This window comes from Venturia canescens, chromosome 2 (genome assembly GCF_019457755.1).
Source record: "Venturia canescens isolate UGA chromosome 2, ASM1945775v1, whole genome shotgun sequence".
Taxonomy (NCBI): domain Eukaryota; kingdom Metazoa; phylum Arthropoda; class Insecta; order Hymenoptera; family Ichneumonidae; genus Venturia; species Venturia canescens.
This window is the reverse complement of record NC_057422.1, coordinates 8,215,296-8,491,933: the sequence shown is the minus strand read 5'-3', so window position 1 is coordinate 8,491,933 and position 276,638 is coordinate 8,215,296. Positions and strand designations below refer to the sequence as shown.

The 276,638-nt window shown below is 41.0% G+C and overlaps 18 protein-coding genes and 2 non-coding genes across 45 annotated transcripts; 13 read left to right on the top strand and 7 right to left on the bottom strand.

The window, feature by feature from the left end:
- Positions 1-18,191: 18,191 nt before the first annotated feature.
- On the bottom strand, positions 18,192-26,604 carry LOC122406962 (uncharacterized). 2 transcript variants are annotated; one of them, XM_043412835.1, is made up of 3 exons: positions 26,301-26,604; positions 25,764-25,797; positions 18,192-18,867 (listed from the first exon to the last, which is right to left on the bottom strand). In XM_043412835.1, the coding sequence occupies exons 1-3, from the start codon at positions 26,515-26,517 to the stop codon at positions 18,789-18,791; spliced, it is 330 nt and encodes a 109-aa protein (XP_043268770.1). In that variant the 5' UTR covers positions 26,518-26,604; the 3' UTR covers positions 18,192-18,788. The 2 variants fall into 2 exon arrangements, with proteins under 2 accessions (XP_043268770.1, XP_043268771.1); XM_043412836.1 differs by lacking the exon at positions 18,192-18,867 and adding an exon at positions 24,720-24,935.
- Positions 19,544-34,556, top strand: LOC122406959 (facilitated trehalose transporter Tret1-2 homolog). 2 transcript variants are annotated; one of them, XM_043412829.1, is made up of 11 exons: positions 19,544-19,994; positions 20,707-22,336; positions 22,426-22,651; positions 23,554-23,689; positions 30,243-30,451; positions 31,667-31,936; positions 32,731-32,953; positions 33,176-33,375; positions 33,789-33,968; positions 34,076-34,210; positions 34,293-34,556. In XM_043412829.1, the coding sequence occupies exons 2-11, from the start codon at positions 22,320-22,322 to the stop codon at positions 34,365-34,367; spliced, it is 1,671 nt and encodes a 556-aa protein (XP_043268764.1). In that variant the 5' UTR covers positions 19,544-19,994; positions 20,707-22,319; the 3' UTR covers positions 34,368-34,556. The 2 variants fall into 2 exon arrangements, with proteins under 2 accessions (XP_043268764.1, XP_043268762.1); XM_043412827.1 differs by lacking the exon at positions 19,544-19,994 and having other exon boundaries at positions 20,282-20,893; positions 20,962-22,336.
- Positions 34,557-34,653: 97 nt separating this feature from the next.
- Eno (enolase) lies at positions 34,654-38,608 on the bottom strand. Of its 2 annotated transcripts, none has more exons than XM_043412831.1 (7): positions 38,471-38,608; positions 37,807-37,893; positions 37,364-37,537; positions 36,750-36,907; positions 36,291-36,591; positions 35,905-36,191; positions 34,654-35,483 (listed from the first exon to the last, which is right to left on the bottom strand). In XM_043412831.1, the coding sequence occupies exons 2-7, from the start codon at positions 37,867-37,869 to the stop codon at positions 35,162-35,164; spliced, it is 1,305 nt and encodes a 434-aa protein (XP_043268766.1). In that variant the 5' UTR covers positions 37,870-37,893; positions 38,471-38,608; the 3' UTR covers positions 34,654-35,161. The 2 variants fall into 2 exon arrangements, with proteins under 2 accessions (XP_043268766.1, XP_043268765.1); XM_043412830.1 differs by lacking the exon at positions 38,471-38,608 and adding an exon at positions 38,246-38,323.
- Positions 38,609-39,428: 820 nt separating this feature from the next.
- On the bottom strand, positions 39,429-50,772 carry LOC122406802 (uncharacterized). The gene is made up of 3 exons (XM_043412525.1): positions 49,977-50,772; positions 43,610-43,788; positions 39,429-42,759 (listed from the first exon to the last, which is right to left on the bottom strand). Exons 1-3 carry the CDS (start codon positions 50,061-50,063, stop codon positions 42,630-42,632), a joined length of 396 nt encoding a protein of 131 aa, XP_043268460.1. The 5' UTR covers positions 50,064-50,772; the 3' UTR covers positions 39,429-42,629.
- A 28,954-nt stretch (positions 50,773-79,726) lies between these two features.
- CenB1A (Centaurin beta 1A) lies at positions 79,727-88,558 on the bottom strand. Its single transcript, XM_043412521.1, has 12 exons — positions 88,242-88,558; positions 87,956-88,013; positions 87,121-87,179; positions 85,989-86,162; positions 84,887-85,528; positions 84,342-84,521; positions 84,105-84,211; positions 83,800-83,983; positions 82,727-83,654; positions 82,545-82,644; positions 82,288-82,408; positions 79,727-82,162 (listed from the first exon to the last, which is right to left on the bottom strand). Exons 1-12 carry the CDS (start codon positions 88,292-88,294, stop codon positions 81,994-81,996), a joined length of 2,775 nt encoding a protein of 924 aa, XP_043268456.1. The 5' UTR covers positions 88,295-88,558; the 3' UTR covers positions 79,727-81,993.
- Positions 88,559-88,636: 78 nt separating this feature from the next.
- Positions 88,637-98,925, top strand: LOC122406798 (nuclear factor of activated T-cells 5-like). 3 transcript variants are annotated; one of them, XR_006260075.1, is made up of 8 exons: positions 88,640-89,033; positions 89,141-89,337; positions 89,440-89,880; positions 90,326-96,612; positions 97,459-97,584; positions 97,700-97,857; positions 98,009-98,130; positions 98,228-98,925. XR_006260075.1 is itself a non-coding variant. In XM_043412515.1 (6 exons), the coding sequence occupies exons 1-6, from the start codon at positions 89,014-89,016 to the stop codon at positions 97,769-97,771; spliced, it is 7,143 nt and encodes a 2,380-aa protein (XP_043268450.1). In that variant the 5' UTR covers positions 88,640-89,013; the 3' UTR covers positions 97,772-97,933. The 3 variants fall into 3 exon arrangements, 2 of the variants coding, with proteins under 2 accessions (XP_043268451.1, XP_043268450.1); XM_043412515.1 differs by lacking the exons at positions 98,009-98,130; positions 98,228-98,925 and having other exon boundaries at positions 97,700-97,933; XM_043412516.1 differs by lacking the exons at positions 97,700-97,857; positions 98,009-98,130; positions 98,228-98,925 and having other exon boundaries at positions 88,637-89,033; positions 90,326-96,623; positions 97,459-97,572.
- Positions 98,926-99,040: 115 nt separating this feature from the next.
- Positions 99,041-104,246, top strand: LOC122406801 (sterol O-acyltransferase 1). Of its 3 annotated transcripts, none has more exons than XM_043412523.1 (10): positions 99,041-99,068; positions 99,374-99,515; positions 100,877-100,959; positions 101,637-101,761; positions 101,847-102,017; positions 102,253-102,401; positions 102,494-102,633; positions 102,721-102,884; positions 102,971-103,244; positions 103,528-104,246. In XM_043412523.1, the coding sequence occupies exons 2-10, from the start codon at positions 99,431-99,433 to the stop codon at positions 103,945-103,947; spliced, it is 1,611 nt and encodes a 536-aa protein (XP_043268458.1). In that variant the 5' UTR covers positions 99,041-99,068; positions 99,374-99,430; the 3' UTR covers positions 103,948-104,246. The 3 variants fall into 3 exon arrangements, with proteins under 3 accessions (XP_043268458.1, XP_043268457.1, XP_043268459.1); XM_043412522.1 differs by having other exon boundaries at positions 99,053-99,192; XM_043412524.1 differs by lacking the exon at positions 99,041-99,068 and adding an exon at positions 99,171-99,188.
- A 1,488-nt stretch (positions 104,247-105,734) lies between these two features.
- On the bottom strand, positions 105,735-114,515 carry MED1 (Mediator complex subunit 1). 4 transcript variants are annotated; one of them, XR_006260076.1, is made up of 10 exons: positions 113,956-114,515; positions 113,163-113,308; positions 112,937-113,070; positions 112,693-112,828; positions 112,391-112,610; positions 112,031-112,256; positions 111,595-111,826; positions 106,621-111,418; positions 105,942-106,133; positions 105,735-105,840 (listed from the first exon to the last, which is right to left on the bottom strand). XR_006260076.1 is itself a non-coding variant. In XM_043412519.1 (10 exons), the coding sequence occupies exons 2-10, from the start codon at positions 113,681-113,683 to the stop codon at positions 106,030-106,032; spliced, it is 6,009 nt and encodes a 2,002-aa protein (XP_043268454.1). In that variant the 5' UTR covers positions 113,684-113,738; positions 113,956-114,515; the 3' UTR covers positions 105,735-106,029. The 4 variants fall into 4 exon arrangements, 3 of the variants coding, with proteins under 3 accessions (XP_043268454.1, XP_043268452.1, XP_043268455.1); XM_043412519.1 differs by adding an exon at positions 113,671-113,738 and having other exon boundaries at positions 105,735-106,133; XM_043412517.1 differs by having other exon boundaries at positions 105,735-106,133.
- Positions 114,516-130,654: 16,139 nt separating this feature from the next.
- LOC122406550 (protein Skeletor, isoforms B/C) lies at positions 130,655-172,534 on the top strand. 3 transcript variants are annotated; one of them, XM_043412061.1, is made up of 11 exons: positions 130,655-130,711; positions 132,251-132,706; positions 149,833-150,058; positions 151,700-151,811; positions 165,347-165,585; positions 166,008-166,188; positions 166,306-166,326; positions 166,439-166,811; positions 167,422-167,742; positions 168,084-168,502; positions 169,752-172,534. In XM_043412061.1, exons 2-11 carry the CDS (start codon positions 132,637-132,639, stop codon positions 169,905-169,907), a joined length of 2,118 nt encoding a protein of 705 aa, XP_043267996.1. In that variant the 5' UTR covers positions 130,655-130,711; positions 132,251-132,636; the 3' UTR covers positions 169,908-172,534. The 3 variants fall into 3 exon arrangements, with proteins under 3 accessions (XP_043267996.1, XP_043267998.1, XP_043267997.1); XM_043412063.1 differs by lacking the exon at positions 130,655-130,711 and adding an exon at positions 131,552-131,645; XM_043412062.1 differs by lacking the exon at positions 130,655-130,711 and having other exon boundaries at positions 132,083-132,706.
- Positions 172,535-178,444: 5,910 nt separating this feature from the next.
- On the bottom strand, positions 178,445-182,596 carry Nup107 (nuclear pore complex protein Nup107). Its single transcript, XM_043412664.1, has 7 exons — positions 182,077-182,596; positions 181,692-181,967; positions 180,981-181,459; positions 180,663-180,870; positions 179,603-180,462; positions 179,196-179,513; positions 178,445-179,020 (listed from the first exon to the last, which is right to left on the bottom strand). Exons 1-7 carry the CDS (start codon positions 182,351-182,353, stop codon positions 178,661-178,663), a joined length of 2,778 nt encoding a protein of 925 aa, XP_043268599.1. The 5' UTR covers positions 182,354-182,596; the 3' UTR covers positions 178,445-178,660.
- Positions 182,597-182,875: 279 nt separating this feature from the next.
- Positions 182,876-190,240, top strand: TAF1B (TATA box-binding protein-associated factor RNA polymerase I subunit B). 2 transcript variants are annotated; one of them, XM_043412663.1, is made up of 11 exons: positions 182,876-183,435; positions 183,519-183,609; positions 183,940-184,144; positions 184,231-184,372; positions 184,510-184,643; positions 184,736-184,951; positions 185,214-185,443; positions 185,532-185,724; positions 187,388-187,834; positions 187,915-189,084; positions 189,679-190,240. In XM_043412663.1, exons 1-11 carry the CDS (start codon positions 183,349-183,351, stop codon positions 189,725-189,727), a joined length of 2,964 nt encoding a protein of 987 aa, XP_043268598.1. In that variant the 5' UTR covers positions 182,876-183,348; the 3' UTR covers positions 189,728-190,240. The 2 variants fall into 2 exon arrangements, 1 of the variants encoding a protein (XP_043268598.1); XR_006260100.1 differs by having other exon boundaries at positions 182,877-183,435; positions 187,915-189,280.
- Positions 190,241-190,488: 248 nt separating this feature from the next.
- Positions 190,489-227,634, top strand: tws (protein phosphatase 2 regulatory subunit tws). Of its 6 annotated transcripts, none has more exons than XM_043412673.1 (10): positions 190,489-190,626; positions 207,931-208,424; positions 216,676-216,777; positions 222,337-222,402; positions 223,106-223,203; positions 223,304-223,582; positions 223,929-224,106; positions 224,380-224,714; positions 224,866-225,249; positions 225,738-227,634. In XM_043412673.1, exons 2-9 carry the CDS (start codon positions 208,340-208,342, stop codon positions 225,232-225,234), a joined length of 1,512 nt encoding a protein of 503 aa, XP_043268608.1. In that variant the 5' UTR covers positions 190,489-190,626; positions 207,931-208,339; the 3' UTR covers positions 225,235-225,249; positions 225,738-227,634. The 6 variants fall into 6 exon arrangements, with proteins under 6 accessions (XP_043268608.1, XP_043268611.1, XP_043268609.1 ...); XM_043412674.1 differs by lacking the exon at positions 190,489-190,626 and adding an exon at positions 205,182-205,307; XM_043412676.1 differs by lacking the exon at positions 216,676-216,777.
- A 1,078-nt stretch (positions 227,635-228,712) lies between these two features.
- Positions 228,713-234,003, top strand: Trc8 (TRC8 ring finger protein). Of its 7 annotated transcripts, XM_043412669.1 has the most exons (6): positions 228,713-228,938; positions 230,389-230,487; positions 230,551-230,641; positions 231,024-231,437; positions 231,687-232,054; positions 232,216-234,003. In XM_043412669.1, exons 4-6 carry the CDS (start codon positions 231,149-231,151, stop codon positions 233,563-233,565), a joined length of 2,007 nt encoding a protein of 668 aa, XP_043268604.1. In that variant the 5' UTR covers positions 228,713-228,938; positions 230,389-230,487; positions 230,551-230,641; positions 231,024-231,148; the 3' UTR covers positions 233,566-234,003. The 7 variants fall into 7 exon arrangements, with proteins under 7 accessions (XP_043268604.1, XP_043268602.1, XP_043268607.1 ...); XM_043412667.1 differs by lacking the exon at positions 230,551-230,641; XM_043412668.1 differs by lacking the exon at positions 228,713-228,938 and having other exon boundaries at positions 230,333-230,487.
- Positions 234,004-235,241: 1,238 nt separating this feature from the next.
- LOC122406882 (cilia- and flagella-associated protein 61) lies at positions 235,242-243,987 on the top strand. The gene is made up of 8 exons (XM_043412679.1): positions 235,242-235,420; positions 235,545-235,679; positions 236,494-236,787; positions 237,232-238,839; positions 242,446-242,723; positions 242,799-242,864; positions 243,162-243,393; positions 243,478-243,987. Exons 1-4 carry the CDS (start codon positions 235,248-235,250, stop codon positions 237,818-237,820), a joined length of 1,191 nt encoding a protein of 396 aa, XP_043268614.1. The 5' UTR covers positions 235,242-235,247; the 3' UTR covers positions 237,821-238,839; positions 242,446-242,723; positions 242,799-242,864; positions 243,162-243,393; positions 243,478-243,987.
- LOC122407272 (cilia- and flagella-associated protein 61) lies at positions 238,046-243,323 on the top strand. The gene is made up of 14 exons (XM_043413379.1): positions 238,046-238,152; positions 238,623-238,839; positions 239,449-239,687; positions 239,796-239,984; positions 240,069-240,191; positions 240,526-240,632; positions 240,698-241,081; positions 241,195-241,364; positions 241,721-241,942; positions 242,201-242,311; positions 242,446-242,523; positions 242,607-242,723; positions 242,799-242,864; positions 243,162-243,323. Exons 1-14 carry the CDS (start codon positions 238,046-238,048, stop codon positions 243,321-243,323), a joined length of 2,292 nt encoding a protein of 763 aa, XP_043269314.1.
- Positions 243,988-249,936: 5,949 nt separating the features above from the next.
- Positions 249,937-255,900, top strand: LOC122405932 (nuclear factor interleukin-3-regulated protein-like). Its single transcript, XM_043411014.1, has 4 exons — positions 249,937-250,905; positions 252,420-252,788; positions 253,965-254,161; positions 255,472-255,900. The coding sequence occupies exons 1-4, from the start codon at positions 250,716-250,718 to the stop codon at positions 255,760-255,762; spliced, it is 1,047 nt and encodes a 348-aa protein (XP_043266949.1). The 5' UTR covers positions 249,937-250,715; the 3' UTR covers positions 255,763-255,900.
- TRNAM-CAU (transfer RNA methionine (anticodon CAU)) lies at positions 253,612-253,684 on the top strand. Its single transcript has one exon. It is a non-coding gene; the product is annotated as a tRNA-Met (tRNA).
- A 360-nt stretch (positions 255,901-256,260) lies between the features above and the next one.
- On the top strand, positions 256,261-256,332 carry TRNAD-GUC (transfer RNA aspartic acid (anticodon GUC)). The gene has a single exon. It is a non-coding gene; the product is annotated as a tRNA-Asp (tRNA).
- Positions 256,333-258,409: 2,077 nt separating this feature from the next.
- On the top strand, positions 258,410-263,668 carry U4-U6-60K (U4-U6 small nuclear riboprotein factor 60K). Of its 2 annotated transcripts, XM_043411126.1 has the most exons (6): positions 258,410-258,528; positions 259,401-260,277; positions 260,386-260,898; positions 261,113-261,490; positions 261,561-261,774; positions 262,279-263,668. In XM_043411126.1, the coding sequence occupies exons 3-6, from the start codon at positions 260,529-260,531 to the stop codon at positions 262,736-262,738; spliced, it is 1,422 nt and encodes a 473-aa protein (XP_043267061.1). In that variant the 5' UTR covers positions 258,410-258,528; positions 259,401-260,277; positions 260,386-260,528; the 3' UTR covers positions 262,739-263,668. The 2 variants fall into 2 exon arrangements, with proteins under 2 accessions (XP_043267061.1, XP_043267060.1); XM_043411125.1 differs by having other exon boundaries at positions 259,401-260,898.
- A 920-nt stretch (positions 263,669-264,588) lies between these two features.
- Positions 264,589-276,202, bottom strand: P5CS (Delta[1]-pyrroline-5-carboxylate synthase). The gene is made up of 6 exons (XM_043411123.1): positions 275,910-276,202; positions 274,856-275,189; positions 271,054-271,701; positions 267,095-267,912; positions 266,246-266,536; positions 264,589-265,762 (listed from the first exon to the last, which is right to left on the bottom strand). The coding sequence occupies exons 1-6, from the start codon at positions 276,015-276,017 to the stop codon at positions 265,595-265,597; spliced, it is 2,367 nt and encodes a 788-aa protein (XP_043267058.1). The 5' UTR covers positions 276,018-276,202; the 3' UTR covers positions 264,589-265,594.
- Between the last annotated feature and the right edge of the window lie 436 nt (positions 276,203-276,638).

The following is a 276,638-nucleotide window of genomic DNA, read 5'->3' as shown; positions in this document are numbered from 1 at the left end:
GTGATTTCGACTCGATTCATATCCCAAGGTCGAGCCGTAATCAACCACGTTTTTTGACGCAATTACGTGACGCCCGAGGATGACAGAAGCATTTCTTCCAAGGCCAAGGTCTGCAAAATCGTAATCAAATGACTGCACAGTTAATGGACCAAAATTTCAGTTGCTATTTTCATCGACGCTGTGACGTTGAAGAACCAAACAGGTTGCTGCAAAGCGTGCTTGTCCGGTCTCTTTGTCACACAATCATCGGTCTCAAGGTCTGTCAAGTGGCCCAGAGATCATGTCATCAATTATTCGGGACCGTTTGCAGATCTTTCTATCACGTAATCTGGTATTTTCGGGTGACACGAAGCTCATTTCAACCGAAGGTTATATCACGAGTGTCGAGTCGAGTTTAGATAACATTCGAATCTAAGATTCCGTCAAACTGAACGCTTCTATCATTTTCTTAGAAATTTTAAGGCAGGTCATGCCCGAAGGATGGTATTTTACAGGTGTCTAAATTGGCTCGATATTTACTCCCTAATTAAAGATATAATCACTTTAAATTAATGTCAGAGTTATTTATTCGAAATTGTAAATACAATTTTTCAACTTATTTTTTGGCGAATGAAATTACAAGCCATTAATTAATCGGAGATACATCACTGATTGAACGTGAAATTTCATTCGTCCCTGGCTAAAATACTATAATTTTTATGTAAAAAATCGCATTAGAGAGCGCAGGGGGTAAACACAAAGGGAAATGAATCAAGAAAAAAGTATTAGTAAAAAGACATAAGTCTATGACAGAAATGGCCCAAGCCAAGATGAAACAAAATACCGAAATAAGCAAATGTGAGATTATATACGAGTGCTCGTTACCAATTTCGTTCAATATCTTTGTTACTGGTAAGAAAATCGTTTCGAGTTTTTTCCCAGACCTTCATTATATGCTCAATTGTTATTGCGTACGTTTTTCATAAACTTCATAAAAAGCGTTCGATCGTTACATGAAAAGATGAACGATTTTTGAAGCATAGTTCTGATAACTCTGTACATTTTTCTTCATCTTTAAGCGCGTTTATCTCAATGTTTCGTGCACGATCTACCTTAAACATTTACTTGCTCCAAATATCCCCGTTTGTTTCGTCATTCTGTATCACTCCGACGTCTAAACTCACAATGATTATCCACAGTTTAAACGGCAACGAAAAAATCTCTTTTGAAAAGTTTATTGAATCGACGAAAATTTCCAAGATTTTCTCTTACGCATGTCCACGTCTGTTCACCCCTCCAGTTATCCCTCGATCTCTCGTTGATGGTGTCCGGGTTTATTCGTACTATTTTTCGAGCGATATTACCTTAGTAGATTTCTGCATCGTCTATACATGCCTGCAGACGATTAATTTTTAATCGTCCTTGAGAACGGTGCTTCGATCGTTGAAGTACGAGCAACTTCACAGTCGAAGAAACTCACGAGAATGACGAGGACGTAACCTCACGAGGTTTATTAGTCAAAGCTCTCTGGAAAAATATCCTCTCGAATTTTTATTCTCGTGCTCGACGAATTTTATTGACGAGCAATTCTCGTTTGTGTGAAGAAAAATAAACGGTTTATTGGAACAGGACAGAGAGTTCGTTGGTGAATTTGTCAGGGCGATCGATGCTGCTGGTTACCGAAGTCGTTTCATCGATCGTTTTACTTGAAAAAATTTATGTCGTCGATGATGTTGACGAAAACCTCGACGCTGCGTGCGCTGTCGTGGAAATTTTGTAAGGAAATTGCAGTCTCGGAGATACAAAATAAGTTACGGATCGTCTGGGGCCAAGGAAACAAGTTGTAATAATAACGAATGTTGTGGAAGCGCGAAACTTTTTTGCTCGACCGCGTTGAAAGCTTATTCTACGGTTACCCGGGTTCCCGCCGTGTCAAATTGCCCACGAAGGCCTTCTCGGTCCCGGGGGATTAGAAATGTCGTCCTGCCATGCCTGGACACACACGCGCACGTAGACACGAATTCGCGTACACGAGGCACGAACGAAAGTCCTCTTGATAAGCCTCGCTCCACTCACGAGTCTCTGATTTCACTGCGACGCGTTCCTTTCGCGTCATTTTCGTCCTTCAACATTCTTCCTCGTTTTTCCCACAGCCTCCTGCGTCCTCTTCCCTCCCGCAAACAATTTCGAAAGAATTTATCCCTTTTTCATTCCTTTTTACGAAAATGGACTTGCGGCTCGTTGCGTCGCTCGTGTCTGGAACCGCGCAGCTGCACATGGCTCGGATTCTTTTTTCTTTTACTCTTCGGTTCACTCGCTCGATTTTTTCGTCGGAAGATGAGCTTTCGCTTAATGGCACGAACAAAAGTTCGTTGAAAAAACGCCCCTGGCCATTTAACCATCAATTAATAAACCGCTCCGCGTTCCGAACATGCGCGAAAGTCTGACTCTCGTTTAATCTTTTATTCTCCTCTGCGCTCTCCTTTTTATTCTCCCCCCCGAAATGGCTAACGAGAGCAAAGAAATTCACATTCTCGTTTCAACGAATGTTGAAACGAGAATGGTTGGCTAAAATTTCTCTCCCCTTAATACATACGAAATGCAACGTTTCTCGAGGAGCTTTCCTGCTAGCAGATTTCGAACAACCGTCAAATCGATCGCCCATCGAGATTCGACGACGCCGAAGTTTGCAACGTTCAAGTCCAGCAAAATGAACGAAAAAAAGATTATTTGTAATTCACTAATTATTTATTTCACGAATCATTGGTGCAGGTTGAAAAACTACGAATTGCGAATTCGGCAGGGAAGCAAATTGGAGATTTACTGCAATTATTTGAGAGTTTTTTTAGATCATTTCGTGGGACTCCAACTTTGAAAACTTCAGCGTCGTCGAGGTTCGAGGCTCGCCACAATCACGTCAGACACGAGACATACTCGAGTCGCTACAAATCCGAGCCCGCGAGTCCTCGAAATTCTTGCAATTAAGGTAGCGAGTCCAATTTTTCACGCGCGCTTGTAAGCAGCAAATTTTCTGTTTTTTCGATACCTGCCATATCGAAGGATCAATCCTTCTCAAATTTCGTGTTCTAAATACCTTTTCGGAGTTCGAAAACAATTCTACAAAAACCGCCTCTCCGAGGCACTTCTGCGAGGACTCATTCGCCATATTTTCATGCGAATAAACTGCGTAACACTCCGGTGATGGCACAGGGAATCTGGGAATCTCTCGCGAGGCTTCATTAAACGTTACTCCAACGAGTTTACGTTGCCACCGAGTCGAAATCTTTACCGAAATCTTAATTTAGTTCGTTCAGACTTTGGAGAAGTTTCTGTCCAAAATTCTGCGTAGAATTTCCCGTTAATTTTCGAGCTACGAAATGGAAGTGTCTCAAATCTTTAAAACTCTGCTACAACAGACATTTTCAAACAATTTATCCGCCCATTATTAGTCGCCTCAGATCCCATTTACGCGCGACTATTTTCAGGGTACATTTTTTCGCCGAATAATATATTCCGGTTGAGATATCGATTTGGCACTCTACCCAATTCCTTAGCAAACTTTTTACGTAGTCATGTATACAGTCGATCCGAGCTCAAGCTTCGAGGTTTAAGGATCTCCCAGGAACTCCGCCGCGGTGGGAGTGTACACCGAGAAAGCCGAGTCGGACGTGTGCTAGGAATTCTTTTTCCGAGGAAGGGATCCCCCGGCGATAATATATGTACACATTGGTAAAAGGTAGGAAGGTCTCGAGAGACGTTTTTTCTTGTCTGCGTGTTATGACAGAAGAGACTCCGATTTTAACGCGCTTTTGTCTCGCTTGATTATCATGGTTTCCCACAGTTTTTTTCGTCCGATAAAAATTCATTGCTCCCTCGGCATGTTTTTTAAGTGCTTTTGATAAAACAATATGTTTGAAGATTAAACTCGTGTCAGCGGAGTTCAAGATCAGAAGGTGGAAGAAATGTTCACAGTGAGAAACAACGAGAGTGGAACGAACGAACCTTTTGCACGATAAACGGTCGAGCAGTTTTTCAAAATAGTGAATAATTCATTGAGAATATTCCACTGCGAAGCGTAATCGAGAAAGGTGTCGGAGTGCTGGGAGCCGTTCACGAAAAATCTGAGCGTACAATGACTCTTGTTGCCTGAGCTCGTTTCTGACGAGACTTCAGAATCGATTTGTCCCCCGGTTCGTGCAAGCACGTTTTCCTGCAGCCAAGCATCCACTGTCTCGTACTTTCTACTCGAATCTCTCGCGACGATCCATGGCTTCATTTCTCAATAAAATTACTTGTGACGTAGAAAAAAAAGTTTCCCACTCCCCAAGAAAATATTGAGCTTCTCTTCCGATATCCGTTTCCAATCATGTTTTTCAAGGGTATACAACGATTTCGAGTGCAAACTTATTACATCCTTGGGAGGGAGCCTGAGCAAAAAATTATTTTCTCGAACGCTCTCTTTCCCACTGCAACGAGAAGTTCTTCGGTTCTTCTTGCCTCGGTGCCTGCTCCAAGTGTTTCCCATTCTCGTTGAAAAACAGGCAAGTTCAGAGTTGAATATAAAACTCGATAGTGCTGGGACTACTGGCATTTTTTATTCACCTCCTCCGAGAGCGGATAGAGCAAGGTCATAAAGAGACATTCGTTCCTGCAATAAATTAGCATACACCGAGCGAGAGGGAGAGCGAGTTAAATCGAGCACTTGAAAAGGGTCAACAGGAGGAAAAGCAAAAACGTGAACACAAAAAAGACCATCCGTCGTGCTCCGTTGTTGGTTTTTGCATGGTAAATCTGATATATGTTGAAGCTTCTCTTTCACCTTTGCCATCGTATTTCTCGCGAGAAATATTCCACCTACATTTTGCCTGCTCAATTAATATTCCCCAGGGAAAAATTTCACTCGCGTTTGTCTCTCTGCTTTTCGTTCCCATGAAAATTTTTCCCTTCAAATTTCATTTCTCCTGAATGCGCCAATTAACAGGAATTTTCCTGCACGCAGCTTATCGATTCTTCGTGATATTCCGCTTCGACGCGTTCTCTACGTTCGAATGAAAAATCGCATACGAGAAATGGAATGCATACGACCTCGATGAAGTTACGATATCCCGTTCCCCGAGCCTCTTCCCCTAAATCTGGATTTGAGGCGACCGATGTAATGCGATAAATTAGCCGTGACGAGTGTTGGACTTTGCAGCTTATACAGAGACCATAAATGTTAACGTTCCCTCGTCACAAAGGTCTCCAACGACGCAGTTATTCCTGCAGGATACAACTCATTTTTTATCCTGACGTCATCCCGCAAATCCTCATTTTCATTGGTAAAATATAAATTTATGATTTCGAAAGGGAAAGTAACTTTTGGTGGGCTCTTCGACGTTGTACGAACTTCATTCCTCGATGAACATTTGAAATTCTGATATTCGTTGTAAAATGTTTTAGAATGTTCTTTACTTTCATGATTGAATAAAAATTGATTTTCATCAAGGGAGTGTAGCTCGCTTCTCGATGGACTACGCACTTTTCAACCACATTTGCAGCACTTTTTACTTTTATCAAGAGACTCGGTAGAGTCTCGGGACAAGTACATTGACAGCCCTGTCGTCTGCTGGCCCGAGACTCGCCGAGACTATACTTTCTCTGAATAAAACGATTCGCCGTGGTGGGGGTAAAATTGGCATGTGATTTTATTGAATTACGAAGCTCAGGAGCCATTTAGCAACTTGAAAATTGAAGTTTAAGCCAATTGAGTAATTCTCTTTCGATTCCGCCCTAAATCAGCATGATCGGTGTTGTAATTGCTGAGAAAAAACTTTGCACGGGCTCAAGATTATGCAAAAGTTACCAACACATTCAAGAATTTATGCGTCTGTATTTATAAACACCATCAAAGGCACTTTGATGCTCTCGAGTTTCTGATTCGTTGGATCTGACGACATCCATTTTTAGACGTTGTGATTGGTTGTTGAAATTAGTTGTTGATGATTGGAAATCTGACGTCAACTTCAGAACGTAGCACACGGCGCAGCACAGCTGGTAACAGCAGTCATAAATTCGACCGATATACATATATATATGTACAAACCATGTGTCAGTTTTTGATCGTATGAACAGAGTTTCGACATTGCGAAGTGCGTGCGGGATCAATAAAAAAATAATTTTCGTCATCTAAAGAAGTGCATATTACTATTTATTTTGTTATTTGTGATATATTAAACCGGTATCAAAGCGGCCGCGTAAATGTAGTCGGTGATGTGTGTGTGAAAAAGAATATAAAAAATGCGCGATGCATGTATGTCAACGAAACTTTTCAAGATTTCATTATTTCGTTCGATTGGAAATAAGTGTTAACTGAAATAATGCTTCAATTAAACCAGAGTACGAGAAATATTGTCCAGTGCGAATAAATTGTCAGTGGCATGGTTATATATCATGTGTACATAGGTTATATATACGAATAAATAGAACAAAAATACACGCAACTGTTAGAATGATATTAGAAACTTTAATTGAATAAATATTTTCTAATTTATTTCTTGTGTCGTCATTATTTTTAAACATCCCCATATTTTGCTTGATATTCAGTTTGGCTCTGCCCTCTCCGATCCTTGTTTTCACCCGCCCTGTTTGCAGCGGATCGATTCATATTATTAATTCGTTCCCTAATATGTGTTCTATGATTTTCTACTCCTTCATGATGATTGTGGTAACATGATTCGAGAGGTTTCTAACCATGATCTTGAATTGCACATTTTGTAAATCAGATTTTCAAAAAAAAATCTGGTCTTGGTATAGTGTGTAGTTATTCTTTTCCTATTAGGTCTGTCGAGTGATAAATTTGGAAACTTTTCGAGAAAGCCTTTGGATGCTTTTTTTGCTAATGATATGAAAAGTTGTATCTTAGGAATGCGGTATGCAAACACAAATTTTGATAACAAAACTTATAGAATGACATGTATGTTGAGTATTTCCACTTTGCAAACTACAAATATGGGATTATTATAAAAAAAATTCATTCCGATAAGTCTACTGTTGCTCAGTTTTGGATGCGATCAAATATGATGCCTACCAACATCCCCAGAAACTTACAGAATTGCTGAATGCAATGTGCGCTATGTCATTTTAATGTAACATCATGACTTTTGACAACTTTTCATTATAATGCTGTAGATTCGGATCATTAAAATACTGCAAAAATCTGTAAACTATACAATTTAAATACTGTGCCATTCATTTTACATTTTGACTCTAACTGTAACATCTATATGAAGAAAAAAATTGATTATAAAAGTCTTCAGTTGCTCATTTATGGATAGATTTGAAATTGCTGTCTTCGAAGCTCATTGCGCAGATACATTGAACCGCAGCAGATACCGGCGAACTCTGAAATTTCTGTGGATAAATATATATGCGACGGATCACCCCTTATCTTTGATTATGGTAATATGTAATGGAACTTGGTTCGGCAAGTTTTTAAGTGTTCCTTTTCAAATAGTATTGAAGTTTGTATGACTGATATACAGCAAATACTTCCAAACTTTGATATTTCTGTGTTGCAGCATGTGTGCCAATCATTCAAATCATTTCCTCCAACCGTATCATGTAATCTAGAAAATTCATCACAAAAGTCTTCCGCATTTCTAGATACTTCAATTTTCCTTTTTCTACTCCATTGTGAGTTTTCGAATTTTTAAATTAATTTCTGAATTGTCCTGAAATGGTTTTTCTCCAAAACCAATGCAGGCACCTTAAACGTCTTTGAATTCTGTTGCTTTGTTGAATTAAGTTCGCTTAGTTTTTTTTGCTGTTTTGAGTTCTGGCATAATAAATGGTAGAAGTTTACGGGTACTTTTTTTCAGCAACTATCAAACTGTGGATAATTGAACCTCAGCGGCCGCTTGCAAACTTTGGAAATATATTTGATTGAGGGCACGTTTTGGATGAAATAAAATCTCTAGATTCAGAATGCAAAAGCGACATTTAAAGTGGGCAAATCTGTTGGATTTTTCGTGTCTTGAATTTGATCTATCTTTCATTTGAATTTTGAAGAAAAGGGATAAATAAAATCTGTTCTATTAAGGAAATCTTTACATCAGTTCTTTCTTGGTATGAAGACTTGGAAAAAATCGCCAAAGGCCAAGGACAGACAGGTGACGAAATATTTTCAGTACAATTTTGACGAAAAATAGATCTTTTGTCGCGGAAACCAACGTTATAAGCCGAAAATCATATTACAGCCCACGAGACGCATTTCTTCACTCTCTTGGGTTCCTATTACACAAAACATATTAGAAGATAAGGGGGAAAATCACCAACGTGGAAGAAGAAACCAGTGCCGAAATATTTCCAGTACAATTTTGACGAAAAATAGGTCCTTTTTCGTGGAAACCAACGTTATAAGCCGAAAATCATATCTCGGCCCCCAACCCGCTTTCTACCATTCTCTTGGGTTCCCAATAAGCATAGCAAATTAGAGTAGAAGAAAAAAAATAGCCCAACTCCATGGACAGACCTGTGACGGAATGTTTTCTGTACAATGTTGACGAGAAATTTGTTGTTTTTCGTGGAAACCAACGTTATAGGCCGAAAATCATATCTCGGCCCGCAACACACTTTTCCCCATGCTCTTGGGTTCCAAATAGACGAAACATATTAGAGTACAAGGAAAAAAATCGCCAAAGTTCAAAGACAGACCTGTGACGAAATATTTCCAGTACAATTTTAACGAAAAATAGATCTTATTTCGTGGAAACCAACGTTATAAGCCGAAAATCATATTATGGCCCACAACACGCATTTCTCCATGCTCTTGGATTCCCAATAGACAAAACATATTAGAAGACAAGGAGAAAAATCACCAAAGTCCAAGACCAAACCAGTGCCGAAATATTTTCAGTACAATTTTGAAAAAAAATTGGTCTTTTACGTGGAAACAAACATTATAAACCGAAATTCATTTTGCGGGCCTCATCCCGGATTCCTCCATGCTGTTTAGTTCCTAATAGGCATAACATATTAGAGTATAAGGAAAAAAATCGCCAAAGTTCAAGAGCAGACTTGTGACCAAATATTTTCACTACAATTTTTACGAAAAATTGGTCTTTTATGGTGGAAACCAACTTTATAAGCCGAACATCATACCTAGGGAAAATAAGATTGGGAAAAGTACATTGATGGTCCCTTATTTGCTGATAATTTCATGCAAAAGATTATCCCATAAAAAATGTTCGTATGAGAATGGAATCTATAAAAATGTACTAAGCAAATAATTCGTAGAAATTTATACTAAAATCCTATAACCGTCATAACATAAATGAGGAACATTTGAGAAAAAAGGCGTGATATCAAACCATAAACTTCCCCTAGGGAAAAAAAGGTTGGGACAAGTACATTGATGGTCTCTTGTTTCTGGATGACAGAAAAAAGATTTAGAACCAGGAAAAAAATTCTATAAAAATAATAAACGAAAAATTGAAAAGTTCAAAAAAATTCAACAAAAATAAAAAACAATCGAAAAAATTCTGTAAAGAAAAATAAAAAATTTTCAAAAAAAAATCATAAATATTGAACAAATTGAAAAATGTACTATCCAAGTTACATGCAGTATAAAAATGTATGATATCAATTGGAGGCCAAGTTTTTATTGATAATTTGGAATATTTATCGAAAAAATTGGAAACTGTAATGAAATTCATGATAATTATTTTCACGAAAAAACTTAATGAAAAAAAAGACATAACGGAAGTTACGTGCAGTACTAGAATGTATTATATCAATTCGAGGTCAAGTATTTATCAGTTATTCGAAATATAATCTCCGGCGACAAATGAGCGTTGAGAATCCTTGTCGGGCTCACAACGTTTTATCAAAATTACTAAAAAATTAATGGAAATAAAATCATTAAAAATTCACATGAAAGTCATTCGTTACTTCATCAAGGTATACACTTTAAAGAATCGATTCCCCTCCGACTTTCAGGATCCCCTGGTATTATTCACAACATTCAACTTCGATTGGATCGGTACAAATTATGTTCAAATACGTCTTAAACGTACTTGTCCGGCCCATCACTTTTTATTCAAATTGCTCATTCGACAACAAATCAGGGCTCTTCTATAATGACAAATATAATAAAATGGATAAAAATAAAAATAATATCTCCAAGTAATTTGAACTTGATTGTTCGCAAGTTCGTATAGCAATATCCACTTCTCAATTTCTTCAGTGAACACATACCATTCGGTAAGAACCAATGAAAATGAGAAATAATCAGGCGCATTACTAGAAATTTTCGAACCTACTCAGCCATGCAATGTTTTTTTTTCTATAGTCACGTACACATTTTGATAAATATCACTAGTCGAGTACGACACGTGGATTCCTGGAATTTGTAGAAAAATGATTTTGTTGTGAATTATGACTCCATATAATATAAATAGATTAATCAACTTCATCTTTCATTTTCGTTTCATTTTGACAAGAGCGATTCGAAGGAAAATTATTTTCTCGGGAATTACTGTTCCTTAATATTAACACATGCATTAACTTCGTTTTTGATTTGTTTTCGAATGAGCAATTTGAATAAAAAGTGATGGGCCGGACAAGTACGTTTAAGACGTATTTGAACATAATTTGTACCGATCCAATCGAAGTTGAATGTTGTGAATAATACCAGGGGATCCTGAAAGTCGGAGGGGAATCGATTCTTTAAAGTGTATACCTTGATGAAGTAACGAATGACTTTCATGTGAATTTTTAATGATTTTATTTCCATTAATTTTTTAGTAATTTTGATAAAACGTTGTGAGCCCGACAAGGATTCTCAACGCTCATTTGTCGCCGGAGATTATATTTCGAATAACTGATAAATACTTGACCTCGAATTGATATAATACATTCTAGTACTGCACGTAACTTCCGTTATGTCTTTTTTTTCATTAAGTTTTTTCGTGAAAATAATTATCATGAATTTCATTACAGTTTCCAATTTTTTCGATAAATATTCCAAATTATCAATAAAAACTTGGCCTCCAATTGATATCATACATTTTTATACTGCATGTAACTTGGATAGTACATTTTTCAATTTGTTCAATATTTATGATTTTTTTTTGAAAATTTTTTATTTTTCTTTACAGAATTTTTTCGATTGTTTTTTATTTTTGTTGAATTTTTTTGAACTTTTCAATTTTTCGTTTATTATTTTTATAGAATTTTTTTCCTGGTTCTATCCTCGTTTTTACGAGCGGACTGGCATTCATCCTTTCGGAGTTTTGCGATCCCATCATTTTAACGCCCATTTTCCTACTTCGAAGGCCATTGGAAAATCTAAATACCGGAGGCCGGGGCAAAAGGGGGTGCCTGAAGGAAAATTCTACATTCCAAAAGTTGGAGAAACTTCGAAAAATCTACTGTAATTTATAAAAAATTTGAAAACTAATAAAACTTTTGTTTCACAGCGAAACAAAATTTGTGAAGTGTTTTTTTCTCTGCCATCAATAAAAGAAATTGAAAAAATCGAGACAGGAAGAAATATGAAAAAAAATCCCGAAAGAATTTTGCATTTTTTCAGTTTTGGAAAAGTATTTCAAAAATTGAGTCGAAGAAAAAAGAAATGTTTGTAATTTTTAACCAATTAATTAATTATATTAAATTGTAATTTTTTTTGTAATTTAAAAAATCGAGACAGGAATAAATATGAAAAAAATCCTGAAAGAATTGCATTTTTTCAGTTTTGGAAAAGTATTTGAAAAATTCAGTCGAAGAAGAAAGAAATTTTTGTCATTTTTAACATCCCCCCCTTCGCCTGGTCTTCCCCACCCGAAATTCTTCATATCGATTAAATTATTCCAACAATTATTGCTTGCTATGCAAATGGAGTTATGACCGCACAACTACGAGGACAAAATCAGTGGATTCACCTGTGAGAATGCCGCGGTGACGTACTAATTGACGGAAGCATTATTCGGGCTATACGAATCGCGTGTACGTTGAAGAGTGTATGAATATCGAACAGGAGTTATGCAAAATTGAGTCCTCGTATATCGAAGCACCAACGCATGTATATCTCTGTATATTGTATTATCCACGTGCGTAACAATGACGAGAGGCATGTTATGTATAGTTTGATAGAAACGCTCGCGTGGTTCGGCCCTCTGATAACGAAGGTTACATTGAATTTCGAGTGATTAGAGGCACTCGAAATGTACCTGGAGGTCGGATAAGGCTATTGTTCTAGACGCGATATATTATGCTACAGAATTTAATGTATGCACCGAAATTCATGCAGGATGAATTAGCGTGATTAGAGTTGTCGGTGTGCCCAGATTCGTGTACCGGCAATTTGAGTCCTGAAATTAATCATCCGGAGTAAAAAAGCTCTTCAATAATTGGCACACCCTCCTCTTTGTGGAAGTGAATTTCATGGATTTTCCAGGACATCTCTTTTTCGAGGTAGAAAACTGAAATTGTTTTTAGAGCTTGATTTTCAGGGTGGGAAATTCGAAAATTGAAAGCTTTCATTCTCTCGATGTTTTTCGAGGTCCAACCTTTCATCGGGGAATCCAAAGTGCATTGGATTATTGCCTTCCTTGAGATTCTTTCTCAATTGGATGACGATGACGGTGAAATGTTTTTTTTTTTCACAAACGTGAGAATAGGACGCCACCCGTGGGTAATCGCTCGTTAACGATGAGTGTCGCGCGGGACCATTTCGTTAATTATGACGAAGGCCGAGACTGGCATGTTCGTTTACATATCGCCAGAGAGAAATATGAGTCTCACGACCGATTGAACGTCATTGTGACACACGCCGGACGATTAATTGCTCGTCCAGACAATTTTTGCATAATTAATCAAACGTCGAGATAAAAATAGGAATGAAGTTTTCGCAGGAATAATTGCGGTCAGGTCTCTTTGACTGGCCAAACACTTTTTTTCCTATTTTCGTTCACACCTCACCTTGGAAGTGGTCGCATTGTTTATCGATTTCGAAAAAGAACATTATCGGATCGAAGTGATCGAATGAATCAGGGCGAATCTCAAAATCCAAGTTTTCTTTACCTCACGCAAAATGCCATAAAAATTTGTTACGTAATTCACTCGATTGTGCTGCTCAACCCATTATCGGTCTGTCATGTTCACGATAAACGTTAGAGAATCGCAGGTGTATAAATCTCGACAAATTGGTATCCACCGTAGCGTACAATAATACGTCTTTCAGGTTCGCGATTTTGGGGAACGTCGACTCGGATTAAACTGAGCCCCGACAATCCTTGCTTTGTATTTTTCTATACAATACACTCTGCCTTCGAAAACACGCTGAGGAAACACATTGCTCAAGCGAGAGAGAGGGTGATACTGCGAGGCATTTTCGGGGACAATTTCATCGGCGGAGAAGCGCGAGAATTTAAGCACGAAGATGGCGAGTGACAGATCGGACGGTGGAAGCCCTTCAATCTGTTCGTTACGAAGCTCCTCGCTAAAAGTACTCGTAGCACAAAAATAAAGTGGAAATTGTGAGGAAAAATTTACCATTTTTATTCAAATTGATCGAGCCATGAAATCAAATGAAAAAATCCTATTTCTCAATCCATTCTTCGGAACAATTGCAAATTAAGCTATCGATAAATTCCGAAGCGGACGCCCGGCCAGGATCAACAGTTAGTCGAGATTAATCGAACTCTCAGCGATTTCAATTAGGATGACCGAGCGTCTCTTCGGCTGCTGCATTCCCTACCGAACCTCACCGCCACATCGGATCTTCCGAAAGCGTCAAATATTTCGCACAATCAATAAAATTAGATCCGAGCTCCGATCTCATCAGTGTTTCACATCAAATAAAATCAGAAGCAAGAGCCGTTTGTCGCTTCTTCGTCATTTGCAGTTGCGCCGAAAACTCCTCTAAAGTGTGAGCTTCCTCACATTCTCAAAGATTGAAACAATTTATTAGAAAACTGACAACAAATGAGTCCGGAATAGTTGAAAAAGCAAATTTCATTGGAGGAGATATTTTTTTTGCCACGTTCTCATCGCCCCCTTAAGCCTGATAATTTCGCGATTGCTCGCTCCATCAGCAGCTCGATCTCCCAGAACGTAATTTGAACTGCATGCAAGGAAACTTTAATTAATTGATACCGATAATCACTTCTGAACTTCGTCAATCGGTGTGCCTCAGAAGTTCGCTCGAAACTCTGTTCGAACTCGGAGCACCTCGGACAACAGACACGTAACATCCGTTTGTAGACTCGGATGTGATGAAAGCTTCGCAGCTTGGGATTCGGGATGTCAGCAGAAAGATTTTCTCGAGACAGCTCCTCGCCGTTATAGGTTCAGGCCACATTCCTCGTTATTCCCATTCCCGGTGGATTAAAAAGTACTGTTCTTTCGTGTGATACGTGATATATTGGAATTTGAGCTTTCAGTGGGATTAAAACTGCCATTAAGACGTGACGTCAAAGGAAATCTCTTTGACAAATTCTCGAATTCTAGCGTCCCAATTTCATGAAATTTTCATCGAAAAAGTATCCGGTAAACCGTTCATTGTTGGCCTGAAAATTGCTCGTATGGGAGTTGTGCGACGATCAAAGAAACTGCGATTAAAATATATACTTTTATCCGAATCGCACCAGACACGATGGCTGAAAGGCCTGGACTTAACCCATGTTTTTAAAAATTCTTCCCTCGATATGAAGTAAATTTGAGAATTTTGGGGGATTTTTGCATTTTCTTTCCTTCCTCTCGCGACTGATTAGAACTTCGTAGTCAAAACAGGGCTGTGAGCATTGACACTGTTTCTAATAAATTATAAATTGAAGAATCGTACTTACATTTTTTTCGTATTTTTATGTCAATTACGAGAGCAAGTACACGTGGAAAAAGAGTAATAAATTGCGGTTTCGTTCATCACTGTTGCGCTCCTATCTTCGCTAATTCTAAGACGCTTAGATCCTGATTCAATTATCTTTCGTTGCTTCGACGCTCTGTCTAATTCATTTCCAAGCAGTTAATTGAATTATACACTCGCGGAGCAGCTTATACAGGAGCGTTCACAATCCACAATCCCTTCGTTCTTGCGTCGAAAATTCATAATCATTTGTAGATTCAAATTCCAAAATTAGAGACGAGTGAAAAGTATCACAATTCATGAGAGCAATTCGTTTTTGTAGATCAAATTTTTAAGCGGTCAGGCTAATTAAGGTATCTTGAAGCTCCATACGTTAATCTTAAGGCACGAAACTTTGAACAGTGTCCAAAGTTTCGATGCTTCCCCACTATTTGAAAGCTTCAAAACTTCAACATCGTCGAAATTGAAGCTTATTGGATTTCTCGTGAATTCTGGATAATCCTGTAGGCTCCCAGGTTGAGAGCGACGGGAGGATTTGGGCTCGTTTTTTGGGGTCGATCTCGAGCGAGCTTGACGTTGAAATATCCCATTGTGATAAATATTTGTCTGAAATAATTCGTGCAGCCGACAGGCATTCATTTTCCACGACAATGAACGCATCATTTTCGCATGAGTCGTACAATCTGAATGGCCAATATTTGCCATCTTCGTGGCTAAAATATCTGAAGCCTCGTGCACAAACGACCGTTCCCTTCGGAGAGTGGATCCGAATGACGTAATTGGAGGGAGCTTTTCGTTGCGGTTTTCGTTCGAGTGAACGCACTTAATGCGAGAACCTTGTGTTTCCATTGATTGAAAAAATCAATGAAAAATAAAATATAAACGAAGATCCAACGGCGCGTGTAGTCGATTCGACAATAACTTAAGAAACTCCAAGAGTGTTGGGATTCCCGGTTGATTTCATTATAAATGGATTACTACGGTTCCCAGCAATTTACTGATAAAGTCATCCTACGCTCGCGAAGCCTTTTTCCGCATCCCCGGTAAAAACAAGCGTAAGAAAGAGTGAGTGAAACAATTAGGGAATGTTGCATAAAGAATTAAAACGCAATTATACTTAAGCTGGAGTCGTAGGCGAGTTCATTTTTCATTTTAAAAGGTGCTCGAATCTCCGCGAGGAATCTACCGCGTATTGCGAATGAATAATGGAGATCTTTCGTCCGTCGCGTGACTCCCGTTTGAGGCGTGAAAGCGTCGAGATTTCACGATCGAACTGCGATACCCATCGCGAAAAGTTGCGTGGTCAGAACGCACGACAAATCCGCGAGAATTAATGGAAACTTTTAGTGTGGGAAAATGAAGAAAAACGCTCTTAGGGGTCGGTTTCGAGACAGTTTCTTCAATTTCGTCGAACGACGCGTCACATCCATTTTTTCATGAGGCTAATCCATCGATACCGCTGAATAATTTACAGTGCAGGAATACGTAGCTCGGTCTAACGTACTTTATAGATTTCGTGTATCTATAAACCGAACGTGCGCACTCGTACATGTTTTTTACACAGCGAGAAGCATTGTATACGAGCAAATATAGATTTCTATATCGAAGTGCTACTCAGGAAGCGATCGATTACGTTCTTTCGCGGGTGTCCTCGCTCTCGCACGAACCGTTCTTTCACCCCTCGACAATATATTTTGTTTTACGGTAAAACTTTATAACTCGTCATGAAAAGAGACTCTTCGGTGTACCGAGTGAAAAGAAAATAAATAACAAAACTGACGAGCAAATGGGTTTTTATGCCTTCGATCGCGGCTTATTCTCTCAACATCTTATTTACTTTATCGAAGCTTCTCGTGTGCACTTTCTATTTTTCTCTCAACATGTTTTTCTTATTCTCTCATTCTCCTTGCCCCAGTGCCATTTCAACGAGTGTTAGGGAGCTTCTCCGATAAGGATCCGCTCGACTCGTCTCGCCTTTGTACCGTAAAACGAAAATTCCATCCGCCGTCTCTCGAGTTTTAAGGTGATGTAACTTTTCTCAAAATAGAGCCAGAGGGACGGGGACCATTGTCACGAGTTATTCTGACAAAGTCAAACAGTTCTCGGTTCGGCTCATTTTTCCATCAACTTTTACACCCAGCGGAACCGTCCCTGCTTCGGGAGATTTCGGAGTTGGCTGTTTAAAAAGTTGACCTTCGTTCGTAACACTTCTAAGCACTTCGCACAAAAATCATCGAATTTGTAAACTTCTTGTTGTGCACCCCAAAACCGAAGCGACGCAACGAGAATTTTCCGCATGTTTCGTGGAGCAAAAGTGAACGCCACGTTTCGTTCCGCCGCTACGATCTCCCTGGGAAAAAAGACTTTTTTATTGTTTTTCCCATATCCACGAGAAGAAAACGGAGACGAAAGGATATCCGGTTTTTCTCCTTAAACGTTCATCTCCGTTCCCTCTGGCCATTACCCCTTCGGCCGTACTCGCCAGACGGTCGCTGATGCTTTCCCCGGGAACTGACGAAGCGGCGTAAAAGGGTTGAAAAAGCGTGTGCGATCTTCCCCGCATATATCTCAATTCGGTGTAGCAGTCTCCCTATATACGTGAGTGTTACAGTCGAAATGGACGCGATTTCAGTTTCCACATGGACGAAAATGCTCCGCGTTTCTTGCTTCCATCTCCGTTGTACGAGCGCGCATCGCTATCACGATCGTCTCCTTCCAGAAATATTCTGAGGCAACGAATGGGCATTTCCACCGCCCACGTCGATCCGTATCGGCACGGTTTTATGATGAATTGTAAGAGTAATATTCAAAGTTGAACTTTACGCGTACGCGGCCAGGCCCATTTGTGTCTCGGAGTAGTTAAGACTAAACCCGTAACTTTTACTGCTCGCAAAGCTCGCACGATTGAGAAAAATTCGCACGTTTTTATATCCCACGAAATACAGAAATTTTTCATACTTTTTTCCGCAGTAAGAAGCAGTCTCAATTTGTCCGTGCTCCGTTATCATTATCTGGAAAAAACGCATTAATTATAGTGCGGAATTAGTTCCCCGTAGCCATTAGTGCCCTACGTGAGGAGATGAAAAAATGTTTCTCTTTGACGAGTATAAAAAGTTGAGCGCGGAGGAAGAAAATAACGAATTTTCGTTACTGTGACCAGCAGTGCAGTCGTAACTAATTATTAAAAAGCTTGTTGCCTCTGTGTGCGCGTGCCCGGGGGAGAATGAGCTTAGGATTATCCAGCGTCCTTTTATTCGGTCGCTGCGCGTAGTCCGGAATGAAAAGTGGAGGTTCGAAGCGAGTGTAGCGTGCAAATATAAACGGGAATTTTTCATCTCTTCGACCGAAAGAGACGCATAATAATTTCGCATTTTGTTGAATAATCATTTATTACTTTTCAAATAATGAAACGAGCACATTTCCTCCATCGGCCATTATCGTCGATCTCTCGTACACGAAATTCATAAAATTTTCATCATTTTGCAAGTTTCATTAGGAATGCGTTCATCAGAGCAATTACAGCGTGTTCCTCGCACGATTTTCCATCTTCTGCCTCATTGCTACGCGAGCCCACAATACCTATCTGCATCTCCGTGTTCCGAGGTCTCTGATCACTGGCGATCTGCCACAGGGAATTAGTGCAAGAGACAAAGGGAATACCGGATGAAGTCCTCCGCTGCAATTAGACGCCTCGACTGTCGTACCCTCTGCACGTCCGCATGTACATAGATAATCCGGATTATAAACGAGCCGCAACGGTATCGAACTCGACTGAGCCGTCTGACGACGAGTGTGTTTTTTCCATTCGTTCCCTCCTGCCATGAATCAAACGATTAACAAATGCGTTTTTCTGGGAATGGGACGAAGACGCTCCTCGATCGGGAATTCTTCGGAAGAAATTTTCCAGCGCGTCCAGCGAGCTGATTTCGACTGGCTCCCATCAGAGATAAGTTTTCCAAAGTTTGAGTTATCGACTCTCGGTCTTAATGACGACTCGTACGAGCACTGACACGACTATCACCAAGGCTATGACGACGATGAGTGCGCTGGAAAGAAAAAAAAGAGTTTTACTGTAAATTGCAGTCGTGGCTCATTGATCGATCGGAAAGGTGAAAGCGCGAGCGATTATTCGTATACAGAATTTTTCCGTTTCGATATTTTGGCTCCGGTTGTCAAGCTGAAGCGTCTCTCAGGATGGAACGAATGTTTACAATGCGAAATCGTAATGCGTGCGCGACGCGCGGTGAAAGAAATTGGTGTAAAATGCTTCTCGTTGGGATTTGATGCACGACACTTGGACATGGCCTTGGACCAGTTAACCCGCATACGATATATACATATAAGTATGAAAGACGATACGATTCAGTGGCATTAACGTTAAGATGGTTGAAGGGAAGGCGAAAGATTCAATGTTATATTCGAGCATGGAATTGTGCTTAAGGGCCTGACAATATCTTCGCAGTGAAATCGTAACGTCCACGCATGTATGGTAACTGAGAAAATCGTTTTTTTATCTACCTACGAAGCAGTCAAGTATCGTAACTGAAGAATTTGGCACAGTTTTTTTTCACTATCCACTAAGAAAAAAAGTGAAATTATGATCAAGGTTAAATATGATTAAACAAAAAAAAGAGTTTTAGATGAAACCGCAGCAGATTCGTTCACTCGAAAAACATTGGAGTCAAATGAAGAAAATTCTTCCTCAATAACATCAATTATTGAACCAACAATTTTTATTCTCAGCGTCCTCATCACGATTCCATAAGCACGATTATATTTCAACACGATCCTGCTGATGTTCGAGCTCCAAATGAGGATTTTCCAGACTCCACGAGGAGCTGCACTCTTCCAAAAAGCAAGCATAACTGCTCGCACGAACTTTGCCCAATAGAAACTTTAAATTCATGGCCGAAACGTGTACAACAGGCCAATAGCAAAACAATGCATACACGACGATGATAATACACGAGTCGTTAACAATGGCACACAATCGGTCAAGTTGAAGTGTCGGCCCTGTTTGTGATTCACAAAGGGATAACAGGTCAAGGTTATCTGTGCCCAATGGAGAGACGAGACGGGCATACGACGTATGACGAACGTGACAGATCCCATCAGACAGACCCGGTATCACCTTGCTGCCTGATTTCTATCGCAGACGATTCACTTTAAATTGGTACTCCTCTGTATACACATGTATATTGGGATGTGGACGTTTACCGAGTCAAAATATCAGACGCTACACATTGACGGGAACCTTTTCACGCGGCTCACTCTTATTGCCTTTGGTCCCTCTCCGTCACTTTTTTATCGAAGTTTGTTCACGCGGGCACCAAAAAAGCATGCGAAATGATCTAAATTCGTGATTTTCATAAACTGATATTTGGTAGAACTCATCATTGGATGCGGTAAGGTGAACCGAAACAAAAGTTCCATAAGGTTTTTTGCAGCAAAAAAGTATTTGCAGGGGGAAAAAAAAAATTCGTTTACGCCAAATTCTTGCGTTTTCCCCTCGAAATTCTCTGCTCATTGGGCTTTTCGATGTCGCGAAATCTTGCCCGAGACTCATTGGAGCGAGGGTTGTTCTGACATTTTGACTCGTGAGAGCTGATTTCATGTGTTGCTCGGAAATTTTCATCGTCTTGGAATTTGGAATATTTTTGGAGTGCTCTCTGCCGAAGCTCAGCCACGAGCAAAAATCGTTGCCTTTTGTCGAGCATTTTTATTTTCTTTATTGCTCTCTCTTCCATCTCGTTTCGTTGAAATGCGCATAAGAGATTTGAAAAACTCAGATAAATATCGGTTTTGAAAATGTTATCTTCAAACTGGGAACTTGTTTAATTTTACGAACCTAAACGAGGCTGAAATTCGCGACGATAATATGAAAGCAGGTTTCGTTAGCAAGCGTATTGATTTTTGTTTGGATTTCTACTCATTCCCATTCTACGGTGCATGTGGGAAATACTTTAATTCAAATAAGCGAACGAGGGAGCGGCTGGGCAAGGTGAAAGGCAAATATTCATCGTCAAAGCCTCGAAAGCTTGGCCCATCGAACGAGCCAATCTGCATAATGCGGTACGTTTAACTACGAATTCCCTCTATTCTCATCTCAATCCCTGCTCACCATTCTCATTTAAATATAGCTCTCCCAAGGGTTCGCTCAGGGAAGACACTAACCAAAGCGAAGATCTCGGACCTTGAGAATTTCGCAACGACGAACCAACCGAGAATATCATATACGGCTCGCAGCTGCGCGCCGTATATGATTTAGAAAGAACCTTAAAACCTGTGAATTATCACATGTGAATGGGAGCCATCATCTCCGCCGAGAAATATCTGCGAAGAAGGACTATAAAATTCACGAGCAACTTTATCTTCATACTTTTCTGTCGTAAAACTTTATCGTACTAATTTCGAGATATTTCCTCGTATCTAAACTCGTAGATGATTTTCTCATTTTTTTTCACTCCTACAAATAACGAAGGGCAGAAATCGCTAAAAATCTATACCAACGAAGAGAATCTCGGAACTGCACTGACTCACTGTACCCCGGCGTTTTCGGTGACGCTTCCAAGGATAATTTTCCATCGTAAGATCATCGTCAGTGAAAGAATCGAATCTTCGATGATTCGTCTTCGCACAGCGTCTTCCAGGGGCTCTTAGAAACTCCATTGAAACGTAGCGTTTCGTCCAGGAAGTAAACGAGTATGAAAACCACATGAATATGCATGGTTTGTGGAACGAGTCGCGGAAGATCGTGTTCGGCATAGTAGGAGGTGTGCTGGCTGCGTAAGGACTCTCGGAGTCATCCGATTTCAGGGTCTCCGGCTTGGAGTACGCGCGGAGTACGAAGCTTGGAGAGCGGTCCCCGGCATAAAGGGTGAAGGCCGATTTTCTGCGCGTGTATATAATTCAATCGCGGACGTCGTGTTACAGCTTGGGCAAATTACACCAATAAATATACGTACGTGCATTTATTGTACATGGTTACATAGCCGATGCTCGCCATTTTCTGCCAGGCCCTGCTGTTTCCACATGCCCCAATCACAAACTCGTGGTGCGGCTGCTTATAAAAGCACCACATCGGAAACGTTTCTCTCAGTTGGTACACCGGACGATCGCGAGTCTCGAGCGATTCTTGCTTACAAATGAGGCTGCTGCACTTGCAACGTTCTTGAAGAGTATTCACCGGTCTCTGCTTCCGCATCAGCTTTTCCGTGTTACAACGTCCAAGTTATTCGACTCGCGTTCCTCGATATCGTTATCCAAAGGATCAAAAATGAAAATGTTAACGAACGTACGCGATCAACGGTGCTGAACGAGCGTTAAAATTCAAACGAAGAAACACACACGGATCGAATCGCAGCCGGAGTCTTCGTGGTGCGTGCTTAATTTTAAAAAATCGAATTTCACACTCCGCGATACTCGAATTATCGTACTAAAATTCATTACTATTCGTTGCTCCTGATCAATTTTTCCAAGTGACAACGGAGCAAGAAAAATGGCGCCGGGATCGTGGTGAGTTTGACTTATCTCGTAACGAGCCACGCAACAGCTCGATTTCCCAGCACCATTTATAATTCATCAAATAATCCGTTAACTTTCAGTGAAGAAGGCGAGGCTATGCTTGGATACTCCACAAACATGGTTAAGGCCGATCAAATGAAAGCGGCATTGGCTTATATCGAGGAAAATAACAACAACAATAATGATAAATGTAATAACAATGACAAATACGAAAGTAGCGTTAAAACGAAAGAGCCGATAATGGGAAGAAACAATTCGGTTATCTCGACCCAGTACTCGTCCAACTTCAAAGGTGTTTTCGCGCAGGTGAGGGCAGTCTTGTTTCCAAACTCGTAGTAATAATCCCTCGAGCTTCTTTCTTTTTCTTCATCTTCATTTATCGTATCCGCAGTGCACCATTTCAGTAGATATCCAAAGAAATGTTTCGTTCATAATAATCAAGAGAACTCGACGCGACGTAGCGTGAGCTTGCTCCGGCAATGCCGAACATTATCATTTTTGGGAAACAAAATGTGCCAAATTCGTTCAATATTGTGCTATGCTAACAATGTAACGATGAAGTTTGAGAACGAAAAGAAAAGTTTTGAGAGAGCATACGCAGAGCCCGAGACTTTTCCATCGTATTTCCAGGACTGTCTGCTTAAGACGTTCGTTTTTTCTCACCGCTCCCCCCCACACTTGTTTTTTTCCCTGCGGTACTTTATTTTACGAACCGCACCGGCACTCCGCCGGCTCGGAGTCTCCGTGTTTCCGTAGTTATGCTTCGAGAATGCCCATTATTTTTAGTACTTGCATGCTTCCAATTCTTTTTTCTGCTTTGCGAAAAAACTAGGAGGAGAAAAAGGAAAAAAACGATCCTTCGGGATGGAGAAAAAGTATGGAAATATTTATGAATATCAAGAGATATGAAACGAGGGTCACGGAGGTCATTTATCCGCGGGGCAAAGTGGCTCCAGCCCAAACTTTTAGCACAACGAGACGCGAATATACGCGGACTCTCAAGGAAAAAGGGCATGACCCACATTAACCTACCTTTTAAGCCACGCGGCTTGCACTTTTTCTATTTCCTTAACGTCACTTTAAAAGCACCTCCCTCTGACCTCAAGCTCAACATCGTCTTTCTAATCCCCTGCAACGACCCGATTTTTCAATCTCTCTAATAGCTCTTCCCTCCCACTCACGTGTTTGCCTTTCGCGAAAAATTTTAGTGTATGGTAGCCGGTGCCGTTTTGACACTGACAGCAGGAGGTGGCATGCCGATCGGTTACAGCGCTGTGTTGCTGCCACAACTCGCCGAGAAAAATGGCACGCTTCGTATCAACCGGGAAATGGGATCGTGGATCGGTGAGTTGACGAATTTTTCCTCCAGCAATTCCTCTGCGCTCCCACCGCTTTTCATTGCTCTTGTTCTCGTTCAGCCATTCTCGACGATTCCGCAGAGACGAATTTCACCGGGAAAAACGAAACTTCCGAAAATTGAATAAACGTATTTCTTACTAGATTTAGGAAAGTTGATTTCCTCGAATGCTAAAACCACACAAAAATCGCGACCCCTTCGACCTCGCACTCTTTCATTGGTTCTAAACTCCTCAGAATTTTCGAAAGTTCTGTTGATTCTGCCCATATTCACCGATGGGTTTAGAGAATAACCCTCCGAATTGAGCACATGCGCATACATAAAAGATAAAGGGAGAAAGGCAAAGTTAACGGGAACTTCGTTACAGTTGCGCCAATTTTGCGGGATGAAACTCGAAACCGCAGTTCCTATTACCCACTCCGCAACCCTTTTCCTCCGTACAACATTCGAACCTCTGTAACGCAGTCGTGTGCGAACCGCTCTCGATCTTGTCACGCTTCGCAAAAAAGCTTTCTACGGACAGTTTCATGACGAACAGTCGGAATTCGTAGCCTGTCGATGGATTCCAATCGCCGTGTTCTTACGCGAAGAATTCAACCCCAAAAAAAAGGCGGAAAAGAATCTTTCCTGGAAGGTTTTCAGAGATATTTTTTGGAAACTTTTCACTGCGGTTATGAGCGTGATCTCCAGCTTGCCGCTTAAACTTCATTTCCACTTTTTGAAGTTGTAAAAATTTTCGTCACAGCGATCATAAAATTTGCTTTTAAAATCGTTTTTTTTTCATTTACGAAGTGCTCGAGGTGGAGAGAATTTTGAATGGAAAATAGGTGCGGACGTTTCGACGTAGAATAGCTCACACATCGACTGCCGGCGAACCAAACGCTCGGTATAAATTTGGAAGTTTGTACAGAACCGCGGAAACCACCGTCAACAGAGAGCACACAAAGCGTATAACAATGATAAAGTGGAAGGCGCACACGTCGGGGACACGAAAATATTTGACATATTTGTCGTCTCCCATTTGTAGCTTTTTGCTCACAATTTTTCAGTTTTTTCTTTTCATTCCATTTATTTAGTAATTGCAAAACAAACGGACTTCCTGAAAAATAATGCAATCGGGTTTTTCGGCCCACCGGAGTTCCGAATCACCGCAAATCTTCGAATTTCACGTTGAAAAATATCGACTAGGATGTCAGTTCTCATCGTTTTCACTCCCGCAGTCGACTCGAACGACTAAAATTGATTGACAATTATAATTTTCGCTATAAAACCTCACTCTTTGTCACTTTTGCTTCCTCATAGAGTAAACTATGCGACGATGAACTTTTTTTTCCAGTTTTCAATGTCAATGTGCTCAAAATGTCCAAAAACATCAAAACATCATATCTAGAAAAAATGTCCGGATGTGTGTGTGTGTATGTATGTTATGGCACTGCACAATTCAAACGCTTATAATTCGAAAACGATTTGAGATACAGGGCTACCGTTTTGCATAGATGTTAATCTGAACAAGCTTTTCATTCTCTGATAATTTTGTCAGAATTTGAAAAAAATACGAATCCTGGGACGTTTTGAAATTTTTAAAAAAAGTGTGTCGACGCTCTAACTTCGGGAAATTTTAAGATCGATTACTAATTTTTTTTTATAAATAGATTGTCATAATAGGAAGGTTGGTATTGAATTTGGGAAATATCGGTTGAGCGGTTTAAATTTTATGATTTTTAGAATTTTACGAAAATATGAGTTTTTCGAAAAATCCGCATTAATTTTTGGAAATTAACTTGGAAAAGTTCAAAGTCGATAAATAAGTTAAAATTTTATTTAAAAAAAAATTAAAAGTAACAAATTGCTTTCTCAAGCTTTTACAACAATGCTTAAAGCTTCCTCTATGAGGAAGCCAAAATGAAAAATATAGCACCTCAAAGAGTAAGCTTTGAGCATCGTGCATCTTGATCATCTTGAGGAAGCAATTTGCAAATTGCAATTTCCAGTATTTTTTTGAGAAGTGATATCGCGAAATACACAAAAATGGAGTGAATCTCAGTGACTCACGTTACTCACGTTACTGGTCGCGACGATCTGCATCTGCAGCAACCTGTGAAAAGTCGTAATTCTTTGTCACTATGAATTTTGCAAAATTGAATTTATTTACTAGTAATCGAACGATCGAACGAACAGGTTCGATGAAGCGAACAGGACTCGAAAGCGACTATTCGAAACGAAAATGAAAAGACAAGTTCCATTGCTTAGGTTGTGAATAATATCAATAAACCAATCGACCAATAAATTTTGTTCGATCTTAAAATTTCTATCGTCATTTTCCGGAACACAAAATAGAATTGTTGCAAATCGAACGAGTTCCATGGGAACTAAAAGCGTTTGAAGACTTGAAGCAATTAATCAGACAGTGAATTGAATAACCACGAACCATTTTTCATTCACTCCTATAACAAATACCATTTGAGATAAGTGAAAATCGACGTTGAATTTAATTCGAACGAGTCACGCCCCCTTCAATCGAAATGTACTCGATCGATCAGTCCGTCGATCGTTATAGGAGCGAAAGCTTTGATCGACGTTTATAAAGCTATTGATTACAGGAGTTGTTTGCGTTCGTCGGTGGGTTGGCGACGTAGATTATTCGAGGTTCCGACGAGGCCGAAGGGTACGTGTCATTGATGTTGAAATTTGGATTGATAGGCGATTGTACCGGATTCCGTGACGGTAGAGAAAGTGTTGATATCGAAACAACTTGCGGTTCTGGATAAAACGAGTCCTCGACCGTCGCGATCGGTGGAGCGGATGGTTTTAACATCGCACGCGGTATTTCCAACCGCAGTCCTTTAATATTCTTCGCTATTTTCGAGTCGATGTTATTCCTTGGAACAAAACACAAGAGATTTTCGCGCGAAAACTGACGGAGAAGCCCTGCATCGCCGCTTTTATAGCTTTCCCTCTATCAACGCTGATTAGCAGCATTTGAGATCGAGCGAGAAAAAGCACGACAAAAATGAGGGATTACTTATCAGCGCAGCCTTTTTTACGCTACGATAATCAAACGCGATAAGATTTATCTTCGTGGGCAGAACGGTACGCTTTTCATTTTCCTTCTATGTTACCCTGACACTTATTTTTCTCAAATATGCTAGACGGCCTTTATCGGAATAGACTGAAACACGCTTAGCGGTACGAAAGTGCAGTGGAAAAACATGGAAAATACAAACTGATAAATTTAACTGATTTTTTTGTTTTTTTAGCATTTCTCTTCCATTGATTATTTCACACCCGTATCACAAAAAATCCTTCAGTTCGTTTATTTCCTTGACGGGAAGAGCAAACCGATCGAACGGATGTGAATTCCGAATTTGAATATCCGCAATTGTATGAATCAGCGGAACTTGACCAGCGCAAGCTCGTTTTCAAGGCTCACAGGCGAATGTCACTCCGCGGTTGTGCATTGGTTAGAAGAAAGTGTCACCGAGGGGCATGTGCACTATTATCGCTCGTCAAAACTCGTGAATCGTCAAGGTCCGTTGAACGGGGAAACGGCCTCTGTGAATAGAGCGAAGTTCAAGGACCTCCCAGGCTCGCGCTGCCCTTCGTTCATTCTTAACGAGATCGCTCTCTGTGCATGACTCGCACAATTCATACTTGCTTGTCCGTTTATGTACTCCGCTCTATACAGGCATAGTCGTAATATTCATCTCCACAGCTCTCGTAACGTCCGCGTGAAACTGACCTAGATATTTCTTTTCTCATCCCATTCAATCGTTCCAGCCGACTCACGTTTCCCTTGTACGATCTTTTGACATCCAATGAATTTTCAACCTTTTCATTCTACCCTCGAGCTTTCCTGGCCCATGAAATCATTCGCGAATCCGCATTTTTACGATGAGAGCTGACGCCTCTTTCGCTATGTAATTCATACGCTGCTCCCCGGAGCGAATCCGAAACGATCAATCGTTTCATCAGTTTTTTCACGGATATTTATCGCAGGCCGAGGGATCGCGCCAAATGAATATGCGTAAGTGGAGAAACTGTTTCGCATGATTAATCCCCACCGATCGGAGAATCTTTCACGACATGAGAAAAGCGTAGCGCTTCGGAAAAGTTCGTTTCGAGTCTCAATAGGAATCATCACCCTTTTTGGAAAGTGAAGTTTTTGAAGCAAGGTCCGAAAATTTGAGCGATTCGATACATTTTTGTACGACGCTCGCTCGAAAAAATGTTTGAAAAAATCTCCCTAATTTATATGCGCAAATGAATTCATTTCTAATCGTTTTTTCAAAAATATTCGCATCTTTGGAAAATAATTCAACCGACACCTCCGAAAATGGCCCTGAACGAATGTCACTTGAAAATTCGAGGCTCTTTTGCATGAACTTATTGCGATATTTTTCATAAATCGGTTCGTTTTCCTTTGATACATAATCCAGGAACTGCATCACCGCATAAATCATGGTTCAGGCATAAGGGATGCTTATCGCATCGTAAAAACTACCGAAGCACGCCGATCCCTCCATCCCCTCAGTCTCTTTGTTACGATGTCCGAATGATCGTGTATACAAAACATTAATTCCCAAATGTATATGCATGAAATTTATCTCTGCACTCGCTTCACTGAATTGAAAAGCCCGCGAGGCAAAACTTTCACGAATATCGAATCGTTTGAATCGTTATGAGGCAATTGTAAAGTTTCGGCCTTGGCTATCACTCTATTTGAAAGGGACTTAACAATGGATGAATTTAAACGGCAGTCAGATTGGATTCTCGATAAACAAGGCGATTGATCATTTCAAAGTCACTTGGAAATGATGATTTTGAGCAAAAAAACAGTTCCATTGTGCTAAAAGTTCACTTAAAGATGATTTTTTTTTTCACATTTTCAACCAAGACAAAATTTCATCGCTTCAAAAGTTCGTTTCAACGTGATTTTTTCTCATTTTCAACGAACAATCGATTACGTCTTTCAAGATTTGGATTACGAGAGCGTGGACCATTGCAAGCACGAACATTCCGTTTTTTCCTACGATGTAATCTCGAGCTGTTTACCCCAGAACGTTGTAAATTTTTATCTTCATTCAAAGCCTCGATTGTCTCGAGTCTACGGGGAGCGAATAAAGCCCGTAGCCAGAGGGTTTCGAGGGCCTTGCGAGGATCTTACGTGGATAAAGGAGAGAGGTTTTGACCCAAGTTTCCTCGCAGGTTCGAAGAAAAAGTACAAACCCCGAGAACTTGGGTTGCCTTCGACCCCAAATTCTGGGAAGAGTGATTAGCAAAGAAATTCCGAAAGTTCATTGGCAGATTATGCATTTTATCAATTACCACGAGGACCCCTCGTTGATGAGTTCGAAGCCTGAAATCAATTGGAAAATAGACAAAAACGCGAAGAGATTGAGGGACGAAAGTTGGCCAATGAATTCACTTTGATCCGCAGGCTCAGACGAGCGGCTCGAATCGCAATCTGAATCCTTGGAATCTCATTAAAGTAGAACGAGATAAAAGCGCACATTGAAGAAAATAGCCAATTGAAAAAAATTGGGCAAACTCCAAACGAACAATCCTCAACGTTCTCGCGAGCCTTGACGCTCATTCGGACTATTTAAATGACTAATCGACGTTCATGTACACGACGACAACGAATAAACATTATTCAATGTCATATTTATGAAACTCCCGCGTGGAGATTCACGCGAGGACGTTGATTTTCATCGTGATTTCTCCTAAGGACACCTCGCTTTCAATTGATGCACGAGCAGATTTATATAACGTCATTACAAACGAGGTCTCCTCAGGATTAGCCACTGTCACACGAACAAATTATATTTCCACGCATGTAGGTCAGTCCGACGACGATCAAAGTGTCAGGAATATTTGTAACGCGATGCGTCTGTAGGTATTAAGCCCAGGACAATTATCTACGTGCGTATTCCCAGCGAAGGAATTCGAGCAACACTGGAGGAGCTTTTTCCGCACGACGAAACTTCCGTAAAGTGTTTGAGCGTGAACCAAAAACTTTTGATTTATAGCTCCTTTGGACCAAACTGTTGTCATCCTTCTGCTGCCTCGGGGGATGCACGGTCGAGTATTTCATCTGCGGTCAGTCAAAGCCACCTCGACGTCTTGCCTATTTCTTTTCATTTCGTTCCTCCAGTGTGAGTCTCAGTAGGATGAATGATGGTAAAAACGACACGAAGCTCAATGGGCGATGTAGTTTGGTAGCGAACGAACGATTTGTCTTTTCTCAGGGTTCGGGCTGAGTCGAGTCACGTCCGGAACGTCACTTTTTCAGTGGTCCTCGGTGCAACTTTTCTCCTTTAATCTCTTCGTACCACGGAACGCGATTATTTTTCAGATTTTCAGTTCATTTTTTCAATTCTTTCGCTCCCCGTACCAATGGAAATTCGTTAAGGTGCTTTTCATAATGGAAACAAAGTGTTAAGATGGCATGGAAAATTGAAGGAAAGCCGAATTAAAGCATCGATTAATTGAGCCCACGAATTCGTTAATAATACAAGTCCTATTCGACTCTGTGCACAGCCTCTGTTCATAGCTTGGCCTCACCGATCGGCGCACTTTTGTCCGGGCCACTTTTAGATGCGATAGGACGACGCGGCTGTCTCATCCTGGCTTCCGTACCTCTCTCCCTCGGATGGATTGTCATTGGATTTGCTAAAAATATCTCGTGGATTCTCGTCGGTAGAGTTGTTTCCGGGTTTGCAGTTGGATTGACCGCTGTTCCTGCCCAGGTAAAACCACATTTTTCAGACTTTCCGTTATGGAGTTGCATTATTTTCAAGCGGAATTTTCAACTTCGCATTATTGAGGACCGCTTTTAAGGAGGGTGGATCGCGACGATGCGACGTTACCATGCTAAACCATGTTAAAAATATTAAAAATTTCAAAATTATAAGAATTTAATAAAATTTGGCAAATGTTTTTTTTTTAACCCTTAGTGTACACACCTTCGCAGCGAGACATTTCGTGCACGTGGGGTCACTTTGACCCCAGGTCATTTTTGACATCGAATATCTCGGTAACTATGCGCTTTTCGGAATTAAAGGTTTTGTCACTTTTTGCAGTGAATTGATCCAACTTTAAGGCTGCAAAGTCGGATTTCCAAAAAAATCTTTTTTCATTCTTCAAAAACGCGCTCAAAGCTGATAGTGCGCGTAAAAAACACTTTTTCGGTTAAATCTCGAGTAAAAAATTAAATTTTGAGTTTTGAAAAAAATCCTTACAGAGTTTTACAGACAAGGGTCCATGCTTTAAGGGAAAAATAATCCACTTTGCAACCGTTCCAAAAAGTGTGTTTATTTTGGAGTATGAAGTGCATGGCTATGCTCCCTACTTTTAGAGAGGGGATAACGATTTCTTAATATTGGGGATTTTACTTATGAGATGCTCGTCTGTAAATATGCTATTCATGTGAGAAAAAAATGTTGGGGTCAACCTGACCCCAGATGCACACTAAGGGTTAAAAATACATAAGACGATATACATTTTTTTAGATTTTTCTACCACATAGCTCTCGAGTAATTGAACACCAAAGTTCGTGTGTCTAAGCATTTAAGCATAGAGTTTACATGTGATAAAAAAATTTGAAAAAAATTGTATTTGTATATACTTGATGCCAAAGAATGTTATTACCAAATTTTATAAAATTCTGATCATTTTGATTTCGTGATCCACCCTCCTTAAAGTTGGGTTATAAATACGACGAAGATTCGTCTAAATTTGAATTGAAAGGCAAAATTTTGGTACGCCTTCGACTCCTTGGCGTAATTGAGGCTGGCAATGTTTTCGTTTCTTCGTTCATTCGTCCTTGTACTTTGGCTTTTTTTGGTGCTTTTTGGACACTGAGAAAATTAAATAATAACTTAGCGTTAATCTCTTAGCCACGGTGTTTTATTCGTGTGCTTTTTCGCGCTTGAGAAAGTCCATAAATTTGTTTTAATTGGCAGGTCTTAGTGGGCGAAATGGCTGACCCTGGACTTCGAGGTTTTCTCGTAGGAGGATCTTTCGCAGCTTACAGTTGCGGGATTCTTTTGGTCTACGCTCTCGGGGCAACTCTGAGCTGGGAAACGGTCGCTTTTTGCGGCACCATTCTTCCAGGCTTCGCTCTCGTGGCTCTCTGCCTCGTTTCTGAAAGCCCTGCTTGGCTTGTTCGCCAGAAAAAAATTCATTCCGCGAGGAAAGCACTTCTGTGGCTAAGAGGCGGCGATACGAAGCAGGTAACCATAATTCAGTACCTGAAACTCATTCATCTTCAGCGGCCATTCATTCTGAATAACGATGAAAGTGTAAAAACAATTTATTTTGTTTGTCAATTAAATGTTTATCGTCTAATGAAAATATGAGAATTTTGCCATGCAAGTTTTCAACTTAATACCATTTTTTATTTTTCTTCGTTAATGTCGAGAAGGATCGAGAAATTGAAAATTTGCTCGTCAATTAATTTTTTATTCGACTTCAATAGCAAAAAAATTCTTTCGCCAAAACTGTAACAACTCTAAGAGCTTTTCAACTCACTGCCAGTTTATTTTCCTTCAACAGTGTCGAGAACAATTGAACTGCGCGGAATCGAGAATCGTATTTTTTAAGATTGCCTCGAACCACGTTATCGGCTTTTTTCTCTCCTTGCGACATGAGAATGGGAATGAAACGGAGATAAAACGATCTAGTGTCCGGCCAGGTCTTTTACACTGTTTCAATTCCTGCTACAAGATACAATCGGATTTATATATTTGGGAAAGACAAATAAACGAATGTGAAATTTTACCAAAAGAACGCAAAATTTGATGGGAATGACGAAAACCAACACATTTTCCTCGCCATTTTGCCCATTTTCAATAAAATTGTGCTATCGATAATCGAACATTTATTTCCCCAAATTGAAAACTCCAGAACTCTCTAAAACCTCGAATTGTTTAGCTAATTTTCAATCGAGTAGTAGTGCACTTGATTGAAAATATTTCACAACCCATCGACGGGGCACGTAAATCTATTAATTTTTTTCTCACAACAGGTCAATACCGAAATATCGATTTTAGAAGTCCGTGCAAAAGAGGATTTGGCCCGTTTGTCAATGTCAACGAGTTTTCGTCAAACGTTGTCCTCAGCGTTCGACAAAGTTGTTCAGCCCGGCGTGCTCAAGCCTCTCGTCATAATAAATATTTTCAATCTTTTGCAAATACTGAGTGGAACGTACGTCATTGTTTTCTACGGTGTTGATCTAGTGCGAGATATTGGTGAGTGGAAATTTATCGTATTAATAATGAAAAGTGGAATGAGGAATGAGCGAAAGCAATTTGAAAATGAAAACGGCGTTTCACCGTTTCCTCGAGTATCGACATAAATCGGAAAACAATTTTCTTCCAAATGGAAAATATTCTAGTCCCATTTCCACCGGGGAACGATCCAGTAGTGACACACGCGACTTTTCTCATTTTTTTTCACATTGATCCTGGCAGGCGGTGGGGATATCGACAACTACGTGGCTGCTGTGCTCACCGCTCTTGTCAGATTCCTTTTTTGCATCGTATCTTGCGTGCTTCTATTGAGAATGGGCCGACGTACACTGGGCATACTGTCCGCAACGGGTACTGCACTCGCTTCCCTCGTATTGGCCGGATATACACTTGCCCGAAAAGACAACGAATCCTACATCGACGTGAGTGCATTTACCATGAACGGTGTTTCCTCCATCATTGCAAGAGGAATGTCTGTTTGTACGACGATACGAAAAATATCCTAAAGCCCTTTGTTTCAAGAGAAAGGGGCGAGGAAATATTTCCCATTTCCTGTCTACGAGGATTTTTCAATCTCCTCGGACGATGGTGATTTTATAAAGTTACGCGTTCCTCTGTCCGTTTCCAGGGAATGGAAGAGCAAAGTAACGGAACGAGAAAACAGAAAAATTATATTTGCAACTGTGTAAAAATCTTTGAAGTAATGATAAATGAATTTATCATTTGCTCAGTTGGATATGAATTTTTCAAGAGAAAACGATTTTTTCGAAAACGATATAAAGCTAAAATGAAGAGAAAGGAATCGTAATTCATTCTCGTTCTTTATTTTTTATAGAGTTACGTTATCGGTGTTTGTATTCTTATGTACGTGAGCGCCAACACCATCGGTCTGCTGACTCTTCCGGGTTTAATAATGGGCGAGCTTTTGCCTCAACGTGCACGTGGCATTGGCGGTGGGTGCACTTTTTTCGTCTTCAATCTCTCCCTCTTTGGCGTAACCAAAGTTTTTCCAATGGTAAGTCGCTCTTCCCGTACAGACAGAACTTTTCGCCATTTTTGATCATTCGAAAAACATTAAAAACGTACGATATTGGGGAATAAACATTTTTTAATCTACTTCAGATCAACGAACTCGTGGGAATGACCGGAATTTTCACGATTTTTGGTGCATCGGCTTTGCTGGAAGCCGTCTTCATTTACGTCGCGCTTCCAGAAACTAAAGATCGGACGCTCCAAGAGATCGAGGATTATTTTCAGGTGAGCAAACGCCCGTACAAAAACGAAAACTGAACTTTATATCCGACAGGGAAACTCGAATATCACGTGATTTTTGTTCAAGGAGGGAAATGTGCTGTGGGTGATGAGAACGAGAGAACCGAAGGGAAACGAATCGTTGACAGGGAACAGCGCATAGTTCGAATCTCGCTGGTTGAATCTAAAGAATTTTACCAAAGTTACCTGAACATGATTTTCCAAAAGAAACGTGTGATTTATTGTTTGTTTATGTGGCTGTTGAGTCTTGAGCGTGATTTATTTATTAATGTTGTATTGAAGTGATGAATTGTATATTTTTTACTAAATAAAGTAAACGCGATGCACTAAATTTGGAAGCAATTAGAAACAAACTAGATTGGAATAGGAATAAGATGAAAATCAGTAAAATGCGAGGAAGAAACGAAGGAAAAATAGTGACGACTGAGTACTTTTGAGGTACGTTCTTTTATTGTTCCATTAATCTTCGACGATGCATCAACAATATCATATTAATATTCGTTTCAACTACTCTGGAAAGAAAAGAAAAAACAACTCACGCTTCGCTCGCTTTTTTGTTATCGCGGGAGTTGTCGACCCGTGAAGTTAATCTGGATCTTTTGTACGATATTTGCAGGGCATAAGGAAAGTCGCTGAGCTTCTATGTGTGGCTCGAGGAGGGAAAGTAAAAATGTGCGCGAGAAACGTCAAAATTGTCCGTACAACAGCGCTCGGGACAGAAACGACCGAGACCTTTTTCTCTTCCACGATTTCTCGGTGTCAACTTTAAACAGGGTGTGAATGTGGCTTGCTCGTTACAACTTCGAACGCGTCGCCGTTAACTATGTTTCGTTATTATCATGCTTTTATTTATTCTGTTCACTTTTCTGGTGGTCTTATAACCGTGCAGTTATTTTTCGACCGTACTGACCCCCCACAGGAAAACAAACGCCCTTTTTAGGCGGTTGGGTTACGGAATTTTTCACCGGCGTATTTTGCCGCTGCGCCAAGTTCCTCCTCGATACGAAGAATTTGGTTGTATTTGGCCAAACGTTCCGAACGACAAGGAGCTCCTGTTTTTATCTGTCCGGTCGACAAACCGACCACGAGATCGGCGATGAACGTGTCCTCGGTTTCACCCGATCTATGAGACACCATCGTGCCCCAACCGTTGCTCTTCGCCAACTTGTGAGCGTTTATCGACTCGGTTACGCTTCCGATTTGGTTCACCTTCAGAAGAAGACAGTTGCACGCCTTCTTTTCAATCGCAGTTTGGATCCTAAAATTTCATGAATTGCTTTAATTTTTCAATTTTTCAGTGCTTGCTCGTTCCTATCACAAGTCATTTGGATTTTTATCATTAAAAAAATTCCGAAAATCCATAGTTGTTCAATTTTTTAAAAGATTTTTAACAGTTGGTAAGCGAGTGCATCGAAATTGAAGGTTGTGAGAACAAATCAACAAATTGTGATACGATAAATCAAATTAGTTCATTATTTAAATCATGTGAACATAAAATCAATGTTTGGTTTGCCGTGACACCTTAAAAATAGAGTTTCTGATGAAATATCAAATTCAATTGACCATGCCCTTCAATATCTAGAAAATGAAAAACACGATTTATGTCGTCGATTCAATTAGAAGTGAACCTTCGAAAGTCCTTCATTTTGGATCAAGTTATTGGAAAATGACATAATTACCTCACAGGATTGGTTACAGTAAGATCATCTCCGACGATCTGAATTGGCGTAGACGCGGTCAACGAGGTCCACGAGTCCCAGCCATCTTGGTCGAACGGATCCTCGATGGAAACAATAGGATAATCCTTAACCCACTCGAGATAAAGATTCTTGAGCGCGTCAGGCTCCAAATACGTAGCAGGATCGGACTTCTCGTTCTTGAAGTCGAGATCGTACTTGCCGTTTTTGTGGAATTCAGACGCTGCTACGTCCATACCGATCTTTATTTTTCCCTCGTATCCAGCGGTCTGCAAATGAATTTAGTGAATCGTCAATGGGTTGGATTCATCAACTCTATTCCAGTAATGGTATGTTGGCATCTTTTTTTGTGATACGCTGAAATTTACCTTGATGGCATCTATGATGAGATTAAGGGCTTCCTTGTTCTCAAGAATGTTAGGAGCGAAGCCACCTTCGTCACCGACCGCGGTGGCGTCAAGGCCGAACTTCTTCTTGATACCAGCCTTCAAGTAGTGATATACTTCACTGCCCATTTTCATGGCTTCGGTGAAGTTGGCTGCACCCAAAGGCAAAATCATGAACTCCTGCATGGCGAGTTTGTTGCCGGCGTGAGAGCCACCGTTGATCACGTTGAAAGCTGGCACGGGGAGCACGATGTTCGGATTTCCAGCCAATTCGGCGATGTATCTGGTAAACGAAATAAAAAAAAAAAATAATATTTTTTGTCACATCCCACCCTTCAAAGGTATTAGCAAAGTTGATGTAATCGCTACTATAGCAGCATGACGCAATTGCAATTGAATTGACGCGTGAATTGTGCAAGAACGAAAAAAAACGAGGCTCACTTGTAGAGAGGAATTCCTTTTTTGGCAGCACCGGCTTTGCATACGGCGAGAGATACTCCCAGAATCGCGTTAGCTCCGAGCTTCGATTTGTTTGGCGTACCATCGATCTTCAAGAGAAGATTGTCAATGTCTGTCTGTTGGGTAGCCTCCAAACCAGACTGTAACGATACACGATTTTATGAACATTTTTATGCAACTGAAAATCACAAGTATCAATGAAATTAAAAAATTCAAATAAAAATGGAATATTATTTTTACAAAAACGTAATTTCACGAATTCAGTAAAAATTTGTAAATTGTATAATCACAGTAGCTTTGATGTCAAAATTTTGGTTAATTAACCAAATTCTCTAAACTTTGTTCATTACCTAATGACGGAAACACGATCATAGTTATATATTTAGAAAGTTTTGTATAAAGTTGAGCAATTCCAAAATTTTTCAGCCAAAATATGCAACAATTTTCCTTATTCGGTACAAATGATTTGAAAGCGGTAGTACCAACAACAAGTCGCAAAAAATAATAACTGTAAAGATATAAAATCAAACATGCAAATGCAAATATGCACATTGAGGACGACGAGTGACCTCAAGCGGAGTTTACGTATCCAGTACCTTCAAGAGTTCAGGAACAATGATGTTATTGATGTTATCAACAGCCTTGAAGACGGACTTTCCATGGTATTTGGATTTGTCATTGTCACGAAGCTCCAAAGCCTCGTGAACTCCAGTGGATGCGCCAGATGGCACAGCAGCGCGGAACAATCCATTTTCGGTCACGAGATCGACCTGTTCGTAAAAATGATGCAAGAGTATCCCCGATTAGTTGCAATATTGGTTTCCAAACAAGAATAACCCACTTTTACTAAAAATGCAACAGAACTTGATAGTTTATGGTAATTCTTGTTTTTTCTATTTTTACAAGAAAAATAAATGCTTTTATTTTACTGATATAGCGAACACTGTTTTTACCGTTAAAAGAATCAGAAATGATAGAAAAACCGTTAAAAATCTCACAGAGAAATTATGCAAAACAATTAAAACTTCATGTCACTCACCTCAACCGTGGGATTACCACGGGAGTCGTAGATTTGTCTGGCCTTGATGCTCTTGATGGGCATGGTGTTTATTTTGAGGTTAGTTACCTGTAACACAAACGTACATGTATCATGAAGGGTAGCCGAGCCCTTTTAACGAAATTTCTACCAGAAACGAACCGAACTTATATAACTATTGGATCTATAAATAAAATTTACAAAACCCTCGGAAAAATGTACCGGTTGTACGATACCGGCTTTTTGGAAACAAACCAAATGGTTGATATTAAACCGAAAAGTTTTAGCACTATTGACAGTTTGACCTTGGCAAGGTCACGAGTACTCCCGTTGCGTTATCAAGAAAAAAAAAGAATATCAATTTTTTCATTTATATCGAGAATAGAGACAATTGTCCAAAACAAAAATCGATCGCGGATTGGAAAACAAATGGGTACACCACCGTTTGAGACCTTAAAGCGAAATTTTTCAACAGGATACTCCCTCGAACACGTAACGAGAGCATATCTGGAAAATACCGTCTCAGTGTGACGAGAAAATGACGTAAAGCGTCGTGAATAGCGATCGATATTCACAAAAATGCATAATGATATTAGAAACAATTATAGCGATTGAAAAGTGTAATGATTATTGAGTCTCCATGAAATATTGGCAAAGATTATCTTACCTAGTGATAATCCGTGGCAGTCAAGCACGAACGTTCAACGTAGACTGTGAAATGATGACCTACGTGTGACCTCCAGGCCCTCGCGCGGCTCTTTCAACGCTCGCGCGAGTTTCGGATCGATCTCAGCCATCTCATGACCTTGAACATGAATTTACCGTATCGCGACTGATTTTCATTGTGCCCAGAGTGGATTTTTACTTGATGGGTTCATAAAAATAATAGTTTTTACAATCCGATAAGATTGTTTTTTTCTATTTAAAGAAAGAATGAATTTCAATAAATATTCATTTGGAATTCGTAGTATTATTTATCTCCGGCGCTCGCAACGCCGCAAATGCCCAAAAATTGATTATCTTCGTTGGTAAAGGGGTTTACTGTTTTCTCAATTTCACATGCGTCATTCTTCCTAAGAGGTGCTGCCATCATTGTCGGTAAAACAGTGTCATTGCCGAACGTATTTTTCTCCCGTACAATGCTGCCACCATTGCACGATAACAACTGCGAACTAGTGCGAACGCTTGCCGCGCGTTTTTATAGCTGTGACGAAAAAACAACGAAAATCTTTTTCCATTTACAATTGAAAACAGTGGTAAATCAGCGAGTACACGTAAAGTTCTGAGGTCAGTTTGAGAATATATGTTTACGCTATAGAATCCGCAAACATGTTTCATCAGTCATTTTAAACACAGAGTGTGCAGCCATAACGGATTTTCTTATGCGTTACGCATCTGTTTTCCAAAATCTTTGGTGTTTATGAATCCCACATATATAATCGCAACACTGCCTGTGGGGCTGATTATCGGTTTGTTTTTTTTTCGCAACTTTCTCGAACCATGTTTGTTTGTGTACTTCCATAACCAAACAAATACAATAGATTTGAAGCGTGTGGTGTTATTATGACGCAGCTCGATGCCGAAATGGGTGGGTGAGGGAGTGTCAAAAGAAAAACAAAACTTGGTGATTTTCTCAAATTTATTTTCATTTTCGCTGCATCCTCGATTCAATAAGTAGATAATTTATTTGTTTTTTTTTTTCATATATTACATAATATTAAGTGAAATACTGCGTAAAAATACATTGAACTAAAACCTGTACTGCTATATATGCTATTGAAATATCGAGCATCGCTTTACGAATTTTTTTTCCCAATGTTTTCATCATTGTCGGTGTTAGTTTATATAACATTATTAATAATAATAATAATTATTATTATAATAACTTGAGAAATTCGAACAATTGTTTGAGTTACCATTATTAAAATTACCCTAATAGTAATAACAATGAAAGTATAAATAGTAATAATAAAATTAATAATAATAATTACATGTTTTGTATAATTTATATAATAATGGTACTCTATTATATACGTTGAATCGATATGACGCTAACAAGTAATAACTACACTTGTTTGTCTCATTGAATCGTCCCTTCCCATTTCAACGTCTTTTCGATTTTTTTTTATTTTTTATTTATTTATTTTTTTTTTTATTACATATTCAGGTATCATTTTGAAACGGATGACGGAGTATATGCGCAATGTTCTTTCACATTGTCGCGTTTTTCCACAAGCGTTTATCATATTCTTTATTTTTTTTGTTTTCGACTTTTAATTTTATTGTTTTGATCAGGAGACTCGGTAGAGTCTCGGGACATGTACATTGACGGCTCTGTCGTCTGTTTCGTCATCATATATATTCGGTAAAAATAAAAACATCCCGGACGGGACAAAAATGACGGCCTTGTTTAGCTTCTTCAATTGTTGTTTCTTTATTATTTAACAAACGTCACATCGACGTTGGTTCAAAGTGAATATAACAATACTTAGTGATTTGTTTAATCGTTTGTTTTCGAAACGGAAATAGTAAAGAAAAAATGAAGCGTCGTAAGACGGTTTAGGAATTAATCTCGTGTTTCGCTTACTTTGATAGGTTTTTTAAAACGTAAAGTACTAAAAAATGAAAGTCAAATATTCGATAACTCCGTCACGTTCGAGTATATAATAGAGTCTTCAATCTACGGAGAGATATGCCTCGAAAAATTCCATACAGAATTTTGTACAATGCATTAATTAAGTAAAGATTAACGACATTAACCATTTTTCCCTCGTCATAAATAAATGTTTTATGCTACAAAAAAAACAACGCGAAATAAACATACGGAGACGTATACTGGTGACTTTTCTTCCTACTTTAAGTACATTCGTCGTGGATTCATGCGCAGCGTGGGAAAGGATTGAAGAATATAAGACTGGAAAACGCAGACGGTGGGGCCTGCAAAAGCTTCGGGACAAAAGGATTGAAGTTTTTGGTCTTCCTCGTTGTGGGAATTTCGGAAGCGGTGCGAATTGGAAAGTGAACGAGAATTGCTGTCAAAAGGATCTCGAAGTCTGGTAAATAACAGTGAACGTTTTTGAGTTGTGAAAATTAAGGGAAAGGCGGGGGAGGGCGCAAAGTGCAACTGAAAAAATTTACGTTACGCGTGGGAATGCTGGTAATGATCGAGTCAGTTGAGTTCGACTGCGCGTTTCTACAAACGATGAAATCTGCATTATTTTCTTTGTCCTTTGAACAAATTAATACCAGTCAATGAATCCTGCCATTTCAACGTTTTTTATTGATCGAGCGGTGAGTCAAACGCGCAGCTGATTTATTCCTTATTTTTTGTTTATGTACGTGAGCAATTAATACCGATAATTAAGTTCTACTTAAATACTAAACACGTATTCGTATTATTCGGCCACATTCTCGGGCATGCGATATTTCGCTTAAATCTATTTCTCATTTCGTGAATTTTCCCGCTTTCTGAAATATTTGTTTTCTCTCTCTCTCTCTCTCTCTCTCTCTCTCTCTCTCTCTCTCCTCTTTCTCTCTATAATCTGCAGACCATGAGATAGGACAGCGAGAAAGTGAAACGTTTTTGAGATTAACGTTGAAAATGTTTCGCCAACTCGACAGATTTTTTCTCCAATTAATTGTGGATCTCGAACAACCTTGTTTCATACTTTCAGACTCTAAAAATTTACGTTCCACCAGCTTGACGGATTTCTCTTCAATTAATTGCGAATTTACAACGTTTTTTTCATACTTTCAGACTCGAAGAATTCACGTCCACTCAATCGCATCGCGCTCGAACATTCTTCCCAAAGAGCGAAATTGGACAAAAAAAGGGATGGAAATCATTGAAAAATTTGATGCGAGTCTTTGAGTTATTTTAAAATTGGAAAAACGAATAATACGTTCGCCATTAACGTAGCACTGGATTGCACGTAGACCAGGTTGGTCCTCGTTCAATGCGATGGAGTCATGCGTGCTGTATAACACTCGTTTATACACACAAACACGTACACATATATCTGTACATGCATAACAACGGGAGCATGAAAAGAGACATCTCCGACTGGCCAGACGCACGTGACACAATGCTCCGTCATAGGGCCGACTTGAGCAGCACACACGTTTCGTCAATTTCGGGTCTCGTTGCGTCACTCAAACGGTGCGTTTAACGCCGGAGAACGAGGGGGGCAGAGAGAGAGAGAGAAAGAGAGAGAGAGAGAGTAAATGTACTCAATTAAATGAAATATTTGTTTTTTAAATTTGCTTTCAAAGTCCTTTCAAAGTCAAAGGAGCAAAGGGAATAAGATTTCGATGAAAGGTGAAATGATTGATGTTCGAATTCTTCATTGCGTTATTGTGAGGATCCGATGAGTTAGTTGTCGGGCTGAACGAACTTTAGTCCTGGCGAGTTAAGAGAAAAAAGCACATTTTCAAACCGGATCTTTGTTCTCTCGACTCAAACCGCATTAGATTAAAATCCTCTTTACAGTCGTCTCAATCATTATGGATTGGATCGTTTTTATCTAATGGGAGGCAAGGTTTCACGTGCTTTTTCTCCCCTTTTCTTGGTTTTGTTTAATCTCTGTTGCTGTTTGCAGAACGTGCTCTCTTCGCTCGCTGTCCTTCACACCAATTAATACGGTTCTGACAAATGATATCCCTTGATTATGAATTATTACGGCACGCATTTTCACTCGCTCATACGCGCATCATCTATACCCACTTAACCTCGATATTGTGAAAGTCTTCTAGCCAAATGTCTAAATATATACTTATGCATGTAAAATAATGCGAGAGAAAAAAGAAATGTAATGTAAAACCGCATATTAATTGGCGTAATCCGGTGATTTGATGTCAGCGGCTGTAGTGTTCTGACGACAGCGGTACACGTACGCGCTCACCGATAGATCGTCGTCGGCCCGGACACATTCGAACGTTTCGTCGGGACACTCGCAACTATAAAAAAAAAAAACAAAAACAAAAACAAATAATGAAACACATGTGGAAACGTTTGAAAACGATGGTACAATCGAGTTCGATTTCTCAATCGATTCTTCCCCATCGATAACGTCAGATATTTAACAAACGACTCGAGCACTTTGATCTTGCTCAATTTTTCATTTATTCCTTTGATTCTTACTCGTTCTTCCCCACCAGAGCAAATCGCTATCTCGTTCGACATGGCACGCGCTCTTTAGCGCAAAACAAACCAACGACGATTCACGCCGAGAATGAGCTTGCTGTAAACCCCCGTTTTTTAATCTTCTTTCATTTCATTCTATTTACATAAGCCCCGATATATTATTCGAGCGAAAATAACGATGCTCCGCAAATCGATCATGCGCTCTCGTACGCGACTCGTGCGATATGCCCCGAGCAGCAAAGATTCAATAAATGTCGTTTTTATTCTTCGCTCGAAAGCTTGTGAATGAGCTCGTAAATGATAAAATTCACAGTATTCACGACACCACGAGCCCGCAAGTTCATTCATGCTCTTTCCTCGATACTGATTTCTGCGTATTTTCTGATAAGGACATCCGCCATTGGCTCAAACAGTTGATACGTCAAAAGTGGCGTGAAGAGATAATCGTCCTCATCGGGAGCAGTTTCGTTGGACTTTTTTTACTTTGCAAGTTTTGATAAGTCGATGATAAACGATGAAAAATTTCAGATCCCCTCAAGAGTCGCGACTTTGAGCGATTTTTTAAAAGTTACGATCGAGCAGTGTTTTTATCCAAAAACTCACGTTTTTGGCCGAGCTGAAAATGATAGATTACGCTAACTACGAAAAAAAATGAACACTCACGTATTTTGCATGAAGTATCGGACCGTGCGCGTGTACGGAGCGTAAACTGCCCAACCGCATGGTGTATTGATGCAGTAACGTCGAGAAAGTTCTTCTTCCCCGGTCTCGATGGCACGTTGGGTCCTCAAATTGTCCGCCCCAACGTCGAACGCCATGCGTTGCAATTGTTCCGAAAATTCCTGCGAGAAAAAACTTCGAATTAGCCGACAATTAGTCATCGATTTATGCATGTCGAGCAACAATCGAACGAGACTTTTAAAACCACTTAGTCGAGTTTTAATTCGCCATTTTGAAAAACACGGGCGAAACTCTACGAGAATTCTGTTCCATCCGTGGACGATGTTTTTATTGTTATTAGCATTCCGAACGGAGGCTCCGAGTCATTCTCACTCGGTCAAAGTTCTTTCTCCCCTCATTTTTGCCTTCCCTACTTCTCGTCGAAAAGATTCAACAAGTGTATCGCGCATAGTGAGACTGACAAAGTACTCGGCTCCGATATCCTTATCGTTTCGAAAAGCCCGCGAGTGACGTTATTTCAGCTAAACATCGCTCCGTTGAAATACGCTTTTTCTTTAATTCCTTTCGATTTCATTCTCCTCATTTCCCCTTGCAAATAAATCATTGATTATTCCGTCGAATGATCTCCCCCTCGATCAGGTGCAACTCTGCTCAATCGAATCTAATTCGATTATGGAGCTGCTGCCACGCGCGTTAAACCGTGTTAATAAAAAAACATACATTCGGTTGTGTATATGCGGCAAGAGCGGCGTAAGCTCTTCGGGAGAGTGAGCTAAGCAGTTGGAGAGTAACAGCCGCCTCGATGTACGAGCTGTTGTACGTCCAATAAGTCATTCGCTTTGACAGAGTCATTCAAACGTTCCCGGAGCTCAATAAAATTTCATAGTTTACCCAAAAATCGTATCATAAAAAAGAATCGATGAGTAAACCAACGAAATTAAGGCGTGACCAAAAGGTCAGTTCGGATCGAATGTTTATTCGTGTTTGTTAAAAAAGACCCCAAAAAATCATTATAAAAAAAACCCACCCGATCGATCACGATCCCCGGCCAGTCCTTTTCATCTGGAAGGTCTCATGTGCGTGCGTGAACCGACAACTCTGGTTCGTACTCCGTGTGGCAAGAGCAGCGGCATGCGACTGGTGACTCGGGTTTATGAATGAAAACTTTGTACAGCGAAGTATCGCATAACTGCTGCACATTCACTGCTGGTGCATATACGCATACATTATATGCACTATTGACCGCATATATCTGGTTTGCACCGCCCGCATGCCCGGGTAATTGTTCAACACGTTTTGTATCGTCATACATACATGTGAATAATGCCTTCGTGTGTCTTAGCGCTCGAGACGTATCGGGATCTTGCGATCTCACGTAAGAACATGACTCATTTGGATCTGGTTATTATTTAGGGGAGAAAAAAAATCAACGAATGGTTTTCAGTTCAGGTTTTCGGGGATGGAGGAATTTGATTTTTCTTCTATTTATTGTTCAACATTCTTTGGGCTTTTCGCAATCTCTATTTTCAATAGATTTTTCATACTTTTGATTTGTTTTGTAGACTTTTATAACTTTTCGTTCAATTATTATTGGAAATTCGTTAAATTCTTTAAAAATCATTTGAACTTATTTTTTAAATTGAATTTTGTTGCGAATTGAATTGAATTTTGAATTGAAATTGAAGAAAATGTCAATTTCATATCGCGAACTCGTTCGTCGCGTTGTTTTCGCTGCGATTATTATTGTGTCCGATTGAGTTTTTCGTTGGTGCGAAGGTCGAGTGCTCCGGATGAGAAAAACGACGGGAAAAATTTGCCTATTTTCGATGCTTTTTCCATTCCATTGAAACACGATTGAAGCAGAATTTTGAAATAACAGAATTTGGAATCGAGCCTGAAGATATAGCTTCGAATTTATCGCTGTGAAGGTATGGAAAAAAGGTAGAAAAACCGAAAATTTTTCACGAGATAAAACGTCTGTGGTAAATAGATTGGTTTTTGCTCTCATGCGTCAATAAATATGGAAAGTCGATCCAGGAAGTTTCTCGACGAAAAGCTATGTCCCGAGGTACATGAATGAAAAAACAGAGGGGCGAGCGACGACGACGACGAAAACAAGTTGAGCTACGTAGAAAAACAAGAGATCGGGCCAGCATAAATATTAAACGCATTATTTTACGTCTCATTACATTTCAGCTTTTAGTCAACACGATTTATCCTGTACACAAAGTTGAAGAATATATGATTCTACGATTCGATATGTTTACCAAAATATTTTTCAAAATCAGCACGATGTTTATTAACCCGTCGAAAAGATTACAATGTAATTACCCCCGAGTCCACTAGATGCCTTGTTTTCAAAGAGATTCGTCGAACAAAAAACAAAAAAGAAAAATAAACAGAATAATGGAACAGAAACGAAAAACCAACTTGTCTCCTATGCACGTCCACGCGACTAGATAGAGTCGAAAACGTTGTTTGCGAAACTTGAATTCTTATCACCTATTGGCTGTGTTGGAAAACCCTTGGGAACATTAGAGATCTGTCAGACCACCCTGCCCTCTTTCTCATAGTATCAAGGCAGAGTCCCTTCAGGAACGTCGTTGATGTCACCGCACGTCGTGTGGAGTGGGCCGAAAAAATTTCATCACATTTTTAATCCATCCTATTTAGCTAAGAAGAGATTATTCCGGTTGGCCCTGTAAGTTGCTGTTCTTTCCAAATATTTCTCCACGTACGTGGCTGCACATAAATCTACTCTCTGGCTAAACCTTGCGGAATCTTTAGTACGGGTTGTTTTTTCCCCGGCCCCGATGTTTTTAGTAAACTTGTTATTGGTATTTCTAATCCATCTTCACATTTTCTTATGTTTCTAATGTCTATATTCGCGATTGTTTACGCCCCCTGCTGGTTGTACTCAAAGCTACTAACATAACTGTCTTTTTAGGAAGGATTTCTAAAGATAAACTTTCAGCCGGGTGCAAAGATGCCAGATGATCTAAAACAGTCGCGACATCCCAAGTTGACGAATGTTTGGGTAAGCAAGGCCGTAATTTAAATACGGCTCTTAGAAATCTTCTAATTATCGAGTCTCCTCCGATCTTTCCATCTGATATTAAAGAAATGGCAGATCTCAAAGTTGTACTATAAGACGCGCCTTTTTCGAAATGGAAAGTTAAGAAACTTAATAGCGTATCCACTTGTGATCTAAGAAAATCGAATTTTTTGTCCTCGCAAAAAGTTTTCCATTTCTTCAAGGCCGTCTTGTACTGTCTAGCTGTCGATGGAATTACCGATGACGGAATTATATCCATCGCTTCTGACGGGACCCGCCTTTTTAAGAATGCCGCGCGGAGGCCCTCGCTGCCACAATGTCAAGTCTCGCGCTCTCGGATGTTCGTCAGTACGGGCACAATAATAAGTTATCATCCGGTTCGAATTCCAAGGGTGTCTCCGTAGCAATCTTCATGAAAATCGGATACCAGGGCTGATTTGGCCAATTCTTATTTTTGTGAGTGCCCGCACGATTAAGGAAAATGGGGGGAACGCATAGAATTCGAGATCAGACATAATGCTGAAGTTCGCAACGTTGGAGTCCAACGAAATGATGTAAAAAAACTCTCCAATAATTCGAATAATTCTCCAATTTTCTTCCCTGCCGAATTTGCAATTCGTTGTTTTCCAACCAACACCGATGCTTCGTGAAAAAAAAAATTGGTGAATTACAAGTGTTTTTTTTCCTTCATTTCGTGGGACTCCAACGTTGCAAACTTCAGCGTCGTGATCAGACCAGCTTATGGCGAAGGCATCGATTGCCATGGCACTTGTTTCTGGAAACCAGGAGCAAAATATCGCATTAACGTTTGCGGCAAAAAGATCATTTCTGGTTTGCCCAACGAGCATTTAATCTTGAAAAAACCTAATTTGCTTATTCCCATTTCGTATCTGCGTTCTTGATTCGCGATAGTTGATCTGCCTCTACATTTTTTGCTGACGGATGCAAAAAATATTCCTTTTTTCGGCCCATTACCAAATCTCCCTCGCGAGCGCACTGTATTTCGGGGATCTCGTCCCTCCCATTTTATTCACGTAAGCAATTCCTGTAGTGTTGTCTATACGCAAAAGAATCTGGCAATCTACACATTTTTTGGCTAATTTCTGCAAAGCTAGTTTGATTGAAAATAATTCCTTGAAGTTTATGTGCCACTTAGTTTGCGTCCCTGACCAAACGCCTTCTCGCTTCCTCTCACTGCTCCCAACCTGAATCTGATGCATCTGTGAATACAGTTGTCTCAAAATTTCCTGTCTTTATTCGTTTAGAACTTTCCCACCAAGATAGATCTGATTTAACGCACTGTGAGATCAACATTTTTGCGTTATAGTTTCCATTGTTCGACAATGGGGACTCGATCCTCTCCCTTTCCCATGATCTTCGTGTACAACCATCCGTACTCTACAGCTAAACAGGACGCCACGAAATTACCTATAAACTTGGAAAAATCTCTTATCTTACACTCTCGGATTTATTTGAATTTTTAAACCATATTACACAGCTTGTTTTTTCCTTCCTCCGGCAGCTCTAATGAGAATCTCTCTGAATCTGTGACAAATCCCAGAAACCTCGTACCTTGTATTAATTTGCTTTTCCTCTCGTTTACTAAGAAACCTAAGGATTCTAATAACCTTCGTGACTCGTACACGTTCTCTTGACATCTTTCCAGAGTACCCTCTACACATAGCAAATCATCCAAGTAAATCACGGATGTAAAGCCTCTGGATCTCAAACAAGGAATCACTGGTTTCAAAATCTTTGTAAATTCACGCGGTGCTGTCGCCAAACCGAAGGGCAAACATGTAAATTGGTAAAGTTGATCCCTGAATAAAAATCTCAAGTATCTCCTACTCTATTTATTAACTGGAATCAAGTAAGTCATCTTGTAAATCGATCTTAGCCATAAAACTTCCCGGACATATGATTTTTGCTGCTGCTCTCATCTTGAAATGTCTCGTTTCCACAAATTGTATAAACTTCCAAAAGCCCAAACCCGAGTTTTGCGATGAAATTTGGCATACGCCTTCTATTTAGCAATACAAGAGTCTCCTTAAAAGGATTTTCGGCGATTCGCAATATTTTTCAAAATATTGAATTTTTTCTGAATAATTGAAACACGCTCTGATATACCTATACATATATCTCTTGCCACGCGCTATTGCTGCTTTCACAGCAGGCACTTCAGTTTACCCCCACAACTCACGTGTTGCTACCCCCACTCTTTGCTTGCCACCACTCCTCTTCCAGCAATCTCTTGATCCTTGTTATCAAAATGATTTAAAAAATAAAAGATTTATTCAAATGTTAAACCGTTAGGTCTTCTGATATGTGACTGAAGTTTCTTATTATTCCATCGAATTTTCATTGATATGGAAATGTTGGAATTTTTTTCCTTCAAATTCCAGAAGATACGTGGTTTGAACGATGCCATAATTTTAAAGATTGAACTCTATAAAATTCAAACTCCAACTCCCGAGTCATAGTGTAAAAATTGGCGACTAACAGAGTGGAGATACTGGCCGAGCGAGACGAACTATATAGATATACTCGCTCGAGTTTAAAAAGCAAGTTCAACATTTAATATCTCGGTAAATATTGCAAGTCGCCAAAAATCCTTTTAAGGGGACTCTTGTATTGTTAAATAGAAGGTCTGGGCCAAATTTCGTCGCAAAATTCGGTTTTGGGCTTTCGGAAGTTTCTGCAAATTGGGATAATACATGAGCTCTCCAACGATCGTTTACCATCACAGGACCTCAACACAGAACTGAGAAAAAGAGATAAACGCATACATGGAACGCGCACGCACGTGGTCATAAAGTTATTGCGATCGCATAGCAAGGGTCAATAGCGCATGTCTCGTCATCGCCTCCTCGATCCCATATTTGACAATGTTTCTTACGTTTCGAAGGTCATCCGTGAGGATTTAGTTGATGAGAAGTAGAAAAACGAGTAGAGAGAAGTTCGGTTTGAGGGTTATGAAAAAAAAGGTTGAAACGAAGGTGGTTTTGTTGATCGTATCGAGAAACAGGAGAGAATTTACAGCTCTGAGAGAGTCTGAATGATCGAGAACAAAACCGTTGGATAAGTTAATTGTGGACGAATTCGGAAGGTGGATTTGGAAAGTAATTTTGAGAATATAGTTGCGTACGAGATCGATGCCGAGTGAAGTTCCTTCCGTTAAGAAACTAGCGATAAACGCGATTTCAAATGATATTTGTAACGCTTTGAGAAAGCTTGTAAAATTCCTCTGAGAGAAAGGAGTGCAAAAAATATGAAAAATAATGAGGAAAAACTTACTTCGGAACGCACTGCCGCGGTGTCGATGAGCGCCACGTACGAGACGACGGCGACGATGAGGACAGCGAGCAGCCTTAGATGTGCCATTTTCAATATTCTTCTCTCTTTTGTCACTGCTTATTTATTAAAAATATTTTCAAGATTTTTCGCTTTTCTCCTCTTGAATATCGAGTTTCAGCGTCGAGTGAAATCGGAAATACCGCACCCTTAGATTCACGTTTCACACGAGAAGATTTCGTCCGGATTCAATGTCTTCGATCTTCTCGTAACAAGAGTAAATGTCGTTATGATTCCTTATGCAAAATTGGACGTTCGATTCGTTCTGGTTATCACGCGCACAAGAAAAAACGTGGTCAACGAAAGTATCTTTTTTTTCGTTCTTAAACCAGACCAGAATGAAGGAATGAAAAAAAGCGTTGCTCGTCTCTCTCTCTCTCTCTCTCTCTCTCTTTTTTTTATTCTTCGATGAATTATAAAGCAGCGGAAAATGTAACCGGCGATGAACGATCAGTCTCTCAACGATTGTCAATTAGAACTGCCGCACCGAGTGGACAGACGCGAAATTAGTTTTATATCAATACACATACATATAGATATGTATACAGATATTTGTCAGTGTCGTTTCGTCCTCGTTGATATATTTCTCTGTCAGATGTACATTCACGCGTAATTATATACCACAGACACACGTACGTATATTTATTTATATATATATTTATACGTGTGTATATATAAAGTTGTACCGGTCCAGAGACTTTAAACATAGACTGTCTTCGCGTATAGAGTGAGGACGCTTTCGAGGCGTCGTGGGTTTATATAGGCTGTGGGCTAGCCGGTGGCAGGCTAGCCTCGATGGTGGGGGCATAAGACTAAGCTAGAAGTTATAATAATAAGTAATAAAGTCGAACTTAAATTGTGATTTGAGAAACGGTTCGGCGGACGATGGTGGGGAGGGTTGAAATGCGACTTTTGAAAGGAGGTGGTTGGTTTATCGATGCTTTTCGTTGTGGTGGTGGCGGTGGTGGTGGTGGTGGTGGTGGCGGTGGCGGTGGTCATTCTTTCATTTTTCTTTCCATTCGTCTCCCTTCTCCCTCTCTCCCTCTTACAGTTTGTCTTCTTTTCCCATGAGGCGATATTCCGAGAATAAGAAGTTGACGGATGAGGGCTTTTCATCATTACGAAATCCTCCACTTTTTTTCTTTCCTTTTGCCTAAACTTCTTGCGCACTACTTCGCTCGTACTTCATTCAACTCGGCTGTGCACTTGCAACTCTGAAGTGAGGTTGCATCATCGAAATTCGAAAATCTCGGTCATTCTATTCGGAAGAGTGACCCAACGCGATCGCTTCTCGTTTTTCCGGTTGAGGCTTCAGTTTTTTGTCGCAACGTTGCCTCTATTTTCAGCGAATGAGTTAAACGCTTGAAAATATTTTCTTTTTAGTTTCATTCTGAAGGGTTTAAGTCTCCGATCTTTTGCACTCCCAGCGGAAAAGTCTCCCGAAAAACGGTGCAAACGGCGTCCGGCTTTTCTCAGCAACTGTGTTATTCGATCTTCGGAGCTTCTGGAAATTTCCCTGCTCTCTCTCGTGATTCCTCCCTGGGATTTCCGGGCTGCTGCAAAAACTTGGCAAATGGCTCAGCTCGTTCTCATATCTCGATTATTTGCTCGCAGAATCGTTCGAGAAGCCCGAAAATGTTGAACACTCTAGTGACCGCGCGAAGCCCTTTCCTCCGTGGGGCATATTTACTCACAGGTGTAACGGAAAACACATTTTGAACTCTGCTCAGAGGCCTACGACCCTGAACTCGGAGCTCCGCTGATAATTCGGCCGAGCTCGGACGACAAATTTGATGTAAACGTCTGATGCGGATACAAAAATCGAAGGATAGAGCTCGGGATTGGTAAATTTCCACGAGTTTGAAAAATCGAGAGAAAACAACGCGCGAAAGCGTGCTCTCGAGAAGTCACGAAACCTCGTAAATTTCACAGACTTCGCAGGAATATTTGGAAAAATTGTTGAAAGATTAGGAAACAGAAAACTGGTCCATCCTGTGAAATGTGCTCCTGTCCGTGCCAATGTTCATTTTTTCGATTCATAGACCAATCGGTGCCAACTGCGAAAATGCGGATTTACGACTAGACTAAACTTCGTGTGTGCTGACGAACTTGATACGGAGGTTGAACGATATTTAAATGAGAATTATTCCTCGCCGTGACCTTGATAATGATCGAATAGCGATAAGGAAGAGCATTTCGTAATAGTGGACTGGTAAATATATTGGGGGGAGTCTGAATTTAAAGTTTATTTTATTCGGCGACGTTTCGTATATAAAAACTCTATCGAAGCGGAGTCAATGTTGGTTGGTGTATCGAAAATCTTTGAAACGTCGCAGTTGATCATTGAAACAAATGTTGCTATAAAATTCTAATTCACATTTATCTTTTGGAATCTAGCAATTGGAAACATAAATGATATGAACGGTCGATCGATCGGGCCAGCACGGTTTGAGTCTCGAAGAGTCTTGGCTGTCGTGAATTTTCATCAGTTTCATAAAACAAAACTTCTTTGTGAGGTGGAATCGTTTACGCGAAAGCGGTGAATTTAGTAAAAACATTTTTACGGCTGTCTCGTTCTACTTTTGCACCAAAAACGAAAGAGACATTTTCAATCGAATTACCCGAGCGATCCTCGTTTGTGAGACGCTTTGCGAGGTCGCCAACTTATCTTCGGAAGATAGGAGATTGAGTTTTTATCTGGGCCAACCTGCGCTACGGGAACGAGACTTGGAATATACTTGGAGTTAAATAATTTTATAAAAGCATGAAAATTGGGGGGGACACAGAACCAGTAAAAATAATAAGTCCAATGCTTCGATTCCCAAAGCATTTTTTCTTCATCTCCTGTACAGAAAACAAAGCGTTACACGAGCTTTTGCATATTCGCAGGCTTGTACGTCGAGCAACGCACACGCGGTGCGAGAAGAATGATTTTCTTTTCCAGATGACGATGATCGAACGCATGCGAGAAAAAATAAGAGAGAAGAAAATAACGACGGAGAAACAACATATTTACAAGACAGAAAGATTATTCGTTCGATATATTATTAGCAAGGGTCACCTTCGGCGTTCCGGAGTAAATTCAACGCTTTGTCCCTCGTGATTGGTCGCGCATCGCACAAATTACGATACAACAATATATTTCATCTATGTACATATATTTAACTGTGTATTATCGAGTGATGAAGAACTCTGGAGAAGTTGGTAGGATGATTGACGCACGCGCGATCTTTCGCGTTGGAAAGGGCGTATCGTAATTTCACTGTGGCTCGCCGCACAACTTTGTTCGCGATCCGAAACGAGGCTAGAAACGATGCGCGTGACGAATCGAGATGAAATTTTAAAATGGAGAACGAAATACTTGGAAGCCGCGTTGAAACGTATCGAAAAAGCTGACATTAAAAGTGCGCTGTCGAAGAAATTTTAATTCGCTCTCCGCGGCCCGCTGGAGCTTCTCAATGAAAAGAAATTTTATCAGCGCCCATATTAAGGTATAACTGGATGGACAGGCTCGACCAAAATTATATCTTGATCGGAATTTCCGTACTTCGTGATGCAATAAAAATCTGAAAAAATTCAACAACATTTGGAAAGCTATGAACAACAATTATCAATAATAATATTGCCCAAAAGTTAATAACAAATTGTTTAAACAATTAATTATTCAATAATTTTGCGATGACCTATTGTTTTTTTTTACGAATCGAATGTGCGCATTTTTTCGAATGCTCATGATTTTTTTCCGAATTTTCATGGATTTTTGAAATTCCCTTTTTTAAATTTTTTAAGTGGCTCTATTTGTACATTTTTGATCCAGTAACCTTGAGACTTTTCAAAACTGATGGTAAATATGTCTTCTAAAACATAACCAAAATTCAAATTTTTTAAAATTTTTTTCAAAAATTTTTCAAGAAATTTCAAAAATCCACGAAAATTTTGAAAAAATTCATGAGCATTCGGAAAAATACACACATTTTATTCGTAAAAAAAAAACAATAGGTCACCGCAAAATTATTGAATAATTAATTGTTTAAACAATTTTTTATTAACTTTTGGGCAATATTATTATTGATAATTGTTGTTCATAGCTTTCCAAATGTTGTTGAATTTTTTCAGATTTTTTTTGCATCACGAAGTACGGAAATTCCAATCAGATATAATTTTTGGTCGAGCCTATCCATCCAGTTATACCTTAAAATCACGTTATCTTCGAGTCACAATCGCATAACGTGGCAGACGTCATACCGCTCCGACGTGACCAATGCTCAAAGTAATTGTTCACAGTAATTGTTACGATGAAAACCCGTCTTTCTGCGCAATAATTTAAGTCAAGGATTCTTAAACTTTCGAATGAGCGATTAAGGCGGAAGGTGGTACCTTTGCAAACTCGGAAAAGTCCATTTTTTTTCAAATTCAATTGAATTTTTGTACGATATCTCGAGAATGTTGTGTCCACATTTTCCGACCGAAATTCGAAGTTGATTATACTGTAAAGCTCCAAAAGGGTTAGTTGGCTAAGTGCGATCGGTTTTCTGGAGAACCGAAGACTTGTTCTTTGAGCCTGCAATCGCTGATTTGTCAGCGCGTAGTTTCTATGTTTCATTTTTTTCATGTTAAGACTTTGAGCTGGCTTATGCTCCCACGTAAAAGTTTCTCAACCAAAACCAATTGAATAGCACGACCATTTCATTTCTTTTCGGACCAAAAAAAAATAGAAATTCATCTTCATCTGACACTTGTCCGAATTGGTGAAAAAAAGTTGTTTATAAAAAAAAAAAAAAAAAAAAAACAAAAGACAGGATTCTCCACGTATTTGCCTTCCAAAAATACCTTCCCCTTAATTCAGGTGAATTTTCGTTGAGCTTTGAGCTAAGAATTATTAAAAATGCTGTTGAGAGTGGATCGCCTTCTGAAATACGAGAACGGTGCAATATTTAAAGCACGTGACCTGATAGCAACAGTTGAGGCAACATCGAGCGATTTATTCGAATGATTATTGTGTGCGTCGAGATTTTTTGGAGAGTTGGGAGAGCGATTCGGTAAAAATCTTCGTAGTACATACGTCAAAATGATTAATTCGAATTCACTCTGAGGAAGCGACGATCAATCAGAGAAAAAGAAGGGTGAGAGGTCGCCCCGAGTAGGAATTTCCCGGTGAACGATGTTTGTAATTAGTCGTCATTAGATGAATTCTTGGTAGTCGTTAGTCGTTGGTCTACCGGTTGACCATATGGAATTGGGGATAAGCAGTTTGTGGTCGAGTCTTGTGACAACGATGCTCCAGAGACGTGACAAACAGCCGAGAGGACGGGCAGAGAAACGTAGAAATGGAAAGTAGGAGTAGAGTGCGAGGCGAGGAAGCTTGCAGAATCCCTCTCTCTCTCTCTCTCTCTCTCGCTCATCTGGTCTTAGTTTGTTCAACTTTTCGTCATCAACGTTCGCTCACAGCTTCGAGACTATGAGAAGCCGAAGTTTGCAAATTTATGGCACGGGGATGAGACTAATACAATCTTTCCTCGCGTTGCCATTTTCGCTAACGACGACGAGAGAGGGAGAGAGAGAGAGAGAGAGAGCAGGGGAACGAGAGTCGAGTAATATATGCCGCGAGCTTTCGCCTCTCTCGATCCCACTATCGTTGTACACAGAAAGAAAGAGCACGGAAGAGAAAGAGAGAGAAAAGATCTTATTAAATTTATCGTCGACCATGGTACCAACGAAAAAACTGAGTGCAGATATTCTTATAACGATATTATATACGTATATCACATATATACATGTGTATATATGACAATATTTAAACTATATACATTACTTGGCGTCGAGACGGAGCCACAGTTTTTGATATGCAACTATATATATCTATATATTACAACACACGATGAATAAAGCTGTGCGATGCTTCTTGTCTCTCAAGGCAACGACACCGCAGCGAATCTTACGAGCTTGTGCACCCAGTAGCAAAAAGGATGCTTAATTAAATGGTATTCTTACTATTTTTTGTGGGATTAAATTTTCTCGAATTTTGGATCAAAGGTATATGATTAGTTTAGTGATTTATTTGTATGGCGAAGGCTCGAAGGTGAAAAGTTGTGAATTTGATTGGATAATATTTAGTCCGTTTAAAATGAAAAATATTTGGCTCCGATGGATAATAAAATAAAGAGAAGATTGATGGAACGTTTTAATGCTGTATGCAAATTGATAACTCGAGATGCAGCACGAAGATCAGAGTCGCGGATCTACAAATTTGCGGTACAAAATTAAGAGCACTCGTCTGATAAATGCTCGAGTACAGTTTATATGTACGAAGTCTAGCACGAAAGTGTTCCTCGCGTTTGCGTAGTGACGTCTTTACTTTCGGAACGTCTCGCGTACGGTCTGTCTCGTCTTGTCTTGGCGAATATCCAAATCTACACAACTTCTCTAGGCCATCGGCGCAAAAGAGTGAACGACGGAGAAAAATAGCGGGGGAGGGGGGAGAGAGGGAAAAAGAGGGAGAGGTTTAACCGCGCAGCATCCCTCGATAAATCCGATGCGAGCGAACGTCTCTTTGCGAGCGGTAGAATCGTCCAGATTTATTTATTCTTATTTCACTTTTGTTTGATCGATCGTTTTATCGAGAGACGGAGAGGAAGAGAAATGGAAGGAAACCCGACGAGGTGAATATTCGAAGTATACAAAAGCTGGCGAATCTCTGACGAATGGTGAAAAGGAAAATGGAAATGAGGCGACAGACGTTTTCAGTCTTTTCGTCAGTCGTCCATTGATCGAAAAGATTCGTATTTCGTAACCGCGTCCATTCGTAGGTGGCAAAGCGCATCCGAGTTATAACCGATAAGGAAAGGGATAAAAGTCCGAAATTACGAATAATTGGCAAGGGAGCAACGCAACGGTAATCCTAAAAGAGAATAGCAAATGAGAAAAAATGTTGCTCATTAATCGGGTTGAAAAAAATGAGGAATATGCGAAGGAGGCAAAAGAGCCGAGTCTGAGTCACGAGAGAAAGAGTGCGAGAGACGGATAGATATTTGAAAAGTTAGAGTCGAGGAAAGATGAGAGGCTTGACGGAGGCCCGACCGACTTCGAGCCAATCGCTGCTCTTCTTATTCGTGACGTAAGCCCTCGACTGATCACTAACCAGCGTTCCCTCTCTCGTCGCTTCTCTTGCATAGCATTCTCAGGAAGCCCAGCCTCTACTCGAAGCGTCCCAATGGATGTCTCTCTTTTCCCTCCCTCTCTCGCCCTCTGAATCCTTCATTCTTGCTATCACATCGGTACGATAAAATCCACCATTTAGAGATAGCAAGAGTACGCGTGAGCGCGTAAGTGTCCGACTCTTTGACAACGTCTTCGCCGCACACGAGTGCATCCAAACACATACGCAATCGTCGGATTATACGCTCATGCACGCTCGACAGATGCATGAGCAATAATGAGAGTACACTTAACACACGCACTCGAGCATCTGTTGCGAGCTCCGCTCGTCCAACCCGCCTGATGACCTCGTTCTCTCTTGATGCAACGAGAAAGACGACGCATCGTCATTTTCGCCTTTTTTTCTGCTCCCTTTGCTCCTTCTCTGAGCACTCAGCCGGCTTGAAATCTCCAAAGAATTTTGGCTCCGCTATTTTTTCACTTGGCTAATTATTCGAACACGATTCATTCCCGCGTCTTTCCATTCGGAGCTATACACTCCCGACGAATCTCACCAAAGGTTTTGTTGCGTCATCTACTTCCGGAGACATATAATACCGAGCGTACGCACTCGTTCATTCGACAGTGTCCCTGTGCCTCCTCAACTCTGCGCATCCATGTGCCTCTATGTGTCTTCTCGATGAGCATGCGAGTGTGTGGTTACTTAACGAAGAGGAGGTCGAAGACGTGACTGCGTAGTTTGCTGATTGATCTTTGTCACCCTGTACTGCGCATTCATTCCCTTTTCTCAGGCTTACGATAACACATATCTTATTCCCAGAGAGTAAGCGAACCATCGTTCGGATGCGAGTCCTTCGGCTAGAGTCCTCACACTTGTCAAAATAATTATCTTAATGCTGCGTGCACGCTACTTTACGATTCTTTCGCTGAAAGCCTTATTGCCAACGATCAAAACTCTTTTCGGTGCCAATAATCATCTAAACTGAAACTCATGTTTAGACCACGCTTCGTTCTGACTCAACCAACATTATCCTCGTTATTTACTGAATTAGTCAGCTAGGCCTGTTAACCCCCACGCTTCACACTTTGCACCAAGGACTACTTTACGACTTGCAGTTTGTGCAGGCCTACCAGACTAATGATGGGTACACAACCTACCTGTTGATCATCGTGCCGAGATTACTGGGGGGGCAAAAAGATTACAACTTACGACAATTTTAAGTTGCTACTCGTTCACACCATTTGACGGGTGCTTTGTCTGCTTCGGTAACTCATTTCTCACAATTTTTAGTTTCTAATGAAAAGCTTAGGGAAAATTAGGGAATTCGATTCTGTTAAATATTCATGATAAAAGAGCTCAGATGGTGTGCAAAAGTTGAGGCAAGTCCATGAGTAAATCCCTCCAAATCGTGATTTCGGGTGGCCGAAAAATGGGGTTTGAGCTTCTCAAAATTTCATTAAAGCAGTTTCGGGCGATGTGAAATTATGTCCGAACGTCCCTAACCGGGCCGTTAATTAAACCAAACTCTAAGAAATGTTAATTAACGTCCGAAAAATCGTCCCACCATTACGCCCGAAAAATATTCACCCACGTACGTCAGGATAAAGCCCGTGCGATTTTTCGTCCCAATATGTGTGCAAACCCTTGGAAATTGATTACTCGAACGAATTACATGAGATTTTTTGTGCGTATACAAAAATCATTGAGAAAAGTCAAAAAGTCGAATGAAAAATGTGAAAAATCAAATGAAAAGTCAAATGCAAAATGTTAAAAGTCAGAGCTGTGCCAAGGGGCTCTCATTGTGTTACTTGCAGCGTCAGAGCCAATGAGAATTACAAAAAAATGCAGATGATGGGCAGCTAATAAAATGGGACAGGTGAATTTGATTTTACATTTCTTCGAGTGCTCGGATCTTGTGGACTCCGATCCGCAGTTGCAAATAGTCGATAACAATAAATCGTTGGTAATACGAATAAGAATTATTGTGCTCTCGTAAAATGCTTCGTTTTCAGTGAATCGTGAATTTCTCGGCTTGGAATGAGACGAGAGAGAAGCGTTTTATTCTCGCTGAGAAAAAGAAGCAGAAAATCTTACAACAGAATTGTGAAAGAACGTGTTATGCACATGATCCCGAAGCGAGGTCACGACTGATAAAAATTGGCTACCGAGGAAAAAAAGGGAAGAAGCAAAAAGTAAAGAAACGCGTGTCCGGATGCACGTGTGACTTTGGCGTCGTGACGGAAATCGAGGGAGGTATATGGCCGCATATGTGCGTGACATTCCGGTCCACGGTCTCGCGTCTTCCAAGAATTTGCCATCAGTACGAAGTTCCGAGAGCTCCCTCTCGATACTATGTGTTTCTTGTTCCCTCTCAAGACCCCCTTTGCTCTTCCGCTCTTTCTCTGTAATCGCGAGCAAAACGACTGATTTTCAAGCCCGCTGATCGCTATGAGAAATTACGTCAAAGAAATTACGTTCTCGTCGATTTTTATGGGCGTTTCGCCTCCACGAAACACGCGCAATATGACGATTCGTAATTCTTCTTGGCGTCTCCACTGGTCGATCAAATGTTCCGTAACATTTTATAATTGTTGAAACTTATCCGGCAATATTTGGAGATGGTCGATTTTCTCGTTGCGCTTATTTGACAGAGATCACGCGCCCGCGTCACGCTCTCGGGAGACGTTCGGTCCTCGCTTCACCGCGTCATGTGAGCGATAGGAAACCAGAAAAAAAGTTGACGAAGCACCGAGCTAACGGGAGATCCAACGTAATCGACTTTTAACCTCATGTTTCTTCCCCATTTGGAATGTTTTTTTTTATTCCGCGTGTGATTGTTAAACGAACTTTCGACATCGACTTTCACGTGATGATATCGGTACGAATAGAATTATCAGCCCTAGCTCGAAGTTACGTCAATCCTTGAGCTCGAAGTAACGTGTTTCGTAGCAAACTCTCACAATCTCCTTCAAATTTTTATTCCGGAAGATAAACCTAGGCGACAAGTCGAAAAGGGAGGAAAAAACTTTACGAGGAAGAAGAATTAATCTTCGGTATGAGTCATGCCACCGTATCTCAGAAAATTCCCAGCACTATCGAGTGTCATTTCGTTCTTTTCATATCGAATTCACGCGACAATTCTCGTCGTCGGTACTTCAAATTTAAAAGCATGAGCAAAACGGTTTCTCTTGACTGAAAAACTTTTGAAAGTTGTTTCTTTCTCAAAAGAAACAGCTAAAATTTGTTTAATAATGTGCTTTTTTTTACCGTTGAAATCTTTTTTTTTTTTTTTTTTTTTTTTTTTTTTAGTTTCATCACGCGTTGTTTCGATATTGTACTCGCAGATTCGATGCACACCTTGATATCCCGTAAGTAATTGAACGTTCGAACGATCTACGAAGGTCCCTGCTACGGTGGTCCACGTTCTGCTGCACACGTATTCCGTCCATGATTCATATCATTCTGTGTACGTAGGACTGTACATCTGATGGTGGTGTGACACAAATTATTAAATGCTGCGATACTGTCCACTGTGAACCGGAATAATTTGACTGTATATGAATTACGTAGGTGATAGGTAATTGGGAGTTATTGAGTACACGAACGAAGGAGATAATGGAGGAAGAAAAACGGTTACGGAAATGCATGCGTTAGAGTGTAAGCAAAACTTCTATTGATTAGCCAACGCCACTTGAAAATATTAAATAAGTAAAAAGTAGAAAATAAAATTATTCAGTTGTAAGCAAAGTCAATGGCAAGGGGGGAGCTGAAATTTATGTGACGAACATTAATTTCCATTTATCGCGAGGAAAAAAAGCAAGAAAATTGATTTGAAAAAAACCATTAAGGTAGATCATGCCCGTAAGATTTTACAGGTGTCCGAATTGGCTCGACTTTGTGTGTAAAAAATCGCTTTAAAGAGCGCAAAGGGAAATTAATTAAAAAAAGTGTCAATAAAAAAAACCGAAGGCTATGACAAAAATGGGCCAAGCCAAGATGAAACAAAATGCCGAAATAAGCAAATGTGAGGTTATACGAGGGCTCGTTACCAATTTCGTTCAATCTTTAACGTAACATATCTTTGTTAGTAGTAAGAAAATCGTCTCGAATTTTTTTCCAGACCTTCATTATACATGCTCAATTGTTACTGTGTACATTTTTCTTAAACTTCGTAAGAAGCGTTCATTCGATGAAAAGATGAACGATTTGTTAAGCATAGTCCTGATAACCCTGTGCACTTTCTTCATATTTCAATACGTTTAAAAACGTTTATTTCAATAACCAATAAGACGAACCCTTTAAAATTTAACACTGCCCATTTAAACTCTGTGTAAATTTCGAGACTTTCTTTAGAAAATCTTTTCGAACTACCTTAAAAATTGTTAAACCGAATTGAGACTTTCCACACCAACATTTTGATTTCTACTCCTTTTTACACGATCAATATGACCAATAATAATTCAACCACGAACACTGGTACGAAGAGTGTGAAAAAAAACGTTTATTCATTTCTTACTGTTTAACGAAAATTCAAAAGCAGAGGAGATATAAATATATACGAAAGAGTAAGGAAAATTTGGTGCTCGTATATCAGAATACATAGCCAGACAATTTTCCAAGAAGACAGGAAGCAATTTCACTTTGGATTTTCTTGGCAATCGCCCCCGACTCGATAGCTATAACGCTATCAGTGTGTAGCGCTGCCCCGACGCCAGCAGCAGATACAGCCCTCAGGAGCTCGTTGTAGCAACGTGTTGCGTAAAATCGCGACTTTTCAACGTCCACGTAAAAAGAGAGACACTCGAGACACTCGTGCACACCGACACTACGTTTATAATGTGCAAATGGCTCGTAGTTTTGCGCGAGAGGAAAAGTCACTCGACAAATGCTCTCGCTTATGTGTGCCAAAATATTATTTTCACATGGATCATTTGAAGCAGGGCAATCGAATCGGAGAACTGTCATCGAGCGTCGTTTTTGTGGGATGGATTCGGGGATAAAAATCGTTCGAATGGTCGTGTCATTATTTTTCGTCTCGCTCGCATCAACTTTTATTTCCAAATCTAGTTCGTGGGCTCGCCGAATCGATTTATATTTGACGTTTTCTCGAGTACGCGTGAATTGGCCTTTTGGAAGAAAAAACTCGGTTCTGCGAACTAGAAATGTCTGAGGGCAATTATTCGAAAAAATGTGGAGGCTCCTTTCTTGAACGCATCGTTCGTAAGAGGGTTTTCATAGATTTTAAAAAAATGCCTGGAATTATGAAATTTGAGTGAAAAACTTTCGGTTTTTTCTTCCTTCACAACGTCCCAAAGACCAATCGCTTCTAGGCTAATTACGATGGAGAAAATTATTGCGCGTTTCGCATTATTAAAAAACGTGTATAAATAAATCAGATAATTTGACTTTCGGTTCTATGATGCGAACTTCGAAACCCGTAATTTCGAATCCCGACGGAAGTTGAAGTATAATCACGAGACCAAATAGTAGTATTTTCCCGAGAACTGGAAGCGAGCCTAATTGTGGCTTGGAGCTTCGAAAAAAAGTGATGAACGATCCGTTGGTGGAAAAAATGGAGATAAATAGTTCTCAGAAAAGTTCGATGCGCGTCGTCTTACAGTTGGTGTACGAGAAGCGTCATCTTCATTGGCAGAGATCCCAGTAAGACGTCCATACACTGGAAATTTATGTTGAGACGGAGGCCGCTTCGTAGCAGTGAAGTTTGTCCACGTGAAAGAATTTCTCACAAACGCATATTTTACCTTGTTCCCTTTCTATCTCCCTTGCCTTCCCTTTTCTCGACTTCACCGCTTCGCCTTGTCCCGTCCACTTCTTGGCGTGCATCTCCCGCTACATGTTCTTCGTCGGCCCGCACACCATCATCATTACCATGGTCATCATCGTTGACGTAGGTTTCTTGGAAAAAGTGGGGGAGCGAGTCACTCGCTTTCATTCAATGATAATAAACATGCACATGTGCAGGGGACATCGAATGAACAGAAGGGCGCAACGTCGGTCAGTTTGCACGTCGAATCGATTCCGTTTCATCCTTGCGCTTCCTAACGATCGGTATGCGCAGGGGAATTCAATCTAAATTGCCACTGTCGTCACTGCTGTCCAATAAGAAAAACATAAATAAAGCTTTTTTCGACTCGAGGTCAACGCGGTACAACAATTGTTCGAGGCGGAGTCACTTCTACTTGCATTTGTCACGAAGTCATTGAATTTTTATTATAAATAATGATTCTTTGATCATTTCGTAGCTCCCCACATTCGTTTGTTCACTCGAGTTTTTTTTTGCTCCGAATCGTTTTTCTGGTTCCATACATTTTTTTTTTCATTGTTAGTAGTGGAGTGAAAAAATTTGAAAAATGTTGATCGCTAGTTACTGTCGTTTTTCAGTACCTCGACCGTGTTTTTTTCTACGTTAAACAATTCGTCAAACGAAATCTCATAAATCAAGGAAACGAGTCGATGCGTCGTTGAAAAACAATCCGAATAGCGGTGATTCTAGTGTAAAATCTTTAATAACGTATTTAGGACGTGAAACATATCCGCTGCGAAGAGCCCCTTTTACGACGCACGCTCATCTGACGCGATCAAAGTACACTTCATATCGCGCTGCTCCATAAAGATTCCGAGATCGAAATGTCCCAAAAAAAGAGAGCGTCCGAAGGGCTGTGTTTTCGCCCAATAAATAAACGGTGGTTAAAAATGAAAAGCATTTTTACGATGTTCGATAAACGCGGAGTCGAACGAGGATTAATAGCTCGAATAATAAAATAATTACAGCAATCAATCCCGCCCATCGTTGGTGGCCCGATATGCATACGTCACGATGATTCATTGCCCAACGTACGCATTTTTATTGCGCAAATAAACGAGCCAGCACATCGTAAAAACCTCGTGAAAAAACCCCGAACTTCGATATCCCGAGAAAGCCAATAATTACACTCAATTAGCGAGCATCTGATCGTATTTCATTCTTGCTATCTTACGCACGTTTCGTGAGGATAATTTGCATTTAATTTAACACGAATTGACTCGTTTTGTTGTGATATAAATTCGTCGGAAGATTGATAAAAACAAAATTCTTGGAACACGAGAAATCGAAAGATTTCTCCTGCCTTTGAGATAGCAGTTATAATCTTTTTTTTTTACTTATTTATTACTTATTTATCTAACCCCCCATCAACTGCCGCGATTACAGTGCGACGGTTTACTTTGCTACTCGCTGACATTTTTCTCATTTCCATCATTTTTTATCTCGTCATTCACCGCCTTCTTCGTCAAAGTTCATTCAAACGTATTGACACGAGACCGTTTTAATATCTTAAACCAATAAAGAATTTCACCCTTCTTGTAAACCTCCTTAAACACGATTTGTCGTTCGTGCCTGATAAATACGCTGGAAAATGCGACGTCATAAACTCAGTGGATTTTGTAATCTCTCTCGATTTATTTAGAATTCGCATTTGAAGTTTTAATTCTTCAAAAGGGCCTGTTCGCCCTCATTTCCCACTATCTCTCCTAAGGGATTTTCCTCCTTTTTTCAAATAGAGAATTTCATGGGCGCCATTACGACCTAAGAGACACGAAATGAAGCATGATGAATCTTCATCACGTGCTTCGGTTTTCATGCAACTTCACGAGCCTTCACGATTTTTTTTCATCCTTTTGAAGATCGTTTTTAACAGGCCCAAGAATAAGAGGAAGAAAGAGAGAGAGCCCGTATGCGTTTGCAAGCAAAATTCACACCCAATTGTTTAAAGTGGCCACTGCAGTTCAGTCGAATCGTTTTTAAACTTGTTGAATAACGTTCGCAAATTCGTCCAATATTAATTGACATTAATCCATAATGGATGCCAACGATATTCGAGGCAATGGAATAATGAAAAATATTTTTATAATATTCTTTTTTATTCTATGTATTTTTAAAAATATTTCTCTATGTTGCATATTTGAAGTTTATTTACAGTTTTATTATGATACTCCTGACGACTTTAGAAGAAGCGATCAACCGTTGATTTTTTCCTTCTCGCAAATTTTATTATTATTTCAAAATGAAAATTAGTGCGTTCGTACGAAAATCGGGGGTCTGACACTCGTGCCGTTTGGCTGACGCAAACCAGATACTCCATTCAGTCATCCCGGTCGGCGGGCGAGCCTGTCAAACAGATTCCGGGACGGGTGGCTGCGACGAAACACGCGCGCTCTCCCGTCACGTGCACTTTCACGCGGTCTGACACCCACTTTTTTCCTCCGGACGATTTCACGCCCTCGAGCTGGAATCCCATAAATGAACCGCCGCAGAGCTCCGGAGCAGGGGCACCCGTTGGAATGACTCTTGAAATTATTGCTCTGCGGCTCGATTCAGAGCATGAAAATCCAAAATAATTGACGAATTATCATCGAGATTCTATCATGTATTTTCTATAAACTAACCTACCGGAAGGAGACGAAATGCGAAGGCGTTCATTTCGTTCGGCAGTTCTTCGAGCACAAATTTTCCGTTTATTTGCGTCGATACTTTCGAAGTTGCCGATCTATTTCGTCTCTGATGCGAAGAATTTTATATATTTCTTGTTCCTTCTTCGAACGGAGATTCAAATGAAATAACGCTAACGCGAATGCGCGAGGTTGAAAAAAATGGGGAGAAACCAGGCCGGCTGGAGATGAAGCCTAATTCAGCTAATATATACTCTGATCGATAATTTATTCCTTTGAAATAGCACAGAGACAAACATAACACAGACACGCATGTGGCTCCGTTTGAGGAGACGAAAGTTCTAGAAGCTTTCGAGTCGAGTTGGCAGACGTAGACACTTTATAAAGCTTTCCGCACGGCTATAAATATGAGTATATTATCATAGCAAATGTGTATTTGTCTATACGCATATTCCGTTCTCGATCTCGAGGAGCTTTTACTCTCGGGGAAAGAGCTTAATCACGGTGTCCGGCATCATCAGGAGAGTGTGGTCGCGACAGCCGCTGTCATTTGTCGGGACGCGAGAGACTGATTGCTCTTGGCGCGTGCATCTCTCGTGATTAGGTGCCCTCGGTTAGCAGACAGCGCGACGCCGTTTATTTGTGTACCCGTTGACGTCGGCCACGACGACGATCACGGTCCCGGTGGTCAAGCCGGAGGGACGCAAAAACCGGCAGGAAAAGCGAGCAAAAATAGACAGCGGCCAGCATTTTCGAATGGGCCCTCGCTCCGATCTCTCTCTTCCCGTTTCCCTCCCTTTTTTCTCTCTCCTTGTCGAACAAACAGATTTTCTAAAAGACGCTCCTCGCAGATGCTTCATTGTAAAGTTAAAACGCGTGTGCTTCTAACAGCCAATGGGAGGAAAGGTCCCTAAAATCTTTATCGTTACAGAGAAAACGCGGCGTTCGTCTTTCCGAATGCGAACATCGAGTTTTCGAAAATTCGTCATAAAATACCGGGAAAATGAAAATCAATGTTGGAAATCTGGCACTATTCCCAATCGCGTTCGTTTGACAACTGAAAATGTGTTTTACAGTCGCTGCAACATCGTTATTATTTAATAAAGCCACAGCCATCGAGAAAACTTTACAATGCTCGGCCGAGCACCTCTCAAAGGGAAGCGTATAAACCTCTTCCAATATCTTCAAAGACTTTGGCGTTGATGCGAGTAAAGTGGTGGAGCGAACCACATGTTCTCGCGAGAGGATTTCTCAAGGTGACTTTTCCGAAGAAGAGGACGTGTCTACGGTCACGTATCCCATCGGCGTTGTCGAACGGGAAAATTCCAATGAGAAAAACCCCAGCGATAGTGGAAAAAACCATATATTTCTTTTCCGTCTGCGCGCAGAATTTTGGGTGACGTGTCAGTTTACTTTCTTTCGAATCAGAATGACTTTTGAACCACCAGGTTGTTAAAATCAAACTAATCGTCACGTTTTTCGGTAAGAATTTTAGATTTGTTGGAAATATTAAGAGTCAATAAAATTGCGGGTTCCTGCTTTAAAATTTGCCCTTTTTATAGTCCGTTTTGCATTTTTTTCTCCCCGATCCATTGAAAGAAGCGCTCTCAAATTTTATCAATTTTTTTTATCAAAATCTTGTCATTAGAATGAAAGTTCGAGTTGACGGTACTATAAATTATGAGTTTTTGTAAAAAAATTAACGAGAAAGGGGGAATAGAGTACTTTACATGTAAAAAAAAAAAAATACAAAAACGCATGTTTATGACAGATTTCGTAAAAAGTGAACGAGAAGCGTAAATATTTATTCATAAAAATGCAATATAAATTTTACAATTTAACTTTAAAAATCGTCTTTTTTCATCTGTTTTTCAAATGTCTAAAACGCCATCCGCCATATTGAATTCCAACGCGACGTCACTCCGATAGTAAACGATCGAGATTTCAATCGTGCGCTCTGTTATTTAAAAATTTCCCAAGTTATTACAGCGTTTGTGAACTTTTATCATTTATTTTTTTAAAATCGCATCATGAAAGGCGATTTTGTGAAAGCGGAGATGACAAATTTAGCTGGCAATGAATCCACAATTTCTGTGGCGTTTTTACACTTGCATTATTGCATTCATTATTTTCAACTCATTCCGTGCGAAAATTCAAAATCACAAATAAAAATAGTTTCCAAGACGCTTTGCAGTCCTACAAAATAAAAATAAAAATGCTACTGGTTCATCACGATCTCAGGGGATTGATTTAAAACGATTTTCAAAAAAGGTGTACCAATACCCTATTTGGGGGGTTTAACAAGGTCTAGACATTCGGAATTTAAATATCGAATATCTAATTTTATAGGTGTTTCGTGGTGTTCTAGAACGTTAAACATTTATTGAGGTTGGCTATGATAATGGGTTATGGCAGCATCGATCGTTTCTTCCCTCGCGAGCTGTCCCATCTTTTCCTCACGTTTTCGTGGGAATCTCTTAGATTATCGCGTGATGCTGCGTTCAAACGCGTTGCTCAGTGTCATCGTAGACTAAATGCTCGCCCTCCGCCTTCTCCTTCTCATCCTCCTCCTCCTCCTCCTCCCTCAATTCTCCGGCAGTATAAATTTATGACTTACAATAAAACGGAGAAGAGACTTCTATAACCGCTTAATATATATTTAGTGCGTCCCGCTTATGTATTATATCGGTATATTCATGCCTCCTGGACACATCTTGCAGTTCCGAGCATCCTGATATACAACCACGACCTGTTCAACATTTTATAACACTCGTATTTACGAGGGAGACTCCCGTGCTTAACACAAATTGGGATTTAACGCGAATCGTTGTTATAACCAATTGATAAGACTTCCGGGTTGCAGCTGCAGGGCGCCGGGATTGAAACATCGGTTTAAGTTGTCGCCCTTAATCCCTGCAAAGTTAATAGATTAAAATTGGCAAGTTACGGATTCTCTATAAGTCATTGAGTCTCCGAAGAATTGACAAGTCTGAAAAAACTTTGGATTCTTTTATCGATCATTCGCTACAGGTCGGACAGAAAGGATTGTAATTTAAATATTGTCGGGTCTGAAAAAACATTGCTACAATCTCAAGCTCCGTGTATAAATTCGCAAATCCGTCTATAAATATCGGATACAAAAGAAGGCTGCACACACGATTTTGCCACGGATTGAAATAAGAAAAAGTATATTATCGTTCCGGGGTATTTATTGGTCTCGCACGCGGTCGAGGAGCAGAGCAGCTGTAAAATATTGGTTTTGAACGAGACGATGTTTTCGTTTGATTAGTCATTCAGGGATTTTGTGGCGCGGAAAAGCGGAGCAGTTGCAAAAAGTTGGCGGTACGGGTTTCGGCGAGCCGCGCCGGGGCTTCCTGCTATTGGCTGCGATGTTTGATCTCTCGCGTGTCGTACGCATATACACTTATATCGACGTTACATGACGGGAGCAATAGAGACGGCGCCGTGGCACAAGTTTTATTTGCATCTTTTGAAACATCAAATGTGCCCGCGAGACGGGAATGAACTTATAAAATAAATGCATCTCTTCTCGCTCCTACGGCATTCTTATTATGGACGAGATCGGTACTGACAGTGGTACAGGCGTACGTTTGATCCGGCTTCTGTCGCTCCTTCCCTTTCTCTCTCTCTCTCTCTCTCTCGTTCTTTCACGCGACTCGAAGCCGGATCCACTAAGTATCGTGACGGCGATTTACGCTTATTTATTCGCGCAGTTGAGAAGCGAGAGCGGCGCCTCCGGCGATGACAACGACGCCGAGGAGCTCATCCCGAAGCCCTTTTCGCCGACGAAAAGAGACCTCCGTGCTTATAACGCCGCGATTCAAAATGGCGATTCTAAAGCTGTCAGCGTACAACGCATCGCTTTTAAACTCTTCAGATCTTTCCTCCCCTTCCGCTGCGCTTCTCCTTTTCGCCTTTTCCTTTTCACCCTCTTCATTCTCAATATTTTCTTTATTTTCTTCTTCTCCATCTCCTACCGCGCTCTCGCGGTCCCGAGATCTCCTGCGAAAAGACACCCTCGGACTCGGGTCTCCGTGCGACTTCCCTCTCCACTTATTTTTCATCCTCCCGGTCACTCACCGTTTGAGTTTACAACTTCAAACCGAATTCAACCAGTTTGCCTAATCATTCGGTTAATTGGAGGAACTTAATTCAACTCCCTCTCTCTCTCGTTCCTCCTCACAAAATACACAGACAATCGAAGAGGTCGTCTGCGTACACAAACATTTTTTAAACTCCACAAAGGCCCGGTCGTGCTGACGCGAGGCGGCACTTTCTTCTTCACTAAAGAGTTTTGTTTTGTATTGTACCTTTACGACATAATTATTCTTCGTTCCCCCATTCGCCTTTGACTCAATCGCTAATATTCGCTCACGCGCAACACCCAAAGTCGAATTTATCACGTTTGACTTTGGAAAGTGGTTCGAACCAGCTTAACAGGTTTTCGTGATTAATCTACGACTATGGATTCTCAAATATATTCGTTAATAACCCTTCGTTAAACCCCTGAAAACCACGCTCGAGCTCGTCCCGGCGACAGTCCATGGATGTTTGAAAATTTTTCTTTCTTCTTATTTCGCTTTATCAACTGTTTTTATATATGCTGTTGATCTTTGAGTCACCAGTTCATTCTTAAAACGTTAGCTTTTCCCATCTGCGGGTACTCCCCATTTGCCAATCGATCGGTTAAAACTACGAGGAAACAAGGACGATTCTAATCGACAAATAAATTGTAATTCGCCAAAAGTTAACCGTTTACAATATTCTTCTCCACTTGTAATTTATTTTCAACATTAATACTCTTTTTTCTCATTTCTTGTACGGCTGTTTCGTCTGTTGGTGAAATTTATGAACTTTGGCTACGCGCTCGGTATTGACTCTTTCTCTGTCGCGCTCACTCGCGGGTGGTACAACCGCAGATGCGCCGGGCGGAAGGGACCGCAAGCGAGCGCCGAGAAGAACGAAAGATCGAGACGCGTTTGAGTGTCCATCGCGTGGGTTAGGCTAAAACGGTTCCGGTGAATCAACTTTACGAAGTCAGCAAGAGATGGAGAAGACTCAGATGAGAGGATGTAGATGAGGCGATATACACTCCCGCCCAAAAGTATTCAGTTTCATTCGACCGAGTAATTAAGTTCGATGGCTCTTTGAAAAGTGAGGATATTCAAATTCATCGAACGGCCAAATTTTCTTTTCAATCCCTCGCTCGGAGCCTTTCGTACGATTTTTTTCTGAATCTGGCGCGGACATTTTAGAAAATAGCTGCCTCGTCAAGTTTCGGAGTTTCCGAATTCAGCCTCATTTTCCGGGAAAAGCCGTTTTCACGTAAAATCAGAAAAACTCGGTGAAAACAATGCATGAGAAACTTTCTCAAAATCAAAATGAAAAGTATTGCATCCCTTTTCGAAGTTGCGTCTGATAAAAAATCAGAGAAAAAATTTTCCGTGGACCACTCGGCCAATTTGCCTACACAGCAAAGGAAAACTGGAAATGAACTGTTTTCAAAAGTGCCTAACCAGATACAAAAAAATTGGTAACAACCACTCTGAACGAGCGATTCGAGGGTAATTTTGTCCTCTTAATAATACCAATTCTTTAATTTTTTGATGTATCCATATCTCAGGAAGCTATCAAACTTTCCCTCAGTTTTGAACTTTTTATCGGTAATTTCATACTTTTAGCCGAGAGTGTATACGTGCATATGTATTTTTGTGTATATATGTTTAAATATGTGTGTATGCATAACGATATAGTAACAGTCAAAGCCGAAAAGAGGGACGGGACGGGTACGAAGATGTGTCTAGACGCACAAATCCCAAAGTTCAGACGTACGAGAGTATCGTCTTTTCGTGTCGTTTCTTCACACTTCTCTCTCTCTCTCTCTCTCTCTCTCATTCGCTCTTTCTCTCTTTATTCCGTACATATGAGCGCACACAATGACAGAAGCCCACATATTCAAAATCATCACTCCGTAATCGTTATTTCCTGCTGCTGTACTTTTGCTGCGATTGCGTTTCGAGTCTCTTTCTCTCTTCCACAGACGCTCGCTCGGAACCTGAAGTTTCTGTCAGTTGTTTAACTGCATTTTCATAATTCGTCATTATTTTTCTCATGATGCTGCCGGCAAAAATAGGGCTGGGCGGGACTATCGACAATTTTAAAAGTCCGTGATGATAAGCAACGAGAAATCGGGGTCCAAGTCTCAAAACATCGTTATCTTTGGACTCAGTTTGTGGGGGGCTGCGGAGGAGAGTCATAACGGAGACCACCCGCGAGAACGGGAACGAAAAGCCCTTTGCACGCACACGCGATCTCGCACTGGGACGGAAAGTTTCTGCCTCTTTCGCAAACTCCCTCTCGCTCGCTATCTTATTTATTCCGAATTTTTCGTCCAATATAAAGTTTTGGTTAGAGTGAGAAGATCTTTAGTTCACCGAAGCTTTGGGACTTTTCCACGAGCTTAGATATACGCGCTCGCGAGAGGATCACGCGGACGGTAAGCAACCGCAGCTGCGCGTCATTTACGCCCTTTTTGTTTCGAACACTTGGAATAATATTCCAAGAAAATTCTAGCGATGTTCTTCCGAAGAGGCTTGCAGTCCTCGTCAGCTTTCATATAGGCGAGAAAAATTGACACGCAATTATGAGTCACTCCGAAAGCAAATTAATGGAGAACTTCGCTTAATCTATTTTCTTTTTTACTATTTCAATTTGAACTATTTTCAGGTTCTTGGCTGCGATTCCAGAGTCAATATGAGCTCTATTATTACTTTGACCGACAGAAAAGTGGCGCGTAGATGAAAGAAAATATCGACACTGATGAAAACAGGGTTAGAGAAGCACATCGAAGGACGTGGTTCGAAACGCCGTCACTTTTTTCACGAACTGATATTGGCTCAAGTATTCCAACCGTTCTCCAGAATTATCGATTTCCAATAATGCAGTGACCTCTTACCAAATAACTCACGTCTGCCTTGAACGACTGTAGCTTTGATGGAGAAACGTTGAAAATGACAAAATTCACAAGCATTTCTCAAAACAAGTGTTTTCTATGACTGAAACGAGGGTTTCATTCGACAAAATTATAATCACAACAGCGTTACTATTTTTGTCGTCTTATGTCAGAGTTTGAAGGACAAAGTTGACCATCAAGAGCTGTAAATAATCTAGAATTGGGCGAGGGAAGCTCACGGATTTAAATGGTTTCGATGTTTACGAATGAAATTCGGGTGTAAATATTATTGAAAAAAATAATATTAGCGATAGAGACAAAAGCGATAAATCGTGAGGGCACGAAACTCTTTTTTAATATAGTGCGAAAGCTCGCGATTAAGTGAGCTCGCACGCCAAGAGCAATGAACGTTTACCCTTTTCGCGTCTATCTTCAACAGTTTTTTACGCATTATTTCACTAGGTCATTTCAATGCGTAAAAAGCTCACAAGTTTATTTTTAATCGGATGATAAATAAGAGCGATAGGAGAACCGAGAGAGAGAGAGAGAGAAAGGAGGGAGAAATAGAAGAATGTGACATAATTTGTACGTGTCATCATCGTGTTCTCGTCGTTTCGATATCGTAATCACATTCAACTATGTTTCTCTCCAATCAAACTTCAATCGTCTAAACAGGCATGGAATGTTTTTTCACGGGACGTTGATGTACAATTTAAAGCATAGAATATGTTCGTATGTGTGTACGAGCTACACATAAAGAGACGCGTCTTAGCGTCTTGACGCCAAGTAATATTTATCAAAACGAGGGGGCAATCGCTCCTTTGCTTTTTTGCTGCGCATTAAATTCGCCCGTGAAAAACGTCACGCCGCACGTGTCGGACCGCGAGAGAATCCCCCCGCCCTCGCCCCATTAACTTTTATCCTGCTCGTAGATATAAATCGTGGGGTGAATTGGATCATTGAATAAAAATATCTTCGCTCCGTGCCTTACGCAGGAGACATGCATAATATTACATTCGTAAAAATAATTCCTCGGTGATTCAAGATCAATCTCAAATTGATCGATGACGTTTTCCATAACGCGACAGAGCCCGATACACACTTTTCCACTTTCAATATCTTCGGCTTTGGGCTTGTTATTTTGAAAATTTGAAAAATATCCTCCTCGCGCGCACTTGCCTCGGCGAACCGTCGTCTCAATGAATCGTGATTGATCGATGCCACGTGTATGCATACGCCTCGTCACTTCAATATTCACTCGCATTACGTACTCGCGCCGGACCAATATCGTATTATGAGATAAACAATTCTTGGTATGCATAAGGAGCAGCCCACGCTCTGTTTGCCTCAGGTAAAAAGCAGTGAATCTTAGCTCCGATCATTTTCGAACTCGTCGAATTTAGGAATCAATATCGATCGTTTTCTCTAAATTTGCAAACATTTCATGGGGAAATAAATAACAAAATGCGAGTCCGGGGCTGCGGGGATTCGAAGAGAAAATGGGAAAAAGTGAGACGAGCGAGGACGTGGAATCAAATTGATGGATTTTTCATTCGCAGAGCACGGTGATCGATCGAGCCTCGACGCGTGACAAATAATGCGCGAATACGAATCTTGTAATGGTCGAGAATCGTCTTGACCAGGCACGTGCGGTTTCGGCCTCGATATACGATAACGTTACATTTTTTCCTCTCATTATGTATCATTTAACGCTGAACGTTCGCGCGCTCGAAGCGCAATTTTTCTTCTCCATTCGCGTCGAGAGCGACCGCGCGGGAGGGGCCCAAAGTTGCGTCACCGTGTGCTCGCTAATCGAACGTACTCGCAGTGTTTTTTTCCTTCAGTTTCTCGCTTTCCTCGAGCCCGGTAAACCGATCTGATATCGAGCTGGAACACCTGCCGAAGAACCGTGTTTCTTGTGGTCGCTCGCGACGGAGCCTTTTATTTATCTCACTTCATTCGCCGATCTCCGTCGTTCGGGACGCGCGATCGGTCTATTGCGCGGTACAATTAAAGCGCGAATATCGCAGGGACGATGATCGCAGTATTGATCGTTTTCTCACGATTCGAACCAGAAGTTCATTGCCTCAAAGTTCTCCTCATCAAAGTCCTCATTGTGAGCGATTCTTCGACAAAACTTCATCGCGACTAACGAGCCGAGAGAAAAGCGACTAGAAAATTATTAATCACGAGGAATCATGGGACAAAATGAATTCGTAAAAAGCATTTTCCATCGTTTCACGACGTTTTATTCCTTCCGATAACGTCATCCTGAGCCGGCTATTCTTTATTGTAATCACTTGAAAATTGGCATTAGATTATTTTTCGTTATTGTGCTCCGTTTGACACGATTAGAACGCACACAAATAGGGCAAGAATGACCGATATATTGAACAGATTGGCAACAGATGTTTCGATCTCTCGCGCGGAATGTTCGCTATATGCGGAGATCACAAGTTGAACATTAACGAGGATCAATCGATAGCGATTGGGTTAACGGCATGGAAGCGCAAAATTGCTAGATTGGATTGATCCTGCGTTTATCTCTTCCCTCTCTCTCGCCCCGCCTATTTTTCTCTTTTCTCCTTTATTCCGACGTGCTTCTCGTTCGGGACGGACGTCAGAAAGAGGAGCGAAAGTGTCATTCGATGTGCACGAGTATCAATGAGAATACCGTGGACCACACGCGCGCACACACACACACACACGCACACACAACAGGGTCGTGCAATTCTTCGACGGAGCATCAACAGAACTCGGTTCCACGGCACTTATTTGCACCGGGAAGACCGCCAATCGCATGGCCTCTTCGTCTCTTTCATCTATTGCTTATTATTCCAACAGCAAATTCCACTCGCCGATGGAGATTTATGGCAGCCGACATATTCTATTTTCTTTTCTTTATTCTCGTTGTTATCATCGACTGTTATAATCCGGTGTGTGCGAACCTTGTTTTTCAGGTATTTTAGTTGCGAACCTCACGAAAAGGAGCTTTCAAACGGTTCGCAAAAAAATTCCCACGGCTTTGAGCAGCTTCCAAAGGTTCTACGTTTCGAAACTGTGAATAAGTTTCGTGCGTCCGGAAACATTCGTTGAAACGGTAGAAACACGAAGCGCGTATGGAGGCATTAAATCGATATTCGACTTCGAACACACGCGCACACCGATGCGAGTTTTTAATAGCTAGAAATTCCTGCGGTTTAATAATATGCTCTTTTTACGACAGGTGCTAATATGGGATTGTGTTATTTCACGGGTGTTGATCATGCGTTAGCCGAGGCGTGAATTACTGAGTAGTTGTAATGCGCAAGGCTCGCTCGTAACGAACGGGGGAGCAGTTGCAGAGAAATTAAATTGCACCATCTCTCTCGAGAGAGGGAGAAAGAGAGAGAGAACGTGCTTTATTCGCAAAAGGGTCACCGAGAGCAACGTCAATTCCCGTTTGAGATCGGTCGCGCGATCTTTTCTTTATATACATTTTTTCTTTTGCCTTCCTGTACAGGAGACGTCGGGTGTGATTTCAATAGTTGGCAGAACCGTGGAGCCTCTGGAGACGCGTAACGGCTTGAGGACCGACTTTCTCCTCCATCTCATGCCTGTGGAAATCGATTTTTTGTTACAGGGCCGCGGGTGCAGCCTTCGATCTTTCGAATACCTTCGCATCGGATTCCCTCTTTTAATTTCACGCGGAATATCGCCAGTGGAGCGAACGAGCATCCGTCAGGCAATCGATATGTCGTTGCAAAGACTGAGTGAAATCGCGATGCTCGGGTATCGTCGCACATTTTCTCATCGTTTCCTACATTTTTTCTCGTCTCAAACGTACGAACGGACGAAAAATGAAGTGAAAACACGCTCCGAGCCTTCCCTCTTCTCTCGTTCCATCAGCTTCACGCTATTCTCTTCCGCCCTCCACACACTAATGAATACACACATATGTCGAAGGTGATCCTGAACATAAAATCGCGAGTATACGACTGAAATTCTCCCAGTGAGTCGTAAAAGGGTATTCACGTTTTAAACCACGACGGGTTTGGGCTCAAAAAGCAATTTATGTATTTACGAGCCTGCTAACTAATGCGAATCGTGTTCGGCAAGCTTTACTGCTCGTGTGTACCATTCTCGTGATATTTTTTCACGAGATCATTGCATCAGTTCGACTCGACTCACATCGAATGCGAAAAATCATTCAGAAACTATTATAACTACGATTCTGCGGGCTTGAATATTCAATTGAATGATTCCAAGGGGATTTTTATTTCTAACTCGATTCGACCCTTCTGACGAACTTTCCAAACTTTCCACCAAATCGCCCTGGCACACTTCAGGCTGACTCGTGAATTCATCGTTTCGATTGCAAAGCCTTGAAAATATATTTCGTGTCCGACGTTCTTCGCCGATTCCTAGTCCGCAACCCATCGCTCCATGGAGAAACGGTCACCCAACCAAGTACCGACCTCGCCGAAGGCTGATGCACAACCGTGCGGATCGTCGGAGCACTGCCCACCGATCATATTGGCTCTTGAATTATATTTCATTCTAGACGAAATAAAGTTTCGTACGTTGTTCCAACGGTTCTACACTCGAGCCCATCACTACGAAGCAAATAATCACGCTGGTGCGTGTGTAAGAAGCCTCGAGAAGATGGATAGGTATGCCTAGGCCTAGACTGCGTGCCGCTCATTCTCTTCTTTGCCACGTACTACCATTTACAACCCGCCAACTTTTATACTCCCCGCTCTGTCGACGTACGATATTTTTAACTTTTGTCGTCGTTGTTCCTTTTGTTTTGGGCTCTAAACGAAATTCGCTTTCTCAAAATGAGCTTTGGGAAAGCGTGCAAATGGTTTTTTCTCACGAGAACACTTTCCATTTTCATGCGAAGGCGTGGAGAAATAAATAGTAAGAATTACTATGCCGCCGTTGCGTGTCAGGCTTCTATATCGCCTTTTTTCGAGGTTTTTACCACAAACGTCGTAATTTTCGTGTCGTTTCCAAATTCAAATCTCTCAATTGCTTATTTTACAGCTAAGCATAGTCAAATTCCAAGAGCTCGAATACGAGGATCGCCGATCCACCGAAATGTTTGAAAATTCACTATGGCACATGGCAGAATTTCATTCGCGCTTTAATATTTATAGGGAGGGAAAAAAATTGGAAAAATGACCATGATACCACAATTTTAGGGTTCTGTGTCGCCCGTTTTGGAGGTTTTTACCAAAAACATTGTAATTTTCCCAGTAAATTCCGAATAAAAACCTTTAAATTGCATTTTTTCCTTTGACAAAGGTTTAATCTGTGCTTTTTTCCTGCGTAGTTCACCGAGGAAACGTTGTAAAATTTATATTGACTCGATGATGAACTGTTAAGCAGTATTATTAATGCCGTTTTGCTACGATTAGTACTCTTTTCACAATCGAAATTTACAGTTGATCATAGTCAAATTTGAGGAGCTCGAACACGAGCATCGATGATCCGTCAAAGTGTTTAAAAATTTACTATGGTACACAGCAGAATTTCATTCGCGCTAGTACGATAAGAGTTTGTAATTCGATGAGTTTTGTCAGTGTATCTTGATGCGAATTCGACTGAAATTTCAAAATCCTTCGACGTGCGTAATTTTCGAGTGATAAACCGATTGAAAACACAATTACAGTGATCAACAATGCAATCGCAATGTTAGAGATTCATGAGAGAGCGTATTTTTCTCGCTGGGCGTTCCATCGTTTTCGCTGTGTGACGTTAATGAATTGCGTCGTCCCCCGCCACCAGGCCAAGTGAATGTTATAAATTTGTTTGCATCCGTTTTCGTAGCATCTGTTGAAACGAGTATTGAAACATTTCGTGGTATGGCTGTTGATAAATAACGCTTCGAGTTATCTCCAATAAATTGTTGCGGAGGGAAGGAAAAATACGAAAAATTGAAGAACGTTCGAGCCGATCATTGGCCAGTTGTTATCGGTGCGTAGAACTCGGGAGAAACTGACGAGCGAGACGTTTCTTTGAGGATAAAATTTCCGGTCGTATTTATTTGCTTCTGCGCGTCAACTATTCGTAGAAAAAAATTTCCTTTGCAGGCTCACCAAAGGCGAAAAGAGTGCTTTAATTTCAATGAAGAAAATCTTCTTTTTCTCGCGCGACGATGCTCCTTTAAGCGATAGTTTATTTCACTCAAGAAAAAATCTTTTCGCATGACATTTTATACCCATTTTGAAAAATCTCTCAGTCGATTCCATGCCCATCTTTCAGCCCGTCAATTTCCTGGTTTTTTCTACTTTTGAAGTTTAGATTGCGATTGAGAAAATGAGATTCCAGTAACGAGATTACAAAACTTGCGAACCGCTTCTTTTCTATCTTTGTATAAATAAGATTTACAGATTATTCCAATAGGATAACAACTCACGTTTACGACCCCCCGTAATCCCTGATAGCAGCTTCAAAACATTTTGTTTTATAGTTACGATGATGTTGCCGAGTAGAAAATCCAATCAGGAAAAAATCTACAGGAAATCAGTTACCTTGAAAACCTCGAATAAATGTCGTATTTCGATAGGAATATATTTGTAAATATACTTCAAAAAACTAAACGAATTTGTTCATTTTTGTGTACACGACACGAAACGAGAGATTTTACAACGCTGTGAAAAAAGAATCCGTCTGATAAAAAATAAATAATAATAATAAATGAAAAAAAAACTCATTAAATTTGAAAAACAAAAATATTTTTTCCACAAATTTCGTTCGAGATTAGCCGCTACGACTTGGTGACGATTAGAACGAAAAATCTAGCGACGAGACCAATAAATGTACAAAGCACGACGATGATGATGACCCTGTCGCGTTCTCTGACCACCAGGATATTGACCCGAGAATTTTAATCGACGCATCTTATAAATTGCTCTGGTATACGCAATGCGTCAATGCGTTTGCTCCAATCAATCAACTTACACGCAAATGTTGACGCTGCGATTTATCATGTTGCGGACTTTGGACCTAACAGCGCGATGATGGGATCAGCCGAACACGCACCTTCAAATTGTTGTCTCTTACGTGGCTTTTCTCCATCAGCAATTCCAATGAGATTCGTTTTGAAAAGAAACTGAAAAACCTTGAAAATTTGTTGAAAAAGATTTCTTAAACTCACGCTAAATACACGTTTATATGGCATGAATGTTTTATACAAGATTGTTCGATACATATAACAACAATTTGTTTCATCCGCCTACTCGATAACTGCAATTCCCATTTCCGTGTCTACAAAAATCGGTAACATAATGAAAAAATGAAAAAAAAATAATAATCAAAAGAACCCCGATGCTTCTGTCGAGTTTCCCTGCAATTCTTTTTACCCGCAGATTATCGTAAACATGCTCGACACTGGAACGTCGTAAGAACACTCAACCAACGATATTAATGCATGTTAATTGACGTTTATACGTGTGAATACTCGTCGCTGATGACGAACGTTAAACTGTCAAAGTTTCATCGACGATATTCGTATTAGACATATATAAGTACAAACTATAACGCTAAATGTGAAATAAAACATACAAAGATAAGTCGAATGAGAAATTTGTGTCAATGATACAAGTTATATACACCGACGCACCACACTCATGCACACTTACAGCATTACATTTATCTACTACGATAAACAATTCTCCAAACACCAGAGATTTTTTCTTTTAATAAACTACGCACTTATGCGATACGTTGTATTATTTAAAACACAAACACGAGAAACACACAGGATGAGCTTAGCTCAAAGGTTTCGTATTTCGAATGGAAAGAGCACTTCAGTTTTCGACGAAACATGTAAAAGTGTAGAAAATTGAGAGATCGGAAGATCAGTTTAAGTTAGAGAATTTCTAGAAAATTACTCGTGCCACGATCAGTTTTCCGATTCGGAGTCTCGTCCTAGACTACGTTCGAACGAGCTACAACGATGATGTTATTGATGAGTTGGTTGCAATTTTTAAAAAAGCTATACGGATATCCGTTGATAAAATTTCGGAGCAGAAATCTTTTTTAGGATTTCGCAACTCCGAAAATCATTCGACGAATTTGCTTGAAAATAATCATTCAAAATTATTGTTCGAAAATTCTCTTCCAATTGTTTCTCTTGAGAAACATAAACATTTCGATTCTCATGTTCCAGCCGAAATTGAATATTAAAAAATGTCACTTCCGTTTTGACAGCTCTCCCGGTAAGCCAAATCAAAGAGATGAGAATTCGTCAGGCCAATAAAATATTTCATATTTCATCAGTCACATAATTATTTGTTGCGTTTCGTTCATAGGATGTGATAGAAAAATGATTATTTACATTACGTAATAAATAAACGAATCGGTAAATACATGTCGAGGACTCTTTGTGTCAGGAAGAAATTTCAATCGAACGAAAGTTGAAAATAATGAACAAGGGTGAAAATATTCTCAACACAATTGAAAAAATACTCATGCGGCTATGTCATGTTCGCGAAATTTGGGTGGTCGAAGATAAGCATCGGTGGTACGCTTATTTTTTGTCTGTGTACGAGATCGAATTTCCTTATAACACGATTAAGTTCGGCTTTGATAATGTATAAGATTCACCATTTATTATAGTTTAAATATAATGCATGCACGAATATCTATAAAATTTGGCAACAATGGATCAATCTTTGTAGATTCGATTACAACTTGCAGCGAATAAACTAACATTTACATAAAATGGTAAAAAGTTGACGTTCCACGTCTTGTTTTCATGATATTAATTCATCGTTGAATTTCGATCGTTTTAGTACCGTTTGAAATGTTTTGGTTTTTTGGAATGATCATAATTATGGTCCTATTTGAAAATTACTTTGCGACAGACGAGTACGAAAGTAATAATACTCTGTGGTTTATTCGCTTATCGTCAACCACATAGTTTATCTTCGTTACAGTTGAATCACAGTCCGGTAACGAACAACACTTTTGAAAGTACATGATAAAGCTAAATATTTTTCGAAAACAGCCTCACATTACAGGCTGAACTATTCTAAGCGTTTGCAATATTATCGAAATGAAATAAATGTTCGAATATTTGTTTCTCGCAACATCGACGCAACTATTTAGTACTAAATATCGAATGGCAAGCATCGCCATTCACTGGGAAAATCGTTTCGTCACAAAACAATTGTCTACAAAATTTCTTTTCTTTTAAATGAGATTATAACAACGCATTTCGTACAAAATGCTTGACGTACAACGTCACTCTTTTCGAGGCAATTTGGCAACATTAACGATCTCTCAAAACATTATAATGATACTTATAAGACAAATATTTAAAATCGTAGAGTACCGTTACTCATCTTTTCCCCCAGTTTACGAAAACCAAAAAATAGGCCGTTTTTATAATATCATTCGGTCGCGTTGTTCAAACTACTGGATTCGTTTCGTCGCTGCAATCTTTCGGGATGAGAACAAGCCAATTGGCTAAAGTCTCGAACGACGTCGTTGAACGTTTCGTCCCCGGTTACACCGATCTCAGAATCCTTCATTTGTTCGTTTAGGAGGCCCAATCGCAGTCTGAAATCCGTGTAATTACATCATATTTTAATATTTTCAGTTTCACAATTGGAAATCCATGACTTCGAGCTTGAAATTTGTATTTCAATGTTTTGCGTATGATGTCAAAATGGAAAATTTCTTACAGCGTAACGATGTCTGCGTTCGCTTCTTTTACAGCGATAGACAAAGGCTTCACACCGCTTTCGTCCTCTATGTGCTGATCAGCACGATGTTTCAACAATAGACATACTTGTGCCGTGTGACCTGTAATAAATCCCCGGAACAAGCTTAGTAACCGTTTCTCGACCGCGACTGTGTGAGTACGAGTCTGCGCTCTTGGCTTTGCCTTCCCATGTCAACTGATTTTTTATCATTTTTTATACGCCAGAAAATAATTTACCTAATTCCGTAGCCAAATAAAGTGGTGTTTTTCCTTCCGAATCCTGGCAATTTATTCTCGCACCGTTCAGGAGTAAATATTCGCAAGACATGACAGAACCCTGTAAAAACAATCATTATTGAAACTTGAAAGACGACGATTCATCCACTTTGGATGAATCACTCTTTAATATAGTAACTCACGCTTATTATAGCCTGATGCATAGCGTTACGTCCTCGGTCATTGATATTGGACCACATTTTATCGGCACCCGCTGCCAGAGCAACGCACATTACTGGAAGATTATGAGCAGCAGCAGCTTTGTAAAGGAGCATATCAGGATGTAAATTTTCAATGTCTTCTTCGTCAGCGAATTCTTCGTCTTCACCAGCAGTGGAGTCTTGATCGGAGCTGAGTTCGAGGCTGCCTTCGATCATTGGTTTCGGCAGGTCACAGCCAAAAAGTAAAACATCAGATTCGAGTGTCTTCTCTCCCGTTTGTTTTTCCGTACCGGAATCTTTATTTTCCGAAGAGTCGCACGTTTCATTTGACAGTTCGGCCTCCAAACGAGTTTCTCCTTTCGTAGTTGTATCTTTCGTCAAATTTTGAGCTGTCGAGGAATCGCTCTCAGTGATAGAACTCTTATTAGGCGTTTCCAAGGAGTCGTTGCTCGTCATATTTCCACTCGATGCTTCAGTCTCTGAATTCATTCGTTTAGTTTGATTCTTTCTATTGTCGTTCGTCGAATTTTCCAAATTCGGCATTATCTTGTCGTACAAAGTCGACTCATTTTTCAGATCTAATATCGCGCTGTCTTCCGAGCTCATCGAACTTCTGTCAAACTTCTTGCCTCTATCACCCTTGCCAGGAATATCGAACGACAACTCCTTACTGTCGTCCGAACTCATTGAAAGCTGATTTTCCTTAACCGATGTCAATGTTGACGACTTGTTACGATTCGATCCATCAAATTTATCGTGACTTCGAGGCCTTCGACGTAATTTTCGCACGCTCCATTTTCGAAATCTTTGCATCTCTCGACTCGAATGCTGACTCGTCGCCATATTCGTCAAGGGTTTCACGAATTTACGATCGACGTATTTCGCTTTGATCCAAGCCTCTCGAATATTTCTGTAAGTTTGATACTTTCATTACTTTTCGTCCATATGTCAGCTCGATGTCTCACTCAATATCGCTCCGAAACGAAAAAAAACCGTACAACAACCTCCTCGCAAGAAATTCGTGTAAAAAAAAACCTCAAATTTTTTTCGTTTACCCCTTGCATTTCGGCGTCGCTTTCGTCATTTCCGGTGGTATTGCCACAGCTTCGTAAACATTATTGACCACAGTGTTTCCTAATTCTGCCATAACTTTTAATATCTCCGGCTCCCAATCGTCGAGTGTCAGAGACCGAACCTTGCTGTAGTGAACTCCAAGACTTCTATGCACACCCGAACATTCTGTAAAGGCGTCATTGAAATTGTTTACGTTGCTAAGTCAATAAAATTGACTTTTACACCTTTTCGATCAAAATATTCGTTTTTCTTGATATATTCTTGCCAAATGATTTTTGTAACATACCGATACACAGCGTGATGCCCAAATTGATGCTCGCCCATCGAGGGTTCGGACTGCCACAATCGCAGCAGGAATCGTTTCCTGGTATTTTTAGTAATTGTTCCCAAACTCTAAAACGAAACAAGCGAATTTTATCGAATTAAATAACGAAATGAGCGAGAAAATATCGAGAAAAATTTCCCGGTTTTTAAGCCACGAAGAGCAATAATACTTTTTCGAAAAATCCGCTTCTGACCGTACCTAGATTTCGGTTTTGGTGGTGGCCTCAGAGGCCCTTTACTGTCACGATTTTGCAGCTGAAGTACTTGGGCATTTGAACTCGTGCTCATACCTCTCTGAATCGCCGCTCCTATGGCTTGTTGCATTGCTGTTACCCAAGCAAGATACATTTCTTCGCTGTCGGCTTGTAGCATATGACTCCTGAGCATAAAAATTTATTGTGTTAATAATGCAAAGCGTGAGAGTTCCACGAAAGCATGAATTGAACACGAAAGCTGATTTTCGTAATTGACTACGTTTAAACAGAGAAATCTCCCTCTATTTTTTCTTCTCATCCGAATTATAACAGAGAAAATCATTCGTGTCAATGGATTCGGTTCGAATTGGTATTCATTCATTTTTTTTAAATTAAAAAAACCATCGATGTATTCAAAAATTAATGATACCCTGTTGATTACCGAATTTATAACGGAAGAAAATTCCTGGTTGACCCAGCATATGCGAGGACTTAATGGAAGGCGATTAGAAATTTAAGAGATAAAAACTGGAGTGATAACATTGCTTACTTCGTGGGGCTCAAAACTTCGAAGCAATTACGTCTGTCACAATCGACGACGGGTTTGACCGTACACAAACGTAAATCTTCTTCCATGATTGTGTAATCCTCTTCGCCAGTACGTTTTCTGTAGACTAATTGATGATCCTTCAGACAGAACCATCGCCTGTTCCAGGTTTTGAAAGCGTTGCTCGTTCGCTTGAACAAGTAACCTTCCATTCTCGTATTGCTCGAGACTGGAATTATCAAATCTCTGCTGGTAACATGAATATGCCGATTTTCCATTTCTTTTTCAAGCTTCGACGAATCACCGCGCATTTTAATCAAATCATCGCTGAGGTCTTTCAAAAATGGATCGAGGTCCTGTGCTAGATCACTTCCCTGATGATAATACGTGAAACAGGCGTGCATATAACTCAACAATGTGCCGAGTATCTCGTGACGTCTACGAGCTTGTAACATCGTAAGGGCATGAATATAATCCAATGCAGTATGACGAAAACACGATCTCGTTGCTGACAATATATTTGACGTTTCCTCATATTCAGCTGGCCTCGATTTTGGCACTTGAGAATTTCTGTTCAACGCCACGTCCAAGTCGGCTGATATTTTCTCGAAATAGTGTCGCGACTCCTTGACTCGTTTGATGTCACTGTGACAAAAAAAAATTATATTATTCTCAATATTCGATCTCGAATTTACTGTAACGATTTTCAAAATTCGAAGTTTTTTCACTGCAGTTTATTAATCAATTTTGCTATTCACTAACGATCAATTGCGAGCTCAGTCAGACTGGTTGGGAAGAAATATTTTCATTACAATCATCACGATGGTTTTTATTCGTTGTAAAGCTTTTTTTTGTATTTTAATAATCTGATTTGATTCCGCGACGTTTAAAACCATACTTCAAGAGCAAATGTTTCGTACAGAACAAACGACGTTTGAATGAAATAAATCAGCTTCTTATCTCGCCTCTTATCGGTATATCTTCAATACATAGGTTTTTTTTATATTCAGGATTACGATCCGGTTACACCGGAAATCTTATCAATACCATGAAACACGAATTATATCATTTTTTAATTGCCTGCTACGAGAATACTCAAACTCACCTTTTGATGAATGAACTCAGATCTTTAACGACAGTTCGAGAAGCTTGATCTAGTAAGATTGTGTGAAATTTGTTCATTTCTTGCAAGGCGTGAATCAGTTTGTTCAGAAAGGCCATTATTTCCGGATCATCGTTGAAGTATAGAGACAACTCCCACAAACTGTTTGTGAATTGGCTGTGAAAATTTATTCAGATTATGTCAAAATCATGTTTTGTAAATTCATAGGTGGTTCGAACAATCATGAATTGTGACAGGATGCAATGGAAAATTGAAGAACTCTCCAAATCCTAATTCAGAGTTTTGGTAAATTTCATAAATTATTTAAGAGTATTTTGAAAAATATAGTCCACGAACCGATGGAAATTCTTCAATTTTTCTTCTACCCTTTTCATATTTTACAAATTTTAACAAAAATAATTCATATTGAACAATATTATAGGCCAGTCGACAGTTTCGTCAAATATTTGAAATAATCATTTTTCATATCAGAAATTTTTTATTTTCTCAAATCAGTGAATAAAAAATGTGATTTCCGACTGTTGAAAATCTCGTGATGTGAGCAGATTGAACGGTATTAGTTGAGACTGTTATTTTCCCTGTAATATTAAATGCATATTGAAATCTGCTTTTCCTAATAATGATGCAAATTTATTCAGCAGCACTGATATTAATTCGTTGTATCAATTTCACAAGGTCAATGTTCCGTTTGTTCTGTTTTTATAAACGTTCGTACAAAAACTCTTGTGAAAAAACTGGATAATCGTAAGTTTTTTCTCTATTTTTTTTATTCCAACTTCTCCATCAATCATACACAATACAAGTGGTGTAGCGGTGTGTGGTAAAGCAGAAATTATGAGGCCTGATTGTGTGGACAATGCGAGAAGACTGCATGAGTCATACCAGCTCACACCAGTAATTTTACCCACACACATGCACGAACGTCGTGTTTCTCTTCTCACAGTTATTATATTTAATTAACATTATACAAAAACCATGAATATCCTGCAATTGCATGCTGTAAATTCATTTCCGAAAATTCACAATCTTTTCAGAAAGTATTTTTCCTCTATTGAATTAAACACCTTTCTATAACACCATTGTTGGTATAAAACAAAATATCAAATAATCTTACCTTTGTTGTCCCACAAAGTTTTTTCCAGCATCAATCATTGAGTTGCAGTTCTTCAATACCTGAGGTTGGGAAAAGAAGATTAATAGGAGGTAGAAATGAAAGTCTTTGAAATGTAATGACAAGGATGACAAAATATTTCTTTCTTCAAAATTCAATTTCAACACTTTTTCCGGTTTCATCCAGAATACAATTTACTATTATTTCAAATCATGAAGTTGTGATACAAATAAAACATAGTGCATCTTAAAATACACTCAAAAGAATTCTTGATTTTTGGTGTACACAAGTTATTTATCTGTGCATAAAACTTGGCCAGCCTTCCCAGTGTGTCAAAAGAGACTCGAATAGACATTTTATTCTTTTTAGGATTTCAATACGTTGCGTTTACTTCCAGTGAATATTCGTATAGCTTTCAAATTGAAGAGTTCAATTGAAACTCCAAAAATAATTTTAAAAAACAACAGATTTGAGGATAGTTTACAATTTTAATTATTTTCTGAAGATGTTTGAAAAAACTAATTCAGATTATGTATAACATTTGATCATAGCTTTGGTTTTCATTAGTGAAAATAAAAAAAAAGCATGGAAAACCTACTATGTGGATAATGTTTGATTTTCAGCTTAATTAAAAATTCTATCAGTGAATGTTTCGATTTTAATCCCATTGAATTATTTCAATTTTCAGCTCAATGCATTCTGTTAATTATACTGAATTATGCTTTGATGGTTTTCCATGCTGCGAATAGGGCTACAACTACTGCCAATTGAAATTTCCAATTAGCAATAATTGAGTCAGCAAGTGCAGAAAAAAACATAAAGTTCTTGGATTATTCACCTTATCCAGTTTTTGCTCCAGCTGGTCTATGTTTCCTTCAACTTCTTCAACGCAAGATCTGTCAAAAAATGATGTATTCAATGCTCGAAGAAATGCAAAATATAAAGGAGAGATTTTAAAAAGATTTTTTCAAGATGCTGAAAATAAGTGCAATGTTGTTCGATATTTTGCAATACTCGTTGAAATGTTTTTAAATTGCGACGAAAGTCCAATCGTCAAGAGTCAATTGAAACAACCAGTGTTAAACAATAGCGCGTGAAAATTAGAAAGTTTGCAAACAGCTCACCGAAATTTCGGAGTATCACGAAGGCACTCGTCAAACTCAATTAGAGTCTTCATATTTGCACAATATTTCGTGGCTTACGCCTAAAGAAAATGTTTTTCTTTCGTACTTTGAATACGTATGGGAATATCGACGTTTTATAAATTTAAATGCAACACGTGTAAAAAAATACAAAATACAGAAAGGAAAAAACGAACATCGAGTTCTCTTGTGTTACGCTTTTTAACGGAAAAAAAACAATGATATACACACAAACGCACTCTACTTTGCTGTCAAAAACTCACGGATGTGAAGTCAACGAATTAACGAATGACTCGCGCTCCACTGACGCCAACCGAACGAGACTAAAATTCTTGATGCACCAGTATTGCCAATTTGAAAATGGACGACAAATTAAAGTCCTATAACTGTCAAAAAGAGGACCAGCTGAGACGACGGTTTTTGCAATAATACTCAACAATTTGTAGTTATTAAAACGTTCTTTTATTGAACAAATAAATATATAAGTAGTTGAATCTTCGTGAACAAATGAAGTGACATTAATGCGAGAACGTTAATAATAAGTGAATCGAGTGGAAATAATTTACGAATAGTAGATTTTGCGATAACGCGAGTTTGCAAAATGTCAAATAAAATTAATAACTGTTTGTTCGAAAGTATAATAATAAAAACGTCTTTAACTGACAAATTGACGAAATGATTTCGACGATACTAGATCACTCGGATGTCTCATGGTTCGTTAGTGATTCGATAAATAATGTCGAAGGATTAAATAATGCCCCGTAAAGAAAAGACGTAAGAATGCTAATGATTGCTTTCGCCGTTTTTGCCGTATACACACACAAGCTAAATTTTCCGAATAAACTTATTTTTAAAACGCATGTTTGTAAATATTTTTGTAGAAATGCCAAAACATGGGAACGAGACAGACGAAATCGTATGAACACATACTTCAAAACCCTGTCAGATCTTTTACCGCCTCAACAGGAAGGACGCAAAAGAAACAAAGTCGACATACTTATCCATGCTTCCAAGTATATAAAAGAATTAAACAATCGAACCGACGAATTGTTCGGCGCTCATGCCGGAGAAGCTCACAGTAAGTTTTGTTCCAAGAATTCTTAATCTAAAAATTTATCAATTTTCATACAATACGATTGGTTGTAACACTGGAATACATATACTGAATTTGTTTTTACAGAGGAAGAACTGACCCGTTTGAAAAAATTGGTCACTCAATTATTCTCACGAACTCAACTCCTTTCTGCTCTGCTACGAGATGCTGGTATAACGGTTCCTGCTGAACCGGCATTGGAAAAAATCTCTCCTCTCAAATGGTCAAACAAAATAAATGTCGAAGAGAGCGAGAAATATGTTGACAGATTGCCGGAGCGTAAAAAACCTGACAAACGAAAGAGCAAACAGACAGGATACAAAGTGCCTTCGAAGCAAAAAATCGTTGCTCTTGTCAACGATGCGCCCAAAAAAGTTTCTGATATCAAGGAAACCCTTGAACTCGGTCTCATAGAAGATCGAGAGAATCATGTAAATAGTAGTATTAATGAAAACTGTGAGACTCACGATGCTGGTGCTGGTGCATCAAACGAAACTCCCAATTCTAGCGCAGGTCGAAATATTACAGGTACAGCTAATCACTCAGTTATAAACTTCTGACATATGAAAAGAGATGTGGTTCTCCTTGAAGTTTACCACACGAGGAAATTTCAGAGCTTTTGTAGTTACTTTCCAAAAAAATTCTTAGAAATTTCTCAAAACACGGTTCACGAAACATTTCTCAAACACTTTCTTTTCCACACCACGAAATAAGGGAAAAACGGTCTTTGGAGGATCTCAGCAAAGTTAGAATCGTCAATAAAATGATTTTGGCAAAATTATTGAATTAGTCACTATTTAAATAATATTTTATGATTTTTATTAAAACTCAAAAGTTAAAGTTTCCACCTGATGCCCATTAGATTTTCTTTCGATCAGCTTGTTTGAACATTACGCGTTTGAATATTCAATTTTCAGCTCAAGCAACGATAGAGCTCCACAAACAATAAAATAAATATCACTCGTTATTGCAGCACCCTCCCAGAACTATGTGTGCCCTCAACTGGAAGGGACAGTACCGAAACCTGGAAAGAGAATCCGAAAGATGGAGTCGCGAAAAAAGGTCAAAAGAAAAGGAAAAATGATCGATCCGAAGTTGAAGAAGAAAAAAATCCACGCAACATCGTCGCAGAGCCAGTCGATTGCGAATTTGTTGCCAGGCACGCTGATCTGGTCCGCGGGCAAAATAGTTCCTCTGGTAACCCCCATAACATCTTTAACGCCAAATATACTCGTGAGTGCCCAAGCTCAATCGTCAAACCCAATAATTTTGGGTAACGCACAGCAGAATCAAATGATCGTAATGCAATCGCTCACTAATCGCGTACAAAATTCAGTTTTGCCAGTACGCAATGAAACATTGATGAAGGCGGTCCAAAAAGTCACTCTGAACGGCGTATCTGGTGTTCAAACAAGTTTAGGAGTAAATTCGCGGGACTGGAGCATGAAAAACATAGTTGAAGCTTCGAAAGTTGCTGGCCGAAAGGTTATTTTACCGAAGGGCAAAGAAATCACAACGACAACGATGACGTACAAAGTTCCCATTCCAGCTATTCATCGAGAACCGGCGTTGACTAAATTAATCGAAAATTCCGATAATCCGGGTTCGAGAAAAACTAAAAAAACAGTCAAAGGCAAAAAAGTACAGAAAGTGCGGGAAAATCTCGATCCGGAAATCAAAGAAGTTCACAACCAAAATACAAGTCTGAATGAGGCAGGAAGCAGTCAAGAGGACATTGCCAAACTTCCGGAAGCGTCGAGCCCCGCTACGACGGGGAATTCGGTGATTAACGAAAATAAGAGAAAGACTACGGAAGAAGCATCCTCGTTGGAAAGTCCACAATTAAAAATACCAAAAATTACTAATTCCCCGGAGAATTCTAAATCGACAGAGGGCGTAACAATAGTTTGTGAGAAAGTGTGCAAGAACGCTGACGAATTTAGTGAAAAGACGAAGAAAAATGTCGAAGATCGTATTTCCGAAGACTTGAAAAAGCCTCAAAGTTCTCTGAACAAATCACTTGAGAATCAGGAAAATCCGGAGCTTCCAGAAACCGAAATCCAAAATATTTCACAGCCTGAAACATCTGACACGAGTAATAAAAATTCCGCGGAAACGGAAAGTGTTTCAAAGATTTCTGAAGATCCAACGCTCGGCTGCGGGCCTTACGACCCGAAAGTTTCGAACGGATGGTCGACAAAGTCTGATGAAAAAATACCTAAAGAAACGGAGACTGCGAAGCCAGCTGCGGAAATTGGAAGAGCTTCGAAAAGATGCGCCGACATGGAAGCCCCTGAAACGACGGAACTTCCGGAAGTGAATAAGACTGCGATCGTCGAAATTGCTGTCGTGCCTGAGAAGGAGAAAGAAGAGTGCGATCTTGGAACTCGTTTTGACAATCTTCTGCGAGCAACGGCGGACGCAGAACCGAAAGTGGACGAGAACAGTATCGTTGAGAGTACAAAGATCATTTTAAATCTCGATACGAACACGACAACGACGATGAAACCGGAAGTTTGTGGAGCTTCTATCGAAGCTCTGAGCACAAGCGTTTCAACGTCGGTATTGACGAACGCGGAGGAAGAAGGAATCGTCGAGGAGGCGAGAATGAACGACAATCGGGGGAAGGAAGATGCGTTGAAGTCGTTGAGTTACAATTCGGTGAATTCGTTCGTCCCAATTGGAAACAATCGCGCGGACGGTTTGCACTCCGATTTGTCCAACGATTTGTTCGCCTCCCTTCAGGTCCCCTCGAGTTCTCACAATCCCGAGTCAATATCGCCAACGGCAGCATTCTTAATGGCGTTCCCATTGGTCTCTTCGTTAAACGGTAAAACAGAAGTGCTCGAGGAAGAGATGAAAGAAGATTTGAAGTACCACAGCCAAACGCCGCCGATGCTTTTGCAGATCGGTGCCATAGAACCGAACAGTTTTAAAGTGAAGAACGATTCTCCTCCAACGTCGACGATTCCTGTCGACAAAAGCATCCAAGAACCGATCAAAACTAACAACAGATCTAACGAAGTACCAAAAACCTTGCCGAAAATAGTGACGAACGAGACGCTCAAGGAGCCGTTGTACAAGGTCGTACAATATCCCGAGCCGACTCTGGTCGCAAGTGAAAATTTCGTAACGCTGCCGAGCGTCGTTAGACCGAGCGAGAGCGTCAGTACGACGAACGCTGAAATTCAGTCGACAACGATCGGCGAGAATTCTCGCGCAGTCACGAACCCCATGGCCCCGGATTCGACGCTGGCGAGTCAGCCTTCAGGGAAATGTGGGAATTCCGTTCGGAAATGTGACAACGAAACGGATAACGTTCCTCTCGTATCGAAGTACGAAGAGACGAATCCCAATCGAACAATCGTTTCTTCGAACTGCACGAGCGATTCGTCAAAGTACGAGTCGAACGCTCGTTATCCGACGATTCCAGACTACGTACCGATTTATACAAATTTCACAAGCTCGTCGCAGCAGCAATCACGTCCGAATTATGGAACGTTGAAAACCGCGACGATGAACACCGCAGAGATAGCGACGACGATTTCAGGCCTCGATACAGCGATGTCTTATCCGTCGATAATGCGATCGCAGGCCGTTCAAAGCGCCTACGTAGCTCACACGACTGGGAAAGAGGTCGTGCAATCGATGTACGCGAACCGGCGAAAGGAGCCGGTCGTAAACCCAACGGAACCGATCACTTCTTACGTCGCATTTCCATCGGTATCGCAGAGTTTGCAGCACGATTATTTGCCGAGAAGCAAAGAGACTTATCAGAGTTACGACATTCACGGGAAAGATAATCGAGGATTCCAGGGCTATCCGGAGGGGACGACGAAGAGTTCAACGATCCAGGAGACCGGCGGGAGCCAACAGGACCGAACTTACGTCACCTCGCGGGCCAACGAAAACGTTAAAGTCAAGGAAACTTTGAACGTTTTCCAAAGCTATCCGAGCGCCGTATCGCAAAGCACGAAGGAAACGACGAGCCACCGCGGAAACGCGGAAAATTCGAGCAGACTGACTTCCCGAGATGTTGCTCAACGCGAGGAAACCTTGACGCGCTTGAACAATGGGAAAATCGATAATTTCTTACAAACCAGTAGCTATTTGACTTTTCCGAAAGATCCCAAAAGCAATTCTGTCATCGGGGACGCGATGTTTCAGCAAGCGAAGCGACACGAATCTCAGAATTACGTTCCTTACAGCAAAGAGACGAAGAAAGCGATTTACGATAATTCCTCCAACTCTGCGTTGCCGCAGACCACCAAATCGCAGTTGCTTGCGAATTCGACGATTCCGCGTTATGGCTCGAACCAACTGAACTCGGAGCAGCAACAGACTTGCGTCGCTACTTCTAATTACGTCCAGAGCACGAGCGTTTCCGATAATGCGATGAAATCAACGACAACCGTTGCTCACAATTCTTCGAACTTCAGTATTCTCTCGTGGACCACATTTTCGCCACTCGGGGGCGCTAGCGTCAACAACGCAAACGGAAATAACAGCAGCAACCCGAGTCACGTGCATTACGAAACTGGCAGCGACCACGTGGAGCAGGCTGAAGCAAAAACTTCTTGTGAAAACTACTCTTACGCTTCAGTCCACAAAGAATCTTACGGAAACATGCTGCCGAGCGAAGGATTCAGCGGGGAATCATCGCTCATTGATAAATCCCGAGAAAAATTGATGAGCGAGAGTCTGAAGCCTCAAATATTCGAAGATTCCTCCAAAGCTAAAGTGTCTCAGGCCATCGTGACCGAGCACAAAATCGTTCGTTCTCACAATCAGAACGGAAACACCACGACGGATTATAAATACGTTGGAGAGACAAAAAACAAGCAGAACAAATATCCGATGGGTTCCGCTTACACGCAAACGGAATTTCCGAGCTTGGAACAGCAGCCAAGTGCCAAGGGGGCTCAGCCTGTTGTCGGTGGAAAGCTAGAAAAGTCGAATTATCCGATGCCCACGTACGACTCGCAGACTAATTTCGATATTTCCGAAACGAACGTGGCGATAAAGTGCAACAGCGAGATTTATAACTCGAGCAATTACAAGTACATGGATGAGAAGGATACGAATTTGCAATTGAAATATCAGCCTCATGCGCAGAGCCAGGCAACGATTTTGCACCACGACGCTGCCACTTACAACGGTGTCAAACACCTCAGTCAACAACAGCAACACTCTCAACAGCAACAGCAGCAGCAGCAGCAACAGCAACAGCAGCAACAACAGCCGATATCAAAACAGAGCAAAACTATCGAACAGCAACTGCAACAGCAACAGCAGCAACAACAACAACAACAACAACAACATCAACAACAACAGCAGCAACCCGCAAGACCACCGGTTAACTGGATGATGACCCCGGAAATAAAGCACAGCACGAACATAGCCGATTTGATATTACCACCGATCGGCAAAGAGCTTGAATTCTGTCAGAACAACATTTTTACTCAAGCAACCTCTTACAATCAGACCCCCCCTAATCACCAATTCTACAATAATTATGAGGCAACTGTGACCGCCCCTCACGGCTTCCCAAATATATCAACGCTGCAAACGGATCCACGGAGAATTCCCGATGGTGGCTTTTATCCCGAGGAACAAGCCTTTTCTTGGTCTCCAACAAAAAATACTCAAATCGAACACAACGCGATGCAAAAGTCGATCGATCAACACGTCGTCGTTCCCTCGACTCTTCCGACTCTCGTTGGTGATCTGGCCCTCGGTACAAACATTTCGGAAAAGCAGAGTTTCCTCTTCGGCCAAATGGCCCCTCGTAACAAGGACATTGCGCAAGCCCCTCCGGTGAGCAAGGACAAAGATCACGTCGTCAGGGACTATCAGACGATGATAAATACTCAAAATCCTCAGCAAAGCGTTCAGGGCACATCGTTTTTGTCAGTGAGCCAACTGGTCGAACACGAAAAGGCCGAAAAATCGAATCAACAGCACAACCATCATTCCCACAACCACAATCATCACCAGCACCATCATCAGCACCAACAGCACCAACACAATCAACAACAACCTTCTGTTCCAACGAATCATCAGCCGCATACCCGAAAGCAACGCAAGAACACCAACGGCAGCCCTCGTACGACGGGCAAACGTCAAATCGACGCGAGAAAAACAACAGCGAGCGCGAACGTCGTCGATCAACTGCACCCACAGACTACCGCGGAGGAACAAAAATTATCAACTTCCCATACGTTCCCCGAGCAAACTTATCACCAGCATCATCAACAACAGCAACAGCACCAAAACAACAGCCAACAAAATCAAAAGTTTCAGCAAAACGATGTACACTGGCGAAACAGACAGTGCAAAAGCAACTACACCGCGGAGGCTCTCATTGGTGGAAACACGAGTGTTCAGGACAACAATAATCCTGAGAAGCAAATGCAAGCCTCGACCATAAAATCTTTCGCATCGGAATATCCTCAAAATAAATATCCAGCGGGTATCGGCACGACGGAAATGATAATGCCAACGATCAATTATCTCCCGAATCCGAGCGACGATCCAAACGCCTACGGCCAGAGCGTCAATCAAAATTTCAATCCATCTTCCTACGCGTATTCACCAAATACCAATATTTATCCGACAACTAATTTCATAACGAGCATATCCAATACGCCGACCAGTTACATGATGCCGTTGCACGACAATCCGAGTGACTTCATCGAAGCCAACTCGTTTTTGTTGCCAAACGTAACCTCGACGACGAAAACAACGTTGAATCTCTCGTCCACGACTGTTTCCACCGTCACGAGTTCGAGGCTCGCCACTTCCTCGAGTTTGAGCGCTCCAACGAACTCGAAAAGTCAACAGCAGCATTACAGCACTACCAGCAGCCTCGTGAAGAATCAGAATTGCGAAAAACGCAATTCTTATACGACCACCGCAACGAAAAAAAGCAAACGGAAAACTGACAACGCGAGCATGCACAATTTGGAATTTCCAATCTCGTCGGTCGCTTCCCAAATCGATGACTACCATTCTCATCCTCATCATCATCATCACCACCATCATCATTCACATCCGTCGAGTTTCCTCACACCTCCTCATGCTAATTCCCTCTATCAAAATCATTCCCACCCCAGTTCCGTTGGATTAATGACCAATTCTAATCGCATACCGAGAGCTACTACTTTGAGCAATAATCCTCCTCTTGGACACCATCATCCGTCGGGAACTAGTCTCACTAATTTTAATCTCAGCACCATCTTTCCTGAAATCAACGACAAGGTAACTTTTTAGTAAGTTTGTTTGGGTTTGTTTGTGTTTGTTTGGTGACTGCGTAATTTGTGCAAAAAAAATATAATCAAAAATCCGACAAGGTGTGTGTGTGTGTGTGTCCTGATATAAGGTTATAAGTATTCAAATAAAAACATCAAAACCCTATAATTTATGGTTTTTACGGGGAACGTCAGCCTCCCCCGACAGAATATCATTTGTGGTGACCAATGAAAACAGTTCGTACGAAAAAAAAATTCTACCGCTATTTTTCGGAAAAGTTGCACTTCTGAATATTTACCTTATCTTGTGTCGAATGTTTTTCTTGGTACTCCAATATTCGTTATCTTTTTTCGAGATTGAGTGTACCCTTGATTAACTTCCTCAAGCCTCCGTGGGCGCAGACTTATTTTATTTTTGGCATAGGACAAGCTTCGTTATCGAAATGAAATATTGAACAATTTCGATCCGTGATATGGAGTTGCTCGAGATTTTCGAGCCGTCGAATCGTTACACTTGAGATGTATTTTTGGTAGTAATGAATTTCTGAAAATGCAGTAGAGTGGTTAGAAATATTTGAAAATTTGCTGCAGAATTCATTCGCAATTTTTTCATTCTTTTAAATATTTTCCTGTGTGGTAAATTTTCAATTATTTTAAATTAGAATGAACAGGGAAAAAGTTTTACAATTTTACGTAAGGACAAATGACTGGAACAATCTGAATTTCTATTCAGAGTAAATTTCCGTCAACCATTGTTTCAAATCCCACGGGCAACGAGCTCAGTTCGATACGTTCAAGATCCCAAAAATGAATATATTTTTTTCATTTCATATTTAAAGTCATTCGATAATTTCAGGTATCCGGATACAAGCCTCCGAACGTAATTCCCTCTGGATTGTCCCAAGCATCGAATCATCCTACTGTGACGTATCCTCAGCGTGGAAACTACGCAGTAAATAACACGCTTGGCCACATACCTCAGGTACGAACTGCCCAACATTTTCCTATCTTCTCGTTTCAATATCATCGACGATAAAATAAAAACGATCGTAATCGATATTCGATTTAATAAATGCTTTTCTTTCATGTTTACATAGGAAACGACTCAATTTACTAGTGACTTGCCAACTGCTCCACCACCAGGTGTACTCCATTACAAAAATACCTGACGAAACGGAGAAGGTCGATAAATTGTGCACGAAAAGATAAAAACAATGAAACTGAAAGAAGAAAGTTTGGAACTTTCGTTTTATCGGTGAAAAAGTTTATACGTTTGTACATATTATAGCTAGATATGTTATTTAATAATAATGAAAAACAATTTCGCCGTACACGACTCTCGTTGCCACTTTGATTAATTATATTTTCATTCTCTACTAAAATTTTATTTTTTGGCTACAAAGCAGACTGGATTTGTGGTTCAAAATCTAAAAACTCAACCTCCACAATTACCGACATCGCCTTTAAGGTTTTTTTTCCTGAAAAGAACATTCGAAGAAGACGTAGTTAATGGATCAAAATTGTTCTGGTAAATATTTATTCCCTTCTGGACATATCGAATAATTTATTTCGTGGTCGAGAAAGAATTTTGATCGACGGTTGGTTATGACGTTTTATTGTTTAAGGCAAAAAAGGTTGAGACGAAAAGTGAAAAAATGTTTCAAAACACCGTCACGATCGAAAGTTTGCGCATATCAGGCGACCCCGTATTTGGAAGCGTGACGAAAGTTTGGATGTCTGCGGCCCTCTTGACGAGCCGAGGGTCACGATGGATAGATCACGTCATAAAATTCAATCAATCTACTCGTTGCTTCTAATCTGTTAGAACGCTCGTCGCTAGTGTTCGTCGAGCCAGAGAGATGGAAAGTGCTAGAGCAACTCGTTCGAACGTTGTGTCGCATTTTGATAGTGAATGAGGAAATTTCAGCATCGATAGACAAGCGATAATGCGTAATCTGTTGAATAAGTGCGCACGCACTCGGAACAGAACAAGTGTACTATGATCGTGTAAAAATGTCTACACATGGATATTCATATGCGTAGTGTGTACACATAAATCTATAGGTTTACACGAGATATAGAGACGTGCGTCTGAAAGAGATTATTAAGCCCGATTGATGAAAGAGCTGTACGTTCCTCTCGTTCGTATTATATCCAGTTATTCGTGTCAGACCGCGAGGGAATCAAGTACGAGTGTATCCAGGCACGGGTACACAAACAAATATTTGAACGCAGATCGCTACGGAAAGTTCGAATGTACTCGGACAAACATAACGTATAGTTTAAGAAATAAATTCGATGTGGAAAGGGAATTTAAGCCGAAGAGATTTGCTTCATTTTGTTTTCGTTTTCGTATCGGGATCGAAGCGAATCAAACTGAACGCGTAAGGTGGAGAACCCAGTCCCCAGGTCTTACGCTGTCAGGTCAGTAACCATCTTGTCCTCGTTCAAGAATCGCTAGATCGTGTTCGTCAATTACACTTTTTTCTTTTTCTCATAATAGTCGACACCCTCCGGTGATATTTTGGGCGCTCAATCATATTGAATTATTACAGGGGAATTGTTGTCAAGATCTTGCTTTTTTTGGGAGGTGTGAATTTTCCGACGATTATTACAATCGAGTGATTTTATATCCGAATGCCAAATCCTGTGAATTCACCAAAATTTTCATTCAATTTTCAGTTTCTTTCAAAGTTTTTTCCAAATAATATATAATTTCTGAAAAATTGTGATGAAAGAACCGTGATTTTTTTGTGTTTTTATTCAAATAGGCGTTGGTTAAACCAGTGAAAGATTCGCAGCCGATACATTTACAAGAACCGAAGAATATGGACGGTTTGGAAAATGACGAAATGAATGATAAAAAAAGTACAATGGAATCGAATAGTCCAGAAAAAATAATCGGCAACGGAGGTGAGAAAATAAGAGCCAGTTTGTTCCTACTCATTGTTTACTCGTTGGTGAAGCTTCTTCGTATCTCTTTCGTTAATTACGAGACAAAGATCAATTATAATTTGACATATCTCGAGAGATAGTCTTTATCGGAAATTATTTTGATCGTTCATCGTTCTAACGTATCGATTCTGGCCATTGTTAAAAGTCGTCGTTCATACTCGAAGCAGTCCAGACTCCTCTTCACTCAAACCTCAAAACATTTGGAAAGGAAGAAGAGAGAGTTGAGATTGATTACTCGATTTAAAATAATGAAACATTTCAGATTTCGTAATCTACAGAAAAAAAACAAATCCACTTTGATTGGACGAAATAATTTTATTCTGCCATCGATCATCGATGTACGTTGATGAAATTATCACAAACTCTTTTTTCTTCATCGATCGATTATAGTCAGATGATTTTTTCTGTCGCCGTGTGAAAAAATGAGTCGTCGATTCCGTCAGCAAAGTTTTCTTTTTTCTCCTCAATCGATCCTTGAAATTTCATCAAAGACGATGTTGTTTTCGGGAATTATGGGAAAAATAAAAATTGAAGAACAGTCATAAATGAAATTAATAAAAAAAAGAAATTAAAAATTCATTTGACGGTGTGAGAAATGGGAAAAAAATTATTTATTCGAATATGCTCTGTTCGAACTGTGCATTGAGTTTTATCAATGACCGTTGAGCTTTGAGATCGTTGGAATTTTTCCCAAGTTTTAATAATGTCGATGAGTCTCATCGTTCGATAATTCAATTCGGATCCAATATCGAGCGAAAATATTTTCGTATAAAGTCTGACAAAAGAAATGGGAAAATGCGGTATTTTCGTGTCTTCAATATTGCCCCCTCTTTTAGCGCAAGATTGGTGTATGGATCCCTATTGTTGGAGCAGAGTTGAGAGTTTTGATAAAGGCTAATCGTTCGTAGTGCGTAAATCAGATAAATATTATGACACGACAGGTCTACGACGACGAGTTAACTGACTGATTGTAGTGAATTGTTAAGCCGTTTGAATTGCAATAAGGACGGTGTACATATAAAATGAATAGATTTGAATTTCACTATCACGTTGTGTACTCCAATTCTTAGACAGTTTTAAAAAAACAATTTTTTTTAGGAATTTGCTTAATGTTCCACATTAAGTATTAAAGCTCAACCAAAATGGATGAAAAAAATTACATTTAATATTAAATTGGAGTTGAACAGCTTCAAATAAAACAGTGTACTGAACCAATACCAAAAGATGTTTTAAAAATTAACTTGTTTTAATTAAGAACTAGGAATTGTTCTCTATGTATAATTGCAATAAATGTATTCGTGTCGATATTACAATTACAGTAAGTGAAAAAGCAGAAAAACCGCAATCACCTGATAACGTAATGCGAGGCATGTCTGAGACGAACGTGCGAGAACGTATAGAGGTAAGGAAAAACAATATTGTTTCCTTCCAAGCAAAATAAATATCGACTAAATAAATAAAAGAATAAAATCCGGGGGATGCAAAACTTCACAAATTTTTTTGGTACAATTTCTTAGTTGAGGAATGCAGTCTTCAAGAGGATTTAAGTTCGAAAGCATTGATACGATAATTGTGTGAACGCGGAGATGAAGTTCAATGAAGTTTATTTATTTTTGTTTCGCGTGTATACTAATTTAGTAATTAGCGCCATAAATGCATGCTGTTTTATCGAAAATAAAAGTCACACAAGTAAAACTTCTCGTAATCTCTCATCCGTTCCCATTTTTTATGCTGCATTTACGTCCCGAAGACGTAAACAGTCATCGAAGAGATAGGTCCGTTGAAGTATGAAGTTGCGTACGTCAAAACTGTAGCTTATTTTAATGGTTTTGTTTTTTCAACTAAATGTGATAAATTATCATGACGATTTGAAGTTTTTTCCACTGATCTTCGACACTAAGAGCCTGGAATTATCACACGCTCTGCTTTTTTCTCTTGTTTCTATGAATAAAAGTTCACTCATTCTAATCAAATCATCGTATCAGCAAAATGCAATTTATCTCCTATTTTTCTCCCATATTTGAGCCTTTATCTCGTCAACGACTTACAACGAAAAAACCACGTTATGAAACTTTGCAGAAACTGCGGAACGAGGTCGATGGCATGATGACCGAGGTAATGAAAGATCTCGAAGGCTTCGACAAATTCAACGGCGCCTATGCTCGTCGTCTTGACGACGCCGAAAGATTGTACTCTGACAAAAGGTACGAAAAAGGCTCAAACTTTTTGAAATATTTGAACAGCCCAAAATTGTTAATAATCATTCGTTTCTTGTCCAACGTGAAATAGAAAACGTGTGGAAAGTGGAATTCTACCGGAAAAAGAATTCATTCGAAGGAATTCAGTCCTCACCGATCTTTATGAAATTAAACATTTTAGGACTATATACAATATATTTGTGATGATACTCATTGTAATATTGCTGCATACGGTTATCCACGACGTGCTGCACACTGGGTCGTGAGTATCGATTCAGTTTTTCCTACAAAAGGCATTTTGAACGATTCGAAAGTAACATTTTGACTTGATTGTTTTGACTGACAATTGTTTTGATTTCTTGTTTTCTTTTCGAATCGATCATTGTGTACAATTCGTTGAAACAAAAGCTTCAATCAAGAATCCAAAATTGATTATTCTTTTTTAACGACTGTTTTCATTCTCTATGGTGAATAAAATGATTGATTTTTTTTATCAGGGTCTATCTTGGGTGGAAACTTGTGTGGAGAGGATTCGCTAAACTTTCGATAGTCATAGAAGTTTGGTTGATGATGCTCGTCTCGACTTTTGCTGTTTACAGCTGTTTTAATTATTGGGCTCAAAGGCGCACAGACATGACTCCTAAATGTGAGGATCTTTGAAAGTATTAAGATTTGTGCGTTGCAACAATTCGGAAGATTAATTTCCCATTGATTTACGTAATTTGTTTTGTTCTGCAGCCATCAAACGGAAAGTTTGGGACTCCGGATGGCTCGTACTTTTCGTTGTTTATCAAATAACTCTACTAATTCTTCCTGCTCAGATTATCATCTGGGAAAATCTCCCTCCGATCTCTCGAGTCATTATTCTCACAGAAACCGTAAGCAATTTTCAGCTTTCCATTATTCATCCATAACTGTCGTTTCCATCTTCATTTGTAACTGAATCACAACAAATTCCCGCTCAGGTACGGATGGCAATGAAAATGCACGCTTACGTAAGAAGCGTCGCTCCAGTCGTTTTGTCTTATAAGCCACACTCCGATGACGAGCAGTTGAAGTTGCCAGACTTTTCCACGTTTCTCTACTTCCATTTTGCACCAACTCTCATATACCGCGAGACTTATCCACGGTAAAGTGAAACAATAGAACTCACACTGAAAAACAATCAGAAATTCACAAATTATAAATTAATTAGACAATTAATTTGATTTTCAGGACAACAGAAATTCGATGGCGTTTCGTTCTATGGCACTTGTTCGAAGTTGTTCTCGTGATATTCAACATGGCATTTATATTTGAGCGTCACCTCATACCACCTTTCGAAGAATTTGGCAAACATCCATTTGAACTTCGTTCTTTCGTGCTGTCAATCTATGGCACATTCTTTCCCAGCATACTCGTATTCGTAAGTGGTTTTTACTGTCTTCTCCATGCGTGGATGAACGCAGCTGCAGAAGTGACGAGATTCGGTGATCGGTTGTTCTACAAAGTGAGTTGCCGAAACTAAAACAGAAAATTATACATTTACATTCGTTCTTACGAGTCTTATAAAATATTATTCAATTCCAAGTGCCTTATCACAATTTTTTACTCAATTTTCGTGCCATAAGCATTTTAATACATTGCTATTGAACAAGAACGTGGAAAAAATGATCAATTTTAAAAATTTGACAAATATCGATGTCAGTAGGTTTTTATAGAGTGCTGATGGATTTTTTTCATTTACCTGATTGAATTCAAAGGTACTTTACTCTGCTCTTGGTTTGTTTTAGGACTGGTGGAACTCGACGACCTATGGAACATTCTACAAGCGTTGGAACGTCGTGGTTCACGATTGGCTGTATACTTACATCTACAAAGATATCTACGAAATCGTGATGCCAGGAAATCGTTTCATCCCAGCGTGGACGGTGTTTTTCGTATCAGCATTGTTCCACGAGTACATAATCGGGGTAGCATTTCATTTATTCCTTCCGATGATGCTCGTGCAGTTTGGAATCATAGGATTTCTGCTGGTGTTTCTAAGGCTGGGTAAATCCTGGGGTAACATATTTCTCTGGTTTTCGTTGTGCACCGGTTCAGGACTGATGATAAGTTTCTATTCGATAGAATACTTCGCGCGTGTTAATTGTCCGAAAAGGTTGGACGGTTTAACGGACTTATTCCTACCGAGAAGCTACACTTGCCTCTAAATTCGACGTCTATTCTTCGATCATTATTTTAGCGTTCGTGTATTCGATTATTTAAGTTGCGTGAAACAGGACCAAAAAGTGTTTGTGCAATCTACTAATTTCCCAGCTCTGACAATGAGTTCCTTATTTTCATAGTGTAAGTTCGAGAAGCGGGGAAAATCTTTTGACGCTAAACTACAGAGCAGTTGTACTCGTCACTTTCCAATTATCTATGTTTACTGATTTATTTGTAACGTTAATGAAAAAAACATTATTTTTTTAAAACAAAGAAATATATTTATCATCGAGGCTTACATTAATATCAGTTATTCATATTTCTGAACAAAAATGATGATACAACATGATTATGCGTATGTACATCCCTCGTACACTTTTTATATTGCATACGCATGTATATACATGTATGTATATATACTCGCTCGTCTTCCGCCTCAAAATCTCTTTTTATCACGCTCTGTCTCTCTCGCTTTCTTTCTATACAAATTCATTTATCGTTCACTCGCCTGTAGTTTACATGTATACACATATATCACATTCGTATACACGGGTGTACATTAATCATTTTCGTAATACGAATGAAACACTTGGACTCTTCTATTTTCACTTATACTTAAGTTTTTTTAGTCCAACTTTGCTCGAGTCACATGAAAATTACCACTTTTCCGACGATTTCGTGACAACGGGGTTTCCTCCGATCTCTCGACACCGGGACGGTTTTACTCGGTTTGTGACTTTTTTGCTCTATGCATTTCTATAGAATTCATTTTTACTTTTATTTTACTCTTTCTACGAACTTCCCATGCTCCGTTTTTCGGCTGCAATATTTTTTTTTATACCCTCAACAAAATAACTGAGTTGAAGGCTTCGATGAAACCTATTTTAAAATATCTGGGTGGATCTGGGCTCTTGGAAAACCGGATAAATCTATTCTTTTTTTTACAATCTGAAACCTGGCAAACTATGAAGAATGCTTATGAACAAAAGAATGTTCTACGCAACAGTGAAAATAATTGTTTGCAACGAATTTGTTCATTTGTCTCAAACGAATCGACATCAATTCAAATTTTTCTACATTTTTCAAAGTTCTCTCCACAAATCTTTGAAATAAATCATTTCTACCATATTTTTTTCGTCAAGTGTAATTAAAAAAAAAAAAGAGAGAGAGAGAGAAACGATACTGAAAGATTCGTTGGAAAAAAATATTAAAAATTCGTTTCATTGACACAACAGAGAACAAATCCTGTCAAAATTCGATGAAAAAGCTTTTCGTGACATTTTCGGTGTTTCATTATGAGTAATGAAAATTAATTCACTGGAATTTTGTTTGTTCTCATTGAATCACAGAATGTCAAAAATTCTGATAGGAAACCCACCCTTCAATTGAAAAGAACTTTTCGAAACTCCTTGATAAGTTACGAAAGTGAATGAATCATGAAATTTACCAATTCCAGTGAATACTTTCTCGTATTATCGACTCGCAATGGACGTTTTATTCAATTGCTAATCACACCCATTTTGCCACACGTTAAAACTCGTGCTTTTCAAAGATTCAAATGAACTCGTGACGTGAGAAAGGAATGAGATGGTATAAACGAAGTGTCTGCTCGTATACGTAAATTCGACTACGGCGGAAGTTTCAAAATTCGAAGGCAAAAAGACACATGAAACGCACAAAGGAACACACACACACACACACACACGCGCGCACACACAATCGAGGGTTCTCATTCGCATGTAAACTCGGAGACTCTCGTGGAAGAAAATTGCGTCATTTATAAGGCAGTTGATAGCTCGTAGATTTGTTTACGTATTTATTGTCTCCTCAGTTGTATGAACGAAGGAAGCACTGAAGAATCCCGACGAGTTAATTAAAGTATCTAGGAGCAGCACTACCTACCAGTCAAATATTCACGAATTAAACAAAAAAAAAAGGACGAAAAAAAAAGAAAAAAAAGAAAAATCGTTTTCCAAAACGTTTTTATAAGTCACTATACCTGTAGATTTTCCATGGGAGGCTCGAGCCTATCTTGACTCATCCTCGAGACTCAATGGCAAAGTGGCGTCTCGGTAAACCGTTTCTGTTTATTTGATTATTGTGGAATCGAGCTGCGAGTGTTCGATAAACAATTTAACTCCCGAGTTATTTGGCAAAACGTCATTCAGCCAACAAGCGCGAGCTATCGTAACTGAAAAATACATCAAGAATGTATAGATTAATGACATTTTTCAAAATTTGAAAGAAACGCGCGGTTCACCTGTTTCGATGAAACGAAATGAAAGTAATAATCGAATCGAGCGATAGATGTAGAGTGATTATTTGATTGATAGAAACTCAGTGACAAGGATCAAAGAAATTTATCGTTAATTCGACTAGTACGTAGTGCCGCAGCTGCCTTCATTGTCACTTTTAAATATAACAACAATCTTAAACATCGTCTTTTCGTTATAAAAAGAAAGAAAGTCTGACGAGAGTGTGATACTCATGCTCGCGTGGTACATCGATACAAGGTCGAAGAAAACGATCGGAAGATCGTAAAAAACTTAGTCTCGTTAATAATACATTTGTATAGGAGACTGCGCGTCATCGTACGGACAAAGACGAGATAATAATATAGGAGAAAAGAAACGACGACGAGCCGCACAGTACTTGAAGTAATCTTCATTTGCCCATACCGACGAGTGCCTCGTCCATGAGTTCGTCGTCGGTGATGCACGGTGAAGCTGCGTGAGGCGACGGTGGTATTACTCTTGGCGACGGTGCTGGGCTCTTAACGATATGAACACTGACGGATGGACTTGGTGGGAAGAGAACTGGCGGGGGTGGCGGCGGCGGCGGGGGCGGTGGCGGAGTGTTTCTTCTGACCGGTGCCGATTGAAGGCTCATAGCTCTCTCGGGTATCGTAGCAATCGGAACTTTGGCAACGTCTTTGGGCGTTGAAAAATCCAGCAACAATTCGGCTACTTCCTGGGAGCCGGCTATCGTCGTTCCTGCTTTATTGGAAGAAACTTCGATCGGCGAATTCGATGCTGAGGGTGTCGAAGAATTTGGAGGTACGACGGGTTTGTCGATTGGTTTTCTACCGTCCTCGATACTCTTGCTGTACTTGCTGAGGGCAGCATCCGCTGGTTTTGTACTCAAATTAAGGCTTTCCGATGTCGCCACTGCGCCGACGATCGGACTGCTCGTGACGCCCGTCGAGGTTGGATAAACCGACGGCTTCGGGATCACGCTCGTTTCGACTATCGCTGGCGACTCTACTGTGACGTGACTGAGTGCACTGCTGGGAACGATTTCGTCGGTTACGACGACGCAGGAGGTCGGAGGATTGCTCATAGTTACACTGCTTTTGGGAAAGGTTTGTTGAGAATTAACTACACCGGAGGTTGCTCGGATCGGCGTCGTCGATGGGGTCGAAACCAACAGCTCTTTGCACGAATCCCGCGAATCTTCCCCCGTGGACATCGATAAATTTGTAGGTACGTCTAAATCGTGGGCTCCGGGTGTCGTCAACGGTGGTGTAGTCGAAGTGAGAGAACCCGATGGCTGTAACAATAAATGGCTCGCCGGACTCATGGCCCCGGCGAGGCTTATTATTGGCAGAGTACTCGAGCTCGTCGCGAGATTGTCTATTTTCGCTTGTGCCGTTTCTCGTCTACTTGTACCAGGCGCTTCGACTGTGTCCGTGGAAGAGGACGTGACCGAGGACGCGGACGACGCGGATTTTGGATTATTGCTCAACGAGCTCGGAGCTGGATTGCTTTGCGGAGGAATTTTCGTTTGTTCCAATTTAACGGTAGCCAAGTTGTCGACGAGGAGTTTCGTGCTCTGGTGCTCGAGGCTCGGTATAGGCTGCGAAGCTTTTTCGGCGTTTGTTTTCTTGTCGGAAACGTCGGCGGAAGCGTTAGCCCGCGCGGATAATTTCGGTATTTGAAATTTCGTGTCCAACTGCTTAATGAGACCTTCGACGACCAATTGAGGTGGGAAATTGGGCAGTGCCGAAGGCGTCACGTGAGCGGCCAATACTTTGAACGCCCGCTCGCTCTCGCTTTCCTCGCGAATCGCCGAGGGACTAGCTTTCCGCGCATCCGACGTACCCTTCGAAGCGAACAAGCCTCCGCCGCTGCTCCCCCCGCTGCCACTTTTGTCCGATGATTTCGTCGTTCGCGGCTTCTCACGATTTCTACTCAAATCCGTAGCACCGGAACTCGACATCTTCGGAGACCCCGTCGATATTTTCGACGTTGTGCTCTTCGCTATTAAACCACCGCTGCCGGTGGAACTCGAGCTCGAACTCGATTTCGACGTCGAAGATGATATCTTGCCGCTCGTCGGACCAACTTTGTTACCGAACGACGACGACGACGAAACCCCGGTGCTCTGGGTCGCAACCTTCAACGACGACTGCGTCTGCGGCTTCTTCGATGCTGGTCCCGAATTCACACCGGGCTTAAGACCCGTGTGAGTTTTTGGTGATCCGTTACCCGAACCCGAGGAAGCCACCGGGACTCCCAATGCTCCACTGACCGTCGAGCCCGTGCTCGATGCTATTTTCATACTGCTACCGCTTTTCGAGTCCTTGGCACGAGTTTTGTTGATCGTTATTTTCATTCCGTCAGAACTGTGCTTGACCATGTACTCGGCTGAGTTTTTCACCTCCATCGATGGGCTGCTGCTTTTGCTAGTGGATTTACCTTCGCCGCTAGCTTTCGTGCTCGAAGAGCTTCCGCTCTGTCCCCGATCCTTTTGGCTCGAGCTGCCCCCGCCGCTCTCGTTGCCACTTCCGTTACCGCTGGAGGATTTTTGTGGGTTTCCGCTGCCATTTCCCCCTCCGGAACCGCCGCCACCGCCGCTCCCAGGAATAATTTCGTCGGTGCAGTGTTGAGCATTTTTCAATTTATCAATAACAGCGCTCAGGGAACCTTTTCTATTGCGAGCCTGTTGTTGTTGCGCGGCTGTTGCAGATTTTCCAAGATCCGAACTCCCCGACGGCGGCGTACTGCTGCCGCTGCTCGGTAGCGAGGTCGGCGGAGTCTCGCCGCTGTTACTCGGAGCGGCGTCCAACTGTTTCAACTTGCTGCTCGACGATTTAGTCTTTGGACTCTGGCGACCGGAGCCGCTCCCGCTGAATGACAAACTCGTGGAGGAGGACGACGACGACGACATGTTTTTACGCTCTTTGTCACGACTCGAATCTTTGCTCGAGGATGACTTAGGTTTCGTTGACGAGGACGAGGACGAAGACGACGAAGTCGTTGCGGTCGACGAGGAGGCTTGCTCGCCGCTGCAACTCTTGCTCGAAGAAGATGGTGAATTATTCGCGGCTGCAGATTTCAACGCTGACATACTCGGCTTACCAGCGCTCGTTGAACTTCCATGCTTCGGTGAGGAAGTTCCGTGCTTCGGGCTTACGCTTGTCGTTCCACCGGAAGAAGCGTGTTTCGGGCTGTTATAAACCGGCGAATGTTTCGGACTCTGTATCGATTTGCTCGAGCTCGTTGTCGCTGCCGATGAAGACGTAGAAGCGCTCGAGTTGCTCGAAGAAACGTTTTGCTTCAGCGTAGGACTCGATTTGCCCACTAGAGCTAAAGGGCTCGTGTGAGTCGGTGATGGATTAAATTTTCTGACCATCGTCGCTGGAGAGGAAGGCCTCGAGCTCACGTTCGGCTGTGTTTCGGTTGGTTTTATGCTGACGGAGACGGGTTTAGACAGAGCGTCTTGGGGCGGTTGTTTCGGTGGCAATTTGTCCGGTGGTCCCATGGGGCTGTCCTCGCGTTTTCGTTTTCGCTTTTTCTCCAATCTTCCTTTTTCGTCGCTGCTTGGTTTGCTCTTACGATCGCGACGCTCCTCGCTGCTCATAGATTTTATAGATGGATTTGCAATCGGAGTGATCGTTATGGAACTCGGTAAAGTTGTTTGCGGTGTTGAAGATATTGGTATGATTTCTATTCCAGGTCGTCGCTCTAAGCCCATACCGGTAAGTACGGAATTGTAATTGGGAGATTGACCGATATTAGCACTAGAAATGGGAGTTATGCTGACGGAAGGGGGAACCAAACTGGAAGCCTTGTTCTCCTCGAACAAGCTCGGACTCTTTTTGTCTTCTCGATTTTTTCGTGACTTCTTTTCTCTCTTCATAACGTCACCATAATCATCCGGTAAATCGTGAACTTCCATGACTTCGCTCTCAGCTTCAACGTCGTAATCGGAGCTCCGAGTGTCGCCGGATATGATCTCGCTGGAATCAAGATTCGTGATGTCGAGACCACTTACGAGGCTGACGGCAACCGACGTTGGGGTCGGAGTTCTCGTGCCGTTCGCGTTGTCTCTCCCCGTCGGTGTGCCCAGCGGTGTCGAATCCGAACTCGAACTTTCCAACAAAATTTCTCCAGAATCGTCCCCTTTACTTTTCGGACTGCGCCAAATGCCATCGGCTGTTTTACGCTTGCGCGTTTTCTTCGGTCTTTCGCCAGAGGATGACTGACTCGAGGTCGAAAGTCCACCGACAGGTGAACTGCTCTTGCTTTGGCTAAGCAGAGCGCCTAATTGCAATGGATTCAGCATCGCAGGTGTGTTTGTTGTATCGGACTGGCCGGAAAACGACGGAAAACCGATACTATTCTCCGTTCCGGCATCTAAAAAATGCTGTTGTGATTGTTGTTGTTGTTGCTGCTGCTGCTGCTGTTGCTGTGGTTGTTGTTGCGGCTGTTGCTGTGGTAACTGCTGTTGCTGCTGCTGTTGAGACTGTTGTTGTTGTGGAGGAGGTTGCTGCTGCTGCTGCTGCTGCTGCTGCAACGGTTGCGGGGTTTGGTTCCTCGCCGTCGCTGCGTTACCATTGCTTCCGTTTAAACCGGGCTCTTGTTTCAGTTTCGGCTCAGTACCGTTGCTGAAATCCGGCATTCCCGTTTGACCGTTGTTCTCGTGGCCATTTTGTCCGGATCCTAAATTACCAACGCCGTAATTTCCACCGTTCGGCGTTCCACCGCCCGTACTACCGTTGTTTCCACCCAAACTTGCCAACGGCAACGTGCTCGTTCGACCTTCCCACGTTTTTATCAACGTTCTCATCGTTAACGGTATACTAAGGCACCTTTGCAACACTTTGCCAACCAAATCCGATGTCGCTTCGGTGTTATTCATACTCACACCGTACAATTTGCATTTCACAGCCGATATGTCCGTCAAATCCAACTCCGCCGTTGCCATTGTCTCCTCGAATGGATGCTCCAGACTCACCGATATATGCTGCCACGACAGTGCGCTCACCTCGAACATTGTCGTGTGCTCGAGCTCCTGACGCGCCATCGATCGCACGCAACTGTTCAATAACGTGTTAAATAATGCCTGCTGACGCAAATACACCAATATTTGGGGCACGTGCGCTGGGTGTGTGAATGGTATACTCCCGACCAATACGCCTTCCATACTCTTGTTCTCCGTCATGAAGTAACAGTGCTGCTGATCCGGCAGCGTCTGTAAAGTGTCGTTGAACATGAGAATCGCATACTCGTGACTTGTAATTCAATGTATATAGTTAAAAAAAAAAGAATCAAATTGAATATTTGAGCATAAAACGATCCGAGCAGAATTGAATCTGATGATTTTTAGGTCACTCAGTTTTCATTCAAGAAGTTGTACGTGCTTCTTACCACGTAAAGTCCCCGGTTGTTTCGACAATCCAACTGCCCACCACTCGCGTGTTGAACGATGAGACTTAAAAGTGGATGAGGAGCCGAAACGTCGCCGCAATCAAGCTCCGTTACTTTTTGTATTCTCTGTACAAGCTCCATACACATTGGCATTTTCTTGGCCAATTTGAGAACGAAACAAGCTGGCAACATTGACGAGTTCGCACTTGTCAAAGGTGCGTAGGAAGGTGTACTGAAGCATGAAGAAAAATACGTCACGAATTAATAAGAGAAAGAACGATGATACATGGTGACTCAAATTTTTCCTGTGTACATCCCTGCCCGCAGCAATGGAATTTCTTCGACTTTTTTATTCAAAGTCATAGAAATAGAATTTTGATCGTTTGTAATGTGAATAATGGGGTAAAACAGAATGTTGTCGACTGTTTTTCAATACCTTTTCCCAGTTGGACTCCTGTTGACGGTGATTATACTCGAAGTTGGCAGTTTGTGTGATGCAGAACCTTCCATACAAATTGTTACAGAGTGACCAATTTTCCTCGTCATGACGATTTCTGGACTGAGCTGATCGCAAATTCGGTTTTCTTGGTTGATCAGATCGTAAGGAGATACGAAGTAAGTGAGTTTCATGGCATGACCACCTTTTCGCCTTTCTAAAATACCTGTGTAGAAATAAAAAAACGTTCAATTCATTGTGCAAAGTTTTTGCTGCTCGAATTCAACAGAACGAAGTTGTTCCATAATTCATTTTACTACTTTACAAACTTTAAAGGTTTCCAAGAACGTAATTTCTTACCAACTGGACTTTTGTGCACGAGATTGAAAGGCTCTTTCATGAAAGTTTGTAACTGGGCCAATACACCAAGATCCGCTTCGAGAGATTGAAGCGCGCTGAAGGCCTTGCACTTGACTTTTTTGTCAGCATTGAGTTGGTAATTTGATGCTAGACCTTCTAACTGTGCCGTAAAGTCAACAAAGTCTCCGCGCGATAGACAAGCAACTAATTCTTCTCCACTCTGAAATGATTGCCTTGCTCTAACAATTCTGCGATAAAATTTTTCAATCAGTCGCTACAATGCTGATAAAAACACAGCTCACCTGTTGTTCAGTTTTTCCTTCGTGATGAATTTTCACATCTTTCACAACGCCTGTTGTTTCCAAAAGAATTTCCACAAAGAACATGTCCGAAGTGATGAAAAGTTCTGTACCGGCAGGACCCGACATGAACTTCAAACTAGATCAGAAAGAACAGAGACGTTGCAGAAGGTTACTTTTTTTTTTGAAACTGCGATAGAGCAAAGTTTTTGCTTTTTGAAAACACAATAGCACCCTAATATTTTACCCTAATTGTCTGCTAAGACTTTCCAATCGCTCCACCATTGACTGGAGCGAAGTTACTTTTATGGAGTGTTGAAGAGTATCCAAACATTTCTGTAGCTGATTTTTTTCTACGCTGTCAATAGCAAATCTTTTGTCCTGGAAAAAGAAATTTATACTGAAAATTTTTCATCTACTGCGGGTATTTTGAATTATTCCAATTTTTTATGACAATATTGTCATAAACTTACCAGCATAGCCATCCTGAGATTTTTTGCTGTTTCCACAAGTGTTTTGAAAGCAGACCCTTTCGAGCGCAGCTTTTCCATGAGTAATTCCATCTGCCATTCTTTACTTTTATCCGTGCCATTGCCACCTCCGATGGGCACAGGCCCAGCTGATTGAACAAAATAACACCCAAATTATCATGCTGTCTACAAAATTAACAAACATAAAATTCAAAATCCTGACATTTCTATAGTTGCTGTATAACAAAAGAAATGTCATTATTCAGCAAATCGTGATTTTTTTTTTGGGATACCCCAAAGCTTAACCGCAAAGCTAGCTGCAAGTGTTTTCTAGTCGGTACTTTTAGAGGAATCCAAGAAATTTGATTCAAATTTGGTTTAATTTATTTTATATCTTAAACGATTGACATCTTTGAATTTCAACAATTCAATTATACTTTTTTTGCAACCGAAACTGCAACTGAAAATGCGGAAAAATATTAGAAAATAATTTATGAAATTGACAAAATACCGTAATAAAGCATTCGTTATGTTAACTGACTCATTTCAATCCAACAATGCAGAATGCAGAGTTCAACACTGAAACATTGAAATAAAAAACGTTGGAATTTTGTGGTTATTTAAAAATTATTCATTTTATAATCATTGAAACTTCAGTGATGGAATAACGATGTAGGTCGATTAATTTGAGTAGCTTGGAATTGTAAATGAGAAAATAAAAGTAAAAACGTTTCCCTGCATTTTGACGATGCAAACTTCAATATGGGGTTCGAATTCGGAATTGTGTTCAACTTACCGAGGGGCTTTTGGCCGTTCGCTGCATCCATGTATCCCTCAAAGGGCAAACACGGATGTATTTAGCGCACGAAAAACTGATTATTCGTGGGGAGAAACACCGAAAACCGCCATCGAGAAACACTACATCATAACGTTGTATGAAAATTTCCTCCGAAAGTTATATTTTTGCTTAGCGTGCCCCTGGCACTGTGTGTCGTTGGAAAAAAGCCTGCACTAACTTTCACACATTTTCGTAATTTTTATTTGGCGCACCCGGATATAAACACATCCGCACGGACGATTGTTCATCAAACGAGTTGAAAATGTTATTCAGTCACAGGTCACTTAGCAATATTCGATTCACTCATGCGATGTGTATCAAGATGTGTACGAGATAGAGAAACGAATGAAATACGAAGCTCGCAGAAAGCGTTTACGAAGAAAGAGAATTCGTGGACAATACTAATGTCGACCAATTAATTAAATTTTCCAGCTGGAAGCATTATTTTCTCTCGTATCTCTATGCAACACACCTTCTGCCCATCCGAAAACCAGTGCAAATGTTTTGCAAGTTTTGCAATAAAGCATAAAGCTTGGAAAATTAATATTCAGATTCAGAGGTTCTTCGGATCAGGCGTTTTCTCCTAGCGGACAACTCGTAAAATTAACAAAAGTCCTTTTTTACTCAGTTGATATTGCAGATCACTACACGGAGCAGGCATAAAAGAAGCCGGTTCGGTAGTTACCTTGTGAGAAAAGAAAAATTTTGAGCTTAGTCGGTATCACGGTCTTAAGACCGTGGTCGGTATATAAACACATTTCCATCCCTACCAGAAACATTTCTACCGAAATAACGGGCAATTCAATCCAATGACGTGACAGTAGAAGGCGGCGGGGGGAGGGGGGGGGGGGGTAACTCGGCGAAGATAGCGATGTTGGTAGAAGCAGTAGAGGCCAGCCGAAACAGGAACCAGTCCCCATTCTCCTAAAATTTCCAGTATAGAATTCAATAGAATCAGTCGATAGCAATCAGGCTGCAGCAGGGCAGGGGGAGGAATGCTTTTGTCATTTTTTTCTTCAGTGAGGGAGATTACAAGTACAATTGGATCCGAAATAAAAGCGTTACGTATAATATTATGGCAAAATTGGCGTACGATTCTCACAATTCGACTTCTTATAAGCCGGAGCCCATTCCGAGAGTTTCGTCAAAAACAAGCATTAAAAGAGCCTTTCGAAATGAGAAAAAAAAATAAAAAATAGAATCGTAGTTAGAGAAATGAAGAAGTGAAAAAAAATAGTGACGATCGAATAGGTGCTCGCGGATAAAAGAGAGTGGGAACAAGAATCAGCGCATCGAAACAGAAGACAATGGTTTATGGAGGGTGCGCAAACCTGCTTCGTATTTATATTGTACAGTTTAGTTGTCAGGAAAGCAGAGAGCAGTCGCAGCAGGTGAGGGTTTGTCTCCCGCCACTGCAACGCCGCCGAAATTCGATTAAAGTTCGTGCGCATGATCGACGAGGGAAATTCACTTCTCATGACTTTCCTAGAGTCCGGAAAGGTGGCACCACCTAACGGAGGGTAGAGCTTTTTTCAAGCTCTCCCTCTCGCTTCAACATTTTCACCTAACAGGAAGACCGTAGCGTGGTTTTATCGCGGAATCGCGGCAGGTCCTCGCACGAGAGACGCTCCGACCACGAGATTGTACGATAATTATTTTCGGGTTTTCTGATAAGCTCCTCTTCTTTATTTGACAATACGTTTGTTATAAAAATAAATCATCGCTATACGTATACTATCATTGCGAGCAGTCGTCCGAAAACACTTCACAAAAGGCTCTGAAGCGTTAGAGTTGTTGGGGCAATATACTTTCGCACCGTCAACTCAGAACCGTTTAATTCCATTGTGATATTCAAATTATCCGGCACTCTTTTCTTTCGCGAAAATAAAAGGGCCTCGAAAATCCGCGACATAAATTGAACCCTGCGCGACAATAGTGATGAAAAAAAATGAGAGAAATTCTTACGAAGCCCGTTTCCAAAGAAAAGGAGAATAAATTCGAGACACGATATTGGAAGTTTTCTGCGTCGGTTCTCGCGCGTTTCTTTCTCTTTTCCCCACAGTTCGCGATTGAGAAAGGTAGGGCTTGTGTGAATCGTCGTCATCGAACAATGTTATCATCTGCGGGTTGTGACGACTTGACGTGTAGTTCGCGTTGTTCGCTTCTTCATCCTGTGTATATCTGTAAACGGTTCACTTATCGCTATCTCTCTTTCTCTCATTGCTTCTGTTTATATACTCGGCCCTGTGCCCTCGACAGTATTACGTGAGTGCGACTCGTCGATTATCCTCCGTTCCGATAATAAACATCTTTCATTAGACTCTTGACATCTGCGTTTTCGTTATTTTCAATATATAATATTGTCGTACGAACACACTCCTAAATCCGGTGAGAAGATGCCTGTATCGTGTCGTTGTTATCGTTATATTTCTCGTTTTTTTTCTCTCATTTATTTTATTATAGATGTGTCGCTGTTGGACATAGATGTGTTACGACGATTCGCACTTTTATGTATTTAAACAATCGCTCCTATCGACAACTACTTCATACAAATGTACATACCTCCATCCCCCATTCGTTCGTACTCCTCGGACATTCTACATATTGTTGAAAACGTTTACCTGTGAATAGTGACATATTTAGCTGCTGCCTTTATTGCTGGCTTACTACTCGTTTCTCGCGCCTGTACCAATGCATCTAACTGTTGGAAACATTATATATATATATATCGTTGCGAATCGACTGCTGTTTCATCATGTCGGATGTTTCATTACTGTATTTAACGATAACGCTCATCTGCTCATCACGATTCCATCCTTAGAACGTATAAACGAAAATCCTTTTTCTTCGTTTTGTTTTGTTTTTTTTTTTTTTTTTTTTTTTTTTACGTATTTACATCACACATGTAACAAACATAAATATACGAAGTGACGGCGTACGAAACGTTATGAGGAGGGGGGGAAGGATTTTCGTTGCGTTCTCAATCGTCGGCGCTTGTTGCGTTACTTCATTATTATGATTAAAGTCTCGAGTTCATGCCACGAAAAAATTGTACTTGCTGACATATTTTGCTGTGTATTTTCCAAACATGAAATATATGTGATTGAAATATAAATTGTCATTTATTTCTAGACGAATGGGTTATTGGGACTAATAAGGAGGACGCAATAACGAGGATACGGTGTCATTAGTTTTTCTTTACGTAAACGATAATTTTAATATAAAATAGAATTTTTTTCAACTTTATTTTTCATTCGATGGATTAATGTTGGTATTTCGAGTTTGTAAGTCATTGTTGTTATCTTCAATACTGTTTCGCACCTTATCGAAAGTCAACTTTGGTTTTTTTGTCCGGGAGTGAAATTCGACGAGTCCAGCTTAAAGATATTTTTAGCGAATGTAAATATATGCTCTTTAAAAATAGGTTTGCTCTCCGCATCGGAAATTCGATAAATGCAAGCATAGCCCGGTCTAGACACCGGACAAATAATAATTAGATGAAGTTAATTCAAGTAAATATTTGAACTAAAAAAGGTCTTAAAAACTCGACTGAAAATTGGCACTAACGTTGACACGTATTCCTAAAGAGTGTCAATAAAATCGGTGTCGAATGATAGTCAACGTAGCGTATGAATCCTAACCTAATTTCTGGCAAGCTTCATTACCTTTTTTTGGCTGATCGATGTTGAACGCTGTTTAGCAACTGCGGCGTGATGTTTTATGAATAAGATTGTAGGATCATCGAATGCGAAAAAAAAGACTCTTTATTTATTTATACGATGTATAAAATAAATGTAAATATATAATAATTTTTCGTGAGGTTTTCGACTACTGTTTAAACAATGTCAAATTTATAAATGTGCTTTGTGACTGTTGGACGAGCTTGACGACACGACCACTGATGCTCGCGGAGAAAATATACTTTTTTGTACACCCGTAATACGAGGACTCGATGAAATTAATAGAAAACCATAAAAATCGTTAGATTACTCGATAGAGTCGTAGACTAAAAGGCAAATGTAGGTCAACGGCTGTACCAGGATCGATCGATCTCGCGCATTCACTTTTCTCTTAGCTTCCGCAGAGCTCTACGTCAACTCCCTCTCCTCTTTCTTCGTTCTGGGCTCCCGAGTAGCTACGTCGTCTTAGACACGGTCTGGGTCGATTGTTTCCGGATAGCAGACTTCAACTTCAATTTCATTTCTGCTCGCTCAATATTACTCGTTTGTTTTGCCCGTATATTTTCGTCACTATTCGTATTAATTGATTAACCTGCTACTGTGTCCGAGTTCTTTATACACTCGCGTCCTCGTTCTCGTTCACAACACAACACTATTGAGATCCTTGTCCTCGTAACGATATCATTGCTCATCTCGTGCCGCGCGGCCCGTCCGGTACGTAACTATTTACTCTCATCCCAGCTACTAAAAAAACTAATATTTGTCTCCGACTCTCATTTCTATAACGACCAATCCGTACGATATTTGAGTCGGACAAATTTGCTCGTAAAATATATGTGACCAAAACATAATTCGTTGTTTCGGTTTACCGCATTTCCGCAAGTCCACGTCCGCGTCGTGCCCCGACGCACACACACTCTTTCTCATATTGCTAGCGAGAAAGCAAACATTCCATGGAATTATATGAATAACCTATTGAGAGTGATTTCATCCCAGACATTTTTTCTCCGCGCACATGAATTCGGGGGCGTTCCTTCGAATCGATGAATCGCGAACGAGGAGTGAAATTATCGAATTCTCGTGAATTCGGTCTCCGTAAATGAGTTGATTTACAAAACGGTGAGACACACTATATAAAAAAAAAGGAGGCGCAGTCGTAAATTTCACTGCGATGAGAGTTCCGTTTTTTGTCGTCGTTCTAATACGCTCGTTCCGATGCTCAGCGCCATCCGATCTCAATCCCGAGCGTGTAAAAGCGGAAGCTCCTGTACGAATATTAGGTGAAACCCCGTGAAGTGATAATATGCAGTAAAGTTTTTAAAGCTTATTCCACTCACGAGACGGAGCTCTGAATACATGTATATTGTATATGTGTAATATCAGCAGGGAGTAAAGCGGCGGTGAAGAACCCGCAATGAAATTAAGCCATCTGGGTACATGGTAGGGGCGTGCTGGCCGAGTATATGCTCGCCGGAGCAACTGGTTGATTTATCGGTGGCGCTTTCGCCTAGTGAAAACTACCCGCGCTCACGGCTCACCAACGCTCTCTCAATTGGGTTACGCCTAGCTCCACAAATTGCTTCATTCAAACGAAATTCAGATCAGAGTTATCACTACGCATATATATACGTATATATCAACACCCATTTCCAACTCGAGTTATACTTTATGCCTCCTTCTACACTTTGAAGCTTCCATCCGCAAAAAGGATAAACAGGAGGGAGGCTGCTCGCTCTATCAACGAATGATACTTAGCGAACGATATGCAAGTCCCCGGGCTATTATACAGGGGAGGCCCGCCCGAACGGGCTACCTCCGAAATTACCCAATTTTTTAATTTTTTTATTCGTTTCTTCAATTTCTCATAACTTATTTTTTTGTGAACAAAAAAAATCATTAAATTCTTTCGAAATTTTCTTTTTTTATCTTCCCCAAAAACGGAGAGAAGGGAATCGAGTTCTCCCAAAATTTCGTGTCTTTTTGCTTTTAGTTTTTTTTTTTTTTTTTTTCAAAAATTAATAAAATCAATGAAATTCTTTCAAAATTCCTTTTTTTCAATAATTTTTTTTTCTTTTTCTTTTTCTTTTGACGCTCTTATACTACAATGCACTTTCTGAGAAGGAAAAGTCCAGCTGCATTCGATGAAAATTTCAGTAAAACGAAAACTTGACGATTTTTAGTTTTTTTTTTTTTTTTTATTTAAAAATTGCAATACGTGAGACCATTTTTTGGTGCTTGGGAGGAAAATATTCTTTCAGGTCTTTGCTCCGGTCTCCCCTGTATACTACTGGACGCGCCCGAAATCCCTCGGTTATTTCGATATGGAAAGTCCCCCGGCTGGAAATCATTTGTTCATCGTTTTGTATCTAATTCTGATAACGCGTTGTACGAGTATTTTTATTTAAAAAGTGATATTCCGAGGAGAGAATTTATTTCGTGGAACAGGTGACGGAAAATCTCGTGATGGAGTAATTTTTTCGGAGTACGAGGGTCAAAGACGCGCCGAAAATATGCTCGAGTCCGTCAGTTTCGATTTGTTTGTTGGACAAAAATAAAATTTTGCGGTTGGAGGTTCTCGGAGGGTTTGCTGATCGAACGAATTTCTCGATCGAACGAAAATGATGAAATTTCATGTAAGAATTTGTATTTTTTTTTGAGCTTCCACAAACTGTCGAGCGAAACGAAAAACGAACAGAAACGCTTGCGAGAAATTCGTACTTTTTTAACTTTCAAAGTCGACACGAGATTCCTCAACTTCGTTCAACGTTATTATTCGGATTGTAGAAAATGCCAATAAATTTTGACGCGAATCAACGATTTGTAAGAGGATAAAAAAAACATATACTAAAATTGTGTGAATTTTACGGAATTTTTAAAGTGATCAAAACTCGAGACGAAATTTGTTCGATTCCACGTTTCCAGACGAAACCGGATCGGATTAAGCACCGAACAATTAATTTATTTGAACGCAAGCCCGCCAGCAGAGCGAGTAACTTCACTACCCCTTTTCGCGAGGAAACGAACGGCGCGAGATCCAATTGCAACTCGACAGTTTCCACTCGTAAAAACTCCATCGAAGGGCAAAATTATTCGTAAGATTCAGAAAGTAAATTTGAGATTTTCCCCTGGTGTTAAACTCCGCGTAGGAAAAACTGTTTGAAAATATCGAACCGGGTATGTTCCGCTGACGCGGTTTTCCAAGCCACTCACAATCATACAGAAACATTGAAAATTGTTGAAAGGTTTTCGCGCTTCGCTATATTTCAATTTTCAAAAATCCTTCGAACCACGAAAATCCTTCAATTTTTAATATTTCTGTATGATTCTAGTTCAAGCCGAGATGCCAGAACTAAAAATTATATTACAGAGTCGAAATACCAACACGGAGATAACATTTTACTAAAAAAACTACTATGGTGCCATAGGAGTAGGGTTCTATATCGTAATATTTATTAATTCTTACGAACATAGATAGTAATTTTTGTGAAGCGACTCGATGAAAATTAATGTGTGATGTCAAAATAAATACATCGGTACACGTGTAGAGGGGTAACCGGGGCAAAACGGGAATTTTTTTGTCGTTTTTTTTTTCTTCAATTTTTATACTTGTCCGAAAAGAACATGAAACATATTTTTCCCAAAATATCTTGTTCTTTTTTTTTGGATTTTAATTAAAAAAAAAAAAAATTCGTTTTTTACAAATTCTCTTTTTTTTACATGACTTCCGAAGTGAAAACGTTTTTGCACAGATATACAAAAAGTATTTGGGTATCTTCGATTACTGCTTCGCAGATTGGTGTCTACGACAGTAATCGCAGATATACGTTTGCGGACCATCGCGTCTGGTTACACCTGCACACGAATCGTGTGCCCACTCCGCACAATTTTGGCACTGAATCCATCGATCAGTGGACAAAGAATACAAATTTTTACAAAATAAACATTCGCAATCTTCGTTATTATTCGTAACATTAATTTTTAATTGAGTTACGGAGGGTGCGTTCCGATGTAAGCGCTGAGATCGCTTTCAACGCTTGCAACGGTGCCAAATACACCCAAGGTGCATTGAATTGAAATCATAGTAAAAAAAATTTCATGAGTTTTCGGATTTTTTTTTTTTTTTTTTAAATTGAAAAGAATTCCAGTAAATTTCTTAGTTTTTCGGAGTAAAAAATAGACGGAGCTTCCCAAACTTCTGAAAAGTTGAATATTTATGAAAAAAATTATGAAAAGAAATTCTGTTATTTACAATAGTAAATTTCTAACCACTTTGGCGTATGATCGATGCTTGTGTTCGAGCTCCCCAAATTAACTGTAAATTTCAATTGTGAAAAGAGTACCAAGCATAGCCAAACGGCACAATAATTTTACTTGACAGCTCGTCATCGAGTCAACATTAATTTTACAACGTTTCCTTGGTGAACTATGTAGAAAAAAATAGCACAGTTTAAACCTTTGTCACATAAAAATACGGAATTTAAAAATTTTCGTTGAGAATTGACTTGGAAATTACAATGTTTTTGGTAAAAAAAAATCCGTGTTTTTTTCCTCGCCGCAAGAAATCGGGAAAAAAGCCCATGAAATCCGCGGCTGCCACACGGAGTGATCCCCCCAAACTACGAACCTTCGAGCTCATTGTAACGAGCCGAGGTTTTATTTGTCGAGTGAGACCGCAAGTGATAGTTACCGGGGCAGACGATGATGCGCGGGTGTCGAGGAGCGCAACTTCGTTTTCGAACGAGTTCTCTATCGGCGGACGATCGTATATACAGAGGAATATAAAGCAGCGTACATGTGTTGAGGGTAGGCCGGGGTTTTGCGCGATGTAAATATTCCCCGAGCAGAGAGTTGGGGCGCGTATCCTCGTGGGTGTCCTTGCGCTCTCCCGGGAGAAGCTCGTCGCTGGCCCGTGCAGACACGCATTGGAATTAATTGCATTTGCCAGCCTTCCTTCGTATCTCCGTTTCCCCACTTCCATCCGCCTTTGTAAAGCTTCGTCCGAAGCTTTCTTTCTCTTCGTCGTCGAGCTCGGGGGCTACTCCACCGCGGTTCGATATCGCTCGGAAAAGGGCTCTTCGAGTGTCATCGTTCGCGCGCAAATCGTCCCGGTACCTTCCGAAGAAATCGCGTCAGAATTCCGCTCGCCCGTGCCAGGACGAAGAGAATCGAGACAAAACTAGGTAGACGCGGGGACGCGCCAGTCGGTCAGGCTTCTCCGATTCGGTGCTGCAAATGCGTGAATCTTCATTTTTTAAACGGTAAAAAGAGGAATTTTTAACCCGAGACACGACACTGCTGCAAATTTGTATACTGACGAACATTTTTCAAGTGTCTGGAACTCCGAAATTCCTCTCTTCAATTTGCCCATTTTTCTATAATAAAACTTGATTTTTCTATTTTGCTTACTCATAGAGGAAGAAGCTACGTGACGATGAACATTTTTTTTTCCAGTTTTCAATGTCAATGTGCTCAAAATTTCCAAAAACATCGAAAAATCATATCTAGAAAAAATGTCCAAGTGTGTGTCTGTGTGTGTGTGTTATGACACTGAAAAATTAAAACGCTTATAACTCGAAAACGATTTGAGATATAGGGCTACCGTTTTGCATAGATGTTAATCTGAACAAACTGTGCATTCTCTGATAATTTGGTCAGAATTTGAAAAAAAATACGAATCCCACGACGTTTTGAAATTTAAAAAAAAAGGGTGTCGACGCTCTAACTACCGGAAATTTTAAGATTTATCGCTAATTTTTTTGTTTTTAAATAGATTATCGAAATAAGAAGGTTGGTACTGAATTTGGGAAACATCGGTTGGGCGGTTTGAATTTTATGATTTTTTGAATTTTCCGAAAATATGAGTTTTCCGAAAAATCCGCTTTAATTTTTGGAAATTAATTTGGAAAAGTTAAAAGTCGATAAATAAGTTGAAATTTTATTAAAAAAAAAATTAAAAGCAACAAATTGCTTTCTCAAGATTTTAGAACAATGCTTAATTAAAGCTTCCTCTATGAAGAAGCCAAAATTTTTTTTAAATGATCGTAATCCATGACTTAGGAATCGTTACCCCTAAAAAACCTCGTAAGATTAATTCCTTACGTGAATGCATGAAACAAAAACGTTTCGAAAAGTCCAAGTGCGAATTTGCACGAGTGTGGTGAGTGTGTGCGACTTGCTGAATATCCAAAATTCGAAAAAATCGTCCCAAAGAAGAAATTTCGATAAAATTCCATATTTCAATGAAATTATTGAAAAAAATATGAAAAATTGGGTCTACGGTCTCCCCAACGTGACAAATAACATCTTTGTCCCATTTTTCTTTCCCTCTTCGTAATCTCATTAAAGTTTTCACGTCACCGTATACTCAAGCAGAAGCGATTGGTGTGTCGGTATTAATAGAAAAATAAAACGAGCTTCGAGTACAGTGTGGATTGGACGAGGACTTAATATCGTGGAATTGGCCTTGGGGAATTGGGCTTTGGTGTGCTAGTGAAATCGTGCGGATTTGAAGTTAGGGGTGCGAGCCGGTACGTGATACGCGTAACGTAGCAGTGACACGAGTATATTACGTATTTACTCTGCTGAGCTCTATATGTGTACTGTAATCATTACAGTTAACTGTAGTTCAGAGCTTTCTCTCGAGTTTCCGTATATATGAACTTTCCAAGCGGAAACGAGCGTGTCCCTGGGAGTGTTTGTGTGATCTACGCGTTGCTTTCTACTCCGCGAATGGAGCCGGTGGAGGAAAGCCACATTGTCCCACCAGGACAAGCCTGAGAAAATGGTTTTGTTGTTGCGAGGAGCTGTGCAGTTTCGATGCTCGATCAAAGCGATCCGCGGCCGTTCTTAAGGTCGACCAACGTTTCGGTGGCGAGAGCGAGCCAACGGGGACTCGTGAGGAGCTTCTGGGGGGGCTCGGGCCGGTGCATTTTGACGGAAGTGACCGCGAACGCGGTCGAAACGATTTTGATTCGGTAGGGAAAAACTTTCGTTTGTATCCTCGTTTCAGAGGCTTTTCGTCGTCGTTTTACTTTCGGACTCGAGCTTTTTGCGACGGAGAGAAGTCGCACGAGGATTTTAAGGAGGAGCGAGAATTGAAGAATTTTCGTTCAACTCGAGCTCTCCGTTCCCTCGAATCAATCAAGTTCCTGCCCACGCGCTAAGTTCCGACTCCTCGCACGTATGCAAACCGGGCCGCGTGTGCGAGTCTCGATAGCGCGAAGCACAAGGAAAAGGTCAGAGTTCCCGAGAACGCGTAGGAATATGAGCTCGATCTCTGAAACGTGGACGCAAAACGGGGACGAGCGTGGGCGGTTTTTTATGATGTTTAATTGCCGTGCGAAACACTCCGAATTCGCCGGCCACCCCGCGAGCACGTCAAACAACATTTGCCTGAAAATCTCATCAGGTTGTTACGTGGGCGAAGACGAGCTGAGTGTTTGAGCGATTCATGAAAAAATTGAATGCAATGCGGATAGGACGGAGCCCGTCAATGCATCTGAATACGATTAACCTTTCAATGGAGCTTTCCTTTTGTATGTGAACACGGAACGCGAACTATTGAAATTCGGGACCAAAAGGCCAATACGCGACTTCGAGTTTCGTAGAAATTTTCAAATTTCGTACTCACGACGCCGACGTAACCGTGCCCTTTAACGAGTTCCTTCTGGCGGTCGAAGCCTCGTTCATTAAAAAAGTCTCATTATTGCTTTCGATTCCGGAGAAATTTGTTAGTTTGAAATTTCAATGTAACCGATGAACTTTACTCTGTAACGGTATAACGATAAGCGAGACGCGTATGGTTGGCTTCCAGTCAAAAAGCGAAAGGTCAATTTGAATAAACCTTCGAGAAGCTCTATTCGCACTTTGATACGAATTGAAACACAAAGCATCGATCGTTTAATGCAAATTATCACTTGGGCAATGCGAGAATCGAACGATCGTGAAATCTCAATTTTTCGTTCTCGCGTCCAGACGCTTCGTAATGACGAGAGAAACGGCAAGAATTGTTTTCGTTCCATTCGACTCTTCATATTTTTTGCTTCAAAAACGAGACCAAGATTTTATCGGAATTTCGTTATTTTTCAGATTTTCTTTGCCATTTTCATTGCACCCTCAATCGCTTTTTTATACTTTCTCTGCCTACTTTAACTCGTGGCTCGACTGCTTCGTAAAAATGTTATCGAAGCCTCCGCGGTTGTTGCTGCAAACCCATATGTCCGAAGCAGCGAAAATGATTTTGGTGAATTTTCGTTTCTCAGTGTTCTCTGAGATACGAAGGATAACGATGATAATGAAAGTGGATGCGGATCAGACTGTTGAGGGAGGGAACATTCAGTGAATAACGCTTTGTCTGCCACGATAGAGTTTCGATAATACTCATAAATTCAGTCGCCACGTGTCGTAGGGGGTTCGTACAGTCATCGCAACTATACACACATGCAAAAGCCACGAATCGCGCGTACCCCTTCGATCGCCGAAGGATATTAAACTTCCACAGCACACAATACTCCTGGTCCGTCACTACTTTCTCTCTCGGTCGCTCCCTTTCCTTCTTTTACCTCTTTATCTCCGTGAACCTTCGACGTCATTCCCCTCGATAATTCTTCCGAGCAATCCCCATCGTTTCTCCTTGTTTTTTTTTTTTTTTTTTTTTTTCTCGTCGACGTCGCGCGTTAGCTTTGCGTCGTGCAAACGGATTTCGTTTGGAGCGGCAGGAGGGATGCTCAAAGTCCGAATTTCGGGTCGTTTTTCAAGAGCTCTTTCCAATTCGTTGGGATTTTGAATGGTGCTGTCGGTGGACGTTTTTTTTCGAATCTTTGTCAAAACGAGATTGAAACAGTGAGTTTTTTGTTACAACGAAACAGCGAGACGTTCCCGAAGGAAGTTACGATCGAAATAATCCCGCCCGTGAACTTTGGGCTTTGGAATGCTTTTTCGTTGAATATTTCGCACGAGAATCGATCGGTGCGTACGCGATGCTTGTGGTATCGCGAGAAAAAGCTTGTACGCAGAGCGACATGCAGAAAGGGGATGCGAAGACTTCTCGGCACGCTCGGAATTCCTTTGCACACGCTCGATGCTTTTGTTCGGGGGGTGTTCTCGCTCTACGAGCTCATACTCGACATCGATACTGATCGTGTAGAACATAAATCGGAATCGGAAGCTTTTTCCACGTTGAACGTGACCGAACGTCGATTCGCGAAGGGCTGCTCCGCGATTACTTTTCGAGGTGTTTCATCGAGACTATTTTTTATTTTGTGCGGAACGAGCGCGTCATTGAACTCTGCGAGCTCGGCTCGTACGGGCTTTTTGTTACGGGCACAAAACCTTCGGCTCCTTCATTTATTTTGAGCCGCCTTTTTAATCGAAGGAACAGTTGAATCAAAACGAGAAGAAAAAGGGATTTTGGCGTACGGGGAAAATGACGCGGAGATATAAATGGACCCGAGAAATGAATAAGACAATGGGGACGCGATGACGATGATGATGCCAGAGGAAGAATATAGTTGAGCTTGCGAGAGAAAAGCCACGCAGACTGTCGACCTTTCGCGTGTGCAAATACGCGATACACCACCGACGATACGAATAACTGCGTTTAAACTCCCCGCTCCCCCGGCTGCTGCTTTCTCTATTTTGCTGCTGCGCATGTTGTCAGCCCGAGTTCTAGGCTTCGCGAGGTATTTTTTCAACGAACAAAAGCCTCCCAAAGAGGTCCTATTTCACCGGAGCTTTTTTAATTGCGTATCCCTCTCCTGCTCTCTCTCTCTCTCTCTCTCGCTCTCTCTTTTTTGCACGTACAGCGAGGAACGTTCGTGCTCGCAGGTTAGTAGAATCGCCAACTTTATAGCGACGAAACGGAGGATCGATCTTTCCAATTAATTGGACGAATACGATTCAACGATATTTTTGGTCAGTTAGCGAATTTCGTTTCGTTCAATACCCTTCGTCGATCCAATTAATTCCTTTTTCTCGTACTCTAAACGAACATTTTTATGAGAATTGTAGTTTAAAAAGACTGGAAATTGTCCTGGGGATTTCGTCATTTTTGAACCCTGAAAATGAACTTTATGCGTATGGTTAAATGTCACACGTATTCTGTGCATGCATACTCGTCTATTTATCGTAAAGATGCACGTTCTCGCGTGCATCACTTTTTGCCATCGACATTGAACTGTTTAGAGCATTCGAGGGTCGAAGACCTGCAAAATTAAAAAAATACTGTGCCACGCCTAAATGCTTTGAAAATACTTGAAAAATGGTGGATTCCTCAGCTTACAAAACGAATCCTAATTCTCCTTGTAATTGGAATCCTTCATTTTGCTGAACAAGTTCGGAAAAGTTTTCTCGTTCTTTGTTTCGTCGTCGACGGGAGCAGGCAACGAAACTTATGAAAAATCTGTTTTCCGAGATTCGGAGAGTTTCTTTTACGGGAAAGCTTTTCTCAAGCGGTAATGATATTTCAATCGTATGATTTTGACACGTCTTTGGTTTTCTCCTCGCCGCGATCCCCTACCGCCGAGCAATGTTTTCGTCGCGCGTTTATCGAAGAAATAGCGAGCTCGAGGAGAACTTTTGTAAAAATATGCAGATTTTCGTACACCCTGAGATTCTCGTGCAATGATACTCGTTCGATATATATTTCAGGGCGATAAGATTCTTGGTCTCTCGATTGGCAATAAAGAGGCGCGAGGAATGAGAGAAAGAGGGGCGACGAGTTTCGATTGGAAATTCAGGGCTCGAAACTCGCTCGGTTCTGCGTGCGGTGTCGCGCACGGACGAGTTTTCCGAGGAGATTGCACGCCGTGAGAAATTCAAGCGTAGCGAAATGGGAGTAAGAAAAAGGCGAGAGCGCCAAGAGAAAAAGGGACGGTTTTCCTCTCGCTCCGGCCGCGGAGTTGGATGGAATATTCGGGGAGCCGCGTGCTCGAATTTTCGCCGCATGATCGAACAATGAGATTTCCACTGCGTCCCTCCAGAAATAAGTTACGAATCTACCGGAGTAAAGAAAACCTTTGAAAAGAGGGAATAAAAACAGAGAGAATTCTTATTTATATCAATCCATTTACACTATTTTACATGATGAAATTCGTTACGAGTTTGCCCACTCCCGGAGCGATCGCGAGATCCCGCGGTCTCCTCCTCGAATTTCATCCGCTCGTGTTTCGTGCCTCCTCTCGTTTCCACCATTTCCAAATATTCACGCCGCACTGAGCCTCGAATAAAGGAAAAAAACTGTCGTCCGCGAAGCTTTCCAAGCCCCTTGAATTTTGTGTATAAAAAATCCGAGCTTTCGAAATTAGATTAAAAAATTGGCAAAACCTGCAAAATCTCGTTGTCGCGCTTGCCTCGAAGTGCTATATCCGTTTCGAGAGATATGTCGCGAGTCGAAACGCAGCGTCGGGCAAAGCCTCGAAAACCGTCGGTTGCAACGAACCTACGATATCGGCGTTAATGAGAGATTCGTGAAACGCTCTTCCTCGTATGTACTTACGACGGCATAACAGCCCGGTATATAGGAAGGTTCGCGACATCGAGTATTTATGTGCTCGATGATACGGCTGAACTCGACGGCAGGGCTCACAGTGGATAGTAATTCTTAAGGGGAAGTACGAGCCGAGTACCGGGAAGCGGAACTATGCATACGCCGGATAATTCGCCCGCTGCATCGCCGATGAGCTCGGGAAACTTTGACTTTTCATCTCAAAGCACACAGCACTGTGCGCCGTCAAAGCTACCGTGTGTACAGATAGGACATCGAGGGTCCTCCGGACCAGAGATTTTCGAAGCTCCGACCCTCATATCAGGCTCTTTTCCCTCGTGCTGCCTCGAGAGGATCCTACCTCCGGGGCAGAGAGTCCGGCGAAGCTCTTTCTCGTTGCGTCAGCGAGTAGCACGCCGTGTCACACTGCTCGACCGCACGAAAGACCCTCAAAAGCTCTCCCTCCATTGGCTAGCCGACTTTCCTGGTCAAACGCGAACAGTGCCTGAGCGGACTGAGCTCCAAAACTCGAGATTAAAGCTTATATACACGCCGCAGCACGGCCTCTGTGTTGAGCGTGTACAATGCCCGAAATTTCTGGGAAAAATCCTTCCATTGAAGCTTCCTCGGTTCCGAAGATACAGCGGAGATGCTTTTATTAATAATAACGAGCTTTTGTGCGAGGATTTCGAGGAGTATTGACTCTTTCGTTTATACGGAGGGAAAAAAAACAGGGAAGTTGAGCCGTCAATTTTTCTGGAGGAATGATTTCGCGAAGCTCTCGTTTGAATTTATACTCGCGACTTGAACGGAGTGGAGCTTGGAGGAAGAGTCGATTCGGAGGGCTGGGGAGAGGGCGAGGGGTAGGTCTCCGGGCGGGTCTCGTCGGTTCGTAGAAAGAACGAGTCGCCGTCATGAGGGAATTCAGTTTTGCGGTTGTGTCCGCCTGTGGAGTAACACCTTTTGAAAAGTCATAAACGCGGCGGCGGCGACGATCGGATAAACGAGAAGTTTGAAAAGGCCGATGACGATGCTCCAAGCCCGAGATGAACATTCGTTGTGGTTGTGGTGACTGGAAAACCGAGGGAATCTGGTCAAATAGTCTGGGAGGTTGCGCGACGGGCAGGGAGAAAAGGGTGCCGGAGGGAGAGAGCAGTTTCGGCAGCGCAGGAAGAAAGTTTGGAAAAGAGCCAAGCAGGAAAGCTGCCGCGCGCGAGTCAGCCAAGGCGGACGCAGACGAGCGCATACAGAAAGGGGATATGCGAGCGAGCGGAAGGGGTTGGTGCTTTCGACGGTGGAGGGAAAGCCGGCGCGTTATCGTCAAGGGCGCAAGCTCGAGGTCGTCCCGAACACTCCCACTCCGGGGTTCCTCGGGGGTGGAGCTTTCCCGAGCCGTCTCCGCGACAATACATATCCGGTCGAAATTCGCTCAGTTCTTTTAACGCTGCTCGTAACGCGCTCGACGCACGCTAGTGCGTGCCGCCGCTCGTTGCACCTCGATTGCCGCCACACTCCTGCGGCCGGCGAAATACTCGCTAAAATTTTGTCGCGCGTACGTAGTACTTTTTCCCACGTACTTAATTACCATCATTTTACTCCGTAAAGCGCTTGTTTGTGATTTTTTCTTCGCCGTCGACGAGATCATTGGTGTCGCGAAAATTCTCCGGCGCCTTAAAAATTCGTGCTAATCCTCAAAAAGCCCCGTCTCGTCTGAGCCAAAGTTCTGAAGCGCGCGTAAACGCGCGCGGCATTGCCGGAACGAGAAGACCGCGAAAGAGCGACAAAGTCATCCTCGCGGTTATTTCGGTGCTCGCGCAATCCCGGAGCCTCGCTGCTCGACAATCTACGAGAAACAAGCTTGTCCTCGAGCCCGAGCCTCTCACCTCCATTTTTCTGCCTCTTCATTCGCGGGGACCTTCCTCCCATCGACGCCCGATCAAATAACTTTCATTCGGAACGTAGGCATCAAAATTTATCGCGGGATTTCAATCCTCCTACTTTTTCGCGAGCGATCGCGCGAAAAACGTTTATAGTTTCGAGTCGAAAAGCGTCGCAGGGATAATCGGAGCTCTCAAATTTTTTTCAAAGCTCCTCGCACCCTCGCCATCGTCTTTTCGTCTCTTAGAACCCCCCTCGAACCCCTTCTCGCTTAACGATTCAACGTAAATTCCTCCCGAAGCGTTTCATACAACACACTGCCGTTATAAGCATGACCGTACTTCATAGATTTTTGCACGTTCCCATCGTTCCGCATGCCCGCTAAATCGACTGAGTCGCAACTCACGTTAGCTCGCGAGAAAATACCTTAACGCTTGAGCAACGTGGATGTTGTAAAGAAATCGAGAAACGAAGAAGAAGAAAAGGAGGAGAATAAAGCGCTGCGCGGCATGCGAGTATTCCAAGGTGCAACGAGATGTCGACGGTGCGTAACAAATCCCACCGGAGTTAAGTTAACTCTTCGGATACACAGACTCTGCGAACACGCGGTAAATTAACATTAAGGTATACGTGACGTGTGTACAAGTCAACCTCGAATGAAGGAGAGGGCCCAGCGAGCGGGCGAGAGAGAAAGAGACGGAGAGAATCGCTCGGAAGAATTTACGTTCACCGACGTTAGCGTATATCCGAGCTCTCGAGCGCCTCGGCTGCCTTTTTCCATCGGAGATATTCGCTCGTCCCTCAAAAGCACATGCACACAGACGCGGCGGAGAGTGAAAGATACGCGAGGTCAAAACGGCGGACACGAATTCACGTTTTCTTAGCGCGGCGATGCCGAAACGCTTCTGCGGCGCTGTGCCTGTGCGCCTCCCTCCAATCCTCGAGGTCTTGTACGTTCGCGATCTCCGCACACGCGAGGCGTGAGCGCTATCCGCGACGAAAGTCCCTTTGCATTCGTCGATCGTCGATCGTTCGTTCCTGGCCACTTCGCGACGCCAGAAAACCGCTCAAATCGCGCTTTCATACCGTTCCCGATTGACGCTTCACTCCGTCGATTCCCCATCGCACCAGTTACACTCGTTCGCTTCTTGCCTCTTGCCCAGTATTTGCCTCGGTATTTTTCACTGCTCAAATTGATTTTCTGCATTCACAGATCTCGGATGTAGCCAGCAGGGGTGCGGGTGATTGCGGTGCCCCGGTAGTGTCTTCTGTAAATACGTGAACAAGTGGTGCGCCGTGATCGGTGAGGGTGCTCCGAGTGCAGGGTTCAGTGCACACTGTGCTTACACTGTTATCACCGCCTAATCACACACACATGTACATATTGTATACAACTGCTTCGTACTTTTACTCCGCGAGGAAACTCCGTGCGCTTAACCCACCTAAACGTCAATCTCGACGAAAATAAGCCTTCGGCGACAGGAAAATTCGTGCTTTTGCCTCCTCCTGCTGCTGAACGAGCACGCAGTAAACCGAGCCTGCGAGCTCACCGGCACACGCACCGGCACCTTCGACGTCAACAACGTTGCACCCACCAAAATGGAGGCTATCGACTCGCAACGGATCGCACTCACTCTCGTTTTGTGCAATCTCGTCCTGCCGCATTTTGGTAAGTCGAGCTTTATTTTATTTTCGTTGGGTTTCCGGGCTTTCTTTCTATCTTGGGAATTGGAATTTTTCTTTGAATTTCGTGTTGAATTTGAGTTTGCGGGTTCGGAAATTCTCGTTCCTTATTTCTCCGCCACCGACTCTGCGTCGTCGAACCTTCGCGGTCGGAGGCTTTTGCGCATTCCGTATTCTTGCTTGAGACGAAAAGTATTTTTCGAATATTTTCTTGCTCGGAGGAAGAACGCCGGGGACATTAATTATCAATTGGATTTGCTCAACCGTCGATTATAGCGAATCGTTTAATGACGTCGTCGAATTCAATTGGAAAGACACTCGATCCGAATAAGTGTTTTTCACATCCTTTCGAATATTTCATCGATCGATGAGTCATTCGAGTAGCAAAGAGTACAATTTATTGGGAAAAATCAAAGTCGATTTTGTCTTTACAATCGTCCGAAAACATCGTGCAAGCGAATATCGAATGCTGTGATTTCCGGGATCAGCGGAAAATCCCCTTAATTTCATTCTCGCGCGTACACAATCGCGTGACGTCGAAAGTTTCGGATTTTCGATCATTTGAAATTTTGAAAATCTTCCCAAAAATCGAAATTCAAGAGAGACGTTGGTTCCTAATCGTTTTTTCTAACGCAGCCGAACATCTCGAGCGTTTCGAATGTAAAATCAAGCACACGGGGAGAATCAAACATTAATATTTAGTGTGAAACTTACTGTTAAATTTTCAATATTCTGCCGAATTTTCAGTTTTACGATAGTAAATATTGAAGATACTGAAATTTACGGTACGTACACTTAAATTTACAAAAAACCTTTAGTAAATCTAACCGTGCATCACGGTAAAACGTCTTTGCCCCGATGCAGGTATCGATCACTCCCTTCCGAATTCCGTAGCACTCCAAATCGGTGATTTACACACTTCAACAGAGGGCTGAGCATATAAAAAGAATGGGGAAATAGGCCGGTATAGCGACAACGTACCCCTGCGTGTCCCTATCATCGCCGCATCCTGGCATAAACGTTCGTACGGAAATTTGTACAGTGCAGCACAGTAAAATTCACTGTGACGCGCTCGCATGCAATATTTGCGAAATAAATATTGAAATAATCTTCAAAAGTACGGCACCTTTAACCGGACATTTCCTTTAAACATATTCCGGTAAAAGTTTCTACTTTTAACGACGAATATTATTTAAGGAGTTTCGGTACGTGTTAATAAATATTAAGAAATTGGCAAAATTCGAAAATAGCTCAGAAGTGATCAGCCGAAGAGGGAGTTTTTAATTAGAACTTTTCATTGGTGACAACGTTCTTCAACGCGAAGTGCAAAAGCAGAATTTTTCTCAAAATTTTCTTCCACGTTGTTATCGAGTAATTAAGCATTAAAGCAGAGTTCTTATACCTGTAATGTATACTTTTTCGTGTTTAATTACTCGATAACAGTGTAGAAATGAAAAAAACCTTAAAAAATATGTATCGTCGAGTTTGGTATTAAAGAATATGATCACGATTTTTTATAAAATTGTCAACGTTTTGAAATTTTTTGTTCCCAACATGGCTTAGCATCACAGCACCGTGTCGACTGTCCCAAAACTCCTTAACGTATATGAAAATTCAATTTCTTCCCCATCATAAATTCATGAACTGCAGCTCGTCACCGCACCGTCGTAATTGGACGGTAATTTTTCAAATTTAATTCTCTCCGAGCGTGTGAGAAGGATTGTAGAAAAAACTGAGAAGCATTCAGCAGAGATCGTTGGTCAGTTACGTAAAGAGCGGGTGGTTGAGCAACGGTTTGTCGTATCGGTAACGAAACGTGTGGGAAATGTTGTCTGAAACATAGAAACGTCGATACCGGGCGAGTATGGAACTTTCACATTGCTCGGAGGCTCTCAAGTCCGATGGGGCAAATCGCTGCGAGTGCATTAGCACTCGCTGCTCCGCGGGCGGGATATTCGATACTCCTCGGGTTCGAGACAGCGGCGAGACTAGCCCCATTTTCTCCGCACCGTGAGCAGAGTCTCAAGCAAAAAGAGTATTTCAGAGAAACATATCGAACGGAATGAGATTTCAAACGCTGTGTACAACACTAAGAAAAAAGTCTGTGGCAGGTTTTACTAAACGACTGTGGTGAAAATGGGCTGTAGTAAAAAATGTTGAAACATATGGATGAGGTGTCCATTTTACTCAAAACTCAAGAAAAAATATTTTTTTGAAAATTCTATTTTTTTTTCAATCAATAAGTTGACCCATCGGCTCAAGAGCCGGGAGATAGTTATTACCGTTGAAAATATGTTAATAACGCAAATATGAAAAATTCAATTTTCGAAAAAAGATGTTTTTTTCAATTTTTAGATTTTTAAGCATGATCTCAACCGAATAAAAAAATTTCGCAGATTTTCAATGGAAAAACGTGCTCCAAGTTCAAGGGAGAAAGTACTTTCATGACTTTTTTCGAATTTTTCCATGATGATTTGTTTCCTCAAATAGGAAAAAACATCGAAAAGTCGTTTGAGGGACCGCTAAATATTTTTTTTCATCTCAAATTTTGGGCAAGTCACTTTTTTTACGTGTACTACTCTTCGGTCCATGAAAAAAAAAATCGTTTTTTTTTTTAAAGCACCCTAGTGTATAACAATAAACTATTTGAAAAAATAAACATATTTTTTAAACATATTTTTTTAATTCACAATCTTTTCACCATATATGCATAATACTTATTGATATTCGTTGAGTCAAAAATACTAAAGTGTCTACTTATACACGATTAACCCTTCGGCACCTTTCGCATGTACCCTTTTCTAGGGGATTATTCACAGTAATGGAAAAGCCTTGTCAACTATTGTCGAGATCGCATTTTTCAATTGTGCCATTAAAATTCAGCTAAAACCCTTGTTTTATTAGGTTTTTCCAAAATAAAGCAGAAAAGTGGACATTTTTGAGGTCCATCTTTTTCAAATCCACGATTCGGAAGCCTCATCATATTATTTTCCAACGTTGAAGCGCATAAATCGTGTTCTTGCTTAAAATTGCTCAAATAAAATTTCAATAGTTTTCAGGATATTTCAATTTTGTGATTAGAACGAGTATTTTTGAGTTGATATACACAAGTTACACATCACGTCCAAGGCTTTTGGCTCACTGATCACGAACTTGTTATTAGTTTCGCAAAAATTAATTTGTCCCAACATGACTTTTCCAAAGTGAATAATCCCTTAGAAAAGAATGCATGCGCGAAAGTTCTCTATCAGGCTGTAAAGAATTCATACTATATCGATTGCAAGATTCCACGCGATATGGAAAAACTTTTTCGGTAAAATGAACTGCAGTCCTTTAAGTAAGCTCTCTTAACGTATTTTTATGTGACTGTTTGCTGTTTCGATAATTTAAACATCATTTATGCTACCACAGAATTGTCGTGAATGTAACTGTGTTTTTTTTCGATGTTACAGTGCGACTATAAAAAATTTCTGTCACAGGGAAACGTACCGTGTAGTGAAAATATAGTTGGAAATATCATATTTTTGTGTGAGCGAAAGAATGTGAAAAAACGTTGAAATTATTCGTATACGATTTCGGAGATTCGACAGACGCGAATGGTCCGCGTGAGAGACGCGATCGTCAGCGCTGAGGCTCTCGCCGCAGCGGTACTCATTGGGCCATTTCGATAGTAAACGTCGAGTGAAAATGACGAAATTAAGGGGCTTGTTTCTGAGAATAAATGGTCGGATTCGTGGAGGTGGAATAGTTTTTGTAGAATAAACATTTCATTCGGAACCGGTGATTCCGCACTTGTATCGTGCGACTACAAATAAGGATAGGCGACAGGGCCGAGGAGGTATTTAAATGGTGAACTTTCTCGCTGTACGTTTGTTCCCCTGCAATAGTTACATTCGCTCGCTACGCGTGCGAAGCCATGTCCTCGGTCTCGTAGCGCTACACCGGCGGGCTTGGCCCGTTCCGTGTGTGCCTCGAAATTTATGCATAACTGTCTGCAAAGTTATTATGTGTGTACGCGAGAGCCGGAGCGAGGACTCGCATTCGAGCGACCGGTAATTCCATAATGGCCGGGGCTCGAGACGCGAGTTTCGTGTATGTGCGCTCGCGGTGAGATACGATGCAGCCGTGGCCTACTTTTTTCCACGTATACGCGGAGAGCTTCGTACAGTTTCGACGTACTTTCACTCGCGATGCTTTTCCTCCGTGTTGCCCGGTACTCTCGTCACCGAAGGTTTCTCACTCCGAAGCTAGGTCTCCTCGTCGCTCTCGTTCATTCGCATCACATTTCCATCTTTCTCGTTGCGGGCTCGTCGAGACTCGAATGTTTGCTCTCGAGGACCCGCGTTCGGACGGCGGCTCAACGGATTTCAGTTTTTTCTCGCCGAGGCTCGTAGAATCGTGTCGATAGAAACGAATTATAATTGAGACGCATTTTTCACGGTTTGAAAAGCATCCATTTTTCCTCGTTTCATCACTTCCGTTCATTCGCTTTTATTCGATTCTAATTGAACGAGCTCCGCTGCCCGGGACGCGATAAATTACAGCCGAGCACGCTCTTGTTTCACAACATCGAATCCACTTTCAATTTAAGGTAGTTCGTCCACCAAACGATTTTATTGAGAAAGTCTTGAAATTTACGCAGAGTTTAAATGGCTAATCGACTGACACGCACACCGAATTTTAAAGGATTCTTCTTACTGGCTATTGTGAGATAAACATGCTTAAATATGAAGAAAAATCACAGGTTTATAGGGACAATGCTTAAAAAATCGTTCATCTTTCCATATAACGAATGAACGCTTGTTACGAAGTTTATGAAAAAGTACACAATAGCAACGAAGTAACCTCACATTTTGGCTTATTTCGGCATTCCGTTTCTTCTTGGCTTGGCCCATTTCTGCGTCAATGCTTTCTGTCTTTTCATTCAAACCTTTTCCTCGATCCCTCTGCGCTCTCTGGAGCGATTTTTTACATAAAAAACCATGGTTTGCCGTCAATTAACGGCTTGTAATTTAATTCGCCAAAAGATAAGTTGAAAAAACGTCTTTTACAATTTCGCATGAATAACTCTGGGCCATTGATTTAAAGTGATAATACCACCTTCGTCGTCGAGCTTCGTAATAAAACTCTGAATCTTTGATTAGGAAGTAAAAATCGACCCATAATTTAGATACCCATAAAATACGATCCTACGGGCATGATCTACCTTGACGCAATTCCGAAATCGAATTTTCTATTTTTTAAAATCCTTTGAGAGGAACTGCACCGACCAGTCAACGAAGCTCTTCGCTATTTCGAAGAGCAAAAAGAATCGAGTATAATATCGACAAAAAACGTATGAAAAAACAAACGAAACGATTCGACGAGAAACTTCTCCAATTGTTTTCCCTTCGTAAAAGGCGTTCGAGCCCCCCCGACCCCGACGTTCTCCGTCTCCGGACACCGTCGTTCGTTAATTGTCCCGAAGAGCGGCCCACCCGTTATATGAAATCGGGGGGAGGCTGAACTCGGCATTTGTCGGCTTCGAGTAGGGAATATTGTTTCTCGGGGAGAGAGACCGAGCGAGATTCTCGTGGCGCTCGAATTGCTCGCATTTACCGGCTTATCTGGATTACCGTACCTACTACAGCCCTCTCTCCGTGTACGAGAACGCGAGCTGTATATCGCGGAGTAGTACATGGCGAGCACGTTTCTCCTCCGGCCTACTAATGCAGCACCGATCGCGGGGCTCGACCCCACCACGATGGAACTTATTGTTGCGAGGGCCCGCGATATCTCCACTTTTGCAGTATACTCACCGCTCAGCCTGCATCCCTACGGTTAATAAACACGCCAATAGTTCGAGGCATTAACAATAATAATCGAACGGAGATGGCTGGAACAAAAATAGTTGGAACAAAAATACTTGGGGGCGGAAAAAGAAAATATCGACTGCGACGAAGGCGAGGCGAATGGAGTGAAAAACTAATAAAACAGGCATGAAAGAACGCTGGCGCAAACGGAACGGGTTCTTCGACTCAAATCCCATCGAGTTGGACGAGGAAACGGTGGCTTCGCCCATTTTCGTTGTTGAATAAACGAAAGCTCTGTGTTACCATCGAATGAAGATAGGAAAAGAGTATTTTTGGTAAACCAAAAGAGACTTTATTCGATAAAGAATTTTTCCTCGCGCACAATGCAGAGCGATTGTATGGCGATAAAAAGAAAAACTGGACAATCTCGACGAGGTCGTGAAGCGAAGTTATTGAGAACGTGGAGCATGAAAATAAACTCATTTCGACGCGAAACTCGTAAGAAAAGGGGCATATTCTACCGATAAAACGTGCACAAACTTTTTTTAGTTCACGAGATGACGGAGAAAAAACGTGAGATTATTTGAGAACGATAGAGTTGCCGAGTCGGTATTGTGGCCTGCGTGGACGCGATTCTTGCAATGCTCTTATAGCTCGAGGATATAAATATTTGCGTTGGTCATAGACGTCCCCGAAATGGTTTAATGGCATCTTCCATTCTACACCGCGACCTCGTTCTCATCTCGCAATTACCTCGCCGCTTCGTGTGCACTTTCTAAAGAGATCATGGCAACGTTTTATTCAAAGAATGTTAATTCACAGCACGAGTAGGGGCGAAAACTGTAGCGAGCATCGCCTCATCGCCCTTTCTTGGACTCGCGTTAGTCATTCCATCGAACGCGATAACCACGAGGTAAAACGGCCTCGCGGTTCTAGTACGAAATTACTATTTTACCAATATTTTTCTCCCGCCTGCTGGTTAAAAGTTACGATTCGAATGACAACGAACCACGCGAGCTCAAAGATTTTCGGTCGACCATCGAAATACTCGACGCTTCATCCTTCCAAATATTCGACCGTAAATTCTTCGATTTTCGTGTAATTTTACCGAAATCTCTCCCGTTTAACTCGTTCGCGTTAAATGAAATTTTGCGATTATTTGTGAGAGAAAATTTCAAAAGTATATCGTTTGCAGTAAATTGCAACATTGCCAATAAAGCCTTACAACTTTTTTTTAACTTATAAATAAAATTTCAAAAGCATTAAATTTTTAATTTATAAAATAAATTTAATTGCAAAATCATATACATTAAATATAAGAGAGGCGCGGAGCGAACTGATACAGTGAAAAACACCGTCGTCGACGGGCGAGACGGTGTTGCGGAGGACTGGGCCGGAGCGCACAGGGACGAAGAGACCCGAAACTCGTGCGTTATCCTCTTTGGAAGTCGAGAGATTACTTCAGGTTCGCTGGATCCAATGCCGAAGGCTTTCGCTGCTCCGGCATCCCCGACACTTTTGCCGAACACACGCGTGCGTTTGTACCTCCGCGTTCGGGTGTTTCTGCCTCGAACAACGAGCTCGAGTTTTGTGTTGGAAATATCGTCCGGATTAGAGCATGTCGTCGGTTATTCATCTCTCGAAATATCGCGCGCAAGTAGGTAACACCGGTATTAGTCGGGCGAATGGGCAAGCGATATCTAAATACCTACTTACACGAAAAGAGCCGAAATTCCGACTCGATCACTGCGTTTTTATAGTTGGCGAGCACAATTGGCGGATCGAAGCGAGCGAGTCAACATTTTCGTTCGAGTGAGAATTTTTTGGAGCTCCGTCCGATTTTGGGGGGAGAATTTCTTTTCGGGGAAACCCACGCGCGTGCCGGAGGCGAATTTCGTTGAAGGGTGACTCAATTTTTTCGGACCTTTTAGACCAATTTTACACGATCCGAAAAAGGATTTTTCATACTCCAAAAACCGAGAGCTTTCACTCGAAATACAGTTTGCGATAAAAATGGCAAAATCATAAATTTCATCGAAAACCGAAAAAAAAACCAGTTGCGAGCTCTCCCTCGACTCACTTTGTCGGGGTATCGTTGACAGCAAATTGTCTATAACGAGGCGACATCTTATTCGGGGTTTGAAACGTCGCGAGAGTACATAAAGGCCGTAACCGTGTGTGGGGCCGAAAGTCGAGGTCGGGCGGTGAGAAAATAAATGGAAAATAAAGGGAATGAAAAGAATGAAACGCGAACGACGTTTCGGTATATCGGGGGAAACAATTTAACTAATGGAAGGGTATTGCCTTTGGAATTCCCAGTAGAGTTTTTCTCCATCGAGCTTTCCATTCTACAGAATTCTTTCTCTATCCCAGTCTCCCCTGTCAGCTCTCGATCTTTCAGGTACACGATGTAATCCACGCGATCGTCCCATCGTTCCCCTTTTTCTTTCTTAGCTCCGCGTTTATCCGTGTTGTTTTTTTTCTTATTCATTCTCTTCGTTTTCTCTTTCCTATTGTCAGGGAATTCGCGACGTATCTGCGCTGCTGTGCTTTGACGATAAAGTTTGGATATGCGCGCTATCTGTAAAGGTAAAAGTGCCTTTGCGCTTTGCCCATTTACCGGAATTCTCCGACGCGATTCCTAAAGAAGAGCATCGTGTCGAGAGCTACATTTTGTCGCGATTTCTAATCTCCGGTTCTCTCAATGTTCGCTGTCAACGTTTACCATAACATCGAATCACAATTACATTAGCGTTTACGAAAATATCACCGAGCGCAAGAGACCAGCAGGGAAGGGAGAAAAACTGGCCTGGGAAGGAGGGGACCGCGAACCGGCGTCGTTCTCCCGTTGACGGGGCAAAAAGGGACGCGTCGACGCGACGCTCAATGGTGCTCCGAGCCCATAATGCATCATTACGAGGTGGCTTAGGTGACTGCGTGACAAATGTCTGACGGGGTTGAAAATGGATTCCCGTTATGGGTTTTCGCCTTCAGCTACTTTCGCGTGGCCTACCCTCGTTCTTTCTGTTCTTTATTTCCATCTTTCGTCATTTCGGATTCGCTTTCGGCCGACTCTGCTCGCTCCGTTCTCAACAGTTCATTTTCGAATCATTGCAGTTATGTAGAAACGGAACACGAAAGAGAAAAGACGTATTCGAAATGGGAGTTGTCCACGTTGTAGAAGGCAATGATAAAAAGAACGAGTATTTCGTAAAAAATCATTGAAAGTAAAGAAAAAGGAAGCTTCAAGAGAAGCGAGAGTTTTGTTCGCGAAGAACGAAGTCGTTTAAAAAAAAAAATACTTTAGTTCATTTGAAATTGAATTGAAGAATAAAGCGACAAACAAAATTCGCGTGTTCGACCGGATCCACTCGGCAGACTCGAACATTTTTTTCGTCGAATGACAAATTTCGTTTACTCAACTGAATCCTGAAAGAAATTTGAAAATTTGTCCTCATCGCTTTCGTGCGCATCCGTAAATATTTGTTTGGATCTCAAACGTCAAATTTCCTGAGCGTGAATCGTTGAGGGGTGGAAGAATCAGTCGGTTTGTCCCAAAGATATTTTTTCGCTTCAACGTGAGTTTATGGAGCCGCGCATTTTCGCTCGCTTTGACACTCGCAGATGATTTTGTCCCATTTGTCGTGAGTATTCGGAGACTCGTGCATCGAAACGAATATTTTTATTGAGAGAAACGAAACCGCGGGGTTGACATGTCTCAAAAGCAAAAAGCGAGTCCTCTAAAAATCGGGCACCCCAGAATCCGAAGCCCCCTGCGCGTGCAGAACGCGCCCGCCTTACGCACGGCGAATGGAGAGTCGAAAAAAGCGCAAAGGCGCGCTCCTCGGCGAGTGCTGGAATCGCGTGGGAATCGCCTGATATAAGAACGACAAAACGGGGTGGAATGTCGTCCGAGTTAAAAGCTTCCAAGAAGCGCGTGTGGCTCTGAAAACGATGCTTTTCCCTCGGTAATGCGTCCGGACGCAAGTATAAGTCTTGACGCGCTCCAAGCCCGCGATTGCGTCCCAACACGCGTAAAGCGGGCTTGCACGCACCCGCAGGAGCAAAAGTGTACAGCCGGGGAGCTCTCGTTGCAAAACGCACACGGGACAGTTCAATATTGCGAGAAGGGGTTGGTGCATGGCCCGCGGTCGCTCGAGGACGAACGGGATCGGTCTTAATGCATTTGCCAGCGTATATAGCCGCCGTTACGCCTCTGTGTGTGGGTGAATTCCCGTCGCGCAGTTATAGATATACCCAGAGATACGGGAGACTACAGAAGTGTTGCTGCTACGATACGCCACTCTGCTTTACGGTATACGCATCACCAGCCACCCTTCTCGCAAGCTCAGCATTCCCACTCTTCTTTTCTCTACCCTAAACCCCGAGAGCCGCTCCCGCTCCTCGTCCGCAGTCCTGAGCGATATTCAGTCTGCGTAATCTGTCTCACTCCTTTCGTCCTCTCGTTCGGTTTTCGTATTTTTTTCCCATTCCCTCGATCCGTCTCTGCTCTTTCTCTTCCTCTTTCTTTTATCTCGTTCCTTGAGCACAGGGATATAATAATGACTAAAACCTGAAGATCCCGATCTCTCCTTTGCTCTCGCGCGACTTTAATCTCTTAACGGGCACCGAAACGTCACTTCAGTCGTATTATATTCTCAGGGGGATGAAAGCTCGTTTTTCCGTTGAGATTACAATTACGTTGGATGAAAACTACTCTCGTGTATTCTCGATTAGGCGATGCGGACTGCTGTTTTTCGGTTTCGAGGTCGCAGCGCGACGATGCCGAATCGCCGTAAGGAGTTTGGGCACGGCAAGCCATTTCGGACGGTCGTTTTCGTATGATTGAACGAAAATTTATGGTGTATGAATACCTCGGTATTGATGGCTTCGGAGGGAATAGTGATCAGACGCCATTTCGAGTGTTCGAAGGCCTCTCGAGTTAATTCTCAATGTTTAATCTTCCATTTAACGATCTCCTCTCTTGGCGAGACTATTTAAATTCCATCTTCGACGAAATGATTACACGAGTGACCTCGGAGCGCGTGAAGCTCGGTGCCGGGGTTCGTGAGACAGCGCGGCAGTGTCGGAGCTCGTTGGAGGCGTGCTTGAGAACACGTAAAATTGCATTCTCGGTCCAATTGCTGTTTGCTAATTAGAGGAGTATCTTCCCCTGCTCGGAAGAGCGGGCGCGGCGTCACATCCGTCTCATTAATCACGATGGAAGCGCGCGAACTCTCGCGCGGCCATAAAACAAATGAAAATATGGATATTTACGAGCGCGGATCGTCATCAGTTCTATAAAATAAAAAGGACGAAGCGCCCGAGAACGAAAAAAGGCTCCGACGAAGGTGAAACAAATTGAGTAATGGTGTGATTCGATATCGTGCGTTAACGTCCGACTTGTGCCATTTGGAGACTCCTCGTTCGCGAGCACTTAGGAAAATCGATATACCCCCGGCTCACTTGATCCGCCAGCAGCAGCGAACGGTACGTCGCTGCTGTGCTCTCTCTCTCTCTCTCTCTCTCTCTCGTTGCTGCTTCTCTCGCTGCCAGGCCATATCTTGATTAAAATCAGTGCCACCGCTCGTCTCGCTTTTTCGCCCTTTCGCCATCTCCCACGTACTTTACTCCCAACAGCCGAGCCTCCCCCCGGTCGCAGCCCTTGTCTTCCTCTCGTTCTCCACTTCCAACTTCTTCGCATCAGCTCTTCGCTGTATCTTTAACACCTTTTTCCGCACCTCTGAAGCGAGATGCTCCCGGTTTTATTCAACTTCGCGCCAATTCTCTTTTTAGCTCTTTCCTCGCTCCCGCGTCCGGCTTCGCCCTTTTTTATATCACATTCCGGGAGCCTCTTCCCCGCGACGAATCCAGTTAGTCTCGTTACTGTCCGAGACATCCGCCTCCTGAATTAGAGAGGTGAGCTCCTCCCCCTTCCGAGCTGTACTTTCTTCCCCCCTCCCTACTCATATATCGCACTGCTGTCATTTCCGGCAGTTTACCTCCGCCCTTCTTGGCAGCCGAAGCTGAGAACCCTCTTCAACGATCGAGCCTCCGCGCTCTCCCTTCGCCTCCAAAACTTTCTCCCTTTATTAATCCTGACGCAAATGCAAACAAGTCGAATGTAGGGCTGTCTCATATTAAAACTCGTAAGACCAGAGCCTCGTCCACTGTTTTATATAAATATAATTATAGATTGCAGTCTAATCACTTTGCAGGTAGCCTGCGAATGGTCGTACGAAATTTTTCAAAATTTTTAGCCCCTGAAACTAATTGGCTTCGTGAAATACACGTTGAATGTGTGCCGCGTGCTGAACATTTAGTTCGATAAATGCAACGAACCTTGACTCGATAAATTTCTTTGTTTAGTGGAGTAAAACGAATGATTCATGCAACTCAGGAATTTTTTTAATAAACAAATTCGTTTTTTTTTGTTATATTGGTAAATGGAAATTTGTGAAATGGAAAACACCTTGGTCGAGGCAGTCAAGAATCGAGGTTTATTTTCGGTGTACACGCAGCCCGGGATCTCACACGTCGAATTCGATAATTTCAGGCGTCGCCCTCCCACTCGAAAAATCGTCCCTGGGAAACACCGTCGCCTCTTTTGCCAGGGCACAACGATACAAATTTCAATTGATTCCCTGTTTTCTTATAAAATCGCATTAAATAACGGAGCACGATGTGCTTCGTGAGAGGAATATTCGGTGAGGTCGAGCAAGTTTATTTGGGCTAGTCGCTGGGGGCGGATCTCGTCGTTGGCCCTCCACGCGCCAAGTTCACTCACCGTTGTGTGGTCACGGAGAAAAGAGTGTCACGGGGAATGATAGAAGAGTGCTGTTTCCAAAAGATGTAACGGCGATGCGGAGCGACCGGATCGTATACGCGGTCCATGAAAATCGATCCCTCGCCCTTCGACTGCCGGTTATTTGTCTCGATCAAATGTTGACCAACGGTATTCTCCGCTCCCTTCGCGAACTCCCCTCGCGTTCAGCGCTCATAAACACTCCGCTCACGATCCTTCGGCAAATAGCGCTCGAAAGTTCGAGCGAAAATAGCGTTCTTATGAATTTCGCGATTTCATTTTGGTCAATCGCGCGACGCGCGCGGCCGAAACGAGGTTTCCGTAAAGCACTCCGCGGAGCCATTTATAACGGAAGCAAACAGGGAAGCGGCGACCGCGGAAGGTGCAGAAACAGCGCGATGAAAATGAGAGAGCGCGCAATTAGCACGCGGGACATGCGACCTTGCACCGCGCGGCCCGCAGGAACAACTTGTCCGCGCGCATCGCCTTCGGGAAATGGAGCAAGGACGCGGGGGACGCGAAGCGAGAGGGATTCCGATGATTCGATAGAGAAAGACGGGCGCGACGAGGGGCCGTTCGTCAAGTTCAACGCGAGAATTTTTATTCCGAATCAAGTCTCGGGCGCGGAGGTGAATGGGAATGAAAGGCGGAAAAACGATGAGCAAGATAGGAACGCGGGGAGCGACAAGAGCGGAATACCGGAGGGAAGAACGAGGGGAAACGTAAAGAGAAAGGGAGCCAGCGAGAGGGAATAACTCGCGCGATGAAAGTGAGCGGCGTGCTCTCTCGTCGATGGAAATCGTCGCCGCCCGTTCGTTTTACCGGCGTTAATTCGTCCCGGTGATTATGGATCCATTAGCGTGGCAGGCAACAAATAGCACGGTACAATCCAATAACCGTCCACCGGCTACATAATACATAAAAGGGACTGCGCGGCCGAGGGGTGCTGCGGATTCTTCGAGTTGCACGTACAACGCCACCGCCTCCCCGTTCCTCGTCTCCTCACCCTCCCGCTCAGTCCCCCCCTCGTACATTTAAACCGCGGCGCGGCGACGGGACACACTATTTTCTAGCGTCGATTCACCAGCTCCGCTTTCACTTTACCATCCTCTACAATCGTGTGCACGCACATACTTATCCGTAAATAACGGCCTGCGTAGAGTAGACGTCGCAAGAGGGGGACAGGCTGATACGCCCGTGTTAAGTCTGCCGGCTAAAACTCGCACGACAGCCCCCCAAATCGCGACGATCCTGGCCATTGTATACAGCCAGCGTCGCATTCATCCCCGCTCTCTCGGTAATGTGTCCTGGCAAAAGTGAAAAGAGAGGACGAGTGTCGATCGAGGGATGATCAGCGATGATCGAGCCTCGCGTATATATCCACGCGTTTGACGCAATCGAAATGCGGGGGTGCGATGAACTAAGGAGACCGTTGGAGCGTAGTCACGCGCACATCCGCTTCGATTCTCCTCCTATAAATAGAAGCATTCAACCAACTTTGCGGGTTTATTATCGCCGGAGCATTCCGGAGCATTATTCAAGGATGAAAATAAAGACGAAAGATGAAATAGAGACGAATGCTTAAATTAACGATTGAAGTTGGAAAAATGGCAGAAGCAGAGGATTTTCTTACATGACCGCGACTCCTCAGAGGCTGGCAATCAGTCCAAATTTCGAACGCCCCAATTCGGGGCACGGAAAAATACGCTCATGCGAAAAGAATGCCTTAAATACACGGATACATGTAATCGGGTATCGTTATTTTTGCTCATTTTGGTGACAATGGTTTCGAGGATGATAATCACAGCAATATCGTGCCTCACACTCCCGATTCACTTGATTCGTTACAATTTAGGAATGTCGTGCTGCTTGTCATCGCTGCTTCGAAGAATATCGAAATTTGGAAGGCTTTTGTGGATAAAAAGCAAGCGAAGGATCACTCGACTCTCGACAGAGTTTGCCATTTCGAATGCTATTGGGAAGTCTGCTCTGTGCAAGGCTCACGAAAGTCTGAAGGCAAGTTCATAATCTCGCACGTCTGAGTATACTTCGGTTGAAATATTTTCACCAATCCGCCGAGAAGGCTTGGCGTGATAAATATTAATTCAGGATTCCGGCATACGATTTCTGCGCGGTACGGAGCTCTTGTCTTCAGCAGCTCATTTGTGTTCTTCACGCATTCGTTTCCTCCTTCCTACGATGGAAGAGAATTCTTCTACTTGGCAAAGTCATGAGCGAAGCCAGGAGGAGATGAAAATAGTGGGAGAGAGAGCGAGAGAGATTGGAGCTGTTGTATACGGCTTCACGCTTTATGACTCCGGGACGAGTAAACGGAATGAAATCCATGCAAATCGGGGGATAAACGTCGGGGTGCGCGGCGCTACGCAGGCATTTGCTTTCGGCTGTATTGCTCCTATCCACGAGCCCTGACGGCGGTATACGATCGAGTGTACACGGAGCATTTTTCCGACGGAATCCACTGCGATTCAGCGATCATTTATTTCCCACTGTCTTTCACCCTGGTAGCCTCATTGTCGAAAATCAAGTGACGTTAATTATGATCTTTTACGAAACAGCAAAGCTACTAAATTCAAAACTTTCCATTATTGTGACGATTCCCACAACCGTTCATAAAAAAACGTCGAGCTATTTCAACGCGTTCGATTACGAGAGATTCGACCAATTTTTTTGCTCATTTCCAGCCTCCCAATGCTTCATTAAAACACCGCGCAGCTCCTCGGACCGATTCGGAAAAAAGTAAAGGCAGTTCCATTCCGTGTAGAACGCCCCATCGAAGGATTTATAGGCACGTTTATGTACAGAACGTCAGCGCTAACAATGCTGGGCTGGATGGATTCGTTCGTTCCTCCTGGCGCCACTGGCCGTATCACTTTTGTATCGGGGTGGCGATGCGTCCAACATATTCCGTTGATAGAGTGTACGTGTGTGTTTGGACGCTTCTGTCCCATCGCGTGTGTTCGCATATGTGTAGATTAACACACCGTATCCAGCGGCCGAGTACAGCAAGAGAGAGAGAGAGTGAGTCAAAACGCGTATATCGCTGTCTCGTCCTTCCGCCGGTCCGTCTGTCCGAGCATTCCGCGTTATCCGCGCAAACGATCGAGCAGCCTGAGCGCCCGTCCATGCCGTCCCTTACTGGCTTGCGTTCCATTCGACCTCATCACGAGCTTCTCGCACGCATGTAAATAGATATACGTACACATGTGGATCGAATCCACAGTCGGACGCACGATTTATATCGACTGGTAGCGAGCAAAAGCCTGTGAACATCTCTATTTTTCTGCTCCCTCGTTAATTCGAGCCTCGATGTCGTCGTAGCGACATCGAATGCTTGCGGGCCTCGCGTTTACACGCTTTTCTAGGGATTTGGAACTCCGATTTTGGAGTGACGAGAAATTTTCAAGATTCGGAGATCTTCGGAGGTCGTGGGACCGTGGACGTTTTTTTTGTACGCTTTCGCGTCTTATTTTCTGATTTTCAGTTTTTAGGGTCGTTCTGATCCGGAGGTGTCTCGCGCTACGAGAAAATCCCATACGCGAGGGTCCAGTCGCACTGATACATAAATTGGCCACTCCGTATACACGCCCGTCACGTAAACTGGGCGCATTTCACGATTGCAATTCGGTCGATCGCTTTTTCCCAGTCCCATCGAATGACAGCTCCACCATTATGCAAAGTTGGCAATTGGAATTTCCTGCTTTTTTCTATTTCGTTCTTTGCCTCGCTCCACAAACGCGTTAGAGTGCGTTAAAATACAATTTGTGGGTTGGACTCGATCGGGTGTGCAAACTGCGAGGAGATTCGACTCGAAAAACGAACGTTTTTAAATGGATTTTGAAAAATTTTCAACCGAAACAACGTAACTCATCGTCGACGATCAATATACCGAAACTTTTTTTATTCAGAAATAGTTTTCGGAGTGACTACCTCAAAAACCATGATTCTATTGACTTTTCACTGCTCTCACTCGAAACACTGTTCCACTTTTCAGAAATATTTCAAACCCCGAAAATCCTTCAATTTTTTATATATTTCTGTTTGACTTTATTCCGAGCGAATCAAAACGCTCTTTGGTTTTTTTATCTCAGATGAACCAATCCCCCGGGAATCGTGGAGACCACGGAGAAACATATGGGTTCCCTGTGGAGTAATTTTACAACGAATCTACCCGAGATATCAGAATTAAAAAATTCTATCATAGAGTTGAAATACCAGTAAATAAATTCTTGAAATTTCCAAAGTCCATGTTTTTTTTTCCTTACCGGAAAAAAATCGTGAAAAAAACCGAAAGAATCCGGCTGCCACGCGGGGTGACCCCCTTAATAAGCTTTTCAGGATGATTCGTTCATCATTGTAGAATTATTTCTGCCTCGAGTGATTAATTTCAAACTTAATTATTCAAGTCAAATTGATTGATTTATATTATAAAATCCTTTGGAATTGAATTTATAGGAAAAAGTTATTATTTGAAGAACGATTCACCGGTGATTTCAGGCGATGCGAGAAACGGTCCTGAAAATTACGGACCGCTGATTGGCACACTGACCAACTACGCTCATGGTATAAGCGGCCGAGCTTATGCGGTGGACGACACAACGATATTCATCAAGGGATTCTCGTACGACGGGACTGGACCCGATGCCTATTTTTGGGTAGGAGAAAGCGAAATGCCGAGTCCGGCCGGAGACATCGTTCCCTATCCCGAAGACTACGTTGGCCGGTGAGAGCTTGATTCTATCATTAATTTAATTCATTTTGAGATATTCCATATTGAGGATTTACGAAGTTTTGAAAAATTTACGAATAATTTTAGATGTTTTATGGAATCACATGAAAATTTATAAAAAGAGGCATCGATCCTCCGGTGTGAAACGATTGTGAACACCGTAGGGGATCGATTTGACGTTCCGTCTTTCTCGCACATTCCCGACGGAATTTCAAAACGGATAAACATTTAAAAAATGTTTGTAGTCGCACTCCTTAAATCCAAACGTCAGTTGAGTCGAAAAGTGGAAGGATTTGGACTTAAATCCCTCGGGGTTCGAACATGGTCACAAAAACAATCGTGCAAAAGTTCAATCATTGACATTCGAAAGATTGATCACGAGTGAATAATCAAAGAGCAGTCGAAGCTAATACAGGCTCGATCGATTCTAATTATTAAGGCAGTTCATGCACGAAACGATTTTCTTAAGAAAGTCTTGAAATTTACAAAGTTTAAATGGGTAGGTGACTGACACGCGTGTATCAAATTTTAAAGCGTTCGTCTTATTGCTTATAGAGATAAACGTGTTTAAATATGAAGAAAAATACACGCGGTTATAGAGACTATACGTGAAAAATCGTTTATCTTTCCACGAAGGAACGCTTCTTACGAAGTTTATAAAAAAGTACACAATAACAATTAAGCATATATGATGTAGGTCTGGAAAAAAAATCGAGACGATTGTCTTACTAGTAATAAAGATCGTTAAAGATCGAATGAAATTGGTAACGAGCACTCGTGCATTTTGCTTCTTCTTGGCGCTGCGATTGTTGCATAAAAACTGTAGTATTTTCGCCAGGGACGAATGAAATTTGGGGTTCAGTCAGTGATGGATCCCCGATTAATTAATGACTCGTAATTTCATTCACCGAAAGACAAGTTGAAAAAATGTATTTACAATTTCGAACCAAATAACTCTGACATTAATTTAGAGTGATTATATTTTTATTAGGGAGTAAAAATCTACCCAATTTGGACACCCATAAAATACGATCCTTCGGGCATGATCTACCTTAATATCCTTCAATACCGCAATAAATACCATGAAGATTTCAAATAAACGAAGCATTTATCGACAGTCGCTCTCACAGCGATAATAGTAACAGAGAGCACAACTGAAAACGAGATCTGAGGGAGTAATTCCGATTTTATTAACTGCGCCCTTCCGCATTCCATTTCTGCATTATCAACCCCCATTTCACTCGGCTCTCATTTGCTCCCTTCGACTCGGCAGGGCTCCCTGTCAACAGTAGCTCGAGGCTTTTGGCGAGTGTTGAGATACGTGTGTATATATATACGAAGCGCAGTCCCTCGTTTCATCCTTGAGATCCGATCTCGCCGGCTCCCTTTTTCTTTCGCCATCATCCGGAGATCCATGCCGTTGGCTACGGGGCTGTTTTCATGGTAACGAATAAAGCCGCGGCATCGGAAATACAAACGAGTTTATAACGAAGATAATCTCTCGCTTATTGATCTCGCGAGTTTATCGATCGCTCGCTTCAACGCGTCAGTTTCATCATCGTTACGCGAAAAAAAATCGTCGACCAAAAAATTCGCTCATCCGGTTGCGTTAATTTTGTTCATTTTTTTGCCCAGAGATCCACCGGTTCTCACCGCTTACAACAACACCGACATCATCCTCAGACTACCACAGGGGAAAAGGATACGCGACATCAAGTGGCTGAGCGTTTGGTGCCGAAGATTCACCGTGAGTATATAACAAGAAAATTGCATTTTCTATAAGCAGCAAATACGAGAATGAAATTGCTAACAAGATTTGTAACTGAATCGCGCGGTTAGCTCCCCAAAAATTGCCAAATCGCTGCTCTTTTGCGCTCCGCCCATTGATCGAGATAACCAGATTTTCGAGGAGGAAAGTAGGCACGCGGGGGGCAGGGGCACACGTCGTAATCACGAGGGAAAAAGCACACTCGCACGAGGGCAAATGCGACCTCCCGCTGCGGCACTATCGGACGTGCATTCGTGGTCAATGGTGCGTGTCAGATGGATCCAGAAGTAAAAAGAGAGAAAAATGGACGCGCGCTAGCGGCGGAAACGAGCCGATGCTCTACATTTGAATATAGAATCTGCGCGGGGATTTTTCCACTCGAAAATTCAGTCCCTCGGGCATTTTACTACTTTGCCGTTCTCCCCCGTTCCCTCGCGTTCATCGCTTTTCAAAGACACGTGAGAATTTCGAGTTCTCGGAAGTTGCGGCGAGAGCGGTGAAACAGCATGCTCGAAAGCTGTAAAATCCACAGAAAAGAAAAAAGAAGTCTCGAATCTTATCCTGCCCGCAGACAAAGCCTTGTCATCGCCTGACACATTTCAAGATATTCGAGCGGGGAGGCTCAGAGTGGCGTACGCGAGAGCGTGAAGCGTGAGGAAAAATGGAATCGAGGAAAAATGCACTTCGCCTTCAAATTTTTCCACAATCGGTTCATTAGAACTCTGCAACCATCAATAACTCCGCCAGGTCCAAAATTTCTCATCGATCGAAAGCGCCTTTCGGAAGCTCGACGCAAAAACTTCCACGGGAATACCGGCACACCCATCGTCCGGCAGCGCATTCCATCAAGAAACGGATCATTCGAGTATTTATTGCAGTCACGATCGCCCGGGGCATCGCAGAACGATAATCCGGGAAGGAAACGCGCGTTCCAGCATCCGCCGAATTTTCCAACGCTCCCAATTTCTTCGTCCCCCCCCCCCCCCCCCTCCCCAAAAAAATACTCTGAAGACGCACAAAAAAGCTGATGGTGAGATCAGAAACGTCGGTGGATAAAGAGCGAAGAGACGGCCGCTCCGGGAGCTCCGGTTCGATCGAAATATTAGTCGAGCGAGGGCAGAGTCGTGTGCACACAAATTCCGCGTGTGTGTATAGCGACGACACAGACGTAACCTGCTCTCGAGCTCTTGCTCCGATATTAGAAGGGCTTTAATATAGAGGTCCGAGAGCCGGGCAATAGCGGAGAAGAGGGAGGAGGGAAAACCTCGAGCCGAAGGGACGGGAAGATTCGCATGGGAGAATAAGCGCGCTCCTCTGTGTATAGATCGAGAGCACGAGGTTTGGGGTGGCCCCGCACTGTGACAACCCTCCATCAGACACGCTCTGTCACCGCAAAGCGCGTCGTCGCGTTCTCTCGCTCTCGCCACTAGCCCCGCGACGTTTCATTTTCTATAGAGAGCTTCGTCGAAGCTCGTAGAAGCGCGGGGCGCCGCGAGTACAGATCGATATATGTGTACAGAAAACAGGGATACGTCGACGTTCGAGTTTTTCGACTTTTCGTAGCCGTTGTACGTGCGCCGGCCCTCCGGATGTGCACCGACGCGAGGCCCTCGAGTCTCATGACGCAGCAGCGATCTTCAACGATTTCCGCGCCCTCGATCGCCACGTTTTTCCCTTGCTTTTCGCACGCTGCCGCACTCTCGAGTTCTCGTCCGAGGAGTGCATTAGTACACGGGCGTCGTCACTGATCCCGTTGTTACAGCGCTAATGGACGAAACTTTTCGCGTAATGCGCGAACCGGCCCGCGCGCCTCGGTCCCCAGCCCCAAAAGCCTTTTCGTTCGACGACTCTGCGCGGATAAACTTTGATTCGGAAGTCGCTCGATGATTGATCGCTCGACACGGAGCCGTGTCGGTCGTTCGTTCCTCCGAGTCCGTTTTTTCCAGTGAGACATGATGAATGGAAGCTCCACGTACCCGCGCAGCTTGCTTCACCCTTTCCACGCACTTACTCCATATCATTCATTTTCCCTCGTCCCCAAAATACACGTTTTTTCACACGAGCTTGTACGACGCTGAAAATAACTTGGAAGCTAAAACAATCGCACCTCCCCCTCGTCGGCTGCCTTCCACAAGCTGCGGAATGATTCAAATCGAAGGGTGATAAGCGTCGTACGAATGCCAAGAGTTGATGCGCCCTGTACGCCGCTACAAGAGAGGAAGGGAGAAACCAGCAGCGGGAGAGGGCGCAGTTTTGCTTGGGTATCGAGTAGACAGGAGCTGTCTGCCAGTTTTTGAGCTGACTCTCTCCCCGTGCTCGTGGAAGCGGGATCGAGCCACGGAGCGTATCCCCAGGCGCTTCCTCGACGAAGTATCCATTGTTGAAATAAGCTCTCCCCTATCCGTCTCCGCGCGCTTTCTCTTTCTGGACAGATTACTCGCGGCTCTTTATCCCTCGCAGCTCTCTCGTCATCTATAGACACGGAGCGAGAAAGAAAGCGACGTCACACAGATATACGGGCGCGGAGGAGCCACGCTCGTCTCGGGATCCATATCAGATCCTTTCTCCCGGATCAAGCTCCTCCTGATGATATTCTCACGAATCAAACCTGTTTCTCATTCCTTTTCTATATACTCTGGGTCTCCCGTGTAAGGATATCCCCTGAACGGGACGCGTTCTCAAGCGCTCGCCTCGAATCCGCAATCCCCGCCGTCCTCTTGTTCCCGGTTGAGCTTTTCCCAGATGCTTTACCCTCTTTCAAAGCACCGCGATATTTCGGCGATATCAAGCCCAGCCAGGACTCGAGTGGAACGTGCCGTTCGATCAATCGCCCGATTCAACACCCCGACATTCCCCTACTTTTTCCTCTTTCACCGTTACTCTTGCTACCATACTTTTGTGACGTTTTTCAAAGCTTTTGCCAACATCCCTTCGCACTGTTCTTGCACTATTTTTACTCGGGATCGCCCTCACATCACGTTTTTATTGAAGCTCTCAACGTTCGAAGCAAAACATTGAAATAAACAGGTCGCTGGTGATGTTATTAAGCTCCTTTTCTCCTAAATCGCTTTTATTTGCTTCCACATTCGTTTGCCTTTCGATTCGTTTTTTCTAAATTGGAACTTACGCACTGAGAAAAGAGATGTTCGAACGGACGAAACGACTTGGTGACGTTCGTCGAATTCTATATTTTCATGTCCTGGCTATTCGGTCGATTAAATACGCAGCGGCGAGTGTCCAAAAATCAAACTAAAATTCGCTCCTACCAAATTTCCTCGCGAATATAAAAAATATTGAAAAATGTGATTTTTATTCAATCACAAATTGCTCAAGCGTTTGTCACAACCGAAGATACCAGAGCCGGACCCACCCCGCTTCACTGCTCATTACGAAATTCATTTGTCCCGATCTCAACAAAAATTCACACAAAAATTCGGTAGAATACACGCTAAATCCAGGACAACAAAATTCCTTTGATTCGCAAAATAATTCGAGTCAAACAATAAATTCAGCTGATCCAACAAGTATCTTTGCTTAATGAAATATCATAAATAATTTATGCGAATCAACGATTTTTCGAATCGACAAAAAACATTTCTTCCAACCCACTCCACGAAACTGTGGTCAATTCACTGGAGCTCCTTTGTTCGACATCTCGGTGAATTCCATTGCAGAATTTTTGTCCTCGCAATCCCTGAAATTCGGAAGCTCCATAAACTTTCTTCCCAATCGACAAAACATTTTCCTAAATATCGTTCCTCGGTAAAGTTTCCCCAGAAAAATTCGTGCTCACTCGCCATCAAGGCCTGATTGGCTCACGCAAGAGGGAGACGCAGTAACGAAAATAAAAGTCACTCGCACCATTCGCTTGTATACCGTGTTTACGACTATGTTACAACTCACGCCCGCGTGACGTACATTCCTGTATGACTGTATACAAAGTGCCGGCACGATGACACTGTTCTTCCTTATCCTCGTCCGCAATCTTAACGACGCCTCGATCATTCATAACTAAACTCGCCACAAGTTCGTGATCAACGACGACGTAACACACAGCAACAGTTTCATTATATCGCTCCATAAATATTTCGGATTCGCGATCGGTGCGACACGACCTGAGCCGAATGCGGGCAAATGTTACGCTGGCAATCTCGCAATGCGGATCGGAAGAATCGCTCGAGAAAATTCTACTTTTTCTCACGTTTTTTTCCCCAGAATTAACGAACGAGAACCTCCGCCATTTGAGCTATTGACTCACAACTTCCATCATCGTTTCATCGAACCAAAATTCACGTTTGTAAATAAAGGGAAATTGGCACATTCAGCTCTTGAGCGCTTTACAATCTGACGATTCTTCACGCAGCACCTGAACGCAGTGCGATCGAGTCGCGGAGTTTCGATTTTTTTGGGTGAAGAAGTATTCAGAGGCCTGCCCGCCTGGCTGACCATTACCGACGTTACCTACTTGTGCAATATTTCGAGAGACGAACCGACAAGGTGCTCTCATTCGTAGGATATTTCGTAACAAATATGTCTTTCAGTTTTCGCATGAATTTATGGGAAAAGAAAGTTTAATAAAAAATTTTGCCCGGGTCATTTCGAAGCGTTAATTAAGAAGTTTTTTCTCAGTCTGTCATGTAGCTCCGTCATAAGTTTTAATATACTTTTAATACTTTTGAAGTCCTTATCGGTAAGAACAAAGCCAAATAGTCAGGGAGTACGCGAGTTCGGAATAAAGGGCTTCTGTAAATGATGCGCGAGAGCACGCGAGAGTGACGCGCGCGAGCGCTCGCTCCTCTGCATGCGCGCGTGTGAGTATGCAGCCCCGCGACCGTGTTAATTAAACGTACTCGCCGCGTAATTTTCGTCGGTGGGGTGGCGGCGCCGGGGCGCAGAGACACTGAAAGTGCCTGCGGAATAAGGGTGCTGGTCGCTGCGAGGAGGAAGAAACCGTGTGGCACTGCCGTTGGCACCGAGTGGACTCTTCATTATCCCCTTCATTATACATGGGACCGACTCCATTGGTGTAATAATGAAGCCCTGCACTCTCGGGGCTCAAACGTATCTCAGTTTCTGAAGCATCTTGCAGTGCCAAAAGCTCGAACTTCCCGACTCGAGCGAGTGAGCAAAGTTCACGGGGTTCGAATTCCCGAAATGTTTCATCATCCAGCATCCTCGGAGCGTGCATTTTTCGGTCTGATTTTTAACGCGCGTTTCCTCGCGATCACGAATTTCATTTATCTTCCAACGGTTATGACGAATACGAAATTTTTCGGGGCCACGGAATCGTCGCGTTTCGGCACAAAATCATCGATTTGACAGTTGTCCTGCTCGGACAGTTGAACACCAAAATCGAGATAAGAACGAAAGTCTTCCAACGGATGAAAGTCAATTGGAGGAAAAACTCTCCTTCTTCGTATCCCTGATGCGGGAATATCGTGACTCTTTTCAAACATCTTCAGGATTATTCGACGAGGATTCTGCCCCGATGCAGTCGTCTCCAACAGTCAATCGTCGGAGGAGAAAAAAGGCACGCTTGATGCACCCGGAAAGCTTCGTTCCCCTTTACCGATGAATCGGTCCCGTGAAAACTAACTGGATCTGGCAGAAATTGGAGGCGAATCACGTTGAATCATGACAGCCAAAAGACGATATATGGAAACGAGGAGCAAGGATGAGGAAACCAGGGGAGAAATGTGACGGAATCGTCGAAAGGAATGGAAAAAAATGCGCTGCTTTTTGGTGTGATATTCGTGAATTGCAACATTTTTATAATCACCAGGAACCCCCCGATGGAGAGGGCACGCGGGATTGAAAAAGGAGTCAAAGTTCGAAGATAATTGGAGAGTCCAACGATAACTATAGAGCTGATGGGAACGGCGGGCGATCAGGTATTGAGGCACCGCTCATATTCTGGGCTAACACCGAAGTAATGACAAAGCGCATGCGTGTGTACAGGCGCGCGGCAAACACCGGTCGATGTTGGCCGGGCTGGCGCGCGCGGTCACAGAGAGAGGATGCAGCCGCTCCGCTGTTCCGCGCTGCCACCTCAATTCTTCGACTTTAAAGCCTCTCTCGTTGCCGTACTCCGGCGACGCCATTTTGAAATATCATGACGGGGATGCAACCCCGGTACGCGAGACCAGCCCGAAACACGTTGTTCGATTTTCGTTCACCAGGTTTTCCGCAGCTTTCCAAAGCTCTTCGTCCGCAAAGGCCGATACCAACGAGCTTTTTCGGTTTTACAAGCTTTTTCGGCAATTTTCTCACTCCGTTCGTTGGGATCCTAATCAGGCCAGTGAACGCAACGCCCAACATGTTTCGCCTGCTATTTTCGTTCTAAGAATCACCGCGGGGAATTGACGGGCGAACAAATTCGCAGCCGTTTGTTCAATAACGTACAGAAAACTCTTCGAAATTCCTGAATGAAGAATTACGCGCTTTGAGGCACTCGATGTTCAAACAATTGTTGGGAAAAATCCCAAACGAAAAAAATTTTCTCAAAAAGGGGTCTCGAAACGATGACGTACGAAAAAATGCAGTGGCAAGCCAGACTTCGCAAACTGCCGAATGATTTTCAGTCGCATCGGTTGATACGAGATCGCAGAAATCGGAGAATGCAGCACTCGATTTCTCCATTCGAATAAATGCTGCAATACGCCAATGTTTCAATCATTCATCGTATGAAATAGCGCGCGTCAATCCTTCGAGAAACGTGACACGTTTTCATACAAAGGGTTTGAATACTGCCGCGTATCGTCCTCATTAAGGGGGTCGCGCCGCGTGGCAGCCGGTTTTTTCGGCTTTTTCCGCGATGTTTTAGCGGCCAGGAAAAAGCATAGACTCTTGAAATTCGAAGGGTTTATTTATTGGTATTTCAACTGAAAAGTTCAATTTTCAAGAATCTTTTCAAAACGTTCATTCACGACCATTCTCGTGCCCATTACTACGGCGTCGACCCAACGAATGGGGTACAAAAAGCATTAAATAAAGGCACGCCCGCATTGATATAAACTTGGAATAATACGCTTCGCGGACTCGTCGTTAGAAGACCGAAAGTTTGCAGAAAAAAGAGCGAGAGCCGCCGAAGCCCTCAAACTCCTTACGACGCGATGCTACTGCGATTTTAAAAAACTGCAGAGTTTAACCTGAAATCCTCGGCTAAAGTTTCGCAACGCTCATCTACTTTGGCAGTTGGAAGCCCGATGGTCGAAAGCGCGCACATGCACATCTGCACGTATCGATAAACGGGGCATAAAGTAGAGCGCAGCTAACGCGTGGAGCTCGAGAGCCCCTGGCATTATTTCGTTAGCGATATTTCTCGCTTATGCGCCCAGAAATGGGAGACTTCTGACGAGGTTGCGTGATATCACGAGCGTATATTTCGACGGAGGTTCAACTTGGAATATGAAATTTCATCATGAGGGTGTTGCGTTGGGAGAAGCCACAATTGCAGCGAAGAGTCGATTGAATATTTCAAGAAATCAAATTCCAAAGAGCGCGAGCGATCGAAAACGAATCAAAGAAAATGTAAAAACCCAGCGATCATCGTGACGTTTATGAAATATTCTGTCGATCGAAGCTTCTCGCCTGTCGACGTCGATGTGTCACAATTTTCGAGGATATAATCACACTCCCGAAGCGATTGGGAAATGGCGAGATCATTCGATTATTTGCGAAGGCATATTTCGCGTTGCTTTGAAAAAGTGTGTTCTCGTACAGACTTTGAAGAGGTCTCTGACGAGGGAAGCTTGAAAAGAATTCCTCTCGCCAAATGCGGCCACTAATTGCAAACTTTTAGTTCCACGCATGAAGAATGCTCCGCGTGTAAAAAGAGGCCACACATCGCCAAGGCGCATATTGCACGAGCATTGTTCAGTTTAGTAGCTGAGATTAAAGAAGGAGAGAGAGAGAGAGAGAGAGAGAGAGAGAGGAAGCGGAAGGCAAATACTAATTTGGAGGATCCCTTTTCTCCGTCTGTGAGCCTCCTGAGCATTAACGAAGGAACACATACAACCGCGCGCGCCGACGAATCTCTCGTGAAGGAGTGCGGAGAAAGCTCAGCGGTTTTACCTGGACACAGTACGAGCCGTAACCAACGATGACCGCACAACTTACGAAACTCCGTTCTCTGTTAGACTTAATAAAGGGTCCTCCAAAGTACTGGCTCCAGGGCACGTTTCCATACAGATATTCACGGTGAAAACTCGACGTTTCGTGCTTACAGTGTACTCTGGCATACGTGATTTTACCTCCGCTTTGTGCCCATGTGGATTCGGAGCTCGTGCACCCGCACGCACACACGTAGCCGGGCGCGCGCAACCCCAAGCTCGTCCCATCCTCGTCGTCTCCTTTCCAGCAGAGAACGTCGCTCTTCGAACCTGGACTCGGTCTCTTTTCCTCGCGCTCTCTCCCCACGCGCTCTCCATCCGCCTGCGAGCCTCACCGCAACGCCACCATTGGGCCAGAGCTTGCGAAAGTTTCAGGTACCCGTTCGAGACCGCCCACAAGCACACCGACGTTCTCCTCCGCCGCTCCTGCCTCTCTCGGCCTCCGCAACCCCGTCCGAAGCAGCCGAAGTTTTGTCTCCGATTACGAGAGAGCAGGGCTGCGCGCGTCGCTCGCCCTCCGCACCGCGCGCTGCGCGTTTTATTGTTGTCCTTTACTACTCCGCTACTACTAATACTACGACTGCTTTTACTACTGCTCTTACTACTCTGTGTAGGACTACCAATACTACGAAACGAGACTGCTGCACTCCGAGTTTGAGGGCGAGCGAAAAAGGGGCGAACCTCCTGACTGGTCTGTTTCCTCTTTTTCTCTGTTTCCTCTCGACGAAAGCCAGCATCTTTTCTTCCTCCTCTGGCTCGGCCGCGTCGCTTCTTTGCTTTAATTTCTCCACTTTTGTCATCTCCCTTTCAATTATTTAGTGCGTCTATTGCGGGGATCTCGAGATCGAAAAGAGTTTTTGATAGATAGACGAGAAGGGAGCGAGAAATGTGAACTCTTGGGGCTCGTTGCGAAGGACGAATTGCCCGAGCGACCGCGAGCCACGAACTGGCCTGGATTCGAATCTCTTTTTTTCGAGCATGTGCCCGCTGCTGCGGGAGAATCTTTTTCGGGTGAACGACGAATCGCTGGCTCGAATGCACGCGCATCGACCTCGCAGCGCTCTCGATTTCACGAAGGGCTCTCAGCGTTAATGAGGCCAGAATTCGGCACGATAAACTCGACTCATTGGCCTCGCGAGGGAAACTTCGACGAAGAAATAATCGAGGCGCAACGGCGCCGCTCCGCGTCCCGCTGCACCGAAGCTCCGGAACACTGGTATTTAACTGGAGCTTACCAGTCCTCCCTACGTGGGAGCACAAAGTTTCGGAATAAAAAGAGAGGAAAGAAGGAGATAAAAAACAAACGAACGTCGAAAAAGGAAGCGAACGGGCCCGGAAAAAAGGGATAAAGCAAAGTGCCATTAAACCTGGCACGTGAAATCGGCTCGGGGAGCAGAAATCTCCTGCTTTTCGCATCGATGAGGAACGAGAAACTGCAGCGAGCCTCCGAGCGGAGGAAGAGAGGCGAGATGGCACGTTTAATTTATCACCTACTTGAACCCTCGTCGGCGAATCTCTCTTTCTCTCTCTCTATATCTATAAATATATCGATATTCTTCCCAATTTCTACCTCATTTTTCCCCACGGGAATATTCCTACGTTTCCAAGCTTTATTTATGGCAGCTCCTCGCGCCCCTTTTATCTTCACTTTGAAAACTTTAATGTTCTTCCGCCCCCTCGCTCATCCCGCCGCTCCATTCCTCTTCGATTTGAGACTCTCAACCGTATTGTTTTCAGCTCGATACTAATTCCATAAAATCATGAGCAAATGACGATAGGAACAGTGCGCGAGGAAACGCGACTCGGCGGTCAAGGCAACACGCCCTCCGTGTTTCCCCCTCAGGATCCCCCCCCGGCAGCCTCTCGTGTAGTTCGAACGTGTTAGTATATATCCCCGGTCAACGATTTACGATTCGCGACATAGCGAGAGCAGCCATAAAGGGGGTGTTACGCCCTATCACGCTTAACGAGGCACGATGTCTCAATTTCCGAAAGGACCGAGCCGGGCACGTGGCCCTGAGAGGACGAGGGCGGTGCAACACCCTGTCCGAGCTCGTCCCTTATCCTGCGTTAGTTAACTATCGCTGTATGCAACTAAATCTGATCCATACCGCGCGCAGCCACCGCACCGAACTACGGAACGTCCGAGGATGCTCCGTGAAGCTGAATTTACGCCTGCGAAAACCATTGGACATTAAACTCGAAGCACGACTCGACAGCACGTTCTACCGGCGAAAACCCATCGTCGCTGAGACCTATTTGAAGCAGTTATTCCCCGGTGGATCCGATGAAGGACCTCCGCGATAAGATTCGTTAAAATAATATTATTCGTCCAGGAGCAGGGGGCGCGCGATCTAATCCACCCTCTTTTCTTCTCGTCCCGGTAGCCCTCAACGCCCTCGCTTGACGCAACGAGTATAAAAAGCATGCGAGCTGCTCCCTTAGCGAGTGCACGGAATTCGTTTGTTCGACGACCCGGATTTTCTACACTGGACTTTTCAGGTTGTTTGTCAGCGTGTTATGGTCGAATTGAGGGTCGCGGGGAATCCTCGTTCCCGGATTTCGGAAGATGAAATTCGCCGTAATTCGCCCCACGACGACTGGGGACAAACGAAATCTCCGATCCTGTGCTGCACCAAAAGGGAAATGCAGGATAAATGATTTTTGGAACAGTCTAAATTACACCGCTCACCGATTCCCCTTGAGTAAAGGATAAAAAGATGAAATGGAAAAAATACGGTGAAAGGGAAAAAAGAGAATAGAGATTCGAGATTCGGATCTAAATCCGGGCGGGACTTCGAGATAAACGAGCGTCTATTAGGTCCGCCAGGCATTATAGAAGCGATGAGAGTTTTAGCGAGTATGAAAGAATGATCAGGGAGAGAAATTGACGTGGTAATCTATACCGTAGCACCGAAAGAGCATGAGCCGCCACCCCTTCGATTATCCAGGAGCGCTCTCAGGCTCGATACAGTATACAGGGTGTCCGACGCTTCAACTCCAAATCGAATTTCGAGCCGAAAAGCTTCGAATGACTTTTCAGTGCGATCCGATCCGGACGAGCAGCGAACGGTTACGAAGTTCTTTCCTTTTATGCGCCATACTCTCAGAACGGTTGGAGATTCGAGCAAAATGCATAGGACCGATTTTGTAGAGCGCGAAATTTTCTACGAAAAAGTATTTCATAGTTTTTTCGCTACACGCCGTCCTTTGCTTCTGAGAGCGGCTCGAAAAGTCGGCACATTTTTTCGACGAAATTCCAGGCTCCCCAGCTTCGCTCCCAAGAATCTGAGAACCTCGAACCACAGTGGTCAACGAACTATACTAGAAAAACGTCAAATCGAGGAGATTTTTCGCGTCCGAACACCGCGAAGACGCACAACGCGGCAAGGTCAAAGCTATCGAATTGATGGGAATTGCGAACGCACTTTTGACGAGATTTGTACAGCGACGGAGTGCTCCGTTACCTGCGAACCGACATTTGCGATCATTCTTCTTCGACGCCATTTTCCACTCGAGTCTCCACACGAATCCTGCTTATTAGAAACTCCAATGTTTGTACAAGCATAGGAGAAAATGAACCGAGAGTTAATTGACTTTTCATGACTACGAAGCACCCACGAATAATCTCGACTGATATCCCCACCCCATCTGAGAAACAAATCTCGAGAGATACTGATTTTATTCGTCCCGGATTTCGCGGTGTGAGATTAAGTGAAATTGTGTAATATGAGGGATGGAGAAAAACCGAGAATCGTTTCGAGGGAGCTGGAAACGGAATCGTTTTACGAATTTAACCGCGAGCTTCTCTTCCCCAGAACGTTTGACGGGATTATATACTTTTTCGATGCTTCCCACCAGCTCCCGATGGATCTGCAGGGGCAAAGAGAAACGACGACTTATACAGCGTTCTTGGAACAAATCGAGGGAGAGAAAAAACGCGATCGCTGGCTCCTTCTCTTCTTCTTCTTCTTCTTCTTCCACTTCGCTGTCCACCTTACAGAGATAAAGGCGTATATCGATTTTCCCCACTGGTGCGCGATAACCATCGAGCACATAAAAACCACCCTCCGCAGCTTTCTTCTGGTTCACATTAAATCATATGTGTCGCTTACAAATTAGGTGTTAAATCCTCGCTCGATGCTGTTTATGTGACAGGGGTGTGACACCGTCGACGACTTTATTACGCGAGCCTCTCGCGGTCAGACGGGTGGGGATAAAATGTTTGAATTACTCAAATTTCGAACAGCCAAAATCTCGAGCTTATGAACCTCGAATGATAATATGGAGACAGATTAATTCGACCAGAGCTTTGAGTGTCGAGAATAAATAAAGTAGAACTTCAAGGTTCGAAGCAGCACGTTTACGCTGAGAATAGAGTGGAACGACGACTAAAATATCGATTTTGGGGAAATTCGACTATCGCTCTTTCGATTCATAAATTACTACGATCAGCAATACTGCGAATATTCACTATTTCGAAAATATAATAACGAAAGAGCAAATATTACTCGGGTTGAAATACTGAAACACCAAAAAGTCGAACGGCGAAACGTTAGAAAGTCGACGGATCAAAATAAAGAAATGCGAGCTCAAAATACACGTGTCCCACTCATCACTTACTTACTCAGCGACTTTGACTTTCGCATTTTCGAGCCATCGCGCTACTCCGCGTATCTAAGTTTTCTAAGCTCGAAAAATTCACTTACGATTTTTCGCTACCTCTGGTCTGTCTATAAAACAACTGCTCTCCATTTCGAATTCGAAAATATGAACTTTTGACATTCGTATGGTCTGTTAAAATTGCATTCGAAATGAAAACCATCGGAATATATATTTTCGAGTAAATACGAATTCAAAGAAGGGGAATATTCGGTTAAGGAGGCTGGATCACGAAATAAAAATAATCAGAATTTGATCAAATTTCGTGATAACATTCTTTAGTATCAAGTATACAAATACGATTTTTTTCAAATTTTTTTACCACACGGATATCGAATAATTGAGCGTTAAATCGAAGTTCTCATGCAGTGTGCATACTTATACATGCTTATACACGTGAACTTTAATATTCAATTACTCGAGAGCTATGTGGTAGAAAAATTAAAAAAAAAATTATATCGTCTTGTATATTTTTAAGCAATTACGAAATTTTATGAAATTCTTACCATTTTGAAATTCTTCATATTTTCAATATGCTTTAGCATGGCAACATTGTATCGTCGCGATCCACCCTCCTTAAACGCGTAATCTGCTAAATAGTCGATCAGAAATAAGAATTTCGAGTTACTTATTTTTCTTCAATCTGATACTACAACTTAAAAAATTTCGAAATATCGATCGTTCTACCTCCCGCAAATAATAAAAGACTCCTCCTCGTGCCACGATTTTTGTGTCGTTCAGGTAAACTTCGGCGAAGTTTTTATACCGGAAAATCTAGAAGTACCGAAAACGCGAGTCTTGCCCGAATTCTCGAGACTGGCTCACGGCCTCAGCAGCGGCAACATCAGCATATTGGATAGCAAAACAATTTATATACCCAATCTTCATTACGACGGCGCTGGACCAGACGCATATTTCTGGGTGGGAAATGGACCGGAGCCAAATGCACTGGGGACCAAAGTACCCAACGAAATGGGAGGGTAAGACTGTCTTTTTATATCATTAAAGCTCTCATTAATTAACCGTGAAAATGAGACTTTTCGTACGGCTACGAATAAAAACTATTGCTGTACGAATAAACTGCGAAGTTTGATTATCAAAACGTTCGATTCTTCGTATACGACGGATCGCTCGAAGCTATCAACCGTAATCGATACGCATTATCATGCTAATGTAACTGCACGTGCAATTAGCCATTATGCAAATGGTGGGCTGCACTTGCGCGCTGCCGTTTAAAGGGCCCGGTTTTTTGAGCGAAGCTTTTTTCGCGTTAAAACTACGAACATTAAAGTCCGAATGATAAATTGAAAGTAAAAATAATGAGAGAAAAAACGTTGATTTCACGACGAAGTTTCATCAAATTAAGCATGGAATTAGATAGATTTTTTTCAATTTTCAACAGTTTGAAGAAACTGCGAGGCTACCAGGGCGAGGATATCGAAATTGTTTTACCAGGAAACTTGACCGTCTACGCGATCGACTGGCTCTCGGTATGGTGCGTTCAGCACAAACACAACTTCGGCCACGTCATGATTCCCAAAGATCTCAACGTCCCGCCGGCTCTCGGCCAGACGAAAATCACTGTAAGTACTCGTCCGACGATTCAGTCGTTTTTCTTCTCCTCTCTTTTTGTCCCACTCGCACTACGAGGTGTCAGGATACCTTAAAAACTTGTGTTTTCTCTGAATAAATTGGAAAAGCCGCCCTGGTGGTACAATCCAGTGAGTATCGATGGCGAATGCCCGAATAATTTGGCCGCGAATCCAGCCAAAATGTTTTCTCGCTTCGACTTCGGAACACCCGAATCGTCATAATGACGCAATTTAATTTCAGACCATCCGACCCCCCGTCGCACCACCGCCGAGACTCGAGCTGACAAACTGCAAGGAAATGATGGACGGACGAGTGCAAGTTCAATGGGAAGCTATCGGCGACGACGTGCAGATACGCTTGTCCGGAAGAGTGAAAGACGATTATTGGGTCGGTTTTGGCCTGTCGGGACGCGAGGGCGAGCCCAAAATGCTCGAATCCGACGTCGTTGTTGTCGCACACGTTACCAAAACTAATAAATTCATCGCCGACGATTATTACATATCGGACTTGGCTCAGTGCGATGGCAAAAAAGGCGTTTGCCCCGACGAGCGAGTCGGCGGTCGAAATGACGTGATTCTGCTCCATGGACACAGGAAAAACGGCGTCACCACCGGTGAGAACTTTTGCTTTACTGAACGAACGTTTATTCGACCACGAACTCGATCGATCCGAGATTTAACGCTCATCGGAGCACCGCATATGAGTCACGGGGCGAAGGAATCCTTTGCGAAAAGGCATCCGCGAGTAGGTGATCGAATAACCGAAATTTATCGAGACCAGAACTTGGAAAAATTACAAGTTTTTATCCTTCAATCAAATTCTCGATACTGCACGAACCGAGGTTCGTGCTAAACCTCCAGATTTAACTTTCGAAACGCCGAAAATCGGAATGAGACGTGACTCTAAAATTTTTTGTAGAAAAAATATTTTATCGGTTTTTTAATAAAAGGAAATGTGTCGGTGGTAAATCCAAGACTAAAATTAGGCGCGAAGAAGAAATTTTTCGATCGAATCAAGCCGAAAACTTGCCGCACTCGAATCAATTGGTTTTCCCGACCTTTCAGCAGTCCAGCGAGACTTTTTTCACCCTGTATTTGAATATCGTAAACCCTGCGACGGAATGACTTTCAATTTACATTTTATCGAATATTTGGATGATTATTTCGACTTAATGATATATTCGGAGCGATATTAACGTCCTGAATTGGTGAATGATTGTTTAGTGGAATATCGACGTCCGATGAGAACAAATGAGCCAGTCCTGGATCGAATGATACCCGATACCGAAACGAGTGTGATCGCTGCTATCGGGCCATTAAATTCACTGGGAGAGGCCAATTCGCACTCAGCGTTTGACAAAACGACCGAGGACATTCGCATTGATTTTACATCGACGAACGTTCACGAGTGCACGAATTCGTTGTACGATATACCGGACAGAAACGAGATCGATGCTTGGACCCAGGCTGTTATCGAGGACGAGACGAATTTCAACGTTAGAATCGGTCCGGCCGGCGGAGACAGAGGATACTCTCGTTTTACCGGTGGGTACAAGTTTTCTCGTGATTCGAGGAATCCTGGAACTTTCAAATCCGTACCACTCCACCGAGCTGCATTCCAGCTCGTGAAACAGGAAACGAAAACACTGATGAAACGAGCCAATGACATTTGAGCAAGCTCATTTTCTTCGAGTTTCGTATTTTCGTGGATTGGTGTCTCGAGATTATCACTAAATCGATTTACAACTGTTGAAAGTAATGAAATTTATTTCTAAAACAAAAATGAAAGCGATTCGAGTCGATGAAATTTTCAAATTTCGAAGCTTTCCTCAGCATTTTTCATCGGAGCTCAATTTTATTCGAGTTTCGTGACTTTTGTCGATCAGGTCAACCCTCCTGGGGAATAGCATGGTACGTGAACGACCTTCTCATACCGGAGCTGACCGTCGAGAGAGGGCAGACTTACACGTTCGTCGTCGAGGGTGGAAACGATCCAGCAAACCCGGCCAGATACCATCCGTTTTACATAACGAACAGTCCGGAAGGTGGTTACAGTCAAAAGACTGAGAAACAGCAGGCCGAGCAAAAAGTGTACGCCGGCGTAGAATTCGATTCGGACAACTATCCGTACCCGACTGCTGCGGGACGTTACTGCGAGTGGGTGCACAAAACCGTCGACATGAGCAGCCAATCAGCGACCTTTGAGGAGTACTTTCAAACTTTACGTCTCGACTGCGCTCAAGGCGAACCAGCCAAGCTCGTGTGGACCGTTGCTGAAGACACTCCTGATCTCGTTTATTATCAAGTGAGTTGTACTTTCATTGTTTGAGGGTCAGAAAGCAGGATTTGCCAGAACATTTTTTCCCTCATTGCCAAGGAATCGCCAAAAAGTGTGTCGAGGAGTCTTCAACAAAAAGTCGCTCGATTATCTCCGTCGCGAGATTTTTAATGATCTTTTTAAGGTAACTCCTGTACTGCATGCTAGTCAAATGAGTGCTAAATTTTCAAAACCCTTTTAGACCAAGCTCAACGTACCGATTAAACTTATCGTTGGTAGATGTGTATTCAAGCATATTTTATTAACGTGAAAAAATATTTGAAATGATAATTTTGCAAAACTATCGACTGACGGATGCAAATTTCCATGATGACACATTTTCACAGCTATTTTCAAAGAATCATCTGTATTTTTAAACCGATTTTATTGCACCAAGTCTCATTTCGTTCCTCAACTGATCCTCTACGAATTCACCACGTAGATTTTCCTTTAAATTCATTCCTGAGAGAAATTATGAATGAAAAAGTTCTTTCACTCAATGAACAATCAGCTGCAACGGTGAAACGATAAATGTTAAAGAAACAACTACACGGTGGATTCATAGAGGACCAGTTGACGAACAAAATGAGACTTGGTGCAACAAAATCGATCAAAAAAGGCAGATAATTCATTGAAAAATGCCAGTGAAAATGTGTCAGCGTGGAAATTTGCATTTATCAGTTGATGGTTATGCAAAACTAGCGTTTTTAATATTTCTACATCTTAACCCTAGAACGCATGACTGGGGTGTGAGCACACCCCACGCGAACTTCAAACTACGCTCCTGTCCCAACAAGCGACATTATCGAATGATTATCGACGGATTTTTTTATATATAAATTCAATTGAAATTAGTTTTATCGTACATCATTCTTTTCGTTATAAAAAAACGAAGAAAATGGTGTAGGATAAAGTCAGTTTAGCATCGTAGGACCGGATTTATAAGCAGAAAAATAGTGGGGTGTGTTCAAACCCCGGTCATGAGGTTGAGGGTATGAAAAAAGGCACATGAGGTGTACGGTTAATAAGATATGCTGTAATACAAAACCACTAACAATATATTTAATCGGTACGTTAAACTTGGTCTAAAAGTGTTTTGAAAATTTAGCACTCATTTGACTAGCATGAAGTACAGGAGTTACCTTAATGTATCAATCAAAACTGACATTTTTCCCAGTAACAAATACTAGTAAATAAAAAAATAAAAATCTAATAAACTTGTTGATTAAAATTACAGTGTTACACGCACAACAATCTTGGCTGGAAGATCCACGTGGTCGACGCCGGTTACAGATCGCGGAGAAACGCCGGAGCCGTGCTCGAAAGCGGTTTCCTATCGAGTGTCATGGCGATCATATCGATCTTGAGTCTTCGGTTAAAATTTCTCAGATGAATCTGATCGAAGGAGCAATCGTTCGCGGTCGTATACTGGAGAGATAAAGAAGAAGAAACAAAACCACGAGCGCGCGGTCCTCACACGGAGATCGGACGCTCTTTGCCTATCACAGAGTCCTACCAATTCACTTGCGGAGACGAGCAGCGATCGTCGCTACTTTTATCACCGTCATCATGAGCACCAGCATCGAGAGAGCATCCTCACAAACGAAGACAATATAAACTGCGCGTTAAGATTCGCCGATCGACGAAATTCCACATCAAATGTGCACGCGAGGTCGAGGTCAAAAATCCAAGAAACAAAAATAGAGAAGCAGAAGAAAAATAAGAAGAAAATAACAATTCTTCACTCTCGACAAGAGAGAAGCGAATGAAGAGAAGAAACGAAAAGTCAAATAAAACAGAGAAAAACCTTTATCGAAAGAATAAATAAACGCTGACAAATAAATAAACCTGAAGCAGTCGTGAAGCAAGAAAGACCGACAGAAGGTTGTAAGAAAGTATTTAGCTCGTAAGCATTCGAAGTGTGTGTGTGTGTGTGAGAGAGAGAGAGAGATTTAGCCAGATATTTTTAAGACCCGTCAGATTCAATTTTTCATATTATGTTATACATCAATATAAATATATCGATATATCAAATGAAACTCAAGCGTGACGACAGATGTTAATGCGTAAAAACGAGCGAGCTCGAAGCCGATGAAAGAAAGAAAAGATGAAGGCTTTTCGATCGATTCTAGAATCGTGAAACTTCGGAAAAAACTGTACAATTTAAATGAAGATACTTTTGGGAGGCGAATACTGACAAAGGGAAGAAAAATTAATCGTATTGTCTCTTACTCCGACAATAATGTGCAGAAATGCTACACGGGACTGGGATATTATCACTATAAAAGTACGATTATAGTGCATAGACAAAAAAATAGCATTAACGAGATGTAAACGCTGACAATAATTCCGGGAGTTTCGTATGGATAAGCAACAATACGGAAACGATGATTAAATCGAGTGAAAAAAAAAGCGGTACTTATAGCCCGTGCGCGAGATATTACAGAAGTGAAAAAAAAAAAAAAAAATGAAATTACCAAAAATCTAATGAAATAACGCCGAGACTGATAACTTGAGCTGCGTTAGAATCGCTTTTCGAATCTCCATTATAAATGTATTAACACAAACGAAGTTTAAAATATATAGGAAAGAAGATAAAACTACACGTATAAAAGTAATATCGTGTGCCGGCTACAAAGTACCATGTAAATTTTTGCACAAATTTAGCAGATTCATCTGGAGCGATTATAAATGATAATGTAATTAAACGATTTATTGAAAATCATTGAATAATTATAGAATTTGTGTACGATCATTGCTCGTGATAAGTGCTGTCTGTTTGACAATAATACGTGACGATAGAAATACATTGACGGATCGTTGATTGGCCAGTTTTTTTTTAACGATCGTGAGAGTGAGTCTGTCAGCGAGTAACGTACTCGCTCGGCGAGCTGGTTGAATGGGAATCGTATGGACGAGAAAACACGATGGGACAATAAACGATCAACCGTACAATTATCTATCGTTTACGCATAATAAATAATATACCAAACAAATAAAATTTATCGTATACGCAAATAAACATAAATGTATGAATGTTTCGATAACATTCATGTGTTCATGTATGGAAATAGGCTTACTCGCGTATCCACGTTCTGTCGTGTATATTAAAAAAATGTAGGGTGGACCTTCCTTGAACGAAATGAAAGTATAAAATGTGCCTTGGGTGCATTTAATGTATCTTTTCCTTCTTTTGTTTGCTTTTTTTGCTTTCTTTTCATTTTGGAGTATAACGCGTTGATTTTTCCTCATTTTGATTTTTTGGAAATTTGACTTTTATTAAAATTTTCAAAGGACACCCGGGTCGCTTGACTTTTACAGTGCAATCCCGTTGGTCTCTTGAACTTGTCGAACCTGAACTCGAAGTGATAATGACGGTACGGTGGAATAAAGCGAAAGAAAATTGAGGAGCTGGAGAAAGGATGAAATATATTTTTGAAAATGCTCCTTGTTGTTGAAACTTTGATAAAACGCTCGACTATTTACATCTACGATATTTAATGTGTCACTGGAGAAATATAAGGAATATTATAGTTCGAAAGAAATGAATTAAATTTGTGTCCACGACTGCGCGAAATATTGTACGAGGGGAATTGTAAACGTAGAGGGACGGGTGCGGATGCTTCAAGGGGCCGGGACCTTTATTGATCAACCAAGAAATCTGCGAAATACATAATCAGCTTGTAACACTTATGAAAAATGGGAAAAAAAATGAAAAACGAATAAGACAATAAGGATGTGAGACAGCGACAGATTTAGGATTAAATAATTATATTGAGGCGAGCGATGAAACCTTTTCAAATATATTTTTAACAAGCGTCCAATGGCCTGAGGGTCGAGAACAAGGGTGTCCACGAAATTCAATGCAATAAAATGAAAACACGACTCACGCTATCGCGGAAATACATTTTTTCGAGTCAATGATGAGGTAAAACTTGTGGATGAATATTGAGGCGAAATTCCAAACGAGGGAATCACGATTCTTAAAAAAAGTTTTATTAAAAAGTATTGCTGAAGTTTATCAAACGAATTCTGATTTAAAAAACTGATCGAATGAGAGGGACAGTATCAAGTTTGAATGAATCATGAGCTCGTATTACAAAATCAAAAGTGATTTTCCTCACAATTTACCTCCGCATGAAATACCTTGGCTCTTCTTCGAAAAGCCATTTTCCATAAATTAAATTTCATTCATACTTTTTTCACAATTAGTACTAACCCTTAGTATGCACACCTTCACAGCGAAACACTTCGTGCACATGGGGTCACTTTGACCCCAGGTCATTTTTGACATCGAATATCTCGGTAACTATGCGCTTTTCGGAATAAAAGGTTCAGTCACTTTTTGCAGTGAATTGATCCAACTTTAAGGCTGCAAAGTCGGATTTTCAAAAAAATCCTTTTTCGTTGTTCAAAAACGTGCTCAAAGTTGATAGTGCGCGTAAAAAGCACTTTTTCGGTTAAATCTCGAGTAAAAAATTAAATTTTGAGTTTTGAAAAAAATCCTTACAGAGTTTTACAGACAAGGGTCCATGCTTCAAGGGAAAAATAGTCCACTTTGCAACCGTTCCAAAAAGTGTATTTATTTTGGAGTATGAAGTGACTATGCTCCCTACTTTTATAGAGGGGATAACGATTTCTTAATATTGGGGGTTTTACTTGTGAGATGCTCATCTGTAAATGCTATGCATGTGAGAAAAAAATTCTGGGGTCAACCTGACCCCAGATGCAGACTAAGGGCTAAAATAAAACAGGCCTGCTGACAGCGACTCGATTGAAATTGGGTTTCACAGCACGATTTCATAAACAGTGAATTTTCAAATGGCAAATAACGCTTAAATGAAAAACTTTAAAAATCCCATTAACAGATGAAGCACGAGTCGTGTTTTCATACAAATGCATGAATTTCGGTGAATTATTGATTCATCGAGGGGAAAAATGTTGAGCACACATTACAAAGAACAAATCAAACACGAAATTAGATGAGATTTCAAGAATATGGAGGCGATTCGATAAGTGTAATTAGACAAATAAGAGACAATAATTCGAAAATCGATGAAAAAACGAAAAAATATAAGCCCGCTGTAATCATTTTTTATTACAATCTCACAAAAGGAAAATGATACATTGCTACACTCGATGGGCAATTCGAGACAATAAGTTGCATGCCAGGGCCAGCCGATTTCAGTTTGTCCTCGTTTTTTTCCCCATACTCTATTAGGACAAACTTTTTTCGGTCATAGATTCATGTTTATCATTTTATATATATATGTATACACACATATATTCGAATAGAATTTATAATTAATGTATATATAAATGATATGATGTATCTTTAGTACGTAAGCGGATAAAATCTCCTACTTCTGTGAACAAGACAATAATTGTACGTTGCGAGACAACCTGGACAGAAGTCTGAATGCGAGCTGATTATTGCATATTCGAGTCTTCGTTTCCCAATTCAATGATAACGCTGGGAGTAGAAATTCTATGAATTTTCCTTTTTTCGACGCTTTTGGTAATTCAGTGATTTTTGTCTCCGGGCTGCTGTTACCAAATGTTCAAATTCAATTTGTGTTGGGGAATCAATTTTACAAGGCAGTGACTACAAATTTGGAATTTGGAGTGGATTTTTTTTCCTTGAATCATTCCAATTCGGTGCTGAATGGAAGTCTGTCAAAAGTGACAGGGAGACCGCGTGAAATATGAAACTAGGAACGATGAGTCTCTTGTGTGGCTCAGCGAAATTTGGAAAACTGAGAGTCCTGAATAATTCTATAATCGACGATCGATTAAGTTTTTGGGAATTACCAATGTCACGATTTACTATCAATGCCAAGATCTCAGAGCCCTTTGCCAAGAAAACAAAGAAAAACAATTTTTTTTTCAAATTTCACTTTCCATTTAGTCTCTTCCGTATCTTTTCAAAAGTCTGTTTCCTCGAATCGTCGAATACTGCCATTGTAAAATGGACTCCGTACGTTAACGAATAAACAGTTGACTGTTATATTTTCTAAGCTGTTAAAAGAGTGTTAAAATGCAAAAACAGATATTTCGGTTGGTATCGGAGCCAGGTAAATTAACAATGAAATCATCGATGCGTCACAAAAAAATAAAGCCAGCTGAAGACGATGTCCAGTGTTGCGAGCTTCTTAGGCAAAGAGGAAACTAAGTTAGACAATAAGACAAAAATCTTTTGCTATATCTTACAATAATTCGTGTTTAAGGTGAAAAGAGGTAATAATTCGATTGAAAAAAGTGTTCGTAAAGTATCAATCGAGTGGTGAATCGATTTGGAAAAATAAACATGCACGTATCTTCAGATTCCATGTACTATATTCGAAAGAGATCAAAACGCAAAAAAAAAAATGAGCCTCTTCGAATGAAAAATCGCGTAACTGTGTATATTGTGTATAAAAATTTATATCGAAGCGTTTATTCATCTTTACATCTATTACGTTATAATTGACCATATATGAATAACAATAATGTACATATGTACATCCGCGACGGTTCATTTTACCGAAAATATAAGTGAAGCAGAATCGCCATGGGAGGGCAAAAGAATGAAAGTATTAAAAACAAGAGAAAAAAGAAAAAAACAAAGCGAAACGCAAGTAGAGCAAAGGATAATAGCTTTGATGAGAACGTTACGAACCGAGACAATAAATTGAGGCTCAACGAGAAGAGGAGAAATGAAGAGAGGGACTGAGTAAGGGGAGAGGGATTGAAGTGAAAAGAAAAAAGCAGGTGTCCTCGGTATTTTCGTAAAAAACGACGAAAGTATATAGATTAACCGAGGTACTATTTGACTCTAAATGATAAATTTTACTTGTATAAAAAAGACAAAAATATTACTTGAAAGTAGCAAACTCAAAATATCATTCAAATTTATGAAAGTATACAGGAACAAATATGAAAGTTCTGTGGGAAGATGAAGGAAGAAAAAAGGAAAAGAAAACAATAAGTTTTGTCAATGTATAAGATAAATATTGAATTGAGAGTGGGTTGAAAGTGAGAGGAGCGGTGATGAGTGGCAAGGGGGAGATGCTCCGAAATTTTTATCGTTATAGATATATCTATCGAACGAGCAATTTAGAAGAACGTTGATGATTTTTATTATTTTACATCTTCGATAGTTATTATAGAACTGAGAATAAAAACGGTAAAACAGAAAAAAAATGAAGAACAAAAAAAAAATACAAAAAAAAACGATGAAAAAGATAATTAATTCTCTTTCTGCAATTGAAAACGCGAGGAGTCGTAGATCGTAGGCAATTGAAACTTAATGTATATGTAAAATATCAATTATCAATATCATTACGCGCACCGAAACTTGATACTCGCGAGAGTGTTTTAATGTGTGAGTTAATAAAAAGATCGAAAAAAAAAAAACAAACAAACAAAAATAAATATGACAATTACGAACAACACGAGCTAATAATCGTTTCGTCCATCGACAACTAAAAAAATTCAGTCGAGAGCTATTATTCGGGGGCGTAGAGTATGTCGAAAAATAAAAAGACGAATTATCGGGATAACGAGAAGAAGAAAAAAGTGAAAAAATACGTATCATTAGGTTCCAATGAATGGATGAATGAGTCGACAAACGTCAAATAATATCGTATCAAAATTTGAAGGAGAGAGAAAAAATAATCAAAATCGGAAATAACCGATACAAACTTCGACTAAATATCGAAAATAAAAGAAAAATCCTCACTTAATAGATCCTATTAAAAAAAAAAAAAAACAAACAAACAAAAAAAAACAAAAAAAAACATTGTCAACCATTTCTTTTCAACGTTTGTGTGTTAGAAATAATAATTATAAGAAGAAACGAAAAGAAGGTAAAACAGCTCTCTGTCTAAATACGCTCGTAGTGCACGTTGTGGTGAAGAAAAGAAAAAAAAAAACAAACAAGCAAACAAACATACAAAAATTAATCTATACGGAAAGCACAAAAGCTGAATTGGAGCAACGAGAATGTGAGCAAAGAATGCATTCGATTGAAAATCGAGCAAACAGGCGGTCTGCATCGTGAGGAAGAAAAATTGTTTACAACGCACAAGAGAGCCACGAACCTTTTCGTAACATGTGTTAAAATTAAATGAAAGAAGAAAAAAGAAAGAAAGGAAGTATTGAAAGTTTAAACGCGCGATCGGGGCGTGTCGCACAACGCTCGTTGGACGGCTATCGAATCGATTCGCCAATTTACTGTGTATCCTCGGTCAATGAAGCAAAGCTTGTCTTAAATCCTTCGTATTTCATAATTCATCGTGTAGAACGATTCAGAAATTTGGAAGAAAAACATAAGAAAAATAAGAAGACGATTCCGAAATATTCATTATATCTGAGAAAAGACAAAAAACATACACACAAATCTTTATAAATGATAATTATTACATATCGCTCCTCGTTGCGCTCGCGGAATGTCTCGATCCCCGATAGTCTGCAGTTTATATCATCAAGCACACACACGCGCGCGCGCGCGCACACACACACATCTGTAACATCTTATTGGTAAACTATAAGTGAATAGTTATGGACTCTGCAAATAAGCGTTCGATTAGATCCATGCCATATCTGACCTTCGAATATGGACTTTTGTCTTCATATCAGACGAGCTACCGAAATGAAAGACTCGTCGGCGCGAGCTCAGGAACAAAATCTTCGTGTGGTAACGAACATTTCTTCGAGAATAATTCTCCGTTTTGGGCTCGACTGTCAAGCTTTCGAATGAAAATTATAACTGGGCTGCAAACATTGTTCAATTTTGGTTAGCAATTTTTCTAGTCCGGCCACTGCTTGGATTCAATTCACCCCCCACTGAGGGCTCGCTACTTCAGAAAGAATTTTCCGTAATATTTTTCTCATTCGAATTGAAGTCTTGCTCCGCACTTGAACGTCTTGAACGAAATGTTCAGCTTTGATCAGGGTCCGGGTGACCCAATGCCTGGGAATCCAGAATTTGATCTGAAATGCATTTTTACCAAATTATTTATCAATATTGTGCGATCGCATGGAATTTTCATATTTATTTCATTGAAAAAGAAACGAGGGAATGGGATAATGAAATATTTCAGCGTTGTTGAATCAAATTCATGTGAAAATAGTTTCCAGTTATGATGTTTTAAAAAACAGTCAAAAGCATGAGGATAGTGAGGTGAATGAACTTTGTAATGAAAAAGTGGGCCATCAGGAGCACTGGTTTTTGCCTCGAGTGGCAAAAGTCGATTTTCATTTGTACGACGCATTCCTAGAGCTGAAATTCAGCAGTCGTCTCATTCAGTTGACGAATCGAACGGAGATTATTGCACCTGAGATCGCTCGGAGCTCTATTTATACGACGCGGGTGTTAAGAAAAAGCAGAGAAAGTGAAATCGGAAAAAGTACATAAAAAAGGGGTCGATAGTTGTTTTATCGATGCCTCAGCACAAATCAACATTTTTATTGACGAACGTATTAATATGCGCAGTTTTACTTACCTGTAACAAACGATGTATACTGACTTGAATATTCGTACGTCGCGACGAATACAATCGACGAATAATAAAAAATATCTGAAAATGAAGAAAAGACAAATATATTTTATGATTGAAAAGAAATAAAAAACGAGTATTCAAGTTCGTAGCTTGAACGGAAAAAGGCTTGTTCTCGTACCGATTTAATTGAAATATCTATATTTGTTATTATTTACGAAAAATGTTATCCCTTGACTTGAATATTTTGAATAATTTTCTTTCCTGATACTTGTTCTGTGTTCCACAACGCACTGTGGCTATTTAAATCGTCCTCGTCGTGGATTTATCCCGGAATGTTCCAGCTGCGTAAAGCCCGATTCCTAATATTTATCGTTATTATCATTGAAAATATGAAAATATTATCGGGGATTGCAAAGCGAAACGAGCATTCAACTTGTAACACGACATATTCAATACGCATTATGATTATTCATTATTGAACATTGTATCAAATTTTATATTCACTTCGTGTGGTTGACAATAAACTGGTTTTGTAAGGAAGCCATATGAAAAAAAGTATCGAGATGTTTATTTCATAGAGATGAAAACGGAAATCGAATTCCGGTATTTTCCTCATTTCGTTCATTTTACACTGTGCATCTTCATTTTATTCTTTCGTGAATCCTCATCTCGGATAACCCCAAGGATCCTTCTTTTGGTCCATCAACGCGAGCGAAGACTCGCATATTTTTCCTGTCACTTCACGTAATTTATCCTTCGAAAATACACTGTAAAGTTGATACTGCTCCGAAGCAAGAATGTCCGAGAGTTCGACGCATTCCGCGTGCTCGTTCATGTCCGACATCACCGTCAAAAGAAGGAGAGTTATTTTCGGTATACAAAGACTCCGGAGCCTGTTCAATTGATGCAATCGTAATGGCATTGCCGGTGTTGATTCGTCTCCCGTTACTTTCTCGCTTGACGAATCTACTAGCCAACCACCATCCGGAAACAGAAGTACGTTGAACAGCAGTTGTTTGACCGCCTGCAATCATGTAAAAGTATCATTTATCGAATGTTTTTTTTTTTCGGAAATTGAAATGTAAGCAGTGCACAAAAACTGAATTTGTTTTCACAAGTTTTTCACTGATAAACTTCTAATTGACTTGTTCAATTTTTAAACAAGCGATAATTATGTGCTTTGGGTGTCAGTTAATTACCTTCGTATGATGTTGCATCGTGCATTTCCATCGTTCGAGCTCTGCGCTATACTGAGCTTTCTTATGATCGTGAGCAACTTTCTCGGTGAAGGTCGCGTACGATGGCAAATCGTCCAAAGGTGCTGGCTTTCCCTGATAGAAATGCGAAAACCATTCTTGAAAACCTTCTTGAGCGTCTAGATACGCTTTGTAACATAGATATTCGCGTATCGAAGCCGAAGTTTTCTTAGAGATGTTGACCGTCATCGTCATAGCAGCGAGAGTCGCTTCTAACGAAGGATGCTCGTTCATGATCACTTCAATGGCATCCGCCGGTATCTGCGATTGGGAAACGATACGTTTTGTAGAAAATTTTATTCGACATGGTACGCGATATTTCTGATGGCGGATCTGTTTAACATGCTTACCTTGTTGAAGGCCTTACGAGCAGCGTCGACTTTCCCACAAGTGAGGAAATATCTTATGAGAGCGTTTCCTTGCCAAAGTGCTTCTTCCCTTTGACTGGGATAAAACGTAACCCAGTCCAAAGCATCAATTTTCTCCAAATCGCTTTCGGTCAGCTTTCCTGTCAAATCACCGTTCGTGTCGAGATTGATGTTCTTCTGTCGCACATTTTCAACTACTAATTTCGTAATAGCTTCGACATTCAAATTGGCTTCTTCGGCAGCTACGAGACAGAGCTTGCGCTCCTCGCCTTTTTTCACACCCTCGAGATAATTGGCAAAATTCGTGATTTGATCCTCTTGGGGGAGTGTCGCCGTGTAAAAAGCGACGAGTGTGGGATCCCCAATTTCTATGAGAACTCGGACGTAAGCGAGCAATACTTTGTCTCCGATTTGATCTCTGTCGTCTTTCCCGATTTGACGGAAAAATAGTACTAAATGTGCGAGGAACCGGAGAAATTGGGGATTTATTGAATTACCACTGTCGATCCATATTCGCATTTGCTCCAAAAGCTGAGGCACTTGATCGAGTATCAAATACTTTTGAATCAAGTGGTCCGGTTTACAGGCTTGTGATTGTACAACTGCGTTTTTCGATGCTTGAAGATTCGCGAATATGTCCTCGAGCCCAACTTTCGATTTCCAATAATCGTCAGGCATGGAAATATAATTCTTTGCCATCACGCCTCGCACTTCGCTCTCGACCTCGATATCCATTAAACATTTCATGTATGCCCAAAGCTCGTCTTGCCAAGATGCAGCTACCGTCAATAGATGTTGCAAATTTCCACAAAGACTCGCATAAATTGCTCGATAGTATTGACCTTTGGAAATATTAAATTCATCATTATCGAACTACAAGATAGCGGAAAACCAGCTGGTTACTGGTTTCATTAGTGCATAGAAACTCACAAGAAAATTATAGTTTTTTATCATCTACCAATCACGATTCTTATGGACAAATATTGTTGTGTTGGGTTCGTGTATATTTTATTCTTCAACATAAAAAATAAAGTGTACAAACCAACTCGAGGATCTTGAGAAATTTTCCAAGCGCACAGTTTCCATAGACTTCTATTGGGATTTCCTTCGACCGGCAATTTAGTATCGGTTAACGGATTATTGTAATTAGGATCATGATAAGGTTCCCATCCCAACAAACATGCAGCGCGCCATGGTTGTCCACAATGCACAGCGAGTTCTTGAGCTCTTTGGAGTCGACCGCATCGGACCTATATACAACAGCGTACATTGTATTGAACTGCACCATATTTTTCAGATTATACCAAGTATGGAAAAACAAAGAAAAGAAAGAGCAATAGTGAAAAGAAAAATGAGGTACCTCGATGAACATTCTCTTCTCGAGTCGAGCATCATCTTCTTTATCTAAATCGTGCAATGGCTTGCCCTCTCTGATTGGAGCATCCGGATCAAGAGAAGTCACAAGAGGTCTTGATGAACCAAACATAATACCGCCCTGACGATTGTGTAACTGATGCATCGTGTTTTCCCAAGCAATTGTTTTGTCCGTAAAATGCTCAATTTTTGGTTGTGTTTCAGCTTGATCAACGGCATTTTTTTCCAACCAATCAATAATCAATTGATACTCTCTTATCATACTCTCATTCCTTATCAAAGCTTCTATCACATTCTTTTCTGACAAATTTTCATTAACATCAGTTTCCATTTTCGTTTGAAAATTTTGATGTGAGGATAAGCGATTTTGATACAGACAATAGACAAGTCGCCATGTGTTCCGCTCGTTCTCTAAATTTATCTCTTCCTCCGACATTTCTATGGTGTCCACTTTTGCTTGCATACCTGATGATCACAGAATTTTTTATTTTCGAATAACATTGATGTGAGAAACGATTTGTAAAATAAAATTGTAAAAAAATGTTTCATATTTTTTGTTTTGTTAAATGCAAGAAAAATAATTGACTTTCAGGATGTTGTAAAAATTAATTGCTTGAATGATTCTATACCAGGACAGAGAAAAAATGTTGCCTAAAATGGACGAAAAATGCTGTAAAGAATCATGTTGAAATCATACCTCTCATTATTTGCAGCGTATCTGTGCAATTTTGAATGAAATCCGCTATTGTATCAAAGATTTGAGGTTCGGAAGAATGACCTTGGATAATTTCTAGAAACTCGTGATATAGTTTGAGAGCAGCTTTTCTCCAGGGTTTGTCAGACTTCAGTATGAGCCCTGTCGATGCGCTATCTTCCATCATCTCCCTCAAACTTAAATCAAATTTATCAGAAGCCAACATTATGTCTCTGACTTCATGTTGTGCGGAACGGAATGATCTGGAGAGTCTCTCGCCTGAAATGTAAAATTTTATTCTTTAATGACAAATTCAAGAAAGGGAGTGTAATTATTGTTGACGAAAAACAACAATAAGCAATCTCTTAATGTAATAAAGTGTGTTCACCTGGGTAAAGAGTAATTGATGTATCGAAATCCGAAAGGTCATGTTTTAACAATTTAGACTGACTTTCGAATTGATTTCTCATTGACGTGTTAGTGTCGTTACCACGAATTTCTTCATCTTCTACACGTTTCGGAGTAAACGATTGTTGAAGCGAAATTCGTTTAGGAGTGGTACTCTTCGTGCTTAACCTCAAAAACGATTTCCGTTGAGCATTTTTCTGACTCAACAAACCTATCGACTGTTCCAAATTTTCTTTAGTACTGTAACGAGACTCCATTTTTTCGATTATATTATTAATTATGTGATTTAACGATGTGTATTATTCAAGAAAATATTTTGACCGGTTGTCTTGTCACATCACATTTTTCGGCGCGTATCGCGTATACAATCAACGGAGACACGGACAACGGACAACGGACATCTGTAAAGTGTGTCTACGCGCCAAACGCATTAAATTCTATACTCAGTTTTGCCACCTTTATGAACTTGGTTCATTGATTTTTGATTCCTGATTATTATTTTGAGCGTAAATCATTTGTCAAACTGTTATCGGTGTTTGTATAGGATCAAAATCGATGCCTGTCGAAAAAAATTAGTTTAACAGAAAAATCAAAAAAAAAATCTACGAAAAAGAATAAAAAACAAAAAATGAGATTACATTTTTTTAAAGTGTTAGCAATTTAATTCGATCGGCTAAGTTCACGGAGGTAGATTTGCCTTACAATCGGAGACGGCGCCTCTCGAATTATTCCTAGCCGGGAAACTGTCTGAAAAGAATTGATACACAAAAATTTAATAAATGAATAATATATATAATTTACAATTACATTGACTTATAAAAATATCCTTCGATATCATCTCGAAAAAAATCACAGATATTTGAACAAAAATAATCTCAAAAATCGAATGTCAATAGTCGCAAAAGCTTTCGAAACAACAAAAGACTAAATTCACTCAGCGTAGGAACAGGAGTGATAAAAAAAGACGAAAGTCAAATGTATTTCTTTACCGCGAACACATACCACGTGCGTTCGATTGCACTCTTATTTTCAAATAGAAGATTATTTTCTTTCTCGCCAATGATAATCAATAATAAATGTTCTTTAAAATCATTGAGAAAATCTGTGGATATATATAGGACATCCAAAATACGATTTAAAGTGTGACGAGGTGCGAAATTGCAACGATGTTTGAACAAATTATCGAAATCGTTACATCTGTTCCCTGAATTTGTTCATCCGAGACTGATTCTCAAATCTAAAAACATCAAACATGCCTGAGTGCGTGATTTGTGGAGGTACAGAATTTTATGTCGAGGCAGGTTTTTACTTTTGCCAGGAATGTCAAACGCAGACCCAGGTATTTTTAGTTGACTTTTTAGACAAATATTTTTCTTCATGCCATACACTAATCAATTACTGTTTTTCCGTTTATCAATTCAGGATGTACGTGAGGAAATACTAGATGTAAAGTACGATGCCACAACTCGATTAAGAAAGCTGCGAATACATTCCAATAAAACAAATGAATCCCGTAAGTTGTGAAGTATTGACGAAATTCCTTTTCCCTATCTGCGGATTCCATCAAATTTTGACTTTCAGTACTTTGCTGTATCTTTTGATTTATTCTTCAATTTTGACTATTTTCCAACTTTTAAGATAGTTTTTGTGGTATAATCGTATGATTGCTTTCAGGCAAATTTTATTCCACAACATCATTGAAAAATTGATCAGTGCTGAAATTCTTTAGAACATGCAATCGAAAATTTGCACTGCTGGCTTCCAAAAAAAATTATTTCTATAACTGTACAATAATTGATCAAACATGAGATCTTGTATTAAACATTTTTTTTTTTACCAACAGAGGAACCTTTGGGGTGGACAACTTGGGAACAGTACAATTTCATATTGCTTGGTATGGTGAATGAATTTGTAGAGCTGGGAGCCTCCATTGACATAAAACTGACAATCCTACAGCTCTGGGCAGCTTATCTGAAGAAGCTTGAGGTAGCTTTCACATCGACGAAGCAACAAAAAGTCCCAAAATTAGCAAAAAAATATAACAAGAGGTGATTTTTCTGTTGATTCAGTACAATCATTTTGAATATTAGCTGATTCTCCATTTGATCATAAAGAAATTGGTTTTTCTATTTAGAGATGCTGAAATAATTTATGGAAAAATAGCAGAACGCAAAAAGAAGCAAAGACGACGCACCGGCAGTCACACTAGCGCTTCATCCTCAGTTTCGGGATTGCAAAGTGAAGATAACTCAACTAGGATGATGAATCAACAGAAGGTTTGTAGTTAAGCGTGAATTCAGTGAATTCAAAAAGTTCTATGAATCTAACTAATTAAGAAAAAGAAGAAACTCAATTTCATGTTTCAAAAACTTCTGAAGTATATGAACAAAATAGCATCCAATGATTTTTCCAGAAACGAATGATAGCAGCGGAGTACGAGCGATATGTTAATGAGAGTTCTGAGGGTGAGGAAGCGAGCGTTATGAATCAGAGTTTGTACAGCGTACAGTCGAGCACAGGGAGATCGTCGAACAGATCAGAACTTCGGTAACAAAATATTTCCTTATTAAAATGAGGATCGGTAGAGAAATTTTATCTGCAAGCAAAATCATTGTCAGCATCACATTCATATTTCACAGATTTCGATTTAACAAGGCAGCGAAAAAAGAGTCCGATAAGATAAGAAGAATGTCAATGAAGTTGCCACGACAAATTCGTGAAAAGTTCCGTGAAACGTACAGACGAAGTGTATTTTGTGATGGGCCGCAAATTATGACGCCTATGCAATTGTGGTCGTTGATTTATCTCGCGCTTCGAATCCACGACGAAAATATCCAGTTGGGAGATATGTTGAGGTACGTAAAAAACTATAAACAAAAAAATAAAAATGGCATGCACTTTGTTAGTCCTTAAAAACACTGCGAACGAATATTGAAGACACAATTTTGAAAACGTGAAAAACGATGATGTTTTCAGTAAAAATGTCTCTTAGACTCTCGCTTATGTCTGTCTTCGATCTTACTCACTGCCCCGATTCTTAATAATGAACAATTTTTTAATTATTTATCGCGAAAATAACGTAACGGAATGACAAAATTGGTTTTCACGTTGTTGAAGGTGGGCACGAGAAGGACACTTGTCATACTATAGATTGGATAATTTGCTACCACCGGAAGTGACTCTAACGAGAAAGGAAGTAAACATGCTGTATCAAAGGGGAGAAATAAAGCACAAAGGCTTGAGGCGATCGATTGGAAACCTCGCGAGATTTCTGGACGTTTGGGAAACGAAAAAACCGGATCTCATGACACTGATAGAGAGATATTGCACCGAGCTGCAGTTGCCAAGTAAAAAATTATTTTCTTCTAAAGTACGGTCGCTCAGTAATCGTATCATTCGGTGTTGCTCATTGAAAATATTTGATTTTCGTTACAGAAGGAATAGCAAGTTACGCAGAACGAATGATGGCATTGTCGCCACCAAGAATGCTGTTTAATGACAAAACAACGTGGTTCCCGAACTACGAAGGCAGAGCGATGGCATTTATCGTCGTAGTGCTGAAAATATTGTTCGCCCTTGATGGAGTCACCGAGTACGAGATCAGTCGAGTAGTTGAAAGGATCAATAAGTAATTAATTCATCATAATAACACGAGAAAATTGAATAAATCGTCGTAAAGCGCCGTTGGGAATGGCAGACGAATCGACGCAACATACTTCTGCGATCGTCTGAAAAAAAAGAAAGCCGATATTTCAATTATTTCGATAACTCGCAACTAGTTGGATTTTATAAATTTTAGGTTAGACATTATTTTCGGTCGTACAAAAAAGGAATGAACAGTTTTTTGAAATGAACAAATCATGTCAATGTCGGACGACAGACGACACGGATAATTCCTCCGTTGACTCTTCACCCGTAGGAATCCTCGAGCCGTGTGTTATAGTCCACGGTGGTATCGTTGCGAACTACTCGTTAAACCCGGTATTTGTTGAGCTGGTCAAGGCATGCAGAATATCCGCGTCTCTCGGATATCAGAAAATACTGAGTGGCGGAAATTCCGTAGACGCAGTGGAGGCTGCATTGTGGTGGCTCGAGAATGACGAATTCTTCAATTGCGGTTATGGTTCGGTCGTTAATAACAGAGGCATGTGTAAAACGGCTCCGAGCCGTTGATGCTCGGACGATGCAGGCCACGTTTTCTTCTCACTGTTAATCATTTATTTCAATGCGTTTTTTTAGGATTCGTTGAAATGGACGCTTGTCTCATGAACGGGACGAACTTCGAATGCGGCTCGGTCGTCGCGGTACGAAACATAGAACACCCGATATCGTTGGCTCGCTACGTGATGGAAAATTATCCAAACACCATTATTGGACCTTCGGGTGTCGAGAGATTAGCGAAAATGGCTCGTATCAAATCAGTCTCGCCGGAGAATATCATTTCTCCAGCTTCCTTTTTTTCCAATGATACTAAATACCTACCGAGCGTCGAATATTTCGTTGACGATCGTGGTCATAACGCGGGTGCTGGGATATTGAAAAGTAATGAGCATTTAGTACGCGTATCGATCCTGTTTTAACGTAAACAGCAACGCTCACTGTAAAGATCATTGAAAGAAGTAGGCAAACTGATAAGAGCTATAAATGACGTATAGCCAATAATCTTGGAGCTGTCGGCTGCATCGCTTGGGACGGACACTCCATCGTTGCTGGAACATCGACCGGTGGCACGAGGGGCAAAATGGTCGGACGAGTTGGCGACGCTTCCTTCATGGGTTGCGGCATTTTTGCTGATGAGAAATCTGCCTGTTGTCTCACTGGTCACGGAGAATCCATCATCAAAATGGCCCTGGCACGCTCGATTGTCCATGATCTCGACAATGAGAATTATCCGCCTCGGGAAGTTTTGAAAAAACACTTGGACCGGGCTTGGGAAAATTTCGGTCACCCAGCCGGCGGAATCGCGTTGAATTGTCGTGGCGCTTCCGGAATTTATTGTACCCATGAAAATATCGACCCAATTCCGTACGCGGTTGTTCAGTTTCGGTCGATTACATTTCCTTCACCGATGGGAGATGAAATCGAAGAAAAATATGGCGATCCTCAAAAAGAAGAATTGTGCAAGTGCGATCGATCTTGACAGATGTTCAAGAAATTTTGTCCTTTTTGCTTCTTTCTCAGACGATCGGAGAAATGTTTAGCGTATGCGGCCGGTTTATACTCGCAATTGAATGTCTTCGAAGAAAACCGTTTTCATTTCACATTATAATCTTTCTCGTGTAACGTTTCAGAGCTGCCAGAGCGAAAGGTTTGACCAGATCGAAACTCTTCAGTTTTTGCGAATGGCAACGCTACATCGAGTGTCGTCGGAATCTATTGACGAACGTTCATTATCCAACGAAATTGAAGAGAGCTTCTGACACTCCTGGCAACAGCCATCTGTTCTTGAATTATTTCAATGCTATTAAAGCCAGAAGTAGCCACAGAGAGGAGCCGGAAATCACGTCGTATCATCATCTGATGCCTCGAGATCTCACTGACGCGATGAAAAATATATTCGAAAAATTGGACGAGACCGCGAGCCCGGCTCAGAAAGAAGTCGAAATATTTCCAGCCTCGCTAACACCGCAATATTCCTATTTGCAACGTATGCTGGAACATCCTGAAAAAGATTTACCGTCCGTATTACACGCGAATTTCAGAGCAATGAAAATTGGTTATATAACAGAGCCAAAAACGTAAGTTGGCGAGGAAATGATTGAGAATAAACAAAAATCTTTAAGATTTTAACAATATTTCAAACTCATTTTTATTTCAGGCTTGAAACTTTGGCTGCGCATTGCAATATCAATCTGAGGATCGTCGACGCCGGATTACACTTTTTCGATAAAGTTATACCTCCTTATCAGCAACCGAGGCTTCCAACTATTCAAGAATATAACGAAAGAGTACAAATTGAGCAGCCAATCAAAACTGGAACTCATTCTGAAGCTGAAGTTTGCAACGATCTCGAAGAATATCTTCATCGCAAAGGTCCCTTCGTTCTTCACATCGATCCATCGAAACGTGACGAGTACATGGGAGTTTTCGAAGCTTCGGAAAAACGTCGTTCAAACTCGATGAACAATTCCTTCGATTTTTGTTTCGACGAAGTATTACCAAATGGCAAGCTTCTAGTGATCAATGACGAAAGTTCCCGGCCTGTGACTGCGATAGAGACTGGCAATGATTTTGAAACCGGCAGCAATAACGAACCCCATCGAATAATGGATTTTCTTGAAAAGTGCAACTTCCGTATGTCGAGGTTCGAAAAGTCCACGCTAATTACGACTTTGGAGGGCAAGTCCATACAGCCTCGACTTCGTAAACCAAAACCTGAAACAAGGCGAGACCCTTCAACGGGAAAATTCGTCCGGGCTGAGGCTTCAGTTCATGAAAAAGCTGCGGAAGACACTCCATTCAGAAAATCGAACGAGAAGATATCGTCTTCAATGAATAAGAAACTTGACGAGGGCGAAGCTAACGAAAAGGATGAGCCTGACGACGGAAAGCCCATGCGCTGCAACGGTTTGGATTCGAGTTACAATTTTGGACTGATCGACGACGACATATCCGTGTTAGACGAGACCAGTTCGGAATCATCCGTAGAAAATCTGGGGGAAAATGATTTGCCGAGTGAGAAAGATGAAACAGAAACTTTGTTCAGACCGTACACCGACTACTGGCTATTACGTTGTATATTCAGTCAAACCCATCAAGCGAATTTCCAAGACGTTTTAAAAATGCTTCCTTACAACTTTCGTTGGCTTTTGGAGGAGTGCAGCAGTATCGTCGAGATGTCAGAAGAGGATCTTTACGAGGAAATTCATTTAGTCGAATCGTATTTCTCTGATGTATTGACACCGAAACAAAATCCACCAGCAAGCAACAGCTACGAACGTCAGGAATATCGATCGCGCTCTCACTGCAATTACATCAGAAAAAAGTGGTGAATAATGATTGAGCTCGTAGCAATGAAAATCGACGAAGAACGACAAAAATACTTCTCATGTGCCACGTACACCGAGCTTATAAATCATCCACGTGGCACATGGGAAAATATATTTTTCTATTCTTTCAACGCAGCTGCTACGTTATTGACAAGCCTCCTCCAAGTACGCGTTCTTCCTCTCGGCATATTCACGGTAATAGGCAAATAGATTTGCCCCAAATCGATAGCACGATCGCTCATACTCACGAGCAAACAATTATTTTCCTGTTACACGTAATAGCAATTTTCAGTCAATCTTTTACAAATTCGATATCGTGACAAAATTCTCTGGTTCTCTGTTTAAAAAATTATTCGAGTTTTTTTTTATTCAAATTCAACTTCAAATTAAACGTTCATAAAATCTCTAAAACGACAAAGTTTTCATTCAATGAGATTTTAGGCAGAGAAACACGTGAAATTTATTCTCAAATCTTCCCCATATAAATCAACCGAGTTCTACTGAGCGTAGAAAATAATGTGGAAGCTCCGCTTTATTCGTATTCCCAAAATACACCAATAAAACTATACGATCTTGAAAAATTTGATAATCAGGATTCGAGGAAGCGAGGGGGAGAGTAGAGACTGGCAGAGACAGCGATAGCGGACGTCAGGTCGAACTAGGTGCATCGTCTCTAGAAGGTAAATAAAAAACGAAGAAAAATCGTTCTGATACGGTCGGAGGCAACTGTTGCGCTCGAGTTTCGAGGAAGCGTTCGGTAAAATTCGGAAAGACTCGGGCGTCTCGTCTGCTGCGTTTCGTCCCTTTACTACTTGGTTCTGTCCCGAGGTACGGGTTTTACTGTTGCGTACACTTGCGGCGACGCTCTCGCGAAGGCACCACACACTGTGGAACACGGCGCAGGAGTTTGGTGGAGGAGAGAAATCGTGTGTTGGAGAAAGACCGAGAGAAATAAATATATGTGACAAGGGGGAAAAGGAGATAAAAATAAAAAAAATAGGCTGGCGCAGTGTGTCTACCGAGGCACAACTGTCGTTGGTGCACGCAGCGGGGCAACATTTTTCGATAGTAAACACATCGGTTGTGCTTAAACGAGCGGAAAGGTCAAAAAAATTCGCTTTTTCGTCAGATTTATAATAAAAATTGAGAAAAACAGCCCGGTTCAGTGAGACATGACTTTTATTGTTATTATTTAAAACATTAAATAAAATTTATAAAACATGAATATCATCGTGGAAATGCATGCAGGTATGATCTTGCAACGTTTATGGTGGCAGTGAAGCGATGATCCTCTTTTATCGTGTGCCTCAGTGGATGTGGAGTGTTTATTAAAAAATATTTTTTTTCTGCAAATGTTTGAATAATCTTATGAAAAACCCATCAAAAGTACAGTGAATTGACACACGCGTTATTGACAAAAAACCAACGATTCGTAATAATTTCGTTGGGTGTACGTGTGTGGGCAAAAAAAAATCTTTGCCTCTCATTTGAGCCACGAATAAACATCAACCCTCAGTTGCCAGTCAACCGCAATTTCATTGGTGAGTAATGTTTGCTCTCGAACGGGCAATATTTATAACGCTACGAGTCCGTGCTTATGGCGATTTATCAATTTTTTTTCTTTATTGAGAGTGACAATTTGAGTCTCTGGAGATTAGACACCGGCGAAGACGGAGAGGAGAGAAAGCTCCGATATTGCGAAAAAATAATTGTGTAGCCGGCTTTTTATGACTTACGAATTAACTTCGCGACGTTCGCACATGCCAACAACGTGGTGACGTACTTTCGTCTGTTTTTTTGTGTCTTTTATTTCCTCTGTAACTCTCGTCCTCGAGATTTCTCTTTGTGTACAATTATCTTCCTTCGATTGATCTTCCACAAAAAACAAACGAATGTGCTCGTGAAAAGCCAACCCAAAGTATACCGCATTGCATAGAGTTTTTGCCGTGACGTCGCATAACCGTGCGAGCATTGCACTCGTCTATCAGCCCCTATTCCTACGACGAAATTCTTCCCCCTTTTTTTCCTTTTTATTTATTCCAAACTGGCAATCGTCCAAGGAATTTTCTTAGTCATACAGGGAGGACCGACCCTCGAATACTCTTTCAGTTAAAAAAAACGAGGGCGGAAATATGCACAAGAGCAGAGACTTTTGTATCAAACTCGAACCGTATATATCGCTCGTCTAATGCTTCGTTGGCAAAACGACGGGTAGTTACAATAAAAGAACAATTGTATGGAAACAGAATGAGAGAGGGGGATGGGGGGGGGGAGGACTCGGGACAAAATGGTATACGCGACAAATAAAACTGACATTTTACGTTCCGAAAAATCTTCAATGATTGAACCAGGAAACGATGCTTTTCAATACGAAAAAAATAACCAATGTGTTAGCTGGTTTTTTGCGCCTCGATATTCTTGTGTGTAATCATCTGAAAAAATCGTGACATATTCTCTGCTCGAAGTTTTCAACACGAATTAACGCACGTTCACGATTAACCTAAAAAAATCCGTACGAAACTCATCGAAAGGGATAAAAACCGTAGCACCGAAGTAATTTACGATAGCCAATGAAAATAAATGTTCTCAAATACCCATCACGCGCATCGACGTAGTACCTCTCAAAAACACAATACGATCAATCAAAGTCTCGACGTTGTATGACAATAACGCGGCAAACTTCATTATTCAGGATTTCTGTCGTTTATCACGAAGCGGGCGATCTGTGTGCCGAGGGTGGGGGGAGGGCGCCAGTGAGTGGACAGTTTCATTCGAATCTAAGGACTCACGGGAACACAAAAAGGATGATAATAAATCTGATTTGCCGTGTTGCGAGACTTGCGAGAGTCGGACGACGACGTATTTCGTGGACTCACGCACGAATAAGAGGAGCTCGTTCGAGCGCGATCTCATCAAAAAGTTTGACCACATGGGGCGTAGTACAGAGGTCGTAGTAATATTGCCCTCGTATTTCACTAACTCGAGCAGATCTTGCGATACCCCGAGCATATTAAATCAAGAGTGGGTATATATGAAGTGCAGAGTTCTCTCTCAACGAAGCTGCTGGTAGATCGAGAGAAGCAGCGAGAGTTCGTTCGGCTCGTTAAAACGGGAACAGTTGACTGAAAACAATGGAAACTTTCGAAGCTCATTGTTTCCGTTGGGGCTATTTATTTTTGAGTGCTTCGTAGTATCCTGCTTGCAGGATATCGTTGTTTATGGTTTGTCTCCTCGACGCCTACGAATTGGTTAAAAAGCCATTAAAATATACACATGAAGCGACAGTGAAAAATCAGCGAGCGCGCACAGCATTAGCAGTCTCGACAAGGCGCAAAAACCCGTTGCTCGGGTTACGACGAGCTGTTTCTCTCGTACGTATACCGCAGCGAAGTGGTAGATCGCAATATACGAGTCCCGTCTTCCTCTTTCTCTCGCCGCTGAAGGAGTGAGGAAACACGGTGAGAAAGGCGGAAAATACACGAAGAGTATCGCTTAGAGGAGCGTTGAAACTCGATTGCGCGCGGCGTGCAGAGGGCGAAAGGACGTTCGTCTGTGACACAACTTCCATCGTTTTTTTTGCCCAACCTATTTATCTACAGGAAGTGCTTTTACAAAACGAAGTTGGCTCAGAAAAAGAAGCATATTTACGGACGATGTCGTTCGATCTTCACGCATTTATTTTCTAATCTAACCTAAAAAACGAGTCAAACCGCCAAGCAACCGTGCAATGAGCACGGGTGATGAAACGGTGCGAGCCAATAACTAGTTCACTCGAGAATTATATTCTAGTTATCGTCCTCGCAGACGAAGGATCCGCCAGGATATCGATTTAATGCTTTCGAACATAACATTTCCTCGGTGCTTGAAACATTCTCGCTCTCGGCGCTTCGCCAAGCGCGTTGCGCGAGGATGAACCGATATCGATGACTGTTATGAGTTCTATTTCAAGATTCATGTTTGATTGACACTAATTGACTCGCGAACAGCTCGGGAGGAAAATGCAAATTTCAATGTACTTTCTACAAACCGTTAGGAAAAAACATTTCAAATAACCATAATAAAAGTGAAATTGACATTGTTCGCGTCGACTTTGATCATGAATTCAAGGCATTTTTTATATAAACAAAATAAGTGCAATTTTCAAGTGGACTATAAACACGCAGGGGAGGAAAAAGTGCACAGATCCGAAAGCAACGATAAAAAAATATTCGCGGTTTGTGATCACACGACTGGCCTAAAAAAACTCGCTCAAAATTTCGTTACACTCGAGATTCTAATTCGTGATTTATTCCCTCAAAACATTCTCCTCGATTTTGCCATCAGGCTGGCAATTTGAGCTCAGTTTACTCGTGCAACCACTCAATTCGTTTCGCCTCTAACAGCTGATGTTCTTTTATCCTAGGAGCACTCAACAGTCGCTTTTCCTGAGTACGCACACACGGGGAATCTCCCCTTCGCTCGGCCTCTCACAAACGCTGTCTTTTAACTCCCCTGCTTTTTTTCAATGCTCTTGATGCTTGTTCGTACACCGTCGACACACGAGGCCCTCGTCGTCGCTGCTTCGTTCTTTTACAACTTTTTCCACAGGTGTATTTTCGAACGAGGCCCTTCAGCATGTGCTCGTACGTTTAGAACATAAATTAAGTACAATCATTGCTGATATCATTTTTTTTATCGCTCTTACGTCAACTTTTCAAACGTTTCGCTTTCCCCCACTCGGAGACAGTTTGTGTACGAATATCAGCGTTACGAGTCGAAACATTTGGCGAGCCGTTTTGACAGCTCACGAGACCAAGTCGAACTCAGATTTCAACAATTTTTTTTTCGACTTCTCCTGCGAATTTGACGCTCAACTAAAAATTCGCTCGATCCGGCGTGCAGTGAGTTGATAAACGGGCACCCCGTTTTCATTTTAGGTTAAGCTCGCAATTTCTGAAACATTCAAAATGGTGGAGGCTCCGGTGAAAAACGATAAAATTCAGCGAAAGCTCAAGAGCTGAGGAAATTTGGCACCTTCGTTCATCGTTCAATGTTTGACACCGTGGGAAAAATTCTCTCGACGTCAAAACTTTTTAATTTCATCCATTAACGTAATGAATCGCTCACGAGACTTTTTAGGGGTGAAAATTCCTCAGTGATCGATAACAATAATCAAAAAAATGGAAAAATGAAGTTTTATTATAGAAAAATGAGCGAATTGAGGAAAGGAACTTCGAAGTTCCAGACACCTGGAATTTTCGTGGGTGAAAATTTCCACCGTATAATTTTTTTCCGAGATAACCTGAAAACGACAACAGCGACGGAGCAATTTTCAGGCTCCCCCTCGACAATGCACGTTCAGTCAACTCGTTGCTCGCCCCCGAAGCTATTTTTCCCTCGTTTCGCGAGACTCCTCACGAGTTCACAGATCTTTAAACCCCATGTGCCCCAAATGCAGGAGAGAGTGACACATATACGCGTTCAAGTCGCCGCTGTGTCAACCCTCGAGACAGAAGAGCGACTCCGGTGGCACGTACTAACTCGACGTAAAAACGCACGGATACAAACTCGGGAAAGGCGCGCTCTCTCGCTCTCTCAGCGTAGTCGACGTACACACTACATCTCCGTGTTTTTATTATGTACGATGCAACATTTAACCTCGATTAAAGTCGAGCCCCGATGGATCCGCGGGGGACGAGCTTAAAGAGGATGTTCCCTCGTTCGGTGCGCAGACTCGTCGAGCGTCCCTCGGAGTTGAAAACCTGCGAATTCGCGCTCTCGAGGATCCGAGTCCCCGAAATTTGAGAGCACGTTCGTCTACTCATCTGCATCGATGGAATAGTCATTTTTGGACAAACCGAGACTGGGCGGGCTCGCGCAGCGTCGCGATAAGTTCTCTTATCGCAGGGAGAAAAGTTTTAGATAAACGCTCTCAATCTCGTCTTCATATTCCGTACGAAAAGCTCGTACGTTCCATTTTTCAAGCTGAAATGTACACGACGAGAGATTCTTTCGGCGATAGCGTCGCGGGGGGGGGAGAGGCTTTTAATTGGACTGGAAGAGCCGCTTTTCTTTTGTCTCATCTCGAATATTCCTGCGCTAAATCTTTTCTCGGATTATTTATGCGAAACAATATTTTCAAAACGGTTTGAACAGCGAGGGTGGGAAATGATTTAAAAATACTGAAAATTAAAATTCGCAAATTGCTTGCTCAAGATCGTCAAGATGCACGATTCTCAAAGCTTACTCTATGAGGTGCTATATTTTGCATTTTGGCTTCCTGTTTGCAAATTTTACTTTTCAGCACTTTTTTTTTTATACAAGGAAATAATGTATTTTCTCTACCTTCTTTTACGAACATAAATTTATTTCTTTGTTTAAATCCATAAAAAAAACTGTTTTTCATTGAAAAAGCAGTTTTCAATTTTCATCGTTTTTCTATTTACATTGAAATTCAATAATTACGACAACTTTGCTGGAAAGTATAGAGGAAGTGCAGACTTATACACGATAGATTAAAAAATTTCCAAAAGTTGAAAAGCGGCTAGACGATTTTTTTAAAAACTCGAATTTTCGTAAAATTCAAAAAATCATAAAATTCAAACCGCTCAACCGATATTCCCCAAATTCAATACCAACCTTCCTATTATGTCAGTCTATTTATAAAAAAAAAATTATTAATAAATCTTCAAATTTTCGAAAGTTAGAGCGTCGACGCCCTTTTTATGAAAATTTCAAAACGTCGTAGGATTCGTAATTTTTTACAAATTCTGACAAAATTATTAGAGAATGAAGAGTTTGTATAGATTAACATCTGTGCAAAACGGTAGCCCTGTATCTCAAACCGTTTTCGAGTTATAAGCGTTTTAATTTTGCAGTGCCATAACACACACACACACAGACACACACTCGGACATTTTTTCTAGATTTTCGATGTTTTGGGACATTTTGAGCACATTGACATTGAAAACTGGAAAAAAAAAAAATTTCATCATCACACAGCTCCTCTATGAGGAAGCAAAAACTGTCAAATAATTCCAGTAAATCTCCTATTTGGTGCCCTGCTATTTGGTGATGATTCGCGAAATAAATAATCGGTGAATTACACGGGTCAACGCAACATTTGACATTGACATTTAAGCATGAAATTTTGATGGATTGGGTCATATTTGAACGAAAAAAATGATATGGCATGGAAAAGTTTGCTTTTGTATCGAGGAGAACGTTCGAACGATATTTTTGAAAATCAGTCATTTCAGTGTTTATTTTATGATAGAAGCACGACACTGAAGTTTGCAAGGCTGGAGTCCAACGGAATAAACTTTCCAACAATTACAGTAATTGTTGAATTCTGTTACCTGGCTAATTTACAATTCGTAGTTGCTCGGTCTACACCAATGATTCGTGAAATAAATAATTGGTGAATTATCAATGTTATTTTCGTTAATTTCGTTGGGCTTGAACGTTGCAGACTTCAGCATCGTATAAAACCATACAAATATAAATTTATTTTATTTTGATTCATTTTAACTGTCAAACTAGCTTACAAAAAGTGAAAACTTGTTAAAAAATGAACACGGGCCCTGTTGCTCCATGTAAATCTATGTTCTCTGCTTGTACAAAACACCTGATTGTTATTTATCGCTCGCACACACACCGTGTGAATGTAAGAGGCCCACTTTCATGCCTGGGCACTTTTGAAGGTATCAAAATTCATGAGAATTCTTATGAAAACATGAAAATGAGAATAATTGTTGTAACTATGACAAAAGCAAACTTTATATGAAACGAGGGTGGTCTTTCTTCGTTTTTGTGCACAATTGACGACAAAATCATGAAATGAACTTTGGGACAACAACATTGTTTCGTAGAGTCGTCTTACAAGCCTTTTTTCGTCCATTTCGTTGGGCTTGAACGTCGCAAAGTTCAGCGTCGTAATTCGGCAACGATTTTCCCAACTTGGATAATTTCCTCCGCATTTTAATTCTCTTTGGAATTTTCCCTGTGACGTTTCCGTCACGCAAGCGAAACGTCAAAAAATCAGGACTTTCGTTCACCGATAAACGGGTTAATGATAACGGAGCGTCACTCGATCACGGGAACAGAGAGCGTCGCTAAAAATGATTGAAAAATCTCGAGCCAGGACAGCGAGGACGGGAGGGGGGGGGGGGGGGGGGGGGAAGCGGGGGATTTCGATTCGAGTGATACGCAGCGGGGCATCGCGTAATTGATTCGACACCTTCGCTCGCCCACGCACTCATGTAAATCAGCTGATTTGCATGGTCTTTCGGTGCTCTCGGTTCTCCCGCGTGCGTCTCAGTCTCTGCTCGTGCGACTATTTTTTTTTCCTTTATCGTATCTCTCGACCTACAAACGTGAGATAGACGCTGAGCAAATTTAAACTTCACCTGTTCTACATACTGCGCGGCGCGGTGAACCGGGACGCGAGGGGAGCGGACAAAGCTTTGGAAAAAAGAGAAAGAGGCCCGCGAGGGATTACAGTCGGAGTACAATTCGCATCGCAGATCCATACTCGCTCTCCCGGCTCCGCTTTACCAGCTTTTTCTCTCATCTTTTCTACACACGCGCGCCGAGCAATACGGCCGCGAGGCGCGCTCGCGTACGGGCCTGTCGCTGTGCGAGCGGTTTTCTGGTACCGGAAGGTCAGACGCGTGCTGTCCGCATTTTCGCCGCACGTCCGTCGCGACCGCGAACATTTTTTTCCCGCTCTCTCTCTCTCTCTCGATTCACTCGTCTCTCGAGGAAAACTTTCTTGGCGTCGCAAACGGCCAGGGAATTTCAGGGAAAAGGCAGCGAAGGGGTGTCTAATAAAATATTGCACTTTTCAAGGTTAATGAAGAGAGCGAAAAAGAGAAATTTGGAAAAAAATGAAAGTGGAAGAGAGTGTGAAAAGAGGCAAAGTTTTCAACGTTTTTTATTCTTCATTTTTGGACAAATGTTATTCAAAATTCAAAGAACGACAAGTATAATTCTGGAAATTTTCATAGTTTTTCCTCAATCCTCTCCAATATCGACGTTTCGGTCAATTCGATTCTCGATTGCTCGCGACTGAGGCTTGAGTTGTCAAAAAAATTGATGAGGAGCGATCGACACAGATTTGGGATTAATCTCGAGCAACCTCAACTCATTTTCCGATGAATTTTTATTTATTCGTCACTCCATCGAAGCACCGAGCTCCCGAAGAGAATTCACGAGGAATAATTCACACAGATTTTCCCTTATTTCTCATAACTCCGAGGCTCTCTGCGCCTGACATTTGAAACTCCGGACAAATGATTCGTTTACCATTCCATTTGAGGTTCCTGAGGCTCGACTACAGGTGTGCTTACTTTTTCATCATTTCTCCTTCTTTCATCCGGACGCGGGGACTAAAACGGAGCGTGAATAAGAGAAAATATATTCATGCAGTTTTAATGAAACCGATAAATTACGAAGGATTCATACCCACCTCGTAATTCCATGGTACAAAGGCACGTGATGTTTATTTATAGAATTAGCTAGTCATTGCCCTGGGAAATGGAAGAGATTTGGTGTTTAACCTACTTTTTTCGATTGGCTCTTATCCTTCGCAAAATAAATAACGGAATGAGGTAACCGACGAGTCTTTCCTTTCGTTCGTTCTGTCCATACACGATCCATTGTACGTGGGACATTTCATGTCACTTCGGCATTCGTAATCTCCGACCCCTTTCAATCATGTCAATTTTGCACGTGTTTTTTTTTCATACTCGAAAGAGCCACGTACTTTCGAATTAATGGAATTGTACTTTGTCTCATCGAATTTATAACGCGATATTCATGATGAAAAAACAGCTTTTGTTTATTTGTGTGGAGCGTATTTGTTTCGAAGAATTTGATTTTTATGGGACTTTTGCTCTTCGAATGGAATTGTTTTCATTGAGGGAGCAGAATAACAACCGTCCTTTTTACTTTTTATACTCAAAAATAACGCTGCTCCAAACAGCTCTACTCTCAATTTTGCAAAATTAATACAATGCAATATGTCTCCTCTTTTGTCACTAATAATCTGTGTCATCGGTCTGGACACGTTAAAAAGTAGAGCCGTCATTCATATGCATAAAATAAAAATCTTTAGAGTGCGGACTTGTTATCGAGGAGATTTATAAGAGTCGAGTTATATTGCGGCAAGTCAACGACTCTACTTTCAGCAAATGTATTCAACAACACAGTCCTCCTCCAAATACATGCTTAAGGTAGTTCATGCCGGGAACGATTTTCTTAAGAAAAAGTCTTGAAGTTTACTCAGAGCTTTAATGGACAGTCGACTGACACGCGTATCCAATTTTAAGGGTGGGGATCAAATGTTGGAATGACTAAAATTTCGAACAGCTAAAATTTCGAGTTTATAAACTTCGAATGATAATATGGAGACAGATAGATTCGACTAGAGCTTTGAATGCCGAAAATAAATGAAGCAGAAACTGCAAGGTTCGAAGGACGTTTACATCGAAAATAGAGTGTAACAATCGCCCATAGGACGATGACTAAAATATCGAATTTTCGAAAATTCGACTTTCACTCTTTCGATTCATAAATTACTGCAGTCAGCGGTAATAAGAAAATTCACAATTTTGGAAATATAATAACGAAAGACCAAATATTACTGAGGTTGAAATACTGAAACACCATAAAAAGTCGAACAGTCAAAATAGCGAAACGTTAGAGAGTCGATCGATCGAAATAAAGAAATGCAGTGGAGCTCCAAATACACGCGTCTCGCTCACTCACTTGCTCAGACCGGTGATCTCCAATTTTAAACATCGCCATTTTGACTTTCGCCTTTTCGAGCTATCGCTATTCCGCATATCTAAGTTTTATAGGCTCGAAAAATTTACTTTCGATTTTTTGCTACTCTATATTCTAGCCTGTCTGTAAAACAATTACTCTCCATTTTTAATTCGAAAATATGAACTTTTGACATTAATATGGTCTGTTAAAATTGCATTCGAAATGAAAACTATTGAAATATATATTTTCGGGTAAACACGAATTCAAAGAAGGAATTTTTGATTAAACGCGCAATCTGCTGAATAGTCGATCGGGAATAAGAATTTCGAATTACTTATTTTTCTCCGAACTGATATCACAACTTTAAAAATTTTGAAATACCGACCGTTCTACAATTCAGTTATTCGACATATCGAACTCCACCCCCTCAAATAGCCATCAATTTATCAGAAGTCATACAATTCTCACTGATCCTGTGCCCCAGAAATCGGAATTCCGTGAGTGGCCACTTTGCCCCATGTTCCCCTATGTAAACTCTATGCTTATACACGTGAACTTTAGTGTTCAATTACTCGAGAGGTATGCGGTAGAAAAATCTAAAAAAATGTATATTGTCTTATATATTTGGAAAGAATACATTTACCAAATTTTATGAAATTCTATTGGAATATGAGCAAAAATAATCCATCAGCATAGTAATAAAACTTGATATTAAACAATACACATGAGAGCGTGCTCGCAGTCCTATAAGTTTGTTTATATAACGAATATACAGATCAAGAAAGAGGTCGACACGAGGCCCTTTGTCGTTAGAGTCAGAGTCACTTTTTCGACCACTGCAACGCTCAGTTAATCGATAGATCTCTTAGAGTAAAGTTCATTGAATAAAATATATAATTGCTCTGCTTAAACTTTGTGCCATTTATTTCAAAGCCTGCTTCCATAATCCAATAAATTCTTCATATTTTTAACATGGTTTAGCATGGCAACATTGTATCGTCGCGATCGACCCTCCTTAAATGCTCTCTTGATAGCTGCCCCAAACATATCGCCTTCCCCGCGAGTCGGAAAAAATTTTCGTAAAAATGTTCATTTCGAAGCTGTCACGCCATCATTTCACAGCCTCAACAAAATTCCTTCTTTCGCGGACCGTCCTCGTGAGGAAAAACCAAGGCGTTTGACTACGAGCAGTTCCCGTTCATGGTTCGCGAGTAGTGCTAGTTGGATTGAGTCATCGTCGGTCTCCTTTTTTTCGAATCGAAAGGAAGTCCGTGGGATAGAAAAATATATTGAAAATTGAAATATTTGGAAAAAGCTATTTGATTTCAACGACTGAAAAAGCAGCACGAAATGCCCCCCAGTTTTCGAGAACGTAAATTTCATACGCCAGTCAGTACATTCGTGGCTCCAATCCCGAGGTTTTTCGAGGCGCTCGTGCTCCAATATTGTGGGTCGACAAACAATGACTCTCATGTGTGCCTACGGTAGGCCGAGTCTCAATCAAATTCCCATATTTCCTCGCACGAATTCGAGCATCTCGAGTCGCGATTTCCGCGAAAACGTCACGGGAATCCGGTCGATTATCATTTCAATTCCTGCCATAAACGAAATTCTGTTTCGGGTCGTTGCAGGTTTTTCGGAATAACTGAGAACGTCCGGGATCGTTGGCACAGCCGAGTGGAAAGTCTCGTGGCGACGCGACGAAAGAGACGCGCGAGTAATAAAAGAAAAAGCGACGAATAAGCTGAGCGATTATGCCTCCCGATAAAAAGCAAAACGCCTTAGAATGTTCGATCGAAAAGGCTTCACCGAGATTGCTCCATTTTGCGAAAGAATCGGGCGACTCGCGCGCTCGAAAAGACTGCGCCGATTGAGCGTCGTCGAGTTGCGGGATAATAAAATTCGTCGAGACTCTCTTTCGCCGCTTACACGCACGAGATCAATTGTGCAGTGGAAGCTGCAGCAGCAGCGTTGCGGGGAGCGTCGAGCGCGACACTTCGGACCGATAAATGGACTTCATTGGATCCGAATCCAACTGGTTTTCGTTCATGACGAATCTTCCAGAACGATACGCGCGCGGTCGCGTTTTTATTCCTCTCTCGAAATACCCGGCAGTCCCTGTATTTTTGTCGCGATCTCGGACGATCGCGTGACGTTTGCCAATAAAATGTGCTTATTTAAACCCTAAAACGCGCGGTCTAATAGTCATGAGAACTATTCGATTTTATGCAATCATTCGTAATTCGTATGTAAGCCTGGCTTATCAGGAGAGTTAATGGACGAGTGATACATTTGTTACGAGAAAGAGGACATAAAACGTGACGCCGAATGCTCGCGATTCATCCAGTAATCACTCTCGACGTAAACTCACTTCGTTAATCGTTTATGCGAGTTTTCGACTCTCGGAAAATGCTCGACGAATCGAATTAATATTCGATTAACGCGAACGAAATTGTTCTGTCAATGAGCAGAGAGCGACGACCAATTGAAATTGTGCGGAAATATTTTTGAAAATTTCACAAATACACCGGTTAAATACTATTCAATATCGGAGGGCGATAAATTGAACCTTAGTGTGCATCTGGGGTCAGGTTGACCCCAACATTTTTTTCTCACGTGAATAGCATTTACAGCTGAGCATCTCACAAGTAAAAGCCCCAATATTGAGAAATCGTTATCCCCTCTCTAAAAGTAGGGAGCATAGCCACCTCAAAATAAATACACTTTTTGGAAGGGTTGCGAAGTGGACTATTTTTCCCTTAAAGCATGGACCCTTGTCTGTAAGACTCTGTGAGGATTTTTTTAAAAACTCAAAATTTAATTTTTTACTCGAGATTTAACCGAAAAAGTGTTTTTTACGCGCACTATCAACTTTGAGCGCGTTTTTGAAGAATGAGAAAAGATTTTTTTGGAAATCCGACTTTGCAGCCTTAAAGTTGGATCAATTCACTGCAAAAAGTGACTGAACCTTTTATTCCGAAAAGCGCATAGTTACCGAGATATTCGATGTCAAAGTGACCTCATGCGTGCACGAAATGTCTCGCTGCGAAGGTGCGCACACTAAGGGTTAATATTGAGTTAGATGAATTTTTCAAAAATTGGGGAAAAAGTCGCAAGGAATCTCTCAAAGGACGAGAAATTAAGGAAAGACGGATGATTTTAGATTAATTTTGTAATAATTAGGAAGACTGAGTTGAAAGGGATCTCGAAGGACAAGAAATTACTGAAAAAAAGTGGTCGAGTACTCGAGCGAGTTTTGAATTTTGGGAAAATATCGATTCCCCCAAGACGAGAAGAACGTCGTTGAACGCGAAGTTTGTCGCGGCTGCTTTTGTTTCAACAAAAATATTTAGTTCGACTCACAAATGATTTTTCTCAGCCAACGTACGTCGATCGTGTCCTCGCGTTAATTGGTCCGTATTCGTCTAATAAAATAATCCTTGTGCTCTTGAGCCAACAAAGAATCGTTATGATAACTGAAAGAAAAACAGAGGTCTATTAATCAGAGTTCCGTTCTCAATCTCAATGCTGAATATTGACTGGGAGGTTCTCAGCAGCAAGCTGCATTCCTTCATGTCAATAATCCCAGCTTGTTCTTCATTATATTCCACGGAATGTCATTAATATCGTGTGCTGCACTTGCAGTGAGAACTGCACAGATATGCTGCTGCTCTTCGATCATCGAATAAACAGTGAAATAGAGCTCATCGAATTTATGCACTCGGAGCATCCGACATCAGCTCGAAATTGATTCGAATTACGATGCGAAACCCGTCGTTTCATTTGAACCTGAAAAATGAGGCTCGAAACGATAATTCGAGTCAATTTCGAACCTCGGACACCAAAATAACCGCCGTTTTTCCGAGTCACCAAAACTATTGGATTAAGGAAGCAGGTTTCATTTTATGGGTGACTAAATGGCGTTGATTTTTACTTCCCAATTGAAGATGTAATCACTCTAAATTAATGTCAGAGCTATTGAGCCGAGCAATTGTATATTTTATTCAATGAACTTTACTCTAAGAGACTCTTTCTTGGTCTGTATATTCGCTTGATAAACAACTCGTAGGACTGCGAGCACGTTCTCGTGTGTATTGTTTAATGTCAAGTTTTATTACTATGCAGATGGATTATTCTTGCTCACATTCCAATGAAATGAATCGATGGAGAGCGAGTTATTCGACAGGGATTTTGTTCGAGTATTAATTATTGCAAGAGATTGATAAATAGTCGATGGAGAATGAGAGAGAAAATGGGCTTTCTCATTCGAATTGTGAAAGACCGTGAAATTCCATTCGCAATGAAAGTGAAGCAGGAAAGGCTGGGCGAATCGGAGTACTTCAAAAATCACGAATTTCTCTTTTCGTTCTTCCGTTTTTTAATATTTTACCAAAAACAAATTTTAAAAATGGGGAAAGTGCAGGCAGCCGATACGCTTTGGATCGAAACTGCAGGAAACAAAACAAATTTTCGAGCACTGCCCCGTTTTTTCGGAAAAAATATAATTTTATTCATTTCTCAAAATCGAAAGTTCTAAAGTTGTGAGAATTATGAGAAACGGGCGTTCGAAACAAAGTGGATTATAAAACTATTCAACCTCTCGCGACGTGGAAGCAAAAGAAAAAGAAAATGACTGAAACGATGATAAAGTTTTAAGAAGATTACGCAACTTTATAAGCAGCAGAAAAAATGAGAGAAGAAAAAACAACAAGCGAAAAATGACACGGCAGCGTCGAAACGACGTGAAACGAGTGTGTGTACAGTGATACGAGACGAACAAAAGGCGCGATGATGCACTCGCGCGATATAATTTCAAGGGTGGAAGGCATTAGCTGCTCTTTCTCTCGGACTCTTTGTCTCTCTTTTATTCGCTTGTTTTCTCGCTCGTGTGAGCTTACGAAGCTTACGTTCGCTCGGACGCGAACGAGTGTCTGCGATATCGAGAGCGAGGTGTGTTTTCCTCGTGCGTATCGTTCGTGGGCGATCGTTATCAGCGCAACGAAAACTTTTGACTCCGCAACTTTTCACAACGTTTAAATATTCATTGAAATGGACGAATCTCCTCGTCTGAATAAAGCAGCTCTCTTTCACGCTCTTTCCACGCTCCCCTTTGCCCCTGTCGCGATTGCCACTCACAACTATTTTTCCCTCGCTAATTACAAACTCAATCGCAGCGATAGCCGGAGCACGCAAAGTGCGTAGCGAGCCTCGATCGATGCCAAATTTACTCGGAGAAGTCCTACAAACGTCGTCCAGTTACCGCGTATACGGATTCCCCGAGACCGACGCGAGCGAGGCTTTGCCAGAAAGCCTCGCCAGGTTCTAACCGTACCGCGGAATTCCCTGCGCCAAGGCCCCCGTGCTAACGCACGGGGCGTCTCACCCTGGTGTCACCCTGAGTTTCCATTTTAAAGGCAGCCGATTTGTTAACAGAAACGGAAAACCTTCGATTGGAAAGCGGAGCACGAATAGGGTATTACACCTTTTGTTGAAAACTGTTTTAAAATAATCCTGTGATCGTAATAAACCAGTAGAATTTTTATTTCAATTTTATAAGACCAAAAATTGTCTTGAAAACTATTTTTTATTTATGATTTTCAATTTTCGCGCGGAAACGCTAGCTGCCATGTTTTTTCGGTTTGTGACGTCACTCCGTTAATAAAGAATACAATTGCGAAAGACCAGGTAATAAGAATTGTAAAAATAATGAGTTATAGTGGTATATCATTGGTGTCTCGTGCCTGAATGCAATAATACAAGTGTAAAAATACCACAAAAGTTGTGAATTCATCGCCACCATCAACATATATTTATCATTGGTAGATTTTTACTTTTTGCTTTGACAAAACCGTCTTTCATAATGTGATTTTAATCAAATGAATGAAAGTCCACAAACGTGCATAATAACTTGTAAAATTTCAAAATAACACAGAGCGCACAATAAGAATCTAGATTGTTTACTATCGGAGTGACGTCACGTTGGAATCGAATATGGCGGATGGCGTTTTCGACATTTGAAAAACAGTTGAAAAGAGGCGATTTTTAAAATTGAATTATAAACATTTACATTGCATTTTAATGAATAAATATTGACGTTTCTCGTTTACTTTTTACGAAATCTATCATAATCATGCATTTTTATTATTATTTTTTTTTTTTACATGGTGTAAAATACCCTATTCTCCGACTTTCTCCGAAACTTCATTTTTGCGCGAAATCCCTCAGAAAAAATTCTCTATCGTCGTTGATTCCGGCTCGAGGGTAAATTCGGTAGAAAATTTTCGAAAAATAGCAAACTTGACAGCTGTTTTTTGGCAGGGGTCGACTGCGACAGAGATTTTGCCCCCTTTTTTCGGTTGCTTTGAGAATCGGTGGAGATTCGATTGGGGAAAAATTTTTTAAAATCTGTTTTAAGGCAGTGGGTGGAGCGAAAGTCCGGTCGCGAATCCGGAAACTCGCTTCGGTGGTGTCACACCCCGTACATGGAGCTGCACGCCGCCGTGTGGGCAGAGCCGTGGCCACATGCAGGCCAAACTCCATCGTTTTGTATTCCACATCCAACCATTCACCAACAATTTATATGAGGCGAACCCTCGCATTATAAAGACTTCACACTCGCTTGTAATTCGAACGAAATTCTGCGGTAATGAAACAATCGTCGAATCCTGCCAAAAGACCATTGCGATTTCAGGGGAAGACGAATGATTTTGCGGCACTGTTAACACGCTCGCGGTACCCCCGCTTTAACGTGCGAATGGAGCCTCGATTATCTCCGACAGTTAAAAGAATAGTTTCGATTCAAAAGTAATGAAATTTTTTGAAATTTCATATTTTTCCATCGAAATATTTTGCTTTTTAGAAGCTTAAGGAGTTTTGCGTCTGTGTCTTTTAAACAACAACAAAAAAATAATAAAATTTTGAGAGTAAAACGCAGTTACTTCACCCGTTTTTATATAATCTCAAAAATGTGTGAATTTTTATGTTTTCTACTGCTATCCCAATCCAATGTCTTTGAGCGTCCTGCTTCAAAAACCCAGTCAAGGTGCACTCTAAAAGAGTATAAAAGAAATTTTGAATGAATTCAATTAGATTGATTTTCGGATAAAATTGAACAAAATTAAATAAATGAAAAAATTAACTTTTTCGATTGTTTTTAAAACTTGAAAAATTCGAAAGTGTTTAGGAAAGTTGACGCGAATCTAATGGAAATCGAAAATTCCAATTTTAAGAGTCGAAGTTCGGAAACATGCTAGAAATATACGCCCACGCTATTCTCCGAATTATTATAGGATAAAGTCTAATTGTTGAGAAAACGATGAATGAAAATCACACTGTTCGAAGGGTTACACAGGCTCTTATGACAGGCACACTTCCTGTGCGACCATTTGGATTTAAATAGCATCCTCCCAACTTTAGAGTCAAAAACAACGATAAGAAAATATTTAGATATCAATGATGTCTCAAGAAAGCCTGCACCCGGTGAAAATGACTTTGGAATGGAAAAAGAAAAACACTTATCTGAGGTGAACGAGTAATAACGACACAAACGGTGGAAGAAGGTTTGACATGCGTACGCACATGAATATAAAATGGCTGCAATCACATTGTGCTTGACGATTTTACTAGAAAAATATTTAAACCGGTATCATTATATTAAAAATGTACCAATCTGAACGAACAAGCTGCACGACGCTGAAGTTTCCAACGTTGGAGTCCAACGAAATGAACGAAAAAAACGTTTGTAATTCACCAATTTTTTATTTCACGAATCGTTGGTGCAGCTTGAAAAACTACGAAATGCAAATTTGGTAGGGATCAAAATAGGAGAATTTCTGAAATTATTGGAGAGTTTTTTTCGATCATTTCGTTGGACTCCAACGTTGGAAACTTCAGCGTCATCAAGCTGCACATAATTTTAATAATTACGATAATAAATTTCACCAGTTTTTCTTGATCATGAAGAGAGCAAAAAAGTTCAGTTGCTTTTTTTAATCACAAGCATCGCACGATCTTCCTTCGGGTGCGTTAGTAAGAGACAATATTTCGCATGAAAAAAAAAAAGATTCGACAAAAGAAACGTTGATTTTTTGTTGCAGCGGTAAATGATCGGTTTCGCCACGAACTCGGAATCACTCGGCGAAGAAGACGACGAAGCGATATCATCGCTTCCCAGAGATAAATTGAAGCCCAATCGTAATATCGTTAACCCTCCAGCAAGTGCAAAGGGAAAAGTAAAAAATTGGGTGCTGAGGAGTTCGGGGCCGTGGCCGAAAAGTCGATTTGACGAAAAGCATAAAAATCACAACGCGTCACGCAGGGGTCGTCGGTCTATGGGGGGCTCCGCATCATCAGCGGTCCCCCTGCAACTCAAAGTCACCGATCGATTCGAACTGCTGGAACAGCGCCAGCGGTGTGTTGCAGTCTGCTCGCCCAACTTCTGGCACGAGCCTTGGTACAGGAACGGGAGGTGACGTTTCCAGCATCACGACTTTGCGATCCAAGCAAATGAAGAGTCCCTCCAGTATCATGAGGCAGTCGAGCCTCACCAAACTCGGTTCCATGATTAACACAGCAGTAAACAAGAGAGCGGGTAAGTTTCGTTGACGCATTAACCACCGGAACACACTCCTAAATGTACGAGTTCCTTGTTCATCTCGGATTCGTCTTGCGAGTCTCGGAAGCATTAATGCTCGGGAGTCTCTCCACCCTCGCTCTCGCACTTTACCAAGTTATTTGACTCCCCGTACTCCTTCTCTCTAATACGATTCACTCGAAAATTTGGGCCTCCGGCTTCCGGGGATCCGTCATCTCGAATTTGCCTGCGGAGATCCAATTTTGACTGTACTTTCGAAAACGACGGTAAACCGCTGATGAATTTGTTGTTTCGAGTGCAATTTCGATCCAACGCATCCGCTCGAGTTTAAGGTTACTCCTGCACTGCATGCTAGTCAAACGAGTGCTAAATTTTCAAAACGCTTTTATACCAAGTTCAACGTGCCGATTAAACTTATTGTTAGTAGATATGTATTCAAGCATATTTTATTAACGTGAAAAAATATTTAAAATGATAGCTTTGCAAAACCATCAACTGATCGATGCAAATTTCCACGATGACACATTTTCACGGCTATTTTTCAAATAATCATCTGTACTTTTAAACCGATTTTATTGCACCGAGTCTCATTTCGTTCCTCAACTGATCCTCTGCGAATTCACCACGTAGATTTTCCTTCAAACTCATTCCTTCAGAAATTAAAAATGAAAAAGTTTTTTCACTCAATGAACAATCAGCTGGAACGGTGAAACGATCGAGTTAAAAAAACAACTGCATGGTGGATTCATAGAGGACAAGTTGAGGAACAAAATGAGTCTCGTTGCAACAAAATCGATCAAGAAATGCAGATAATTCTTTGAAAAATACCAGTGGAAATGTGTCAGCGTGGAAATTTGCATTTATCAGTTGATGGTTTTGCAAAACTAGCGTTTTTAATATTTTCACATTTTCATGAGATATGTTGTAATACAAATCCACTAACAATAGATTTGATCGGTACGTTAAACTTGGTTTAAAAGCGTGTTGAAAATTTAGCACTCATTTGATTTTAAGAAGCAGTCGAAAGCGGGAAAAGTGGGATTCTTTCGAAATTTTTCCTTCCGTCACATTTCTACGATTTCCATTAAGGAGTTTCGGTACAGGCGATACAATGTTGCCATGCTAAATCATGCTAAAAACATGAAAAATTTCAAAAAGTTCAGAATTTTATAAAGTTTGGTGAACACATTATTTAGTGCCAAATTTGACAATACAAATTTTTTAAGATTTTTCTTCTACACAGTTATCGAGTAATTGATCACTAAAGTTGACGTGTATAAGCATAGCGTTTCCATATATATAGGTATACATTCCGGGCATAAGAAATCTGCTTTAATGCGTAATTACTCGATAACTAGGTAGAAGAAAATTTTGAAAAAATTTGTGTTTTCGCACTTGATGTCGAAGAACATTATCACCAAATTTGATAAATTTTTTAATATTTAGACTTCTGTACCGAAACTCCTTAAGGAGGGTGGCTAGCGACGATACAATGTTGCCATGCTAAACCATGTAAAATACATTAAAAATTTCAAAATGATAAGAATTTAATAAAATTTGGTGAACATATTCTTTACAGTTAAATTTGACAGTACAAATTTTTTAAGATTTTTCTTCTGTACAGTTATCGAGTAGTTGATCACTAAAGTTCACGTGTATAAGCATAGCGTTTCCATATATATAGGTATACATTCCGGGCATAAGAAATCTGCTTTAATGCGTAATTACTCGATAACTAAGCAGAAGAAAATTTTGAAAAAAATTGTGTCTTCGCACTTGATGTTGAAGAACATTATCACCAAATTTGATCAATTTCTTATCAATTTGACGAACGTAGCCACCCTCCTTAATCTCCAAATGCCTTTTTTCTTCGTTAAAATTTTGAATCGATGTTTTCCCCTTTTTCTACAAAGTATTAAAATTTGTAGAAATGAGTTTAAAAAACTTCAACAATTGTCCAAGTTCTCCGTTCAGCCCCGCCTTTCCCGCTTGACAGAACGAAACTTGTACCGATTCAACGATATCCGAGACAACAAAATTCGTTTTGTTCACTCCTCGAGTACCTTATTTCGATGATAAAATATAAATACCCGAGTCATCCGCCTCGATTCGCGACCCCCGTCGAATCTCGCACGCTCGTTCGCGCCGCCCTCGCAGAGTTCGTCGAAAAGAATTGAGCGTCGTTCCGTCATGGAGAGAAAATAAGAAAAATTGTTTGACGAGAGTAGGCTCGAGGCCTGGGGTGGTTCGGACGGGCCAAAAGAGATTTCGGGATCTCGCTTACCGGGAGAATCCTCGTGTTTTCTCTCGTCGTCACTTCATCCTGCGATTCGTTGGCTTCGCCTCATTGTCGCTGCACAGAAAGCGAGAGAGACTCGTACACGTTTTTGCTCGGTAATAATGGCCTCCGCTAATACAAATTCCACCTAGCAATGCCTGCATCTCTGCTTCTTGTTCTTCCTCGCATTCTCGCATTATATATAGTTCCATTGTTTACGCGTGAGGTGGCAGGTCGACCCTGGCGCGATGATGGGCGACCGTTGAGGGATCATGGAAAGGGAATCCTCCCCTCCCCCCGAGGGAAGTAGCACAGTGCGAGTTGTTCCTTCTCTTTTTATGTAGAGCTTGGATTCGGTCGTAAATAAAGCAAGGGGCGGGGAGGGGGGGGGGGGTTGAACGTCGACTTGTTATTGGTCCTGACGCGAGGAAGCTCGAAGAAGCTCGACACTTCGACACTCGGTGCCCGCGGAGCACAAAACGTGCAGGGGCCTTGGACTTGAGCGTTTTCACAGTTCTCTATTCCCGTCACTCTCCAGCCTATTTTACCTCCGACTGACTTTTCTCAACTCGGTTGTTACGATATAATGCATTATCTCGTTGGGAGCTTCAGTTTCCTTCCTCTTTAATAGAGTGCGGTACGCAGCGAGGACGCTTTGGCTCGATACGCGCGCTTTGGAATGGACGATACACGCCCCACCGCGGACTACCGCTTTGCATGTGTCTGTACAGCCTCCCCCAAAAGTACCAAGCACCCTGCGGGTAATTCCAGCTTCGTATTAATTTTTTGTTTCATTTTGTTCGATTTTTATTCTTAGATCCGGTAGGTCATTTTGAAAATGCTGGTTATCGAAGACTTTTTCGGTACCAGCATTTGCTGGTCTCTGGAACTTCGTAATTGGGTAATTGACCCGTGAAATATTGACGAGGAAACTGAGAGCTTTTATTTCTTTTTTTAGTCGCTCGTTTTGTTTTTCGAAAAAGGGAATTAAAGCTTCCGGCGTCCTCTCCGAAGGGCTTCAGCGCGAGCGCTTCAACAGAAAAAATCGTCGAAAAACAGGCATTTCCAATAGATCGAGCAAAAAACGATCCCAAAAAAATAAGGAAACGGAAATTTTTCAGCAAAATTAAGCAGGAACCCCGTCCAGCTCGAATCCACTTACCATTTTTCCTCCTGATACTCGGTTTTTTATCCGTCAATAAAAACCACGGCTGCCCAAGACTTTTGGCCAACGCTGTATGCACGCACACGCGCATGTACACACTTCGCATATGTTTAGTGAAAAACTAAATAGGACGGTACGAATGAGCGTGGAGCGACGACGTCAACGTCAAACTATCAGTAAAAGCCTCGACGAAGGACAAAAACCACGAGGATTTGTACATGTTACGTTGTCTATGTATCATCGCTCCTCGGACTATCGCTCTATGCATAGCACTTTAGCTCGAACTATTATTCACTCGTAAAACCATTACCGTACGTGATCTACGCCAGTCATATTAATGCCTGTCGCTCTCTCACTCTGCTACTCGTTCGCACTTTCTCTGCCTTGTACATTGACATTCTTATAAATGTAGACGAAAACACACGCGCAAGTCTGTAAAAGCGGCCAAGAATCCAAGAATTCATCTGCGTAAGAAGCGACACCTCTTTACCGTACATCGAATTACGAACTTAGAAAGTCACGCCCCTCGATGATTCCACAACGTCATGACTCCCAGAGACAGTAATTTTGATAACCGTATTAAAAGCAACTGAAATTTTTTGCCCTTTTCATGATGAAAAAAACTATTGAAATTTATTCTCGTAATTATTAAAATGATGTGTAACTTGTTTTTTCAGATTGATTAATTTTTAATGTAATGATAGCGATTTGAATACTTTCGTAGTAAAATCGTAAAGCAAAATGTGATAGCAGCCATTTTCTGTTCATGTGCGTGCGCATACCTCATATTTGAAACCAGCTGGCTCATGCGGCGTTGTCAAAGCAGGTGTCGTTATTACTCGCTAACCTCAAAAAGTGTTTTTCCTTTTCCATTCCCAAATCATTTTCACCGGTAACAAGGCTCTCTCGAGTCATCATTGATGTCTGAAAACATTCTATTTTCTTATTTTCGTTTTTGGCTCTAAAATTGGGAGGATCCCATTTCATTAAATCTGAATCGTCGCACAGAAGTGTGCCTGCCATAAGAGCCTGTGTATAACCTTTAAAAAAATGTGACTTTCGTAAATTGTGTTCTCTACAAGCGCATTTCTGGGTTTCAACTCTCAAAGTTTAAGTTTTCAATTTCCATCAGATTTCCGTGAACTTTCTTAAAGAGTTTGTCGATACTAGAGTGCGAAGAAAATATCGATACTTGGAATAATGCAAATTTGCAACATCAAATTTGACGCTGAGCTCGAAAATCGATTGAATTCTGGTGAACTGAGATTGCCAACAGAATTTGAGGGCCGTTGAGTCAATGAGAGATCATCGATCACGAAGTGCCTGTTCGAATAAACGAGACAATAAAGAGCAGCGCGGGTTTGTAAATTGGTAGATGTACGAGCCCGTGAAAGATTCGTATTTGTATCGATGATTCGGGCGTTGACCGGCGACCCTCGAACTTTCTTCGGTTCGCATACTCCCGAAGGATTTACCGGTAAATCCGTTTGGCACGATAACAACTGCTGAAAAACGTTTATTTCGTCGTTACTACACACTCTGATTCCGAGTCGCTTCGAGCCCTTCCTTCCAGTCCCATCCCCCATTTTGTCGTGCGAGGAACCGTTGCGTCCGCCACTCATTTATGCCAGTGCGATGTCCGTGTGCGAAATAACTGAGCAAATCGTTTTATCCCGATAAGTTTCGCGTCACGTTCGAATCCTCGCGAACGCGATGAGCTCAAATCGTAATCGTAGAATATCTCGAGCACCCAACAATACCCTTACTAAATATAACGCGTTGAAACAGACGACGAAAACTCGCGACGAAGTATGCGCTTGCCGTGAATCCATTGTTAAAAAACACGACACCGTCAGAGACGAGGATAACAACTATTTGTATTGTGAGTATAATCGAAACTAAAACTCCGTCGTTTGTCCGTGAGGAAGCAAAAAAATCTATTTTTCGATGTTATTTTTCATTTTGTGTACTTCGACGACGAACGGTCGTTCATCAACGTTCGACTTGATAGTACTGCGCGTCACAGTGTCACATCGATTTTCCCGGAATTCATGAAAATATCGAAATCCAATGGTCCGTTGGACGATAAAAATTTTCAAAAAACCAAAAAACTTTGTCGAGGGAATTTCGAGTCGAGGGAATTGAAAAAAAAAAACCGTAATTTTTCAAAATCCCGATCGCGACGTGCGAGAAAGTAAGTTTCCAAATTTCTTGAGAACCCAAAAAATTGCATCGATTATCAGACACACGGATAATTATCGTTTGGTGCAAAAAACATGTCGCAAAAAAATCGATGGAAGCTCCAAGCCATTTGAGAAAAGCTCGATAATTTATTGGCGTTTGAGTCGAAGATACGAATAAGTGATTTTTTAAAAAGAGAGAAAACAAAAAAAAAGACAACTACGACAGCGAGGCTCGAGGAAATCTGTCGAGCGAACGAATCGAGGCTGAAGGCTGAATAGCTGGGGAGGAGACAAACGTCCTAGAGACGACCTCTCGCTAGTCCCCAGAGCAAAAGCCAACCCCATTTTTTCCTCTTTCTATGCCATTCCACTCACGCTGTGCATCAGATCCTAATATCACTTAAATTCCTGCGTGTTCGCTTGAAATACTGCAGAACTCGAAGGTACGATAATGGGAGCAAAAAAAAGAATCGATCATGAATGTAATACCGAAGACGTAAATGTTGTGAGCGCCGCTCGTAGTAGCGCGGCGACTGAGATACGAAAAAATCGATTGTGTTAATGCACACCTCGGATTGTGACGATTAGCGAACAACTTCTAATCCGTTTTCGCAGGCTACGTATCCGTACGTGGCTCCGCAGCATCTGACAGTGTTCGTTTTCGCTTCACATTGGCCTTTTCATGTTGAACGAACGCGATATTTATTCGGGAGGAATTCTTATCGATGGTATCGAATTTCTATTATTTTTTAAAAATCGTGTTAAGCAGGGTTTCGCTTATAAAATTTATTGAGTCGGTTTGAAAAGGATAAAACTGTGAATAACTTCTCTCCATTTTCTCACGGAAGGAAAACAGCAAAAATTGATTAAGTAAAAAAACACCCTTTTTCCCGACCATTTATTTTTCCGTTTTCCCCAACGTTTACACAAGTTTTTCTGGATGTTTGCAATCCGAGCTCGAGACTTTTGCAGCGAAAAAATGGCATGAAATTTGCATTCCTTGGAGATACCGTTTGAAAATACACGAGCGAGGGAATTCGTTTTCTCAAATGACGTTACGCAACTCGATAAGGTCGCTGATGTATTCGTTCGGTCCTCGAAAATAGAACAATTTTTCGCGAACATAATTCACCGTTACGCATGCAGAAAGAATCACTTAGATCGAGAAATTTTTATCTCGAAGCTCATTTTGTTTGTGTTACAAAATTAAAAACCAAAAAGTTAATTATGCACTTGCGCATAAACAAAAAAATTAGCTGAGCGCGTGATAATAAAAACTCTGTGAAACGAAAAAAAAAACGTTATCAAAAAATCGAATAAAGTTTTTACTAAAAAAATCGCTCATTTTCCGTCCGCGCGTTGTAGATTTTTGAGGTTAATGATCAATCGCGAAAATTTGCTCTCGAAACTTTCTTCTTTCCCGCCCACCCGTTGTTAGATATTTGAGGTTAATGTCGAGTCGAGAAAAATGGCTGTCGGAGCTGTCCTAATTGCCTCGGAATCGCCCATATGTGTATGTGATCTTCATCAGGAGGCACACACTTCTCTTTTCTCTGTCATCCGAGTGGCTCTTTCTTTCTGTCAGCAACTGGATGGAGTCAGTGTTTGCTCTCGAATCGTCGAGTTCTCGAGCATGTAAATTACTGTATGGCATAGCTACATATGAATATGCGAACGATAATCTCGAGGCGCTACAGACACTTAACCCGAGCACAGCTTGCTTCGGTCCAGTATTTCATTCGACGTGGTGCCCAATAGAGTGTCAATCTCTTACGAGTTTATCCGCTCATTCTGTGTCTGTTGTAGGCGGCACCGAATCGAATAAAAGATCGGGCGAAATTGATCGATTGTTGTTGGTAGTCGATTCCACGAAAGGCGGGTACGCCGGAATAACGAGCTTTAAATTTTCGTGTTATTTTACTGTTCGGTGTCGAATCAGTGTCAATGGTGGATTATTGAGTGGAAACACGACGAACCGCTTAGAATTATGAAAAACAATACCGCGATGTGTTTACGCTTTAAGAACCATTTTGAACGCACGCGAGCGTCAACGACTAGCGTCGAGAGGGCTACGCGCTCGAGTATTACTTCACACTTTGGCCGCTAGGCTCTCTAAACTTTTTGTGTTTCACTCTTATTGTTGTTTTCTTGTTTAACTCCTCGACGCCCGAGTCGTGGGTCGTCGGTTTTTTATTCGCTCACTCGAAAAACCCGCACGTGCTTCGAGTACTAAATATTATATTCATATAGCGAGGAGTGAAATGGGAATGCGGTGGGTACGATTGTGTTCGTTATTGAATAATACAAAGTGAACACCTCTGGGATCGTCACGAATGTCCTTTTCGTTCGATTCCGTGCAACGTTTCCTTCGCGACCGGTGAAAATAACTCCCGCGCTTATTTCACCGCTTTTCGAGTCTTCATTTGTTCTTCGTCATCGGCTTCGAAATAATTGATGTCTTGTGACGAAAACGAATAAAAATTTATCTCGTGCGTGCGTTTTATTTATTAATCGCCATCGTAATTCGTGTGATATGTTTATCGATAAATACATATTGTTTTGTTATAATGGATGACGAAAACGTTTCGGCGTCGAATTCCTGGTCGAACATATCAAACTCAGGATATCGCTCGCCCAAAGCTCTCTCTCTGCGCCAACTCCGAGAGCGCGGACCTCTCTTCTCTTCCCTCGAAGAATTGCGCGACAAGCTGACCGAACTCTTAGGTAATTCGCGGCTTTTGTACGAACGACATTGTGTTTACCTTAACCGTGTTATTAATGACCCCGCCGCCGCCGCCCGTCACCCTCGAGTTCCGAAGCGTTTTATCCCTGAAAAAAAGACTGCCAAAAATCGTTTTCACTTTCAATACGATATCGAACATGAAACTTTCCTCGATCGTTATTCAGCCTTTTATTTCTTTTCGGAACTCACGAAACATGTCCCCCCGACCAATAAAGAACAATTCACATTGAAAACTCTCCATTTAATCACCTTCCCAAGTGTTATAACGAAATTCTCTCATACTCTCATGTTTCTTGACTCAACATTTTTACCTATAAATTATAATCGAATTTTTATTAGCAAAAACTATTCTAGTTCAGCATTTTTTCACTTTCGACCTATCAAAGCACTAACACGCAGAGTGAAGGGTGTAGCAACGAGGAAAATAGATCACACATGTCTCCTCGTCTGCTGCGGTGTATAATCGTTCGCAAGCCCTCTTCGTAAGACAACATATTGATCAATTTTAGTGTTCTAACAGCGGAAGCTTCATGATGAGCTATATACAGGAGAGTGAGCAAGCAATGTGCCCTCGCCATTTGCCAAATTTTTTTTTCTTGGTATTCTGTTTTATACGCGAAGCACTTGGTTTCTAGCCAACTACACTCTTTAGCATTAAAAGATGGCGCGATAAGCGAATGCGCTTGTCGTGTCAAATTCGGAAAATCATCGTCTGGACTTTTCAATGTTAATTATTAAAATGCGTTTGATTAATTTGTTAATAACCTTTTTAATGGTTGCTTCGTTGAAGGTTTCATTGTGGAAAAGTGAGGTTAATTGAATTCTGTATTCGTTCGCGCGAAGTAGCCAAACTTAATGGCGATGAAATTCACATTTGAATCGTCAATAAAGCGAACAGTGGAAGAGAAAATTGAGAATTTCATGAGTTTAAAAAAATTCGTGTGATCATAAATTATTAGGAATAAACTTTTGAAATTTCGAGTGATTAAAGGCCCAACGATAACGGTACGAAGTGTGCAGGAGATGAGCAAAGTAATCGTGCCAAACACTTTTTTCGCTCGACCATCGGACTGTAGATTTTCCAATTTGCATTTACATCGTTTCGAGGAAAAGGAACAAACTTTTTTGCACCGAGAGTTCTGCGAATCCGAGTCGAATCGATTTTCTGCGTTCTTAGTAAAAATTATTCGTAGAAATTTATCAAAATCCTTTCGATGATAAAATAATCTCGTTGACTAATTTTAACAATTATCCAAATACTTAAAAACGTCCTATCCTCAAATAAATGACGACAGAAAATCCTTCAATAAGAAAAGGAAAAACCGTTTTGAGGAGGGTGTCAGAACACAATGGATGCCTCGAAGAAACGAGGGTAATACAGTTTTCTAGTTTAATAGGTCTATAGGACGAGCATACAGGGGCTTTGATCAGGGCTTTCATTTTGTCTTGGATCTCGCTGAAAATCCAATACGCCGGTTGAAGAACTACGAGGTTGAATATACTACACGGTCCGATCGTGTTTTATCTACCTACTCGTATTTTTTTTCTTAACACCGTGTGACACAAAAAGTGCTGGCAAGGAGGACAATCAGCAAAAAATCGCTGACTATTTCTTCTACGTAGCGGTCTATATTCGTGCACAATTATGAGTCTCTCTCAAACGTGTTCAGAAACAGAAATGGGGAGCATCGTTTAACGTACTTATTTTTCTCTACAGTCATGCTGGAAAGTTTGTGCTTCGGCCTACGCGTAAAAACTTGGATATGATTCGCTGACGACGCCGCTCATGTCGTTATATTTTACAGGAATGTCAAAACTTTTGAAGTAATGGAAAATGGATTTGAAACTAAGTTTACTTTTCCCTGCACTCGCTTACTCTCAATTTTACTTCCTACCGTTATATCTCGGGAGTTAAACGGTCAGAATTTTAGGTTAGTTTTCGAAAGATTTCGACACAAGTTTTTCGTTGAGAATTTTATTGATAAAGTGGTGTGTCCAGGTTCGAGAACTGTCGCAAAAATTGTCACTTTCAAATTCCCCCTTCGAGGAACGCTTGCGAATTAATTGATTTTTCGATTAAAAATGTTTCGGGTTTGGAGCGACGAGTCCTTGCAAACGACGAGAAACCCATAGTAAAAAGGCTGAATAATTTCTACATCCAATAATTATTTATTTGCCAAAACCCCGAGGCATATCAAGTCAAAACGTTGAGAAAATTGAAAGATTTATTGAGCGTTGATTCATATAATAAATATTTTCGTAAAAATTTTCAACAATTTTCGTACTAAAACACACAAATGACAGCTTTTTTTTTATCGACAAACAAATAATATTACAATACACACTTCACGAAAAAGGAACGGTTTTGAATATTAGATCCAAGGAGTTAAATTGACAATTTTGTCGTAATTATGCTCCCCGGCTGCCCCCTTCTCTTTATTATCGATCCGGAGCCAATAAATAGTAATTTAAGAACTCGAGGGAGGAAGAAGGAAAAGAAGGGTTTTCGACGTAACAAGAGGTAGAACGCGTATATCCCGTTTAACCCAGCACGTAGTTCCCGTCACAAACTCCTTGTAAATACAGTAATTCAACGTTTAACAACGCGAGGATAGCGTGAGTTTGAGACAAAGTCGCGGAATATGTTTCCATCGGAAAAGTTCGGTGAAAATTGTATTCTGTCGTACGAGTTCTAAAAAAGTGCTTATTTAATACAACCTCTTTATGTGTAAGATTCTTTCTCATTTCTTTCAATTCCCCAAACGTGAAAAAACGTGGAAAAAATATAATTTTAGGTGAAACGAACATGTGGCTTACTGCAGCGCCACTTCGGTCAGTTTAGGTATTTTCTACAACGAAAAAGGGCTCGGTTTACCTGCAACAGACGTCGCCACTGTTCGAAAGCGCGAAGAATTTCAACATTCCCTTGGAAGAGCAAACGAATACGAAAACATTTCCAGAATTGTTCGTAAATGCGGTCAAGAATATGAAATATTTTGGTTTTGAAAATTTAATTTGAAAAGCAGGATGTTTTTCTAAAAAAAATTTAGAATTGATAAAAAACTGAATTTCCTTAATTTCCATTAAAAATAAAAATCCTAGAGATTATAGTTCCACAAATTTTAATTGATATTTTCAGAGTGAAAATATCGCACGTCGATAAGTTTTGTCGATCGATTAAAGGAAACCTCATGGATAAAAAAATTCACATTTCACACTTATGTTTCCCATTGAGTGTACTTTATTTATTAATATTTTCATAAAATTGTTGTCCTGATGACGGTTTAAGGTGCTCCGTCACTTGTTCAGTCGGTAAAAATCCTGTTGCACGGTTTATTCCGAGTAGCTTGATATTTGAAAGAAAATATGAGTTACACGCTATTCTCATTTTATCAGAGAACAAGGTATAACTTTTATTTTTCTCAAAAAATCAAGGGTGTCCGAGTAAACCGTGCAACCCCATTTTGCAGTTATCTCTCTCGCACTCGCACAAGTGATAGATCACCTTAATCGAAAAAACGTATGAACGATAACAGATTTTCTTTTTTGCCGACAGTCAATATATTTACACGGGGAATCTAAACTGACAAGAGTTCGGTGCGAAGATGTTTGGTGTCGCGGTAGTTGGCGAACATTTTTCGTGAATTCGCCGCACAAAATGCTAGGGTTCTCTCGCGCTGGTCTATCCGAGAAATGGCCGGTAAGTTGCAGTTTACCGCGCGGTGTGACGAACAGTATATCTCGTGAATAGTGCGCCGCGTGAAACGCCGTTTTTGCTTACAATCGTTGTACAGTATATATTTATATTCGTTTCGCGATTTACGACTTTCCGTTACAACGTCGCGTTACGGTGTATTAGCACGATTAGTTAGCTCGAAATTGTATATGTGTGTGTATGTGTATTCTCGTAACGAAGTGACGAGAATGAGCGGCGAAGCTGCGATTTTTAACGTAACGCGCGCGCACCCGTACTAAAAAAAAAAAAAGAAACTCCGTCAACCACCTTACTCGTCGTCTTGCCTCGTCGAACAAGAAAAACTCAGACATTACTTGTTTTAAATCCTCGTTTCGGCGAATTAAGCGAGACACCCTCTCCTAATCGTGTTATCCGACGGTTCAATAAGAGACTGGAATATATAAAAAATAAAAATAAAAACTGCAAGATATTCGCGATTCGAGAATTTTGCTCGCTCGTGGCTCGAACTCGAGAGCCGGAATACTCTCTGGCGCATCTAAGTTTCCCCACACCCCACCTGGATTTTCGTGTCGTTACGTCCGCAACTACCTACCTACCTACAAAACCACCTCCTATATAGTACTTTTGGGTACGCGTTACCTTGATATATAGTAAGACTTCGTACAAGCCCAATCCCCACCCTACTCATTTTTATTCTCTCACGCTCTCGTTATCCTCTTTCTCTCTCCCTTTTTTCCCTTTGATCATCCTCATTATCTTTATCCTCAGAGCCCTGCTCCACCTGCTCTTCCTTCATCAACTTTTTCTTTGCTCATTCTCGCTCTCCCTTTCTCGTCCTTCTTTGTACACCGACAAATCATACAACCACATAGCGAATTTACCTCCCAACCCTCCGCGCTCCGCCATCACGCGTACGCGGGTGCAGATGTGTCCGTCGACGGCGGCGGCGGCGGCGGCCTAGAAAAAAATACATATATACACATACACGATGGATTGCGGCGAAACTTCAAGTAGGCCTTGCTCAGCATCATTCTTAATATGATTATTTTTCGAAACGTTTGTTGCTTTTGCCATTTTTTTATCGGCATTTCAAATTCACGCTATGGCTCCTGTAAACTCGTTCGCCATTCTTTTTTTTCATTCGAATTTTTCAACCCTTCTCTCGTCTCCCTCCTCCCACTTAGCCACCACGATCAGGAAGCACATTTTTTGTTTCGAAATTATTTAGTAGATCTTTTGATTTCGGTGCTCAAACTGTATTTTGGAAAAAAAATCTTTTGTTCATTGTATAAGAATAAAATGATCACGTTCTCGTTTTCAATTTTTCAAATTTCACTTCCACCCACTACGATCAGTCGATTATTTCATTTTCATATTTTTCTGTTGAGTTATTAAAAAATCGACTTTCTTATTTCTACAACAATTTAGGGCAATTTTTTTATGGCTATGAAATTTACTCTTGGGGGTGCTCATTTTTCCCATTTGCAATTTAACTACTTCCTGCTTCTTTTCAACCACTATTTATTTTTTCTTTGAAGTTCGTTTGTAAAAAGCATTTGTCATGCGTTCTATTGTTGTTGCGCACGTACACCATTTTGAGACATTGAATGTTGTGAATTATGAAAAAGAAAAGACCAATAATGTTCTTAGCAACGTCGTCGTCCCAAAATTATATTGTTCCATAACTTATCTACTGTTTGTGACTTTGAAAATCTCTTAACTCTCTGTCGCTGTCTCTTGTCGATTTCACAATCGGTAGTAATCTTGAATTTGCATCTCTAAAGTACATGTTCTATTGTTGATTGTCAATGTTCTATGTTAATGTGACTTTTTTTTGTTACAGGCAATGGCGACATACAATGGTGTTTCTCTCAAGTCAAGGGAACCCTCGAAGATGACGTCACAGACGGTGAGAGAAAATCTCATATTTGCTTGTGTCGTAAAATCATTTACTTACGCTACATTCTCATATCTTATCTGATCTTTTGCTCTCACTGTCGAAATGAACAATTTGTTAGATATCACAATGCATTGGTCTACCTAATAAGATTAGGCAATTACAAGTAGATTGTGCAATCTACTATTTTATCTGTTCTACTGAAATACATTTATTTTAACAGATATTTTTCTGCAGTTCCTGTAGCTGCATAGTACTACTAGTATTTTTTTAAATTCCTCATCCAATTTGACCAATAATTTCTATAGAATTTGAATAGCTTTCAAAACATCTAATTTCTGGTTTGAAATAGAGTTCGTCGAATCTCGAGAGAAAAAAATAGAATCCTTTTTCATAAACATGTTTTTCCGCCAGTCGACATTGATCTTTAAATCTTGAAAATTTTATCCTATTTCATTTTCACTGTCACGATCTTCATTTTTGTGTGAATAGTTATGAATAACAATATGGAAAAAAAATGAATCCTAAAGAAGTTTTTATTATCATTGACTCATATTGCGGTTGATATAGTATCGAGAGAATAGATGACAAAAAGGATGTAACGAAATAAATCACGTCTACCGGCAACATGTCTGGTATATTTTTGATTACGTGAACGCATAGAAGAACGCGGTAGTGTCACATCTAAATAAATGAGAATCCGTCTCTGTTTCAGCTGATATAATTTCATGCGTTGAATTTAATCATGATGGGGATCTCCTCGCGACCGGAGACAAAGGTGGACGGGTTGTTATCTTCCAACGAGATCCCATTGTAAGTTCCGAATGATAAGAAGAATAGAGTGGAAAAACAGATATTGCTACTGATTTTTACCTGGATATTGAAATTTGTTATTTTTTATCTTTCATTACAGAGTAAAAAGAGTATACCACGGAGAGGCGAGTACAATGTGTACAGTACGTTTCAGAGTCACGAGCCGGAGTTCGATTACCTCAAGTCATTGGAGATAGAGGAGAGAATAAACAAAATAAGGTGGTTGAAACGAAAGAATCCGGCTCACTTCTTACTCTCGACTAACGACAAAACAATCAAGTTATGGAAAGTCAGTGAACGGGACAAGAGAGTTGAGGGCTATAATACTAAGGAGGAAAATGGTGCGATTCGTGATCCAGCCTGTATCACTGCCTTAAGGGTGAGCATTGTGTTATTCCATCCACATGATTCGACAACATTATGTTTGCAGCTGAACTCGACGACAGTTCAATTTTTATTTCTCTTTGCACACCAACGTATATTTCCCATTGACTTTTATTTTCAAGGAAAATTCTTATTGAAATATTTGTTTTTAAAAAGAACCCCTGAAATTACTGAATCACAAATACATTCAAAACTCTTTTTCTTTTTCTTAAGAAAGATTATCGATTCATAATTTGGAATGAGTCCAAGAAAGAATATTTCAGTGTCCACAATCATTGTCATAACAAATCAATGTCCAACGTTATTGTCTAGAAGTTGACGGTGAATTTCAATTTTTAAAGGTACCTACCATCAAACCAATGGAATTGACGGTCGAGGCATCACCGAGGAGAATATTTGCCAATGCACACACATACCATATAAACAGTATAAGTGTCAATAGCGACCAGGAAACATACCTCAGTGCCGATGATCTTAGAATTAATCTCTGGCACCTCGAGATCACTGATCAAAGTTTTAGTATCCTTTTGTTTTTCTATGCACAATTGTGTTGCTCTGCTCGAAAGATTTGCATTCATGGACCCTGATTCTTACCCAGCTTCAATTGATCTTGTTGAATATGAATTTTGAGTAAATTTCCAGTGGATTTAATTGAAAATTCATCGGATATTCGTGCAATGTTCCTCGTTATTTCTGCTCATTCAATGACCAAGTCGGTTTTCAAACAGCGTACGAGTTTGATCCTCAGTTATCATATGAGAATAAAAAAATTTTCCTATCCAAAGAATACAGACATAGTAGACATTAAGCCAACTAACATGGAGGAACTTACGGAAGTGATAACAGCCGCCGAGTTTCACCCGGTCGAATGTAACCTTTTGGTGTACAGCAGTAGCAAGGGAACGATAAGATTGTGCGACATGAGATCAGCAGCTCTGTGCGACCATCATAGTAAAATATTCGAGGAACCGGAGGATCCAACAAATAGAAGCTTTTTTTCTGAAATTATTTCCAGTATAAGCGATGTTAAATTGAGCAATTCGGGGAGGTACATGATCAGTAGAGATTACCTCAGTGTCAAAGTATGGGATTTACACATGGAGACGAAGCCCATCGAATGTTATCCAGTGAGCAATTTATGAATTTCATTAATTTCCTTGTTTACATTGAAATTTGGATTTTTGGAATTCGACAATATTCCCATGTGACGGAATGTAGCGATTTTATCTTTCGTTGAGTAATGTGGCATGAAATTTGAGCGAGTTTTCAAATTCACAGGTCCACGAGTATCTGAGGTCAAAGTTGTGCTCGTTGTACGAGAACGATTGTATTTTTGATAAATTCGAGTGCTGCTGGAGTGGTAACGATTCAGCGATAATGACTGGCTCGTACAACAATTTCTTTCGTGTATTTGATCGTGGTACAAAGCGAGATCTGACCCTTGAGGCTGCGCGTGACATCGCCAAGGCTAAGACGCTCCTCAAACCGCGAAAAGTTTGCACCGGTGGAAAACGTAAGAAGGACGAGATCAGCGTTGATTGTCTCGACTTCAATAAGAAAATACTGCATACCGCGTGGCATCCGTCGGAGAATGTGGTTGCCGTTGCTGCAACGAACAATCTCTTCCTGTTTCAGGACAAGCTCTAGCACATTTGCGTGCAGGTAAAATTTTTTCAATACTCAGAATCAAGTCTAAGCTTGCAATAGTGAGAATCCAGGAAAATCTTCAACTTTTATGAAAATACTGTCTCATTTTCTAAAGTTTCGATAAACCAAAACAATCTTGGCTCTTATAAAACGTGTTATAGTACAAGTATTTGAATAAATACAAAAATCGGCTTCATTTTTTGTTGCTGGCTTCGATTTCGTGATTTGATCGAATGTAATTGATTTTGATTAACTATTTCTCGATGTTGGTTGACTACATTTCTTGTTTTTCGAATTCAGTTCACGAAATTATTTTCGAAGCTTCGATAGATGTTGGCAGGTAACGGAGAGCGAAAAAAAGTGTGATTTAAAAAAACTACGACTTCGAAAAGTGATTAAAAACGGTTGCAATGTTAGAAAAATGAGAAAAAAAAGTGCAAAATTGTGATCGTTTTCGATACGACCATTATGTATACTTACTAAAGTTTGTGTTCGAATCACAGATAATACAACGCTACATACTGACGTAAGCGTGCCGCTTGGAGCCGAACGATTACAGCGGTGGAGCAAACGAGTGTCTGAAGTACGACTTTCGCGGACGAGAGTCAGCTGTTTTTCCGAGTTGAAAAAAGAGGAACGATATGAAAAAGGAAAGGGGTGGGGGAGGGACATTTGACCGACCAAGAATGGGAGTACGCAGCAGCACCGTCCACGAGGGTGCGAGAGAGAGAGAGTGAGAGAAAGCGCGCGCGCGTATTCGTTATCCATCAATTCTAACCGTGTTATATTTTCCATATAACGCGACGCTCGTAGCGGCGTCGTGATTTATTTTTATGATTTTTTGTTTTATTTTTCTCTTTATTATAATTTTTTTTTTATATATATCAGCGATCAGTGAATTGATCAAGAACTATTAGCAGCTATGATATTCCAATCAAGCCGAATCTCCGCACCGACGAGCTCATACAACAAAGCTCCCGAAGCTCCGTTACTTATTTAGCTGCGTAATAAAAAATTAATTGAAGTAAACGATGAAAAGAAAGTAAATGAAAGAAGGAGAAGAAAAGGAAGTGAAAGAAGAAAAATCGCGATGGGATTAGTTCCTGTAAAGTTGAGGAGAAACGCGCGCGCGCGCGTGCGCCTAATCACATACAAAGCTTGCACGGAAACATTTAAACAACAATACAATTATAAAATTGGAAAAAAAAAAACACAAAAAAGTTACCGCGGCTGCATACATTCGTACATGAATGCACATGACGTTAGGGCAACAGACACGAGAAAGAACAATTATATGAAGTAAAAAATTCACTTTGAACACGTATATATACACACGGGATCATTGATGTAAAGCTCACTAGACTCGTAAACGATAGCTCGACTTTTTATTACAAAAGAAACGATTGATGAATACACTATAATGAAATTCTTGAGTCCCGCAGTGCAAATCGAATTTTCCGGATCTCGCGAAATCGTACGTTTCGTTCCGAAGTCTCTTTTAACATTCAATGACACTTCGATTAATGAGGAACACACCGAGCGATCATTCCCGTGCGATAGACTATTCGTCGACTATTCATTTTTCGTAAGCTCCAACCGCTCATCACGTGCTCTTACTTTCTTTCTTCCCTTTGTTTAAATTCATTGAATTTCAGCTTTCCTATGCGCGAAACGTTCAATCTTCGAGGTTACAATATCGACTATTTTCCATAATTGTGAGAGCGAAATAAAATTGAAATGAAAAGAAAAATAAACAATTAAATGAAATGAACTAAATAAAAACGTAACAAACACAAGAAGAAAACATATGATGAATACAGAACCAACCCAAAGTGTGAAAACCTGCATTGAAACGATATTGATATTTGTTGTCAAGCTTATAGGGCCTACATTTGCTCATTTTTATTTTCATAATAAAAATACACGTCATCACGAATTACGATCAACGATATCTCGTTTCCCTTGTCCCCAATTATTTTCAAGCTATCGAAGAAGGAATTATCATTTTCAAACATTTTCAAGTGTCGTTGCTAAGGAAAGTTTAAACAGCGAGAACAAAAGACGGAGATTGAGCAATTTGCTTACAGCAGATGTACAAATCCGAACGGAAACGTACGTAAGTTGAATGTACGAGTGAGATTCTGCAGCGTCATTCCAGAGCCATGAATCTTGTAACTATTGATCGAACACACTAGCGCATTATGAAAAGAAAAAAACGAAACAAATGAGTGAGGAGATAAAAAGGAGAAATTTTTGAGAAGCCTCAAACTCCAAAGATACAAACCCATATGAACGGGGTAGTCGACGCAAAATCAATTGTTTCTTAACAAAAAGAATATCCACAAAATGCGTAAGCTGTAATTTTTTATCGCAGAAACAATATAAACTGAATACAAAATATTTCGTGAGCTTTTTCGTTTATTTTTATTTGATTTTTTGTGCATTCGTTCTCTTTATTTATCCTACTAAGTTTATGAAATCTCTACGAACTGTTTTTTATGTATGGAGAGCGACGAAAATCCTGTGAGCGAATTATCGATTGGTTTACTCACACACTCGTGGATGAACGGACAAAAAATTTCTTTCGCCTGCTTTCACAAACGTGTGCAAAAGCTTTTGACGCTTTGGGAGAGTGTTCGGATTATTGAACTTCGTCCGACTCTTTTGTCATGCTCTTTACTACTTCCGCATCTCACCAAACTGCGGAATCGTCTGATTTATGAGGAAAAACGTTTAAATTGATTCTTCGAGGTTAAGGTCATTTGTGTAATTAAATGTTTGTTTTTTCGGGATATCGCGGCACCGATTTTTATGCTTTGTCAGTTGATATTCCAACTATTTTAGCGTGAATATTTTTCTGACACTTTTAGTCCTTGGAGGCCGGAAAAATGTTTGCAGTGGAACGGATCGAAATTTATTTATCGCTTTTCGAAAATCGCACGAACGCTGTTAATTGATTTCCGCGAAAAAAGCAAATTGGTGTGTAAACGAATGAAGGTTTCCCTCGAAGCTGTTGAAAAAAACTCGTACTTGGTTTTTATGCCTCCATTTATTCGCTCGTAAATTTCCAAACAAACAATGCACACACAAAAGTTTATCATCGTGGATATGCACACGTATAACCTAAAGTGAACAGCGAGGCCGGCCTCGATCAATCGCGACTTAACACGCCTAACGGCTTTTTTCGAACATAACAAAAATGCCCAACAAAAATATGTCGGACAGATCTCGGTCCGTCTTTTTTCCTTTCTCGAAAAAACGGGTAAGTAAATATTTTGGTTTGACTGAACATACGGATGTTGGAAATTCGAGAAATAACAATCACACGTTATCGAGGACTTTCTTTATCTCTCGCTCTTTGTAAATAATGCTAAGTTTAAACCTCAAGTTGCACACCTTTCACTCCTATTTTGAGGAATTTATTCGTATCTCTGTAATCCAACGGCTGTCAGTGCCGGGGCAATTCTTATTCACGTTGCTTCGGTGGATTCTAAACCGGACAATAACCGTTTCGTACAACAGCAATAATTTTGGGACTGGTGCGATGACGAAATCGAGATTCTCTCATCATTCGTCTCCGAAATTGATTTTTGTAGGGACCGTTTCTTATCAGTGCTTCATTAACCATTAAATTCGTCATAAAGGGATCAGTAGTATTGACAGTTGACTGAGAAGACGGGGAGTCGTTAAGATGAACCGACGAGGTAATTATTTTTCTTTTCCGATTGTCGTGATTAAAAAAAAAAAAAAAAAAAAAATGGATCCAACATCATATTGTTCTAATCAATAGTTTGTTTAGTTCTGTTTTTTCGGAACTAAATGAGATCAAAACACAAGCATTCGAATGGAATTTACATCGATTCTTTTGTTCATTCAACTCACCTTTATTGTTCTATAAATGCTTAGATTCAACGATCGAAATAAAAAAATATTCTTTTCAAATTGAATTAACATATTGTTGATGAAATATATTTGGCTGCCAAGTTTTTTTAGAGGGTATAAGTTTGTTGGAGAATTTATGGAAAATTAAAATTACAAATATTATTTATTTTACTTTGAAAATGACAGTTCACTATTTTTCGGGGACACGATCGTATATTTTAGTTTTACAATAGACTCTGACTGCTAATGTGAGATTACGTAATGTGCAAGCGACGACGTTACAAAGTTACTAATGCTAAACGACGCCGATGAAATTTTCAAGAGTTAACGATTATATTACGCTCACTGCAGGCAGCGTTATTACGAAAAATTCTTCGTTTCGCCATGCAAATGTTCGCAAGGGCAACAGCTCCACGACTCTTCATTTCTCTGCCACTAAAAAACTCATTCTTCTGAAATCGCTCGACAATAATTTGTCTTCAGGATGAAATGTCGACATGCTGTTATAATTTTTTTGTGAGGTTAACTGAAAAACATATTTTTCGAAAATGGAAAAAAAAATTGTTTTGCGTTCTCTTTACTGCGCAAATGTTCGACATTATTCGGAAGGTAATATCCCTTGGCTTAATCAATTTGTCAGAGATAAAGAAAAAGTCGAGTCCAATTTTGAAAAGAAAGACTTTTTCCTGTGATCTTGGAACTTAAACAATAAATGATTCGAAGAAAAAAAAAACAGTTTTATAGAAATCTCTTGTAATACGAAAAAGTTTATACAAAAAATTCTTCTAGAGCTGTGGATCACACGTGTATGCAGACGCGTGATATATTACAAGTATAGTTTTATTTATGCCATGAAAAATTAAGGCGCGCGTTCAGGAAGTCGCTGTTTGCGCTATAAATACTAACACTGTCATATTGCATAGTATTACTATATTTTTTACATTTTCAGACCAAATAACAACGACTTCCCGGACATATGTTGGGGGTTAACAAAAATCTAAATAAATTTGATCGCTTGTACTAAAAATGTGACATAAAAACTAAAGTAAATTTTGTGTTCTTATAAAAAAAATCTATGAGATAAATATTAGAATGATAGGCACGTCCGATATATTCTAATATTAAACGCGGGCGGGCAATGCGAGTCTTTGCTCGCTTTGCTCCCTCGGGAGGAGGGAGTGACACAGCTGTTTGAGCTCGAGTGCTGCCCTCAGTATGTATAAACGGAGTTTGGCCAAAGCTTCCTGAGAAATATGAAGCATTTTTTTCTAGGTTACAAACCAGTGCAATTTTAAATCAGGATGTGATCGGACAATTTTTTTTTGCAACTTTTTTTCGTTCAGCACAATCTCTTCCGATTAAAAACGATAGGTGAGTGTTTCTTGAGTGGGTGAGTGGAAACGTCCATGTTAATATTTTGGCGTGTTGTCACAGAAATTGTACAAATTGCGTACACGGTTGTCAAACACGACTGGCAAGATATACCTGACCTGACAAGATGTCCTGACGCCAAATACTTTTTTACGTGAATACCACTTTTCTATTAATTTTCATTTCTTCAATTTTCATTGGATGTAATAAACCGAGTGAAATGGTGAATGTTTTTCGTTTCTACGATTGCGTCAACGTATAACGTGTCATGAACTCGTTCATAACGCTTGTATATGCGCATAATTTATTTTTGTATTACGCGTTGTACACAGGTAAATTTTTCATATTTAACGACGTAATTTCGTCGCAAATTATCCAAATGATATTTCAACCACGAAAAAACGAATTGTCATTATATTCAATATTTTCACAGTAAAATATTTTCCAAAAAAAGTTACTCCCTATTCTCAACTTAAAGCCTGTAATTATGTCGTTAGTATTGATTTGACCTTACAATTTAAATGTTTTATTTACAGGAGTGTATCTATAGGCTTCCCAGTTCATATGGTATGCGTTCTGTTATAAGGGATTGTAGCCCAGAAAATTTGACGTATTATTTATATGTCTTGGAGGAAAGGCTGAAAGAATAGTTGCACTAGTGATGGAAGGAAACGTGCAAAACAAATTGATGCGTTATGGCGACGTTCTCATGAGAGTTCCTCTACTCTTTGTCATTGACGAACTACTCAGAGTTGGTCTTGGCACTGTTGAAGAAAGTATAGCTCTCAATGCGACAGAAAGTGGCAAAGAAACTATAATTCAGGATGTCGGCGTTGACAGCTTTTCCCTCATAGGCCAAGAGCTTTTTTTGATACAGCACGTCGACCTCAATAGATACTTTTATGAGAATTATGTCATAACTTCTTTGAAATTCATCGCTTGCTGTTTTGGTAAGTTTGACTAATTCAGAATTCTATTACGAAGGCTCGTTTTTCAATATAATTTCAGTTTGTTGATCGTAGTATGTTCAATATCTATCTGTTATCCATGCACAAAGTAAAACATCAAAAAAATTATGTAACAATACAATTATGACAATAAAATTGTTCGATCAATCAAGTTTTTATCCAAGTTTGTTGTTAATAATGTAAAATAAATTCATAAATAATGTAGTGGTTCTGATTTTTTTTCTCTTTCAGGATGCATAGTCGCTCTCTGCATATTTGTTCTCTCGACAAGGCATCTGGTAGTAATCTATTTGTACCTGATATCGATAGGCGTAATATTCGTGTCATACTGGTCGAATGTTAGCACGATCAAAGCCATAACACTCTTTTTGAGTGCGGAAGGCAGTCCGCCAAGTATTCTCGACGATATACTGAGTCTGAATTTAAATCCATTGATTAATTACGGTCCTGGTTTACTCATCGTCCAGAATTACATATTACAATGCATTTTAGCGAGTATATTTACTTATATTCATTTGGCACCGCGATACGCCGTTATACAAAAGTTACTCATATTGAGTTTCTTGGCACCTTCAATACTTGGAATTTTTCCACTTCCGGTAAGAATCCATTTCACATTTCATTGCTGTTCAAAGTAATTTGCATCTTCAAAGAAACTCACGTAGAGTCAAAGTTTAAATATTTTCAATTAAAATGATTGAAGTAAATTCATTTGCTATTCATCGGTGGCAAAATAATTGAAATGTGATTTATGTTTTAGACGACGATACTTCATCATGCTCCGGTATTCGCGACGCTGTTGCCACTAGCAGTGAGCAAATTTGTAATTTGGTACAACAGTGTAACCGTGATGATGACACTTCACGGGGGTTACAGACACGCGAGAAATTTCGTAACGAATTACGGTATGTCGGCTCTGGCAGAGACTGAGTGGAGCAGATTGAACGTGCCGAGTGTGTTACGAGCGTTTTGGATTCTTCGAGTTGCCGAACAGGTTGTACAAATACTGGATACTCATTACGGAGAAGAAACGTTTACGTACTACATGGTGATAAGAACGTTGCTGGTAAACGGATGCGAGACTTTAACAGCGTTGTTGGGAATGACGAGTATAATATCGTACATTTGTCATTACATCGGTTATTTTTCGTTGTGGGTATTGATGACTGAGGACGGTGATGAAAAAACCATTGGAACCGTTTCGGCGGTGTTGTTTTACATTCTGGCATTGCAAACCGGGCTGACGAGTCTCGACCGTGAGAAGCGTTTGGTTCGTTTATACCGAAATTTTTGTCTTCTATTCACGGCTCTTCTCCACTTTGTTCACAACATAGTGAACCCGTTATTAATGTCGCTGAGTGCGTCGCACCATCCGGCTCTCCATCGTCACGTGCGAGCTCTCGTAGTATGTGCGGTTCTCATCATATTTCCGGTGTCTCTTCTGGTCTTCCTGTGGTCCCATTTCACAATCAGTACTTGGCTACTAGCCGTATCAGTCTTCAGCGTCGAGGTCATCGTCAAGGTCTTCGTTTCCCTGGCAATTTACTCGCTCTTTCTTTTCGACGCGTACAGAAGCGTCTTTTGGGAGCAGCTCGACGATTGCGTCTACATGATACGTTCCTTCGGCAACACCGTAGAATTTTCTTTCGGCATAGTTCTATTTTTCAATGGTTTCTGGATATTGGTCTTCGAGTCCGGCGGAGCGATACGAGCGATAATGATGTGCATACACGCCTATTTCAACATATGGTGCGAGGCAACCGCAGGTTGGAGTGTCTTCATGAAACGGCGTACAGCAGTCAACAAAATAAATTCGCTTCCCGAAGCAAAAGTCGAACAACTTCGCGTGCTTGACGACGTTTGCGCGATTTGTTATCAAGAAATGCGAAGCGCCAAAGTAACAAGATGCAATCACTACTTCCACGGTGTGTGTCTCCGAAAATGGCTTTATATACAAGACCGTTGTCCTCTCTGTCACGATATACTGTACAAGGTCCAGGATAATCAAGCCAATGCGAGCGGAAACGGAGTTCAGAACGCCACCGAACGTTCGACAGAAAATTTGCCGCAGCTTCACAATTTCGTCGAGGGAGTCGAGCCCGAGAGATAAAACGCGAAATAACGTGGGCCTCTCGGTGGCACACTCTCTCTTTTGATAGTTCATAGTTTAATCGATCGTTGATAAATCATTGTAACGAGAAGAAAACGTTGAGAGAGGAAAATTGAAAAAAAAAAAAAAAAAAAAAAAAAAAATATTAACAAAAGACAGAAGAACGAAGACACTGTACGAACTCGGAATTACGATGCGAAATTTACTCGATGGCACTCCACGTCCTTGCGGATTAAGTTTCTTTCTTTTTTTTCCGCGATTTTGTGTTCCCTTTAGCGTTATAAAAAATTTCCGAGACGAATTAACGACGAATTACCGATAGAACGTGGATCATCTGTAGATTTGGCAGATGGGACAATGTGATATTTAATTCTATATGTGTACACTGTAATGACGCTAATAAAATTTTCTTCAGAGTCATTAATTTAGAAAAACGAATTCATGAATTTATTCAACTTTTTGTATTTCTCTGGCACATTTGATCATTGTGAATCTGTCGAGAAGATCGAACCTCAGCAAACCCTAAATTCATTGCTGATTTTAACTTAATTAGGCTTTAAGATTACCGTCTCATTGACCAGAGTACTGCGCTCCAGGCTCGTCAGATTTTTATAAATATTTTCCTCGATACTTTATGAAAAACATTATGAAAAACGAATCTGTGAACGAATGTAAACTCGCCTCTTTCGTTTATCGCCCCAAACAAACCCACCAACCGATTAGGCTTTAATACATTAACAGTTTAAAGATCTTGCGAGTAGTGCCTTTCGATTGACTCTGAGTTCGTATTTTTCATTCTCAAGCTCCAGACAAAATGAGACTATTTTATTTCTTTTCAAACGTTTCTACTCAAGTCTATTGATTCCCGGGTCTGAGGCGCAGTAGCTGAATTTTCGATATATTTTTCTCGATCTTGTGGTGCGTGATCATAGTTTATTATTTACGAATATTCCACATTGAATATTTTAGAACTGCACGAATTGAGGAGCCTTCGTAGAAACATTTATTTTTTGAAAGCTTTGTCCATTATTTTGCTCACGCCCTCGCTTCATTCTTTCTCTCACTCTCGTCGATGGGCAATTGCTGCTTCAACGTGTATACTTTACTCGATCCAACAAATAATCTTAGAACGTGTACAAATAATGTTTTAAAAAAACAATGAACGCTGAAACACAAACAATAAATTAAGTCGAAATAAAAGATCAATGTGTATGAATACTGCGCTGATGGAGCATCGATATAAACGTATCTGTACTACAACATGCTCGGATCCCTGGTTAGAATATCCCTCGGATAGACGATGATGACACTGATAAGAATCTGCTATTTTCCAAGTTTTTCTGCGGAGTGCCAATCCAAGGTGACAGATTGAGAAAATAAACGAACGAACGATGAAAATGGGAAGAGAGCACTTTCTGGTTTGATCTGGCAGAATGTTTCGTCAGCTTTTACAAACTAAGCCATTTTCATTGTCGGAAAATGTAACGCTAATTTCAAATTATTGATCAATTTATATTATAATAATGTGAGCAATTATTGATCGATCAATAAATTTAAATATATTTAAAATAAACTGTCAAATGCATTCCAGTTTTTTATCGACTTTGGTGAATCTGATTGATCATTTTTTTCGTCCCTAATATTTTGTCGAGGCTTGAGCTTCGAACCCAACTTCCAAAGTGATGGCGAATGATGAAACTCCCCAAGATGAGCCAGTCAACAAAATCGAGGATGGAAAAGTGCCTCGGGTTGCCGGCTTCCGTCCAGCTAACCGTTCGGACCTTCCTCGGATCTGTCAAATGATGGGAACCATAACCGTCGATTTGTTTGGAGACGTCGATGCTGGCTACGTTTTGTAAGTTTTCATCACAAATTGGGAATCTCGAAGTAAAAAAAGATATGTTTTTTGTAAGGAGAAAAAATTTTAATTGCTTTTGAAAAAATATTTCATTTGCGGTCTTCGATGGAAATGTTTTCAGCGAAAAAGCTTGCTTGTCTCTCGTACAAGTCAACGAAGAAGAGAGAATCGTATCGAACGTCAGCTTGTGCAATTTCCCCAACGTTCCTTCGGTACCCCCGAACGATTGGCTCGCTTGGATAACGCGGCATTACGAGTAAGATTAAACTTTTGTGTTTCCTCGTCACACGTCAATTTCGTCAAAACCTCCTCTTATTACATTTTTTCAAAAACTCTCAAAACTAATAAAATTCAGGAGTGTCGTGCACACGAAATTTCCACGGCATTAAATAATCAGCTTCTCGAGTATAGAATTCAGAAAAAAAAAACAGAAATTTCTCAAAAGGGATTTGAAAAATAGAAAAATAGTCCAGACAATTGGGGAAAAATCATTTTCTAAAAACAGCCTTTAAGCATTATTTTTGTAATTTGATCATGGTTACTAACGAGTGCTCGTAACGTCTCGAAACGTAGAAAAAAACATTCGGCACATCAGGCAGACCGAGGCAAAACGGGATATTTGCAAAATTACGAAAATTGCTTTTCAAAAGAAGCAGTGCGTTGGCTCAAAATTGTAGTAAGATAAAAAAATCTATAAATTTTTGCCGACAATCCCTTTTAGGCCCAATTTTCTTTTTTTTTTTTTCAAATTACCAGAAATTACAGTACGTTTTTCTCCTTTAAGAGTAAAGTATAAACAAAGTTTCTCTAACTTCTCCACGGCACAATATTTCCTCAGGTATCCCATTTTGCCCTGGTCTACCCTCTGTACGTGCATCCTCAAAAAAGGAATGTGACGGCCTGGCGATTCAGTTCGCAATAATGCTTTATTCAATGTGCAGTGCAAATCTGATGTTCTAGTTGGGTTCGAATGACGATTAAGTTAAAAAATGCATGCACCGATCACACGAAAGAAAGGGAAGATAGGAGCACATGGAAATTCACACAAAGGTTAATATTTGTTCGTACAGAGTGCCTGGAGTCAATGAGAAAAACACATTATTTATTCACCTTCTCGTCTGGGAGTGTCGTTACGACGAGGAATTTATAAAAATGATGCTCAACGATATATTCCTTTCGACTTCGCACTGCCTCCATGTGATAATGATCGTTCCACCGGGAGCTAAAGTTCCTGCAGTGGAAATGTTCAATCATAACATGAAGAAGTTTCTGCCTGTCAACGAAAAGGACAACGAGATGGTGCAAACGCTTTACGTCGGTCTGAGGAGTCAGGAGGACCCGAAACTTGCGATACGACGTGCCGTGTATGATCGAAGTAATCGTGTCAATATTTTTCATCGTTTGGTAAAAATCCAACGAATTTTTAACAGTTGGAACGATGAAAAAGAATACAAATTTCGTTGGAAGGGGCACAGGGACGAAAGGGGGCAGTCGAAAAATCCCAGGAATTTGTATTTTTCGGTGTTTTAATTTATTATATTTTGCCAAAAGTGAAACAAAGAGGAACGGAATTCTTTGAAAGTTTATTTTTCTCATCTTTTTCCAACTTTTTTCTCACACTTTTACGCAACGTACCTTGGCTACTTTCTTAATAAAGTAGTCAAGAATATATTGAATCGGAGTAGCAGAAGACGAAAAAACTTCACAAATTTTTAAGGGGTCGTGGTTCAAGAAATTTATTTTCAATTTATGTTATAAAGCTGTTTACGTAATTCTCGAAATTGAATGGTCGATACTTTGCTTTACAGAGAAGAAGACAACGACGATTTGATACCGATAATAGACGCAGAATCGAAGGTCCTCAGAGAAATCTACGGAGATTATTACATCAGTGAAATGATGCGATACTCCGACGAGGGAAATCGACAGATGATCGTTGCCGAGAGCGAGGGTCATGCAACGGGTGTAATGTGTCTCAACAGGGTATTCGACGTGGATGTTTTGGTCGAAAATTTCGAGCTCGTGCCGTACAACGACCTTCGCAAGTGTGCAGCGAGCGAGTCGCCGGATTCGAAGTCCAGTTCGTCGTCGCGAACATCGTCGAGCTCGTCGTCCGATTTTACCAAGACCGCGAGCGCTGTGATGGATCCCGAGGCTCCAAGGAACCGGGAGCGGGAACGTTTCAGTGTTGCGATTGCACAAACCCTTCGTTTCGAGGATGAAGTCAGCGGCGAAATCGACCCGGAGGGCTCCGCACAACCGATCGTCAAGTCGGTCAAGTTCTCGGAGAAATGGAGCGGAGTCAATCCTTCTGTAAACTTTGAATCCGTTCTCCGCACCAGCGTTTTTGCAGAGGCCATCCACGATTTGCCGCGTACGTTTCGTCGCCTTAAATGATAATATTCGCCGGATAAATTCACCTGGAAATTGTGCCCCAGCAAACGAAGCAACGATCTGATAAAAACACACACGTTTCCAGTCAGGAGTCTCGCTTCGTCGATCTACACCGACGAGGACGACGACGACCTTCCTCTGTCGTATTACAGCGATAAAACAGAACGGAGTTCCAGCCTGCAGTCTAACGCCGTCGAAACGAACGCCTTCGTCTTGGAACTCTTCAGCATGAACAGTGGCATCCACGAAAGACACGGCCGCGATTATCTCGAAGCGGCGTTCGAGTGTTTTCCGGATCTTGATTACTGCGTTATGCTGCAACCTTCGACCCAGCCGTTTTTCACCTTTCTTGAAAATTTTGCGGTGCCACTTTTTCTTATCCTGAGACAATTAGGCATTCCCCAATAAACTGGCGAGTGAGATGCTCTCAAAATTCATTTAAAAGCGACTGGACTGTGCCATGATTTTTACAGCGAGTCCCATTGCGTTTCGACCGAGATTTTCCGATGGAGTTGTACGTAACGCATCGTGCGACGCTCTTAAGTTCCTTTACGTCCCGGGAAGCGATTCCGTACGATCGAGAAATGATCGTGCATTTGCTCCGGAAAATACCAAAGAAGAAAGTGATACTCGACGATTTTGACGAGACGATTATTTACCCGGAAGGAGACAAGCGCTGCTACGTTTTTTTGTGCGGCGAGCACTTAATTGGGCTCGCTATAATTCGGTATTAATTCAACGTAAAACAGCGAAGGACCACTCAGGACTCAGGTGCTTGGGAAAATCATTTGGTTTTTTATCGCAGCTCGGAATTACGCCTCGATGAATTGTACCGGAATTACGACGTGGAGAGTTTCGTATCGATGAAAAATACTCTGAGAGACGATCATGCACAACTGCTTCACTTCATCACGATTCCAGTCTTTTCTGTTCACGACAAAATATTCTTTTGCGAATTGATGCGCCTGAGCTTCACTACGGTTCTATATTATCGACTTTACGACTGCGAGACAACCGTCGCCGTGAGTGTTTCCAGCGCAAATCCACTTCCTCGTGCTCTCTTAAGGAAGTTGAGGCTGTGCAGTCATTTTTTTTACCCAAAAATTAGGACCTGTACCTTTCAAAAGTTATGCCAGTTTACAGTTTGTCAATGTTGCATTCACTTAAAGAAAAGTTGGGAAAAAAAGACGAAAAACTGGTGAACGCTCAGTCGAAAACACGGACGGTGACGATCCTAGCCTCAAAAAACTGCACGGGAAACTGATTATTATTTATATAATCTTAGCAAATCTCCTAATAAATCTGAAAAAATTGACATTATTCAGCAAGCCTTGCTCATGTTGCCCAAAAAATTTGCATATTTTTAGCATCATTTTTAACGGAGATATCACTGAACGTGTCTTGACTTCCATAAGATTACATGTTATTTGGCCCAAATTGTTATTGATTTTTCTCAGCAACGACGCTCCTAAACTGTCTGAAAATTTAACTGATTTTTTTTTACACTTCACTTTATAAGATGCAATCGGTTTAAAAGCGATGACATAATTTCCATTCTAATGCCTCAACTTCCTTAATTCTCAAATTCATACGCCAATTGAGCTAATAGTTTTTATTCTTCGCAACATTAGAATCGAACTCAGCCCCTCATAACGTGTCTCGACGCGATGATTCCCGTTCGATCTCGAACGCGTTTTCACCACCCTTACGTCCAAGTCGGAAAGGAGTCGAGTGAAGCTGAACCCTTTTCACTTTTTCTCATGACTCCGAGGTTCGCCGTTACGACGAAGCCGGTTGTCAACTCGAAAATCGTCGTCGTCGGGGCTTCGGACTGCGGCGTCGCTTTTTCCGAATTTCTCGCATTTCAAGAGTCAGTTTTTCGTTGAATCGTTAAATTTTGGGTTCCACGCGAAAACTCTCGACCGCTTCAACATCGGGACTTCAAATTACTTTATATTTTATTTTTCCCTTGCTCCAGCTCGGACTTGGTTCATTTCACGAACTTGACCATCGTCTCGCCGAACGGTACACCGTTCGAGAGCAGCGAAACGAGCGAGCACGCGACTATGATCCCCTACAAAGGCAAATATTGTTATCAGTACAGAAAATTCGTTTCCAGCAGAGTTTGGATGAACGTAGTTCACGGAATCGTATCGCAAATTAACAGGTTTCTAATTTTTATCGATCACGCACCGTTTCTTTGCTATCGCTGCGTCAATGTCACTATTTTTCGACGCATTTTCATCCCCAGAAAAGAAAAATACGTCGTTGTTTCCGGGCTTGGAACGTTGAACTACGATTATCTTGTTCTTACCTGTGGCTTGCAATATCAAGTCCCAAATTTTCAAGAAAATAGAGAAAACGATGAAAACAGGTATTCGATCAGCTTCGATCAACAATAAAGGGCTGCTTTTGTTATTCCTTGATGCAAAACTTGCTCTCGGTGGAGATTTTGCTTCAAATATTTTCAGTTTAAGTCAGCCGAAAGGTTGAGTTGAACTTGAAGTGATAGAAGTGAGAAAAAATGAGGTGAAATCGTTTGGGACTTCACTGTTGAAAATTCAAGAACTTATTTACTTATTTTATTCGTATTTTTCATATAATTTATTGATATAGTTGAAAAAAAAACAATTCCCAATGCACCTCAAAGTTGGTACCGAAAAAATCGAGTTTTCTAACGAGCTTCGACGATTGAAATTGTCCCCCAGTGTCCAAGAAACTGCTCCCTTGAATTGTTTCTGCATAAACGACGACGTGGAGGGTGCGACGTGTCTGGAGCGATTGAAGGAACTGACCAACGATTTTGCGACGCGGAGTGAGTAGTCGTGCTCGAGTCCACGAAGGATAAAATACAAATATTCGAAAAAAATTTATTCCCAGAGTTCATCGTGATATACGGAAGGAACATCGAGTGTCTGTGCACTTTGAACAATCTTTTGGAAAACGGGGTTAAGGGCTCGTGGATAATAATGATCGAGCCGAAATACAGCGAGTGTGGTAAACCGAGTGACATTTTCTTCGAGGACGACGAGGTCGCTGAGGCAGTGAAAAAGTCCATGAAGAAGGCAGGAGTCAAAATAATATCTGGGTGGGACTTGACAGATTGGATTATCGAGGTCAGCGAGAGCGTTATAGAAAATGAGATGACTCGAACGAGTGTAATAAAAAGTTTGCGAATAGAGTCGAAGACTGAGAACAAATTGGTGACTTGCGACGCCTTGATTTACTTCGGTGACAAAAAGTTGCCTCGAAAAACTTTCATGGGTAAAATTTTCAAAATCTACTTGTCGGTTGATCCTTTCGTCAGAGTTTTTCCTCTCCCTTTCTTCGTCGGGGACAATGAGTTCATTTCTCAATCGGCTGTTACTCGAATTTAGCTATCTCGAGGGCAGGCCTCGTGTTCGATGGTCGTTTGGTCATTGATCCGGACTGCAGCACGAACGATCCTTCGGTCTTCGCCGCGGGCGCTGTTACCAAATACTCGAGAAAATATAACGCCGAACGTTGGCAACATCAGTACTACAGCAGTGTCGAAGTCGGGGAGAGGGTTTGCAACGTTTTTTTTTCTTTATTTCTCGATCATTTATCTGAGTACGGAGTCTGCCATTCGGGCTCGTTTCACGAGCTTGTTTCAAATTCTTTTTTGGTAAATGTGTCGATTCTTGGTGCAGCTCAAAAATCTTCTCCGATTTTTTGGGCAAAAAATGTGCAAAAATGGAAGCAACGTTTTTCATTTCCGATTTCTTATGAAATTGTTGTCGTTTTGAGGTAATTCTGATTCCTCGGAGCTCGAACACTAGACCACGAAGCCAGTAAAATGGTTCAAGGCTTATTACCATTTTGGTACGGCATATCGATACTATTTTATTCAACTCGAATATTCTTTGCCGTTACTTTTTACAGTTGGCGCAGATACTGAAGGAAAAAACTCAATACGATGGGTCAGACGAAGGGAATAAAAATGCGGATTGCTCCGAATCGAATTTTCAGAAGCACACGAATCTCCCCGAATTTCGTGCCCCCATTATCGTCTATTGCAGACTTCCGGGGGGTTTGAAATATCTTCACGTGCGCAAACCGGGGAAGAAGATTGCACGAGTCATCGAAATTGCCCGTGGCACTTACGTAAAGATTTAATCAGATTTTCGACTGGATGCGACGTCATTTGTTCCGAGTTGAGGGGGCCCTTTTGGGACTTAGTTCAAATCTCACTTGTTCACTTAAACCCCAAGTCTCGAGTCCCAAATTAAATGGGAAAAGAAATTTTAGCTTCATCTCAGGAAAGAACCGCTGAGTTGCATAATTACCTTTTTTAAGAGCCACGTTTGTAATGTCAGTTGCCATGATTAAAGCGCTGATGAACTTTCCGTCAATCTCTGGCAGGGCGAAGTCCTGATAACTGGGAATCCTTCGATGATTTCAGACATCGGATACTTCCGCATTCGATTCAATCAATTTAACAGAGTCGAAACCATAACTTGTCTTCATAAAATGGTAACGCACGTTGAAAGTAATGATTTCCTCTAATTATTCGTTCACATTCATCTTTTCAATTCTCCTTTAAAAAAAAAAAATATTTTTAGTAAACGATAAGTTTTTGCAACGTTCCGTTTGTACTTCGATTACAGGATTTCCCATTCCAAGACTTCATAACTCTGTACGGGAAGCACGATAGCATGCTCAACAATGTGAAGCTTCGTTTTCGGGCAAGTGAAGTTCCCAATAAGAGTAATGAAATTTCGCTAATTGTATACTGAGAAATGCTAAAGCGTTGTCAAAAAATTCGCAGTACTCGTTGATCATCGACTTTTTCGCGTACTTCGCTGAGCCCTGGGCAGCAGCACTCTTTCACGATAGATTCGATGCCTTGAGACTCGAAAACCGCGCCATACTCTTGTCGGAAGCCGTGAGTTCACTTACGAATAAATCTAGCCTGAAAAGCTTAAAAAATTGAGTTCATCACTCGTCGCTATTTCGGCAGGGCATGCAAAGCAGTTCTTTGATCGAAGACATCATGAACGTATGCATGAAATCAAATTGGAAAGAGGTACGAAAAGCAAATATGAAATAAAAATAAATTTTGAGAAAAGTTGACGGGGAAGACAGCGGCAAAGCAGGGCGCCTAAGTTAATATTGCATTTCAGAAGTTTGAGAATTGCGAAAAAACATGAAAAAGAAGTAATTTTGAAAAAATCCCATTTTTTCACTCATTGAAAAATGTAGCTAACGAAAAGAGTGAAAAAAGAATTTCCGAAGTTGTTGAAGTAACCCCTTTTGTCTCGGTCTCCCCTAATTATAATTCCGCACTATTGATACGAAATACATCGAGATCGTTATTTTCAAGCTGAGCGAAGAAAACTCTCAAGATATCGAGTCAAAATACGCGGGTTCAATTTACCAGGAGGCGATATCGAGCAACGTGATGAATTTTCTACAAGAAGCGGAAGAAGTTTTGCCGATGTATTGCAATCCATGTAAACTGAGACGTCAATTACAAGACGATTGAGGAGTTGATGAATACGAAATCGTGTGTTGGGGAGGATAAAAATGATGAAAACGTTTTGTGTGATGCGTATGTAAGTGCGGTAGCATCAGTCTCGATTATACACTGGAGAATTCTAGACTGAGGGTAATTCTAGAATACGATATGTGTTGAACAGGAGTAGGAATAAGATGCGAACACGTATAGTCGATTTAATAGTCACGAAGCTCCAGGAAAAAGGCAGTGAGAGGGACTTGCCTATGCGAATAATGCAGGGAAAGAGGAATTCGTTTATCGCTGTGCGAGTCAAGAGACAAGTTGAAATTTCCTGTTCATAGGCGAGGTCAGCACCAACGCGACGACAATTGCTGCAATTTCTTTGTTGTTGAATACACCGTATTGGCCTGACAAAGGTTCGCGAGGGAATGATGGATAATCAGACTGGAAAGTCGTCTATGTGCGTGGGGATGATTGTGTGCAAAAAAATGAACGTGCCAATATGAAAGTGCGTTTGACACAAAGCATCGTGGAATCAATGAAACTTGGAAATGCTTCAATGATCGGAGACATTGAAACAAATTGTTGAAAATACTTTCAATTTATTGGAACAGGGGAGACTGGGGCTAGTTTGCCAACGGGACAAGTTGACTAATAAACAATAACACCCAAACTACGAAATGTAAACATACATCCGGTTGATGTAATTGTTCATTGAAACCTCTCTCATTCATGTATCCCCGTCGGAGCGACACGTCCTTTAGGAACAGTGAAAAATTTTCATAAATCCAGGTACAAAACTAAATTTTTAGGTCAATCTTGTCTATCACCTGCTGCCTCGAATTTTGTTTCCAATTATTAGAATAATCCTCAACATTAATGTTCATAAATTGAACTATAATTGTGCATAGTATTTTTCTCAATTATCGCTATAATTTGCTGGTAGAACGTTTTATTGCTAAAAAAAGCGATGTGGGATAAATAGGCCAACAGTGGTCTGGGGTTGACTAAAACACATGTGTCGACGTACATGAGTGCTCTAAATGGGCCCAGTCAAGGTGTGCCAGTAAAAATATAATATTCTGTGTGTAAAAACTGCAATTTTATTTTTGATGACGAGGATGAGGATCGAATATTCCCCTTTCTCACACTCATGGACAAAATTTATCATTACATTCACTTATGTCAACATTTTGTACTCGCTGTTAGAATCATCAAACGAATAATATTGATGAGTTTACGTTTTTATTAATTTCACTAATACGTAGTTGATTATCAGGTAAAAATAGCACCACAGTCAATTTACCTCGACCGAGGGGTCGGTAGACACAAGAACGGCTCGTCAAAAAAGCGATTCGATAACTCATTTCGTTTAGATGAAAAAATTGAAATTTTCAACTGAGATAAAGGAAGGTTGCTTCTATTCAAAACAACCATTTGGTTTTTGAAATCGTCTTTAGTTCTTTCTTTACAAGTAATAGTTTTAAAAGTTGGCCATCCAGTCCCGGTCTCCCCTATTATTCTGGGTCACAATTTATTTAAATTTTTGATTCTTGTTGTGCGAAACCTCATCGAAATTTATGCTCCACCAGCATCATGTTTTTCCGGCCTCGAACGAAACATTGTATTTAGTCACAAAAAACAAGTTGAACTGCTGCGGAATTAATGAAGGATTATATACGACGACTCCTTTTTTCCTGGTGGATCGAATTAGTTTCGACTTTCTGACGTTTTTCCCCAGCTTGTACTATAGCATGATGATAATGCCAAAATAAATACAGTTATGTAGTGAGTTTGGGGATACACGAAGGACGAAATATTGTATGAGCACGTAACAACCGAGGTATTATGAGAAACGGTTGAATTTACCTAACAGGCGTGACGAGTCGTGCGACCACGAGAATGAGTTAGGCACCGAAAGTTTTCGGGAACAAGAATCTTCCGTGCAAGAAAGGAAGAACCTTGGTCTCCGTTAAGGGGTAAACGATTATCGAGCACAGCCTGCCGCCCAATGCGGAGCAACAATAAAGGCCTCCGCGTGTCTTGACATTGTGAGCGATAATAATCAGAGCCCTATGAAATTTCTGTACATGCCTATGTGTACGAATGTGAATATCCAGCAGTGACGTAAACTTTGCAGTACGCGCGATGATCGCACTCACGCTTTAGCTCCAGCCCATCACGCTACTTTCCAACCGTCTTTTGGCTTACTCGCAGACAATATTAATGTATATGCCTCGTTGAAGTTATTAACCGGGTGAAATAACTACGTTAAGAAGTCCCAGAAAGTTTTCGTAACTCCATTCGCCTCGTGGCCTTAAAAGCGAGCAAGAATTCACAGTGGACCGAATAACGCAGGAGTTGCCCTTAGAAAGGTGATGCCGAGTAACACGCTAACATCGAAATCGACTGCACAGTGTTCGTAAGTTTAAAAAGTAATTCTCCAAGTAACCCGATTTGCAGCGGTCTGCCTTATTGTCAAAATGGATCGAAGAGTCTCGAAATGGTAGAATCGAAGATTGATGGGTGACAGTTACGCGATTTTTGCAGCAACTATATTTTTCGAAAATTTCATAAGACGAAACTTGCTCGAAAACAATAATTTTATTATTTCAGAAATATAATTGGTAAAGAACCAACATTTTTATACAATTTTATTATTAAAAAAACGTTTGAAGAGTTCATTTTGACTAGCGTGGTGCAGCAGCTGCCGCTGCTGTTGATGTCACGCTGTCAGTTTTGTTTACAAATTTTATAGGTTATGAAGTGAGCTTACTGTTCAAAGTAGTATTGCCGTGGAGGAAAATGAAAAAAATGAACGATCGAAAAGTTTACCGGGATAAAAATCGTCGTTTTGTAAAAATTTACAAAAAAACGTGGCGAAACTAACGAACGACAAAATATGTTACTGATCCATTTGTCGTGTAATCCGAATGATTTTTCATCAGATATTTTTTCATATTTCAGCCGATTTTCAATGGTAAGGTTTAAAAACTAAAATACTCATGTATTCTTGAATATTCACGAAATACAACGATCGATTTTTTTTTTGCGAAATCTTGGATGTAACTAACGAAAAAATTCAATAACTCTTCACGTGTGTACGGCTTTCATATGCCGGAGTGATAAGTGTCAGAGAAAAGTCGATATTCAATAATTAATTTGCTGCTAAACTACACGGTAACTAGCGTCGAAATTTTGCAAATCTATCCAGTACGTGTTCATTTTTGCCTACCAAAAATATCATCGCGTAATCTTGGATAGCGAATATTCACCCATCTACCTTAAGTGATATCCGGTTTTATGGTTCCACAAGGCTTGTTTTTAGCCTGAAGAAAGCAGAGACAACGACGCAGGTTGGAGTTTCTTCAGGGGAGATCCGAGTTAGCTCGGACCGGGTTAGATCTGAATCGGGATACTGCTGAGGCGAAAGGGCGAAAAAATGGGAATTTTCAATGAACCGAATGTACGATGGATTTGGCAGGGGCTGAAATTAGTCCGATCTATCATCGTGATATAGAGAATGAACCGGCAAATATTACAGCAAATGTATGAGGTCGCGGGGGGGAAATACGAACGTGGACGATCTCGGGAAGGTGCGTGATTCCGCAGGTTTCCGGGACAGCGATTAGAGTGATTACCGTTAGGCAGCCGTTAGCTTGTGATGGAGAACCTTGCCGCGCCGCTTTTCTACAACAATAAATGTGAGCTGTGTACGCGCGTACACACGAGCTTCCAGCTCGTCGTCTCGCCAGCGCGTAGCACAAAATAACCCGCTAAGAGTCAAAAGGGGTTCGAGCTTGGTGCTGCTGTTTATACGTATGACTCGGACGGTGATATACTAGTTCACGTGCCGCGATGTCACGTTACCCGCTCGCGACAGGTGTCGGTTCGCACAAATCCCTTCTGCACTCCCCGTGCACCCCTGTACGAAAATCTCTCGAGCGGTTCGTTTTTTCGGCCAGAAGAAAAAGGCCAGCGGCCACTAAAAGCGTCTCTTCGTCGTCGACGTTGCTTTGGCTTCGGTTCAATTGTATCTCCCCAGGAATCATTGCACCAGCAATTCTATTGACATTGCGACGAATAAACTCGGAGCGACTATCTCAATCCGAATTTCATTAGTATTTTTTTGGAAATAAGCCTCCTCGTGATTCTGAGGAGGAAAGAAATCGTGAATTCGAACATTGTGTCGCTCGAACCTTCGAGCTTAGAGCTCACGACGAAAACGCATGTGCGTATATCGAGACTGCAATAAAAATGCAACTTTGCGATACACCCCTGTGGACATCTGACCAATGTTCCAATTTCCTATGCCTCCTGTATGATTTTCTACAATTTCCATACACAGTACACAGGCACACATAGATAAGTATAAATGTGATAGCAAAGCTCCGTAGCCGGGACTTCCGTAAACTAATAATTCATGAAAAGTTTCCACGCCAGCACGTGCGCTAGCACAAAAGCTCGTTGTGTGTGTTGATCGTCCAAGTACGCGAGTTATATCACATGCGTGTGTGTACGTGAGAGCACACGGGGCTCTCTGCCTCGTGGTTCATTGTGTAATTATCCAACATCGCGGGACATTTAAAATTCTCGTATAATACGGGGATAGAGATAGAAAAGTCGCGTAAAATAATTGTATGCACGATAAATTCATCCACTCGATTCCCTATGCATGTATACATTCGAATAAATGTATCCTCCGCGTTCTCGAGGCTGAGGGATGGCCTGCCGAGTCCTGTGTCAGCTGCAAAGACTCCCATAAGGTAATTACCGCGCATCAGGAAGCGTACACCACCACGACTTGCTTTACGTTCTCGTAATAGCTTCCAGGTGCGTGTACGTCGCGGGGGAGTTCTAACACTGCCGATTTTGTCGTTGATCCCGTTTGATCCCCGCGCGGTCAATCGTGTCCCGACACATATACGGGGCTTCCACGTACACGGGCAATGTTATTTCTAAAAATATACTCATATAAGCAAACGTGTAATCCACCTCCATATGTAGACATTCTATATGAAAAATGTTTTCCACTTGTTCCATAACTGCATTTCTCATCTATAACTTCAACGACTACGCTATTTAATATGCACGGATGCATTTACACTCTTATCTACACTTACAATACCAAACACATCGCAACGTGAAAACAATAAAAGCATAACACGTCGCTTTGGACGGGGTCGAATGTAAGAATAATAATATGAGGGATGCCGGGGCAAAACGGAATACTTCGAAAATTACGAGAATTCAATTTTTTTTACAAATTTTCACCATTTTCTCATATTTTTTTAGTATTTTTCTTGATAATTCCCATTTTCTATGTAAAAAAAACTCGCAAATTTGTAAGGAGTACCTCGTTTTTTCATCATTTTTTTTGCGAATGCAATCAGTTACAGTTCACTTAAGGAGGGTGGCTACCGACGATACAATGTTGCCATGCTAAACCATGTTAAATACATTAAAAATTTCAAAATGATAAGAATTTAATAAAATTTGGTGAACATATTCTTTAAGGCCAAATTTGACAATACAAATTTTTTAAGATTTTTCTTCTGTACAGTTATCGAGTAATTGATCACTAAAGTTCAAGTGTATAAGCATAGCGTTTCCATATATATAGGTATACATTCCGGGCATAAGAAATCTGCTTTAATCCGTAATTACTCGATAACTAAGCAGAAGAAAATTTTGAAAAAAATTGTGTCTTCGCACTTGATGTTGAAGAACATTATCACCAAATTGATCAATTTCTTATCATTTTGACGAGTGTAGCCACCCTCCTTAATGATGGTTGAGAGTAAGAAATAGATGAAGCTTCTTAAAGCTCTGGAAGGACAACGCTCCTTGAGTATCCTGCTTGCTCGGGCTCCCCTACTGTTTTTGTGTTTCTTTTACGTGTCACTGCCTTTTGAATAATTGATTTTTGTGTCCCCGCTCAACTCTTATTCTTTATTTATAGTGCCCCTGTTGATCGAGGATGTCACTGACAGAACTTGCGACAATTTTCCTATAATTTTTCTTAAATCAAACTCCCATTGTGCCGGGTGATCATTCGATAAGATTTTGACACAGTGTGGGAAATGTCGGAAAATGTTCGTACATGTTACCACTGCATTTGTTGTTTCATCATTTTTTGTTACATTGAAGAATAGCGAGAGGAAGTGGGAAATTTCAAAGACAATGACGATTCTTGCCACTCGACGCGTATCTGTATTTTGGAACGAAATCGATAGAAATCTGAAATGATCGAATAATGAGGGGGAAATGTAATTAAATGTTGCTTCGCTAGGGAGCACCGTTTTGACGTAGGGTTACGCACACGTTGTCGATTTATTCGTCGCACGTAGGGGCGTTTTGAACAGGTTTCTACCGCATTCTCGTTGGACATTTGCTGCAGCCTTCTATCATAAAACTATCTCTAGCGATAGAAGTTAGTGGTGGATTAGCGAGATACGCGCATGCCCTCGTACCGAGGGCGTATCTTTCTCTTTGCGACTCGGCCAATCGAAATTCCCGCGTCAACTGCGTAATTATTATGCCACGGGGTATAGTACAAACATATCATGGCCAAGTTTTATGATCGCGATAGAAAATGTCCGAGACAACGACAGTGGTCAGAATCGCGGCGACGCGTTATCATCGTCCACTTTTAACGAAGGTCCTTTCATCGCCCATGCTCCCGTCCAGCTACTGAATGCATTTCCTGTTTTATATTTTGCTCGATCGGACTGCGGATTTAAAAGTTTCGTCTCTTACTCAGCCGGAAAATTCGTGGGTGTTTGCATGGCGTCAACTATTCTCCTGGTTTCGTTGGACAGAAAAAATTGTACCTGAATTTTGTGCTATAATTGGAAAAAGTAAATGTAATGTTGTCGCAGAATAGTTACAAACTCTATTGCGTTAAACTTGGTGCAATTAGTGGGATTTGGAACGTGTCCTAGTACGATTAGAGGACGATGGAATCGATCTACCGACTTTCAGGAAAATGTATCGGAGCATCCTTCGATAGAGGTGACTTTACTACTTTTGCTCCCTTGGAGTAGGAGTAGCTTCTTCAGTTTCGATGGCTGTGTGCTCCATCAACTTTAATATTTAATACGTGAAGTTATGACGCAATAAAAACCGCATCGACGTGTCTTCAAGCGGCTTGGGGACTCCGAATTTTGCGTCAACTCGTTCCACCTCGACGAGGATACTTGAGTGAACGCAAATGTTTTCAATTTTATCTGGAAAAAATGATCGCTAGAGTATTTTTTTGAGTGGTTCGTTATTCGTGATTCGATGTTGATACATTCGAACAGAACTGCGTGTGGAAAAGTGACAAATGGTTTAATCACAAGTTGACGTGGACCGCTTTGACAATTGCTACTTTTACTTCACTTGATACCACACAGGACCAGAGTGATACAACTGACAATGCACTCGATGCATCCTCACCCAAACAGATCGGGCTCGATTCCTAGCCCGACTCCGGAATACTCGGTCGTCCACTCATCATCGCATTTTTCCGCTCTGCACCTTCTACGAAATTACCGACTGTTCGGCACTAGCGCTGGTCCAGCGGTTGCAGCGGCCGCTGCGGCAGCCGCAGCGGCTGCAGCTGCAGGTATTAACATACTTTTTAATTAAAATTCTTTTTAACGTTTGCTGTAACATTTCACTTTTCCACTAATTATTTGTATTATAAAATAATCCTTGAAATATTTCTTTGAGATAATAATTGTGTAATTTTGTAAGTTTTTTTGCTTCCTCATAGAGGGAGCTATGTGACGATGAAATTTTTTTTTTCCAGTTTTCAATGTCAATGTGCTCAAAATGTCCCAAAACATCGAAAAATCGTATCTAGAAAAATGTCTGGATGTGTGTGTGTGTGTGTCATAGCACTGCACCATTCAAACGCTTATAATTCGAAAACGATTTGAGATACAGGGCTACCGTTTTGCACAGATGTTAATCTCAACAAGCTCTTCATTCTCTGATAATTTTGTTAGAATTTGAAAAAAATACGAACCCTACGACGTTTTGAAATTTAAAAAAAGGGTGTCGACGCTCTAACTTCGGGAAATTTAAAGATTTATTACTATTTTTTTTTTTTTATAAATAGATTATCATAATAGGAAGGTTGGTATTGAATTTGGGAAATATCGGTTGAGCGGTTTAAATTTTATGATTTTTGGAATTTTACGAAAATGAGTTTTTCGAAAAATCCGCTTTAATTTTTGGAAATTAATTTGGAAAAGTTAAAAATCGATAGGCAAGCTAAAATTTTATTTAAAAAAAAAATTAAAAGTAACAAATTGTTTTCTCAAGATTTTAGAACAATGCTTAAAGCTTCCTCTATGAGGAAGCCAAAATGAAAAATATCTTGAGGAAGCAATTTGCAAATTTCAATTTCCAGCATTTTTATGTTTTTGAACGTTCCGACATGATTTGCATCACTCGATCGTGAGTTCCGAGCTCGAATCGTGCTTCGGGTCGCATTTCTGATCAAAATGTCTTCAAAACTCGTTATTTTGTAATGTTTCACACAGAATTTTATCGGTCATTACCTTTTTTTAATTTTATTTTAGTTTCCTTCCTGTGTTTCTTCTTTTTTTACACGAGCAGATCTTCCTGCTCTTGTGGAATACACATCAATGAAGTTTTCCTTCAAGTATTATTATTCAATAATTTGACAGTACTGATGACAGTGTTCTTGAATTCTAGAATTAAGTAGATTTTTAAAATGGAAATTCGAAACTAATAGTCTGGGTTTAATCTGCAATACCATTTTCATGATCCCAATCAATTTTCAATTTTCATTCTTTTCAATTAGGAGGATTCAATTCAATTTTTTTCTTTGCAAAATCACACAACTCGTTGCATGCTTAGAAAGTCAAGGAACCAAGTGGGTTCTCTTCGCATTTTATTGGTTTGAATCGTAAAATTAACTCACAAATAGTTTTGTTCAAACAGTCAAAATTTATTAAGTATATTTACATACGAAATTATTCCTAAAGATATTGAACAGTTTTCTGATCATGTCAGCAGCAAAACCTTGCCAAAAAGGTTTTAATTAACACAAGAAAAATGATTACAGCGAATGAAAGCGCAGAATACTTCAAAATATAAAATTTTCAGATTTTGTAACAAATTCACGATATGATTTGCTATACCCTCATAACCAAACCGGTATTGGAGCACTTCCTTGTTCCTATCGAGAGTTTGGTGTTGTTGGTGAGGAGTGCAAGCACGAATCCGGCCCAGTATCATCGTCGTCCAAGCATTTTTTGCAAATAGAAGATTCAGCTTCATCGTCGCCGTCTCCAGTACAACAAAGCCATGCAACATCTTCTACCAGACCTATTAATTCGCTCACGATCACACCGAACTCGCAACTTCAAAGATCTCTTATTTCGGGTACGTCCCCCAACACGCTGGTACCAACTGCTCACCCTCCTGCCCTCGTTACCGTGCCTCCACAATTTTCCGATTCTTCAAGTTTCCAAGGTTTGTTATTGAACAGTTTTCTCAATTCTTCTCTTTATCCAAAGCATTATATCCTATTAGATTTATTGGTGTATAATAATGTGATTGCAATCTAATAAACATGAAAATCAATAGTTTAGGATCATCTGAAGTCTTCTGTATAGCTTTTTGTACAAACACTGAATTATTGCCTTTCTACCAAAGTATGTAATACAATAACACACAGAGAGTAATTTCTATTCAAAACTAACATTAAAATATTGATTCACAATATACAAAAAAGTAGAGCAGTTACGTGTATCATGACAGACTCTCGCTATGGTGACATTGGTTTTAATTCTCAAGGTTTGATTAATTATTTTTTCCATAAAGATTGTGACGTTGCGTTTTCATTTTGACAATTCTAATAATCGAATGGTAAAGAGGGATTTGTTTGTGATCATACAGTCACGGATGCGCATAGAAAGATTCCAAACTTTGCAAATGTTAGGTATGCCTATATGTATATGAATAGTGTTATGGACTAAGTGAAATAAATAGTCAAGCGGAATTATTAATAAGATTGGGGCGGTTAGTTTATGATAAAATACAATGCGATGTGTATTGCTTGAGGTTCGTACCTATTCTGTGTCTCTGATCTTGTTAATTACAAAGAACGATCATTGTCAAGGAACATAACATAATTTAGTAATAAGACAAATACACGCATATGCAAGAGGGAGAAACCGTAAAAAATAAACCATTCTGGAGTATTTTTACTCTGGATTTTGTACTCATTATTAATAAAAATTGTAGGGAAAAATTGATTACGTTAAATAAAATAGATGATTTTAGACAGCCACCGGCCTCGGTAGCGCAGTAGGCAGCGCGTAAGTCTCATAATCTTAAGGTCGTGAGTTCGATCCTCACCCGGGGCATTACTTTTGTTATTTCAACTGTAATTTTTTGTTTGACTTGCTCATTAAACAGTATTAATTGTGAGATATTCATAATAACTTCCGGTTGGAAGACGCCAAAGACTGTAATGGCCGTTTTCTCCGAAGTAATTTAAACTCTGTTCAATTTTCTTCATATAGTTTCGACACAGGATAAACTGAGTTTAAGCTTAGATTAGTGTTGGAGAAAACGGGCATAAATATACTCGTCTCGCAACTCGACTGAGTCTTGAGGTGATTGTTCGGCATTGAATTGTAATAGAGACCGGAATCGATGGGTCGAGACGATTCTTCATTGGGGACGTGAGTTCTCTTTCTACCTGTCGTTCGAGAAGAGCGAGAAGTGAAAAACGGCCTATTCCTGACGAGCAGAAAGATGACAAATATTACGAAAGAAGAAAACGTAACAATCAGGCAGCTAAAAAATCCCGTGATGCAAGAAAAATTCGAGAGGATCATGTAAGTTATTATTCTTTTTTTCCAAAACGATCATTTACTACTTTTTGTAACGTTTAGAGTTGATTTTTGATTACCTGAAACTACGGCAAAAGTTACTATGTGTAGATTGAGGATGCATACCGGGTAAATTATCAGCGTATTGCTAAAATTTCGCAAACATTACAGTTTATGTCAGGACTAGAAGATATGATACTGAAGCTCCCTGGTCTCAGGTAGTCCTATATATGCATGATCATCGTTCCAGATGGCTGCATCAGCCAACCAGAGATTACTAAAGAATCAGCTAATCAATTAGTAATCTCTGGTTGGCTGATGCAGCCATTTGGAACGATGATCATGCTTATATAAGGACTACCTGAGATCAGGGAGCTTCAGTGTCGGAGCACCGAGTCCTGATCATGCAAACTGTTACACTTGCGAAAGTTCGGCAACACGCGGATATTTTACACGGTATCCATCCAGAAGCTACACATGCTAACTTTTTCAAAAATGATTGTGAAAGCCTCAAAACTGAAACCTGAAACTACTATGGAGAGTAAATATGTGTGCTTCAGCTCTTTGTTAGAGTCTTTGTGTTGGTATTAGAAATTGATTCAACAATGCCTTCAGTGTGATATTTATTCCTCGAACAGTATACTTGCATTCCACCGGTTGCGAATCGCCTCCAACTTAGGAACATACGTTTGAAATATAGGGCGAGTGGGGTAAAGCTGAACACTCCCCAAAAAACCGGGGTTTTGTTCTTTTAAACATTGAAGCCGAAACTTGATCATTTAGAGTGAAATGATTAAATTTCGCTTTACCCACTCTTCTGTATTCATTTTTGCCATCAGTAGAATCCTCTACAAATGGCGTAGACTTCAACTTCACACTTGAGGGGAAATCGACCGTTTTCGAGTGTAGATATGCTGCACGACTTGCCGTGCTTGGTCAAACTATTTTTTTTTAATGCTTGGCTAAGACGCTACTGTGACTCTAGATAAGTGCTTGGGATTGCATAAGTGCTCAAAAAGATTCTCATCCTTGATGATCGAGAATTTCGATATATCACTCTCCAAACTGGTGGCTTCACGATCCACTATAAATCCCCCTCTCAGGATGTAACCAATGCAGATCGTTTTGGCAGAAATCAGCCCTCTAAATCTATAGTTTCATGATCCTAGCTCAACCTTTCTCTTGAAAGTACCACAACTCCCCACTGAACTACTACCTGAAGCGGAAGAAAACTTTGTGTTGATCCTCTAGATCAGAATACAGTTTAAGAGTTTACTCCAATTAGTTACTCCTTGAAATATTTCTTCATGTTGCAGATTGCTTTAAGAGCTACGATGCTAGAACACGAGAACGCAATATTGAAAACACAAATATTGACACTCCGCGAAGAAGCTCAATCTCTACGAAGGATGCTGATAGAGCAACAAATGCCCAAATTACAAGGGAGATACGTGATTGATTGCCCAAGACAGGATTTTGTTCCTACAGCGCGACCCCTCTCGTCAGGTTCGAGTGTAACTGTGACTTCGACAGCACCGGACTCATCTTCGAATGGAGGAATTTTATTTTCGCATCCAACAAGAGCTGCGACGACTTTAGTGGTGTGAAATATTTGACCACTTTTTCCTTATTCCGTGGTGCCTTTTTTCTCTATGAAGCTCCTTCTAGAACACTATTTACATCTCAATACTGCATGGAAATATCATTTGCGAATTCCAATCACGCCTTGAATTTACTACTGTACAAATTACATGAGCTATGTAAATATAAATTTGAAAATATTTTTCACAAAATTCTTGTACTTGTGCACTACGCAGAAATATTTCAATTGAATATTCCATTTTAAAACCACTGCTGAAAGTTGATTCCTAAGTACATATTTCCTTGATTATTCGTGGATCTTTGCATATCTATGCAAAGCGCTTGGACAAACTTGTGGTTTCAACAAATTTTGATTACAACAAGTGGTATTTCGAAACCACCTCCAAGCACCTCGGCATTGTATATGGATGCATTTGACTCCAAAACCGTTTTTAGGTTTTGTTTTAGAGAATGTTTATTAAACTTATTGTTTTTTTTTATCATGAGAAATCTTCCATACATAGTCCTCGGTAGTATAGTGGTAAGTATCCCCGCCTGTCACGCGGGAGACCGGGGTTCGATTCCCCGCCGGGGAGGATTAATTTTTAATTTTTTGCATTTTGATCGTATATTATAATGGATTGACGATAGTTTGTGATTTTTGATTAATCGGCATACCTGTTTGATTATATTTTTCGCTAGATGAACGAAAAGCGTCAATTTAGCCTTAAATTTGTAAAATTTTGGCTAATTTGGTTTTTTTAAACGTCAACTGATTTGAAATAGTTTGTTTGATTCGATACAAAAAGAGGTAACATATCGTTCTCTCTTCATTATAAAATAATAACGCGTTACATTATTTTGTTTCCGCGAAATATCAAGCGTGTCCGAGAATAACGTGTACTTACCTTTGGTTACCGACCCCCCACCATCGCAGCTGGTAGATAACGCGATCCGTGATTTTCTTTACAAATGAAACAAGAAACTGGCGCGCTCTAGCGACGAATTTCGAGCGTGGTTAGCCGGGTCCGAGCATTCTTATCGACAGAGAAAGTTGTAGTAAGGGTAGTGTTGTGAGTCGGTAAATTACTGGTAAATTTTCCGGAAATTTAATGCATTTGGATTCAAAGAAGATTTTTACTGACTTGGGTATGTATGTAATTCGAATACTTATTATTTCTATGATTAATAACTGATCGTATTATTTTTAAATATTGTTTTCACTATTTTTAAGTGAATTCGTTGGAAAATCGTCCATCTGGGCAAATCCTTCAATTTGGGAAGCCGCGGGCACAATGGCGGCACCAACAGCATGGTGGAAAGGATTATGTGCGAGGCGCGAGCTTACAAAAGTGGCCCTTGTTATCTTGAACTTACCAGCAACTTCAGCTGCTTGTGAGCGGAATTGGAACACATATGCGAGCATTAAAACAATCAAACGAAATAGTCTTGATCAGGATCGCACTGAAAAACTAGTGACGATAAAGGGTATATTCTACTTGGACGCTGACAGCGTTAATAGCGTTAATAACGCTAATAACGCTAAGACGTGTTCGATTTGAAGTGAATACGGTGATGCCGGTTGCGTTCGCGTCATGTTCGACTTGCTGCGATTACAAAATAGCGGAACCAACAAGTGATCTTGTTCTTTTTCAATTACTCGACGAAATAACACTGGATTCGTTGAAAAGTTAAGACAGCGAAACAACGATAACAGAGATAACAGACGATTCTCTCTGTGGATGTGTTCAACCACTTGAACGTCGGGAGCGTTGAGAACACAATTATAAACGCACCCGTCTAAAAGCTTATAGCGTTTACAACGCCAAGTCGAACGCAAAACAGCGCTATTAACGCTGTCAGCGTCCAAGTAGAATGTACCCAAAGTATTATCTTAATTTATACTTAAAAAACGCGATGCAGCTTCTAACGAAATTTTGAAGATGAAGGACGAGTTGGACTCGGATGATCGTCTCAAGGTTTTGTGCTTGAAAGATACATAATACGGAATCTGCTGAATTCAGCATATTTTAAGCTTAAAAGATACATGCATACATGTAACATGAACATATAACACTTTCCAAACAAAAGTGATTTGTGAGTTTGTTTATAATATATTTTATATTGATTGATTTGTAATGTTTCTATTTATTTATTTTCTTAACCCGCTTCCATTTTGAGAAATTGAAAAATATATCAAATATGAATATAAAAAAAATAAATTATAAAGTGAAATAATTCTCGAAGCGAATTTTATGCCAAAATAATGTTCATCATCAAAAATTCATAAACAAGTGAAATAGCTCTCACCCTCTAACGGAGTTGAGTTTATGAGGTTGGTACAATATTTTTTACTAAAATGATCGGAAAGTTTACCGGTAATTTAACGGTTAAAATAGTAAATATTATAATTTACTAGTGAATTTACAACACTAATACCCGTTTTCTCCAACGTTAATCTGAGTTTAAACTCGATTCATGCTACCTCGAAACTAAATTAAAAAAATTGAACTGAATTTCAATCGCGTCGGAGAAAATGCCCGTAAGTAGGGGTCGCGTACTTTTCTCTCTGGATCTGCGCGCATGCGCATTGTACAGTCTGAACAAAAAATCGTTTTCTTGCGAGCAGCATTTCCATATTCGAGGTTAGTTCTCGCTCTCAACTAATTTTTTGGTGGACTCTACCACAATAAAGACAATTGTTCACACTATGACTATCTATCTCGGAACACCGAGTCAGCGTTCCAGTATTAGAGTTCAGTGGGTGCAACTCGCAAAGCAGGATTCCCGTGGTAATTTAAAAATCTTTTATGCTGGGCCTGATTCCCAACGAACTGAACTCGTTTTGCGAACGTTCTCTTTATTAATAAAACAAACAACTCTCTCCTTCTCTCGCACCAATGTTCAGGTCTTTGTTGTCACTCAATAATATCAGTAACCGTATTTTCGTCTCTCTTCCTCGTGTAATGCCATTTGTTGCGTAAGGGTATTGTTACCTGGTCCTTATATCTGCGCTGTGACCAATCCTGGTAGTAAATGTTATACGTACTTATGCCTCTGGGTGAAAAACAATGAGAAAATCCTGAAGGATTCCGGCAAATTAATTTAGTTCATGTTGCCGATTTCTTGTATCTCGCCGTAATGACGGTAGCCGTAAAAACTTCACAGTTCTTGGACAATTATTTTGAGTCAGTCACAGAGTGGTCACATATCCGTATTTATTTCACATATCTTTCACTTTATTTAAAACTTTAGTCCAGTTCAAACACTAGCGTTTCACGAGGAATTCGAACTCTCAATTCCATGTGCCACCACCGCCTCGCGTCCAATAAAATGTAACTAAACCTCCGAGCGGGATTTGCGTCGTAATGTAAAACTTCTTTATGCCGGGTCCGATAGACAAAAGGTACTGGAGCCTCCTTTGCGAATTTGTTTCTTAATTATGAAACAAAGGAAATTGTAGTAATTTAATACTTATATTTGTCAAGAAACAGACGTCCGTTTCCGATAGCTGACAAAATTATTCTCTGTATTCTTTCTTTCGCTCGGCTCCCCGTCTCCATTTTTTGAGTCTATTGCGCAGACTCAGCTCACTCCTTTTATTTATACATCAACCAATCAAGACATTTGTTTACTATCCCACTTATGATTCCTTTGTCTCAAGATCCGGGACTCGCTTCACAGGCTCACTACAATACAAGTCTTGTGGCACATGCCCCTCCGCGGGGAGATAGCATATCAAAGGACAAGAAGAAGAAGAATACAAGTCTTACCATTGGTGCTCAGCGCAAATACTGACGATGGTGGATATAGATAAGGATATATGTCGACCATGTCGACTAATGTTTAGAGAGTCGAAATGTTTTCAAATTATCCTTATTTGAAACTCCGAAATAAGGAAGCTTTATACTATGTAATTCATATGGATGCGTAGTATTTATTGAATATAAACTGTATATGATTTCATAACTATTTATCAATAACAACATGCGAAGACTATCATATTTCTTACTGACTAATAATCATTTAATTATAGAACTTACTCATCAATAGCCACCCAAATGCTCTCATTATTTTAATTTTTAATAATATTAACATCGGATATCGGATCAATGCACAAAATATGTAACATTAGTGTGAGGATTTGCAATTTCGTGTTTTTTATTTTTGATAGAAATCAGTGCACTTTACTGACGAAAAACCTTACTCGTTTTTCTAACCAACTGCTGCTGTCAAGTTATGTTTCAGAAGATTCAAAACAGTAGTAGCCCGCGAAACAAGTACATAACCTATAATGCAGATAATACTTACCATGGTGGTATATAACCTAAAACAACATCCAAAGAAAGCGTTCAAAATGTTTGATGCCAAGTTTTTATACCGGTGATCCGGAATTAATTGGTTATCAAACACCACGAAAAATATTGCGGAATCAACTTTTCGATGGAAACATTGAAAAATTCGTTAACTGGATAATTATTCAATCGTAAGCTTACAGAGGACGAAAATATCTCAAGTTGTGTTGCCGGTGTTCCTTTTAGGTTAGTAGTCTCACAAAGCGTGTTGAAAAATTGTCATACATTAACAATTGTATTTGCAATCGTTGCTAATTGGATCGAGATTCGTGTTGATCATGTCGGACGATGAAGATTTGGTGTACGTGAAGAAGCAAAAAATTGTGCATTATGGTTCGTTGGAAGAGACTGAGAGGGCAAGACTCGCTGCTAACGCAGGCGAGTCTTCCGACGATGAAAAAGATGGCCCAGGAACAAATGATCTTTCGAGTGGTGGTATGGCTCTGGGCAATGTACACATATCCAATGAGTACATGGATCTTGAAGATGAGATGTCCAAAGATCGTCAAGCCCTGCTAGAGGAATTTGAGCGCAGGAAAAAAGCAAGGCAGATTAATGTTTCCACCGATGATTCTGAGGTCAAAAAGAATTTACGACAATTAGGTGAACCCATTTGTCTCTTTGGTGAGGGTCCTGCCGATCGACGAGCCAGATTGAGAGAACTTCTTGCTAGTCTTGGCGAAGATGCCATTAAAAAGAAACACCAAGAAGAAGAAAAGCCTGCTCATCCACCAGAACGTGATACCGAAGCTACTTGGTACCACGAAGGACCGGATTCTCTTCAAATTGCTCGATCTTGGATTGCATGTAAGTTCCATTCCTCTCGAACTCTGGGGTCTTTTTTATCACCGATTATTTTCTACTTCCAGTTATTCAGGATTCGGTATTCTTTTTGCAAATTGTCGGTGTCTTAAAAAAAAGATTCGGTCACAGTATTATGTTCTCATCTCTTTTTGAATTGATACATCCTATAGAACAATCAAATGTGTGATATTGTTTGAAAAAGTAATAAATTTTATAGCATATTCATTGCCGAGAGCTAAGGCAAGGTTGGACCGTGCAAGAGAAGAGCTGGATCTTCCTGGAGCGACGCGCACAGCCCGTCGTCAAGAGCTATTGAAAAAGTTACAAGCACTAACAATATACTGCTCACAAATCGGAGACACGAGGCCCATATCGTTCTGCGAGTTCAGTCCAAACTCAAAAATGCTTGCGACTGCCTCGTGGTCAGGACTTTGCAAGTTATGGTCTGTACCTGACTGTAACCTTTTGCGAACTCTTAAAGGTCACACTTGTAATGTTGGATGCATTGTTTTTCATCCTAAAGCCACGTTAAGCCAAGAAGTAGTGAGCGAAAAGCCTGGCCAGACGTGCGTACTTGCAAGCTGCGCGTCAGACGGTAACGTACTTAGTTTCCTTTTTTCAAATGCGTTTACACTTTTGAAAAAACTGAATCTTCCTATTCTTAGGAACGGTCAAATTGTGGGGAAGCGGAAGCGGAGAAGAGCCTCTTGCAGAGGTCGAAGGTCATGAGCCACACAGGGTCTCGAGAATTGCTTTTCACCCATCCGGACGGTTCCTTGGCACATGCTGTCACGACTCTTCTTGGCGGTTGTGGGATCTCGAACAGCAGGCTGAAGTACTTCATCAGGAGGGACATGCGAAACCCGTTCATTGCATAAGGTGCAGAAAAACTCATTGTTTCCCTATTTTTCTATTGTGAGCAGTACTAATTGCCATTAATTTCTGGAATTTTCGAGTCGTAAAGCGTGATTCAATTTATTTTTTAATTCGTAAACATTTTACGAGTTACAAAAATGTGCAAAAACTTTTCATTGCGATGAAACAATTTTAACGCTGTTCTTACAAATCTAGAGTATTTTATTTTTATTGACAACTGGTTTTGAAAGAGAATGAAAAAAGTTAAAAATGTTAATGCTCGAGCTCACGCAGGAATATTCATATTTATATTTGTGTTGAAATCTATATTTTTAATATCGGTAGTTACTGTTACTTGCGTTAATGTTTCAAAATTTGCTCAAATTATTTATTCAACTATCATTCAACAAAATTCTAATTCGAAATACCTTTACAAAGCAGCCTGCACTAGTGCTTAAAACGTGTTTTCACTATAAAAACAAAGAATTATTGAAAATTGGATTGCATTAACGATTGAAACCTGTTCAGTTTCCAAGGCGACGGCAGCGTAAGTGCGACTGGAGGTCACGACTCATTCGGGCGGGTATGGGATCTTCGTACCGGTCGCTGCATCATGTTTATGGAAGGTCATTTGAAAGCTGTATTCGGGATTGATTTTTCATCAAATGGTTATCACATAGCGACCGGAAGCGAGGATAATACTTGCAAGATCTGGGACTTGCGTAAGCGTTCGTGTGTTTACACAATCCCGTCGCACACGAATTTATTGTCGGACGTGAAGTATCAAAAGGAGGAAGGGCAGTATCTAGTCACGGCATCGTACGACGGGAGCGCAAAAATCTGGTCGAATAAGACGTGGCAGCCTCTCAAAACGCTGCAAGGTCACGACGGTAAAGTTATGTCAGCCGATGTGTCCGCGGATCAAAAGTTTATTGCCACGAGCTCCTACGATCGAACATTCAAACTGTGGGCACCAGAAAATATGTGAGCACCATCTAATACAACGAATAATAAAATAATTGAAATGAAATAGAAAAATCACAAGCAAAATGAAGTAAAACTCTCGTGTGTTGGGGAGTGTCAATCGTGATTATGCGAGCAAACGTTGAACGTTGTCTTAGGAGAATTTGTGATTCGAGGGAAATAACGGAAAAATAAAACTTGTAATATTACTATAGCTGCGCAAATTTCCATTATTTTTGTTTTCAAAATCATTAATAAGTCTATCAAGCGTTAGTTCAACAAGCTCTCGAATGAATCGAGAAATCACGGAACTTGGATCAACATGCGCTAATAATAAATCGTCGGAGGTTCATTTCCTTTCTTCATTTTTATGGGTCTGTTGCTTTTTAATGAACAAAGGTCATGGAAGAAAATACAAAAGCGATTCGATACAAGAGTTTCATTCGTTTTAAAGGCCGATCAATACTTGAATACTGTTCTAGGTGTCATTGTTGACAAACCATTTTGCTTGGATAACGTTTACTATGTGTTTAGCGAGGATAGGAGATTCATCCAGACCTTTGACTTTTATAGCTCACACTCCGTCGATACGAAGAAATGTAATTTCCACCAGATCCCTCCAAGTTTTATTGAACGTTTTACCATCGACTCGATCTGCTGCGTCAGGCGAAAGTTTCTTTATACTTTTCAGGAAAAACTCTTGAATTTTCTCCTTCATTCGGTGCACGCGGAGATTCCTTTTCATTTTTACGTCCTCGTGATAAGTTTTTTTTTGACGCATGCGTTAAATAAAACGTGACATACTTTTACAGCTCTAAAAATTGCCCCTTTAGCAGTGATGAAACAACAGTTTTTTTAATTCAAGAGTTTTTTCTATCCGAGCGGTTTATGTGAAAAAGCGTTGGCAATTACTTCCTCCCAAGATAAGGGAGAAAATAAAAAGTTTTCTCGTAAATTTCTTCAAATTTTTTCGCTTTTCAAGATTTCGCGAAGTCTGAGAAAAAAGATATTAAAATCGGCCTCACACGCCCAGGCCCTTTATCAAATTGAAAAAAACTTTCGAAATGGTTTGTCCTCAATATTTACTGAAAGCGGCATAAACTATGATAAAAATAAAACAGAATAGAATTAATATTTTTAGGGGAAGAAAAAGTTGAGTTATTTCTACAAATAAGAAACACTTTAAACGAAGGCCTGGAAAGAATAGACATTTTGGTATTGATCGAACGAAGCAAAAAAAAAATTGCACCCAAAATCGATGCTCCCAGTGACCGTGTGTTTCAGGGATGCTGAGGTTTCTAGTAGCCAATCGGTCATAGAACTCGAAGTTCTTTGGCATTCGTAACGTTTAATTTTTCGCACAATATGTTTTCACGACGATAAGCCAGAGAATCCCATTAGTAGGATTTAGCCGATGTGAAAAAGCGTTGCCCAGAAGCTTCGGTCAGAGCCTGCAGAGAGGAGGAGACGGGCAACAACAAAGTTTCATAAAGAGGAAAATGTGAAAATGTCTCAAGCTATTAATAACAAGCTTTCCAAAGTTTCCGGAGGAATACATAAGACTTTAGTGCGAATGTATTTTCGTGTACTTGTGTACAATGCCAAGTGGATATTTCCTTGCGTTTTGCCCTCTTCTCTTTTCTTTCGGAAGAGGTCTGTTGCACTCGGGCTGTACGGAACTTTGTACGAGCCAAAACGCGACATTTGTCGTGATTTATAGATAATCCTGAACGCTCGTGAGAGCGTTCTTCCTCCTTTTACCTTCAACTTTTAACACGCGTTTCCAGCTTAATTTATATCGCGAATTATGAAGCGTTCCAATGGCGCGGGCTTATTAGAGAAGAAATAATACAATTAACAATGCTCGATCGATCGTTTACGATAATTTGCCTATTTTATTTCTTTTAATATTTACATTCTCAGCTCGTGCTCCCGTAAGCGTCGCTGTTGATTTTTCTCCATGTTTTCGTGCGCTCTTCCCTTTGAGGATTGACCCATTTTTCTCGAAGGGCCGAGAAAGGCTTCTTTCTTCTCCTACGACCCTTCATCTCAATATTTACGTATATGTTTACGCCACTCATATCTGTACTTGAAACTTCCCAAGATATTCTTTTCTCTCGTATACCCAACGGACTAAAAAGGGAGAAAGTCGCTCGAGGGACGTTAGAAAAGCGTGGCAAACTTCCAAAGAGCCTTTTCTCGCCGGCCTTCTCACTGACCACGAGTGATGTACGCACGCTTTTTCTCTCCTCTTTTCATACCCGGCATAAACTCGTTGGCTGTGACAACTTTTTACTTTCACTATTTTCAAAGCGACAGATTTTTCTTTCCTCACCATTCACAGATTTTCCTTGGCAGTATCGCACACATAAATATTGACGTATGAACGTGAGTTATTACTCAGAAAATTATAACACATTCGTAAAAATCTTGTGGTTTGTGATTTATCTTAAAATTCTCTACGAAATTATGACTTCCCCTAAATTTTCAACAGTTGCAAGTTTCTTCGGTCTTCGAGAAGATCAATTTATGTCCTCAAAAATATTTTCAAAATCTCACAATATTTTTTCCGATCTTTTTTCCCATGGAGACGTCGTTGCAAAAATATTTGGCTTCTCGATACGTCAAAATACCACAATAGCCAACAGTCAGAGTTTACGATTCGCACGAACAAGAAAAAAAAATGATGAATAATCCTCCGTCAAGCTGGTCCGTGAAAATAAGAACGAAGAAAGTTTCGCAGTCGCCGGAATAACCGAATCGGAGAAGTCGCGTAAAAGCCTTGCCCCCGATCCGTCACTTTTTCAGGCTCAATGTCGATCAAGGTCGACCGGGAACATCGCGTCTTTACCACTGACGGAATAAAAACCCTTGTCAAACTTCATGCCCTCTCGTTTACGGGCAAGTGTTGATGGAGCCAAGTTCTTGTGCCGCCCTCCGCAAAATCTGACGCAGCGTGTCCGTTGCCCTGGAGTACCCACTTCGTCGTCAGAAGACCGTCCACTCCGACTGGTCCTCTAGCGTGAATTCTCGACGTTGAAATGCCGACCTGACGTTGACAAATTAGACGTACGATTATTTTTATCATCAAATCAAAGCTCCCCTCGCAATAATAATCACGATCGAACCGAATGCGAATTCCCGATTTGCTATCCACGAAATTGCATAGTTTTTTCACAGATGAGAATAAAAAATGGCACTAAAGTGAGAAATCGACGGGAGTGCTAACGGATAAACGTCGATGATCGCATACCGTAAAAATGAACATTTTTAAATATTTTCCAAAGTGTCAGAGACCGCTTCTGAGCTCGTTGGAAGTATAATTTGGAGGAATAAAAATCAAAATAACATTGAATTTTTTTTAAATTGATAAAACTACGAAAAAAAACGATGGTGGAGCTCCGAGAAAGCAAAGACCGAGAAAAAAATAATCGAATTTGGTAAAGAAGAGAGATTGTGATGGCACGAGATTGTAGAACGGAAGCAAGGCTTCGAAAAAAATAGGAAACGTGAGAAAATGCAGTGAACGAACCTCAGCCCCAAGACCAAATCTGAATCCATCGGCGAACCTAGTGCTGGCATTGTGAAATACACAAGCGCTGTCGACTTCGCGTTGGAAGTGTGCGGCTCTCCGTGAATTTTCGGTAACGATAACGTCAGTATGAGCGCTGCCGTATTTGAGAATGTGATTTATCGCTCCGTCGAGTTCGGGAACGAGTTCAATGGTACACTCGAGAGCTCCATATTCGGTTCTCATGCTCTTGGCAGCGGGTGGCCCGAAGGTCAATTGTTCTCGCAACTTCGGTCCCGAGTTGATTTTAACCTGCGAAACATCATCCCCGTATAGTATAGATGTATAACTGCAGGCCATAACTGCAGACAGTTGGGGAGGAGCTGAGGCGAGGCCCGCGCGAACGGGTCTCTGTATGTATGAAAGAAGTTAGCGAGCGTACGAGGGGAAGCTACTGACTACTTGGTTAGACCAATATCTCGCTCCGAGATTCAGTGCGGTAGCTTTATTAACTTGTCTCTCTCGTTTCCAAGTGCAACTAGTTAGTTGAACTCTCTTTAAATCGAGGGATGAGCCCCGTTGCTCGTATACACACATACAAATACGCGTATAATAGTTGGTTAGCTTTCGTAATTAAAGAAGTTTGTTTGAAAGTGAGCAATTTCCATCCACTTGTTTCGTAATAGAGAGTCCTTCCGGACGCCAAGGTCGAGTGGAAGCTACTACGGGAGCAAGTGTTTGCACAGGACCAAGATTGATGGGGGGACCGGAAGTTGATGGCGGAGTTATGTGACAATAATGAAACGAGAACGGTTTTAGGAAGGAGCGAGAGCGAGAGCTGATTGGACGAGGCTACGCGGTTCAACTTACCCCTTCTTTTTGGAGCATGCTGCAAACCTCGCTGAAGAAACTTCCGCTCATGAGACTCTCGTGGATCAAGAGAGTTTCCATGGCGTTACAGGCTGCCGGATAATCGCACTTCGAGTCCCGAATTATGTGCAATGCTTTCGCGAGGTCGGCGTCTTTGTCGACGTAAACGTGGCACACGCCCTCCGCGTGTCCCAGCACAGGAATGTGCTTCGATTGCTCCTGAATACTTCTCACGAGTTCCGAACTTCCCCGGGGTATAATAAGGTCGATGTGCTTTTCCATCGCTAGCAAATCCCCGATTTCTTCTCTCGTCGATACGAGCGAAATTGCCTGCGCTGCGCCGACCGAACTCAACGATTCTTTCACGAGGTCCATCAGGCAGCGATTACTGTGAGCCGCCTCTTTGCCTCCTTTGAGTAACAAGCCGTTTGCACTCGACATCGCGAGTGCTGCTACTTGTGGCAAACTGTCTGGCCGGGATTCAAATATCACGAGCAGCACACCAATCGGGACCGTTATCTGGCGCAGTTCCAGCTCCTCCGCTAGTTTTGTTCTCCGCAACACGCGACCCACGTTCTCCAAAGAGTCCTCCGCTATTTGACGCAGTCCCGTGCTCAACGACTTCAACTTCGATGGCGTCAATGAGAGCCTCGAGAGAAGCGGCTTCGCCAGACCGCTGCTCGTCGCTTCCTCAACATCTTTTGCGTTCGCCGCGAGAATCTCATCTTGCTTCGAATGCAGAAGCTCCGCCAGGGTGTTTATCGCACCGGCACGTTGCTCTGGCTCCAGTGCCTGGAGGACTCGGCTCCCAACGCGGGCTGTAATTATCAATTTTCCTCAAATTTACTTATTAACCCTCTCGGACCGATGCTTCTACGCAACACGCCCTTCCAGGACCCATAAAACTCCGTCGGTCAGCAAGCTCGGGCTTCTAACTGCCTAGCTCGATCAAACAAGGTAAGATTGCAGGATAGATACTTCTAAACCAAGAGATAAACTGCTTTGACCCTTTCAAATATCGATATGAAGCCGGCGTTTCGTGTTCAGTTGGCGCTGTGTGAATACGTGCTTAATTATCGCAAAAGAAATGTGAGTACACATTTGTTTTCACACTCCAAACGTTATGTCTTTTCAAAGGGACGCTAATATGACGTATTTAAGGTAACTCCTGTACTGCATGCTAGTCAAGTGAGTGCTAAATTTTCAAAACGCTTTTAGACCAAATTTAACGTACCGATTAAATATATTGTTAGTGGATTTGTATTACAGCATATCTTATTAAGATGTAAAAATATTAAAAACGCTAGTTTTGCAAAACCATCAACTGATAAATGCAAATTTCCACGCTGACACATTTTCACTGGTATTTTTCAAAGAATTATCTGCCTTTTTTGATCGATTTTATTGCAACAAGTCTCATTTTGTTCGTCAACTGGTCCTCTACGAATCCACCATGAAGTTGTTTTTTAACTTGATCGTTTCACTGTTGCAGCTAATTGTTCATTGAGTGAAAAAACTTTTTCACTCGTAGTTTCTAAAGGAATGGGTTTAAAGGAAAATCTACGTGGTGAATTCGCAGAGGATCAATTGAGGAACAAAATGAGACTTGGTGCAATAAAATCGGTTTAAAAATACAGATGATTCTTTGAAAAATAGCTGTGAAAATGTGCCATCATGGAAATTTGCATCGATCAGTTGATAGTTTTGCAAAACTATCATTTTAAATATTTTTTCACGTTAATAAAATATGCTTGAATACATAGCTACTAACAATAAATTTAATCGGTACGTTGAACTTGGTCTAAAAGCATTTTGAAAATTTAGCACTCATTTGATTAGCATGCAGTACAAGACTTAAGGTGTTAGGATTCATTCGTAAATTTTGCTGATTTTAGCCCCCAAGTTTCTGGCGCTGGGCGCACCGAACATTCGAAAATTCGTATTTCCCAACAAAAAAACTAAAATGTCACAATGGATTTGTAAACTAGGAAGCATTTTCAGATTAAATTATGAAGGGAATAATTTTCCTTCGACGTGAAATAGGCCTTGTTCCGAGAGGGTTAAAATTGAGATTTTTTGATGATTACCGAATTAATGAGAGAGCTTCGAAGCTGAATTCTTCATCCGTGAACGCGAACGATTATTCGAACGACAAACAAATGATTATAGGGTTGCCGATGGGGGTCTGGATATTTGATTGGCCCGGCCGGAAGTGTATTTTGACCCCTGAGGAAATGGGCTTTGTTCTACTTTCTTTGGGTTTCTCAATGAGCTCTTTGATGAGTTCGTTATGTTTTGGTCAGAAGTATGTTTTTCTTTGTTTTTTGGAAAAGCGTAGGTCGGTCTTCAATAATCAATAGTTCGAGGGGCTGGTCCAATTAAACCTTCCTTCGAGAGGGTTCGACCGGTGATTGATGATTCCTGACTGGACGAAGGGCACACGAAGGGGTGCACATTGCGCGAGGAGAATGTTTTCCTAGCTTGGGGGATTAAGAGTATGGATCAGTCGACTAACCTCACTTGGAATTTCTTTGGCACCGTTTGATCGATTAAAAAAAGGCTCTGTCAGCCTACGCAGAACGATGGCAAAAATCGACTGACAGAGCCTTTTTTTAATCGGTTAAAAGTTTTAATGTCAAAGAATTTCGATTTAGAAATTTGCAACTATCTCTCTCGCACTTATGGTTGCGATATACCGACTGATCCATCCTCTTAAGGAAGTTGAGGCTGTACAGTCATTTTTTTTTACCCAAAAGTGATGACCTGTACCTTTCAAAAGTTAGGCCAGTTTACAGTTTGGCAATGTTGCATACACTTTAAAGAAAAGTTGGTGAAAAAAAGACGAAAAACTGGTGAAAGCTCAGTCGAAAACACGAACAGTGACGATCCTAGCCTCAAAAAACTGCACGGGAAACAGATTATTATTAATATAATCTCAGCAAATCTCCTAATAAATCTGAAAAAATTGACATTATTCGGCAAGCCTTGCTCATGTTGCCCAAAAAATTTCATATTTTTAGCATCATTTTTAACGGAGATATCACTGAATATGTCTTGACTTCCATAAGATTACATGTTATTTGGCCCAAATTGTTATTGATTTTTCTCAGCAACGATGCTCCTAAACTGTCTGAAAATTTAACTGATTTTTTTTTACACTTCACTTTATAAGATGCAATCGGTTTAAAAGTGGTGACATCATTTTCATTTTAATGCCTCAACTTCCTTAAGGAAGATCATGCGTAATTCGTGATTCAAAATAGCAACTGAACTTTTTTACTTTTTTCATGATCAAAGAAACGATTAAAATTTATTCTCGAAATTATTAAAATAATGTGTAACTTATTTGCTGAGATTGATAAATTTTTAATACAATGATAGCGGTTAAAATACTTTCGTAGTAAAATCGTAAAGCAAAATGTGACAACGACCATTTTCTATTTATATGCGTATGCATATCTATATTTTAAACCAGCTGGCTCAGGGAGTTATCAAACCTTCCGTCGCTTATGTCGTTATTACTCGTTAATTTCAAATAAATGTTTTTCTTTTTCCATTCCCAAGTGATTTTCACCGGTAACAAGGCTTTTTCAAGACATCATTGATATCTAAAAACATTCTATTTTCATATTTTCGTTTCTGACTCTTCAAAGTTGGGTCCTGTTTCATTAAATCGAAATGGTTGCACAGGAAGTGTGCCTGCCATAAGAGCCTGTGTATAACCCTTAAAAGATGTGATTTCCGTCAATTGTTTTCTCGACAACTAGACGGTAGATCCTATAATAATTCCGGGAATAGATTTCCGTGTGTATATTTCTAGCAAATTTCCAAATTTCAACTCTTAAAGTTGGAGTTTTCGATGTCTATTAAATTCGCGTGAACTTCCTTAGTCGGGGTTCGATAAAGTGTAGCGAGCAACGGGCCAGTAACGAGAGGAAAAAGTAAGCGCAGAGTTTTACCGTTTTCAGCGACGACTTCCACGGGGGCAGACGTGGTGCTGCTCTCGGTAAAGAAAGTACCGATTTTCCTCCCTCCCATGATGCTCTTGATGGCCTTTTCCTGAGTTCCGTTGCAAATGACTACGGAGACTCCGCGATCGAGTGCCCAAAGTGCGGCATTTACTTTCGAGTCCATTCCTCCCGTCCCGACTTTAGATTTCTGTCCGAATTTGATGGTCCCCCGCAGATCGGAGGTGAAGGTGTGAAGCATCTTCGCCCCATCCTGCCAGGGTGGCAAGTTATAAATGCCGTCGACGTCGCTCATCAGGATCAAGAGGTCAGCCTGAATTTCCGCCGCCAGCATAGCCGCTAGGGAATCGTTGTCCTTTATGGAAATGCCGCGTCGACCACCCCCGCCTGAGACTTCCTCGTCGGACTGCGGTGGCGGCGAGACGGCGTCGTTCGTGTTGATTATGGGAACGATATTCAGGCTTATCAATTCGCTCAGGGTGCTGAAAATATTTTTGCGGGTCTCCTCGTTGTAGAAATCTGGCTTCGTCACGAGTACTTGCGCGAGCTTGACTCCGTATTGGGCGAACATTGCGTCGTACAGTGACATGAGACCGGATTGACCGACGGCCGCTGCGGCTCTTGGGTCGAGCAGAGTTCCTGCGAATATTTAAAAAAAAAACAAGAGTTTTTTATTCATTCACTTTTCCGAAAGCACCCCTCGCACCCTCCATTCCTGGGGATTCCTTGAGGAAGCTCTCACGCGGTGATCGGTCATTTCTTAGCTCCTCAAATACCCACAGACATCCATTATACGAGATAAAATTAGTCTTCGATCGAGAATAAAAAGCAAAAGCCCATTTTATTTCGCAGGCTAAAAGAAATCTTCGGGGACGTACGAACTGCGAGTGTCTTTTTCTCTTTATCGTTTCCTCGCACCTTCCTCGTTCCGAAACTGGTTCGCAGTGCTTCATACTCGTTAAAACTGAGACTTTTCCATTGCTCCGACAGCACTTGCCTCCCCCCTATCTGTCTACCTCGCTGTCTTTATCTCTCGCTTTTTCTCCTCTCAAGCTTCCCTCTGTCAGTGCTTCTGATATCTCGTAATGCATCGAGACGTTCAACTCTCTACCTCAGCTATATTGATGCTCGACCGAAGTCGTAAGCCGACTCCAGACACGTCGGAGCATATCCACTCGCGAATGGGATTCAGAATTCCGCCTAATTTAATACTCGTTCTCGTACTTGTCTTCTCATTCCCCCCTCTTCCCTCCTGCAGCCCTTTCCCTTTCTCTCTTTCTCTCCCCGGGCGGCTTATCGCTTAACAGTTTCGACTCGTTTCCAAATTTGACATGTTCCTGCACTTATAAACAGTCTTCCTGGGGACGTTTGGCTTCTTCATGCCCGAATCGCATGCGGATTATTACAGTCAGAAACTGTGATCTGACAAATCGAGTTATACCTGTAATATCCTAACTTCGAAATGCTCCATAAAATCTTGCACGAAGATCGATTAATTCACGATTTTTCATTGAATGGAAAAAACGAAAGAATTTTTGTCAAGCGTAAAAATACTTTTGCACAAAGAATAAGTGGTTGGAAAACGCGTATGAACGCACCGGTAATTATAAAACCTCGATGTTCGTACGAGCATCATTGAGATAACTGCACCTGAGACTGCGCTCTATTTATGATACTCGGAGATCCGAAGCATTATTTTTGCATTTTTTTCTCTGCGTGTTTTCTCCACATTCATAAACACACGTAGTTTGCTGACTCGAAAATAAGTTGCTTGGAGTATCGAACGAGAAAAGTAGACTCACTAAAAAATGCTTCGTTCGCAGTACACGCTTTGAAAGTTCGATTTTCACGGCATTGTTTGTTGCAGTTTACCTCACTCGACGATTTCGTAGAACCTCGTATTTGCTGCTTGAATTTTTTTAAATATTTTACTGATGATAAAAAAACATTTTTTCTTACTATCTATAATTTTTCAAACGAAGCTGGAGGAAAACTCTGTTATTGACTTCCGCTTTATTGCATTATTGATTTTTTAATCTCGTCTCAAGTTTTCGAAGCAGATTTCAAGACATTCCATCGTTACATAAAACGTTGTTTTTCCCCTTTTTATCGATCCGTTCAGTTATTATTTGGACTATAATTCTAATAGTACCTGTTTGTGCTGGATTTTATCTCGGCCAGCGAATGCGTTATCTGACACAGACTGTAATGACTCTCTATTTTGTGATCGGATATTTCAGAATATGGATATGATTAATGACGCATATTCGGAATCGATTTGTCTCTTCGAATCAACTGAAACACGAAGAGTTACGAAAGCAGAAAATTACTTGATGCGAAAATCGTTTCGGTAACTGCGGAGGCATTTCTTCGTGATAATTCTCATAGATATTGAATTTCTAAAGAAAAAATCTTTCTCAAATATTCTTCACGAGCCAACATTTTTTTGGCTTTCGATCAATTATTTTTTGATGTGCTGGAACTGTTATTTACTGCCGAGTTCCGAAGCTTTACAGTCATGGCATTTCGAGAACCAGCCTCGCTTTGAAAAGCCTTTGGAAGAATGAGATTTCACATTTTTTTCCATAGTTGCGAATACGAACGAAACTCTTGAGTGTTTGCCTTCGACCTTGATCATGAAAACCAAACATCATTTAAGCAAGTCTCGCAGGTCAGTTCAAAGTCTCAAAGTATTTTTGTTCGATTTCTTTTCATAATTGACACAAATATACCGATAGAAAAATGAGAGTTTTTCCTCGAAATAAGTCAAACATTAGTAGTTGAGTAGCAGTGCTTAATTTGTTGATAGATTGTATTTTTTAGTGACATGGCGTTTGTTCATTTGCAAAAAAGTGCATTGGGTACGCTTGTGACATTTTTTCCTGGGTACGATTGTGACGTCAATGACCCAGATCGCGGATTCTGTAGCATATGTTTGAAGCTAAATTTTTTGCATGTAACAAAGCTACAATGAGATTAAAAGTGTACGATCGATGATGTTTTTGTGCCTACTGAAACAGAATTCAAGTCCGAAATTGAGAATTTCTGATTGAAACGTTCCCAGATTTTATTTCTGTTGTCGCAAACAGAATAATTGGTTTTTAAAAAATTTTTATTACGTTGTGTTGCATTGCGTTACATTTTGCTTGCAAATAAAGTGATTTCAAGCCATATTCGAGTGTTTTTTTTTTAACTCACTCAAATGAGCTAACCATCGTATTTAGGGAAACAATTTAAACAATACTTTTCGTCAAGTTTACTAGCATATTGACAGAACTATGGTCGATCAAACGAAAATCGTCACAACCGTACCGAGTCTGGTCTACTTCCGATGAGGAATTATGATTATTTATAATTCGTTGATGCGGCGTCGCGTTGATGAAAGAGTTTGGAGGCGAATAAAAAAAATATCGAAAATGGATATAACGTCGGCTGTCTTTCGATATCTTTGAGCTGTCAGTCCCGTGCTACGAACCGTATCTCTACGTGTCAATGCGGTTAGGATCGATTGAAAGTTTTTTTCCAGAGCTTTGAATCGGAGCGACGTAATTCCTGATAACCGAAAAGATGTTTACGAGAAAGATTTTTTCCTGAGACTCCGTAAGTCTTTGAGATTGGTTTCTTATCGTTCCGGACACGCGATAGACTGATGAAAACTCGGTTTGATCGTGAGACGAGTTAATCGCGAAGATTCTCGCGATAGCAGCAGCAACAGCTCCCCGTACAGTGCGTTCCCGTACCGTTTTCACATGTGTAAATATACCGTATGAGACACGCGATAAAACAAACTCACCAACGTGCTCTCGCGTGTGATCGGCTGGGCTGAGCGTCTCCCTCATCGATAGCGACATAAGAAGCTCCTGCGTGAGCTTTTGCTTGCCAAATGCAACAGCTCCGCTCGTCACCATTATGCACTCCCGGCCCTCGATCTGACATTCGGCAACTTGTTCGACAATCGATGCGAGACGACCAAGTGCCAAACCGTGTTCATCCTCTCTCGTGATAACCGCACTACCGAGTTTCACGACAAGACGCCTCGCGTACTTCAGTTGATTTCGCTCGGTGAAAGTCGCGCGTCTTGGTCTCTCAGCTGTTTGTACCTCTCGTCGAAAATCCACTCGGTTACCCTTGAATCATTCGCTTTTCAAAATCTAACCAAAATCCCACTCGACGTGGCAATTTCTCCGGCTTTTTTCTCAATTTTCAGCTAGTACTATTGAATTTTTTTCCTCCATTGCTCAATAAGAATTTATTGGAAATTGTAACACAATTCATAAAATCGATTCGTCCGTAAAATTACGACGCTCCTTCGCATTTCAATCCGCGATCGCTGAAATCTATTTTCAAATTAGTTCCTCTGTTCGGATATTTGTTCGGCCTCCCCCCCCAACAGTGTCGAACTAAATGTTCTGTATGAACGACCGTTTTTAACGTTTTTCTACCCCGTCGGGAGAGTTGCGAAATTCGATTTCAGCGAATGCGGCAAATTAATTAAGCGCGTGCACACAACGGGCAATTAAGGGGATAAACGAATGAAGTTAGTCTCGGTAAGCCCTCAACGAGTTCGGTGGCGAATACGACAATAAAATCAGGTGTGTTCTGTGCGTGGTGTAACCAGCGATAAAAATCAGTAGATTATTCGGCGTTATCGAAACATTTCAGTAGCACAAACAGGTGTTCCAAAAGGGGATTTAATCAAAAGCATTTATCCGAGGGAAAGGGAAGCAAATCCCTCCAAATTGCAATCCCATTTTGGAGCTTTGATCGACCTTAAGATTCGTGCTCGATCAAGCGATCGACCGGTCATAAACGTTCCAAGTTTATTTTAATTAGGACACTGTACGTACGGTCTGGAGATGGTTAACCCAAATTCCGGGAGTAGTCGAGGCGCACCTCCTTGAAAACTGGTAACCAGCGATCCTCGAGGATCGCACGATGTGCAATCCCACGTACATTTTGAGATTCCCTTTGAAATGTACAAAAAAGCAGTGAGACGAAGAGGTTTGTTCGAGGGAAGGAAAAAGTTACGGACAACGTGTGTGAGCTCCGACGGGAAGCTCAGAGAAAACGCTGTCCGCAATTCCAAAGGAGACTCGATAGATGCGAGGCTCGAGAGACAACCGACTGATTCGTAAACGCGGAAGAATCTCAGTTCTGCCCCGCAAGTACGAAGGCGTTATCGTTGCCAAGAGTACAGAGCGAGATGGAAGCCTCGATGAGCCTGAATCGAGTCCAAGAGAGAAAGAGAGAGAGAGCGAATTCGGTGGCGGGTCATGACGGATAACAAAGTCGCGAGAGAGGGGATAAAATGAGATAAATAATCGTCGCGGTTATTGGATCGGGAATGGAGAATGAACGATGAAGAAAATATACGCGAGCAGCAGGCTCTGTCATCACAAAGTGCAAGGACGCGAATAGTACGACGTTGCACTTGTTTGTTGTTCGTACTGCATCCATGTGTTTCCATCATTACTTATATAACTCGTATAGTTATACAAAAGCAATAAAATGCATCGCTCCAACGATGAAATTCATTATCTCCGGAACACTTTCGTGTTCTCTAATTGGATTTGGCG

Excerpts from the sequence above, each read along its gene's own strand:
- LOC122406959 (XM_043412829.1), top strand. Across the intron at positions 23,690-30,242 it reads GGAAATGGGATCGTGGATCG|CCTCTGTTCATAGCTTGGCC; the intron begins GTGAGTTGACGA and ends CTCTGTGCACAG. Across the intron at positions 34,211-34,292 it reads AGATCGAGGATTATTTTCAG|GAGGGAAATGTGCTGTGGGT; the intron begins GTGAGCAAACGC and ends TTTTTGTTCAAG.
- LOC122406962 (XM_043412835.1), bottom strand. The coding sequence starts at position 26,517 with ATGTTAAAACCATCCGCTCCACCGATCGCGACGGTCGAGGACTCGTTT. Across the intron at positions 25,798-26,300 it reads GACGAACGCAAACAACTCCT|GTTGCTGCAGATGCAGATCG; the intron begins GTAATCAATAGC and ends GACTTTTCACAG. Across the intron at positions 18,868-25,763 it reads AGATCGTCGCGACCAGTAAC|CGCACTCATCGTCGTCATAG; the intron begins GTGAGTAACGTG and ends TTTTCTTTCCAG.
- Eno (XM_043412830.1), bottom strand. The coding sequence starts at position 38,308 with ATGCTCTCGTTACGTGTTCGAGGGAGTATCCTGTTGAAAAATTTCGCT. Across the intron at positions 36,908-37,363 it reads TTGTTCCTGAACTCTTGAAG|TCTGGTTTGGAGGCTACCCA; the intron begins GTACTGGATACG and ends GTATCGTTACAG. Across the intron at positions 36,592-36,749 it reads AAAGGAATTCCTCTCTACAA|ATACATCGCCGAATTGGCTG; the intron begins GTGAGCCTCGTT and ends TTCGTTTACCAG.
- LOC122406802 (XM_043412525.1), bottom strand. The coding sequence starts at position 50,063 with ATGGCACATCTAAGGCTGCTCGCTGTCCTCATCGTCGCCGTCGTCTCG. Across the intron at positions 43,789-49,976 it reads CCGCGGCAGTGCGTTCCGAA|GAATTTTCGGAACAATTGCA; the intron begins GTAAGTTTTTCC and ends TTTTTCTCGCAG. Across the intron at positions 42,760-43,609 it reads CGATACTTCATGCAAAATAC|TTGCGAGTGTCCCGACGAAA; the intron begins GTGAGTGTTCAT and ends TTTTTTTTATAG.
- CenB1A (XM_043412521.1), bottom strand. The coding sequence starts at position 88,294 with ATGAAGACTCTAATTGAGTTTGACGAGTGCCTTCGTGATACTCCGAAA. Across the intron at positions 86,163-87,120 it reads AACTTTGTGGGACAACAAAG|CCAATTCACAAACAGTTTGT; the intron begins GTAAGATTATTT and ends AAATTTTCACAG. Across the intron at positions 82,163-82,287 it reads AACGCAGACATCGTTACGCT|ACTGCGATTGGGCCTCCTAA; the intron begins GTAAGAAATTTT and ends CACGGATTTCAG.
- LOC122406798 (XM_043412515.1), top strand. The coding sequence starts at position 89,014 with ATGCCCCGTAAAGAAAAGAC. Across the intron at positions 89,881-90,325 it reads CGCAGGTCGAAATATTACAG|CACCCTCCCAGAACTATGTG; the intron begins GTACAGCTAATC and ends TCGTTATTGCAG. Across the intron at positions 97,585-97,699 it reads CGCTTGGCCACATACCTCAG|GAAACGACTCAATTTACTAG; the intron begins GTACGAACTGCC and ends ATGTTTACATAG.
- LOC122406801 (XM_043412523.1), top strand. The coding sequence starts at position 99,431 with ATGGACGGTTTGGAAAATGACGAAATGAATGATAAAAAAAGTACAATG. Across the intron at positions 99,516-100,876 it reads AAAAATAATCGGCAACGGAG|TAAGTGAAAAAGCAGAAAAA; the intron begins GTGAGAAAATAA and ends TTACAATTACAG. Across the intron at positions 103,245-103,527 it reads GTGATCGGTTGTTCTACAAA|GACTGGTGGAACTCGACGAC; the intron begins GTGAGTTGCCGA and ends GGTTTGTTTTAG.
- MED1 (XM_043412517.1), bottom strand. The coding sequence starts at position 113,986 with ATGGATGCAGCGAACGGCCAAAAGCCCCTCG. Across the intron at positions 113,071-113,162 it reads ATCTCAGGATGGCTATGCTG|GACAAAAGATTTGCTATTGA; the intron begins GTAAGTTTATGA and ends TTCTTTTTCCAG. Across the intron at positions 111,827-112,030 it reads AGGAGTCCAACTGGGAAAAG|TACACCTTCCTACGCACCTT; the intron begins GTATTGAAAAAC and ends TTCATGCTTCAG.
- LOC122406550 (XM_043412061.1), top strand. The coding sequence starts at position 132,637 with ATGGAGGCTATCGACTCGCAACGGATCGCACTCACTCTCGTTTTGTGC. Across the intron at positions 166,812-167,421 it reads GAAAAACGGCGTCACCACCG|TGGAATATCGACGTCCGATG; the intron begins GTGAGAACTTTT and ends ATGATTGTTTAG. Across the intron at positions 167,743-168,083 it reads AGGATACTCTCGTTTTACCG|GTCAACCCTCCTGGGGAATA; the intron begins GTGGGTACAAGT and ends TTTGTCGATCAG.
- Nup107 (XM_043412664.1), bottom strand. The coding sequence starts at position 182,353 with ATGGAGTCTCGTTACAGTACTAAAGAAAATTTGGAACAGTCGATAGGT. Across the intron at positions 181,460-181,691 it reads TACGCTGCAAATAATGAGAG|GTATGCAAGCAAAAGTGGAC; the intron begins GTATGATTTCAA and ends TGTGATCATCAG. Across the intron at positions 179,514-179,602 it reads CTCGTAAGGCCTTCAACAAG|ATACCGGCGGATGCCATTGA; the intron begins GTAAGCATGTTA and ends TCCCAATCGCAG.
- TAF1B (XM_043412663.1), top strand. The coding sequence starts at position 183,349 with ATGCCTGAGTGCGTGATTTGTGGAGGTACAGAATTTTATGTCGAGGCA. Across the intron at positions 185,444-185,531 it reads CACCGAGCTGCAGTTGCCAA|AAGGAATAGCAAGTTACGCA; the intron begins GTAAAAAATTAT and ends TTTTCGTTACAG. Across the intron at positions 185,725-187,387 it reads GTAGTTGAAAGGATCAATAA|AGCTGCCAGAGCGAAAGGTT; the intron begins GTAATTAATTCA and ends GTAACGTTTCAG.
- tws (XM_043412673.1), top strand. The coding sequence starts at position 208,340 with ATGAAGAGTCCCTCCAGTATCATGAGGCAGTCGAGCCTCACCAAACTC. Across the intron at positions 223,204-223,303 it reads TCTTCCAACGAGATCCCATT|AGTAAAAAGAGTATACCACG; the intron begins GTAAGTTCCGAA and ends CTTTCATTACAG. Across the intron at positions 224,107-224,379 it reads GATCACTGATCAAAGTTTTA|ACATAGTAGACATTAAGCCA; the intron begins GTATCCTTTTGT and ends CAAAGAATACAG.
- Trc8 (XM_043412672.1), top strand. The coding sequence starts at position 231,149 with ATGGAAGGAAACGTGCAAAACAAATTGATGCGTTATGGCGACGTTCTC. Across the intron at positions 231,438-231,686 it reads ATTCATCGCTTGCTGTTTTG|GATGCATAGTCGCTCTCTGC; the intron begins GTAAGTTTGACT and ends TTTCTCTTTCAG. Across the intron at positions 232,055-232,215 it reads TTGGAATTTTTCCACTTCCG|ACGACGATACTTCATCATGC; the intron begins GTAAGAATCCAT and ends TTTATGTTTTAG.
- LOC122406882 (XM_043412679.1), top strand. The coding sequence starts at position 235,248 with ATGGCGAATGATGAAACTCCCCAAGATGAGCCAGTCAACAAAATCGAG. Across the intron at positions 235,421-235,544 it reads GTCGATGCTGGCTACGTTTT|CGAAAAAGCTTGCTTGTCTC; the intron begins GTAAGTTTTCAT and ends AAATGTTTTCAG. Across the intron at positions 236,788-237,231 it reads CTTGCGATACGACGTGCCGT|AGAAGAAGACAACGACGATT; the intron begins GTATGATCGAAG and ends TTTGCTTTACAG.
- LOC122407272 (XM_043413379.1), top strand. The coding sequence starts at position 238,046 with ATGAACAGTGGCATCCACGAAAGACACGGCCGCGATTATCTCGAAGCG. Across the intron at positions 239,688-239,795 it reads GAATTTCTCGCATTTCAAGA|CTCGGACTTGGTTCATTTCA; the intron begins GTCAGTTTTTCG and ends CCCTTGCTCCAG. Across the intron at positions 241,943-242,200 it reads AAATTGCCCGTGGCACTTAC|GGCGAAGTCCTGATAACTGG; the intron begins GTAAAGATTTAA and ends AATCTCTGGCAG.
- LOC122405932 (XM_043411014.1), top strand. The coding sequence starts at position 250,716 with ATGCACTCGATGCATCCTCACCCAAACAGATCGGGCTCGATTCCTAGC. Across the intron at positions 250,906-252,419 it reads CGCAGCGGCTGCAGCTGCAG|ATTTTGTAACAAATTCACGA; the intron begins GTATTAACATAC and ends TAAAATTTTCAG. Across the intron at positions 254,162-255,471 it reads GAAAAATTCGAGAGGATCAT|ATTGCTTTAAGAGCTACGAT; the intron begins GTAAGTTATTAT and ends TTCATGTTGCAG.
- U4-U6-60K (XM_043411125.1), top strand. The coding sequence starts at position 260,370 with ATGTCGGACGATGAAGATTTGGTGTACGTGAAGAAGCAAAAAATTGTG. Across the intron at positions 260,899-261,112 it reads TGCTCGATCTTGGATTGCAT|CATATTCATTGCCGAGAGCT; the intron begins GTAAGTTCCATT and ends TAAATTTTATAG. Across the intron at positions 261,491-261,560 it reads TGCAAGCTGCGCGTCAGACG|GAACGGTCAAATTGTGGGGA; the intron begins GTAACGTACTTA and ends TCCTATTCTTAG.
- P5CS (XM_043411123.1), bottom strand. The coding sequence starts at position 276,017 with ATGTACGTGGGATTGCACATCGTGCGATCCTCGAGGATCGCTGGTTAC. Across the intron at positions 275,190-275,909 it reads GGGTTAACCATCTCCAGACC|GGTAACCGAGTGGATTTTCG; the intron begins GTACGTACAGTG and ends GAATGATTCAAG. Across the intron at positions 271,702-274,855 it reads TCACACGCGAGAGCACGTTG|GAACTCTGCTCGACCCAAGA; the intron begins GTGAGTTTGTTT and ends AAATATTCGCAG.